The sequence below is a fragment of the Ipomoea nil genome, unplaced genomic scaffold (assembly GCF_001879475.1).
Source record: "Ipomoea nil cultivar Tokyo-kokei standard unplaced genomic scaffold, Asagao_1.1 scaffold1576, whole genome shotgun sequence".
NCBI lineage: Eukaryota > Viridiplantae > Streptophyta > Magnoliopsida > Solanales > Convolvulaceae > Ipomoea > Ipomoea nil.
Window position 1 is genome coordinate 2693696 of NW_017618004.1, and position 282533 is coordinate 2976228.

The 282533-nt window shown below is 34.6% G+C and overlaps 34 protein-coding genes, 3 long non-coding RNA genes, 5 other non-coding genes and 2 pseudogenes across 62 annotated transcripts; 13 read left to right on the plus strand and 31 right to left on the minus strand.

The window, feature by feature from the left end:
• Nucleotides 1–6437: 6437 nt before the first annotated feature.
• On the plus strand, nt 6438–14982 carry LOC109190436. The gene is made up of 2 exons (XM_019340920.1): nt 6438–6675; nt 14485–14982. The coding sequence occupies exons 1-2, from the start codon at nt 6607–6609 to the stop codon at nt 14716–14718; spliced, it is 303 nt and encodes a 100-aa protein (XP_019196465.1). The 5' UTR covers nt 6438–6606; the 3' UTR covers nt 14719–14982.
• A 7604-nt stretch (nt 14983–22586) lies between these two features.
• LOC109190480 (1-acyl-sn-glycerol-3-phosphate acyltransferase-like) lies at nt 22587–25393 on the plus strand. Of its 2 annotated transcripts, XM_019340966.1 has the most exons (6): nt 22587–22781; nt 22995–23338; nt 24138–24287; nt 24381–24479; nt 24542–24634; nt 24991–25393. In XM_019340966.1, exons 2-6 carry the CDS (start codon nt 23012–23014, stop codon nt 25228–25230), a joined length of 909 nt encoding a protein of 302 aa, XP_019196511.1. In that variant the 5' UTR covers nt 22587–22781; nt 22995–23011; the 3' UTR covers nt 25231–25393. The 2 variants fall into 2 exon arrangements, with proteins under 2 accessions (XP_019196511.1, XP_019196510.1); XM_019340965.1 differs by having other exon boundaries at nt 22587–23338.
• Nucleotides 25394–26233: 840 nt separating this feature from the next.
• On the plus strand, nt 26234–28770 carry LOC109190481 (vacuolar protein sorting-associated protein 22 homolog 1). Its single transcript, XM_019340967.1, has 7 exons — nt 26234–26409; nt 26507–26617; nt 27079–27214; nt 27334–27488; nt 28156–28263; nt 28349–28438; nt 28541–28770. Exons 1-7 carry the CDS (start codon nt 26359–26361, stop codon nt 28643–28645), a joined length of 756 nt encoding a protein of 251 aa, XP_019196512.1. The 5' UTR covers nt 26234–26358; the 3' UTR covers nt 28646–28770.
• Nucleotides 28722–29891, minus strand: LOC109190479 (fatty acid desaturase 4, chloroplastic). Its single transcript, XM_019340963.1, has one exon. The coding sequence runs from the start codon at nt 29786–29788 to the stop codon at nt 28838–28840; it is 951 nt and encodes a 316-aa protein (XP_019196508.1). The 5' UTR covers nt 29789–29891; the 3' UTR covers nt 28722–28837.
• A 2119-nt stretch (nt 29892–32010) lies between these two features.
• On the minus strand, nt 32011–34120 carry LOC109190482 (protein FATTY ACID EXPORT 6-like). Its single transcript, XM_019340968.1, has 3 exons — nt 33756–34120; nt 32453–32540; nt 32011–32363 (listed from the first exon to the last, which is right to left on the minus strand). The coding sequence occupies exons 1-3, from the start codon at nt 33952–33954 to the stop codon at nt 32291–32293; spliced, it is 360 nt and encodes a 119-aa protein (XP_019196513.1). The 5' UTR covers nt 33955–34120; the 3' UTR covers nt 32011–32290.
• Nucleotides 34121–35129: 1009 nt separating this feature from the next.
• On the minus strand, nt 35130–37822 carry LOC109190475 (purple acid phosphatase 18). Its single transcript, XM_019340956.1, has 5 exons — nt 37574–37822; nt 36335–37006; nt 36055–36243; nt 35886–35974; nt 35130–35613 (listed from the first exon to the last, which is right to left on the minus strand). Exons 1-5 carry the CDS (start codon nt 37718–37720, stop codon nt 35388–35390), a joined length of 1323 nt encoding a protein of 440 aa, XP_019196501.1. The 5' UTR covers nt 37721–37822; the 3' UTR covers nt 35130–35387.
• A 2084-nt stretch (nt 37823–39906) lies between these two features.
• Nucleotides 39907–44043, minus strand: LOC109190476 (polyadenylate-binding protein RBP45-like). 4 transcript variants are annotated; one of them, XM_019340959.1, is made up of 7 exons: nt 43562–44043; nt 42730–43195; nt 41072–41127; nt 40868–40998; nt 40686–40782; nt 40380–40573; nt 39907–40179 (listed from the first exon to the last, which is right to left on the minus strand). In XM_019340959.1, the coding sequence occupies exons 1-6, from the start codon at nt 43922–43924 to the stop codon at nt 40415–40417; spliced, it is 1272 nt and encodes a 423-aa protein (XP_019196504.1). In that variant the 5' UTR covers nt 43925–44043; the 3' UTR covers nt 39907–40179; nt 40380–40414. The 4 variants fall into 4 exon arrangements, with proteins under 4 accessions (XP_019196504.1, XP_019196502.1, XP_019196503.1 ...); XM_019340957.1 differs by having other exon boundaries at nt 41072–41130; XM_019340958.1 differs by having other exon boundaries at nt 40421–40573; nt 41072–41130; nt 43562–44042.
• Nucleotides 44044–49948: 5905 nt separating this feature from the next.
• LOC109190478 lies at nt 49949–53424 on the minus strand. Of its 2 annotated transcripts, XM_019340962.1 has the most exons (4): nt 53274–53424; nt 50850–51591; nt 50574–50798; nt 49949–50495 (listed from the first exon to the last, which is right to left on the minus strand). In XM_019340962.1, exons 2-4 carry the CDS (start codon nt 51531–51533, stop codon nt 50367–50369), a joined length of 1038 nt encoding a protein of 345 aa, XP_019196507.1. In that variant the 5' UTR covers nt 51534–51591; nt 53274–53424; the 3' UTR covers nt 49949–50366. The 2 variants fall into 2 exon arrangements, with proteins under 2 accessions (XP_019196507.1, XP_019196506.1); XM_019340961.1 differs by having other exon boundaries at nt 50574–51591.
• A 3256-nt stretch (nt 53425–56680) lies between these two features.
• LOC109190483 lies at nt 56681–59328 on the minus strand. Of its 5 annotated transcripts, none has more exons than XR_002055718.1 (4): nt 59093–59328; nt 57368–57512; nt 57196–57281; nt 56681–56998 (listed from the first exon to the last, which is right to left on the minus strand). It is a non-coding gene; the product is annotated as an uncharacterized LOC109190483 (long non-coding RNA). The 5 variants fall into 5 exon arrangements; XR_002055717.1 differs by having other exon boundaries at nt 57077–57281; XR_002055716.1 differs by adding an exon at nt 58722–58812 and having other exon boundaries at nt 56681–57281.
• Nucleotides 59329–61623: 2295 nt separating this feature from the next.
• Nucleotides 61624–62373, minus strand: LOC109190484. The gene is made up of 3 exons (XR_002055719.1): nt 62188–62373; nt 61990–62082; nt 61624–61879 (listed from the first exon to the last, which is right to left on the minus strand). It is a non-coding gene; the product is annotated as an uncharacterized LOC109190484 (long non-coding RNA).
• A 1785-nt stretch (nt 62374–64158) lies between these two features.
• Nucleotides 64159–66942, minus strand: LOC109190321 (zinc finger BED domain-containing protein RICESLEEPER 2-like). Its single transcript, XM_019340790.1, has 5 exons — nt 66075–66942; nt 65628–65981; nt 64841–65548; nt 64656–64768; nt 64159–64176 (listed from the first exon to the last, which is right to left on the minus strand). The coding sequence occupies exons 1-5, from the start codon at nt 66940–66942 to the stop codon at nt 64159–64161; spliced, it is 2061 nt and encodes a 686-aa protein (XP_019196335.1).
• A 2733-nt stretch (nt 66943–69675) lies between these two features.
• LOC109190323 lies at nt 69676–71472 on the plus strand. Its single transcript, XM_019340791.1, has one exon. The coding sequence runs from the start codon at nt 69676–69678 to the stop codon at nt 71470–71472; it is 1797 nt and encodes a 598-aa protein (XP_019196336.1).
• Nucleotides 71473–72105: 633 nt separating this feature from the next.
• Nucleotides 72106–77025, minus strand: LOC109190529 (microtubule-associated protein TORTIFOLIA1). The gene is made up of 6 exons (XM_019341024.1): nt 76139–77025; nt 75288–75479; nt 74758–74860; nt 74007–74602; nt 73052–73933; nt 72106–72557 (listed from the first exon to the last, which is right to left on the minus strand). Exons 1-6 carry the CDS (start codon nt 76838–76840, stop codon nt 72360–72362), a joined length of 2673 nt encoding a protein of 890 aa, XP_019196569.1. The 5' UTR covers nt 76841–77025; the 3' UTR covers nt 72106–72359.
• A 7882-nt stretch (nt 77026–84907) lies between these two features.
• LOC109190536 lies at nt 84908–87204 on the plus strand. Of its 5 annotated transcripts, none has more exons than XR_002055735.1 (3): nt 84908–85194; nt 86412–87010; nt 87135–87204. XR_002055735.1 is itself a non-coding variant. In XM_019341034.1 (3 exons), exon 2 carries the CDS (start codon nt 86442–86444, stop codon nt 86952–86954), a length of 513 nt encoding a protein of 170 aa, XP_019196579.1. In that variant the 5' UTR covers nt 84908–85194; nt 86412–86441; the 3' UTR covers nt 86955–87000; nt 87126–87204. The 5 variants fall into 5 exon arrangements, 1 of the variants encoding a protein (XP_019196579.1); XM_019341034.1 differs by having other exon boundaries at nt 86412–87000; nt 87126–87204; XR_002055737.1 differs by lacking the exon at nt 84908–85194 and adding an exon at nt 85701–86021.
• Nucleotides 87135–90301, minus strand: LOC109190534 (chloroplastic lipocalin). The gene is made up of 5 exons (XM_019341032.1): nt 90070–90301; nt 88869–88992; nt 88387–88623; nt 87598–87888; nt 87135–87501 (listed from the first exon to the last, which is right to left on the minus strand). The coding sequence occupies exons 1-5, from the start codon at nt 90141–90143 to the stop codon at nt 87223–87225; spliced, it is 1005 nt and encodes a 334-aa protein (XP_019196577.1). The 5' UTR covers nt 90144–90301; the 3' UTR covers nt 87135–87222.
• Nucleotides 90302–100593: 10292 nt separating this feature from the next.
• LOC109190533 (tryptophan synthase beta chain 1-like) lies at nt 100594–107700 on the plus strand. Of its 2 annotated transcripts, XM_019341031.1 has the most exons (6): nt 100594–100991; nt 101554–101910; nt 102403–102845; nt 102982–103076; nt 103175–103355; nt 107686–107700. In XM_019341031.1, the coding sequence occupies exons 1-5, from the start codon at nt 100674–100676 to the stop codon at nt 103348–103350; spliced, it is 1389 nt and encodes a 462-aa protein (XP_019196576.1). In that variant the 5' UTR covers nt 100594–100673; the 3' UTR covers nt 103351–103355; nt 107686–107700. The 2 variants fall into 2 exon arrangements, with proteins under 2 accessions (XP_019196576.1, XP_019196575.1); XM_019341030.1 differs by lacking the exon at nt 107686–107700 and having other exon boundaries at nt 103175–103514.
• Nucleotides 100674–103350, plus strand: LOC109190324 (tryptophan synthase beta chain 1-like). Its single transcript, XM_019340792.1, has 6 exons — nt 100674–100991; nt 101104–101157; nt 101554–101910; nt 102403–102845; nt 102982–103076; nt 103175–103350. Exons 1-6 carry the CDS (start codon nt 100674–100676, stop codon nt 103348–103350), a joined length of 1443 nt encoding a protein of 480 aa, XP_019196337.1.
• On the plus strand, nt 105678–112438 carry LOC109190531 (AP-5 complex subunit zeta-1). Of its 2 annotated transcripts, XM_019341025.1 has the most exons (16): nt 105682–105885; nt 105978–106118; nt 106703–106794; nt 107323–107419; nt 107618–107661; nt 107821–107909; nt 108271–108362; nt 108443–108589; nt 108798–108945; nt 109080–109156; nt 110660–110731; nt 111210–111257; nt 111363–111490; nt 111597–111753; nt 111897–112107; nt 112221–112438. In XM_019341025.1, the coding sequence occupies exons 1-16, from the start codon at nt 105781–105783 to the stop codon at nt 112268–112270; spliced, it is 1698 nt and encodes a 565-aa protein (XP_019196570.1). In that variant the 5' UTR covers nt 105682–105780; the 3' UTR covers nt 112271–112438. The 2 variants fall into 2 exon arrangements, with proteins under 2 accessions (XP_019196571.1, XP_019196570.1); XM_019341026.1 differs by lacking the exon at nt 112221–112438 and having other exon boundaries at nt 105678–105885; nt 111919–112011.
• Nucleotides 112439–117385: 4947 nt separating this feature from the next.
• On the plus strand, nt 117386–121518 carry LOC109190325 (homeobox-leucine zipper protein MERISTEM L1-like). The gene is made up of 7 exons (XM_019340793.1): nt 117386–117727; nt 118057–118158; nt 118712–118921; nt 119922–120072; nt 120231–120496; nt 120982–121077; nt 121180–121518. The coding sequence occupies exons 1-7, from the start codon at nt 117386–117388 to the stop codon at nt 121516–121518; spliced, it is 1506 nt and encodes a 501-aa protein (XP_019196338.1).
• A 1345-nt stretch (nt 121519–122863) lies between these two features.
• TRNAG-CCC lies at nt 122864–122934 on the minus strand. The gene has a single exon. It is a non-coding gene; the product is annotated as a tRNA-Gly (tRNA).
• A 1158-nt stretch (nt 122935–124092) lies between these two features.
• Nucleotides 124093–124163, minus strand: TRNAG-CCC. The gene has a single exon. It is a non-coding gene; the product is annotated as a tRNA-Gly (tRNA).
• Nucleotides 124164–127183: 3020 nt separating this feature from the next.
• On the plus strand, nt 127184–127794 carry LOC109190326 (vegetative cell wall protein gp1-like). The gene is made up of 2 exons (XM_019340794.1): nt 127184–127527; nt 127650–127794. The coding sequence occupies exons 1-2, from the start codon at nt 127184–127186 to the stop codon at nt 127792–127794; spliced, it is 489 nt and encodes a 162-aa protein (XP_019196339.1).
• A 382-nt stretch (nt 127795–128176) lies between these two features.
• LOC109190532 (protein disulfide-isomerase 5-3-like) lies at nt 128177–136138 on the plus strand. Of its 2 annotated transcripts, XM_019341027.1 has the most exons (15): nt 128177–128477; nt 129536–129626; nt 129955–130049; nt 130171–130228; nt 130626–130810; nt 130912–130969; nt 131250–131290; nt 131456–131530; nt 132083–132139; nt 132449–132515; nt 132688–132828; nt 134046–134270; nt 135405–135554; nt 135647–135724; nt 135821–136138. In XM_019341027.1, exons 1-15 carry the CDS (start codon nt 128437–128439, stop codon nt 135896–135898), a joined length of 1440 nt encoding a protein of 479 aa, XP_019196572.1. In that variant the 5' UTR covers nt 128177–128436; the 3' UTR covers nt 135899–136138. The 2 variants fall into 2 exon arrangements, with proteins under 2 accessions (XP_019196572.1, XP_019196573.1); XM_019341028.1 differs by lacking the exons at nt 130626–130810; nt 130912–130969.
• On the minus strand, nt 136031–137163 carry LOC109190535 (early nodulin-like protein 1). The gene is made up of 2 exons (XM_019341033.1): nt 136746–137163; nt 136031–136655 (listed from the first exon to the last, which is right to left on the minus strand). Exons 1-2 carry the CDS (start codon nt 136936–136938, stop codon nt 136210–136212), a joined length of 639 nt encoding a protein of 212 aa, XP_019196578.1. The 5' UTR covers nt 136939–137163; the 3' UTR covers nt 136031–136209.
• Nucleotides 137164–147392: 10229 nt separating this feature from the next.
• On the plus strand, nt 147393–152318 carry LOC109190720 (TBC1 domain family member 15-like). Its single transcript, XM_019341287.1, has 13 exons — nt 147393–147671; nt 147773–147876; nt 148599–148694; nt 148809–148912; nt 148991–149130; nt 149235–149312; nt 149428–149550; nt 150230–150318; nt 150968–151073; nt 151273–151370; nt 151464–151724; nt 151817–151900; nt 152189–152318. Exons 2-13 carry the CDS (start codon nt 147787–147789, stop codon nt 152210–152212), a joined length of 1293 nt encoding a protein of 430 aa, XP_019196832.1. The 5' UTR covers nt 147393–147671; nt 147773–147786; the 3' UTR covers nt 152213–152318.
• A 2285-nt stretch (nt 152319–154603) lies between these two features.
• Nucleotides 154604–156907, minus strand: LOC109190721 (protein translation factor SUI1 homolog). The gene is made up of 5 exons (XM_019341288.1): nt 156818–156907; nt 156085–156191; nt 155663–155868; nt 155525–155578; nt 154604–154830 (listed from the first exon to the last, which is right to left on the minus strand). The coding sequence occupies exons 2-5, from the start codon at nt 156119–156121 to the stop codon at nt 154786–154788; spliced, it is 342 nt and encodes a 113-aa protein (XP_019196833.1). The 5' UTR covers nt 156122–156191; nt 156818–156907; the 3' UTR covers nt 154604–154785.
• A 2562-nt stretch (nt 156908–159469) lies between these two features.
• LOC109190722 (protein translation factor SUI1 homolog) lies at nt 159470–161953 on the minus strand. The gene is made up of 5 exons (XM_019341290.1): nt 161827–161953; nt 161041–161147; nt 160473–160678; nt 160335–160388; nt 159470–159696 (listed from the first exon to the last, which is right to left on the minus strand). The coding sequence occupies exons 2-5, from the start codon at nt 161075–161077 to the stop codon at nt 159652–159654; spliced, it is 342 nt and encodes a 113-aa protein (XP_019196835.1). The 5' UTR covers nt 161078–161147; nt 161827–161953; the 3' UTR covers nt 159470–159651.
• A 3038-nt stretch (nt 161954–164991) lies between these two features.
• LOC109190327 (cytochrome P450 83B1-like) lies at nt 164992–166595 on the minus strand. Its single transcript, XM_019340795.1, has 2 exons — nt 165705–166595; nt 164992–165597 (listed from the first exon to the last, which is right to left on the minus strand). The coding sequence occupies exons 1-2, from the start codon at nt 166593–166595 to the stop codon at nt 164992–164994; spliced, it is 1497 nt and encodes a 498-aa protein (XP_019196340.1).
• A 2366-nt stretch (nt 166596–168961) lies between these two features.
• TRNAI-AAU lies at nt 168962–169035 on the minus strand. The gene has a single exon. It is a non-coding gene; the product is annotated as a tRNA-Ile (tRNA).
• Nucleotides 169036–171375: 2340 nt separating this feature from the next.
• LOC109190799 lies at nt 171376–173213 on the minus strand (annotated as a pseudogene). Its single transcript, XR_002055794.1, has 2 exons — nt 172289–173213; nt 171376–172180 (listed from the first exon to the last, which is right to left on the minus strand). The product of XR_002055794.1 is annotated as a cytochrome P450 71A1-like (transcript).
• Nucleotides 173214–176169: 2956 nt separating this feature from the next.
• Nucleotides 176170–177382, minus strand: LOC109190328 (cytochrome P450 83B1-like). The gene is made up of 2 exons (XM_019340796.1): nt 177315–177382; nt 176170–176977 (listed from the first exon to the last, which is right to left on the minus strand). Exons 1-2 carry the CDS (start codon nt 177380–177382, stop codon nt 176170–176172), a joined length of 876 nt encoding a protein of 291 aa, XP_019196341.1.
• Nucleotides 177383–179420: 2038 nt separating this feature from the next.
• On the minus strand, nt 179421–179494 carry TRNAI-AAU. Its single transcript has one exon. It is a non-coding gene; the product is annotated as a tRNA-Ile (tRNA).
• A 2345-nt stretch (nt 179495–181839) lies between these two features.
• Nucleotides 181840–183679, minus strand: LOC109190798 (cytochrome P450 71A1-like). Of its 2 annotated transcripts, XR_002055793.1 has the most exons (3): nt 182753–183679; nt 181973–182644; nt 181840–181942 (listed from the first exon to the last, which is right to left on the minus strand). XR_002055793.1 is itself a non-coding variant. In XM_019341416.1 (2 exons), exons 1-2 carry the CDS (start codon nt 183647–183649, stop codon nt 182039–182041), a joined length of 1503 nt encoding a protein of 500 aa, XP_019196961.1. In that variant the 5' UTR covers nt 183650–183679; the 3' UTR covers nt 181840–182038. The 2 variants fall into 2 exon arrangements, 1 of the variants encoding a protein (XP_019196961.1); XM_019341416.1 differs by having other exon boundaries at nt 181840–182644.
• A 2965-nt stretch (nt 183680–186644) lies between these two features.
• On the minus strand, nt 186645–187857 carry LOC109190329 (cytochrome P450 83B1-like). The gene is made up of 2 exons (XM_019340797.1): nt 187790–187857; nt 186645–187452 (listed from the first exon to the last, which is right to left on the minus strand). The coding sequence occupies exons 1-2, from the start codon at nt 187855–187857 to the stop codon at nt 186645–186647; spliced, it is 876 nt and encodes a 291-aa protein (XP_019196342.1).
• A 2038-nt stretch (nt 187858–189895) lies between these two features.
• On the minus strand, nt 189896–189969 carry TRNAI-AAU. The gene has a single exon. It is a non-coding gene; the product is annotated as a tRNA-Ile (tRNA).
• A 2336-nt stretch (nt 189970–192305) lies between these two features.
• Nucleotides 192306–194145, minus strand: LOC109190572 (cytochrome P450 71A1-like). 2 transcript variants are annotated; one of them, XR_002055742.1, is made up of 3 exons: nt 193219–194145; nt 192439–193110; nt 192306–192408 (listed from the first exon to the last, which is right to left on the minus strand). XR_002055742.1 is itself a non-coding variant. In XM_019341081.1 (2 exons), exons 1-2 carry the CDS (start codon nt 194113–194115, stop codon nt 192505–192507), a joined length of 1503 nt encoding a protein of 500 aa, XP_019196626.1. In that variant the 5' UTR covers nt 194116–194145; the 3' UTR covers nt 192306–192504. The 2 variants fall into 2 exon arrangements, 1 of the variants encoding a protein (XP_019196626.1); XM_019341081.1 differs by having other exon boundaries at nt 192306–193110.
• A 5073-nt stretch (nt 194146–199218) lies between these two features.
• Nucleotides 199219–201141, minus strand: LOC109190574 (cytochrome P450 83B1-like). 2 transcript variants are annotated; one of them, XM_019341084.1, is made up of 3 exons: nt 200139–201141; nt 199406–200025; nt 199219–199342 (listed from the first exon to the last, which is right to left on the minus strand). In XM_019341084.1, exons 1-2 carry the CDS (start codon nt 201033–201035, stop codon nt 199423–199425), a joined length of 1500 nt encoding a protein of 499 aa, XP_019196629.1. In that variant the 5' UTR covers nt 201036–201141; the 3' UTR covers nt 199219–199342; nt 199406–199422. The 2 variants fall into 2 exon arrangements, with proteins under 2 accessions (XP_019196629.1, XP_019196628.1); XM_019341083.1 differs by having other exon boundaries at nt 199219–200025.
• A 9665-nt stretch (nt 201142–210806) lies between these two features.
• On the minus strand, nt 210807–212592 carry LOC109190573 (cytochrome P450 83B1-like). Its single transcript, XM_019341082.1, has 2 exons — nt 211651–212592; nt 210807–211548 (listed from the first exon to the last, which is right to left on the minus strand). The coding sequence occupies exons 1-2, from the start codon at nt 212545–212547 to the stop codon at nt 210943–210945; spliced, it is 1503 nt and encodes a 500-aa protein (XP_019196627.1). The 5' UTR covers nt 212548–212592; the 3' UTR covers nt 210807–210942.
• A 5819-nt stretch (nt 212593–218411) lies between these two features.
• Nucleotides 218412–220640, minus strand: LOC109190571 (cytochrome P450 83B1-like). The gene is made up of 2 exons (XM_019341080.1): nt 219697–220640; nt 218412–219191 (listed from the first exon to the last, which is right to left on the minus strand). The coding sequence occupies exons 1-2, from the start codon at nt 220594–220596 to the stop codon at nt 218586–218588; spliced, it is 1506 nt and encodes a 501-aa protein (XP_019196625.1). The 5' UTR covers nt 220597–220640; the 3' UTR covers nt 218412–218585.
• Nucleotides 220641–227421: 6781 nt separating this feature from the next.
• LOC109190570 (cytochrome P450 83B1-like) lies at nt 227422–229146 on the minus strand. The gene is made up of 2 exons (XM_019341079.1): nt 228226–229146; nt 227422–228097 (listed from the first exon to the last, which is right to left on the minus strand). The coding sequence occupies exons 1-2, from the start codon at nt 229126–229128 to the stop codon at nt 227492–227494; spliced, it is 1509 nt and encodes a 502-aa protein (XP_019196624.1). The 5' UTR covers nt 229129–229146; the 3' UTR covers nt 227422–227491.
• A 7660-nt stretch (nt 229147–236806) lies between these two features.
• Nucleotides 236807–238551, minus strand: LOC109190576 (annotated as a pseudogene).
• A 1833-nt stretch (nt 238552–240384) lies between these two features.
• Nucleotides 240385–242219, minus strand: LOC109190577 (cytochrome P450 83B1-like). The gene is made up of 2 exons (XM_019341086.1): nt 241335–242219; nt 240385–241202 (listed from the first exon to the last, which is right to left on the minus strand). The coding sequence occupies exons 1-2, from the start codon at nt 242205–242207 to the stop codon at nt 240591–240593; spliced, it is 1485 nt and encodes a 494-aa protein (XP_019196631.1). The 5' UTR covers nt 242208–242219; the 3' UTR covers nt 240385–240590.
• Nucleotides 242220–267847: 25628 nt separating this feature from the next.
• Nucleotides 267848–272860, plus strand: LOC109190578. The gene is made up of 3 exons (XR_002055743.1): nt 267848–267922; nt 268770–268847; nt 272533–272860. It is a non-coding gene; the product is annotated as an uncharacterized LOC109190578 (long non-coding RNA).
• A 1075-nt stretch (nt 272861–273935) lies between these two features.
• On the minus strand, nt 273936–275806 carry LOC109190575 (cytochrome P450 83B1-like). The gene is made up of 2 exons (XM_019341085.1): nt 274828–275806; nt 273936–274699 (listed from the first exon to the last, which is right to left on the minus strand). The coding sequence occupies exons 1-2, from the start codon at nt 275707–275709 to the stop codon at nt 274085–274087; spliced, it is 1497 nt and encodes a 498-aa protein (XP_019196630.1). The 5' UTR covers nt 275710–275806; the 3' UTR covers nt 273936–274084.
• Between the last annotated feature and the right edge of the window lie 6727 nt (nt 275807–282533).

The window sequence follows — 282533 nt, forward strand, 5'->3', positions numbered from 1 at the left end:
TTGTCTGCTCCATTTTCACGCCATGCATGAAAGCCAAACGAGCCCTCCCACATCGAAACCATATGAGAAATATGTTCTCTTAATAAGTCCCTAGCTAGAAGAATTGCTCGTTGGACTTGTTAGCATGAGCCTGTAATCCAAGCGGGAGCATCAAGATGGTGGGATAGTTGGACTTGCCTGGAAGGCTGGGCTTGGGTTGCTACTTACTAGCCTGCCCGTTCCAAGTGGTGAGTTAACAAAGGAGTCTTGGCGAAGGCGGAGGTTTCTTTGTCCTTAGATTGGAAGGTATCGTGTGAGGCGGGCTTCACCGAGCAGTGAAAATCTCTTTCTTTCTACAGTGGAAGGATAACAGACCGGTGTATCCTCAGTTCAATAACACCTAATGGGCTGTCCAAAATGAACCACCATTTTTTAAATTTTTCTTTTGGGCCCATGACGTTGCATGCTCTGGTCTCTGGGCTCTGGGCTATGCGTATTTGCAAGAAGCATAACAAAAATCATTTGAGAAATGCAATGAAAATTATAATTGAAGTAATAAATTATAGTGATTAAGAAAAGAAAATGAAATGATATGCAAATTGTTTTGCATAATAAATAATTTATTTATTTTTTTAGAAATATACTATACATTTTTTTTTTTTTGTATACATGATTTGTAGTTATAAATATACTATGCATTTTTTTTTTACAGTGCACGTACGCTTATCAAAATTATTGCTAAACCCTTCCATAGTGGCAACAAAAAGAGCACGTATTGTATGAGACTATCTCACGTAAGGTGTGTAATATTTTTTAGTTAAAATATAATATATATTTTTTATGTATATATAAAAAGTATTACATATCTTACCGTTAGATGGTCTCACACAAAACTTATTTCATAAAAAATATCCAAAATATAAGGTCATCAAACTGAATATTTACCTGCATATGTGACTTTGTCCTAATCCACCTTTGTCCCTCGATGAAACTTGTGCTAAAATATTCATTAATATTCTACTATAATGTGATTCATGTATAGTAAAGTTTTATTTAGTTATAGGACACATTGTAGATTATTGAGATTTGAGTTGTGTTTAGGCTTGTGATTTAATTTTCTAATCTTTCCCTTTTGACTTTTATTTAAATCGGTATTATAACTTTGTAAAGAAGAATAATAGTACATTACAAAATATAAATTCTGGAGAAAGGACATGGATCGGAATATAATTAATCATGTATATTTTGAATCCCATTAGACAATTCTTAAATTAAATAGGTTTTAATTATTAGCCGCATTGAATCCCACGTGTGTTTTTGAGGTATGTAATACATACCACGTTATTAAGTTGTCTCGGCAGTAAGAATTTGACTGGAAAATGCAATTATTGTTGAATCGCCGACTAGTACGTAGAACTTGTAAGCATGCATGGATTTAAAAAAAATAATAATTAATATTTAATGTGTTGATAAGTTGATAATGTAAGATTGTATATATTATTATAATGTGTTAGTATTGAGCATAATGTATACAACATAAATAGTCCGATTGTCAACTTTTAGTAGAGATGAAACATGTTATTCAATTTGGTATCAGAGTCAAAATCAATTATGCAAAAGATTATTCGGTGCAGAACCATGTACATATTGTTGATGACAAAGCCCATTTCGATCAGACTATTTAGTATATTTATTTAAGTCTATAATAACATTGTGAATTTACTTATGTGCACTTTTAAGTAGTAATCATGAATTTTCTTTGTCATCTGAAAAAATAATCGTAAATTTCACTTAGTACTAAAAGAAGAAGATTCATCACACTTTCATTTACGGCATGTGGTTATTAAAAGTCAAAAGAGAAAATAACGTTGCAGGTGCAGCTGAATACAATTTGATGACCATATCCAAATTGTTGAAGGCACCAAACTATATACATACAAATTATATATGCATGCAGCATATATATATATATATATATATATATATATATATATATATATATTAATCATGGATTTTGAAGATTAATAAATAAATTAAATTGATTTGTTCTTCACCAACTTGTTTGGTGAGAATGACAGGACCTTAGCTAGACTGCCGTCAGATGTAAGATTGATGAGTTTTACAAACGTAAACATTATAAATAATATTATATTATATACCTTGAATTTGCAAACCATGCATATCCAAATTTAAGGTTTGATGAGTAAATATATATCTAAAATAGCGATTCATCATTCAGTTCTCAACTTCCATTTTTGTCTATTCTAAATTATCAAATTTGTAGCAATTTTAGTCTTGGAAAAAAATTAAGTGTGTGTTTGGAAATCAGAAAATGAATCATTTTCCATTAAACATTTTCATTTATAATGTTTGGTTGCATTCTAGAAATAAACTGACTCGGTGTGTTTGGTTCATTTTCCCGAAAATGAGTAGATTTATATAATTAAACATTTTAATTGTACGCCTCTCTGCCAGCCCCATCCACGACGTTGCCCAGGTACGCCACGGCCGAAATGCTATTTTGATGCGGGTTATAATCCATCCACGGGGAAGGCCTCGTACGGCGTGGTTTTGATCTCTCATGACGGCTCTTTTGTGGCGGCTACAAACGGTCACCTTATGGATTGCTTATCACCACTTATGGTGGAGGCTTTGGCTTGCAAGGAGGCATTATCTTGGCTTAAGGAACGGAATGTGTCATATGTGGACATGCTCAGAGTTGCGTAATTGTTTACACTCGGTCTCTACGACCATCTTGTCCTACGTTGTGGTCATTGTTGACCAGTGTAGGACCTCTATGTCTTCGTTTCAGCATTGTTCTTTAAGTTTTGTGTCTAGACTTTTGAATTTGCACGCTCATACTCTTGCCTCGAGACTCTATTGCTTTATTCATGCATTAATATATCACAACGGTTGCTTTCAAAAAAAAAACATTTTAATTGTTTTGTTTAGAATATAACAACATTTATAATAATAATAATAATAATAATAATAATAATAATAATAATAATAATAATAATAATAATAGTGGTAGTAGTTGTGGTATAGTGATGGTAGTGTGGTGGTGGTGGTGGTGTTGGTGGTAGAAATTGGAAAATAACTTCAAAAAAAAAAAAATGAAGTCATTTTCCAAGAAAATGAGTGTATTTTTCTTTGACCAAACAATCATTTTCTTTTGGCACACATTGTTCCGAATACAAGTTATAACCCGAATAGTGGATAGGAATAATAATGTTGCTACTAGGAACCGAACCCTAGTGTATGGGTTGAATGTTCATTAGCCACTGGACCTGCAGGGGATTGAGTGATCGAACCAATGGATGATCTTTAAGGGGAGGCAAGAGTGCCTTATATATAGCTGAAGACGTTCAGGTGGTTGACAAATGTAAGATGTCGACGTGCCTTCAATATTGGCCATACACGTATCCCCCACTATATGGATGTCAATGATCTTCGCACGGATAAATAGAGCATCCTACCTTTTTGTACATTAAATCTTAAGTGGTTGGAGTGATTGGTACTTGTGTTGTTATGGTGGAACTCTTAATATAAGTTGATGGGTAAATCACTTAGAAAACTTTTTCATAATTTACCCTTTAAGTTATGAATTAAATCTAAATAATTTCAAAGGTAATGAATTGTTAATTTAAACTTAAAATATTCAAATTTGTGCTTGAGATTGAATCAAATATTCAGTTTGATTTGCGAAATAAAATGAGAAGGAATAAAGTATAAATTTGAAATGAAATGGATTAAAGATATAGCAAAATCTTTGTTTTATAATTTTAATTCATAGGAAAATATTTTATATTTTTATTGGTTGATTTAATGGAAGAATAAATAACACTATGTTTATTTATGCAATACCTCTCACTTTCATAAAAATACTAACTGTCATATCATTATATTTACTATTTTTTCAACATCTTTACAATTTTAATTTACCTCCAAAATGTAATATAAAAATATTATAATTATAATTAATAACATATTGAATCATTTAAATTGATAGTCTTTGAGGCTCATTTTATCAAAACTTGTCACATTTCCATGGTTGCATGTCAATTTGAAAGGCATGCAATTTATGCAAGCCTTTCATCCATATGGCTTTAAAAAACAAAGAAACAAAACTTAACGCCATATAAGATTGAAAGTGGTGCAATCGCAGGGATGATGAGAGTCTAATACTCTCTTTGTTTTATTATATTCACCAATATGAAATAAAATATTTAAAAATTATATTGTATCCGTAAACATCATAAACTAACTAAATTGAACCCATGAAATGGAACAAAGAAAATAATATTTTAAAATATTTAGATAAAATGAGTATATGATAAGCGTGGGACCAATATAAGTTTGACTAATTAATACAAAATGTTCTTTGAGCAGGTCATTAAAGTATAATGGAGAAGATAAAGAATTGAAGTTGTCACGGTTTATGATGTTTCATACGATGATTTGAGGATTTTGAGCAGGTCATTGAAGCGTCGTGGGAAATTATCTATAACTGTTGATTTATTCATTTTTTTTTTTTTAATTTCGCTGTTCAAAACAAACAATAAATAAAGTAAAGTTGTAGCTCGCAGGGTTTTAACTCACTAGTTCAATAGGCAGTATTTAAAAGAAGAGACCAAGATTCGAATTTCAACAGAGATAATAACGTAGAAATTATGGTTAAAGTGGACAGACTGTCATTTAACCCTGTCTGCTGAGACATTGAGTCACCGTAATTTTTTTTTTTTTTTGACAAAGAGTCACCGTAATTTACATATAGAATAGTTATGTTTTTTTTTGGTGATTTTTGATAATAAATTTTTATAAGTATGATTAGGAAACAGAATATGAGAGGGGAGAGAAAAAAGATAAAATATATAAAACAAAGCTAATAATAATAATAATAATAATAATAATAATAATAATAACCAAGATTATGTGGTCTAATGGTACTCAAGTTGGACTTTCATTTAGAAGATTGTAAGTTTAAGCCTCAGTAGAGGCGTTATTAGTTCTTTGTGTTTCAGTGGGTTGAGAAAGTATATCCTCTCTCTCCTCCATGTTGACTGCAAGACTCTCAAAACCCATGAAAAATGTACCATGCTCTAATGATTTGATTGTAATCTAATGGTTGATGATGATCACAATTATGAGAAGTAATCGTGTAAAGTAAATCCCACACGTGATGCCTGCTACCAATTACCAAATGAGTGAATGACCAGATTAAAAAGATTCGAGCACCTCTGTTGCGTTCACACTTGCTAAGATTCCGCTCACCAGCCTTTTCACACTGCCGGCTCGCATCAAATCCCTCGGCTTAATCGGCTCCGTTTCTTGATTTTTTTTCCCTGAGGCGTGTTTAAAAACCAGACAAATGACTTTTTTATTTTTTTTTCTCCATTATTTTTTATTCTATTCTTCAAAAGTATATGATTAAAAGGGTAATGACTTTCACAATTGTTAAATGGTTTTTGATTCCAATAAGAGTGCAAAAGTTTCCAACCAAACACACCCTGAATATTAATTTAACTTAATGAAAATCTTAATTTCTACCATTACACACAACGTATGTATTCTTATTTAAAAACGAGTTCTACTACATATACTCCCAAACTCTACTCCCCGACGTGGCAGATAATAATAAGTTATTTGGAATAAGAATTAAATTGGCTACTGAACGTAACCTAAAAATGCAATTAGGTCACTGAATTAAAAAAAAATACAATTAGACTACTGAACACTCAAAAAATGTACAATTTCACCTGATAGCAGGTTATCATCATTTTTTGCAGGTTACCTGCTTACGTGGCAGCTGAGTTGGCATGTAAGCAGATAACTCAGCTGCCACATAAGCAGGTGACTTGATAAAATTGATGGTAACCTGCTATCAGGTGAAATTGAACGTTTTTGGACTGTTCAGTGGCCTAATTGTTTTTGGTTTTTTTTTTTTTTTCGTTCAGTGGCCAATTTGAATCTTATTTCTAAGTTATTTTATCATGTGGGACTCAAGAAAAATATTTACATCAAAAATTTGAGTATGAGTAAAATTTGAGAGTAGAACTTGAGAGGCCGATAATAATTTCCTTTAAAAATTAAATTGCAAACAAATTAAAAAATCATTCAAACAAAACGGAGGAAAAAAAAAACAAGCTGAGCTGCCGGCTCCTTTTAAGACAAGTAAAGCTAGCGGTAGTAGCGTCACAGATACGGGACCCACTATGGATGAGGTCAAACCCTCCATAACCTGCCAGGTAGGACAGCCATTGCCGTCCATCGTGGCATTTCCTTATTATTATTATGGCTTTTTATTATTTTATTTACACGTGACTTGTATTAATTGGCTAAAAAAATTATATTCTTTATTTCTTTTTTATTATTGTCTTCATTAAAAATGAGAAGAAGAGACGAAAGTGGTATGAGATAATTAATCCAAATATTTTATTCCCATATTTTGCTAAGAGTATGACCCATTACCCACTTTCCACTCCGCCAGCGCCACCCACCATTTCCGGTTTGGTTGGCGAGCAGTACCGAACCTCCTTCCCTATATATTAAACAATTCTTTATCCTTACAAAGAGCATTCATTGCTTTCCTATTTCAAATTCATTTAATTTTCGCTGAACGTACAAATGGGAAACTGCGTGAGAAAGGAATCGTCGACGGAATGGGGCGGCGAAGACTGGGGTTCGCTGTCGCCGTGCGGCGACGATGCGCCGCATTTCGGAGAAGATAAGGAGGCGTTTGGGAAGCACGGGAAGGAAATAAAAGTGAAAATCAGTAAGAAGCAGTTGGCGGAGGTGGTGGGGAAGGCGGATCTCCGGGGGTTTTCTATCGATCAGCTTCTCGCGGAGTTGAAGAGCGGCGCCGATCGCTACGAGACGCATCTTCACCGCTCGTGGCGGCCGGCGTTGCACAGTATACCTGAAGTTAACTGAATTCCGGCCATTATTCTTTTTTATATATATATATCTTTCTCGATCTGATCTGCACCAACCATATTGTAAAAACTTCCATGTGTAAATAGTTTTTTTTTCTTCTTCTTCTTTTTTAAATTCTCTTTTCCTTATTGGAGTAGAAATAGTATGAGCTTTCCGGCTTGAAGATAAGGGATTTTCTTTAAGTGTTTGGAAGAAATTAAATTGTATCAAATATATTCTTTTGTGTAGTATCAATTTTGTAGCCACCCTTTACAAGATTAATAAGTTATAACAGTTATTTCTTTTCTACTCTATCAATATAATATAGTTCATACTAAGAATATATTTTCGAAAATATTGGTGATGAGCGAAGAAAACCGATCCAAAGGAAGATGGAGAGCCAACCCGGCAAGGTCAGCCCAAGGTAGACAAAGCCAATCACAAGGTTGGTCATGACTTAGGCTCAACCATTATGCTCAGCTACGGCCATGAAGAGGGTCGACCATCGAGGTCATCCTCCATGGTCGGCTTTCGGGGTTGGCCTCCGTGATCGGCTTTTCGGGCCGGCCTTTGTGGTCGGCCACAAGGTCTGTTTTGAGGTGGCCTCTAAGGACAGTTGGGCAAATACTTATTATCGTTGGTTATATTATTTTTGTAGGGTTGGTTAGGCTTATAACTTTAAATAAGCACAATTTATCCTCATTTGGGACATCTTCATCTTCATCATTGTCTTATTATCATTAATTCAAATCTTGTAATAACATTACATAGCTCATTAATACAAATCTTGTCTCCGCGACGATTGACTCATTGTCTTTTTTCACTATCACCTTTGTCTTTATTTTTTATTATTATACATTGAGTTATTTGAGTTGGACCACTCGGATCAATATAATCCATCAATTGGTAATATTTTCATTGTAAAACTCATCACCACTTAGGTATGAAAATAATTATTTCTGCTTTTAGTTGGTTCGTGTATATATATATATATATATATATATATATATATATATATATATATATATATATATATATATATATCACATTTAGTTTTTATACCAAATCTCTTACCACAAGTATGACTAGAGTACGTGCTTCACATTTTTGGTTAGAATCTCATCATCTTGAACGCTTTGGTGCTTTTAGAGTAAAAATACATTGTTTTGAATTAGAAATAAGATACATTCTAAAAAATTTTCTACTTAATATTTTGTTGAAATGACTAAATATGGTAAAAATTTAAAAAATTCGCACTAAATATGAAAAAAACAAAAAAAAAAAAAAAAAAAAAAAACTTGGGGTGATCGAAATAGTGGTGGGCCCCAAGTGAAAATGAAATGACATGATAATATGACGTGCAAAAATTACGGTATAAAATATATTTTCAATAAAAATTTAAGATATGTTTTTAGAGTAAAAATAATATTTTTCTCATTATAAAACTCACGGGTCTACGTGATTTAGATGAGGGTCAGAATTGAGGATTGGAATTGGCATGCAGGTAGGTCATCTCCGAGTAAAGTATCAGTCCAATTATCGTATATATAATTATAAGTATTAGGCTCGTGGAAAAACATGACTTTATAAAAGATACCTTTTATACTATTTTTTGAAACTATTTCCAAAAGCTCATTATAACAAATTCTTTATATTCAGTTAAAATAATAAATTAGGACAACTCCAATCAAGCTGGTCAGATCTTCACTTAGTAACCCGTACGGACTTAACTCAATTGTTCGATCAGTAGGTAGTATTTGGGAGAAGAGATCAAAGTTCGAACTTTAACGGTCACAGTATGGAGACTTTGTCAAAGTGGATGGACAGATCCCTTATGTGCACCGGCATTTGGCCTTGCTTGCTGAGTCATTAAGTCACCGCGATTTACATCCTCCCAAATACTTTGTCGGCCAAGATATAAGGGCCGCATGTCCTTTTCAACAAAGAGATTTATTTATTTATTTTAATTCTAATTTTATTCACCACCTAACAAAGAGATTTTTTTACTTAATTAAACTCCTTAAAATTATCAAGTATTTTATTCCAATTTTAATATTTGAACCAAATGCCCTTTTAAGTGCAAGTTTAGTTATTAATTTGCATGTTGTTGCAAATATGTTCTTTAATTAGTGGAAAAAATATAATTACTTGGAAAATTTACACTTATAGTTGCTAAGATATACCTAAATGACAAAAATAGCCACTTCGATAATTAATTAAAGAACACATTTACTTCATGTTTGATTTAAAAATTGATCTGTAGTGGAACAGAAATACTGTTTTTTAAGGAATGGAATAAATAAGATATAGAATTGGAATTATATTTTAGGGAAAATGGCACTTTTTCCCCCTGAATTATATACTTATAGTCATTTTTCCCCCTCAATTATTTAGGTAAGCACATTAGCCCCCTCAATTATTCTAAAAGTGGTAGTTTTTCCCCTTGATATATTAAATTGACATTTCTACCCTTAAAGTAAACATTTTATTTATTTTACTTCTCCAACAAATTATCGCGTATACGTAGGGATGACCATGGTTCAGATCAAACTGAACCGGACACTATAGCAATTGAATTAAAAGTTTCCGATTATGATTCAGATCTAGAACCTAATATTTGAATTTCAATTTATTAAAATTATGAATAAAAAAATTGGATCTTGAACCGTGAATCGGCGATTCTGGATCCGGTTCGCGATTTTGAACCGTCTTTATTTTAAAATTTTATTTTTTATTTTAAATAGTCTAAATTCAACAATAAATGTATTTTATTTTTTCAGTTCGGAACATGAATCGTCTGTTCCGGTTCACGATTTTAATAAACTCTAAATATCGAGTTTCGATTCTAAATTGTAATTGGAATATTTCGGTTTGGTTGCTATAGTGTTTGTTTGGTTTGAACCAAATTATTGTCATAATTTGTTGGAGAAGGAAAATAAATGAAATATTTATTTTAAATATTTATTTTAAGGGTAAATATGTCCATTTAACATTTTAGGGGGAAAAACAACCACTTGAATAATTCAGAGGGAAAAAGTGCTATAAGTATATAACTTAGGGGGAAGAAGTGCCATTTTCCCTATATTTTATTGTTTGATTTGGCATAATTTAAGTACTTGAATATAACAAAGCATGAATATAATAAACAACAATTAACGCAAGAGTAATGCTATTCATTCATCCAAAAAAAATTTCCCTCATAATTTTCTCATCATCCTATCATAAAATTATTTAATTTGATTGGATATTTTGACCTATAAGCAAGTTAAACATATCATGCAATTTACTTCTTCCATCCATTTCTAGGCTAAAAGTAATAAGGGTCCCTTAAATTTAGTACGCGTTCAAATTTATGAAATATAATTATCCTTCTGATGGATATATTACAAGTGGAGCCGAACTGACCCGAAATAACGAAGCACGGAAGATCCAAGTAGACCCGAGGCCCCAGGGTTGAGCCCCGCACTCAACTCGGGCCGCCTCGGCATGAGGCCCCGGCACAGGGTCTCAGCCGCATTGCCTGGTCTCTGGACCAGGCGCGGTCAAAGCGGGATGGCAACCACTCCCCCGGTTTAGGCGGGCGGTTAGGGGGGTTCATAGCATGCATGTATAAATGGCCCCTCCTTTGTCCGATTAAGACATGTTCTACCTTTTGTCATAAACTACTACTTGTAGTAGCTTGATTACTACAATCTGAATACAATATAATATACGGTCTCCGTGACCTTTACGGCATCGTTTTATCTATTTTCTATACACGTTCTTTATCGAATTTAGTAACACGAGTTCGCCCGAGTAATTAAATCCATCACCTTCATAACTGCTCCATCCTATTAATGCCTATTAAGAGCTATATATTTATTTATTTTGGGTGACTATTTCTAAGTGGATTATATATATTTTGATGTGGTCATGCCCAAGACAAAATCATGAATTGAACTAATAATAAATACGTAAATGAAAGGATAAAGATAAGGTTTTCGGACGTACATGGTAAAGTAGTTAGTTAATGCTTCCTTGCGAAAAATTATCATTAGGTAACCCACGTCAGCTTTAAATCCAACGTGTCACGTATGTTTTTGGACTTAGTACGTTCGATATTATTAAGGTGTCTCGGTAGTAAGAATTTGACTGGAAAATGTATTATTTCCCACTCCTGACTAGTAGAATTTAACATATAAGCATGCATGAGTAAAAAAAAAAATAGTTGATAGCTTGTTAATTATTTTATATATTATTATCCTATGTTAGTACAAGTATATTATTAGAAGATTAAATTATATAAAAAATAATAATTTTAAAGCAACTTTTAAAAAATGTAAATTATTATTTGTCACATCTATATATTTTACACCATACCACATTAATAAAAAGATGTAAGTTTGTCCCGAAAAGAATAATTGAGTGGGTGAAACATAATTCTCGTATGAAAAGGTCATGGATTCAATTCTTGCTAACATCTTATTGGTCGAACTCGTTACACAGAGTTTTTCTGGTCATTACGATTTACCTCTCTCCTATGTTATTATATAGGAGCAGGAAGGGGTTGCACACCCGGCCTAAACCCCTCGAGTAGTGGTATCAGTTTCCCTATTTTCAGTCAAATAAAAAACAGATGCAGATTCGACGTACTTTCAAAAGAAGAAGATACGATGAAGCACACTTTTATTTACGTACGTACTGCATGTAGTGATTAAAAGTCAAAAGGGAAAATTACAACGTTGTTAATTGGTTCAGCTGAATAAAATTTGACCACATCCAATAAGCTGTCAAAGAAGAATTCAAAATTGTTGAAGGCACCAAACTGCCAATCATTTTATTTTTGAGTTAAGACTATAATAAATGAAATGGATTTGTTTTGATCTCATCTTCACCAACTTCTTTGGTAGTAATGACTGCACCCTAGCTAGTGTGCCGTCAGATAGATGTAAGCTTGATATATATATTCTTGGTTTGACTTCACTAACAAAATTGTAGTTAAGTTTGTTTAAGATAAGTCTTTTAATTTACACCTTTGATGCCCTTTCAGCATCATGCACTTGAGAAATTACAAAGGTAATAAATGGTAAAAATGATAAGATTTTTTGATTACATTTGCTCTAAGTAGTAGTGTCAAAGCGGGTTGGTGGCCGGAATGAGCAGAAAAGGCTAACCCGCCTCATCTCATCTCGACTTGCAAAAAGAATTTATATAGTTTAAATTAATTCTAAAAGTTGATCGATAATTGCATACTAAAATAAGTTAAAGAGTTTAAACAAACATTAATGCAAGTTGTTAAATCAATAATAAATAATAAGTCCAAATAAATGATATAGTTCATAACAAATTTAATCCAAAGTTTAAAAACTTCAAACACACTCAATAGTAATATATGTGAATGCATATAGGGATCATAATGGAATTGGAATTGGATGATTGGTTTGTGACTAAAATCAGAATTACCACGAATTCAGGCGGAACTATAGAGCCTTATTATTATTATTATTATTATTATTATTATTATTATTATTATTATGAATTGTTATATTAGGTAAAATAATCGATTTTTTTTTCACTTCTTTTGTTGATTGATTTATTTTTAATTATTTTTACATTCCGCTGTACCAAACAGGAAAGAAACAAAGGTCTACGACAATTGAAGGATTATTTATAATAATATGATATGATTGTAATCTAATTGTTGTAATGGTTAATGATGATCGTAATTATGAGAAGCAATCGTTTATAGTGAATCCCACACGTGACGCCTGCCTGCTACCAAGTGCCACTAATAAAGATTCGACCACCTCAACTGCGTTCACACTTGTAAAGATTCCGCTCCCCAGCCTTTTCACACTACCGGCTCGCATCAAAACCTTCGGCTTAATCGGCTCTATTTCTTTCTTTTTTCTTTTTTATTTTCCTTAATATTTTCCTTAATTTCATTTTTATATGAAAGTTTGGATATATTAGAAGAAACAACTGAATTATAAGATCAGCGCATACGGCATCGTGTCAAACTTTACCTTCTTCTTGTGACATTTTGAATTGAATTTTTTTAATCTGAAAAAGTGAGGGACCAAAAGTAATTACATTTATAAACGATGAGTCAAATTAAAATTAATTTTTTAAAAAAATTAAAAGTTCATTTTTTTATACATTCTATTATGGCTCAGAATTTTAAACATTACTCTAACTTAAACCACAATCTTTCCTACTGATTACACATACAATGTATATTCCATTAATTAAATTAAATTGCAAAAGAATTCTTAAAATATCATTAAAAAAAAGGACTAAAATATATAAAAACCAAAGCTGAGCTGCCGGCTCCTTTCAAGACAAGTAAAGCTAGCGGTGGCGTCACATAAATTGGAGATGGGAGTATGGGACCCACTTTGGATGAGGTCAAACCCACCATAATCTGCCAGGTAGGACAGCCCTTTCCGTCCATCGTGGCAATTCCTTATTATTCACTTTTTTTTTTTTTTTTTTTAATTTCACCTTTTACTCATTACGAAAAGCCAACCATATATTATGAATAAATTTACTAAAACTACAATTTTTCATCAAACTCTTTCATGATCTGACTACTGACACACTAAAATTTCTTTATTCATTAGTTATCATTAATGGGTTGATTTTATAACATATTTAAAAAATATACTTATTAATCGTTACAAATGGGCATGCCATGTAAAAAAAAAAAATTTATTCGTATAACTTGATCTATATATTATTACATAAAAAGAAAAAAAAATATAATGCATTTCTCCTATACAATCTGCATTGACATACTTTCAATTACTTATTCAAATACAAACATTGAGCATTAAATCATTTACTAAAACTACATATTACATAAAAAGTAAAATGGAAGAGAATGCAACACCACTCTTATCTTTTTTTTTTATGACTACAATCTAACATGTCTATAATATATAATATCTGCTCTATAGCTCGCACGAGTTTAGCTCAATGGTTCAGTATGCAGTATTTGGGAGGAGAACCTCGGCGGCAGCAGTGTGGAGATTATGCTTAAAGTGGATAAATCCCTTGTGCGCACAAACATTTGGTCCTGTTTGTTAAATTATTGAGTCACCATGATTTATATCGTCCCAAATACTCTATCGGACTTGCTCTACAACATGATATGTCAATATCCTTAATTAAAATGAAACTCGAATATATGACCTTCTATTTAGAATGGTAATAGAAATCAGCCCATCTTAATTACATCAAATATTTAATTTCCTTATTTTGCTTGAAGTCTAACACTCTGACCCATTACCCACTTGAGCACATGGACTATACCCCACTCCACCAGCGCCACCCACCAATTCTGGTTTGGTTGGCGTGCCCAGTGCCCTGCCTCCTTCCCCCCTATATATGAACCAACTAACCCTCTATCTCTGCAAATTAAAGAGCCTTAATTGCATGCTTTCATATTTCAAACTCGATCAACACAAATACTTTCAAATTCATTGCCGGGAATATAATTAATTAAGCTGAATGGGAAACTGCGTCAGAAAAGAATCGTCGACGGAATGGGGCGGCGAAGACTGGGGCCTGTCGTCGCCGCCGCACAAACTCTACGACGACGAGGAGCTACATTTCGGAGAAGATAATAAGGAGCGGTTTGGCAAGCCAGGCGGGAGGGAAATAAAAGTGAAAATCAGCAAGAAGCAGTTGGCAGAGCTGGTGGGGAAGGCCGATGTTGGAGGCTTGTCTATTCATCAGCTTCTCGCAGAGTTGATGATGAACGGCGGCGCAGATCTGTACCAGTCGCGTCATCATCACCGCTCATGGCGGCCGGCGTTGCAGAGTATACCGGAGTTCAGCTGAATTTCGTTAGTTCTTCAAATTAAGAGCTTCCGATCGATTCTCTGCAGCAACCATGTAAAAACTTCTTGTGTAAATAGGTTATTTTTTTAAATTAATTTTGGAGTAGAAATAGTATGAGCGAGCTTTCAGGATTGAAGCAAATTAAATGAAATTCATAATTCTGTGGCTGGAAATTTATTAGCTAAGTATTTAGAAAAAAATAATAAAATTGTATCAGTAAAAATGTAAAATATTATTTTGTGGGGGTATCGATTTGACTGAGTATTACCCACATTAACTATTTGCTTATCAACTATTGTATGTATTCTTGAAAGTAAAAGTAATATTCCAGCTGTCCCACCCAAAAGAGGTATCTACCATGCAACGAAGAGATTAGTTGTGTCTGAAAATAAAGAGATTAGTTTGTATCCGACGGTGAAAATACTGAGTATATTAAAAAAAAAATCATTATAAAACTCACCACTCTAAAAGTCAGCAATCATATAAGTCTCTAAAGTCTAAATTAAAAAAAAAATGTTAATATTTATTCACAAAGTTACAAGTACAACGTTTATTGGCCTTTTTGTTTTGAATCGATCATTATTGACAATCAGAATTAATTTACCTCGAAGTGTCGGTTATGATCACAAGGCAAAATTTATTCAGCACACACCCTCGGATAGTGACGACGGATTTTCATATTTACTCATAAAAAAGGTTAATTTTCTTTTCTAAAATTATTCTCTAATTTCAAGTAAATTTAAAAGGCAAAAAAAAAAAAAAAGAAAAAAAGTCTTAGTCCAATTTGGATAAACTCAATTTCGATTTCTCCTATATTATTACAAATATTAGACTTTTGGAAAACATTACTTTTGAAAGCTACTTTTTTTTGGATTATTTTCTAAACTATTTCAAAAAGCTCATTCAAATACATTACAACTAACTTCTTTACGTAATAGTTAAATTAACTAAATGGACGTAAGTTAGGAAAATAGAAAATGCTATCAGTACATGTTGATATAATATAATTTTATAATAATTTATATGCATTAGTAAGCTATATATGAATTAATTGACTTAGAATAAATTAATAAAATATATTCATATAAATAAGAATTCTTTTATATTATTTGATAAATTATATTTCGGTTACTAAGATATATAGAGTGAATGATAATTCAGTTCCTAATTTGCACGTTGCTGATGTGTACGTGTTGGCTGTTGTTGTTAGACTCAAATTTTGTAGTTTTTGAATTGTTATTTATCCATTGTATACACATAATCACTTGGAAAATTTATACATTTAGTCCTTCAAATATAACTAAATAATAAAAATACTCATTTTAGGATAGCCTCAACCAAGTTGGTCGAGTTGTTGATTTGGTAACCATAAAATTTTAAGTTCGACTCGTAGTGAGAGCGGTCTAATAGGCCTTCTTAGATTGATCCAGTCAGCTATGGGCAACATAGGTTAGTTTACCTCCTTATGGTCAAACCCTACGTACATCACTCGGGTAGTAGCTCTAGGTTTCTCCAGTTACTAAAAAAAAAAATACTCATTTTGACAATTAATTAATAGACACATCCGATATTTAATTTTAGACCATAATACATGAAAACATTTGTAAGTGGTGAATAAGTTGATATACTAAAAAATTATATATCATTTTATGCTAAAAATTCCAACAACATTATCTTGGCAGGAAGCATTATGAGTTGTTTTCATTCATACGACAGATGTGATTTGTTTGGTATGCAATTAACTTAATTAAACTGGTTAGCTTGGTCCTGCAAGCAATTAAAGTAATTTAGTTAACTGATGGAATTGATATAATTGAGTAATTGACTAAGTTATCAATTTGATCCATGGATCCAATTAACTTGATTACTTGAATGACCCAATCAATATGCGGTTCGACTAAGTATATGCCGGCAAATTATTATGTGGACTTGGGTCCACCTTACGTACTGAATAATCACAATTTTGTAAAATGTAAATTGTGAATATTCAGTATGTAAATTGTGTATTTTGAACTCTAGTCTACCTTATAAGGTGGACCCGAGTCCATGGTATAATTGTTGGTATAGGCAAATTATATCGTGCACCGCGGTGCATAATCGATTATGCACCGCGCATCAAAACGACGTCGTTTTATTTAATGAAAATAAATCGAATCTTCGCAAAAAATAACTCTGTTCTTCAGTTTCATTTTGTATACGCTGCAATTTCAGTTCAACACAACCACATTTTCATTTCGATATAACTACAGTTTCATTCAATATTTATACACACAAATATGTGAAAATGTTATTTAATTTTATTTTATATACACTATAGTTTTATTAAAACACAACTACATGATCATTTCAATATAATTACAGTTTCATTGTACAATATACACTCAAATATGTGAAATGTTATTCAGTTTCATTTTATATATATTGTAGTTTCATTTCACCACAACTACAGTATCATTTTGATATAACTGCAGTTTCATTTGATAATATAAAAATAATACGTGAGATAGTGTCGGTTTAGACACACTATAGTGTCACTTCGTTATAACTGCAGAAACGACGTCGTTTTGACGTGCGGTACATAATTGATTATGCACCAATGCACCGATGCACCGCGGTGCAGATTGGTATATGCCTCCATTGATTAAATATAAGGCTCAATGGATAGATGTAAGCTTGTATTATGTAGACTAATAGGTTACAAGTTTCTTCGCACCAAAAAAAAAAAAAAAAAGAAGTACTTGAGGTTCTCTCTCAGCGATAAGAAGGAGGTTCGAATCCTATATATCATAGACAATTTGTAGATGAATTCACTAATTTGGTATAAGGAGTGGGTTAGGCTTTTTTTACGCATAAGTATACAATTTGATATGAGGTTCGAATATATAATAGTTATATCGTGGATCATGAATCATGATACATGTAACAATATACACCTCTTTATACATTTTTGTAACTTAAATTTATTTTTATCTTTTGTTTTTCTTGTATAACTAAAATTAATTTATAAAATATATATTATTAACAATCTCTAATTGAAATCTTTTGAATGACATCCAGGGAAGGAACCAAAGGGGGGGGGGGGGGGCAGCTCCCCCCCTCACCCCACCCCAACTCCATATATAGTCTTTGTATGTATATATGTATATATAGTACATGTTTTAGTATTAATATAAAAAAAAAACTATAAAATATTAACAAGAGTAAATTAGATTAGGTGGTAGAGCATATATTTGACAATAGTGAGGTTAAGGATTCAAATCTTGGTGTCAACATAGTTTTACAATTCATTAATTATGTTTCATATTTTGTTATGAATATTTTTATAAAGTTTCGATGTGTTTTATTTTTCGTTCATATCCAACAATATTTACAACTATATTTTTTAAAGGAATTTATTTATTTATTTTTAAATTATCTCTTTTGTTTTAATGTTTCGCCTTTACTGGAAAAATTTTCTGAATCCGTCTGTACTGTTTCGCCCCCCCTCAACCAAATTTCTGGCTTTGTCTCTAATGACATCCATATTGGTATAATTTTTAATTTCTTTTAAAACTAAATTTATAAGATCTAAAATCATTAGTGTAATGTTTATTTACATTAAGCTTAGTTTTTATGAACATATATAAAGAAAATTATGAACTTAATATAAAGTGAATAACAATACATATATACATATAATTTAATGTTTTTTTTTTTTTTTTGAAATACAAAAGGGAGGGGGACCCCAGGCCAAAAAAAAAAAAAAAAAAAAACACACAGCCTACTCCTTCTCAAGCATGAGACGTTCTCTTGAGTCGTTATGCTGTGCATTCGTGAGCACCATGCACCATGCATGGTGCACACGGATGCAAAAACGACGTCGTTTTGACGTCGACTTAAAAAAAATAAAAATTCAGAATTGCATAACTACACATCCATAATTTCATAACTATACATCCAGAATTGCATAACTATACATTCAGAATTGCATAACTATACATCTATAATTCCATAATTACACATTCATAACTTCATTACTACACATCCAGAATTGTATAACTACACATCCATAACTTCATAACTATAAATCCAGAATTGCATAACTACACATCCATAATTTCATAACTATAAATCCAGAATTGCATAACTCTACATCCATAATTTCATAACTATACATTCAGAAATTATGCACAACATAATGTTATTGGCGGGAATCGAAACTGATTTTTTTTTTTTTTAAATTGGACGCGCGTTTTTAGTCAAAACGACATCGTTTTTGCATCCATGGTGCACACGGATGCACAACATAATTTGCTCGTTCTCTTACCACCCCCGTATATAATTTAGTGTTTATGGACATTAAAATTTATGTTTATGAATATATAAAACAAATATTATTAACATAGTACATGATGAATATTACTCCCTTCGTCCCATTTTTTTTTCTCAAAGAAAAAAAAAAAAAAAAGAAGAAACTACACTAAGAGTACAATTTTTTTTTTTTTTTTGGTACTACTGACTCTATTACAATTTAGTATCTATCCATACATACTTTCTTAACCTATTGAAGCACAAACAATGACCTCCCATTTGAGAGAGCCAGGTGCCATTGAGCTACAAGCTACACTAAAAGTACTATAAAACACAAAATTTTAAATTCAAAATTAACTAAAAACTAATAAAGAAAATAAGTAAAAGAATAAAGAGTCAGTTTGACCAATGAATGACAGATAAAATGAGACAAAATGACTATTAAACATGATGATCTAATAGTATAATGTTTATGTACATTAAGTGTTTTGTTTTATGAACATTATGAAGTTAGTCTAAACAGAATTGAAATACATATGATGTATATCTAGAGTAGTGCTTATGGACATGGACATGCATATTAAACAATTGTTATAAACATATATAGTACATAATGAATGCTATATATAAAACATGATGTGCAAGTAATATAATGTTTATAGAGTTAATTATCAAAATGGTCCATGGACTATAGCGAAATTATCAACTTGGTCCTTAATTATTTTTTTAACTAATTAAGTCCCTCAACTTTAAAAATTTTAACCAATTTGGTCCTCCGCTTGTTTGACCGTTAACTTGGGACAAAATTGGTAATTTCGCTATAGTCAAGGGACCATTTTGGTAATTAACTTTAGGAGTGGGCAATTCGGTTTAGTTTTCTCAAATCGAACCGTACCGAACCGAACTAGTTTGGTTCGGTAATATACCGAACAATCGAACAGTATTGGATTCTTGTATACCGAACGATTCGATTAAAAACCGATCCAAATTGTTTGGTAAAAAAATTGAACTAAACCAAATACCGTTTGTTCTTTTTTTTTTTTTTTTTTTAAATATAATAATAATAATAATAAATAAATAAATAAATAAAAAGTAAATTCAAGTCCCTTGCGGCTTGCTCTGCCGTTCAGCTCATATTCTCACGGGTATCTCTCGTAAATGTTTTAATTGATTTCTTTATGGTTTGTTATCAAAAGTTCTATATTATGTGTTATGGTGTTTACATAGTCTATATCCAAAGTCTAATATATAACAAAATAGCAATCCAAAGTTCAAACAGTATTCGGTTCGGTTCGGTTTTTACCGAACAATTCAGTTCGGTTCGAGTTTTTACCAAACCGTTCGGTATACAAGAATCTATATATTACCATTCGGTTGTTCGGTATATTACCGAATCTAACTAGTTTGGTACGGTTCGGTTCGAGAAAACTGAACCGAATTGCGGACCCTTAAAGTTAATTACCGAAATGGTCCCTTGACTATAGAAAATTACCAATTTGGTCCCAAGTTAACGGTTGACTAACGGTCAAACAAATGGAGGACCAAATTGGTTAAAAAATTTAAAGTTGAGGGACTTAATTGGTCAAAAAAATACTCAAAGACCAAATTGATAATTTCGCTATAGTCAAGTGACCATTTCAGTAATTAGCTCATGTTTATATACATTAACTTTTATTTTTATGAATATATAGAGGAAACATTATGAACCTAATATAGAGTTTATAGATATACATATGTCCATAAATTTAACTATTTATGGCACAAAATTGTGTTCAAAAGAGGTTTTCCAAAGAGAAATATGGTACACTAATTTCTTCTATTATAATAAGATAAAGTTGGAAGAATAATAAGATAAAGTTAATTCGTCCATGGAAATAGTGTAAAGTTATAAACCAACACTATTGGTGCAAGTTCTTTTTTAGAATTTTTTAGGAAGTATTAACATCAACGTAATTTTTAAATATAAAAATTATGTTTTATTCACTTCATCAATAGTTCTTTTTAGGATATCATATTTTACTTCTTCAATTACAAAAAATGGTGGTTCTATTACAATGTAGTATCTGTTCATCATTGAGGCTCGAACTCATAACCTTCTAAATGAAAGTCCAACCCGAGTACCATTAGACCACATAATCTTAAGGGAAAATGATACTTTTTCCCCCTGAGTTATATACTTATAGCACTTTTTCCCCTGAATTATTTAAGTGGCCCTTTTCCCCCCTAAAATATTAAATGGACATATTTATCCTTAAAATAAATATTTAAAATAAATATTTCATTTATTTTTCTTCTCCAACAAATTATTACTATAATTTGGTTCAAACCAAACAGATATTATAGCAACCAAACCAAAATATTCCAATTACAATTTAGAATCAAAACGCGATATTTAGAGTTTATTAAAATCGCAAATCGAAATGGCCGGTTCATGTTCCGAATTGAAAAAATAAAATACATTTATTGTTGAATTTAGACTATTTTAAAATAAAAAATAAAATAAAATTTAAAATAAAGACGGTTCAAAATCACGAACCGGATCAGAAACCGCCGGTTCACGGTTCATGATCCAGTTTTTTTGGTTCATAAATTTAATAAATTGAAATCTAAATATTGGATTCTAGATCTGAATCATAACCGGAAACTTTTAATTCGATTGCTATAGTGTCCGGTTCAGTTCGAACCGAACCGTGGTCATTGCTACATATACACAATAATTTGTTGGAGAAGTAAAATAAATAAAATATTTACTTTAAGGGTAGAAATGTCAATTTAATATATCAAGGGGAAAACCACCACTTTTAAAATAATTGAGGGGACTAATGTGCTTACATAAATAATTGAGGGGAAAAAAGTACTATAAATATATAACTTAGGGGGAAAAAGTGCCATTTTCCCTAATCTTAATAAATCATTCTTTATCTATTTCACCACGACACCAACAAGTATCATGTTCCACCTTTAGATACACAGCAGTTCTAAGTTATGTACATAGACCAATAGAAGCCGTCCATCATGAGTAGTTATGCTGTGCATCCGTATGCACCATGCATGGTGCATACGGATGCAAAACGACGTCGTTTTATTAAAAACGTGCGTCTTCTCTTTAAAAAAAAAATTAGGTTCGATTCACAGCAACAACATTATGTTGTTCATTCATTCTGGAATTTTAGTTCATAGATTATGGAATTTTAGTCCATTGATTATGGAATTATAGTTCATCGATTCTGGAATTGTAGTTCATCGATTCTGAAATTTTAGTTCATAGATTCTGGAATTTTAGTTCATTCATTCTAGAATTTTTAGTTCATAAATTAGATTCTGGAATTTTAGTTCATAGATTCTGGAATTATAGTTCATCGATTTTGGAATTATAGTTCATCGATTTTGGAATTTTAGTTCATATGTTGTTGCTGAGAATCAAACCTGATTTTTTTTTTAAAGGAAAACGCGCATTTTTTATAAAACGACGTCGTTTTTGCATCCGTATGCACTATGCATGGTGCATACGGTGCACAGCATAATTTGCCGTCCATCACGGCATCGCTTCTCTATTTATTTGCCTATATCCCATTCATTCTACTCTACCTTACAAGGATTTTGTGTTGCATAGACCGCCATCTTCCTTCTCCTCTTTTCACCTCACTCTCTCACTCATTTCTCTGCTACTCTCTATATACACACAAATAAATATTTCCATATTTGTCTACGCTGGAACGTTGTCCACTTGTCTATCTACTCTTTTCTTACAGTTTCCCATAGGTATGTTATAGCTTCTACCACTTCTCTTCCTCCCTGTTTGCTTCAAAGGTCAATTTCTGGACTGTTCTTCTTTTACTTGTAAAAAATTTGGTCGGAAACATCTGGATGTAGTGGAAATTGGTTGATAAGCTCCAAGGGGAAAAAAAGTTTCAATCTTTCTGGTCCTTGGTTTGTTTTGCAAAGTGGGAAACTTTACAAATTGACAACAGCTTTCAAAGTTTACCGTCTTGATCATAAGGGTATGAAGAATTCTGGGTTGGGTACATTTATGAGGAGCAGGAGATTTGGGAGCCATTTTGATGCCTGGTCAAGCTTGGATTTGGGTGCCCAATCACAAGTGGTGGTTAAGGGGGAGTTGTGGGGGAAGAAGCAAAAGACAAGAGATGTGTATGTGGAAGATGATGGGTGGTTGTGTGTGTTGATATCATGGATTAGGATTGTTGTGTGTTTTGTTTCAATGATGTTCACCACCTTAGTGTGGGCTGTTATCATGTTGGTGCTTTTGCCCTGGCCTTATCAGAGGATTAGGCAGGGCAATATCTATGGACATGTGACTGGAAGAATGTTGGTGAGCTACTTTCTTTTTTTCTTTAAATTTTTCCTTCAATTACTTATTTTATATTCCTGTCAAGAGTGCTCTGGAATTCTCATTTTGCCTATATGTTCAGTGTTAAGAGTCTCACATTGATAAAATAAGAGAGAATATATGAGTTTATAAGGCCATGTGCTAGACTAATTGGTTGGATTTAATCTTTTAGTGTGATCTTATCTGACCTATTAGGAAACCACACACGCCAGAAAAACGTTTTTTCTTGTGTTCCTTTTTTCCTTCTTTCTTGGCAATAACTTGTGTTTTAGGACTAATAGGCCAATGTGTGGTGTTAAGAGTTTGAATCTGATGTGTGGCGTTTACGTCTCCCATGTAGCTTTTGACATATGGCAAACGGAGCAGTAAACTCAAGATAATTTCGTGGTTTCCATTTTCTTGAAAGTACTAATGTAACATATGACACGTTTATAATTAGACCACGGACTCGTTAAAGGATGGCCCTACTTGTGGTGGTTGGGGAGGGCGATAGAATTTGGTTTAAATCGAGTGGCTGGAAGTCCAGTGCTACAAGATTGCCTTCTGTTTCTTGTTTGTCTCATTCTCACATGCTATTGCATTTCAGTGTGTGGACCAATTGGCTACTATAGGGAACTTTTTCCTTTGCAGATTTAGCAGTAAATGCCATGGTTAAAAAGAGAAGTTCCAAGTATAGTTCAACAGTAAAAGTGCCTAGAAAGGCACTTAGTTTTTGAGTAGTCTAGAAATGGAAAAGCGCGGGGATATTTGAACTGAAAGATTTAGTACGGTTTGATTGCAGATATGGATTTTAGGGAATCCAATAAGGATTGAAGGAGCCGAATACTCGAATGAGAAGGCTATTTATATCTGTAATCATGCGTCTCCCATCGACATTTTTCTCATAATGTGGTTGACCCCTACTGGCACTGTCGGCATTGCAAAGAAAGAGGTCAGTTTTCGTTTACAGACCTTTCCTAGAAATCCAATATGTACATTTCTAATGTATCTTGAATCTTTTGATTTTGGTTTTTTCGTTTTGTAGATTATATTTTACCCGCTGTTCGGGCAGCTGTATGTTCTGGCAAATCATTTACGCATTGATCGTTCTAATCCAGCTGCTGCAATAGAGTCTATGAAAGAGGTACTCTTCCCTTCTCGCTATTCCTAGCAGGCGCTGCTGATTGCTAATCATATAATTAACAGGCTGCTCGAGCAATTGTGGAAAACAATTTATCTTTAATCATTTTCCCCGAGGGTACAAGATCAAAGGATGGTCGACTATTGCCGTTTAAAAAGGCAAGTTTCACAAATCTTGTTTTCTACTCCTATGTTGATGTCATAGACAGTTTTTATCATAAATTGCTATACTAATGTTCTAGTTTTGTTGCCGGGTTTTTCCCGTCTATTTGTGAAGCTCTAACTCAATGCTACTAATGTATGTGAAGTAACCATTTTTGTAATGCTCGTGTTTGTGTACTTATGTAAACAACCTATGTTAAGATCAAACGTTTACCACTACTTAGCAGTCAGCACCACATTTTTAAAAGGCAGGATGCTGGACTAGACCCTTCAGGCCTCCGCTAATTCCATAATTATTCTTGATTGCGATTGGGATAGTGAATTCTTGGATGTTGTCCTCCTTTGATTTGCAGGGGTTTGTGCACATGGCGCTGCAATCGCGGCGCCCAATAGTCCCGATCATTTTCACCGGAACGCATATGGCATGGAGGAAAGGCAGTATGCACGTTAGACCGGCTCCTCTAACCGTCAAGTTTCTCCCTCCAATTCGAACCGATGACTGGATAGCTGACAAAACCGTGGACTATGTAAAATTGGTACACGATGTTTATGCCAAAAATCTCCCAGAGTGTCAAAAGCCCCTACAAAGATGAAGCAATTCCATCTAGGCCACAGATGAGGGTTTAGATATCAGTTTGTGGCTTCTGGAGTTGAATAAAGCAAAAATGTTGCTTATAATGTTTGTATCAGAAACTCATTCATAGCACATGTACTAGATGATAGAATAGATGTACATATACATATATGTGTTGCTTATACTAGGCTTGCTCACAATCTACCATCCGAGAATCAACTGATGAGTTGCACGTCCGAGAACCAACTGTTTTTTAGTTCTCTTAATTGAATGTCATGGTAGATCAATTGGATGGATATTGTGCTAATTACCTCTCTTTGGTTCTGTAATCCTTTAATAATAGAAACGTTTACCACATATATACACTACTAGAGAACTAGAGTCCTATATACACAAGTATAGAGTCCTATATCATATATAATACACAATACAGAATAGTAATAGATTCATAATACTCATGCTCAAGCTCAAGTAAGATGACTAACTACAATGAGCTTGTCACGAAAAAATACAAAAATACGGCCCAACTAACGGTTTAGTGAAGATATCAGCAATATCCTTAGTAGAGATAAAATTAACCTGGAGCTCCCCCTTCGCCACTTTATTACATACAAAATGATAGTCAATCTCCATATGTTTGGTACAGACATGAAAAACCAGATTAGCATGTTGACATTAAGTGTCCAAATCTCACTAGGAACATGGTTGTAATTATTTATTTTCGACATACTAATTTAACATATTGATGGTAAAAATAATTAATTTTAAATATTTATAAAAAGTAATATATGAGTAGGAACATAAATATCATGATGTGGCGGCCACGTAACCTAAGTTAACGGTAATATTAACACGATTTACCATTGTCCTTAATTGCATAATTTTTTAAAATATAAAGATTAAATTGAATAAAATAAATGTATAAATATTAAATTGAACAAAATACTATAGAACCAAAATCTCGTAGGTACCTTGACCGAATAAATAGAGTATGCATGATAAATCAAAGTTTTCATTAAAATGTACAATATTCCTCTTTTATCCTCCAAGTCTTCAACCATACACAGATCATCACCAAAGAACCAAAGAGCAGAAGAGAGTCGGAGATTGAACCGGAAGCCGTAAACCCAAAATCTTCGACTAGAAAATGAGGCGGAGGCCGGGAATTGGAGGACTACAGAACGCCGCCACAGCTAGGGTTCGTTGCTCTATCTCTCAAACTAAATTTGTTGTTTGGCGTTGATTTTAGTTGATAATTTACTCGGCTAATTCATTTGTATTGCTTCTGTATTAAGGATCAATACCGATTGCTCGGTGAAAATGTGGCCAAACTGAGAACGGATCTTATGAAGGAGCAGCTCGCTACTTTTCGCTCTCAGCTCGAAGACTTTGCCCGTAAACACAAGGTTTTATTTTTTTATATGTTTTTTTTTTTTTTTTCTTTCTAATTTGCAACATTGCACCGGTTATGATTTGCTCTTCAAATTCTACTACTATTATTCTTCTTTATGTGGTTGTTATACTTGACAGAAACAGGTTCTATTGATCAATTTCGTTGTAATGTTAGGTATTCATTTCATAACATTGAAATTTGACTGCAGATTTGAGTATAATAAACTGCATTTTAGGCTATTAAGAGGTCAGCAGGAGGTTACTGATTGAAATTGGAATATAATTTACTTGGACTAATAATGTTTGAATTTTTCATAGACTTGTAATTTTGTATTTACGTATACATGTTTTTATAATTTACTTTGTGAATTCATGGAATAAATCTTCATTTATTTTCCATTAATTTTTGCTGCTTTCTAATTTAGTATGTGTAATTAATTAACAGTTTAGCAACTTCATTTGTTTTAATTTGCAGAATGACATCCGGAAGAATCCTGCATTCAGATCACAGTTTCATGAGATGTGTGCCAAAATAGGAGTAGACCCTCTTGCCTCAAACAAGGGTTTTTGGGTGGAGCTCCTAGGAATTGGTGACTTCTATTATGAACTTGGTTAGTTACATACCTATAGATTATCTTTGTTTATCATAAATGTGACGTCGCCCGTTTCTTGTTTTCAATGTTGTTTGAGATATGAACTGTAACATTGCCCTACCTACCTGTCTAGTCAGGGGTACAAATTATTGATATTTGTTTGGCAACAAGGCCTCATAATGGAGGTTTGATCAGCTTGGAGGAGCTATGTAAAATTCTTGCTCAGAAAAGGAAGGGTGCTCGTGAAACTGTGTCCGAGGATGACTGTTTGCGTGCTATAAGCAAGCTGAAGGTATTAGCACATATTATTCTACTGAACATACTGACTTTGCTTTTGCATGCTTCTTTTATGGGGTTAACTGCATACCTTTGCTGACTGTTGGTCCTTAGGCTGCAAGACTGTTCATAAACATGGTTCATGATCAGTTTGACAGAGTATTTAGATAGTTTTCAAACTTGACCACATTTGCATATGGAAAAATGGATGTAAAGATGAAATGATATAGTAGCATCCCTTCCCCCCCCTTTTTTTTTTTCCTTCTTTTGTGCATGTTTACATTTCTGGGAATTGGGATGGCTTACTGGAACATTTTCTTTATTTCCACTCTGCTGGATTATTTCCCTAATTATAGATGAATAGATGATTAACTGACAGCCCCTTTTTGAGATAAGTAGGAGTCTAGGACTTCAGAATTATATATCTTCTTCACTATATCCCTTCTGGTTTGGCCAAACATTGGCCATTGTTTTGATAGGATATGTGCCTATACAGAAAACATTATCCATTTTCCTTTAGTAGTTCTCTAAAGTTTTCCTAGTTAGCATTTTCCGTTGGAAACTTAGAAAACATGATGATCAACGCTGAAGCGTACTTGTTCTCTGATTCCGAGAATATGAAAACGTTTTCCAATGCCATTTGCTATATTTTGCAATTTGATTACATCTAAACCATCTTCCAGGTACTGGGTAATGGTTTTGAGGTGATTTCAGTTGGAAAAAGGAAGCTTGTTCGTTCTGTCCCAACTGAATTAAACAAGGATCACAATGAAATTTTAGAGCTGGCCCAGGTTTGAAAGTTTGAATCTTCTTGTAACATTTACTTATGATCAATTATCATGCAATTCAAATTCTCAAGCATCTTCTTTCTTGTAGACTCAAGGCTTTGTTACAGTTGATGAGGTACAAAGACGCTTGAATTGGTCCTCTGGTCGAGCAACTGATACCCTTGAAACACTGCTAAAGGTTAGTTTTTGCTTCTCTCTCTTTAACACTTTGCCTAGCACTTCAGTTCCATTCCATTTAGGTCTTTATCTGATTATCACAAGCCACGATTATGATATACAGGAAGGTCTGGCTATGGTTGATGATGGGCACCGTGATGGCAGACGTCGATATTGGTTTCCTTGTGTATCATCTATTTCTTCCTATGCCGGGTCTGATTCAGCTTGAGCACTTTCTGCAATGCCGGATTATTGTGTTATGAAAGAAAGGTTCTTGTTTCTGAACTCTCGTACTGTACCATATCTATTAAAGAAATTATTTTTGAATTTGTGAAAACCATACATACATGAACATTTTTCCTGTGTCAATTATAAGCACTGTTTGTAAAAACAATACAATGATGAATCCAAAATGAAATAATCAAACTCCTTGCGAAGTAAGCAATGAAGGAGGTTCAGGTTCCTCCTCTTCTGTCCATTCAGAATCCGGTTCGCTCCAGGACCGGGGTCGAACTCCAAGCCTGAAGAACAAAACCAGTTCTAATGCCTCGAAAACCTTCAGCTCATCCAAAACCGCATTCCAAGCTCCACTCACAATGCAGTAATTGTTGTTATACGGTGGCCGGTGGTGCGCCGCGTGCTGAGACCGGGAAACCAGGATTCCGGCGTCCTGGAGCGCCACCACTAGCGGCGGGAGCTTACTCTTTGTGCCGTGTGCCCAGGCATGGAACTGCTGGCTAAACATAATGCAGCCTGAGCACACCCCAATGAAGCCATGGAAAACTGGATCATTGCTGAGAAGGTCCATTGGAAGAACAGTGAACATCACCACCTTCGCCAGGGCGCTCAGATTGTTGGCGAACTCGCGCCTGGTGATCGTCCATGGCCATTTATGGTGGCCTTGGAAGGCATCGATTTGGGTTCCGAAAACCGGAGTCTTGGCAGAGCCGTAGTTGTCAATACCCCAGTGGTAGACTCCGGAGCCGAGGTCCGCCAGCACGTACCCGATGTAGCCTGCTACAATGGGCTCGAACCAAGCGTGTGAAGTGGCCGCACCGGCAACGGACTTGGCCAGAGAAACCAGCACGGTGGTGCACCCACACGCCACCCATGCACGGTGAGACCATGTTGATTTCAAGCTGGGATCATTGAGCAACGTTTTAGCAGTACTAGCAAACTCAGCCGCATTGGTCGAGAGTCTTGACTCCAATTCCACCTCTGGCGGCTCAACCACCAGCGGCCGTGGCTTGGTAGTGGTGGTGGTGGTGGAGCAGTAGACGTGTAAAGAAACCGGGAAACGGCCGGAGTTGCAGCGACTTGGGGCACGGCGTAAGGTTCTGAAAGGCTGGCTACGTTGGGGTAAGATAGACATTGTCGATGTGTAAAACCAAGAAAATGGCAATTTATTTATTGATTTAAATAGAGAGAAGAATAATGGTGGGGAGTGTGTGGTGAGAAATGGGAAAAACAAGAGTCTGGGGCAACTGGGAAATAGCGTGGTTGAGAAGGCACTGTCGTGGGGCTATAGAGATCGCTAGAAGAAAGCGCTGAATTAGTGTCTCAAAATGGTTGCATCAAAGGTCCAATATGGCCGTCACAATACAAAATTGAGGCCACATTTCCTCCTGTCTTGTCGTGTTTCAATTGCCTGCACATCTTCTCTACTCTACGATTGTAGGATTCACTAATGTTGCCTAACTCAATGGTTTAGTAGGCACTATTTAGGAGAAGAATGATTGATTAATGGTGTTTCAAATCATAAAAGCTATATTTAGTAACACTAATGCCAATTTTTGGATTCACTAATTAGTGTTGTTGGGGCGATTCAATTCATTACTCCAATCATTTTTCAAAGAGTCATTTAGATGCATTACAATTGAAGCAATTAAAAGTGACCTAAGTATTTTAATTTTACTGTCATCGTTCTAATCTTACCACTCCTCCAAACAGGGCTTTAGTTTATCAATTATAATAATATTTCAACTTTTACTTTTTGAATTTATTAAAATATTAAAAACACCTTCACTTGTAAATGGATAAACTTAGGTAAAATGCTCAAAAAGAGTATTTTGAACATTTTACACTAAATTTGATTGATTCAAAAAGTTAAAGAACTAAATTCGGTCAGCAAATACTATAGTCGAACAACTAAAACTAGACCACTAGGACATCCTCAATAGATTGGTTTTTTGCACTAAAACTAGACCATTAGGACTTCCTCGATAGATTGTTTTTTTTTTTGCACAAGAATTAAGAAGTCATGTAGGATAGAGACGAGGGAGAGAGAAGAAAAAGAAAATAAGAAGAAAAAAAAAACAAATGAAAAATAATGACAAATAGGAAACAAAAAAGAAAGACTATTAATGCGCTGGCATCATCTGTGTGGTGTGGTCCAAAATAAAAAAAGAGATGGGACTCACATTTATGACTAAATCCCCATTCTTGTCGGAGGAACTCTCCCCCTCTCTCCTCCACCTTGCCATTCACAAACCCCTTATTGGGTTGCTCTTAGTAGTTTGAGAATCAATATTAGAATAACATTCATTATTCATTAAGGAGTATATTTCATTTTTTTTTTATCTTCAACTATTACACCAATTCTATAAGTGGCGTACTTTCTCAACCTACTGAAGTACAAAGACGAGCCTCTACACTGAGGTTCGAATCTGAGACCTCTCATTTGAGGGGTCACAACTATGCTACTTGACCATAAAACTTTTGACAACCATATCTTTGGCAGGGAATAACAGTATAGCACTAATGGAATATTCATATAATCATATTGATGATTGCATACCCCATCTCTCTTCCCTCTTCGACAAGTTGACCTTGTTTGAAATATAAAGTTATATACTTAAACTTAATTAGTTGATCAATCTAAGTTTAATTTTATTAGTATGGATAAAATTAGCCCTATTGTAAACATCAATATATAATAAGCATTTGAGTCTGCAATTAACCACCTCATTTTTCATGAAGTCACAATTTCAGTTTTATTTTTATGTGACAATTTTCACTAACAGACTGCTACACTACACATGCAATGAAAACAGGTTTGAATGATCTATATTTGTGAGTGACCAAGTTTGCCACCTTTCAAATGAAGGATTGAAATCGTTATTTCACATATGTAAATAAGAGCAGTCTTAATAATGATTTTTTTGTACAAATTTTAAGATGCCAAGTAGGAGGAAAGGATGGAGAAAAAAAAAACTATGATAATACGCTCGACTGGGCGCTGTTGTTGCACCCCACGCAAGAAAAGGCGTCTCTTTTTCAATTTTGGTGGGGCCACTTTTAAAGACCTAAATCACTTCTTGCAAGAAGCTCTCACCTCTTCTCTCTCTTCTACTCAAAATTTTCTCAAAAACTGAGCAAAAGCTCTAAGCACAAATAAAAATAAAATAAAATAAAATGCTATTTTTGCTAAATATTCATTGAAAGTATAGTACATATATCAAAATTATAGTCCATATTGATGGCAGCAATTTTCACTTAAAAGACTTGTATCGATGGACATCAATCACATTTTCAGTGAACATCTTATTCGTAAGCCTGTGTGCACCCCAACATGAGACTCAAAAATCCATTTGGTTTTATGAAGAAAACAAGTTTAGAGCTCATTCATTAACAATGCACCAAAACATTACAAGTTTGGATAAATCTTTGATCATTTTCATTTGTCAGAACAGACGCTATAAACGTTACGAACACGCGAGGAGAGACCCAAAAAAAAAAAAAAAAAAAAAAAAAAAAAAAAACACTTTCTATGCTTAGGACAGTGCCATGTTGTACAAAACGAAACTGTTAAATTCACAGTGTGAAGACCTCAATCTGGATTATCCAACAAAACAATGTGGAATCAGAACACGCATTACTCGCTCTTGGAGGGGAAATGGTTCCCACCAGTGGCAATCTTGAACAGGTAAAATCCCGTCATAAGTGCACTGCAAAACAATTACACACAAACAATCTGCTCAGAAGATCCCATAAAGAAACAATCGAGCATTTAGGTTTGATAATCAGACAGTGTTACCTTATCCCGGCAACAACACCTGCAGGCATTATTTTTGAGGTTTCCATGTAGCGTTGTCCCATGACCCAAGTCAGCACGGCAGCACAAACTGTTATATAACCATGCAAATTAAGTAAACAACCTAGCTTAGCTTCAATGAAATGAGGAAGGAAGTTTAGCATGTACAAAATATGCTTAATTAGATTTCATCAACTTAGTCCCGGGAATGACAAAGGAAAGAAAAGATGGGTAAAAGAGGAGGATTGGCAACCAACCTAAACGTTTGGCACGTTCCTATAAAATTAAGTGTGATCGGGATGTTATCTAATTGTAAATACCCGCAAGGGTAGAAGGAACATTTCATTAAATGGCCACTACCAAGTTGTGCTTTAACGCAGAAAGTGTTGGGCGATGAAAAAGTAAAATATCCATAAGATAAATGATAAGAATACTAAAGACTGACGAGCACGAATGCAAGAAAGACCCATGAATTACATTGCATTGCACCTATTGAGGATGAATTGATTGATTAGATAGAGGGTAGATATAGACATACTTGAACTGAAAATATTAAAAAAGACATTTAGTTCAAGGGTTCATGATGGATTTTGCTTCATAGAATAGAACGGAGAATGATATATTATCCTAGCCCAACTAGGTTAGGATTACGATCTAGTTGAGCTCAGTCACCACACTATTCATGATAAGAAAACATATACGAAAGCATAATTGGCCAATAAAGCTAAAGAATCACAACGGCCAGTCTGGTAAACACAATGCACTTCTTAATTAAGACAGTTCTTTCCCATTTTTCCTTTGTAGTCTAACAGTTTAACTAACTTGTAGAAACCAAAGTACCATCCACGAGGCAAAATCAATCCATGATTTCTCATACATTTCGTGTCAATATTAAAAGGATAGCCAAGACAACATGGTTCGGTCCATCTCGTTTATTGCATCAAGTACCAAGTCGAAGAAATTAAGATGGAAACCAAAACAGGCAAAAAGAGCTTGATAATTAGTAAGACTTTGGTCATAGCACCTTCACATACAAATCTATAATGGAACAAACAAGAACACCTTAAAAATGGAAAAATCTCCAAAAGCAAAATTTCATTTTCACACCTAAAGAAGCAAATTTCAAACACATAAAAACTGAGTCTTTATCCTTAGATCTGAACAGTAAAGCAGAATTACAGAACCCAATGTTCTAGAACCAATCAAATTACATTCATCACACCAGAATTACTTATAGATCACGGATAAAAACCCAAAATACACAAATATAGTACATCAATATCTACAGAGATGAGGGGCAACATACCAGTTTCAACAATCAAGGCGAAGTATGAGTTCTTGCGCTTGTGAAAAGCTTGGAGGCTGAGATAACCAGCTAGGATGAGCAAAAATCCAGTGCCAAGGCCTCCACCCAGTGAAGCTATGCTTCCTTTCTTGGCAAATCCAACGATTCCACCACACACCAGAACTAAACCGTAGGGAATTGTGAAGCAAAAATCATGCATCTTCGACAAATGGGTATCCAAAAAGGAAAGAAATTTCGGCAGATTATTAGGAAATGATTGAGGGCAGAGAGATAGGGAGGAAGTGTTTGGTTTCAAAAATCAAGAAAGTTTCCAACTTGAGCCGTAGCAAATACCAGGTCAAAACCCAATGTTCATACTCCGTATTAACTAATCCCATATTTTATGCTCTTTTTAGACCAAATTGGCCTTTACAATATAATATAGCCCCCACCAACCCTTGCAGTAGTTGCAGAACAAGTCCAAATAATGAAGGGTAATATTGTCATCTATAGCTCATTGAGGCTTGCGGTCGCCACACTTCAACTTCCTTTTTTTTTTTTTTTGAACATCCACATTATTGTAATGGAATAAGGTTCAAATTGGTTACTGAATGTAACCTGAAAATGCAATTAGACCATTGAATGAAAAAGAAAAAGTGCAATTAAGTTAATGAACATTTCAAATGTATGCAATTTGACCTGATAACAGGTTATCATCAATTTTAACAGGTTACTTGCTTACGTGGTAGCTGAGTTGACATTTTTAATAATTTTTAAATAAATTTTAATAAATTAAAAAAAAAAAAAAAAGATGGGATGGCCACCCGCCACCCCGTCGTTTTATTTTTTTATTTATATTTTTTCAATTTTTTTTAAATTTATTATTAAAAATTATTAAAAATGTCAACTCAGCTGCCACGTAAGCAGGTAACCGGCTATCCGGTGAAATTACATACATTTGAAGTATTCAGTGGCCTAATTGCACGTTTTTAGAGTGTTCGTGGTTTAATTGCACCTTTTTTTTTTTTTTTTTTTTTTCCTTCAGTGGCCTAATTGCATTTTCAAGTTACGTTCAGTGGCCAATTTGAACCTTATTCGTTTTTAGTTTTGATAATTCCTTCTCGCAACTTAATCCTTTCGACATAGGTTTCAATTTTTTTTAATGACTACGGTCGAAAAAAACCCACGACTATTACTCGAAGTGATATCTGAATAAATCTCATCTTGTGACTCTAACTGATTCTCGTAACTCCATTATTTCGAACTTGTAACATTGTGATTAGCAAGTCAACATACTAAATAAGAGTGATTGTCCCCACTAACAAAGTTGATCGAGTTGTTATCTTGATAATCACAAAGTTTCAAGTTTAACTTACCATAAAAGTTATAATGATGAACATTCAAACTACATTTGATACATTGTACCATATGGGTAATAAATAGAATACATGTTTTTAACAACCTAGAGATGAAGTGATTAAAAATCACTCTTTTAACATACTAAGATAAAGTCAAAAATTACTACCACTTAACCACAAACACAAGAACTTGACCAAGAGAACAATGCACACATACAACAATTGTCTAATTCAGCCATTCTACTATGTGTATATACATATAAAAGTACATCTAGGTTGACCAGCAACTTTGACATTAAGGGGCCATCAGGATTTTCCTTCTCTCATTGCTGTTTCTGACATTGCATGTTGGATCACTCCATGAGGTTGAGGTAATCCAAGCATCATCAGATTGCACTGATTCGTCGTCATTATTCCGATGCCAACTCCAATATGCATGAGTTGAATTGACAACCTCGAACTCACCATGACCAAAGCTTGCTTGGCGGAACGCAGACCATTCTGGTTGGGGTTCACTGTACCTGCCATAGTTTCTCGAGGCATTATAAATTTGAAACTCGTGTTTAAATGTTCTGCAAATACTATGGTTGATATAAAGAACAGAGAAGGCCAGAAGGTAAAACTCGTAAACATGATGCACACAATGCTTCAAGAAAGGGGCAAATCCTAGTTTCAATGGATTGAGTTGTAAGTCCGAGGAAAAAACCTTTTTATTCAAGTTAGTTATCCCCATGAAATTATTGCATATCAGCAAAACCACAAAATCAAGCTTACAACCATACAGAATACTCACCTGGTTGCTAAACCTTCTCGGTTTCCTCCATCGCCTATGGTTATATGGATAGGACCACAGTGATCAATTTTGCCTTTGTAAACATGTTTCTGGTTGTGCAATGAAAATCAATTAGGATGAAATCCTATAATAATCAGAACGAGAAGAAGAAGATGAGACAGAGGCATACCGAGCGCTCATAAGCATGCACATGGCCAGTAAACACAATGTCTACATGAGCACCATAAAGCAAAGGTTCCATGGCTTCCTTCATGGCATTACCTTCCCCTTGATGGGCCTTATTACTACTATACCATGGCACGTGGAATATCACAACCAACCACGGTGTCTTTTTGCGATCTACTTTAAGAAAATTAGCCTAAAGTTTAAATAAAAAAACATTAATGATCACAAAAGAGCGTTACTACTAGTTATTTGAAAACAATTGAGAGCTCAAGTGCTCAACTAACCTTCGCCCAACGATATTGATCAGATTGCTCACCGTGATCAGCATAAGAGCTAAGCATCACAATGTGAACCCCTGTCACATCAAATGAGTAATACAGGTTTGAATTGGATCCACTCTCCGAAAAGGGCATCTTCCACCTCGTGTTATAAGACAGAAACCATTCTTTAACTAATGGAATCTTTTCAATTTCATGGTTTCCGTGTGTCACCATCCATGGCCTAGCACTTGCAAGCGGCTGCACCAGCATACCAAAGGTGTCCCAATGGCTTTGAACGTAATCAGCGTATGAAAGGTCTCCAGGGAGCAAAAGAACATCATATTTACATTGCTGTATGTGGCCTAAAGTTGACTTAGTCCATTCAGTCTGCCCCAAATCACCTGCCACAACGAAAGTAATTGGGAACTTGGAAGGGGGAGTCTTGAGCTGAAACTCGGGATATTTCCCCCCGCATCGATAGAAATACACAGTATCATCGGCCAGCGGTCCAATCACAGAATGGTGGATAATCCCTGATTTGTATACTAGATAGCTATAACTTGTAATTTCTCCTCCTTCAGCTACTGAGGTGTAGTTTCCTGGCGATGTGCCATATTCCACACGAGAAGGCGCTGATTTATCACTAGTCATCCAGGATACTCGTATATGTTTATCCCCGGCTAAGGATATGTGAACCTGCAGTCATTTTCAAAACTTCAAAACACCAATCTCCAAATCATTTTCAAAACTGATATTTTGCCCCCAAAATTCAAAATTATGAATCCAGAAAATACAAACTTCAGAATCAATAATAAGGATATATGAACCTGAAGTCATTTTCTAAACTTGAAAACACCAATCCCCAATTCATTTTCAAAATTGATATTTTGCCCCCAAATTCAAAAGTATGAAAATCTATCCAGAAAATACAAACTTCAGAGTCCATAAATGACGATATGTTCCCAGCTTCACCGGATTCAAATATGTTAAAAATGGATTTACTCAGTTCAAAAAATTACAAAAAATGAAAGTCATAGTCACCTACGTACTGTTTTTTGTAGCTTAAATAAAATTCTTAGGGTTTGAATTGACCCGGTTTCCTCCCTGAAATTTCTCCGGCATTAATTTCCAAAATTGACGGAAATACTTCCACTCCAACAGAAAAAATAAAAATAAAAAATTACGAAATCAACAGAAAGATAATCTCGTTTTCCTTTTTCTTCAATTTTTTTTTTTTGTTTTCTTTTCCAATATCTTACTTACCTGGTGAGGTTGAGTAGATGGATCCCTAGTTAAAATCAATGCTTTGCGGGGCGGAGGCCTGATGTAATCAGCCGTCGTAACGGAGGCGGCGAACAAAGAAACCGCCACGAAAAGTAGTGGCAATACATTCTTCAGCCGGTGATCCATGGCGGAGTGAAGATGAGGAAAAGCATGAAAGCGTGATTATATATAGATATATACAGTATATGCGCAGCGCATGAACATATACACTATACACGGCATCCAAGGTTAGGTTATCGTATTGGCGTGAACGTATATACGGACGGCATCCAAGGATATGATAGTATTCTGTTGGCCGGAAATGGAACGGTTTCTGCAATCAAATTCGAAGGTTGCATCAGAGCTGTATGGAAGTCGTCATTCCGTTGGGTTTTCTTACGTGGTCGTACCAGAATATCGTAACATTTGTAACCGTATTTTCGTTCAATCAATCATACCTTGTAGTCTTGTACGGACAATTGTTTGAACGCAATTTGCAATTCATGTGTGCTCACCTCATCCTTTAAATATTCATTTACTAATATGCCTTATATGCAATGTTGCAAAAATCCTGCCTAGATACCAGTCGAGCATTTAGTGTATCACCATAATTAGTGATCTAGGCGGTCAGCTGACTAAACGTAGCTTTGGAGCTTACTGCCTAGTCGCCCGATTAACTACTGTTTTTTTTTTTCACTCGGACGATATCGTTTTGAGCGAAATAACTCTAAATTGCTTAAACTCTTGATATTTTTTAGATTAATATTTAATATTTTAGTACTAACTATTAAAGTATTAAATAGTTGCCAAGCAACTTGTGTTCAGATGGCATATAATGACATCTTCTATGTGGAAGGTCATAAGAAAAAGTGTAATAGCATTCAAGAAAAACGATTTTTTCAACCTTGCTTATATGCATCATAAGGGAATGTGTAATATTTCTTAAAAAAATGTAATACTTTTATATTTTTACACCCGTCACATTATATGTCTTACATTAATTTTTAATTCGCCCTAAAATATTATCCACTTTTCAAAAGTAACATCCTTATATTTTTATTTTTCCTACTTTGCCCTTTAAAGGTTTTTATTAAGTATTATGTATTTATTTTTTTTTTTTTGTTGAAAGAAGCACTATGTGTTTAATTCCCACCTCCCATGTTCATCCCCCATTTTTAATCTTATATTTTCTTCATTATTCTGATATTCTCCCCCTCTCTCTCTATCTAAATACTTTTTTTTTTTGGTTTACTGAGTTGCAAGCTCTCCATCTCCCTTTCTATTTTTCATCTTTTGTTTTTGTTTGTTTGCTAATTAAATTAACAAAAAATGCATATGACATCGATCAATATATGAATTGTTGGAAGTTTTTTTTTTTTAGATGAATTATTTTTGAGTTGATCTGCAATAAAAAATACATAAAATTCAATGATGGACATGAAAATTTGTGCCCTAGAAATGATGTATCTATATTGAACACTAAATCACTACTTATAATTACAATTTCACTCCAAACATTTGAGCCTTAGTTATGGAAAATGCAAAGTGTGTTCACTAGACTTGAAGATGCAAGTATCACTTTGTATTCTTGTACTCCCAGTTTGTGTATTCTGCTAAATAGAGTAGTATCAATATTCTATATATGAAATTAAAGAAATTATTTACTGAAAAAGATGAAGAAATGTATAGAATGTATAGATGAGATGTGAAAGTGTTAAGTTGTCAAGGTGTTTGAGCGTAAAAATGTAAAGAGAGAGTTTTTCTTCATTGTCTTAGACTGAGAGAGTACATTTTTTTAATGTATTACACTTTCTCTTATAAGAGACTTTCTAATTAGCAATATTGTAAAAATCAACCTAGCACTAGGTGCACTAAGCAAAGGCGATTTCAACCCTACACCGATGAGACTTTTAGCCAGCTGACCAACTTGACACTAAATTGGGCACCTAACTTGCCCAAGTTGAACACCTAACATGACCGAGTCAAAATTAAACTCAGGCAAATGTTTTTTTTCTTTTCCTGCTCAGCAGCTACTCTTCTATATTCTTGCAGCCATGTACTCAGCAGCTACTCCTCTTCTGTATTATATTTCAATCTTAATCCAACCCACATTTCCATCTTAACCTAACCCTTCTCACAGATATGATCTCACAGAGTCATTGGAGAGTCACTCAACAAAGAATAATCTGTTTATTTCTCAAATTCGATGAATAAAATCTCTCCCAAAAACTTATTTTCTACAAACCAAATGGCCATAAAAGTTAAAGCCTAAATGAGTGACAAAACAACAAAAATGAACAGTTATTCAAACCAAAGGCGGAGGCAAATGACAATACAAACATAACGACACAACTCATAAACACTATAGGTGAATTGCTCAAGAGTATTACACAAACACAGTCTTAACTCAAGTCCTCAAATTCAACAATTAAAAAAAAAAGGGAAAAAAAAAGAAAAAAAAAACAAAACAAAACATAAGGTAAGAAAACAAGGGTGCATGCCAGGCATTCATTGTGTGGCCAGTATCACTAACTGGGAATATCAGCAATCAGCATAGCTTGTTATACACCAGTTCACCAGCCTCGTTGATCATTAGCAACATATCACTGCAAATGTGACATAACAAATAGCTTTTAATTAGGTTGTATTTGCTGCTTCCAAGTAACGTACTAATGAGAAAATAAACAAATCACTCAAAACCTAATATGGGGGTGAATATTATTATTTCATCTAGAACAAGAGAAATATAAGAAATCAATGCATGCTATACAAAAATATATGAAACTTTGACCAGAGTTTCTCTCACCCTTAAGCACTCCGCAAATTCTTCAGAGAACTACATCATACCTGATGTGGCTGTTGATAGTTTGTATATCCAGGATAACTTCCATAGTACATATTAGGGTCTTGAGCAGGTGGAGCATATCCATAAGCCTCATACCCTTGTGCATATCCATAATAGGAACCACCACCACCACCCCATTTTGGTTGCTCTGATGACTGCATCAAAAACAAAGTCAAATTTTTAAAAACAAAAGATTAAAAAATTTTTAAAAAAAAAAACAAAACAAAACAAAAATAATAATTCACTAAAGACATGACAGGAATTGACCTGTTTGTTGGAAGGGCTGCGTCCCCATGAAAGCCGAATGTTCTGTTCTCCTAACTGTGTACCCTGCAAATTTGATAGAGCCTGCTCTGCAGAAGCCCTAGGCAACACACACAAGAAACAAATAAGGTACAGGCTCATTAAAAGAAATTGCAGAAGTGATCTTAGATGCAGCACTGTGTCACCTGGTAGCAAATTGAACAAAGCCACAACGCTTTCCTGCAACTATTTTTATATGAACCAGCTCTCCATACGGGGAAAACACTTGCCTTAAATGCTCCTCAGTAACATTGGGATCCAGCCCACCAACAAATATCTGTGCATTGGAATGTGATTTAAACAGTGTACATAAAAAAAGCAAAAAACAAACACTAAGACAAACTACCCACTGTCGTATTATTAGGGTCACTCTCGCCTTGACTTGCTTGAGGATTTTGATATGTAGCTGCTGAAATGAACAAATGAGTGAAGATGCAATTCCCGGGTGAGGTAAACAGAAATAACACAGAAATACCTTTTTCTGCAGGACCAAATTTCTTGATAGAAATTTAAAAAGTAAAACCACATTACACACAAAAATGGAAATACTAACAAGCAGGCAATGCCACAACAGCACTACCAATTGTATTTTCAGCAACCAATAACTCCAAAAATTTGCAGGCATCAGAAGTAGTATAGTCAGAATGTGCAATAATCAAGCACCAAAGATTGAAAAAATGAGATCACGAAACAATTAAGTTGAATTAAATGACAAAAATTACAGGAGAACAGTGAAGCACCAATAACTTTTAACTAAAGAAAGAGAATTGCAGTGGAACAGCATAGCAACAATAAACCTTATAAATGTCCCAACCCGAAAGAGGTGATGGAAGTAGGGGGCAAATTTCATCAGAAAACGGAACCTAATCCATGTCCTTTTGCTTGGCATGTACAGAATCACGAAAATTATGCATTCTATTTTATATGCAGTTTCCATAAGTCAATCCAGCCCTTTTTGCATATCAAAGATGACACAAAAAGGACACATACTATTATCAAGTTCGGATCATAGGCCACATCAGAAAAGCTCATGCTCATGCATATTACATACATGGCCTAAAATTTTAAACCAAGTTTCTAAATGTCTTCTAGCTAATGAATCACCATTATCTCATTTGAAGTGTACAGAGGGTACACAACCTGACATACCCAGTCACCAGTGCTCAATTTATTTCATCTGAAATGTTGTTCACCTTTATCTCACTGATCTAAAAAGCACAATTAACAGGACCAATAAGCTGAAACTTGGAAACACTGTCTTATGATGCCACAAAATATTTTTACTTAAAAAAAAGAAGAAGATAAAAGTGGTAAAATGAACAGGTTGCTGCAGCAATATTTAACAGGAGAGAAAGAACTGCTCCAGATGTGATAAAAAAGAAAAAAGGGCTACTTAAGGATTTATATGAACTGGAAAAGAAACAGAAGGAAATTTAATTCTTGATAACTCTGAAAATAAATTTATTCGGGCTTGTATATCCAAAGGAACAGGAAAGTAACTTAATGTAGCATACGAAATGCCACGAGAAATTGAACGAAGCTTACTGCATAAACAAATTAACTGACCTAAAGTGAGGCCACGCACTAAATGGTAATCATTTCAGCTGAAATCAGTTCCAGGCCCCCATATACGAGAGCCTCTCTGTTTCCTGCTTCGAGACAACATGACTTTTATAAGTTTGAGCAAGTTTAGAGATAATTTAAGTTGGCCAAGTTTACAAAGGTAAGAACGGAAAGAAATGACTTTGTAAATGCTGTGTATCTTCAAGTGCATGACTGAAAGAGCAATCAACTTAAAGCGCCATAAATAAACTCAGAACCACGTCAAGAAGGAAGTCATCACTTCAACAAGTACCAATTTAGTCATTATCAGAACACACAGAACAATGAGCAAACTGCTATACAACAAAAAGATGAAAGCATAAACAAAGAGGAGGAACAGCTGATATTTTTCTGATATAGCATCAAGCATACTAAAAGCAAATGACAAAGGAATCAAAGAACCTACCTTTCTGCTGTGTACCAACAGTTTGCTTATTAGCAGCAGGCCCAACTCTCATGGGCCTGGTAGAGCATAGCACTCCATTCATTTCAGTGAGAGCTCGCACTTGTTCACTCTCATCCCCAAATTTGACAAACCCATAACCCTTGGAGCGTCCAGTGTTCTTATCAGTGACAACTTTAGCACCTTTCACTGATGAGTACACAGCCTTAAATGTTTCTTGCAGTAAGTAATCCGTCACATCAGCAGCCAAATCTCCAACAAAAATTGTATGGTCAGGTGTGTTATCCCTTCTCTCACCAGCTCCAAGAGTTGCCCAATTCAGCCGGAAATTCTGGTCTGTGTTTGGCATCAGAGTACCATTATATGTTTGTAATACGGTCTCAGCAGCTGCATGAGACCTGAACTCAATGAAGCCATAACCCTCAGATTGTGCGGTGAATTTGTTACGAATGACCTTTATAGAAGCAACCTGAAACCAGAAGCCGGTTGATTATCAGAGAGAATATTATTAGCTCCAAGATTTTGCACAAATCTTCATTTTAAAACACCACATATTTTTATGCAATCCAATTACATACTCCGTAGTCCGCATTAGTTAGTTAAGAACATATATTTTTGACCGCCCTTAATTGATATTATCGGAACTTATTTGGCTAAAATGTTCTTTAAAGATTTATTTGAGAATTGAGACCAAGAAGCAAAATTATCTAATAATTCGAGACTTTAATAATGTTAAATAAAACATTGATATTGAACAAATAACAGGTAATAATCATCTTTTAGAACTAGCGGAAAACATTAAGCAAAATCGAGCAAGCTGAAAACATCAACGCACCTCTCCAGTATGAGCGAAGCAGCCGTTGATATAACTCTCATCCATCCAATACTGCAAGTCCCCAATCCAAAGAGACTTAACTTCGTTGGGGCTAGAAGAAGCCGCGGGAGCGGCGGCGGTGTAGGCGCCGGCATACTGTTGCGGCTGCTGAGTTTGATAAGGAACAGGCATGGCATGCGACATCGTCGGCGGCTGCTGATGGGCCCAGGCGGCGGGAGGCTGTGGCTGCATCGGCGGCTGCTGCTGCGCCTGCATCATCCACTGCTGCGGTGGCTGTTGGTACTGCGGCGGGGGAGCCTGCTGCGACGGATCTGAAGACATCGGAGCCGTTGGTGGCGGGACCATGCTGCCTGGTTGCATCATCTTCGCGACGGAATCGAAAATTGGGTTGAACCCTAGGGTTGATAGAGGGAGAGCGTCGAGTAGATAGAGAACACCAACTCGTAACGCTCGCGTCGCGATAAAGAAGAGAGAGGAAAACGGATCTTGGAGTCGGGTCTCATTAAAAGGGTGAGAATATTTGGACTGGGCCACTACAAGAGGCCCATTTTATTCTGTCAAAAAAGCAATTTCTATTTTAATCGAATTATGCAAAATTCGTGGCCTATTTCGTTGTTGGAGAATCTTCTTTCTTTTCTTTCTGAAAGCAAAAAGTTAACTATTGCATTAAACTGAAATAGGAAGTAACCCGGTGTTGGTTCACTGTAATTTAACTATTTAACTATAATTGAATGGCAATAGATGCCTCAACTACATTGTTTGGTTGGAGTGGAATTGCAATTTTCGTCTTTTGTTGAATTGCAATTCAATGAATTTGAGAAAGGAAAAACATATGAAATGACATTACTACCCTTGGTTGTTATTACTATTAGGCACAAGTGTTAAATAGGCCCATCTACTTCTGCGAAGTGCTCAATTTCCACCACAAACTAAATTAAGTGTCAAATAGGTCCATCTACGAGTTAAATTTGTTCAATTAACTTTTTTTACAAGTTAATAACAGGTTACCTATTTAATTATTAAAATAAATAAATAAATAAAATATATTTTAAAAAAATACAGCCACCGACTGTCCGTGCCGGACAGCCGGTGGCTGTATTCTTTTTTTTTTTTTAAATAATTTTTAAATTATTTTGAAATTATTTTTTAATAATTGAATTGGTAACCTGCAAAAAAAAAAAAAAAAAAAGTCAATTACCTACAAAAAAAAAAAAAAAAAAAAGTTAATTGAACAAATCTAGTAGGTAAGTGTGGTTAATCAGCGTTTAATTTAGTTCATGGTGGGAATTGAGCACTTTGACAATAGTACATGAGCTTATTTAACACTTCTCCCTTACTATTATTATTACATAAGGGTATTTTAGTGTTTATACCACTTATTTCCTTCTTAATTCCAATAATTATATTTTTCCTACCAAACAACGTAATTTGAATTCCTACTTTATTCCCACTTTTTTCTTTTCTCACCGAATTACAATTCCTTTCCCCCTAATTCCTTCCTTCCAACCAAACGCCCCGTAAATCATGGATACAATTGGGGGTGGGGGTGGGGGGAAATGGGGATGTCCCACAAGGCCATGAGCGAGAATCAGGTTGAGAGCCTGCAACCCTAGCTAGTCTATGGGTAAATGAGAAACAAATATTGCAATTATAAATGGTCCCTCTATTTAACATTAAATAGACGGAATAACAAACAGATGACTATATTGACCAAAAAATACACAAGTCTAGGACTACATTGGATCACAACAGTCATTTAGAACCAAATCGAAAAGAATTACCATAATTGATGACCATGGGTATTAATTCAAATATTATTAAACGACAAGCTATTTTTTGAAATGAAAGAGTGAATATTATTAAACGACAAGCTATTGAATACACGCAGGTTCAGTCGTTCAGATTCTCATACTAATGGACCACTTTAGTTTGTTGACCTACTAATAAAAATGATAGAATTATGTACAACATAATTCAATAGGTTCAGATAATTGCTCATAACAATACCAATATACAAACAAGAAATAGAGCTATCTGTCAAGACTCGAACGAAGATCTGACAATCCATTTCGATGCGAACATTTCTTAGACCCTTCTCTATGACCCAACCAAAAGATTTGTTGCACCATGACGTAGAGCTAATTAACTCTTATTTATTCACACTATAAATTTAATAAAACTTGAAGTCTTAAACTGGCTCACTAGACTTGCTTCAGTGGTTCAAGGATTATCTTATAAACTTTGCTTCAGTGGTAGCGTAGGATTCGATTCCTAGGGAGTTCGAGTCCATTGATCAGTGGTGATCGATGAAGATTGAATAGTGAATTTAACACTCCAAAAATATAACAATTAATTCTTTTATAAAAATGACACTTAAAACTCGAATCCTCAATTCACAATATCAAACGGAGAATTATTGATTTGAAATCAAAATCAAATCAGGAACAAACCAAATTTTAAGGCTAAAGTGGTCTTCAAACCCAGCCAATATTAGGGGGTGTATTCGATCATGACTTTCATAGAGTTTTAAATACTTTTATGAACTTTAAAAGTTTGGAGGTATTCAATTCAAATTTTTAGAGAGTTTTTAAAAGTCAGGCGGTATTCAATCAAGATTTTTAAAGAGTCTTTAAAAGTCGTATGATATTCGATTAAGACTTTTAAAGAGTCTTTAAAAGTCATGTAGTATTCAAAAAGTTATGAATTTTTGTAAACTTTTTAATTTTAAGACTTTTGTAGACTTTTCCTTCTCAAATATAAAGAGTTGAAATCCAACCATCAACCCCAAGATTTCAAAATTTTCTTTCTTACAACTTTGAATGTTTTCTCTGTCTATTAAAACTCTATTTTTGTTCTCTCTATTTAAACTTTATAAATCTATCTAAATTCAATAAAATTATTTTTTTATACATTATCCTATATTTTCCTCATACCTAAACTCTACTAATTTTTCTCTCTCCGAAACTTTACAATCTTCATCTAAAAATTTGAAATAATATTATTTTTACTTCACTATTGCTTGTTTATATTGATTTTTATTTTTTCTATGAATTTTTTATCCCTAACTTTCTCTAATTCCCTCTAAATACATGAACAAAGCAAAATTTTCATTGTCAAATTTTAGTATATGTTTCATAATATTCATATAAATACTTATATATTTTGTTTTTTTATTCTTTTTATGCTTATATTCGTAATATATATTTTTCTTTTTTTAACAACAGGTTACTACGAATAGCGAACTACTGTTCGCCATAACAATTTGGGATTGCAAACAATAGCACCTTGTTGCTATTCGCAATCTCAAATTGCTATTGTAAATTAATATTAGATTTTTATTTTTTTATTTTATGGAACTTGTAATTATATTTTTAAATATTCTATTTGATCAATTCTTTTATTATAAATTTTATTTTTTAATATTGTTATGACTTTCTAATGAAATAGTTTTTTTTTTGGTTGATATTTATTAATAATATATATAAGTAATTAACATTTTTTTTTGAAGAATAAGTAATTAGCATATAAGTCTCAGCATACTAGGGAGAAAAATAATAATCTTGAGAATGTTGATGTGGGTGAAGAACTATATAATAAGAAGAATTTTATGATATATTATAAATGTTTTGTAAGAAAATTATAAATGATAAGAATCAAAATCATTGAAAGTTTGTAAAGATGTATTCAATTTAGAATTTCAATGACTTTTTTAGACTTTTTAAAATAAAAAAGTTGATAAAAGTTTATGAATGTTTTTTATATAGACTTTTATAGTCTTATAAAATTTTATAAAAAGTTTTAAAGGACTCTATGAAAGTCAATCAAAGTTTATTAAAATCTATCATTTTAAAAGTCTTTAAAACTCTACAAAAGTCATAATTGAATACACCCCCCCCCCCCCCTTAGACTTGCAATATGATGTGAATTTTTTTTTTTTAAACATTGTTTTTTTTTTTTGTTTTAAATTTACCATGCCTAGCAAACTGACTACTTTTACAAGTTTACTAATAGCAGCTTTTGCTGCCATTTTGAAGCAAAAGTTGCCGCGTCATTACTTTTTTTTTTTTAAATCAATTATTTTATTATTATTTTGTTATTATATTTATAATAATAATATAATTTGAAAGTCAGAGAATATTGCAGGGATGAAGAGAAAATAGTGGAGAAATTATAAATTTGATAATGTAGAAATGAGATCCATTTTTTTAAAGTGAGAGAGTTTTACAGAAATAAAGATAGTTTAACCTCATTTTTCAAGGTTGCCACATGACAACATGCGACAATATTAGCTTTTTATACTTTTTTTTTTAAATTTAATTATTATTTTGTTATTTTATTGTATTGTGAAGTGATGTGGGGTTGGGCTTATCTTTAAAAATGAGATAGTATTGCAATGATTAAAGAAAATAGTGAATGAATCATAAATTTAATGATATATCTATTTTTGAGAGTGAGAAAATATTTAAGAGATAATGATAGCTTAATGATAAATACTCATACATACATACATAAAATAAAAAGGCCAAAACTTTTTATCTTCCTCCACACATGCATCCTCAAACCCGAGACTCGTTTGTAACGTTTATCCGTTACTATTATTATAACATTAGGATAAGTTATGATAATATTCAGTATTTGATATATGGTGCAACACTAATAACCTAATAGACTACCATTATGATTAGGAGTCTGGTTAGGGTTTAGGAGACCTAAAGACAATCAACCACAATGATGGCCAGTGGTTATATAAGGTCACTAGTCCTCTCACTGCTCACATTACATACCTCATACACCATCTAGAGAGAGCTGAGTAAAGTGAGAGACAAAATACTCATTATCTCTGCAGCAGTGCGGATCGCTCAACCGTAACAGAAACTATGGCGGGAGGTTAGTCGATCCTATAATCACATATTCTTTGATGCATGTGATATTTTAGTCTAACATCGTTGACCAAGAATCCGCAGCTCATATTCCACCATATATATTACACAGTATATAATAACATTTCCTTATCTCCCTCTTTCTCTATAATGTAATTCTGAATCTATGCACACGTTGATAATAAATTCTCAAACTCTCAGGTGCATGTACTGATGTACAACTGTACAAAACTTTGCTTAACCCAAAAAACACATGATTCTTGTTATAAATAAATAAAAGAAATTAGAGTAATACATTCTTCCACCTTTTACTTCATTTTTTATTATCTGTGACATATTTTGATTCATTCAAAAAAAAAGTGGACCACAACTCTTCTTTTTGTGTGATTACTTGTTATAAAAACACCCCAAACTTGTAACAGATGAGGATATGATGCAGCTGAATATATTATCAAGATGTATTATGCTGGGGAGAGTTGGTTTGTACTTTGTAGCAATCCTTAGATGACAAAAATGGTAGGGTGGAATCCTTGAATTATATTCAATGGTAGTGATGAAGGCAGTACCTTGGAGTTAAAAAGATTGGTGAAAGGGTTTTTGACTGAAATGATCAGCTTGTAAGAAATAGTGACAATAATATGAAGCTGTTAAAAATTGTACAAAATTAAGAAAACTGGCGTAGGACTTGAGTTTCTGGTCAGAAATACAAGTCCTAAACGAGTTTTTGAAATTTTCGAAAATATTTTTTTGTGTGGATGGTCAACGTGAAATGCAAGTAGCACTTGCGTTTCTCTTTGGCCAGCTCCGGTTAGGGGAGACGCAAGTGGGTCTCCCAGTCTACTAAATTCACATCAGTCTGGCGTGATTTAAAGAAGAAAAATAGTTTCTTAATTTTTTTTCCGAACACTTACTTCATACACACACACATATATATATAGTAGTAGATGCAAGTCCACTTGCGTCTCTCCTAACTGGAGCCGGCAAAAGAGAAACGCAAGTGACACTTGTGTTTTTCATAGTATACGAGAAACTTGCGTGTCTCGCTCGTATCTCTACGGACAAGTGACGCAAGTAACACTTGGCACTTGCATTTCACGTTGACTAGCGATAAAAAATTATTTTTGAAAATTCGAAGAAACTCGTTTGGGACTTGCATGCGTTTCTGACAAGATTTTTGACAAGAAATTCAAGTCCCAAATGAGTTTTTCCTAATTTTTGTATAAATTTTAAAAGCTTCCTATTATTATTGTCACATGTCACTATTTCTTGAAAGTTGATCATTCCAGTCAAAAACCCTCGATGAAACAACCGACATTTAGTGATAAGAAAGATATTTTTTTTAATTTTAGTATGGATCAAATAGTAACCAAAAAGTAAGGAAAATAAGGATTGATGCTGACCTCTTGGGTATAAACTGTAAGATACCAGAAAATAAGGAGGTTGAGATCTTTGTGGAACATGTAGATGATGATCGATCACAAAGTAATGTTTTAAGGGGCCAAAATTGTGTTTTTCCCTTACATATATACTAAAGGAGAATACTGCCATATCCAGTTACATTCCAATCCCACATGTTTGTACCTTTGAAGTGGAGCCTTAATTACATTAATTCATGTAAACTCCAGCTAGAACATTAACAGTACTGGTGTTTGAAAAAAACAAAAAAACAAAGAAATCCAATGCTTTCCAAGGATAGTCAAACATGGAAAGTCATTAACCAAAAGGGTTTGCGAGGACTTGTACACAACAAATTAAACCTTGAAAATTAGTCGTGTTTGTCTAAATTTGTAAAACCTAAACACAGTAAACTATTGTTAACCAGCTTGCTCCATAACCCAGTATGACTTCCCAAGCTCTGTGGGGTTCTTGCTCTTGACTGCTATACAATACAAAGTGATGGCATTTATGGACAAGAGGACCTAGAGCTATTGAAGAGCTGTCCCGCGTCTATCCTCACTTTCTGTAAACTTCATTCCATTAGACTCGTTTCTCAGACCAACTGCCAAGTCCCGACCATCGGGTTTCTGGATCTCGATCAAATTTTCCTGCAAAGCCTTCAAAAACGAAAATTTTCAGCAATTGATAACATGCACACAGGGGTTACAAAGAATGGGTTGTGCAACTTTACTTACCTGTAAAAGCTCAGTCATCCTGCCAGTGCCATAGTTCATGAATGTCTTGGAAATAGATTTAGAGTTGTGAGGATTGGGCTGTACAGCTTCGGAAGTTTCTGTCAATGGAGGCTCATTCATGTCCCCAATTTCTTGACGTGAATTTTCTGATGGCAGTGAGGATCGCTGTATTCCCTCAGGACCTTTGCTAACATCTCTTCTTTTCTCACTAACTGAATCATTTTCATTCTGCAAATTGTTTGATGCTACTTGCTGGGCGGCTTGTGTTAGTGAAGGTAACACTACATGTGTGTTCGTCATGGTTGTTGATCCAACGGGTGGTAGCATAGCTAAGGGTTTAACCATCTGCACATCCTTTTCTTGGAAAGCAGCTTGGGATGCATCCGAAGACACTTGACTAGTGCTTGCTCCATTTGTCAGGTTAACAGGCTGGAGTACAACGGGAACCAAGGTGCCTCTAGCACCCACCGGTGGGACTGAAGGGGCTACTACTGTCAAGGATGCAACCATGGCTTTTGAAGCCCGATTTACTTGTTTCTGCCTGAATCGCTTATGTCCATGCTTTTGATTCTCTACAGGTATCTGGGTTTCGTTTCTTTGTATCATCTGAACATGTGGAGCAACATCGTTTTCTGCTGTTATAGGAACATAATGTCCAGGCTTAAAGACAATGCCCCTCAAGTTGGTATTGCTGTCCCCAATTCTAATACTGAGCAAATAACCGGCATCGAACACAGCCTCAACAATACCAGTAACTGCCTTACCAACCATGGCGTCATTTACATCAATATTTTTCTCAATTTGCGGGGTTTGGTTATTTTTCACACTATCAACACCCAGTGGTCTTTGAACACTTCTCATACGAGGAAGACTGGGATCCTTCCTTGGTCGGCCCCGTTTTCGCTTCATAGGGAGGGCAAGTTGGGTATTGGAATGATCCACTTGAATTGCTTGGTTCATTTTCAGAAGTAAAATTAAATCGCTGCCTTATCTCTAAATCCCCAATAGTGCATAAACCCTGTTGAAAGAAGCCAGCCTTGTAAAATTTGAAATAATAAACAGCATCTACAATACAAAGCAATGCCTTTGTATTTGGCAAAATCAAGAAAATGTTTGGCAAGTTCAAACAATTCCACCATAGATTCAATAGTAATAACAACTTATAATAAGATGAGACATTTATAAGGATGCCAAATATAGGATAGCATCTTTTCCTTCTAAAACAATCCGAGCTAATGGTGGGTCCCTCCAGAACCCCTCCTCCCCAAAATATTAACAAAGGAAACAAGATCAAACAACATTACAGATTATTTCTGTTCACTAATTAGAAATTCCTCCAGTTTTTTCCTGGAAAATAGTAAATGGAAAACAATAATTTCTGTTCAAAATAAACTGTTCTTTGAATTCAAAAATAGAAAACATTGTTTAAGGAATTTGAAAATTTAGAAAACACTATAAAGATATTTTTCAGAATTTCTTTGTTAAATTGAAATCATTTTTTCAAATGCAAAAACATGCTTTCATAACCACCATTACCTATTTACCTCAACCACAACTTCTTCATTTGTTTATCACTATTACTATCACCATTGCTCATCTTAAAATTTTCTACCACTATTGGTGCAATCACTTTGGCCCATCCCATGCTATAGTGACTTTTTAGTCATTCAGAACTTTTAGATTTCATTCTATAGTGAAGTTTAGGCATTCAAAACTTTTAGATATCCATAATTCCACTTACTCCAAAACTGAACTGTATTTTAATTTGATTTTTAGTCACCCTAAAAATTTTGACATAAAAAATAATTTTGAAGCAATCAAATCATGAAACGAATTCATATTTTATAAACTGAAAAGTAATTGATTTTGAATACACATTTTCAAGTATTCCAATGGAAAATGAAATTTTGAAAAAAAATTAAAAATCGAATATGAAAGGTAAACATTTTATACAACTAAGCAGTCCCTGAAATTTTATAAACATATACCAAAGCTATGACCTAGAAACTCTACGTGGCCGGTAAATTTCCATGATCAGGAGAAGCAAAGGAAACAGACATAGACTCAACAGCACGCATTGTCATGCTGCAGCCAAGCATATGCACCCAAGTTAGAGCAGACCATATTCAAGGGGACCACTCCAATATCATGCTCTGTTAAAAGACAGTCTGAACTCTGAAGTACCAAATTCCCAGGAAAATGTTAAGATAGAATCAGTGTAAAAGTGGTATCTTGTTGCATTTAGTGCCAATTTTTTCCACAGATATCGAACAACAGGACATTAGGATGCTTTTCTGAAAATAGCAAAAATTTTGAAAAAGCAATGACATTTTGACTGACAAAGTAAGAGGAAGTTAGACCAAACTATTGCTAATGCCGTAAAGATAAAGGACAACAACAATCCAGGATTATTTTTCTCTGTCAAAACAGTTTTTAAAAAAAAAAAAAAAAAATTAATAACGAACTTTAAACCCTAAAAAAAGCCGGCAAATTTTATCCCACAAACCAGAAATCCGCTTCAAAAATCGTAACGGCAAGTTTCAACCTTTTTGACTACCATAACAGCTAATTCGGTACAAATCTTAGAAGGAAGCGACATTAAAGGCAGGACAAACTTAAATAAAATTCAATATAAAATAGCAAAATAATCGATTTTTTTTTAAAAAAGAAAGATATATATAAACCAAAATGTGAGCATACCTCATAAGAGAGAAACAAGGCGGCTTGCAAGAAGCGACGAAAATGGAGGAATTTGGAATTTGAAACCCTAGATTTGGGTGGGTAAGACTTCGGGGGACAGAAGAGTGAGAGCAAATGAGAGATAATTATTACAAATTAATAAAATGTTTTTAGGAGTGTTAAACAGCGCATTAATGAGATTTTTGATACATGATGATAAGGACAAAGGCACGCCTCACGTGAAACGTGATAAAGTGACGGGCTGTGAGCCTCAAATGCAACGTGGCATCCGTTCAAGAAACATTCAAATACTGGTATCAAAAAAGCAGAATGTGTCACAAAAAAGCAGAAGAGACCGCTCAACTATTTACTGCCCGTTCTTTTCAAAAAAAAAAAATTATTTAAAGTCGGTTTGGTTCGTGAAAAATATTTGAAGAAAAATGAAATTGAAATTTAATGAAAAAAAATTAATAAAAAGATTAATTATATTGTTTGGTGGGTGAAAAATAAATTATTAAAAATATTAATTCTATTGTTTCGTTGAGTTTAGAATTGTAAGAAATAATGAGTATAAAAACAATTATACTCATACATAATAATAATAATAATGATAATTAATAAAAGATTTTGTGAGCATAATAATCATACTTATTTTCTATGAAAAATAAAATACCAACGAGGCCATAAAAAATGTTTTTTTTTGTTCTCATGAAAATGTTTTAAATGAACCAAATAAAAAAAAATTAATTTTTTTCAAATTTACAAAAAACATTTTCCAGCAAACCAAACATGCCCTTAATGTTTTTATAATTTCTTTGGTTATTAAGACACCGTTGGAAACATAAAAAAAAAATATATGTTTTTAAAATTTGTTTAAGACACCGTTTGGAAACATAACAAATTTCATTTTCTTCTATTTGGTTCATTTTTCTAAAAATAACATATTATTTGTAATAATAATAATAATAATAATAATAATAATAATAAGTGGTAGTGGTAGTTGTTAGTGTTGATATTGGTGGCAATGGTAATGGTGGTGGTAGTGGTGGTGTTGGTGTTGGTGACAGTGATAGTGGTGATGGTGGTCTAGTAGTTGAGGTGGTTGTGTAGTAGCGTTGGTGGTGATGGTAATGGTGATGGTGTGGTAGTGGTGGTAGTTATTGGTTTAGTAGTGACATGATTGGTTTGGTAATGGTGATCGTGGTGGTGGTATTGAACATTTGGGTTTCCCCTTCCAATAGATATTAAAAAAAATGAAAATTAACTTTAAAAAAAAAGAATAAAGAGATAAGGAAAAATAAAGAATCTGAAAAATATCTTCCAACTAAAAATTATGAAGACATTTTTCATCAAATTGAGTTTTTTTTTTTTTTTAATGTTGACCATAATGAATATTTCGTTTGACTTCATTTTCCTTGAGTACCCAAACACTGCAAAATCCAGAAAATAACTTTCGAAATTTATTTTCCGAGTTTCCAAATGGATCCTATGGTCCGTCGGGGGCGATTCCAAAGGTGATCCGAGAACATCTTCACATCTCATGAGGCATGCTAATATGAGCGATATGATTGGTCACAACTGATTTAGTTCAGCCGGACTGATGGTTATAATGGACCAGCGGGGTGGTTCCGGACGGACCAAGTAGGTGATTCCTAACGGATAGCCTTGAAGTGTATACCCATCATTAGGCTCTTTAGTACCAGCGGTGCAACCGAGTAGCGCTCCGCTGGGATTCTACAGACCGAGTGGCACTCTGTTAGTAAATGACCGATTGACACTCTGCTAGGATCCTACGGACTGGCGGACCGATCGAGTGATAGACCGAGTGGATATGGTGGACCAACTAGATGGTTATTCAGCTGACCGACCGAGTGATGGACTGAGTGGATCTGGCGGACTAACCGGGTGACGGACTGACTAGGTGGCTCTTCAATTGACCGACCGGGTGACAAACTGAGTGGATTGGATCGAACAAGTGACCCCAATGGTAGTCCTTTTGCATATTTACCCATCACTTATGATGGTTCTATTTCTAACAGAGGTATCCGAGGGCCTGTGGATAGATATGTGATAAAAAGAAATGCTAGTGGTGACCAAACAACCATTATTGCACCTCAAAATGCAATAGAACTACATCAGCAAGTCTGTTTAGATATTGAGATTTTTTTTAATGAAAATGCAATACCTTTTACGATAACATTTGCCCAAAAGGTTTATATATGCGGATGGTTAGGGCATCTATTGGAGTGATGTGAATGACCAGTTTACCCTCTTGACTACAATTTTAAACAAGTAAATAACACAAATTTACAAAGTATTCAGAATTAGATAGATATAAAACTAAGGCAACTTTTGATTTATAAGAATACAATATTTTTTTTTGAATATTACTGACTCTATTACAATACAGCATCTGTTCACAACTACTTTTTCAATATATTGAAGCAACCTATTAGGTTTAAATATATATGATGAATAAACTTTGGTATAAAAATATACTAAAAATATTCATTTGGATATAAAATTTGGTATTCTTGGTTAAAGATAGCAATATTCCAACACCATTATGCCAATTTGTGTTTTTCTGGTACTCTAACCCATCGACAATGCCCCGTCACTATTCATCTCCGCCAATTTGGAGATGGTGCAAATGACTATTTTGTCCTTGCTTATTTATTCAATTTCAAATATATCTTTTATCTTTTATGTATATTAGAAAGTACAACATAATAAAAATATGTTGTACAAGACTAATATTAAAAATATATATTAATTAAAAATTAAAATACATCAAACATAACTACAACATAATAAAAATTAAAATACACACAATATTTATATTAGAAAGTACAACACAACATGTCCAAATATTAATCAAATTTACAACTTGATTCAACTTCTCCATGTGATTCATCTCACTTTGCATCAATTCATAGTTATTGGCTTCTAATAGACTTTTGTACAATTGGATTTGATATAAATTTAAATCCTCCCTGCCAACACTACTCCAGTTTGAGTTTTAAACAATTGAAGCTCATAATGTTTTTGGAGTAGATAATGATTTTGTTGGAACATTACTTTGAATTGTTCATTTTCTTGTCTCATGGCAACAATAAATTGATTACATTCATCATTGAATTGTTTCTTCATTTCTTCATTTTTTTTCCTTCTGTTATCCTTTTGTAGTTCTGAGTTTCTGACCCACTCATGCTGGATGAGTTTGGGTGCTGGGAGGAGGGCTGAGGGATTGATTAGTCAGCCTAAGGGAAGCATACTATTTATGGAGGAAGGCCACATATTGTCAACTGGCAAGTAGGGAGAAAATCAAACGCAAACAAAATATAATAATTCAAAAAAAAAAAAAGGCAATAACTAAATAAACACAAAATCAAATGTTACAATGCAGTATCTGTTCATAACTACTTTCTTTCAACTTAGTTTTTTTATTGAGTACAATTGATTCTGTTACAATTCTACGGTTACAATGCAGTATCTGTTCATAACTACTTTCTCAACCTACTAGAGTAGTCCTCATTGAGACTCAAATCCACAATTTATATATGGGAGAACAACTTGACCACAAGGTCACAACTTAGTTAAGTGTAAAAAAAATTGAAATACCATTTCAGCCCTTCTCCTAGCAAAGCTCTTTGATCCAAAGTCATGTACAATCTTTTGGTGCTTTGATCCAAAGCTATGTACAATCTTTTGGTGTTTCCTACTTTCAGGATTTTTCTGCACATTTCCTAATAATAGAGCAGAATACTAATACATTAGGCAAATATGTCTACAACAATAAGCAAACAGATATTAGAATAAATTACCTTTGATTTTTCAGACAAGTTGACAAAACTTGACCACTAACCTCCATGAATTCAAGTGGACACTTACTAATCAGTTCATCTCGATATTTAACGAAGAATCATAGAACTCTATCCACAACCTAGATTTGAAGTCCTTCCACTTTCTCCCAATATTTTGAAGTGTCCAATGTTTTGCAATCACCTCATTTTGGAAGTGAAATTTTTGCTTCAAATCATGGTAAATGTAATTATTAGCATTATATACACTTATTTTTTGAATGTAGCAAATAATTGAAACTATTTTTTTTTTACCTTGATTATTTTGATAAAAATATCTTCTTTGTATTGCTTTGGCATCAATCTCCAATCAGTATAATGGATTGGAAATGAGCTACTTTCTTGTGCTAACCCTGCAAATGTTCCAGTAAATAATCTAGCTGCTTAGGAGTGTCCCCATCTGTCAACAAATGGAACTAAATTAATGTATTGATACATTCAAACTTTTTGTACATGTCAATCATCAATAAATATGATATAAACGTACTAATCACATCAACTTCCCACGTAGTCCTTGTTTTCTTTTTAGATGAAGATTGCAAATTTTGAACCTTTTTTATCTTGGCATACCTACACATCCATTATATTAGTACTCTCATACTTAAGATGATACCTGGGAATACTAACTGGAATACTAACTAATTTACCTCAAGAATATACTTACTGACAAAAAGTGCAAATGCAACAAGAAGTAGGCATATAATTAAATCAGTTAACCAACAATTGAAATTCCGAAGATCCCAATCTTAGTCTTAGTAAGCAAAATGGAAGCTAACAGCCTAACACACATTAAGCACACGACAAGGATATAGTAGTTACATGCTATTAAAGCTGGCAACTAATGTGTTCAATTAGTTTCCTTTAGCTTCCAAAACTGACAAAAGTTACTTTATAGACAATAAGTTACATACTCTAAATTAGATATCCATCCATTATAATCTAATAAAGACATAAAAACATCCACTAATTCATTCTATGTTTTTTTTGTTTCCAAATGTATAAGTAAATGTATGATCTATTTTCCTTTCTACAAAAAAAAATGAAAAATTTCTCAGGTTAGTATCTGGAAGACACGAAACATATGCTGAGAAAAATAGCAAAAACATTGTTAAAATGAATAAATATTATACCTATCAACATACAAGCTTGAAGATATGGAAGACACGAAACATATGCTAAGAAAAATCTATTGTCTTGTACTCCTTGACCAAAGTATCATTCTTAAATTTAATGATATAATGATGGGATGTTGTTTTGAACTTCTGAAAGTTGGTAATACAAATTTGAGGACCTCTCAGCATACTCCCTTTTATATGAACATAAACAAGAGTACCCTAATATTATATGCCAAAAAATTAGAAATAACATATGATGAAAACTTGCCTAAAGTAATATTACATAAACACTACTGTTTAGTTCATAGAATGAAGCTTGTAGTTTGCCACCCAAGCAATGCCAGCACAAAAGGCATGGAAAAGAAATAGACCAGACTAGCTTGGCACTAATCATATATGTACACATATATAAATAAAGAACATATATAGAATAATAATGCATATATATACCATTGTTTTATCAATTGATGATGGAGATGGTTTGTTTTATCAACCTTTATAGAAATGCTATATTGCACACCCAAAACCGGTCCTTCGTGTATTGGGCCTTGGGGTAGTTACGAAGCATCCTAGCTGACTATGGGACTAATAAAACATGCCAAGAAAAACAATGAAAAAAAATACCCAAATTACTATCTTGGATAAGAGATATATATAAACTACCTTTACTGTTTGAATTTGGAAATAGCCTTTGCAAAGCAATTACACTAAACTTTAACATTACTATTGCGTAGCCTGGGAATATTATCTAATTTAATGGGTAGTCTTTGCAGGTTTGACCTTGCATAAGAGCCATATAAAGGGGAAAACACACATTCTGCTACTAATGAATCATTAACAAAGATAAAAGTTAAACTGAGCATACCTTATACAAAGAAATCGCGACCGAATCCCTGGGAACACCTATCTTCCGCCTCTTGAGTTTAATAACATTCTTGAAATGAAACCAATACCTTAAATCACTCATATATAAAACGATTTGAATAGAAAAACAGCAATTACAAGCAGACTATAATGAAATCGTGATTAGTTTTCGAGTTTTATATTGGAGAGTATACTATCTTCAGCCTCTTGCTGCTCTATAATGAAACTGCTTATTTCTTTCTTCTAATATGAGGCCATCAGGGTTTATATATGCCGATGGTTAGGGCATCACAGTGAGTGAATGACCGGTTTACCCTTTCAGTCTTCACCACAGTCAGATTAATTATATTGGAGAGTTTTTTTTTTTTTTTTTTTTTTTTTTTTTTTTTTTTTTTTAATATTGGAGAGTATTTGACATAAATAAAAAGTATTAATTTCACTTTTGGTCCCACGACTTTAGAGGATCTATCACTTTTGGTGCACAACTTTAAAAGTTTTCAATTTTGGTGCCTAACTTTGTTGTTTTTATCAATTTTGGTCCTTTCAACCAAATTGACGACAAAATATTGCCGGATTATATATTTTTAGGGGTAAAATCGTCATCCCAAGGAAACATCTTCAATATCTAAACAAAATCACTCTAAAATCATATCTATAGGTGTTTGATCGATGAGAATAATTGAGAAGACGGACAGAAACTAGACACAGATCTATGAGATTTATAGCATCGACGATTGCCAAACTCTTATATTTCTCTTAACATGATTTTTTTTTGTTTAGATATTGAATATCTTTCCTTGGGATGACGATTTTGCCCCTAAAATGAAAAATTCGGCAATATTTCGCAGTCAATTTGGTCGAAAGGACCAAAATTGATAAAAATAACAAAGTTAGACACCAAAATTGAAAAAATTTAAAGTTGTGCACCAAAAATGATAGAACCTCTAAAGTCGTGGGACCAAAAGTGAAATTAGTTCTAAATAAAAATTACAATATTTGTATACATAAAATATATTATTATTTGAGTATTAAAAGTACATTATTTTATATATTATCAAATACTATATATTTAATATACAAATAATATACTTTTAATATATTATTTTGTATAATGAACTTTTTTTATAAACCACACTGCACTATATTGACTATGGTCTATATAAAAATTTTCCCATTGAGACTATCCACTAATTATACTTTTTGCATTTTTCTATTAATTAGAATTACCATGTAGTTGCATCTCCAAATTCAGGTTGAGTTTGTTGTATTTGGGCTACAAATTCCTATATTGATAGAGTTTGTCAAGCACCTTGTACTCAGATGGCATGTAGTGACTCTCTTATATGTGAGATGCGGTGTTAACTCTTTGTGACTCAACATGTTGAGAAAATATGGATGAACCGATACTACAATATAATAGAGTCGGTAGCTTTAAAAAAAAAAATATTGAGAATTTTTTAAACTTATATATATGGTTTTTAGCAAATCAGGAGCTTTTTGCAGTTTCTTTTTACATAAGAAGCAATAGAATAGAATTTTTGCAGTTTCTTTCACCTTTTGAAATTTTGTTATCATTTTGATGCTCAAAGATTCATGGAGATCAACCTACTATGGATTCTTAAATGATGTCAAAGATCGGCTCTACTTAAAAATGAAAATTTATTTGGCAAGGCTACAACAAAAGTTTAGGCACACATGATGATTTGATGGTTGAATGAATATAATGAGAGATGATGATGTATAATTACTCTACTCATGGTATTGTTTCAGTTTAATTTGGCCTTTTTGGTTGTTGTGAAAGAGTAGATATTTAAATTACACTATGCACCTTTTAGTTTCATTATAACAATACTAAAGTATCATTTTAATTATACTATAGTTTCATTTAATAATATATATTATTGTTTGAACTTTATTTTTTGTTTCATTCTCCACACACTAGTTTAATTATATTAATGTTGAATTTTGTCTTCTAAGTTAATATTTTTTTCTTCCTAAAATCTATGAAATTAAAATACCATGGAGGTTATAGGATTCTAATTCCATGAAAATGAGAGAATTTCAATTCTGCGAAATTGAAATTCCTTCCAACCAAACAAAGAAATTTGGTTACCTTCAGAATTATATGAGAATTAGATGAAAATTAAATTGTAATTCCCTCCAACCAAACACCCCGTTATTTGATCCAACAAATTTAGAAGGAAAATAAGTATACATATTTAAGGTCCGTTTAGAAACCCAGAAAATGACTCTGAAAAAATGACTCTGAAAAAATGTTTTCCGACAGGAAAATCCAATCAACGAAAAATATTTTCCGTTGACGGGAGAAAACGAAGCCATTTTGGCGAAAAATAACTTCCCGCCAAAGATCAATTTCCAACTTTCTAAACGGACCCTTAATTTAGAGATGGAAGTACTAAAAAGAGTCTTTTCAAGCCATGATCAATTTTCTCCAATTCTAGATAATTGATTCCATTCAAGCATCAAATTTAACCCCTAACTTTAAATCTTAAATTTCTAAAGAGGAAAAGCTTAACACTAACTTCAGATCAAAATAACGTATTAGTACTTTCTATTCTTTGTACAACATGTAGAACATTTGAAAACCAATAAATCATATTACAATAAAGTTTCAAAAACGTCCTCAAATAATACAAGTAATCTAAAATAAATAAATAAATGTAGGGGAGCCACTTCAATTATTCAGATCGATAAATTAAGCCAAATCTTCGAACTATGCATTTGACCGATTCAATTCAAAGCAACAGTAGATCTGGCCGCAGCTAATCTGGAAAATAGAAAAAAGCTAAGTATTCAATCAACATCGCAGCTAATCGAGATCAAACGCACATACAGCAACATCATCTCAAAAACAGAAACAAGATTTGTGAAGATTACTTTTGAAATTTTGCTTAAATGAGGCAGGAGGCTGCAGTGGAGGGTGGGGAGAAGCCGACTTCTCAGTTTTTTCCCTGGAAACCACCCCAAGAACTAAAGATTCAAAAAATAAATGCAGAAGTCTAAGATTATTAGGCAAAGCAAAACTCATATATGTTTAGATTAACTGATTATTATGCATTGAATTTGCAGATATACCTGTCGTCAAGTCGTTGTTCACAGGAGACCAGTGCTTTCGTCAGACTTGTCGCTTGCAATCTTCGTCGGTGAAAATTCCCAGGGGAGAGCGTGGGGCCTTGGCGGCGGCGTCCAATGCTCCATCCGTCTCCACCATATCTCTCTCTCTCACACACACACACATATATATATATATATATAATCTGACTTGCGAGCAGATTGACAAGTCATCGTGAGCCTAACATATTTGAACTCGAATTCCTATATATATATATATATATATATATATATATATATATATATATATATATATATATAAAATCTGGCTTGCGAGCAACTTGACAAGTCGTCGAGCTTAACATATTTGAGCTCGAATTCTAAATTGACCAAGCTTAAGCCAAGTTTTGACCGACTCCAATCATTTACATTGGCATGACTATTTTTGGTTCTTCATCAACAACTCAAGCCAAGTTTTGACGGACTCGAGTCATTTACATTGGCATGACTATTTTTTTGTTCTCCACCAACATAACAAAACAGCTTAAATTTCTTAAACAGTCAATTCACTTTATATACAAAAGATTGAAATATCTTTTTATTAAAAGATATTTCAACGATTTTGTTGATGAATGACAAAAAATAATCATGTCACAATAATACTAAGACCACATAAAAATATTCACTAAAAGTGGATTTATAAATCTAAGACAAAAAATGAAATTAACTCTATATAAAAACAAAAAAGAAACAAGCAAACAAAACAAAAAAACACTTTTGCACACAGAAGTAATGGATGAGTAATTAAAAACATTAAAAGCATATATCAAAAAGATATTAAATCTAAAAAACGGGCATACCTTTTAAATGAATAAAAGGGGCATTATACAGAGAAATCGCGATCGAGATCAAAATTAACAATATGCTTCTGCCACTTTGAGTTTAATAACATTCTTGAATCCAAACGAATATCTAACATCACCCATTTCTTGATTATCAGATCATAAAATCAAATTAGTACGGAGTTTTTTTTTTTGTTTTTGTTTTTCCTTGTCTGAATTTGGCTGTTGCTCAGTATTGATTTTGTGTGGTAATTGAGGCTATCAACGGGTTTATATAGCCTGATATTAGGGCATCGCCTAAGGAATGGTGAAAGATCGATCTTACTCCTTAATTACCGGCAATAACGTTTAACTGAAATGCGATTACTCCTTAGAAAATAAATAATAGCTTGATTTTGAAATTTGAATGATCTATAGATTAATCCGTGAAATTTGAAATTTCTAAAATTTTTAGGATTATTATTATTTGATGTTGTAAAATATAATTATGAACATTATTCTAGCATTAATAATATGATTGGTAACGATTTTATATTTATGGTATGATTTTGTAATAACTGTTATATATATTACTGTAATAATGTACAGAGTTTGATGATGAATAAGAAATCATTTTCTTGTTTTTATTATCTTCTTGTTATTAGGCCTGTGCGTCGGACGGTTCGGTTCGGTTCGGATACTCAGAGGGCCAAACTGCACGGATTTCGGATTATTATTTTTAAACCCAATCTCATTGTATCAATTTGTAAAATCTTTTCGGTTTTATAGGATTTCGGTTGAGGACGGGTCGGTCGGATATCCGAATGCATCTCGGATATTTAAAATATAAAAATAAAATTAAATAATTGACTAAAACGTGTAAAAATTAAGTAAAACTGAAAAAATTTACAAAAACATGTAGTGCACTGTGCACAAACTACATGTAAAGCTACTAAACTAGACAACTAGTACTTAGACCGTTAGACTCCAAAAAGTCAAATGGGCAAGGGCAATTATGAATTTGCTTATACAAAATGTAAAACTGTAAAAGTAGCCAATTTCTAAAAAACACTGCAGCAACCACCATTGCACCAAATTACCAAAATTACAGTAATTCAAAAAATATCCAAGTTCCTAGCTCAGATTGCTCAGTAGTTCCTACTTTAGCTCTAGCCTACTGTTCTTCTTCTTCCTGTCAATACTCAAAACTTAAGATGAATTAGCAAAAACAAAATAAGTTATAAAACTATAAAAGGTAGAAAATAAGATATTAAACATTGACTCAGTAAGCTTTTTGTCCATATCAAAGTTAGGATTAAAGGCAAATTGCTACAACATCCCCATGAGGATAGAGCAACATACCAGCTTAATCCCTTATTTCAGATCATTGGTGGAAGCTTTCATCATCGCCATAACAAATAGTTAAATTATTTAAAGTCATAAATACATAATACAATGATACATTACCAGCACCCTTGAGTCCAACAACAAACTTACCAACTAACAGTTATACCACTGTGGCACTGTCCAGTGCACCAAGGTCCAAGGGCAGCAACCAACAAGTTAGTAAGTTACCAAGCCTCATTAGGACAACTGGACAACTAGGCAGCAACTAATTACTAATTAGTTACCAAGCCTCATGAGTCACGAGTAATACAGTATACAGATTACATTAATGCAAGAATATAAAGTAGTATAAAGTATAAAGCATAACATTACAGGAATCGTAGGAAGTGTAGAACCACCAATCCTCCCAGCTCCACTCCCACCATCAGCACCCAATTCTGCAAATACAAGGACAAGTTTAAAATAAAAGTAAATAGAAAATGCAGGAAAGTTAAGTGTTAGTATGTTACCTTGTTCAAATCTCTCCAATTCCTCCAGATTTTCCTCAATTGATATGGGGGTATTAGGCAGTCTAAGCCAATCCTGAGTACAAACCAGAGCTTCCACAATTTTAGGAGTTAAAGAACTCCTAAAAGGATCTAAAACCCTCCCCGATGTACTGAAAGCAGATTCTGAGGCAACAGTGGATATTGGTATAGCTAAGACATCCCTAGCTACTTTTGAAAGGATAGGAAATCTTTCAGCATTCAGCTTCCACCATCTAAGTATGTCAAAAGAAGATTCTTCTTCAACTAATGCCTCAGCAAGGTAAATTTCCAACTCAGTTTTTTTCTTTCCCCCACTCTCCATTCTTTGTTTCTTAATCTGGGACTTTAACAAACCCTGGGGATTCCAAACATTAGACTGTGAAGAATCAGTAAAAGAGATGACAGAAACAGTAGGGACAACAGTAGAAGGAATCACAGGAGCAATAGGGACAACAGAGGCAGCATAATCATCAAACAACTCCGTAAAAGCTGCAACCACTTTCTCATAGTAGGTTTTACCTTTTAACTCACCATACATGTGTAAGATCTGTGCTGGCATGTACTCTAATTTGTCCCTAGGGTCAAGAATGTTTGCAAAGAATATCATCAAGTTCATCTTATCTATATCCCCCCAATACTTTTCAAATTTAACCTTCATAGTTTCCCCCATCAATTTCACAGAACCACCAGCTTCCACCATTCCATTCAATAGGCAATATAAATCAGAAATTTTAGAAAAAAAAAGTGTTAGATGTGACATATAAAGAACCTGAAATTCTTATTGTCATATCATAAAAACACTTCAACAGATTCACCAAACTCTTCACAGACTCCCAATCAAGAAAGTTAGGAATAGAATCACCCAAATCTGATTTGAAGGAAGAATCACTTTCTTCAAGTGAATAAAACACTTTCTCATAAAATACTGCAGATTGTAACATAAGATATGTAGAGTTCCATCTGGTTGGAACATCTAGACACAGAGAAGATTTCTTTTCAATCCCAAGCCATTTAGACAAGTCCTTAAATTTCTTAAGTCTAGCAGGTGAACTTCTCACATACCTTACAGCATCCCTAACCTTCTTCACAGAATCATCACACTGTTTTAGCCCATCTTGCACAACTAAATTCAAAATATGGGCAATGCATCTCATGTGAATGTACTTGCCCTTCACAGTAGATGTTCCCTAAGACATCAATTTCTTTTTTAAAAAACCTAGGGCAGTGTCATTTGATGATGCATTGTCCACTGTAATAGTGTAGACATTTCTAATACCCCAATCCAGCAAACAGTTTTCAAGGGATTTTGCAACAGACTCACCTTTGTGTGATGTGACAGGGACAAATGAAATAATTTTTTTATTTAGCCTCCACTCTTCATCTATAAAGTGAGCAATAACTACCATGTAGTTAATTCTCTGAATAGAAATCCAAGTGTCAGTAGTAATACTGACTCTTTGAGTGTTTCCCCTAAACATGCACTTCAACTTGAGCCTTTCCTCTTCATAAATCAAATTGATATCCCTACTAATTGTCCATCTTGATGGAATCTTAAACCTAGGACAACATACCAGAATGAACTTCCTAAATCCAGGACCTTCAACAAATCTAAAAGGGAGTTCATCTATTATAATCATTTCAACTAAGGCCTTCCTAATAGCTTCTTGATTAAAGACCCAAGTTCCTAACTCACCAACAGTAGCAGGAGATGCATCAGAATTGGTAACAGCTTGAAAGGTCAGAAGTGATTGCCTTGTGTCTTTTGAGTGAGGGTTTTTAAGACAGTTAAACATGTGGGTTCTCAATGATGAAGTACCATGTTTTTTGGTCTCACATTTATATATTTTGGCACAATATATACACTTGCCCTCAACAGTAACATTATTCTCATCAACAATCTTTTCAAAATGATCCCACACAGGAGATCTGGATTCAACTACCTTCCTTTTCTTCGGAAGAACCGCAGCAGTAGGTTGCACATTCTGTTGATCATTATTTATCTCAACAGTCTGAGCTTCCACCACTGTAGATCTATGAAGTGAAGAGTTGGAAGGTTGACTACCAGACTCTATGATATTTTCCATCTAAAGAAATGGAATACTATCAGTACAGTGGGAACCATTTCAAAGAATGTCAGAATTAGAGAAATCCAGAATCAGAAGACAGGCAGTTCCTAACTTCATCATTTTTCTAAATTTCATAATTGGGACTTTAAGGAATTAACTATTAAGGGTCATACATCCATAAACTTATAACTTATAAGTTATAAACATAGTAACATACAGGCATACATGGATACAATCACAGTATCACATTAATCACACAAAGTGACAAAGAAATCCAGAAATCAGGATGGTGAAAGCCTGAAGTTTACATTCATCATTTTACTGGATTTCACAATTCGTAGTTACAATTGGGGCTTCCACCATTTTCACCAACACAGGCAACATCCAACAGCCAACAAGGGTTAGGGACTTAGGGGCTTCCACAAACAATACAGACAAAGTATAATCAACAAGTGTAAGGGACTTAGGGGCTTCCACAAACAATCACAACTAAGTGATTCTAAAATGTCACAGTCCATATAATCATAGAAACCCTATTCAAAGGATCAAAAATTCACAAATAAGGGACAAGTGACATGCAATCCGGAACTTCTCAACAGATTCACATTGTCACAGTCATCAGAATCATAGAAGCCCTAATCAAAGGATCAAAAATTCACAAATAAGGGACAAGTGACATGCAATCCGGAACTTCTCAACAGATTCACTTTGTCACAGTCATCAGAATCATAGAATCACAAATAACAACAACGTATCACAATATATAAGAGTATAATCTAAGTATGTCTAAGATTAGGGTTTAGAGATTACTTCGTTTCTCCAAATCAAACCCCCGAGAACAAAGGACTTCAAATCCGTGAGACCGTGACAGCAATCTACAATCCACCGCACCGGCTACAGGTCGTCCAGACTCTAGAATAGGACTTCTACCGAACAATATTAGCTAGCTTCCACCGGAGACTCAAACTCAGAGAGAACGAGAGAACTCAGAGACTCAGAGTCTCACAGAGTCAGAGATTTGGAGAAGAAAGAAGTAAGAACTAACTAGGGTTTCAGATTTCAGAGAAGAAAGACGAGACTCACGAGAGAAGTTCAGAGAACGACTCTAGAGAGTTCTCAGAAGTCAGAAGAAAGACGAGGAAGCTGCGGAAATGAGTAGGGTTTCCTCCAAAGGCAACATATATACACCGCTTACACGACGTCGTATGCCTTAGGGTATACGCAGTCTTACCCTAATTCGGGTTGTCGGACGGGTTCGGGGGAATTTTATAACCCCCAACCCGCCTCGTTCTAACCGGCTACGTGGCGTGTGAACGGTTCGGGTATGCTAATTCGGGCTCGGATTCCACCCAAGTGCATATATTCGGGTTCGGGTCGGTCGGGTTTTTCGGGTGGGTCGGTTTATGCACAAGCCTACCTGTTATTATTGTTCTTCGCGAGCTAAAGGCCTGCAAACAAACCTGCAATACAACAATTATGTTTTTTTAAAACATGATTATTATTATTATTATTTTTTTAATTTGATTTCAAAGTTAACTTTATAATTTAGTAGGTATGGTTATTTTTAGAGTAGACCTTGCAACAATATGAAGTACACCCATCAATAGATATTACTAAGTGTATTCAATGTGTCAAATTAAATGTAAAAGTTCATTACAATAAGGTTCACCTTTTAATATATATATAATTAAGTTCTCGTGTGGTTGTGCGGTGAGTAATGTGCGTGAGTTTTGTACTTAAAGTGCGTGAGGCTTGTGCTTAAGGTGCGTGAATTTTGTGCTTAAGCTGCGTGGGTGTGTACTTAATGTGAGTAGTTGTTGAAACTTAAGGTGCATGAGTTTTGTGCTTAAGGTGCGTGAGTTTTGTACTTAATGTGTGTGAGTATTGTGCTTAAGGTGCATGAGTTTTGTGATTAATATGAGTAGTTATTGAAACTTAAGGTGCATGTGTTTTGTGCTTAAGATGCGTGAGTTTTGTGCTTAAGGTGCGTGAGATTTGTGCTTAAGGTGCGTGTGTTTGTGTTCTTAAAGTGTTTTGTTTGTGTGCTTAATGTGCGCGTGCTCTTTACTAAAGTGCGTCGTTTAATGCTTAATGTGCGTCCAACCGCACGGGAAGCCCTTCATAAGAGGAAAAAAAAAGTTTGTATAAGAGGAAAAAAAACGGATCTCAACCTTACACGTAGAAAAATCAGATCGATCAGATCAATTTTTTTTTTTTTTAAAAAAAGAAGATGCGATGACATTTTCATAATTATCACTAACTTTACTATGCAAACTTGAACACTAAATTCTACAATTCTTAGAGTTTTTCAGATTTGTAGATTTAGTATTAACATTATCGGGTGTCTTTTAATTTGCCATGCAACACAATACAGATTTGTTGCCACTATGCCAAAGACCTTCTAGTCAAGCGGCATAAAGTGACTCTCCCAAGTGGGAAGGGTCATGGATTCGCAAGCCTTGGGTTTTAGTAAGTTGAGAAAATATATATAAACATATACTACATGTAACATAGTTAATAGTGCTCTAGGGTGTGTTATAATTTGCCATGCAACACAATTACAATATAAGATCAATATCAGATTCTTAACACAATTATTGATATGAAGACGTTATATCAAATCAAATATAAAATATAAAATAAAACAAAATGTAGAAGTACACATAATAAATGTACTCTATTACACCTCGATCAAAACACCTTAGCGTTCATTTTCAAAAAAAAAAAGGAAAATCTTTCATTTCCACAACAATGGCAAACTCTTCGCAAGGTTTGATCATGGAGGAAAGAGAAGAGCTAATGGTCTCACCCACGGGTGGAAAACCAACTCTTAGAACTGCCCATTTCCTAAACCCCTCAATTACCTCCATTCATAACCCCCTCCCCCTACTTCCTCGCCAAAACACGGCCACCGGCGGCCGGGAACGGCCGCCCAAGCTCACCTTCCGTGGGTGGAAGAATAGCGCACTCAAGGATTGGGGAAAATGGGTCGAAGAAATGCGATATTTGCACGAATCCGCGTGGAAGAAAGCCGGAATCTATGACGCGGTGATGAATTCGACGTATATAATCCTCCGGAACGACGCTCTTATTCTTGGCCTCGCCGGAAAATGGAGCCCGGAGACTAAAACGTTTTTGTTTCCATGGGGAGAAGCTACTCTCACATTGGAGGACATGATTGTGCTGGGAGGTTTCTCTGTTTTGGGTGATTGTGTTGACCCGGATTTAAGCCCTTTAGGGGATAGAGAATGGGTAGAGATCAAACGTAAATTGCTCAAAGCAAGATCAGAGATATACAAAACTTGTTCTAAGAAAGTCACCCATGGTTCTTGGATTGCTAAGTTCATTGGCAGTGGGAGTGAAGTTGAGCATGAAGCTTTCCTAGTTCTATGGTTAGAAAAGTTTGTTTTCCCCAATGAAACCATAGGCACAAAGGTTTTGGACATTGCGATCTGGTTGAGCAGAGGAAATAGAATTGCCCTCGGGCCTGCTGTTTTGTCCAGCATTTATCAGAATCTGGGATTAATGAGGGAAGTCAATCAAGTCATGATTTCAGCCCCGTTTCAACTCGTGCAAGTATGGGCATGGGAGAGGTTTCCATCTTTACGGCCAAATCCCAATTCTGTTCTTGGACATGATAAGCCAAGATTCGCGAGATGGGATGAGGTGAAAATGGAGGCTAAGGACGTCGTGTTGGCTATAGATTCTGCTCGGGATGATTTCTGTTGGCGGCCATATACCTTGGGGGCGGGGGCCAAAAGCTCGAGACTTTACAAGGAACAAGAATGCTGGATATCGGTTGGGGATGATGGTTTGGACGAAGAGTTAGAGGCACTTGTGAGGTGCTTGAGAGCAAGCGAGCTCGTGGGGATGGAGAATTGTATAGAGCAGTACCTCCCACACCGCGTGGCAATGCAGTTTGGCATGGATCAGGACGTTCCAGGGCACGTAGGGCGGGCTGACAGATCCTCCGAAACTGCTTGGGAGTTTTACACGAGGCCAGTCTTGGACACTAAACTGTACTTGCCACCGCGGTTGTTTGAGTCAGACGTTACCTTTCGGTACCTGCAGTGGCGGGAGGAATCAGCCCCGAAAAGGGTTGGCGTTAAGGCTGTTGTTAAGAGGAAAAGCTGCAAGATTTCGGATGGGAAAGTGTTGAAATCAGAAGATGATGATCCAATTGAAGCAGATGACCACATCACTCTAGCTCAACTTGTATCAAATCCTGGAAAAACTAGCATCCATATTGAGCCTGCAGAGAAGCAGCCAGAAGAACAACAAGAAGGAGATGTATCTAAAGGTATAGCTGAAGATGTAAATAGGTGCAATGTGAAAAATGGCAGAAGCAAAGATCTGGTGCATATATCAAAGGTTCAAGAAAAGGGGCAACTTGAAGATGAAGATGAAGATGATCTATCTGGGAATAGACCTACTGGTTTTGACAGCAGAGATTGTAGTGTAGGTACCTCCAAGATTCCTGGGATGGATCTTGAGAAGAGGATTAGGAATCTTGAGAATTGGCTTGCTTTAATACGAAGGAAAATTTGATCATGGGCTTGAACAATTTAGTCTCTCAGATATTAAACAAATTGTAGAAACTTTTTGAATTTAATATGAAATTAATGAATTCTGCTTGCCATTCTTCCTTGAGTGACAAGGAAACCACATCCACTATTCGAGGTGTGCACTGCGTAAATCCAGCAAAGGTTCATAAGGTTGCTCAAACCAGCTCAAATCTAGAAAGTCAATAGGCCGCTTTCACTGAGTCACTGAAAGTCAAATTTGTAATCTTGTAATTATCAAATTAACAAGCTAACCAACTTAACTAGTGTTGTCCCTCTGTCATTCTTTGTTGTTCTTTATTCTGCACAATTTTTAATCTTTCTAATACAATTTTAATTTGTTAAATCTAGCATTTTAATTTAATGTTATGATTCCAAACTCCAAAGGCGTTTGATGCCATATTATGTGTGCGCATTTTTACATTTTTTATATAATCTATTAACAATGTTACATCCCCTACAAAAATTGTCATGTAATATTCACTATGACGTGTTATTGTATTTTACATTTGATTATTATCTTTATTAACTCATGGTGAGATGGATCAGTTCATAAGTATACGAGTAAGTAATGTAGGAAGAAATAGCATTTTTATTAATCTAAAGTACAAAATCAAGGTTTTAACTTTATGCAACAAAATCTTATAGTTTAGGGATAAATCTTGTATAAGTTCAACACAATTCCATATAGAAGCCAACCAACAATCAGCATCAAAATGAAAAATAGAATAGAATACTCTAATTACAAATACCTACTATTGTCCAAACTACAAATCATAGGAAACATTAACAACAAAAAGTGGGTGAATTTGTGTACATTTTAGAGGTTGTTACTTCAAACAGGCCAAACAAGGTTAACTTAACTACTTACCCCTACTTCTCCAGCTTTTGCAGATCGATTTCCCAGGCCGCAGCCAGCTGCAACAAGAGTTGATCGGGCGTTGCGCCTTCCCAATCCTCGGGCAACTCGACTGATGAAGAGACATCGTGCAAATTCAACACGAGTTCCTTTTTCACTTCGTCCGGGAGACCCAGGACATCAGGCCCATGCTCTACTGCAATATCTACTAGCTGAGAAGGGATACAAATAAAACCAACCATCACTTTGCTTGAATTCACAGTAAAAGAACGTCCTTTAAATGATTACGTATTGGACACGGGTTCAAATGACAAGAACAACTAGGGACGTAAGCGATTATAGCTAATCAACGCCCTTTACCTATTGTGACACATGTTCAACATAATAACTAGGGGTGTAAGCAAGGTTGAAAAAATCGCTAGGCGCTTGGGGACCGCCTAGGGCGCCTAGAGCGATTAATCGGCGCCTAGAGCGCCTAGGCGGGCGCCTAGGCCCGATTTTTGCAACACTGGGTGTAAGCAAATAAAGCTATTCGGGCTCAGCTTGCCAAAAACTCAAATTTAGTTCAGTTAATTTCACGTCAACTTTGAGTAATGAGCCCAGCCAGATTCAGATATCATAATACTTTGCTCATTTGGTTCATATGGTTCCTTTATATCATTAGAGGATTAGAGGAAGTAGTTATATTAGTTGGTAAAGTTCATACCTGCTGAACCCAAGATAAGCAGATGTCCAACAAGTTTTGTTCCATCAGAAACTGAGCAACTGCATGCACAACCTCACTTACTACCTCATTAGACATTTGGTCAATCACGGGACCAGATCTATCCATTAGCTTTACAAGCAGGAGGTCATCCCCAGTAGATAAAACTTCAGCAAAAGCTGAATCTGCATCACCCGCAACGAGTGCATCCATGGCATTGCTCCAAGAAATCCAGACTGGATCACGTTCTTGGACAATATTACCATCACCTAATGCTTCAGCAGTTAATTCGGGAATAGGTACTCTGGCACCTCGAGCAGTTCCACTGTCGTCACCAGCAACACGTATTGCTTCCAAAGTTGCTTCGTCCTTTGAAGCTCGCCAGACACTTCTTGCGGAAGGTCCCTCACCAAACCCAAAAGGTAGGGCTCCCTTGTCCCAAGCTCTTCTGCTACCCACCTGATCAGTCTCATTTTCAGATTTAGGTGACCTGCCATCCAATGAACCAGCCACACCTCTCCTAGAGCCCATGTTGTACACATTCTTACCATATGTATGAAAGTCCCTAGCATCAGTAACTTCAGATCTCCAAGGCGGACCCCTTCCCCTTATCCCTGAAGGAATACCATCAGATTGCACAAACCTGTCTCCAAAAGGAATGCGACCATCGCTACCTGTCACTAGTTTTCCACCACCATATTCTGGGAAGCCATTGTATTTTCCTAAAGGCCTGTTAGATGACCCCTCGAATCCAATCATAAAATTACTACCTCTTCGACCTGCAGATATTGATAAATCTTGTGCCATGTCTTCAACAACTCTTTCAAGACCACGAACTCTGTTCTCAAGAGTCACCATGTTATTATGAGACCCGCCCATGAAATCCTGCACTAGAAACTTCAGGTAAGAAAAGCTGGTAATGAATTCATTTTTGAAGCAGCAGACTAAATGGCCATACCTGCAACATGTTCATGAGGTGAGCCTGTTGCCTCTCGAGTTGCAACAACTGCCTTTGAATAGCTAGCCAGTTTCCTTTGTTATTCAGAAACCCCTCGGACTGCCCCCCACTTTTAGCAAAACTAACATGGCTGCTGGATGACTCCCTTTGACTTAGATCAATCCCATTAAGTGTATCTTGCTCTCTGCAACTTGCTCCAGAAATGACTTTCTCAGCATTAGTATATCTGTCATTTGGATGGTTGTTTCCCCTTATCCTTTCCTTCGTGGTGTCACTGGGCTCAGACTCTTCCTCATTCTGTACATTTGATGCATTAAGACATCGACGAGGGACAACAACTTCTACAGGTAAATCACCTGAACCCCTTGTTTCTAGTTTTTGGAAGAATTCTGGGTTAAACTCCTTATCACTCAGAACTGGAGCCTTTTTCTTCAATATCCCAACAGTTTTTTCAGAGATGTTGCCACCCTTGGTTTTGGAAGAAGAATCAGTAGGAGAAGTTTTATTGGAAGAATCTTTAACCACAGTCTCATGCCTCTCACGATTCTGAAGCTCCTTGTTCTCTGATACATCAGCTGATTCAGAAATTTCACCATCTAAAAGGTTGGTTCAATAAAATAGTTAGAAATTAGATGCAAAATGTTACAAACTGAAGCAGCATTCAAAGCTTAAGCTTTTAAACCCAAGAAAAAAAAACAATAACAAAAACAAAAACAGCATTTGGAACAAGATCATAATGCAATCACACTACCATGAGATACAGATTTTTGGTCATCCGCAACTCCATCTCCTTTTCCTGCAATTTTCTTCCATAGCTGCAAGGCCTCCAACATACTATCTCTAACAGGTTTTATCTGAAAAACTCACTCTAATCACTTTTTGTTTGATAAACAAGTTTCTCATAACACAGAGGAAAATAGAGATGATATGAATATATTGCTCTCATAAAAGGATTGAACTATCAAGTTATCAATGCAAGAGTGTCAGATATTTAGCCAGTATTCCCAGGCCTCACAATAACATGAGATGGGTTAGCAATGCACATGTTCGAATGGTGCTCTAAATAAAAACAAATAACTGTCAGCATTAAAATGCACAAAGATTTCCTTCTATTATTAGGTCTGAAATGTATATAAGCTTCAGAATAGGCATGCAGTTTGAAATAACACATTAAATTTCGTTACAGTAGACTATATAAGCAAAGGCAAGGTCAAATGAGCCAGTGAAATATGATATGTAATTACTAACAGCCTCCTATACCGAATTTTTGTGGAATGGTACCTTATCAAACCGAGAAGCTTCAAGCACAGTCAATACTGAAGCAGCTCCATCAGTTACCAAGTTGCTTGAATGCAATGCCAGGACACTTAAAGTATCAGCTGCAGCCTTACGAGTTGCCCACTCTGAGCTGCCAATGCATTCGTGTATGCTCCGCATTAATGATTCAAAATTTTGTGGTGCAATGGCTCCAACCTGCACTAACATATTAGTATAAGGGCTACTATGTAGCACTATAAGCCTATCATTGCTTTTAAAAATCTAAAGTTTGCATCTTAACAGATCCAAAAATACTACTCGGTTTGTAAAAGGAGGAAGAACAACTAGTATTTACAAAGTAATCCTTTGGCACAGGTTTTAGTATGGAGTAAACTCAGGAGGTAACGACCTTTCAACCTTGTACCTAAAGCCAAAAACCTAATGCACATGCTTTCTACTTTTACAATTCCAAAAGCAACTTTCTAAAGAAAAATGCTTGCTTGCTAAAATAAACAGTATAAAGAAATACCGACAATTGCAATCCACAAACACCATAACATACCAGGTTCAAATTGAATATAGTTGGAATAGTTTTTGGATCTTATCACAGACTAGAATGTACTACTTACTAGCATTTACTAGATTCATTGTAGTTTTCAGATCCTATCACATATTAGAATCTAGCCCTTAGTAGCAATTACGAGATTCAACATAGTTTTCAGATGTTATCACATATTAGAATATATATACTCCTTAGTAGCATTACAAGATTCAACATAGTTTTCAGATGCTATCACAGATTAGAATCCACTGATTAGCAGCAGGTACTAGATTCAAAATAAACACTGAATTAGAGCAAACAGGAAAGGATGAACCTGAGATAAGCTTGACACAACAGACAAGAGCGAAGCCTTGGCCATGAAATTGGGACTATTAAGGTACTTGCAGATCCGTGGGCAAAGCTTCTGAAATGGCACTACAGGCGGGTCGGAAGCACATTCCACCATTTTAGCCATACACATTGAAGCTCCGACTTGTACAGTCTTGTTATTCTCGCCCATGGCCTCGAACAGAGGCTTCACAAACAAGGAAACAACAGAGCCAAGAGCACCGGTTTCAGCCTCCCCCTTGAGGTACTGCGAGGAGAGAGAGCCAATGGCGTCACGGCACGCGTCCCTGACGGCCGAATCGGAGTCCTTGAGCCTCTTGACGATATGCGCAATGATCTTGGTCAAATGAGAGGCGGTGGAATCGGCGTGGGCGGCACAGAGGACGGCGAGGAGGCGGAGGCTCTCCTTCTTGACGGCAGGCTTGGAGTCATTGGCGGCGTCGTAGAGGCAGTTGAGGAACATGGGGACGCCGTCGTGGGAGAGGGTGTGGATGATCTTCTCGAGGTCCTCCACGGCGATCTGGTGGGTGTCGCGGTCGGAGAGCTTGGAAAGCGAGGTCAGGATTCGCTGCTTGAGCTCCACCATTGCCAAGTGGGAAGATAGTGAAGAAGTCGAAGATCTTAAAGGTGCTGTGGTGGGTTGGTTTGGGGGTTTAGAGGGTTTTGAAGATTTGATTCCTGAACTCATTTTGGATTTTCTGCAATCTAACTATTCCAGATTTCTTTCTTCTTCTTCTTCTTCTTCAGAATGCAAGTGAAGAAGTTTGAGAAAAACAATGGAAGTTGATGTGGGGTTGCTCTTGCTCCCAATACAAGCAAACAAGGAGTGTGTGAGAATTGATTGGAAAATGAGATCTACACCGTGATGAGGGATGACTCAACACTTTGAATTTCAAAACAAATAAAATCAAAATTATAAAATTAACACAACAGCCCAGCCAGACTATTCACTAAAATTGAAATTAAAATTTTAACGGATAATTTTACTTGAACTCTCATCAGGTTTTGGAGTAATAAATTTATTTATTTATTGGAAAAACATATGGAATGATTTCTTGTATTGAGTTGGTACCGGCTAAAAAGTCTAGAAGGGAGTTGAATATAATTTTTCAAGTTTTCAATCGTAGTAAATTTTCTTGCATCGAAAGTCTCAAAGTTCCTTAAAATGTGTGGTTGTAGCGTTTTGTAAATTGTGTATTTATGTAAATAAGAATTATGAGGGTTAGTTGCACGGTAATAATAATAGCAAAAGTACTAAGTGGCTTGTGGTTCACTGGTATCGGCTTACTCCCCTAAGTGGAAGGTGTAAGGTTTGAACCTCACTTGAGGCAAGTAGTGTATATGTAATGTATCCCTTTTCCTTTATAATATAAAAAAAAATAATAGCAAAAGTAAAATACAAGAGAGAATTTGAAGTGGTTCGGCAAACCCATCCTACATCCACTCTTCTTCTTTCACTCAAGAATTTCACTAAGTATTTTTTTCAATACAAAGTGTTGACAGAAGCTCCCCGCTTATACCGTATTTGACAATCCTTGAGACGGGGATCAAATTACAATGACGCCTTTTCCTTTACTACTTGACAATCTTTGAGATAGAAAACAGTCGCACGGTCTTTCTATCCTTCACAACTTAACAATCATTGAGATTGGGAAAAAACAGTTGCACCATCTTCATATCCTTCACTGCCTTATCATAGCTTGCCAAAGGTCTGTCACCAAGTCCCCTTGCAAACTGCTACCAACTTCCTTGAAAGATGGTGTTGTTGTTGAGTGCGGGAGTTTTAGAATAATCAACGTGAATCTTCTTGAGGTTAGAATATGCACACTGGATATTATACTCTATTTTCTCTTGTTGTGCATTCTCCTCTCTCTTTCTCTATTGTGCTCTTGTAAGACTTGTAAAAACTTTGTTACTTTTGCTCCTTCACATATTCATCTCCTTTTATAGTTGTAGTTTTGAAATTGTTCGTTGGAAATAAACAATTTCAAATCAGAATTCAAACTTTGATGTGATTTCAGTTGATTTGATGTGTTGAATTTAATGATCTTGTAAGTAATCTCTAGAGTTTGGTTTAGTGTGGTTGTAGCTTGTTGGTGGATTATGGCTGCCTCCAACGGTCTTCTAAAAATTATTAGTTGATCAACTTCATTGTCTCTTCAATTTCTAGCTTATAATTCTATCTGACTTCCTTGGATTACACTTGAGCTTCTTGGAAAATAAATCAGTTACTTCTTTGGAAAGAGAGTGTTTGGAAACCTGGAAAATGAGAAATCATTTTCCGGGTTTTTGGTGTTTGGCTAGGCAGGGAAAAAAGAAGTCAAAGGAAAATGACATGTAGTCAATGGAAAATAACCCTTCTTTTCCATAAAATGACTTACCTTTTTTTTTTTTTGGGCCACTTCATGGATCGAACCCAGTTATCAACGACCCGCGACAAACTCCCTGCTAATCTTCATTATTTGCCCCACTTCCCAACAATTAAACCAGCGATCGAAAACCCATACATAGTTTGAAGGAATATATGTCGTTGATATATCCACCAATTACATAGATTTTATGACCCAAAACTGTATAAGCGGCGCAGATGGGCCTAGAAGGGATGGGCGGGAGAAGAACATGATTTCTGGTGCTGGGGGAATTGGGGCGTTGGAGGAAAGTGAACCAGTGGGAAACAGAGTTGATGCGAAGGTTGAGGTAGAGGAAGGTCTGGGTGGTGCAGAGATGGGATCAAGTGGCGAAGAGCGCAGATGAACAACAAAGAGTGAACTTCCATAACTTGCAGACTAGACAGAGGATGGGGTGGTGTATCCAAAGGACCCCACTTCATAGCGACATCGTTTAGGAGTCTGGTTTTTGGTCTTTTCATGTTCATTTTCTGAAAAATGAACCAAACACACAAATACAGTTTTCCATTGTGCAGCCAAGCACCAAAAAGAAAATTATTTTCAGGAAAATGACTCATTTTCCAGAAGTAATTTTTTTGTTTTTCAAACGAGCCCTAAGCTAGTTGGTCATCTCTTGCAAAAATTGTGGCTTCTCTTCCTGTTCAAAATCGTGACTTTTTCTTCATAAAAAGCGTGATTTTTTTTAAGGATAAATAATAGGTTTTGTTACTTAATAAATAGTGCGACTTCCTCTTCTTTATTTTCAATACATAGCTTGACCTCTTCCAATAGCGTGACCTCCTCACTCTTCCAATACCTACCTCATTGATCTTTTTCATCCTTGCTAATACTTTTGCTACTCCTTTATTGTGAGTTTTGAACCTTGCATCTTCTACTTCAAGCTTTGCTTGTCAAGCCTTCTTTCAACTTTGCTTCTTGAATAAATTATCTTCATTGCTACTTCATAATATAAATTGCATCTTCCCTCTTAATTAAATTTCTAGATCAACACTACTTTTCAAAAAATTCCTCAAAAACACTAATACATTTCTATAACGAAATTTTGGGGTTCCTTAAATTTGCCTTCCACTCAGTAAGGCTTGTTGTTTCACTTGAACTAGTAGAATTACTAGTTTTTCTCTTGCTCTTTTTTCTTTTCACTAGGCCCATTTGTTCTTCCTTGTCCGTATTGGGCTTGTAAATCCAGCCCATCATTTTCATTAACTCGAATTAATTGTTTAGACCCATTCTGCTCAGGCCCAATTTCCCCATGATGAGTTGTTATACGATGGACTAGGGTCCACCTTGTAAGGTGAACCCTAATCCTAAACGACGTATAAATTATGTATTTTTAGTATTAGAATTATAAACTTTTAGAATATAAATTGTGTTTCTAAGTAAAAAACACATAACAATTGTAGAAGGGAATTCGTGAATACAATATAGGGACATCAAATCCTAATCTATTAATATTGTGTGATTGGATTATTTGAAAGAACTTGTGAATACAAAATAAAGTAATCAATTACATATATGGTAATATTATGTGTTCGTAGTATATATACAAACTGTAAATTTTTAAAAGATAAATTGTGAACATTTGGACCCAGGTCCACATAATACGTTGCGGATTTTGCGCTCCATGACATTCCCCAACATCTCTAAAGTCACCATCAGCCGGCCCACTCTCCTTACAATAGTTATGTTGTGGAACCGTGTTCACCATGTACATGGTGAACACGTGATAGATCCATAGTTTCTAAGCTGTAGATTCTTAATTTCTATACTATAGATTCATAACATCTATACTGTAGATTCATAATTTCTATACCGTACTGTAGATTCATAATTTCTATACTGTAAATTCATAATTTCTGTATTGTAGATTCATAATTTCTGTATTGCGAAAAAACGAAATAATGCGATTGCGAAGAGAGAAACGTCGTTAACAACAAATGAAAAACAAAATTATGAATCTACAGCATAGAAATTATGGATCTATCCCTGTGTTCACCATGTGCATGGTAAACACATTTCCACAGCATAATTTGCACTCTCCATAGGCCGACCTAAACTAAGCCCATCCTTCCCAACTGCTAACCCAATCCCTTTATCCGCAATTATTATTGTGTGGACCATATTTTGTATACTGTAAAATAATGTATATTCAGTACAAAAATAACGTACATTATATTTAGAGAATGTACATTATTTTTGTACTGAATGTACATTATATTGTATAATGTACATTTAATATATTAAAAATGTACTTTTTGTTATGATCCACCTAACATTGTGTTGAACAAAATTGGTCTATCTTTACTTCCTTAACATCTGTATGCTTACTTTTGTCAATAAAAAAATGTGTTAATGTCAAATAACCCGAAATAAAAAATGGTAATATCAAGTTTCAACTAATTGCATACTGTTAGAAGTATTGATACTACCAAATGCAATGCCAAAAAAGGAAATAACCAAGTGGCTAAAATGCTTACTAGCCAAAAGAAAAGAAACATAAAGGAAATTTGATTTAGGGTCTATTTGAAAATAAAAATGACTTGTGAAAAATGACTTATTTTTCTGAAAATATTTTTTTTTCAAAGTGTTTAGTTGTATTCTGAAAAATATAGAAATAGATAAAAACTGAGGAATCGAAGGCAATGACAAAAGCAAAAGCAACCATGTTTTGAGTGTTGGCGGAAAATGACTTACGTCAAAATTGGCGTAAGTCATTTTCCACAAAAATGCCTACATTTTTCTCAGTTAACGGAAACTGAATTTTTTTACAACATCCAAATAATGAAAACTCAAAAAATATTTTTCAAAAGTCATTTTTTGAATTTTTAAACGAACCCTTATTTTTCTTTACATTTCAAATGTACCTTTCATATATCAAAAGATTTTCAAAATTGATAATTAAAAAAAATTGTTATGTTTAAATAAATAAATAAATAACTATGTATTTTTCAAAAAATGTAATTCTATTTAGAGTGGTATGTAATTGAATGGATGTATAGCAGTCTCTAATAGTAGATCTCATTACCATCGCAATGACGAATATGACTATACAACGATTGCGCCTGCACAGATAGCTCAATTGGTTTTTGAGTGGTAGATTATGAGTAAAGATGCAGGATCAAGTCCTGGGTCCTGATAGCCGCAATGTCTAGTGACCTCTGATATGGTGAGCTCCTATAAGCATCATACATTGATTCTCTCACCTAATAAATAATTAAATCATCATGATTTATTACCTCCACATATCATATCAGGTTACGATATTGAATTCCTAAGTTAGAGATTTCGCTTTTTGTGGATAAGGAAAATACATCAATTGCAAAGAAAGAAAGTAGTACTGGACAGTGGTTTACAACTAAAATGATAGCAATTCAAATCTAGTTAGACTTGCGCTTTAATTAGATTCATTTCCAACCACCAAGTGGCAGTTATGTTATTTATTTGAACTTCTATAATTGCTCCGCCCTAACCGCTTAACTACTCCCTCCAACCGATGCTATATTGCTATTTCACAACACCCTAAAAATACTTAACTGATTCTCATAGTCACGCACGTTTTAATGAATAGTCTCTACTCTCTATATTATTGTAATTTGTAAAATATTGGGATAAAGTACAAAAACTGATGAACTATTTGTCAAACACCTTGTGTTCAGATGGTATGTAATGATTTCTCTCATGTGGAAGGTATTGTTGACTTTTTGTGCTTCATTAGGTTAAGATTTGAACAGATACTACAATGTAATAGAAAATAAAGTCGGTAACATTCAAAAAAAAAAAACTGTTGAACTATTTTGGAAATAACAAGTCATCAAACTCAAATAACCCCAAATAAGCCATTGAACTCGGAAAAAAAAAATAATTAACATTTTTACATGTTAACTCCAGGTTTTTGCTGACTGAATTGTCAAATGTTTATTTTATTTACGTTTTTTCTTATTATAATCCACCTACATTTTTTTTTAAAGTATAATCCACCTACATAGTAATATATTTTAAAATAATTATACTTAAAATAATTTTGTCTCGTCTATATCTAATTTATTTATTTATTATTATTTTTTTAAACAGAAGATCCAGTGAAAAAATAATAATAAATAAATAAATCAAATCTTGACAAGACAAAACTATTTTGATTATAATTATTTTAAAATATAATACTATCCAAATGGATAATAATAATAATATTAATAAACGTAAATAAAATAAATATTTGGCAATCCAGTCAGCAAAAACATGGAGTTAACCTGTTAAAAATGTTAATTGCTCTTTATTTCCATGTTCAATGGCTTATTTGCTCTTTATTTCGGGTCCAATGGCTTATTTGCTCTTTATTTTCGGGTCCAATGGCTTATTTGGGGATTATTTGAGTTTAATGACTTAATTGATGTTTCTCAAATAATTCAGTAGCCTATTTGTACTTTATGTCTTATCCCTAAAATATTTAATGAAAAAATTGTATTTTTCATCCCTAAGTTATAAGATAATTGTATAATTCATTCCTAATTGTTAGTCGTGCTCACTTTTTACCCCTAAACTATCATTGATGTTGCACTTTTTGTTATTTTATTAACTTTCCGTGCTCATTTCTCGTTTATAAGCTATATTATTAACATTGCAAATTGCGCCCCTAATGTTGCACTTTTCGTCATTTTATTAACTTTTCGTCCCTAAGCTATATTAACGTTGCAAAGTTAGTAAAGGGACGAAAAGTGCAACGCCAATGATAACTTAAGGACGAAAAGTGAGCATGACCAACAATTATGAACGAATTATACAATTATCCTATAATTTAGAGACGAAAAGTGTCATTTTCCCATATTTAATTTAGTATGAGTGACTCCCCTATAAGACTCTAACAGATCTTGATATGTTAGAGGAGTTAGGTTAAAATATAAATATAATACTTATACTGAAAAATGTATAATAATACTAATCAGAAATAAGAAGTTTGTTATTTATAATGAAAATTGTAATACTTTTAAATAAAAATATAATACTTTTAAATTAAAATGTAAAAGTATTACATTTTTCTTTAAAAGTATTATATTTTCTCTTATAATTAACAAACACTTTATTATTGAGTAGTATTATATTTTTTATATTGACCCAACCCATCTCACAAATAAGAATATGTTAGACGATCTTACACATGTTTTTATCATTTAGTAGTATACTACAAATTTGATCAATTTAGTCCATGTATTGTTAAAAACAATAATTAAATAAAATTAACATCATCAATTAAATTGTTAAACATGTTGACATAGTTATTAACACTTATCAATTTGTATTCATGACTTTCAATTGAACCATAAATGATCCCTTAACTATTGATATTTAACAATTTTTATCATTGATTTTTAATTTAATCATAAATGATCTATTGACTATTGATTTTGTTCAAAATTTGATTCTCAAGTAAGTGACTCGACAAAAACTTAAATTATTGTTGAAGCTCTTACAATATGTGGGTTCTCTTCTCTCTCAAGTCTTAATTAGAGATGTTCGTTTCAATTTTTTTTTTTTTGGTTTCCAAATAAGAGCCAATGATTGGTTCATGCGTTTGTGCGGCAATTTGGTGAGATGATGATTGATGAGAAAACAAAGGCAGATCAATCTCCATCAATTATTATTTCCAATCCACCGCCCTTTTTTTTTTTTTTTTTTTTTTTTTTTTTTTTTTTTTTCCCCCTTTTAAAATTTATTGACTTTTTGTTGCACTCATATCATTTTTTTCTTCCCCTATAAGCTGACAACCCGCTTTTCTATTACTCTATCACTCTAAATACTTGTATTAGGTGTTGACTAATGAATGGCACACTTTTATGGATCAAATGTGTTTTTTTTTTTCCTGAGTTTTACTACTTGAAATCGTAACTTATTGATAAAATATACATTTCAAATTATTAAGTGACTGAATCTTCAACAAGAAGGTATAATCCAGGACCAAAAATTAATCTATCAGGAAAAAAAAAAACAGCCCAAAAATAGATGTTTCAATTGATGAGAAATAGTATGGGTTAAATTTTTATCATGAACATTGAAAGTTTGAGTTTGAGTTAAACTTTTTGTGTATAAAACGGTACAATTTGGTGTTAGTACCGAGATTAGATTGACTATTATCTTCTCATAAACTTGTAAGCTATGATGGGTTCACGATATAGTTGGACAAAACTGAAAAACTGAGTTATTAAAAAAAAATCAAAAAAACAACTTACAGATATCAACGTGCCAAAAAAGAGTGCTGCAAATTGGCCCACCAATCCTACTACTGGCAAGGTTCAACACAGGTGTGGAAACGTGGGAATCTGTAAGCATTATAATTATAGTGTAGTAATATATTGATAACCATAACCCTCTTCCTTGGTTGACTGGTAAGAGGAGCCTAAATAACTCCCTTCCCTACTAGAGACGCATAAACAACCTAAAACAAAAAAATTAATAGTTTCTCATGCAAGAATTGATGTAGAATTCTTGAAAGTGATAGAATCCAATATAATAGTAACTGATACCTGCCATTCTTCCAAATTTGCCTCTACTGCTTTCTGGGTTTTGTATGATTTTGGCTCTCTGTTATCACCATAGCTTCTGGGCCTGCCAATCTTTGGAACACCTAAAAGACCCTCCTTTCTTGGTAAATTTCTTATCACAATCTTTTCTATGCTTCTTTCTGAAGCTTCCAAATCATTTTTATATTATTTACCATAATGATGTTTTGCTGTTTAGTCCAGATCTGTGTTTTTGGTTCTGTGGGGTTTTCTAGTGATTTGCCTTTTCTTTTTCTTCCAATCTTGCAAGCCCACAAAAAAGAATATTTCTTTCTTTACCACTTTACCTGCCCCTTGAACATTGTGATTTTGTTTGGGTTTGTGAAAAAAATCATATCTTTTATAAAAAAAATTGTTTTTGAGGGTTGGTGGTTTACCTATACTGTAATGGTGGAAAGTGGAAAATATCTTTTTGGTTTTCATAGTGCATTTTTCTGTTTGATCAGAGCTCCTGTTCTTTCTTTATATATATATAGATATATATTGGTGGGGGCAGCACTAGAATATTTAATCAATATATCACAGTTCATAATTGGGCTTGTTTTAGATGCCGGGCAATTGAAGCATATGTTCCATCTCAACTAAAAGTCTAAGCTGATAGTTATATTGTACATTTATGTTTATATATTATATGCTCAACGCAGTTTACTGCAAGGAGTATCAGATGAATGTGGTGTTTGTTAATCTTTTTTATGCATATATATATATATATAGTTGAGTGTCCCAGAATTCATTCATCTGCTTCAAAATTGAGATTGGTCCTCTCATCCTTCTCCCCTCCAGTTGGAGACTTGGAATCTATTCCTTACTGCTGCAATACTTTTAGGATAATTCATTTTGGAGCAATTCAGAGGCTGAGACACAGACAGTAGTTCAGATTATAGATTTCTTTCGGTTTTTGTGGTTCAAAGGGGTTAATTGTTAATATTTATCTTATTGTCTTTGATTTTTTTGCATCTTTTTTGCCCTCAATTGTCTCCAATTTGGCCCTTCATGGGACCAAGTTTGGTCTGCTTTGTCAAAGGTAGTGATAAAATTTGTAGATTCATGGAAACCATTCTACTTTGTAGATGACTTTTAGAAGCACATGACTTTATGCTACTCGAATTCATTCATGTCCTTATGCCCCAACTATACTTTGTTATCAAAATACTGTGTTTTAGTCATCTCAACTAAAAGGCTAAGCTGATAGTTGGATTGTACATTTATGTTTATATATTACATGCTCGACAGTTTTGCTTTGTGTTGATAATCCTTGAACTCTCGAGTCTCTCTTATGAGATCAGTTCGTCGCTCTCTGCAGGAAGCGACCCCAGAACGTGCGTAGAAAGCCATGGTTCAAACGTTGGAGGCGATCAAGGGTGGTGGAGGGTCCATGAAGGTTGGAACCACAGGTACGATTAGTGTGCTAATGTCGAGAGAATTAGAATCTATGAAGTCTGCTGCTAAGACACCAGCATCATCATCGTGTACAAAGAAGCCTCCTTCGATTTGTTCTTTCGTTGCTGGTGCTGCTACGAGTCCTAAACGAATGAGACCCAAAGCGTCGCCAAATGAAGCCAGCAGCAGCAGCAGCAGAACTAGAAATGGTAAAGGTCATAAAAGCCCAGAAGTTGGGCGCAAAACCAAGAACCACACCAGGAAAGCCCACGAAATTCCTATTCTAGAACCCGAAACTAGTTCTGTGGATGAAGCTCCCGTCACACAGAAATCTGTCAGAAGGGGACTTCGCATAGTGGAAATCATGGACATAAAATGCGGGAGCACTGATAAGCCACAGGCCAGCCCTCTCAAGAATCCGCTTAAGAAGGTTAGCTTCTCAAAGCTATCGGGAAGCCCTGTCTGAACCAGAAGGTAGTTGTATAGTTCAAGTTGTTTTGCCCAAATTCAAGATAAAAGGGGGTGTTAAGAGTCTCAGGATAAAATAAGAGAGAACATATGAGTTTATAAGATCATGAGTTAGACTAGCTAATTGGTTGAATTCAATCTGTTGTTTGGCCCATATGCTCCTGTTTGTAACAGGGAGTAAATATGAATCATGGCTATACATTTTAACATTGAAGAGAAATCGATTACAGAGGGAAGCTTAGTACAAAGAGAAACGATAAAGTTTACTACTTGAAATAAAGCTCAACAAGCTTCTTCAGAGTGTCAAACACACTCGTAAATGGGTTGAATGCAACAGGGGCCTTCAACTCTAGCTCGGGAAATTGGTTGTTTAGAGCTTGTTGCATCCCGGCCATGGACATCATTGCTGAAAGCTGACTATTAGACATTACCTCACAATCCTGTGGAGTATCCTTGATTTTGCTCGGATCATATCCAAAATCCGCTAAGTAAGCTTTGTACTTCTCAATGAACTCGGGTCCTGGATCAGGTGTCCTCGAATAAATCTGACAAAACATGTGTTTATCATTAGCGAATCAAATGTATGGCCATTACACGCACATTTGTGTTAATAAACTTTCTGAATATTATATTTTAGTTACCTGAACAAAGCTCTTGTCTTTAGCTCCTGAAACTATGGCGAAATTGTCATAATCGGTTGCAATCACATCATAAGGCTCCTTGGGGATAAACGGGAGCGTGGGAAACCGGAGATAACACTTTCCCTTTATCATCTCTTGCTTTTCAAGATCAGTCGCGGTTTTTAGTGTCTCGTCCTCAGAAAGGCATTGAACTTTCCCTCTTATCCCAGTAATATAGCCATCAGGTCCACCATGAACACAGAAGGTATCAACTTGTATAGCAGCTGCATTTACATCAAATGTATAAATCCCCTGCAACATTGTACAATGAATATTATGCATTAGCCACATATTGATCTCATCATAAAAAAAAAAAACCAAAATTTAAAGCACAGATGATCTACTTTCTAGTTCTCCACACCCAAAAAACCTTATCTTAACTAGTTGCAATTCTACTTCACCGAGCTACATGTCTGAGTATGCTATCAAAATTAACGAGTCCTATGTTCATGTTTAAGTAATCCATGAAAAAACCCACTGGGCAGCTCAGTTGGTCACAGGGGTGAAGTTTGGGAAGAATGACCATGGATCGAGTCTCACCGATAGTGTGGGAGCAACCTCTCAAAGTGAGGGGGCTCCTTGTGCACAGTAAGCAAAGATATAGCCTCTGTGTTCAGCTGAGTAACCATAATTTACATCATCTGGCTAACTAGCCAGTTTCCCCAAGGAAGTTATAAACGAAAATTCATTAGTTATACAAAACAGAAATTTCCCGTGTATGGTATCATAGTTGCCACCCTTAACATTCACCTGGGTACAGTGGCAATCTTCCTGACCTTGTCCAGCAAACCCGCGTTTAAGTGAAGCTACTTCAAACCATCTTCCAGCATATCTAGTCGGGTCGAAGTTCTTCGCAGTCATACCTCTCATCATCATCAGCATTCCACCATTGTCATCCCCTCCGTCCAAAGGAAGACTTGGCAGGTTGTCTGCAGCACTTGCGAGTTGGCAAATGTTATTCTGATAAGAAAGATCTGCTGCGACCACCTGCCCAAGAGAATCCAGGTTAAGTTTAAGCCTTATTCGACTAATTTGTTATAAGTATATACTTTTTAGATGAATCTGGCTTCGAGTCTCAAATCCATACTTTCTGGTCACATCTGCAAATTAAAACTTACTAAGAAGAGAAAGAAACGAGTTTTAGAAACCAACCATCTGAGAAAGAAATTTGCCGAGTGTGTAGCTCTAAATAAATGAGACGAATGTAACTAGGGAAAAAAAAAAATACTAACCGAGTTAACTTGAGTGAGAAATACTATTGATGCTGCAAGACCTGATACTAGATGTTTAGCCCTAGCCTTACTCGGTGCAGTTTGCTCCAAAGTGCACCTCACAATCATTTTCCCGGAAACTCCTCTGCAGTAGAACAGCACAAGTAGCCGTTATAAACTATCTGAGAATTACTGATTAGTGAATAAGTTCATGGGACATGTAGCGAAAACAACAACAATGAAATCTTATTATGATCAATTTGCACACTTGACATTGTAATCTTTAGAGATATGAGTGCTCTATATCCACTATCCCCACCAAGGACCTTACACCTTTTTTAACTATATCCCGGTGTCCAACAACCAAGTATGTATTTCCATGAAAATGCTGCAACTGTGCCATATATCTGTTTGTATGCTCACATCTTGACCATGAGTAGTAAGCATTGCTCATGTGAAACCAAGGTCTTGGACCTAGATGCTAGAATCAAGTACTTGGGTAAAGTGCCTCGAGATTATATTTTTTTGGATACGTTAGATTTCCCAGCTTACGCTAAACTAATCCTAAGCCCCCAAACCCCTACCCGAGAGTGGCTAGGGGAGGTAAATCGCGAATTGCTCAAGTAGTCTCCCAGTCAGTCCTTGTTGTTGGCTCTGCAAACAAGGATCCATCTCCATACTTCCGCTAACTTGGGGAGCCCAATCTAACACCTCCAAGTAAAATCTTTTTTATTTTATTTTATTTTTTATTAATTTTGGGGTGTACCCGAGGTGGACTCACCAAGTAAAATCATTTTTTGGGTGTACCCAGGGTTTAAGACTGCTCCATACCCAAAGCCAAGGATCGAAAATTGACCTTTGGTTAAGGATGGATGAGTTCCCTTTTCACTCAACCACACTCACCAAGTAAAAGCATGATTTAGCACCGAAGCACTCATAACACAATGAAAAACCAATCCAAACTTCACCTACATTTCTAATTTCTACAACTACAGTTGCTCTTAAAAAACCTCAAAAGAAGCTTGGATTATCAGCAGACTGCAGACCCCCCAAATGGGAACCCATTCATGAATCCTCAAACCTAGAAAATTAATCCCAACCATTCAATCAGGTTTCTTTTTCCAGACACCCAAAATCTGATCTCGATGATATCATACACCATATGCACAGAAGAATTGCCCAAAATGAAAGCAATAAACATAAAAGTAGCAGAAAAAGGTACCTGGGTTTGGATGGATGATGAGAAGGAAGCAGCACTGGGGATGATTGTGCCACAAACAGATTGTGAGACGCCATTTTTGCTCTTCCCAGTCTCCGGGGAAATTTGGGGTTTATATGTGTAAAATTCAGTAGAATGATATAGTGGTATCTTCATCACAGTTCAAGCAAAAGATCTTATTATAGCCATTCCTCTAATATCAACAGGGGAAACTTAAATGACGGTTAACAGTTAATTAACGGTATAGGCTGGCTTTTACCGTTATGTGTCTGTCTGGACTCTAGAAATTGAGAAGAAAGTTGGCACGACGTCGCATTCCTCTGACCCAAACTGTGAAACTGTTACTTTTTCTTTTTCTTTTAAAATATATATGACATATATACAATCCGTGAATCAGATAAGAGTGTATTAAATATTAGGCTAAAGTGTCATCCCGCACCCTCAACCGTATGCGATTCTTCATGCCGCACCCTAAACTTTAATAAGTGCCGATTAGATTCACAAACCAATTTTTTTTTTGTCGCCTAGCATTTTTAGAAGGTTGTCCGGTAAACTTGATGACGTGGAGCCGGTAATATCTGATGTGGATTATTTTTATTTTTTTTTACATTTCCTCATAAAAAGTATCTGATGTGGATTTTTTTTTTTTAACATTTCCTCCTAAAAAACTATTCTTCAGTTCATCCGCCTGGTTTTGCGCTCGGAGAATTGGCTGCCGAAGAGGACGAGAAGGGGATTGGAGAGACGGAAGAGGTAGAGGAATAGCCAGGCGGCGAGAAAGGTGGAGAGGATGAGGGGGGAGAAGGGATTGGCGATGAGAGAGAAGCCGAGAGTAGCATCGAAGGAGGGCACGACGGCGGTGGTTTGAGCAGGGGTGGGTGCTACGACAACGGTGTCGGAGGAGGGCACGGCGGCGGTGGTTTGAGCATTAGAGATCAGGAGAATCGCAAGTGGGTCCTCTCGGGTAAATCGCAAGATTCCGTCTCCGTCGTCGGCCAGAAGATCCTCCCCGACTACACGGCTGGATATACACGGCGGTGGTGGTGAACTGCACGTTCCCGTTTCCCTTCTGCGACGGTGACATCGGCGGCAAGCTCCTGATCCACACCACCACCAACGTCGACGGCGACACTAACCTCAACACAACCGACACCTTCGAGGCCATCATCGAAACACCGGAAGATTTCTCCAATTTCGCAAAATCGTTCCAATTGCACAATTGAATTTGGGGTTTGCAATTCAATCATTCAAATTGCGCAATTCCAATTGCACACTGACACATTAGGGTTTTCAATTGCATAATTGAATTTGTGTATATTAGAGCAAAGTGATGACGGGGCTGCCATCTCTACAAAAGCACACACGTCAATAACATATCAACTCCACATCAGCAACTTATGACCGGAAACTTGAAGGAAACCTTCTAAAAATGCTAGGCGACAAAAAAAAATTGGTTTGTGAATCTAATCAGCACTTATTAAAGTTGAGGGTGCGGCATGAAGAATCGCATATGGTTGAGGGTGCGGGATGACACTTTAGCCTAAATATTATTTTCTTCAATAGCATTATACTTTTTGGGGTGTTCAGGTTTCGAGAACTAATTCTCTTTCTAAATTGTAGATACCTTTTTAGGTGAGACAGTTTGGCTAGAGATTTAAAATTGTTTCATCTTTTTATTTGATATTATACATAATTTGCTTATTTGATGATTTAATTACACACTTTTTATGTTCAGTAATCGCACAAAAGTGATATGTTGAGTGACCAATTTGGATGAGGAAAATTACTCAAATATTGGCACAAGAAAATTACTCAAATATTTGTATTAATTAATTAGTATAATGAATATAATTTGTATATTTAAGAATTAAATTAAAATTTTAAATTTTATAAAATAATATTAAAGCAAACAAAATTAATCAAATTTTATAATTGTGACAAATTTTTTTCTTCCACCAATAAAATCATAGATTATCTTATATTTTAATCCCATCCTTTTCTTAAATCTTAATCCAAGGTGAATTAGGGTAAATCAGAGTATATATATAATCATAGCTTATCTTATATTTTAATCGAAGAAATCGATCATAATCCAAGGTGAATTGGGGTAAATCAGAGTATATATATAATCATAGCTTATCTTATATTTTAATCCATCCTCTTCTTAAATCCTAATCCAAGGTGAATTAGGGTAAATAAGAGTATATATATACGTAGCTAGTAACCGCTGTTTCTATACTTGTTTCTTTAATTTCATCACAAACTAACCATGGATTCTCGTGAAGGAGAAGAAGCACTGGCATTTGTCAGAACATTGAAGCAAAACTTTCCAAATTTCGAATCTCTTGCAGAAGCGTTGAAGGATTTCAGGGAAGGAAACACAGAAACCGCCGCTCTAGTTTCCAAGGTCTCCCACCTTCTACGCGGCCGCCGTGACTTGATCGCCGGATTCAACAACTTCTTGCCGGAGAATCACAAGCTGCCGCTCCCCAGCGCCGACGTTCTTCCCACCACGCCCCAGTTACCGTTGAAGAGACGAAGGTATGTTCAAAACGAGGCCGTCGAATTCGTGAATAAAGTTCGGAAAATTTCTAAAGACGATGGAGTTTACGCGTCGTTTCTCCGAGCCGTTACCGACTTCGACGCCCACCGAGACATCCTCCGAGTGGACAAAGAAATCTCGGCTCTCTTCAAAGACAACCCCGAGTTGTACATCGCCTTCACCTGGTTCACCGCCGACGATAACTGTCGAAACCACGATGTTCGAGTATCGTCGTCCCCGAGAAAGCTGACGGAATTGGATAAATGCGAAGACAAAATGTTCGAGAGCGACATGGATTTCCATTCCCTGGAATCAACCAAGATGGCCACAGAGAAATTGCTGAAAGAAACGCCGGAAAATGGGATCAAGCTCGAAGATTACTACTCTGCTATGAACCTGAGGTGCATAAAAAAGGTGTACCTTGAAGAAGAATATGGAGATGAAATGATAGAACTTCTGCAAACAAAACAACAGGATGCGGCCTCCATTTTACTGCGCCGGCTGAATCAAAAGCTTCAAGTGGCGGGGGAATGGCGAGAGCAGTGCATACAAACACTGAGAAGAGAACGCAATCAACAATAATTGTATATTATATTCCACAAAATGCCATACATTGTACTAATTTTTCTGCTTTTACTGAGTAATGAACCTCTTGCTAGGTTATGTAATCCCTGGAATTCCTGCAATAGGAATCATGAGAACATGTGTGGAATGACCCAATGAGGATGATAGCAGAAAGGAAGTCTAATAAAAAAAAAATAATTTGTTCAGTTTAATCTCTCTCTTGGCCTATAAAAATGTTGCAGGTTGGAAAAATATGCATATTGATTGCTATATGATGATAGCAGAATTGAAGCATGTGTTCCATCTCAGTTAAAAGTTCGAGCCACGTTACTTGAACTCGAGCTCGAGAAAATGGCGAACCGAACTTGAGCTTCATTTTTCGAGCTCGAGCTCCCTTGTTAGTAATCGAGCTCGGCTCGGTTTGTTTGCACCCCTAGTAATGAGTAGTTAATATTCAATTTAGTGCTGGAATATAATGATTTTTCTGGATTTAATTCTAAATGACTTTTTATGTTTAATTAGATTCTCGACTTTGATGTTTTACTAATTGAGTCCTATGTTAAAATGAATTGTTAATTGACCAATTTGACATTAGTTTCTATATATTATAGGCACAAGTGTCAAAGAGGTCCATCTACTACTTCGAAGTGCTCAATTTCCACCATCAACTAAAATATAATGTAATTAGACACATTTACCTCTAAAGAGTCTGACTTGGCCCGGTCACTGATTATGTGGCAATGATGACATGGCAATTAAATAACAAAATTAACCAAACCCAATAATGACATGGCAATTAAATAACAAAATTAACAAAACCCTTTTTTTTTTTTTTTTAATTCTTGAATTCTGAGAAGTCAGACATTCCTAATCAGTGAGATCACTTCAACATAATTATTCGAACCCCCATCCTAAATAATTCGAAACCGACGACAGTTATGTTATTTAATTCGAATGCCTCAATTAGCTAGGTAATTCGAAAGCGTCGTTGTAGTTTATGTGTTCGAAGACGTCAAAGTGCAGCAGATTTTCGAAGGCGTCGAAGTGCAGCAGGTTTTCAAAGGTGTCAAAGTGCAGAACAGGAGATGTGCGAACTGGAGATTATGATGGACTAGGGTTCTGGTGGAGATTAGGAAGTAATTAAATTTCACATCATCATCATTTTTATTTAAATAAAATTACATGTCAGCAGTGTGGATGGGCAACCTGGAGGTAACCTGCAAAAAATGTTAATCGACAAATTTTTAGAAGTGTGTCTAATTACATTATATTTTAGTTGATGGGGGCAATTGAGCACTTCGAGGTAGTAGATGGGCCTATTTGACACTTGTGCCTATATTAAATTATGGGGTAATTTGGTTGATCGGTTGACTTTGTTGTCACATTTCAAGTTTAACTCGCAATATGAACAACCTAATTAAATAGTGTCATTTTAATTACAAAAAATGTCACCGCCCCGACTTTACGCGTTCGATGTTTAAACTTTGGACGCAAAATGTTAGATTTTTTTGATCATTTTTGTACTAGTGCGTTATGCTATAGATAACATATGTTAATTTATTTCTTTGTGCTCCTTTATTAACTTAGATCACAACGTGAAATTACCTTATGCACACTTTTGAGTTCCCTCCTCGCCCAAAGTATATATATTATATTATATTTTTCTCATTTTACACATGGTTGCAGTAGGCGCTTGGCGTTAGTCAGGCGCTTGGGCAGCGCCTAGGCGAGCGTAAAAAAAATAGTGGCAGACTTGCAGTTTGACAATTTTAATGATATGTTTTCAACATTCAATCAAATAAGACATCCAAATAAATGAAATTATGATAATTCATAAGTCATAACATCATAACAATATAAAAAAAAAATGAAAATACTCAAATACTTTCAATCATCCAAAAATTCAAAGTATCAAACTAGTCTACGACGGATGACTGGATCATACAAAATCGGTCAAAATTGAACTAAATCAACCGACTCGACCGATTTCGCTACCTAGGCGACCGGCCAATTTTTAAACGCATAACAGTGAAAGCGGAACGACCTAGGGACACCTAGGTGCCACCTAGGCTGATTTTTACAACCTTGATTTTACATATCTAAGTTGGATGATGAACTCAAATATTGGAGCAAGAAAATTACTCAAATATTTATATTCATTAATTAGTATAATGAATAGAATTTGTATATTTAAGAATTAAATTAAATTTTATTAAATACAAAGTTTTACATTTTATAAATTAATAGTAAAGCAAATAAACTAATCAAATTTTATAATTGTCACAATTTTTTTTTTTGTTTTTGTCTTTCACCAATAAAATCAAAGCTTGTAATGAATTCTTGAATCCTAATCCAAGTTGAATTAGGATAAACCAGAAATGGCAATGAATTCCTGAATCCTGATTCAAGGTGAATTTGGGAAGTGAACTGACGCCGTAATTATAAGAGTTATATATATATATATATATATATATATATATATATATATATATATATATATATATATAGGGACGCACTCAGGTGCGATAAGTGCCCAGGAAGGAAATGCGAACGAATCAGCGCGTGACACGTGTCCAGATCTAATAACTTAAAAAAAAACGTGGTGGCATTTTCGTAAATAATTGAACATCGAAGTGCAAGTAAAATCTCTTATAAGTGCACCTATTTTCACTTATAAGTGCATGTAATTTTGCCTTGTTAGCATTCACTTTCCGCAACCATTCATGCACCTGGGTGTGCTTATAACTATATGTGCAACTATTTATAACTATAGGTGCAACTACTTATAACTATATGTGCACCTACTTTCACCTATAAGTGCATGTAATTTTGTCTTGTTAACATTCATTGATCTGAGTTCAGCGGGTAGTAATACTCCTAAAAACCACTCGCAAACATTCATACAGCTAGATGCAACTACTTATACCTATGTGTGCAACTATTTAGAACTATAGGTGCAACTACTTAGAACTATAAGTGCAACTAAGTATTGATGCTCAGTGTAAATTTTTACTTGCACCTATAATACATTTTACATGCACTTGTAATACATTTTACTTGCACTTCGATGTTCAATTATTTACGAAAATGCCACCGCATTTTTTTAAAAAATCAGTGTTTCTCATCCATTAGATCTGGACACGTGGACGAACAGAATCCATTCCTATTTCGCGCCTGGGCGAGCCGTTCGCACCCGAGTGCAACGCTCATTGATCATCTAACAACGAACGAATAAGACGAATGCACACGGTTCACATTTTAAGAATGGAGGGCACCGAAAAATTATATATATATATATATATATATAGAGGATTATATTCAAATACAAACAGTGCGGATTCATTAGGATCGTTGGATTTTGGGATTGGATGTCCATGATTTAATTAATTATTTTTGGTAGTTTTTAATTATACGGTAAAGTGTTTTATTTTAAGGGGGCATTTTTGGATTTTTCCTTTTGGGTTAATCAGTTTAATTGTAGTGGAGTTACAATAATCAGTCCAAATTCGCGACTTTCTCGATCTCTCTCTCGCGTTTCCGTGTAGCTGCCAGAGCTATCTCCCACGCCGTCGATCTCCTTCTCCATCAGCAGTCGGACGATGGCCGGGTATTTTTTTTATATACCCCGGACGATCTCCGGTCGACGGGTGCGAATTCATTCAGTAGCAGTTCGTCTGGATAGTGACGGCGATTTTCTTTAGCAATTTCCGGCGCAACAACAGAATTTGGTTCGACGACAGCCTTGACTCCAAGCATTAATTTCGTCTCCAAGCATTTGAGTTCAGTGAGCGGCGCAACAACATTCTGGTTTCCTCCTTTTGTTTATCTGTTAAGGATTTAATTCAATTCTTTTATTCCAATATAGTGGGTTGAATTGCTAATGAGTAATGATGAAATACATTGTTTATTAATGTCTGTTCGGCTTTAGCAATATATTTATGATTTTTTTCTTCTTTAATTCACATGCACTGTGTTTTATTGTTAGTAAGAATTCATCAATTTCAATTCCAATTTGTTCCTTGAGAACGTAGTACTACGGTGGAACGCACCTAAATTCAATTCCAATTTTCTTAATTACAGAGCTTAATCACTTGCTAATGCTTAAATGCACAACTAATTATCCTGCTTAATGTTAATTATCTTGCTTAATGATTTGCTAATATTCATGTTCTTGGGATTTTCGAATTAATCGTTATTGTTAAATTTATATATTCTGTGCTTGCACACAGTTTGATCTCAAAGTGCACACATCTATTTATTTACTAATTGTATAAGCTAATGGTGGACTAACGTGGCTAGTGCACACCGTAATGTAGTTGTGTGCACACATGTATTTATGCATTAAGGGTATAGGCTAGTAGTGAACAAGTCACTTGCGCCAAATTTATGCAAGTAGGGTTACACCCGCGTACTCTCATGCGGTCGCAATACATCTATTTGTGCACAATTGGTTGTCTATTTATTAGTAACGAATTTATACTATTAATTACCACATGTGTATTAAAATATCATTGTCTACTTTAGGGTTGGTCTTCTGTGTGTTTGCCCAAATGCACACTATTATAATTCCGAGTGCACAGCCCTTCACTACTAAATAAATTCCGCACGTGTTAGTAAATGGATAGATGTATGCACGTTGGCCCCAAACTGTGAGCATGATCACATATGTACTTTTTTTAACACTACCTAGACCACTATTCCCTAGTACGTCGAGTAAAATAAATACATGTGTGCACATTTGCGTTAATCTGTGTGCATGCACAACTAAATAAATTTCAACCACGGCTAATAACTCAATAAATTTTACTCAAGTGACTAGCTCACCATTAGCTTGTGGCCTTAATTAATCAAAGCACGTGCACGTACTTGCGTTAAATTGTGTGCATGGTTAACTAAAGAAATTGCAACCGTGGTCGTTATCTAAAAAAAGTTCACAACAGTCGCTAGTTCACTATTAGTGAGTAGGCGTAGTAAATGAATCGATGTGCGCACCTTGTGGTTAAACCGTGTGCATGGAAAATAAAATAAATTTCAAACACGGTTAATTACTACATAAATTTCACATATGTGACTAGTTTGTTGTTAGCGAATACACTTAGTAAATAACAATAGTTGTGCACATTTGCGTTAACTGTGTGCATGCGCCACTAAGAAAATTTCGCCCATAGATAATATGTATGTAAATTTCTTAAGATTGGCTTGTTCACTACTGTCGTCCTATAAGATTAGTAACTAAATATATGTGTACATAGTAGTAATTATTTGGCAATTAACGCACACACATAGTAGTAATAAAGGTCTCATTTATTTGGCCACCAAATTCATCAGTACTAAGTGCAAGAAACTGCGTGATACATCTATGCACACAGGTTTACAAAGGCGTGCACTTACCGTCGAACAGCCTATTTCGTCATTTGTTCAACCATCCCATCTACAACTGTTAGTACCAAACCTTTCATTTTAATTTCACGCACACAGTTTTTAGCTACCATGCACTCTCAAGTGAATTGAAAATTAACCTGAATTCTAAATTGATTTAATTTAATTCAACTAATTTAATTGTTGTAAGATGTACCTGTTCGCACAGTTTTAATCCACGCACAGAGTTTTTTGTATTAAACTTCCTTAATTATAGCATATTATACTAATTAGAATTCCTTCATTATTTACGTGTTGTGGGTGCATTTACAGTATTGCCCTTTCAAGCATTAATAAGCAATCCGTGTCTCACAAGTAAGACTCCATCTAATCCATTCATCTTATCACCTCTTATGGCTAGATTTTGTCCGCATATTTGTATTTTAAGGGGGTTTGCATGTGAATGCAACCCTAATATATATATATATATATATATATATATATATATATATATATATATATGTATGTATATAATGTCTAATTAAAGTAATCGTCACATCAGCTGAGATGGATTAAACATGTCGTTTTTTGTTTAACATGATTTTACATTGTTCATTTTTTTTGAAGGAATTATGTGGGGGATGCAACACAATTTAAATTGCTCATAAATCCAATTACAATTTATTTGAATTGATTGACGTAATTATAATTTTGTATGTAGTTTAATGACCTATTTAATTCTCATTCTCAAAATAGATATATAAAATTGTTTCCAAAATTTTCACATAATAACCATGAATGGTTAACGGTTTGATTTTTTTACCATTTTGACATAACATATAATAAATGCTACCATTCTTTATATTCATGCCTATTCGTTAATTAAATGGGTGAAGATAAAGAAATTTTGAGGTAGGAGTATTCATGTACTTGAAAACTTTTAGATTGAAAGAGACTCACATCATCTTTTATATATATATATATATATATATATATATATATATATATATATATATATCTTAGGTCACAAAATAATATATCGCTTATCAATTCATAAATTTTATTGTAAATTAATTCTATAAAATCGTGTCATACAATAAAAACATAAGATATCCACATTATTTCAATTATTTGAATTGAAACAAATTAGAATTCTCAATTCTCTACAACGTAACGTCTAAACGATAAAATATATTCAAAAATAAGAGCATCGAAATGATTGTTTTGTCTAACTAACATTATTTTTTGTTTTCACTAATGTTGATTAGTTTTGTTACATAAATCAAAATGTTTTCTCTAAAATTGTAGTCATCTTTTTTTATGTTACAATAAAGTTCATTTATTCATTACTTATTATGAATTAGTCAATTTCATCTAACATTAAAAAATATTTATTAATAACCTGGAAGGTGTTGTTGAGTGAAATGGACTCATCCATCATTAACTAATGGTCATGTGTCCCACCCAAAAGAGGTGCCTATAATTCAACGAGAGGTAGTTATTGTTTCCGCGGTGAATATCCTGGATATACTCAAAAAAATATTTATTAATTAAATACGAATGATATATTAATTTAGTGGCATGAAAAACAAAAAAAAAAACAAAAAAAAAATAAATTCTTTGGCCATCAAAACTTTATAGGAAATATATAAAAACAAAAAACTTTATAGGAAATATATCCGTCGTGAATGCATACCTACCATAATAACTTGCCGAGGTAATCAGCGATCCATGTTAAATTGTCAATCACAAAATCCCACTATAGCAACAAATCAGCGGTTACAATACCCACGACAAATTATTCCGTTAATCCAAGTCCACATTGCAAAGTGGATATAAGTTCAAAGATATATAATTTATATATTAAATTTTCACAATTTATCTTTTGAAAATTCATAATTTGTGATGATCCTATATTGTATTCATAAAATTTTTAAACTTAAAAACACAATTTATATTTTAAATATTCACAATTTCAATACTAAAATACATAATTCAAGACCAGAGTTTACGTTACAAGGTGGTCCATGGTCCATGGTATAACAACTGCCCACCCACCCACCCGTCCCCGCCCTTATTTAAACCGTCAAACCTCAACCCAACGGCTACGACAACAAAATAATCTGCTTTTGCTCATCCAAACATGGCCTTTTGCCCCTCCGCCGGCGCCGCTACCCAACTCTCAGCTCCCTCACTCGCCAAGCCGTATCGCGCCAACTCCATACTCCAACTCCCCCTAAAGCTCAACAAACTTACACCTCGCTCGCACAACGTCCGTCCCGTCCTCTGTACCCTAACCGGAGAATCATCGGCAGTCTCTCCGCCGGCGGTTCTTCAACGCCCCGATCCATTCGGACGGTTCGGCAAGTTTGGTGGGAAGTATGTCCCTGAAACGCTAATGCACGCTCTCGATGAGCTCGAGACCGCATTCAAAACCCTGTCCAATGATCGAGAATTTCAGGTTTTTTTTTACTATTTTATTTCTTTAGATTTTAGCGAATTTGATATCCTGATTATGCATTGGATCATGTTTCATGTGAAGCATTGACTGGATTTGCCGAATCGGTTTCTAGATTTCGGGTTTTAAATGCTTTAACCTCGCCATTGAAACAGAGTATGAGGGAAATGTTATTGGACTTGAAAAATAATATAGAACAGTGAAATGTGGTTGTTGTAAGACAAAAAAAAAAAAAAAAAAAAAAAAATCGAAATCATGGCGGATTTAGGATTCAATAAAATTTGCTTGGCCAAAAATTGTAAGAAATGATAACATAGCTTCAATTGTATTGACTCATGGCAGCACGACTTAGAATGTAAAATGTTTATATAATTTTTGATTTATTTAGCAAAGCCTTTTAGGATTTTATAAATTTCATATATCTTAAGTTTAATTAGTGACAAATGAACTAAATGAATTTGTGTGTGTATCTTAATTTTCACCTATCAGTTGCATTAGTGTTTGATAGTTCAAAATTATGGGCAATATGAAGTTGCAGTTAACTTAATAGATGCAATGACTGCAGAAAGAACTAGATGGGATCTTGCGTGACTATGTTGGAAGAGAAAATCCCCTTTATTTTGCTGAACGGCTTACTGAACACTACAAACGTCCTAATGGTGAAGGACCACACATCTACCTTAAGAGGGAAGATTTGAACCACACTGGGGCACACAAGATTAACAATGCTGTTGGTCAAGTTTTGCTTGCAAAGTACTTGTGCAAGAAGCGCATTATTGCTGAGACTGGTGCTGGTCAGCACGGTGTTGCCACTGCAACTGTTTGTGCTCGATTTGGACTACCATGTGTTGTTTATATGGGTGCTCAAGATATGGAGAGACAAGCATTGAATGTCTTCCGGATGCGGCTTCTTGGTGCTGAGGTTTGTTTTCTCCCATTATGCTGCATTTAGCTATCCATCCTGTCTATAGTTTGATATGACAAGACATATATAGGCTTGGAATTTAGGCAAGGATGCTGCATTTGGACTTATTTTTTCTATCACTGTGATTGTGGAGTACTGACAACAACTGTATGTGCTTAATTTCTGAAGAAATGTGGTGCTAGACTGCTAGTAGTCCAGCTTGTTGAGTTTTTAGCTTTGTTATAATCACTTCTCTTTCTATTTTCTGACCTTTTATTTTATTGAGATCATGTTTTATGAGTTGAGAGCTGCAAACCTGCACTACTGTATTTAGTTATCTTTGCTATATATTCTTGTATTTGTATTCTCAAAGTGAGCATTTTCCCTCTTTTGTTTACTCCAAATTTATTTATTTTTTTTACTTATTCCAGATTGTGTGAATTTCTTTACATGGCTTTTCCTTTCATGATATGCTACTTTGACATCACATTTGGAAATGTACCATTGCAGGTTGTACCTGTCCACTCTGGGACGGCCACACTCAAGGATGCTACATCAGAAGCTATAAGGGACTGGGTTACCAATGTTGAAACGACTCATTACATTTTGGGATCTGTTGCAGGCCCGCATCCATTCCCCATGATGGTTAGAGAGTTCCATGCTGTGATTGGTAAGGAGACTAGGAAGCAAGCATTGGAAAAATGGGGTGGAAAGCCTGATGTGCTTGTTGCATGTGTTGGTGGAGGCTCGAATGCTATGGGCTTATTCCATGAGTTTGTTGATGACAAAGATGTGAGGTTGATTGGCGTGGAGGCTGCAGGTTTTGGTGTCGAAAGTGGTAAACATGCTGCCACTTTAACCAAGGGAGAGGTCGGAGTGCTTCATGGCGCCATGAGCTATCTGCTTCAGGATGAGGATGGGCAGATAGTCGAGCCTCATTCCATCAGTGCTGGGTAGTAACCGTTGAGCATATAACTATCAGTTTAGCCTTTTAGTTGAGACGAAACACATCCTTCAATTATAACTATAACACTTGCAAGCAACCAGAATTTCTCTATCCTGACCACACATTTTTCCTGAATATATTAGGTTGGATTACCCTGGAGTTGGGCCTGAGCATAGCTTTTTGAAAGACATAGGAAGAGCTGAATACTATAGCATAACCGATGAGGAGGCTTTAGAAGGTGAACAACATTTCGATTTCATTCTCTCTACTTCTGTGTTCTGTTTACTTTGGAACAGTTTCTTTTATGGATTTACTGAAACATGCTTATATATGCAGCTTTCAAGAGGTTATCTCGGTTAGAAGGCATTATTCCTGCACTTGAGACATCTCATGCATTGGGATACTTAGAGAAGCTGTGCCCAACTTTGCCAAATGGAGCTAAGGTTGTGCTTAATTGTAGCGGCAGAGGAGACAAAGATGTTCATACAGCTATTAAACATTTGAAGGTTTGATTGCAGTGTTTGTAGCAACATGAGAGTATGCTCTTATAATCTTGGCTGGCTATTAGGTTGTATCAGTAATGACTCTTTTTCTATTGAAACTATGGTAATACATAAAATAAAAAGAAAGTTCATTTGGAAATAAAGAAATTGGTTTGGAATTTCAAGTTCAAACATCATGAATGGCCTTTCTCCTCTTTGTCTCTCTGTAATAGTTTCTCATTGTTTTTGTGCAAGACTGTTCTCTGCCGCTGTTAGAGCTATGAATGATATTGATGTGTTGAATCAATCACCTTTATTTAATAATGTCTTACGAAGATATGCACCAAAAAATTAATTTTATGTTGAGCGGTAAAGATATAAAAATAGGTATTATCTTATAAACAATATCTATTTGGAATGGTTGGTGTTCGTTAAGAGTTTTCTGTGTCCAGCCCATTCAAAAAAAAAAAAAAAAAAAAAAACCTTTAAAAAGAGACAAGAGGATACAATAGAAGATGTGGAGCTAGATATGGAGTGTTTGCAAGCTTGTTGGGTAATGATTTGAGGTCCAACACGATTTTGGTACAATGAATACTTAACATATATTATGTAGTTGCATTTATTTTAGAAAACATGATTATTGAGGATGAAGATGATATGTAACTAATTGGATAAATGAAAGGGTTGGATCAATAGTAGAACCGTTGAAGACTTATTCGAAGATTTTCATCAATATTTATGTAGAAATTATGAGTTACATGACTTGCAACTGCATCATCAATTTTGTATAGATTTGCTTTAGCATATATATATATATATATATATATGTGTGTGTGTGTGTGTGTGTGTGTGTAACAATGACAATTAACTAATATTTATTTAATCAATGTTGTGCGGATTTGGTTATGCCCCAAAAGATGAATTTTTGAGATTGTGTGCGGCACAGTTAATATTGAGGTGGAATGCTAAATCCAAAAAAAAAAAAGAAAAAGTTAAGAAAAAACTAAAGGTAGAATGTAAATCATTGTAATAGGAATGCTGAATTCACCAAAAAAAGTGAAGGAAAAATTAAAAGTGAGATGTAAGAAGCCCCCAATATAAATCATTGTAATCGGAATGAAAAAGTGAAGGAAAAATTAAAGGTGAGATGTAAGAAGCCCCCAATATAAATCATTGTAATCGGAATGAAAAAGTGAAGGAAAAATTAAAGGTGAGATGTAAGAAGCCCCCAATATAAATCATTGTAACGGGAATGTTGAATCCACAAAAAAAAGTGAAGGAAAAATTAAAAGTGAGATGTAAGAAGCCCCAATATAAATCATTGTAACAAGAATGTTGAATCCACGAAAAGTGAAGGAAAAATTAAAAGTGGAATGTAAGGAGCCCATCACTTTAAAAGATTGCTCTCACACTATGTTGGTGAGACTCAATTCCTAATTATTCTTTCCAAACTTCACTCTGGTGACCTCCCAAACTTTACCCCTGTAACTAATTGAGCTACTCATACATACATATTTTTGTTTTTATATAATACAATATGGATTAGAATTGAATTAATTTCACTTTTGGTCCCACGACTTTAGAGGATCTATCACTTTTGGTGCACAACTTTAAAAGTTTTTAATTTTGGTGCCTAACTTTGTTGTTTTTATCAATTTTGGTCCTTTCAACCAAATTGATGACGAAATATTGCCGGATTTTATATTTTTAGGGGTAAAATCGCCATCCCAAGGAAACATCTTCAATATCTAAACAAAATCACTCTAAAATCATATCTATAGGTGTTTGATCGATGAGAATAATTGGGAAGACGGACAGAAACTAGACACATATCTATGAGATTTATAGCATCGACGATTGCCAAACTCTTATATTTCTCTTAACATGATTTTTCTTTTGTTTAGATATTGAATATCTTTCCTTGGGATGACGATTTTGCCCCTAAAATGTAAAATCCGGCAATATTTCGCAGTCAATTTGGTCGAAAGGACCAAAATTGATAAAAATAACAAAGTTAGACACCAAAATTGAAAAAATTTAAAGTTGTGCACAAAAAATGATAGAACCTCTAAAGTCGTGGGACCAAAAGTGAAATTAGTTCGATTAGAATTTGTATACCTAATCTTAATCATGTTTATGTTCAATTCATTCAAGAATAATCAATAAATATAAAATAATTTTGGAATATTATATGCCACATTATAATAAGATAAATAAAAACCAGTAAATAATATTTTCCATTATTTTAACTGTCAACTTATTATATTGGGTTTGCATTTGTTCAGTACAAAAAACAAAGCCAATATTTAAGAAAAGAAATTTATTTGGATTTACGAAAATACTCCGTACCGTAATAAATAAAAAAGTTGATATCATCGTGTGCTCTAACAGGATTAGAGGAAGAAAAAAAAGATCAAAAGGTTTGAACTTTGTAGTTGGGAGAAGAATTGATTCAGTGAAATGGGCGGAGGAGACAAGGACAGGGAGTGGGAGTTTCACCTGAGATCCTTATCTTCCGGCGCTCGGGACTCCAATGCCGCCGTCGATCCCTCTCTCCTCAATTCCGTCTGTCTCTACCTTTCTCTCTCCGTGTATATGTATGTGTGTATGTGCGGTCGATTCTGACGTATGTTGGTTTATGGCTTGGTTGTATTCAGGTCAAGAGGCTTTGTGAACTGTGCAAAGAGGAAAAATCGGAAGAATTGATTGCTAGGGTTTATCCCCATCTGAACAGGATATTTCAACGAGCCGTGTCTTCAATTTCCCAGTCCCAAACCTCCTGTGCCATTCTTCTACTGGTAAATTTTTCCCCCAATTTTACTTTAATTATATTATTACGTCTGAGAGAGTATGGTGAGTCTGTTTTCAGATGATAACGAAGTTAATGCTCCTCCGCAAGGAGGGGTTGGGTAATGTAGCATGAAGCCATGAATATTGCACTTAGCTGGTACAAGGTATCACCTATATTTTAGTGCCAGAGAAGTAATTTTTCTTACATGAGAACGAACAGGAGCATTGAGTCAATACTTAAATGATGCAATTTTATGTCAGAAATAACCAAAGAAAATATAAATTTAAGGTAGTATATGCAACTCCTTCTATGTATCTCAAACAGTTACCTTGAGAAATAATGTGGCTAGCATAAAAGTTTACATGAAACTCCCAAACTGGAAGTTCTGATTTCCATATTCCATAATAGAAGTATAGAACTGTGGTTTTTAGTTTTTTTTTTTTTTTTTTTGGTTATACATACATACATATGCGTGTGTGATTTGTATAGTTTTTGTTTTGCCCCAATAACTTTGTCTTTATATTTTTTTGTAAATAGTTTTTCTTGTGTTAGTCATATGAGTTCTCTATTATAATGTTTCTTGTTAACTAGGCAATTATCCAATTTTTTCTCGACTTTGGAGATGTGGTTCTGCATGATGCTGATCCCAGTTTGAGGACATTTTTTAGATCATGTCTAAGCCGGTGAGGACAATTTATTCCTTTCCTCATTGTGATAGTTATGAATCTCTCATATCTGGGGCAACATTCATATCAGCTCTGTGCCTTTGTCTGCAAATTACCTTCAAAGATGCAAGATTAACCTATCCTTGTTAGTGATCCAGTCACAAAATGAATAACAAATTTATTCAGTCTTCAACTTATGATTTGGAGATACTATTACTATATTGATGATCAACTAAAAAAATACAAGCCACTAAGCCTATAGGTGCTGTGTGCTTCTAATTATGGTTGCAGACTCACAATGTTAGATCTTTCTTTTCATCTGTGTGAGGTTTAGGCATTTAAAATTGTGGTAATAAGATCTTCATTTAGCTTATCTATTTTGCTTTTCTTAATGAACTGAAAGGTGAAAGTCTTGCTATTCAAATATCCTAATCTATTACAGTACATCATCACATACCAGTCTATAAAATGTTCATATTCATATATTAGCTCATTTTGAATATATTATTTGTCTGTGTGCCGATCCTTTCCTGATGCCTACTGCAGTGAGTTTGCAGACCCTGCTGTAGCTGAAGCTACCCTTGATTTTTTGAATGAGAACAAGAGAAAGCTGTTAAGTTCTTTCCCTGCCTTACTCCCTCAGGTGCATGTTTTGGTATCAATACTGATGAGTGATGGTTAATGTTAGTTTACATTAGTATTCTTAAGTTTCTAACTTATATGAGTATACCCCAACTTGTGCAATTATATTTAGGAGGGCTAATGTTACCAATATATGAGTTAATTGGATATTTTAAAGTAGACTAGTATGTTTTTGTTTAAATTTAGTTATGAATTGCAGTTTTTCCCATTGCTGCTGAAGCTGCTAGCTTGGAATGCAGAGAAGTAAGCCATTCATATAATATGAAGGATTTGCAGTTTTTTTATTATATATAGAGATAGGACTTTAGTACTGAACTCATGAATGTATATATATATATATATATATATATATATATATATATATATATATATATATATATATATATATATATATCCTTTCAGGTTAGAAAAACTATTTCTTAGAGTATTTCCTGGGTTGATTTCTTCAGGCTCATTTCTCCCACTGTTTCCATCACTTGTTGACTTGCCTAGTGAGTTGTACTTTCTACATTTTGTTTATTTTATTTTTTCATATTAATTTCTTTTCAATGAAATTGCTTGGCATTGGGTCCTTACTATTACTAGTGTGAGATTTTCTTAAATGCCTTTTACTATGATGTCTCTTTCTAAAAATGGAAAAAGTAGGGGTATTTTGGTCAGATAAATTAGGTTGGAGAAAGAAGGGAACAAAATGGCATGTGACAAAAATTCCCCTCCCCCTTCCCCGGCGGGGTTTCCCTTTTTTTTTTTTTTTTGGTAGAGTATTGTTGTTTAATCCTTATTTGTTCCTATCTTAGTATTCCTGGGTATTAATTTTTAACATTAGGTAAATTTTGTTTTTGTTTTCACCAGTATTGGTTGTAGCATTGGAAAAGATAGAGAAGAGTTCAGGGCCACTAGTTGGAAGCAGCATAGCTTCAATTCAGAAGAGTACTGCCCCTGAGGTTAATTTTTGAATATTTCATGGTATGATACTTAAAAGGACAACACTCAGAATGCAGTTGAAACACTCTTCTCTGTTCAGATGTTGCTAGCACTCATGGATGAAGCATATACTGGATCAACTATAGGAGATGCTGGTGCAGATGTAGAATCCGAGGAGAGCAGTACAATAGGTGTATCCGATCAACTTTTTCTTGAACTTCTCAAGGATGAGAATGATGGTCTTGCTGTATGATCCTCTCTGTCAAAATCTCTATCTTGTTATTTGGTAGCATTTTCTTGGGTTGTTACTTCTCAATCTTAATACACACTATTTTAATGTGGTTTCCTTTTCTAATTGAAAATAATGTTGTTATGTGCATAGAATGGCATTACAGTTAATTATTGCAAATGGAATTTCCAGTGAAACTGAACCTTTTATGGTCTTGATGTTTCAGGAACGCCATTGGACTTCTCCTGCCATGGCTGCAACATTGCAGGCAGTAATTAATACTCCTCAGTCTGGTAGATTGAAACAGGCTCTCAGAATTGCACCTAGGCTTCTTGATGTCTATTTTGCTATAGCAATCCATGATGTCAACGATTGTATGTTCTGGGAATTTCAGTAATTAATATTTGCATGAAGAGATGTTTTCCTCTACAGTTACTGAAGTAGTTTTAGGAAGTGCTTATATCTGAATGTGAAACTGATATTTGATTCATGTAACATATCTTTGCAGCGCTTTTATGTGCTCTTATTCCCCTTCTTATGGTGAGATATTCCACTCTGTTTGCAGACAAGATTTTCTCCCATGAGGTAATGAAATGCTAGTATGCATGCAGATTATCTTATGAAGTCTATTTCAATCATTTTGAATAGTTCATCTGGAGAGATTTTATTACTTGTAGTGAGGATGCAGTCGTTCTGGTTTTTGTTTTATTTTATTTGTACGACTTTCTTTAGTCTGCAATGTTCCTGTGTTCATTCTATTATGAACATTTTACACCAGAGATAAATCACTATCTTAGTTTATATTTTGGACAGGAGGTTTACTAGTTATTCATATAAGGAACCATAGGAGATAAATTAGCTGTCTCAGAAAATGGGGAAAGGAAATTTGCCTTTTGAATATTCTCTTTTGTTGGTAGAAATCATTGCCTATTCTGTTATGTTACTCTATTTTATAATTTGATTTTAGGCTTATTGGTGAAAAAATCCAAACCTTTATGCATTATAATAATTATATCCAAATCTTTAAATTTTGGTAATTTGATATCAAACTATTGTGTCTTCAGACAATTATATCTAATTCTGCATGGTAATTATATTCAAACTTTTAAAATTTGGGAATTTAATATAAAATCTTTGTATCTTGTGACAATTATATCCAATTATAATATTCAAACTCAACTAAAGTAAAAATCCAATATAACCCGACTTTGTTGGGTTGGCTCACAAATAATTAAAAAAATCAAACTATAAAATTATTTTTTAAAACATAATGTTTCATAGAACTAAACATTCTAAATTAAACTCCCAAAAAATATTCTATTATGTATAAAATCATGTTTAAACATTATAGCCACCAAACTAATACCTAAATCGAAAGAGTTGAATTGTTTTTAGTGTCAATTAATATAATTGGATATAATTGTCACAAGACACAAATGTTTGATATTAAATTCCCAAAATTTGAATGTTTGGATATAATTTTCACAAGGCAAAAAGATTTGGGGGTTTTCCACCAATAAGCCTTGACTTCATATGTTTTTCTATTTTAAAGAAAAATCTCATCTATTCTGGCTTCATGTATTTATGCCATTGAGTTGGTATATTTAAGCCTATGAGATCAAGCACAATAGTGTAACATTTTAGGGTAAGAAAAGTAGAAAGTCATTGCTAAGATGTTTGTTGATACACATAATGATAATACCCTCGTCAACTAGCTTACCTTATGGCTTTACAAGCCAATATTGGAAAACTCTAGCATATTTTTTTTTGGTCCTTTTGGTGAAAATTTCAAACCTGTGTATTATGATTTGTGACAATTATACACAAACCTTTTAGATATGGTAATTTAATACCAAAATTTGAAATGTTTGTGCAATTCTAACAAATACTTGAACCAGATCCAAAAGAAACTGACCCAACCAATGTGTCAATGAGTTGATATACAACTCACCAATTTTTTTCACTTTTGAATTGTTTGTGATGTGTAGCAATTCATGCTTGCAGTTGCAAAAAAAGGCTTTTAAGACTTCATGCTAGCTTCTATTCAAATTTGAATTGTTTGTGATGACTAGCAACTCATGCTTGTAGGTGCAAAAAAGGCTTTTGGAGTTCATGCTTGCTGCTTTTTACCGATCCCCTAAGTTTGTTGCACTTCTGAAGGTATTTTAATCATAGTTGCTTGTCACTTGTGTTCAAGGCATCATCCATTATATACTGGACATCTGGAATTAGAGCTGTGCTCTATAGATCATAAAGTCAAATACTTCCCCTTGTAGTGGTAACATAATACTATTGCTTATGAATATATTGTTGCAAGTTAAATTGATTACAAAGAAGTTGAGGGCTTGAGGCAACCCTGGGAACAGGCTGGAGGAAATGAATGAAACAATAAATAATTTACACCTCTCTGGCCTCCAAAAAAAAAAAAAAAAAAAAAAAAAAAGAAAAAAAACAAGAGTGAACTACAAGATAAAAGGACATATTTTTGAAAGAATAAATTCCTACATTGGTCCTTTGATGACTATCTCATCAATCTCTTCTTACATCTTGTCTTTTCTTATTAGCCTTTGTGTGAATTCAAACCCTCTTCTTATATTTTCATTAAATTATTATAATAATGTGCCTAAAATATTTGCAGAAGCCTATAACAGACAGACTAGGGGAAGCTTATGATAGCCATGCAAAGGTCAGCAGATCAACTACATTCCTGCAAGAAATGAGCATAAACTTTCCATCCCTCATTAATTCTTGAAAAAAAATATGCTGAATTATATCTTTAATTGCTTGTCAGACTGAGTTGGCATTACAATTATGTTGGGCTATTGGGGAGTATGGAGGAGGTGGTGAATCCCACAAAGATGCTGCTCGTGAACTTTTTGAGAGCTTGGAATTACTACTATATGAAAACCTTTCATCAAGGTATATCAATTTAAAATGATAATCAAGGTTGCCACAGCCCACATGCACACAAAAAGTTAAAATGGCCGTTGAATTCTGACTCTTAATTTTTCTTTCAACTGGAAAGCCGGCTGGGTCTGCTAGAATCAGCCATTGGCTCGGGCAGTTCATCATTTAGAAAATCATCACAGTCAAGGCTTTTGTGCTTTGTTGTGACAGCAATAGCAAAGCTTGCTACATATCATCGTGAATTACTGCCAAGAGCCCGTGTATCCTTGGCAAAGGTTAGTACAACAGTTTCAAATATTACGATTGCTGAGATAGTAAATGGATGGGGTAATTTAATTTGGGTGATGGTGTTAAAACCAGTTTTTTCTCTAAAACTTGTATAAGTAGGGCTTATGTTAATCATTGTGGTTGTTGATAGGTTGCTCGATCTCGAATCTCAGATGTGAGGGTCTGGAGGCGTGCGCGCGATTATCTAGGTTTAATGAATGAGCCAGCAATATGCTTGTCAGTGTTGGGCCATTGTAAAACTTCAAGTACAGATGTGCAGCGTCCAGGCACTGTAAATTGGAGTGAAGGTGGTAAAAAAATGGTCGCCCACGTTCCATTTTACATTTTAGGTGAAAAAGAAGGTAAGATGAGCGCAAACTGATTATAAAACCTATAACTGCAGAAATACAGTACAGCTTATATTATGACTAACTTTGTCTTTGTTCTGTTGTTCCTGTTCTAAAACACATTCCAGGTCCTCTTTCCCATGATTTTTCATTCACAGATATTCTTCCTGGTAAATAATTATATTTGGAGGAGTTGGAACTTTCAGATCCTACAAGATTGTTTTTGCACACTTATGGGATCAGTGATTTGTAGCTTATACACCAGGAATATGTATATCAAGTGTATCAGTTGAGTGATTTTTTTAGTCGTAAATAACAGTTTTTTCCACCGAATTTACAATTTTTATTGCTGTGACTATATTCCAATTTCATATTTGTAACATTGTGTATGAATAGGAAGAATTATGATCATTAAAAAAATTGTCTATTAGTGGCGTTTGGTTCAAGTCATTTAAAATTACATAGGTAATGTAAGCACTGTTGTAAAAAATATCGCCTAGGCATCGATTAATCAGTGCGTCAATTACCTAGTGTTTTTTCATAATTGGTGGTTTAGGCGATCGGCCAACTTAGGCGCTGACTGCTAGGTTGCCTAGTCAGCTGATTAGTTATTTTTTTAATGGGTTATTTCAGTCAAAATGACATCTTTTTGAGTGAAATAATCTTAAATTTTTTAAATTTTAAATGTTTTTAGGTTGATATTTAATATTTTAGTATTAACTATTAAAGTATTAAATAGTTTATAATTATTTGTCTTAAATAATGTTTTTTTTTTTTAATAAATAAAATAGAAAAGATACACGGGCGTCAATTAATCGCCGCCTAGGTGCTTCAGGAACGCCTAACAAATTTTTTAACCATGAATGTAAGTATGGTAATGTTATATACTCTGTAACATTTTTTATTTAAATTATGAGATTATCTTAGTAATTTTAGATTGTGGAGCCTGGAATGTTCATTATAGAGGACCAGTGTATTTTTTTTTAATCAACATTGTGATTATGGGTGAAAGAAAAAAAAATAATTATAATTATATAATTGTCAGTACAACAATAAAAAGAAAAAGGTTAGACATTAAAATGTCATTTTTGTACTCCATGCTTCCTATTTTATATATGCTACAGAGATAATAACAATTCATTCAAATTATTTACAAATTACTTTTTGTAATATTTAATATGCTTTATCTTAAATTCTAGACCTCTCATTTTGGTGATCTTTTAATGAAACTAAAGTTTCTACAAATGTTTAGATTCTCATATGGCCTACCAAGACAAATCTCGACCATTGGACTTGATGAATGGAACCTAGCAAAGAATGTATCATTTCCAAATATAAGAAAAGTTATGGTTTAAAATGCAATTATAACTGTTATTATTATTATTAGTCACACTTGTGTGAGATCATCATACGGATCAAGATTCGTGAGACGGGTTGAATTTAGGATAATTGTATGTTACTTAGGATCGAAATCATGATACTTATTATAGAAAAATTAATATCGATTTGAAATAAATAAATTATTACTTATAATAGATATCGTAGTATTTATATGTGAAATTGTGATACTATTAGAGTAAAATGATTGTTATTAATGATAAATATTGTAATACATATAACTGAAATTTTGATACTTGCAAAGTGTAATTCTAATGCAAATATTGTAATACTTATACGTGAAATGTTATTTATGAAATAAATTGTAATACTTGTTGTAAAAAATATAATACAAATTTGTATTAAAAATAAACCGTTACTTATAGATATTGTATTAATACTTATATGTGGAATTGTGATACTCTCTCGGTCCCATTTTACCTGTCCTACTTTTCTTTTTAATTTGTCTCAAAATGTTGTCTTCTTTCCAAAATTGAACATCACTATCATTCTACTTTTTCCAAAGTACCCTTATGTTTTTTCTTTCTTTATTGCTTTTATTTCAAAAAGTGAAAAAGTGAAGGGCATAATTGGAAAATACATAGCATTTACTTTATTAATTCCTTAAAAACCGTACAAAAAGTAAATAAGACAACCAATTCGGGACGGATGAAGTACTATTTAAGATAAAATTGATTGTTAGTAATGATAAATATTGTAATACTTATAATTGAAATTGTGATACTTACAAATTGTATCTTCATTGAACATATCACCCCCGTTATCTACAACCTGATCAATCTCACGGACAAGGATCCGTGAGACCTTAGGTAAGTTTTTGCCTAAATTCCTTTTTTCTATGTTCTTTCAAAAAAAGGCTGAACCCCAACCCAAAGGGCCTTTTTTCTATGTTGGTAGTACGAGTAGTAATTATTTGAGGAATAAATGATTTCCTTAAAAAAAAAAAAAAATTGAAACGGCATTGAATTCGGGTCTATATATGACATGAGAAAGGGTTATATATATCCCAACCATAATTTATGTAAGATATATGTCGTTAAATTTTGCCAACTCATAGCGCTAGCTAGTCAAATTTTATTTATTTTTTTATTTTCAAAAAATATTTTTCTCTCTATATATATAATTATCATCCCTGTCTAAAACATTCATTCAATAAAAAAATCTTCCCATTATGTAATTAATTAATCTTTTGTGGGCAAATAAATGAATGTTATATATGTACTTGAATTAAATGACATTTCAATAACTTGCCATAAATATATGTCATATATGAATGCCTAAGCGATTTAGACTTGCCTTGCTTGATTCCACTTATAGTGATGAAGTAATTTTTTTTTGCATGATTCCACTTATAGTGATGAAGTGATTTTTTTTTTTTTTTTAATCTAAATGTTACCTGCAAAATCATGAAAGAATGCTTGTGGCAAATCATAGAAGCTATCAATTAAGCTACCCTCTATCGTCTTAAATTAGTCGTGAGCTTGATTAGAAAAAGGTACTAAAGATTTTTCATATAACTTGATTTTCATATTTATTTTTGACACGAATTTTAAGCATACGTTACTAAAAGACACTAGTACAAAAAAAAAAAAGAGAATATAAAATTATACTTTTCGTCGCCTTTTGTTTTAAAACGGGTGGTGTTTGGTAAAAAAAAAAATGTGAGGTGTCAAAATTATAAATAAATTAATAAAAAATCACGACCTTTTTTAAACAAAAAGAATGCGATTTCTTAAAAAAAAATACGTCGAGTTTTCGCAACCCTTTCTGAAAGAAAGAAAGGGTCCTAAAAAGTATAAATTAAAAAAATTAACTTTCCGCGATCCCTTTTTGAAAAAGGGTCACGAAAAGCGATCTTGATTTTCACAGACAGATCTAGATCTAGTTTTCTTCTTCTTGCTTCTTATTTATATATACACTTTCATTTTTCATAGTTGTCTCAAACACTATACAAATTTCCACTGAAAGTTGTAGAAGAAGCATGAAGATATTACAGCATTATATTTCTCAACTATTCTCTTGTTGTTATATTTCTCAAATACACACACGCTAAGACACATTTAAACTATTTTAAACATCAAACCACGCTACAAACTTTCCAAGACTTTTGATGTCTATCACTTGCATTAAGCTAGTGATAAAATATGTCTAAAAATCATATTTAAGAACAATTTTTGAAAACGTCTATTCAACCCCTCTAGACTTTTACTTCCCTAGGACCAACAAGTGAAACTTCTGAGCGAGCTGAAGAGCAAACAACAATCAGGTTAGTCTACGTTGACAAAGCCATTGAGGAATGAACTAAAGAGAACCATATCTTGTACAATCTAGACAACCAGGCCATTAACGCAATAGTTCAGAGACACGGAATCCCACGACGTTCAGTAAAGTCAAAGTCTATACAAAATCAGCTAAGTAGTTATAGGACAAGCTAGCTGAAATGTCCATCAGTAAGGAGCAAATTTGTGAGAATAACCTCAATATAGTTGTTTAATGATTTGACTTTTCAGAAAAAGGGTTGCGGATTTTCTCTAACCAGGTTGCATATTAGCGTTTTTGTACTAGTGAGGAATAAAGAAACAATTCAAGTTATACTTGTCCAAGTTTTTCCTGATAAATCATACTATGGACCAAGATCCACATTGCAATGTGAAACACAAATAAATGTTCATTTTTAGTATATTAAAAATTCATTTTTAATGTACTAAAAGTTCATTTTTAGGTACTATGCTTAAAAAATGAACTTTCAAAAATGAATATTCAATATATTAAAAATGAACTTTCAATATACTAAAAATAAATTTTATGTCAGGGATTTACATTACAAGGTCATCCATGGATAATGATTGAGTATTTTCCTTATCCATCCAAGTGGGAATTATAGGTGTAATTCCAAACCTTGTTCTTTGCAAAATTTGGGCCCAATCGAACACTTAGCTTCTTCCATTAGACTAGGGTTGGACTACTAAGGCATATTCTCGTAATCGATAGTCTGGCCCACTTGGTTTATAAAAAGATGAAGTTAGAACCATGAGAATATAAAATTTGCTAAAAAAATAAAGTTAATGAGAAATCGTCAATAATTGGGGCAGATCTAGAAATCAAGTACGCTAGGGTTTTTATGTAAGTGAATATCAACTTGTTTTTCTCCATTGGTAGCTTATTCTCTTCCGTCGCGGCCGCCACCACTAACTTTAGTTTAGACCTTCTTTCCTATTAAGGTTTGTGAGTTTACCATTGCTGATTCAATTATAACTACTTTCTTAAATTAGTTTCATAGTCGATTATTGTTACTTTTTAACTCAATCACAACAAGAAAAAAAAAAATAAAGAAAGATACAAAATACAATAAAATATTCAAGTTCATTTCAAGTCATTTGTATGCGTTTGTATCGATGTGTGTTCATTTCTAATTTTAATGTAATTCATTCTCTCAACCCTGATCCAATCTATTCTAATTTTAACGATTCTATTCCTTCACTTACTATCAATTACATCATTATTTTTATTATTTCTTCCATTTGATTTGATCAATAATGGTAAATTACATTTAGCCTAAAAAAGTAATTTTTATATTAATTTAATTTGTTTTCTAATAATATGCGTCATTTAAAATTCTAGATCTCTCAATTTGGTGATCTTTTAATGAGACTCTAATATTTCTAAAAATGTTTAGATAGATTCTCATATGGCGGAACAATCAAACTTGATGAATGATACCCCAATCAAGAATGTACCATTTTCAAAGGTAAGAAATGTTTTTTGTTTAAAATTAAATGCAATTATTATTATTATTATTATTATTATTGACATTCATGTTCCAATTAATATTATCACAACAATATATATACAGGAAAATTCAAATAATGGAAATTTAAGTTTCCAATCTCTGTTCATGTCGGTATCGATATGTGCGGACATATACAAAGAAAAAATTAGGAAAGTTGCATTATCAGCTAGTGAAGAGCTATTGCAAATGACGCAAGAACAAGAACCCTTATGGGTGTTTGATAGTGAGAAGAGCACCGAGTTTTTGAACGAAGCTGAATATGATCGGCGATTCATCCCGCTTGATACAACGTTGGATGAGATTATCAAGTTAGTATCTGGTGGAGAGCCTATAGATCAATTGCTAAGCCTCAACGAGCCATCAACAACTTTCAAAAACGAAGCATCCAAGTCCATTGGGATTGTTCATGGAAGTGCACTTAGCATTCTCAATATATTCATCAATGCGGTGAGTTTTTAAATCATCCACTAAATTAATTAATTGCCCACACGGCTTAACTCACTGGCTCAGTAACGTAGGTAATATTTGGGAGTCGAAATCAAGGTTCAAATCTTGGCGGGAGAAGGGGGCTTGGAGTTGGGGGATTTAACATTTTGGGAGAAAAAGAAAATAAATTACTTTGTATATTATTATAGATTATGAATGCTACACTTAATTAAGCAAATAATTTGTACCCACCTAGAATTGATTATAAATTCAAGGAAATTTTATGAAACTTTAATTTGCGGTGTAAATGGAAGAGTCTTAATAATTAATGTTTGTATATATGCATGCAGGAACAATGGTCAGGTGCATTCTTCAACATTGTTTCAGAAGCAACAACTCTTGGAGTGTTATACCCAGGAGAGGTGGAAACCCATAATGGAGCTTTGCAAGTGGTAGGTAATTCTTAAAAGAATATATATATATATATATATTTGTATTACTTGTGTGAAACCGTCTCACGAATCTTAATATGTGAGACTGATTAAATTAAATCTAAGATAATTACTACTTTATTTATGACAAAATTAAAATCATAATACATATTACAAAAAATTTAACACCAATTTGAAATAAATAAACTACAATATTACTTATAATATATATTATAATATTTATATGTGAAATTGTAATACTATTTAAGGTAAATAAAATGATTGTTACTAATGATAAATATTGTAATACTTAATTACTTATAAGTAAAATTGTGATACTTATAAAGTGTAATTTTAATAATAAATATTGTAATATTTATAATTGAAATTGTGATACTGTTATCTACAACAACACATCTCATGAACAAATATGCGTAACATATCTCATATAAGTTTTTGTCATATGTATTTAAGCATTGTATGTTTGTTTTCTACTAAGCTTTGTATTGCACTTCTCTTCTTTATAAACTATTTAACTATCTAATAGTTTGATTTTTATTTTAATTTTTACTAGATGACAGCTAAATTTCATCTTCCCTCCCCACTTTTTACACCTAGGGAGGTGAAATTTGCTAGAATTTGCAGACAGAGAGATTTGAACACATGGCTTGTGGCAGATGTTTCTCTGGAAAGTGTGTTTCCATTTCCTAATCAAATAGTACCACATCTGCAGAGAAGACCCTCCGGCTGTTTAATCAAACAACTTAATCCCGGCTTATCTATGGTAATTCTAATTACTGGATAATATACTAAATTTTACCTATTTCAGTGTTGACTATATAATATATAATATATAATATATAAACATATATAAATAATCCAACTATTAGCTCGGGAATTTAGTTGTGATGAAATAAAATGGTTGTATTTGGTATAAGAGTCAATTCCACACACATAAGAGGCAAGTTGAACATATAATATATAAACATCAGTATTGTAAAAAAATGGCACAGGCAGCCGCCTAAGTGTCGACTAGGTGCTAGATGTCCCTAAGTCGAGGCGATTTCAGCCCTAGACGACTTTTAGTTGGCTGGCCGACTAACTGGCTGACTAGGCGCCCTAGGCACCGAGTTGGGCGCCTAACTCCGCTTAGTTGGTGCTCAACTCGATGGAGTGGTATTTTTTACCTGCTTGGTTGCTCTTCTTCTATATTCCTCCGGCCATGTACTCAACTAACCATCTAACATATGTAGTTGACTAGTTTGTGGAATTATAATAGTCTAACAACTCACAGTTCTGAGTGGAAAAAGTGGAGACTATATATATACTTGAATTACTTCTCCCAAAAGGTTGAATCCCCAACCCTAAGGGCCCCCACATCCCGGCCCGACAGAGCATTTGGGAGGATGTAAATCATGACAACTCAATGGGTTCAGCGGACAGGGCCAAATGCTGGTGCGCACAAGGAATTTGTCCACTTTGGACATAATTCCCACACTGCCACCGCTGATGTTCGAACTTTGGTCTCTTCTCCCAAATACTGCCCACTGAAACCATTGAGCTAAGTTCGTGCGGGCATATACTCGAATTACTTGACCACCTAGGAGGCGCCTAGGCATCCCTGGCGCCGGACTAGCGCGTAACGCCTTCTGCAACATTGATAAACATGTAATCCAACTATTAACTTAGACTTTTAGTTGAGATGGAGCACATGATTCAGTGAATATAATAATGTTTGGTAAATTAAGCAGTAAGTTTAATTTCGTATGAACAAATATTGACAGGTTACGTGGGTAGAGCATAACCTGGTACCCAATGGTCCAGTTCATGACATGTTGAAGACGCTACTGTCATCAAATTATGCATTTAGCGCAAAGAGATGGATCTCAACATTGGAGAGATATTGTGATCAAATCAAGGGCATAGATAGGGAAGGTGACAATAATAATAATAATAATTCTCCAGGCCCTAATGGTGTCATTATATTGACTATTGGTTTTTAATTTAGGGCCAAATCTTTAATTATATTAGTATGTAATTTAAGGTTAATTATTAGCTGATAACAAGCTAAACTTTTTCTGATATATATGTAGAGCTGGGAGTTGAAAGTAAAAATATGTTGAAGCTATCGCAGAGGATGGTTACTTGCTATGCAAGAAACCTTATTCCATGCAAGGAAAATCCATGGCTGCCCTTACCTATTCCCGATGCCAAGGAAATCTTTGTCCGATTGAACACCAACTTGGATGATCTAGGGCTCCCTCGAGGCGTTTCAATCACAATTTATACTTCTGTTTTGTTGCCAATCCCTCAAATCACCTTGTTTGAGTTTCTCAAAAATGGAAGTAACCGCAGTAAGGTAACGCGTTTACCATTACGTCAAAAACTATAGCTAGTAACGAATATATAATTTTATTTCCTTTATGTCGCCACACATTTCTTAGAGCTAGGGCATTGGAGTACTTGATCCTTTAACAACTTTAACCCAACAATCCCCTAACCCCATAGTACTGGACTTCCTTATTACTGGCCTCCGCCCAACAATTTCATAGTGGCCATAGAGCTCCGATCCAGTCATTATATTGTTACAGACCCAGTTCTTGGAATGCAGATACGCACATCACACTGAAAATTATTGAATTTCCGACCAACTGAAAGTAATCTTAAATCAAGTTGAAAGTAAAAAGTGGTCGGAAATAGCAACAAAGGTTTTTTCGATATATACCAAAAGTCATCATAACTAGGCTTTCGACTTGATTTAAGATCACTTTCAGGTGGTTGGAAATTCCATAATTTACACTAGTGTCATATCGATGATAAGCTTATATATAAATTACATTGTAGTGGGATCTATTGTCTTTTGGCTCTAACATCAAGGAAGTCATGAGAGTTTCTTCTGTTCGGGACGCTACAAGTTCAATTTCACAACTTATGGTCGAGGTAACAACTAACTTATTATTATATATCCAACTTTATTGATATGTTTTCCGCATTAATGTTACTTAAATCTTTATTTGGTGGGTTCATCATATACATATATAGAGTCCAGCAACAAACAAGGCAGCAAAAGTTTACCTGCAAGAGAGCTTCAGTGATTCAGTAGGATTGTATGTGGTTTACGCGGCGGTGGACGTGGCGACGGCGCAATACTTATCAACTGACAATGTTCCCATAGTGCCTTGTGGGTTTGCTATTATGCCTGCAGAAAAACCTGCAAAATTGGGTTTGAGTGGAAGTAGTAGTATTCTTAGCATTTGTTTTGAGTTAGTGGATGAGAAACTTTCTTCTACGGATCATCTTCCTCCAAACTCGGTGCTCACCGTACACAAAATTGTAAGTAAGACAGTTTCCTTGATCAAGGATGCATTACTAGGTAACTAGCTAGACATCCATATTTCATGTTTGTAACAAAATTAAACTTCTTGTTGTATAATTAACAAAAAATGGCATTTAAAATGGTCATTTTGAGACAAAGTTTTGAGTGGATTAGCTTTTGATTTGGGTCAGTTCGAAGTGGATTTTTGTTTCCTAAGTGAGAGGTTTAGTTCGATATATTATACACTCAAAACGTATAATGGATGAAGGAGAAATTGATTTTCAAAGTGTACCCATTTGAGTTGAGATGAATGGAGTTGCGAAAGGTTTGTGATAACTTTTGTTCCAAGTTAGAAAATGAATGTGAGTTTGCAGTAGTATATATATAGTTTTATTTTTAAAAGAGATAGAATTCTATAGCATAATAGTTCTTTCGCACGTACAAGAGGTGTAAATCAAATATCAACATATAAGTACAAAAAACGCCGGATTTTCCAAAACCTTTTTTTTAAGGTCCTAAAATAAGTTTCATATTTTTTATCTACAAGTTTCAATTTCTTCCCATAAAAATATCCATGTACCCTAATTTTTGTCCTTTTTTTGTTGGTCAAAAATATTGGATGGTAATAGCGAAGTTTCTAGTGATGTATTAAGATGGATTTATTTAAAACTACTCTAATTTTTGTCCCTTTTTTTAGTTGATCAAAAATATATATTAGATGGTAATGGCGAAGTTTTTTTTTTTTTTTTTTTTTTTTTTTTGAAATGAAAATTTAATGCATTAAATCACGTGTAAAAATATTCTCAAAGAAAACAGGGGAACATCAAATCACTCCCAGCAACCTAACACAGAAAAGACCTCCATAGCAACAATATGGGCGGCACAATACGCAGATGGCTTAACAAAACAGAATTCGACATCATCAATCACATGCCAATTCTTTAATATCATCAACTAACAAACTAAAAATAGAGTTTAAAAAAAAATAGTAATAGCATTAAAAACAACATGGGAGTCCATCTCCACATCAACACCCTCTCCCAAACAAATAGCTTCAGCTTCTTTAACATCAAAAGTACCAATCATACACACATTCTTTGTAAACATTATATATTAAATTAATATAATAAATAATTTTATTTTATTTTAATTTTAATTAGTAAAAATTTATTAATTATTTTTAAAAATATAAATATTAAGCATATGTATTTACACATCGCACGTCTAGTTCTAAAAAATAAAAATCATTATATTTTATTTTCTCACTTTTGCCTATTCTTTTTTTTTTTTTTTTGACATGGCGGCCTGCTTATTAACAAATATTTCTAGTGATCACACCCATGTATAAATATCTTATTCATATTTTCGTAGTATAAAACAGGCAAAGTCCAAAAACGAATTGGATTATGATGCGCATCCGGGGAATCGAACCCCGGTCAGTACCGTGGGAGGGTACTATGATACCACTACACCAGATGCGCTGTTGATGTTAAAATCACTTATTAATTTAAATATATATCATTTTCATATTTGGCGTGCGTTATGATCCACTGAAAAATATAGACTACAACCGATTTTTTTAAGAAAAAAAAAAAAAGATTAAGAGAAATATATGTGAAATTAGTGAAAAGATTTAGATGTGATATACACATCTGAAAGATTATTAAAACAAAGAATCAATTAATAGCAAAGAAATGTTCGAAAGATAAATGAGGAGTTATTATTTTTATCAACAAATTATTATCACTATTATTATCAACAAATATCAAGACATTATAGAGGCAAAACACTGGATCACTTTGGATCTTGTTAAAGCAGGGAAATTGCTTTTTTTTTTTTTTTTTTTTTTTTTTTTGAATGTAAGCAGGGAAATTGCTTAAGAATGCCAATTTATTGATAAGGATGATAAGTCTTCATTTATATTTTTGGAACACTTCTTTACTTTTAATTGTTTCATGTGTCTTGTCGTATCCTTATCATATTTCAACAACCATTTACATGGTGGTTTATATATAATAAAAAGATTACATCATTGCTTATTTATATATATATATATATATATATAAAAGGTTAAACTTTTACAAAAATAAAAAATAGTACATAAAATTCAAAAAGTAATACATTATTTGATCTTGTGTCCTTTTTGCTACTTTTTACATGATGATAAATTGATAATGCGGATTGTACATGATTTGTCTTCTTTCACATGCTAACAGGGAATTTTTTTATTTTATCTTCTTTTAGACAGATTTATCAAATGCTCAATAGTTTTTGTCTGCAACTTGGGATTGTCTTTATCTTCAATTCATTATTTGCCATTGATCTGTGATGAACTAAATGTATTGTTTGCAGAGTCTGATTTTTATTTTTTGATGATTGAATTTTTACCATAATACATTAGTAATATCCCCATGATGAATTTGATAATAAACTTAAATTTTTAAGTTAAGCAACAAGTTCCATAATGCTTTGATAATATATTGGACTTACTGTAAGTTTTATCCTTATCATCTTTCAAGGAACATTTACAAAGTGATATACATACAATTCTAAAAAACTTGTTTTAGACCTCAATGAAATTAACTACTAATGTCTGAATTAACCCTGTAGAACAGGGTCTAACGTTGAAACAATCAAAATGCGCATCCAGGGAATCGAACCCTGGTCAGTACCGTGGGAGGGTACTATGATACCACTACACCAGATGCGCTGTTGATGTCAAAATCACTTATTAAGTTAGTTAATTTAATATTTGGCGTTATAATCCGCCTACCTAAATCAATTTAAAAAGTTAAAAGGTAACGAATATATATGAACAAAATTTAAAATTAGTGATGTTTCAATTTTAAAAATTAAAACAAATAAAGTTTTGGTATCTATAGGTTGACACCTCAACGTTAGATCGCCTAAATTTTGATTGTTAAAATAACAAACTACATTCGCAAATTATTCCGTGGATCCGTGTTCACAATTTATCCTTTAAAAGTTTGTAATTTGTAATACTATGAACCTACAATGTTAACATATATGTAATTGATTACTTTGTTTTGTATTTATAAGTTTCTTTCAAATACTGTCGTCACTAAATATTAGCATATTAAGATTTGATGACCCTATATTGTATCAACAAATTCACTATTATATGTTTTGACTTAAAAACACAATTTATATTCTATAAAATCATAATGTTAATATTAAAAGTACACAATTTATACGTCATTTAAGACCAAGATCCATCTTTTAAGGTGGACCCTGATCATGGTATAACAACGCACCTACGTTATTAAAAGATAACAAATCAAGACCCAACTCAACCACAAATTAATTGTAAACATATTTCAGTAGCATTATCTTTTATTATTTCATTGTCTTGATTAATAGTTACTTGTTATAAAGAAAAATAATAATAATATTATTACCTGTTAAATTCTTATTACAAAATCATTAAAATGAGTTATTGTTGTTAACGGTTAATAACTGCCAAGTATCAAGGTGTTATTGTTTGTTTAATTGTTAATTTAACTTGTAGCATGTTTCAGAGGGTTTTAGATGGTTATGATGATATTCAAAATACAAATCTAAATAAAAATTGAATAAATATAAATCCTACAATAACTAATAACTATTAAAGATAAATTAGACTTGTAAAACAAAAATAATAAGCTCATATTAATAAGTTATTGAACATAACTTTTTTATTTTCAAATTATTGGCATTAATAAGCCAAGTCAAAAAATTGCTTACAAAACACTCGTATTAGTTATTTAAGTTTAACTAGTCAAACAACTAAAATTGATTAAACAAGCTAAATTTTGATTAATAAACCATCTTCTAAATACCCCAAGTCATTTTGCATTGAAAAAGGATAGATATACTCTCATAGAGTACAACTCTCGCCACATGTATAAATTTTATTAGACAAAAAATGAATAAAAATAGTGATCCATTTTATTTTTTAAAAATCAATTAAAACATGGCACCTCCATAAATAGTAGAAAATAGGAGGGTCATTATATTGTGGACCGTGGTGCGCCGTTACTGTTATCGGAGTGCGCATTTTTGTGTGTGTTAATTACCAACTGACATTATAGTGTATCTAAACCGACACTGCCTCACGTATTATTTTATATATTATCAAATGAAACTGCAATTATATCAAAATGATACTGTAATTGTGGTGAAATAAAATTGCAGTGTATATAAAATGAAACTGAATAACATATCACATATTTGAGTGTATATTGTGCAATGAAGCTGTAGTTATATCGAAATGATCATGCAGTTGTGTTTTAATGAAACTATAGTGTATATATAAAATAAAATTAAATAACATTTTCACACATTTGAGTGTATAAACTAAATAACAGAGTTATTTTTTACGGAACGACGCGAAACGAGTGCCGTTTCTTTTCATTAAACAAAACGACGTCGTTTTAAAGCTCGGGGCATAATTGATTATGCACCGCGGTGCACGATATAATTTGCCAAAATAGGAGTACCCACTACCCAATGCTACTAGATGTAGTTTTATTTTTTCGGCCCAATTAAGGGGAATAGTACTAGTGTTTTTTCAGGCAAATTATTGTGTGGACCATAATAAAAAAAGTACATTTTTAATATGCTAAATGTACATTATTTGTGTATTGAATATACATTATACAATATAATATACATCCCCTGAATACAATATACTAAAAGTACATTATTTTTGTACTGAATGCACATTATTTTACAGTAATAAAATATGGTGCATAGAGCTTGTGTGGATCATGGTCCACACAATAATGAATGAGTTTTTCATACCTCAAAGTGCATGGCCACTCACGCCAACCAAGCTGGTTAGATGTAGTTTTATTTATATAAAATACTACGGAGTACTCCGTAATCCGTATTACGGTATTTTGGCAAATGACCTTTTCATCCTGTTCAAGGAATCGCACTATAATACGGGAGTATAGTAAGTTCCGTTGAGCACCGCAAATTATGCTGTGCAACCGTGTGCACTATGTATGGTGCACACGGTTGCAAAAACGACGTCGTTTTGATTAAAAATGCGCGTCACACTTTAAAAAAAGAAATTCAGGTTCAATTCTCGGCAATAGCATTTTGTGTGTGCATAATTTGAATTATATATCCACAAATTCATAACTATATATCCACAATGAAGGAATAATACAAAATTCAGAATGAATGAACTAAATATCCACAATGAATGAACTAAATATCCATAAATTCATAACTATATATTCACAAATTCATAACTATATATCCACAAATTCATAACTATATATCCACAAATTCATAACTATATATCCACAATAATGTTGTTGAGGAGAATCGAAACTGAATTTTTTTTTTTAAGAACAAATTGCACTTTTGGTCCTGTGAGTATTAGGGTACTGACAATTTGAGTACGTGACTTTCAAAACTCCCAATTTAAACCTTTAACTATGCAATTTTTGGCACTTTTGGTCCTCCGGGCCAAATTGCCGGCCAATTTTGGCCGGAAAAACATCAATTGGTTCGAATTGTTTTTTGACGAGGGTAAAATTGTCATTTCACTCCCTTCTTCTTCTTCATTCTCCCTTTCTTCTTCGTTCTTCTTCTTCTTCGCTCAACATAGGAGTCATTCGATAGCAGTCCAATCTAGATAGCAGGCCAAGCACTGTGCATCCTGATCCTTATGGTCATTCGATTCGGCCCCCACCTAGTGGTTTCCCTCCATTTGAGATGCTTCCTCATCCTGAGATTATAGAGCAGAAGCTTGCCACACAACATGCAGAGATGCAAAAACTTGCAAAAGAAAACCATAGGCTTGCTGCCACCCCTGCACCGAGTTTCGCCGCCGCTCCATCGCCGTATTCCGCAGCGGAGCCACCGACCCCAGTTCCCGCTCCTCTCGTTGCGACTCCATCGCCATCGCCTTCCTCCGCCGCAGAAGCTGAGTCGTCCCCTGTTTCCGTCGCTTATCCGGTGTCCAGTGCCGCCGCCGCCGCCGCTCCCTCGCCTTCAATCGCCATGCCTCCGCCGTCTCCGTCGTCCACTACCGCCACTGCTATCCTTAACTTCGTATGGTCTATAACGGTCGACATTATCGTAATCCACATTCAAACCTCCTATGCTAACTTATTAACATACTACCGTAATCCATATCACATCAATAATCAATAATCAATAATTAACAAACTCGGTGCAGGGGATTGAGCAAGAATGTGACTTTGAAGCATTTTCCAGAATCGCCACATTCAAACCTCCACGCCAATGGACACGCGCCGCCTCTCGCCGCCGGAAATCCCCCGGATCCTGTCCGTGTTTTTGGTGAGTGGAGATTGAGTAGCTGATGCCCAGTGCAAGGATGAAGAAGAAGAAGAACGAAGAAGAAGAAGAAAGAAGAAGGGGTGAATGAAGAAGAAGAGTGTGAAATGACAATTTTACCCTCGTCAAAAAACAATTTGAACCAATTTATGTTTTTCCGGCCAAAATTGGCCGACAATTTGGCCCGGAGGACCAAAAGTGCCAAAAATTGCATAGTTAAAGGTTTAAATTGGGAGTTTTGAAAGTCACGTACTCAAATTGTCAGTACCCTAATACTCATAGGACCTAAAGTACAATTTATTCTTTTTTTAATTAGGACACGCGTTTTTAGTCAAAACGACGTCGTTTTGCAACCGTGTGCACCATGCATGGTGCATGGTGCAACAGATCGTTGAGCACAGTTGTACCTACAATCGGGCGGGTATTCCAATCGGGCCCCACCCTGCCTTTTCACTCCAACTTTGCTCTTTTCCTTTTTTTCCGGCGACTGCAGAACTCCGGCCATGCGTTAGAGAGCGAGAGAGAATACGGCTTTTAAACGCCTCTCTCTGTCACACATAGACACAAAGGGATCTTATTCAAAAAAAAAAAAAAAAGACACAAAGGGATCTTGACAGCTGAAGTTTAAGATTTTTTTTTCTTTTTTTTGCTTTTCTTCGTCAGAAATCATGACTTCAAAAAGTAAAATCAAATCTGTTGATTTTTACAGGTTAGCCATTCAAATGACCTTTATTATTACGGAGTATTATTTTTTGGAATGCTTCTATGTTTTGCATTTATTGAACATTGTTTGGTTCTGGGAATATGACTGGAATTATTATTTGATTTTCGGATATAGTAACTAATTCTTAAGTTTTAGGTGTTTGAGGTTAAGTTGTTTTCACTTGATGATGCATTTGATCTTTTGATACTTTAATTAGCTGTAAAGACTGACTGAAAACAATAAATTGATCAAGTACTTTAAGCCATGAATTAGTGCTAACTCACTGTTGTTTTGCGAATAGGATAATGTCCAAGTAGAAGTAGTGGTGTAGGGATGGAACCTTGGAAAACTTATGCTTAGATCACCTGTTTGTCTAGAAATGAATATTTGTCTATTTTAAGGTCGGGGAATAAGTCCCCTGCAAGCAATGCTGAGTTTGGGTGTATAGTCCTTGTTTATGGCAGTGTTTTATCCCTTAGATTGATTGAGGTGTTCTGTATTTGTTGTTGTAATTAGTACAAAGAAATTGTATGCCAATGACTGTAACTGGTGTGTATCAATAATAATTGTAATGTTGTAATCATAAATCAGAAGTGGAAGAAAGGATTCTATTTGGGGAAGTAGGACTTTCTGGTGGGAGGAAATGGAGGAGAGAGAAATTTAAATGAATGCTTATTCTGTCAGTCTGCAAATAAGCCAATGGCATTGTTATGATATTTTCCTTACAATGAAACCAACAATAATTGTTTTTTTGGAAAACAACAATAATTGTTTTACTTATCCTAAGTTTGGCCCTTTGTTTTTGGAAATGTTTAATTTATGAGCTTGAAGTTTTCTTATGACATACTAAATTTCTGAAACAAGAAGAGGAAAGAGAGTAGGAGGGGATAATTAGAATCTGGCATGTTAAAAACTACCGTGCTTGCACTATGTTCATTCATGAAAAGAAAAAAAAAATGACTCTCTCTCTCTTTTTGGGTTGCATGCATTGTTTCTTATTTCTTGGTATGGTCATTGTAACTGAGTTAGATGGTTGTCTTACTTTTGAATTCTTTTCTACATAGGAAAATACCCAGAGATCTGACAGAGGCATCATTAACTGGTGCTGGATTGTCCATTATAGCAGCCTTTTTCATGATCCTTTTATTTGGAATGGTAAGAAATTAGTAATTGTTGCTTGACTCTATCTGCCTATTCTAGATGTGAAAGGTGAGTGAATGTTTATGACTTTCCAAAGAGATCTGCCATATGTTTGCTTTAATAAAGCTGTTATTCAAAATTTGTATTTTGCTCTTATAATATGTCTTCTGCTTGAACCTCTCCAACATATTTTTCCCTTGTTCTCAGAATGTTGTCTTTTTCTGTTTTAGTACACCATAGTTACTTACTTCCTTGAAAAAGAAGAAAAAGGAAAAAAAAAAAAAAGGAGTATTAAAAAAAAAAGGATTTTTTTTTTAAAGATTTGTTATGTCTATATTTACAGGAACTAAATGACTACTTGACAATGAGCACCACAACCTCTGTTATTGTTGACAAGAGTTCAGATGGAGATTTCTTGATAATTGATTTTGATATGAGGTGCTGCTTCATACAGTTTCTTTGTCATTTACAGATAGCTTTTATTTGTCTTCAAGACACATGAGCCCAGCAACCAATTACATTAACCTTTCAATAAATTTTTCATCAAATTGTTTTGCAGTTTTCCAGCATTGTCATGTGAGTTTGCATCAGTGGATGTTAGTGATGTCTTAGGAACAGTAAGTTTCAGCATCACGCCATCACATACATCTGGATTTCTTTGCCTGCCACTCTCAATTCTGAAAAGTTCTGTTTATGGAGAGATGATTTGATTATAAACAGTCTTTTTTATTGAGAATTGATTCAATTATAAACAGGTTTTTCAATTACTGTTCACAAGAATTATGTGTTTGCCTCTACACTTTACATTCCTTGCAACTTTCTGGGGTGGGTGGATAGGTGCATGCATGTTTAGTAAATCTAGCATATTTGATATGTAACTAGATCTTCTTTCTTAAAATCGCTGTAGTGGGAAGCAGAAAGCTAACCCCGTTATTGTGTTATCTAATTTGGCATCTTCATTTTATATTCTACTTCTGAATTATGAGCCTGACCGAACTGTCCTTCCTTCCTCAGAATAGATTGAATATAACAAAAACAGTTCGCAAGTATTCTATAGATTCTAATTTGAGACATACTGGTTCTGAATTTGAAACTGGATCAATTGCAAATGCTATTAAACATGATGAGGATGTAGATGAAGAGTATACTGAAGGTTCCATTTCACTAACTGGCCGTAATTTTGATAGAGTAGCTCACCGGTGAGTGAATCTTATCTAAATTGTGAACCTGATTTCTTGCTAAACAGTTTCTACATTTTAGTATTGTACATTAGCTGATTCTCATTGTTTCTCCTTTGCAGATTTCCAATTTTGGTAGTGAACTTCTTTGCACCTTGGTGCCATTGGAGCAACCGTTTGGTACTTTTTATTCACTTCTGCACATTCATATTTTTCTAGCTTCACCTACTTAATACACTCTCCTCTTCCTTTATGCCACTTTGCTTACTTGAAAAACTATGTGGGCTATAATGCTATAACCACTTGTATTCATTAAATTTTCATGTTATTGGTCATACGTATAGCATCGATTTGATGTCATTCTAATGTGTGAGATGGTTTGTTTAAGAATTCTTCATATGAAATGTTGCTACTGGGTGCTAACTAATTTTTATTTTTTCTGTTGGTCTTTGGATATCAGAAACCTTCATGGGAGAAAGCAGAAAATATTATAAGAGAAAGGTCTAGTTGGTTCTTTTGTCATTTATGCTACAAGGTCAAAGACTATTTTTGTTTGCTGAACTTCATTTCATTCTGAAATGAAATGGATATCTGAAATGAAGTTCTAGCACTGTGACACTGTGTACCATTCAAATCTCTTATGCAATTTTGTCTTTTGCCTTCTAGATATGACCCAGAAATGGATGGGCGAATCCTTTTGGGGAAGGTTGATTGCACTGAAGAAGTTGATTTATGCACTAGGTACTTCTAAAATGAATAATAACTTATCTCATGGAATCTTCTTTGGTAAAGACATCCTGTTTTACAATAAATCATCACTTCTGTGATAACTGATTCTTAGTTATTACTCCGTATTTAGAAGACAAGATTTTGATTTTCATTGGTACTTGTGGACTTTTTTTTTTTTTTTTTTTTTTTTTTTTTTTTTTTTTTTTTTTTTTTTTTTGGTTATTATTCTTGGTGTTTTGTTTGCATATGAGCTTATGTTATTGTTCTGGCAAACTAGTGCATAGTTTCAATACCATGCTGTTTTACAGGATTTATAGTTTCTTCAGTTCTTTTATTGTAAAGCTGCATATTTTAGGAAATCCTTCCACTCCTGAATTTTTCTATAGAACACTTGCTATCTGCGGCATCTTTTATTACCTGACCGAGGGCATTATATTCTTTGGTTATACTACTTCTGCCAAAACTTTGTTGATTACCTTGCTTGTTGAGTTGATTTTGTTTTAATATATTTATTACTCCATATTTTGTCTTTCTGCTTAACAATGAATGATAATAAATATTCAGGAATCACATACAAGGCTACCCATCTATTCGCATATACAGGAAAGGAAGTGATCTTAGGTAAATCTTTTACTGATATTTACATTGCAACCACCTTTTAAAATTATTTGCATATTTCTGTATGATGTATTACATGCTTCTAAGACCATTTTTAGAGTACATGTAATTGTTCCACTTTTCAGACAGTTTAAAAGAGGAGCAAACGTTTTCTGGCTTTCATATTTTTGGAATTGCTTGCATTTCTTCAGGATTTTATGGAGAATATATGCTTAGCTAATGAGCCAGAAGCCTTTATTTTTCAGCTTGTTCCATATCCATTTTGGCAATTTGGCTTACTTTTTCTCTCTCTTTCCTGTGTGTTTCATGTAGAGAGGCTGACGGACACAATGAACATGAGTCATATTATGGTGATCGAGATACAGAAAGCCTGGTTAAGGTCAGAAGAATTTTTGGGTCTAAATTGATAAGACCAATTAGAATGAAGAAACAATGTTTAAAAAGGAAAATCATGGAACAGAACTGAGTTAGGACCTGGGGCGTTTTGTATTACCTTAAATGTTCTCAAGTCAATTGCCTATCATAGGAATGACATTGCTCTTTGCCTGCAGACAATGGAAGAGCTGGTTGCACCTATTTCATTAGAGTCTCAGAGGGTTAGCTCAGATGCTAAACTGCAGACAAATGGCACCAAGAGACCTGCACCAACAAGTGGAGGATGCAGAATTGAAGGTTTTGTACGTGTTAAGAAGGTGAAGGTTATTATTCATCTACAATCATTACACAGTAACTGGATATTTGTTTTCTCAAGATATTGTTTTGGCATGCATTTTAGCATAATCTTCTAGATAAACACACCAGAGATTAGAAAAGCCAATACACTGGAGCCTGGGACATGGGATTGTAGTGTATTATGGAAGGACTGGGATCTCATCTCAATTGACCTCCTTCCAGCCTTTCAGCCTTCCTCCAAACTCCAAAATAATTTTTTTTTTTTTAAATGGACAAGGGTCAAATATGCCCTTGAACTATTTTGGAAAATGCTATTAGGCTCTCAAACTAGAAAAAGCTTCAAATAGATGCCCAGACTAAAAACAAAAAGTGCATTAGAACTTTTTGTAGCTAATTTCTCAATAGTCTTTCCTAATTTTTGACATGGCAGCTTATGTGGAAATTATTTTATAATATGGAAAAGTCCCAGCTGAAAAAGGAGGACAAAATGGCATTTCACTGTCTTTTTCCCTATTTTCCTTTTGTTTTTTTCCTCCACCAAAGAGCCTTTCTTCTTCCACCATTTTTCCTGGCAAAGATTCTTCTTTGTCTTTGACTCTTTCTCCAGTGGTCAAAGAGGCTTCATAAAGACACTTCTTCTGTTTTTTGTTTTTCCTTTGTTAAGAGTCCTACACTGAAAAAATAAGAGAGAATATATGGGTTTATAAGGCCATGGGTGAGACTAGCTAATTGGTTGGATTCAATCTTTCAGTGTGGTTTGACCCATGTGCATTATAGCCCAATCTTAGTTTATAACATCTTTTATTTATTTATTTTTTCCTGTTTTTGACTTTTTGTTTTTGTTTACACCAAGAAGTTACATGTTCGAGGCCAAGTCAGTTTTTACCCATTTCAACTAAAGTGTATGGGCAAAAAGTCCAATTGCACCATTTTTATTTTATTTTAAATAACTGAGTTCAGGTGTCTATTTGTAACATTTTCCTGTTTTAGGGTCTAATTGCATTTTTCCATATAGTTTTATGGCCTATTTGACACTTTATCCCAAAGAAAAAATAAATTAGTGTTGAAACTTGAAACTAGTCAGATCCTGACCCTTGCAACATTAAACTTTGAGCTGAGGGGTTCATTTCAGATTTTTGTACATGTGTGGAAGGGATCTCTCAGATTCTATGCCCCTTGGAGTATTTAAATACTTGGAAAAAAGATAAAAACTGAATATGCCATGTGTATAATGCAGGTTCCTGGCAACCTTGTCATATCAGCTCATTCAGCAGCTCATTCATTTGATGCTTCTCAGATGAACATGTCTCATGTAATTTCCCATTTTTCCTTTGGTAAGAGGCTATCTCAACAAGCGATCAGTGATATGAAGAAGTTTCTACCATACCTGGGTCAAAGCTATGACAAATTGAGCAGCAATGCATATATTACCAATCCAAAGGAATCTAATGAAAATGTGACTGTAAGTTTTTCTGATTAAATTTTTTGCATTTACATTTGACGTTATTTTCTCTTGCATATTTTTTTTCTGTGTATTTCCTGCTGTTTTTCCCCTCCATATGTACTATTAATTTAGCTCGCCAGTGTGCTTTTTGTTTCCTTTCCCCTTTCTCTCTCATTCCAAAGATATACAAGGTTCCATTTCCTTGTTATTTATTCTGCATTTTACATGTATTATTAGCAAACACCAAATTTAACCAGATGAAATGATGAGTTGCTATCTCCTTGAATACAGTAGGATGAAGCTGAACTCATTCAGAGTCAAACTTGTATCCATTTTAGTACTTTTTCTATCCCATTTTACTTGTCTTTACTATTTGAAAGTCAAATAAACTCTTTATTTTTCTTTAACAGTTTCTTATAATTTTTAGAAATTTCTTTTATTGTTTAATGAACTTTTAATGTAGTTTCTGTAAGCTAACACCCATTCCCAGTTAACCAAATTGGGCACACAATAGGGGGAGAGGGTATTATTGCAAAGGAATACACTGGAGTGGAATAAAGTAGAATTGCTTCTGACTTTAGTTTGATTTTTTTTTCCTTATTAAGGTATTGGAAAACGTTTTGACTTTTTAAACATCAAGGTGGTGTTTGGTTGGGGACTTTTGCACCCTACTATGGGTTTTGATACCCATTACCATGTTTGTTTGCCTACTTTTGTTATCCTACTATTGGAATCAAATCCTTTAGTAATTACAAAACCCATTACCCTTTTATTCCTCTACTTTTGAAAAATGGAATCAAAAGTAAGGGAAAAGAATGAAAAAAAAATAAAAGGGTCATTGTACATACATTAAATATGGAATTTTAATATATATATATATACACATATATGTATGTGTATATATTTATATACATTTATTTATTTTTATTTTAATTAATTAATTATTTATTTATTTTGATTCTAATTCATATTTACTACCAAACAAAGTGACTCCTACTTAAACTCATTATCATTACAAGTATTTGATTCTCATTATCATTCAGATTCCAATGTTTGAACCAAACACACACTTAGTTGAATACTTGCATTTGCCTAACTCTGGTATCTGAATTCTCAAACCTTCTCTTCTTTCATGCAAACTTCTTTTTGCAGATTGAACATTACCTTCAAGTGGTGAAAACAGAGGTCATGACGGGAACAAATAAAGTAGTTGAGGACTATGAGTACACTTCCCATAGCAGTTTGGTTCATAGCCTGGATATACCTGTTGCCAAGTTTCACTACGAGCCATCACCAATGCAGGTTTTGCAAGAATTCATTTTGTGCACACACGTTAAGAGTTCATTACTTCTGTCATTTTCCTTTGGTGTTAATGTCTCTCTTATTCAAACCAGGTCCTGATAACAGAAACTGCAAAATCCTTCTCGCACTTCCTCACAAATGTCTGTGCTATCATTGGTGGCGTTTTTACGGTCAGTTCTCTTCCCTCCCCTCCCATTTCGCCCCCCATTCACACACTCGGTTCCTATAAGTTCTCATACTTTATCACCTTATTTCAACCTCCATAGGTTGCTGGCATATTGGATTCACTCCTGCTTAATACTCTGAGACTCGTGAAAAAAGTTGAACTAGGGAAGAATTTTTAAAACAGCCGGAAATTTGTTAGTATATATATATGTATACAGAGGAATAGTTTTTGAACATTAATGCATTATAAAACTATTTCAATTGATGTTTCATGCTGGAGACTTCAATTTGTAAAATAGTATCAACACAAATTTTCAATAATATATTTTGCTTTTATACAGTCTTGATCAACACGGGTTTTACACAGCATCAGAATTATTTATACACGGAATCAAACAATGAGTCTCCAAAAAAAAAAAGAATAGACAAAACAAGATAGTATAGGGAATACACCCGAATTTAGTCACACACTTCACACAAACTTCTCACGTTAAAAAAGTAGGGCTGATGAGCCAACAAGAGCTCCAATGGAGGTAAAGAGGCCGGTGACAAATAGTGCTCCGTCACTCTTTGGAGGAGATTCTTGAGAAGGTGCGGGAGTTGGGTTGATCTCCACGGAGCCGGTGGGTGGAGAGGGTGCCTCTTCGCCTGATGGGGCGGGAGATGGCGAATTCGTCTCTGAAGTTGATGGTGATGGAGGAGAAGCCGAAGCCGAGGAGTGGTTGCTCCGGTCGGCCAAGACGATGATGGCCACTTTCTCATTGTTCTTGCAGTTGTCCTGGACTCCACTGATGAAGTAGAATGGACCAGAGTGGTTAAATTTGAAGATGGTGTGCCCATCACTGTATTTCTCCAAGGGAGCTGCTGTGTTGCAATTTGTGAAGTCATCCTTGTTCACAAGCAGCACTGAGTCCTTGTCAGCTGGGTAGTTAAAAACTGCAGTACCAAAATGGCTTACACATTAGATAGTGTAAGTGGTTTTGTTTACTAGAGAAATGAGAATAGAGTAGAGAAGTGAGAATTTACCAATGGTGTCGCCAATTTGAAAGCGACTTCTCTCAGCCCATTGACTGTAAGTGCCTGTACTGGGATCAGAAGGCACAGACCAATTCCCAGGGCCTCCAACCTTGAACTCATAACCAGTGGCATTGTGGATCAACAGCAATAGACAGAAGGGTGCCAAGATATGAAGGGCCTTTCTTGAACTATTTTGAGCCATAGGGAAAGATCGAGATTCAGAGGATGAATACAAAAACTTGATCGAAAACTTGGATGGATGGATGTTGGATAGAGTTGTGGATGAAGGGGTATTTGTAGGGGAGTTTGTGGAAATTTTTACAGTTGTGGCAGAGAAGCTTTTGCTTCTTTTTGTGATTCTTTGGCTTTAGGGTTTCTTCACCTCCATTGCAAAGCATATACGTTGTTGCTTTCTGAAGTCCCAAGTGGTGAGTTGTGTTGGAGGTGCTTTTTGAGGTTACTTATTTTGGTGGTTTTTAGTTTTATGCTTTCCTTGGGCATTCTGATCTTGTCAAGAATTTTCATGTCTTCTGTGTCGAGTAATGGAATATATAGCTACCCAGACATCAACAAAAGTTTTTAGACACAGCACATCTCATAAGGTAGATTCTCATTGCCACCTTAGGAGTTTAGGATAAAATCACTACACAAAAATGATGCAATAGCACTTTGCAGGCGATTGATGATGCATTTCACGCAAATTATTACTTTTTTTTTTTTTTTTTTTGGTTTTGTTTTGTTTTTTGTTTTTGTTTTTTTTTTTTTTTTTTTTTTTTTTGTTTTTGTTTTTTGTTTTTTGTTTTTTTTTTTTGATTTTTTTTTTGTTTTTTTTTGTTTTTTTTGTTTTTGCGTTCATCAAACAAGAGATTAGTATTAGTATTTAGTAGTAATAATAATAATAATAATAATAATAATAATAATAATAATAATAATAATAATAATAATAATAATAATAATATTATTATTATTATTATTATTATTATTATTATTATTATTATTATTATATCTTTTCCTTCAATTTTCATATATTGGTGGTAAATGACTATTTGTTACTTGTCAAATCCTTCAATTCATCAACTTCAACGTGATATTCGTCCTAACTTAGATCCTAACCTATTCTCCGATCCAAAAAAAGAATTCAATATTTTTGTTAAAATTTTTTCTTGGACCGTCAGTATTTTGTCTTTCACATCTTTTGTAGTGATTTTTGGAGAAAATTAACACCACAATGTTGTTTAAGACATCATTGTGGCGACACAGAGAAACCATCCCAATAGATGAAGTTCCGTTTATGTGCCACAACTACAAGGGCTATTGGATCTCTAGTTGGGTTTTAGACCTTTATTATCTCCTGTTCCAATGACTTCCCCCCTCTCTCCAAGGGTACAATTGTGTGTATTTTCCAAAGCCATTCACGCACTCGCCATTGATATCCTCTAACCATATATGTATATATGATCTCTTTTTTAAATAGTTTCAAGTAAGTTAGGTAGGATATTGTCTAGATATTCAATGTGAAATTTCTAAATGTTTTTAGTTTGAGAGGAAGTGTTGAAATATGAAAATTAAATTAGAATTGATAGCCCTAGTTGTAACCTTATCCATTGTGCATGCATTTTGCACTTCTCCTATATAAACATGTATTCCCCTTTATAACACAATATTGTCATCGTTATTATACATTCTTGAAAAAAGTGCCAAATAAATTCTGAAAAAAGGTCAAATAGGCCCCTAAATTTTACTCAAAAAGTCAGTTAGCTAACATTCAAAAGTTACAATTAAACTCATAAACATGTACGTTATTCTTGAATTTGATTGCCTTAATTTTTGTACGTCTTTTAATTCGTGTAATTTGGACCTCTCTTATGTTGAACTGGTTATTAAGCAATGCCGTATCATTACTAGTGGTATTGGGTATGTGTCCGTTCGCTATATTACTAGGTCAGCGAATCATGTTGCTCATGTGTTAGCACGGACGTCTGATTTTTTGTCTGTCCTGATTTCGTGGTTCACTTTGCCACTAGACTGTATCTCGTTATTGGTTGCTTATTAATGCAATTCCTTTGTTCCTTTAAAAAAAAAAAAAAAAAGAAAAGCTAGCCCAGTAGGTATGGGATGGCAACAATTAATATTTAATAGGTTTTGCACTTCCATGACTAATGGATGAAATCTGTGTAATGAAGGTATGTCTTTAATTTTAGCTGTGCCTTTATTACATTTTAAGTAGTTATATAATAATGTAATTGAAACACTTAATAGAAACATAATTGTGGAGGTTGATACTCAACTATTTATTAATATATCTTTAATTTACAATCTTATGTAACCATTAATGACATGTATATATATATATATATATATTTTGAGAAGAATGACATGTATATATGATGTTTAAATAATAAATTGTTGCATTTGACAAAATATGAAATAAATACAACTCAAAACAATGTTAGAAAATAGTTTCACTATAGGTGAATTACTAACTCAGAAGTGATTACGTCACATGAATGCAATTTGTTAATATTGGTCAGAGCGTCTAGAAAAAGAAATGAATATATCTTGTGTGTGTATATATATATATATATATATATATATATATATATATATATATATATATATATATATATATATCTTTCTCAGATAACAAATTTTGTAAAAATATTTATAGTTTAAGAAAATGGCTTTATTTGCGAAGCTTAGCTAAACAACTAGTTGAAAATTGAAAAGTTATACACTAGAAGCTAAAAGTTGAAAGTCGTTATGTTACTAGATTGTAGTTAAAAGTGTTTTGTAAAATTATTTATTGTGTGAATTGATAAATGTAAAAAATAAAAGCATACATCTTTATAATTTTATATATTTTCAAATTCAAAAATGTATACATATTGTAATTTAAGATTTTAAATTTAAACTATTGTAGGATGAATTTTAGCGATGCACTAAATTTACTTTTCAGTTCTTTGGTTATCTGGTTGTCATATATATTTTACTATGCTTACTTCCCAGTGCGTCACCTATCATGTAAGTGAAATACGCTTAATCACAAAGTTCTTTGGTTACCTGATAGCCATATCATTCTTAAAATCAATTGGTGATAAGTAGGTGGACATTGACCATTTAACCACATCCATCTATAGTAAGCCCTAACATCACGTCTCGAATTGAGCAATGGTTGAACTTGTCTGACCAGCCGACGCCCAACATATATATATTATAATTGTGTTCATTAGAATATAATTATACAAAAAAAAAAAAAAAAAAAAAAAAAACAAGAAAAGATATGAAAGATTAAAGAACAGGTAAAAAGATAAAACAATTTATGTTAAAAATATATATATTACTTATTCTTGTTGGATGGGGAGGGTAAAATTAAATTTAAACAAAAATTAAAAGTTAAGAGTCTATTTTTAAAATACTAACCGGGATAGCACTTTTAAATTGATTTTTCTTCACCAAACATAGTTTAATTTATAATTTATTTGAAATTTAAAATAGTTTTTTTTTATTTTTTATTTTTAAGAGGAAACAACACAAACCTTTATGCATTATGACAATTATTATCAATTCCTATGGTTGAAGTTTGAAATCTTACATCATCCAGCTTATTATAAAATAAACCTAAATCTACTCTTAATCAATCCAAAAATAAATTTAAAAAAATTCTCTTGGAGGCTACATTTTGAAAAGAGTATTTGAGAATATAAAGACAGAAGGCCGGGATGGGGTAGCTAGGTTTTAAAAATGAGAAAACTATATTTGGAGGTGGTAAAAAAAGTACTATTTATTGCATCACATAGTTCCGAGAACAGGAACTTGATCCATTGAGAAATGCTCTTGACATGTCTAGAAGAGGCAGTAAGCATTTCGATCAACAATTCTACATGCAATCTCGACTTCTAGACTAACTTTGACTCTTGTATCTTTAGGGGTCATCTGGTTCTCGAAATGTTAAATTACCTTAGGGAATATTAAATTGTTAGAAACGTTAGATTATTGAGAATGTTAGACTTTTTTGTTTGGTAGAAATTGATGTACGTAACATGCATACCCTTTTGATCCAACTACTATGTCAAACTACTATAATATAATGTTCTTTCTTTTTCAAATTTATGTTTTTCCTTATCTAGTCCTCTTTCATTTAAAAAAAAAAAAAAAAGGTTCAGAATTTATGAAAATTTTATAGTAAAGCTTTCACCTTTCTATTGGATAAAGAATGAGATGACCTCACAAGAGAATGTTGTGTGTAGAAGTTAAAAATTCAAGGGCAAAGAATGTAAAATGACAACAGAATCTCACAATATTTAGGTTGATAAGGGAATCACGTACATTCCTTAAAACACATGGAAAAATATGATGTCGATGCTATATTTGATTCAAATGAAAAGTTATATAACTCTAACAAAACATAGGAATATTATATATAACCAACTCAATATAACCTTATTCTAAATAACCTTAGATTGAGTCATTTGAATTGATTTTTCAGTCAACTAAAATAACTTCAAGTGAACCTTTTTACATCATGTTATGATCAAAATATCTAACAAATGCATGACATCTTGAGCGAGAAATTAAAAACAAATTTACAATCTTTTATTTTGCTTTTGTATCGATTTGCTTTTATCATCAAAACCATTGAAAGCACATATATAAAAACTATTCTAATCATGCATAAGGCCATTATTCAAGTAAACTGTAAGATATTTTATCATTTTAAGTTAAAAAATTATTAAGACAAATCAAAATCTAATGAATAATGACAAGACAACACTATTGTTAGAAAAAAAGGGCTTGTAAGCTGTAATACATTTGAGATACAACAATAATACAGAATACAACAGGGAACAAAAACTGGATCATTTGATATCTTCAGGCGTGATATCACTTTCCTATAAGCTTTAAATCTCCCTCTATAAAAGCAACAAGGTTCAAGATTTAATCTTATGGGATACAAGAAGATGAATGAAATTCTCAAGTTGCTCTGTTTGAGAATTTCCGGTAGAATTGTAAGCCTGTGAAATGTCTTGGTTTCCTGCAAGTTGATTGCCTCCATCAATTGCCTGTTTTCTTTTTCTCTCTGTATTCTTCAGATGTTTCTCCAGATATTTATATAAAATAAATATAGCAGTTAGGATAAGTTACATGGAAGTTAATTATTTAAATTTAAAACTTCACTTCCATAAGATATATCTTATCTGATATATCAAGCATGAGAAATATATAATTGAATATTATAAATATTCATATCATATGGACCTACATAGGTTCATGCACTGCATACAAAATAACAAAGTAAAATATATATATTATATATATTTATTATAACATTGCATGTTATTACCATGCAAAGTAAATAATTAATATATATATAATAAAGATCCATGCATGCAGCACATATGAAAGCAAACAAACGAAAGCAACATTCGTTAATTTCATTAAGGCTGAATCATGAACATATATATATATTACTTTTGTTCCACATGCATGCTCCAACATGGAAATCAACGAAAGTTTCCAAATTAAAATCAAAGTGAACTTACGTGCATGTACTTACATAGCCGAAAGTGAATTCTCATTTAACGAAAGTCCACTTTCGTTAGCTTCGATCATCTGGCCGAAAGGTTTCATTTGGCCGAAACTTCATTTTGCCGAAAGTGAAGTTTAATGGCTGAAACCAAACGAAAACATATTTCCCATTTTACTTTCTACCAAACTAAAATAATATTTATAACTCCACAATTCTAAATATTATTTAAGCTTTCTTGGTAGTCCATCTGAAACATTAATCTCCATTACTATATAAATCTCCAACATTCCTCCTCCATTTATATAGTAAAGACTAATACTTTACCAAGATAAATCCAAAACTCATGCATAAATGAAAGTGTCTTAGAGATTGAACTTTCACTTAATGTTATATGCGTTACATTAATTCGGATTGCAGTGATGGACGAACCTTGAATCACGCAGTCTCTTTGAAGAAACGTTGATATAACACACACAAGTTTTACAGTCATTACAACTCACTATAACTTGACACTATTATGGCCATGTGTCCGTATCCATTAATGAGCACGTACCAAGTAAAGCCCAAACTTGTTTGAAGCGGCCACACTTCATGCTCACAGAGGCTAATCTTTTATATCATGCACTGCACCTTGCATTTTTTCAAAAGATCAGTTAAGAGTAAAAACTCATCCCTACAACAATGCAGAACCAAGCATCACTTTTTCTTGGGATATAATTTTTAATTATAACTTTTGATGCTTGCAATCACAAAATGAAGTACTCATCTACATTAAACTCAAGGTCTAACGTAATAACTTAGACGTGAGTTGAGTTTTCCTTCACTTGTAATTAAATAATTAGGCTTTCCATATCCCTTCCGATGTACCATGTCCCTTGCAAGGACTCTTGCAAACGGATCCGTTAAAACCGGGACTGTACCAAGTCTAGTGCTACAACACCATAACTTAGGAGCTCCCGCACATAGCTATATCTCATGCCTATGTGTCTTAACTTGCCATTATAACTTATTGTTATATGCTTTGGCAAGTGTAGTAGCGCTGTCACAATGCACTAAAACTGGTGACATCGGTTTTAGCAAAATCGGAATCTCAATAAATAAATTCCTTAGCCAATTAACTTCTTAGCATGCCTAAACCAATGCAATAAATTCAGATGCCATAGTTGAATCTGAAATGCAACTTTTGTTTTTAGAAATCCAGGAAAAAACACCTCCTCCAAGCAGATAAACCCATCCACGAAGTGCAGGAAAACTCTTCCTGATTAGATATAACCGGCATCATTGAATTTTAATATTCAATCAATGAACTTGTGAAATAAAATATTTGATTGATTATACCAGAACCCACTTTATAGGTTCCTAGTCAATAAATATTTATTTCCTGCAAATTCCATAACTAAGAATTTCAATCACCATGTAATTGAATTCATTAACAGTGAGTGATTCCTTAAATAAAAATTAAACCTCCTCCACTTGGAATACCATCCACTTTGGAGAATAATCATATATTGATAAACCTCCTCCATTCAGAAATATCCATTCACTTTGGAGAATAATCATATATGATTTTAAGCTTTTAACTTTTCATGTTTCTTCTAAACTGAAGAATCATACCTTCTTAAATCATAGTCCATGATTTAAATTAAAACTTTCTTTTCACTGCTAACTGCCAGCCATACTAGATAAACTAGTAAACTTTTTGGCTTTCAGAATTTTAACACATTCTCAAAATGAGAAACTTTGTGTTAAAGACATTCATAAATTTTATGAATTTCATTATGCATACTTCATGCATAAAACTTTCTATATGCCTTCATTAGAAATATACTAGAATATTTCGAAGGCATTTCTGTCTTTATTAGAAATATTAATAACATAATATTTCAAAACTTTCACAAGGATAAAAACATCTGTGTGCTAAAATACCAATATTTCATGCATGAAACAATAAAAATAATTTCATCTTATCATTATGCAACTCTGTATCCATGCAAATGATATCAGAAATATTTACAACACCAAACTACACCAAATTTGGCAATTTACAGCACCCCAAGACCCAACATATTATACATGTATCTTGTATACTATGCATGGAACCGAGACAGAGTCTCAATATAAAAATATTTATATACATGCATAAACATATCCTTGTATTAGCAGGCTATGCAAAAACTCAAAAGAATCTCATGCATACCTTTTAGACAGAAACCAGAGCTTAACTAGTAAGTAAAATAAAACTTCCGTACCTGCCGAGGCCGAGACAAATATAAAGAAGGTAATGTACCGATCTCATCCTGTAACTTGTATCTGCCTTGATAATCCATATCTTCCGGCCTTTGATGTGCTAAAACCACACACCCAATCTAGGGAAGTACACATCTTCTCAAGCCAATTAAATCATGGCTAACAAAATGATTTATTTAAATAAAATCATTTTGCACATCTCACTAATCATCTTGGCATCACTTGATGCCCCATGATTTTAAGTGAAGATGAAAACAAAAACTGCACAACATGCATTTAATCCACATGTACAACATGTACACAGCATGTCAAGAATAACATGCAAAATCTACACAGAAATCTTCTTGTACATAAACAAAAGACAAACCAAAAGGTGATTTATGTCATCCTCCCATCACCATATTTGAAAACTCATTCCGAAAAAATTACCGTAATGGGAAACTGTTCTTTCACGCCAGACATCTTGACTTCAGAACTTTCAAGGCAAGACCAATGATCACAGGTTTATAAATTTTAAAGCTTATAGATTGTTAGAAAAAAGGGTTTGTAAGCTGTAATACATTTGAGATACAACAATAATACAGAATACAACAGGGAACAAAAACTGGATCATTTGATATCTTCAGGCGTGATATCACTTTCCTATAAGCTTTAAATCTCCCTCTATAAAAGCAACAAGGTTCAAGATTTAATCTTATGGGATACAAGAAGATGAATGAAATTCTCAAGTTGCTCTGTTTGAGAATTTCCGGTAGAATTGTAAGCCTGTGAAATGTCTTGGTTTCCTGCAAGTTGATTGCCTCCATCAATTGCCTGTTTTCTTTTTCTCTCTGTATTCTTCAGATGTTTCTCCAGATATTTATATAAAATAAATATAGCAGTTAGGATAAGTTACATGGAAGTTAATTATTTAAATTTAAAACTTCACTTCCATAAGATATATCTTATATGATATATCAAGCATGAGAAATATATAATTGAATATTATAAATATTCATATCATATGGACCTACATAGGTTCATGCACTGCATACAAAATAACAAAGTAAAATATATATATTATATATATTTATTATAACATTGCATGTTATTACCATGCAAAGTAAATAATTAATATATATATAATAAAAATCCATGCATGCAGCACATATGAAAGCAAACAAACGAAAGCAACATTCGTTAATTTCATTAAGGCTGAATCATGAACATATATATATATTACTTTTGTTCCACATGCATGCTCCAACATGGAAATCAACGAAAGTTTCCAAATTAAAATCAAAGTGAACTTACGTGCATGTACTTACATAGCCGAAAGTGAATTCTCATTTAACGAAAGTCCACTTTCGTTAGCTTCGATCATCTGGCCGAAAGGTTTCATTTGGCCGAAACTTCATTTTGCTGAAAGTGAAGTTTAATGGCTGAAACCAAACGAAAACATATTTCTCATTTTACTTTCTACCAAACTAAAATAATATTTATAACTCCACAATTCTAAATATTATTTAAGCTTTCTTGGTAGTCCATCTGAAACATTAATCTCCATTACACATTAATCTCCATTACTATATAAATCTCCAACAACTATCAAATCATTCTCTCATAGATCATCAGCTAAATAGTACTCTGTAACTTGCATACCCTTTTGATCCAAAAATAATAATAATAATAAACATAATAATTTTGATTTGGCTCTTTACCTTTCTGATTTCTACATAGAAAGTTTTATATTCTTTATTTTTTTTTTTGAATGCTACTAGCTCTATTACAATGTAGTATCTATTCATATACTTTCTCAACCTACTGAAACACAAAGAGCCAATAACGCCTCCACTGAGGCTCGAAATCACGATCTTCCAAATGGAAGTCCAACCCGGATACCATTAGACCACATAGTCCTGGTTAACCAATGTTATCATAGTTAACGTAAAAAGTAAAATGGGACAAATAAAGTATATTGGCCAAGTGAATTGAGCACCATACCCAAATAATGTATTCTCCACTTAATTAATAACATTGGTTAAAATCCTATTCTCCACTTAATTAAGAAATATTAAATATGACATTTTAAAATTACATAATTAAGAATATAATTTTAAAAACATGTTAAAGAAAAGCTATAAGAGACGTGTTAAAATGAGAAGTTTTAACTTCGAAACATAAATTGTAAAAGTAAAAAATAATACAAACTTCACAAATTCGATGGGGTCCGAGAATTTTTTATTTTTGTGAATAAAGGTAAAAAAAAATAATAGAAAAAAATGTTAAATAAATTACTGAACTTATTGCTTATATGCAATTGGGTCATTGAATTTAAAAAATGTGCAATTAAACTATCAAATAAGAAAAATATGTGCAATTGAGACATTTTTTAAATTTTTGATAAAATTCGATCATATTACTTATATGATATGCATGAGAGTCATCCTTTCTTTTATCATACTAGTTATAGTAAAGACTGTAATGTTTTCATATCAAAAATATCTCAATTGCACATATTTTATTTGTTTGATGGTTCAATTGAACAATTTTTAAGTTCAATAACCTAATTACATAAGAGTGATAAGTTTAGAAACCAGCTTGGTTGGCGTGAGTGATCGTGCACTCTTTAACGGAAAAACTAATATGGCCAGCACTTTGCCACTTAATTAGGCCGATCCGATGCGAACGAAGATTAGTCTGAGTGTGGTACAAGTTTAAAGGTGTCTTCTACAATTAAGGTATGCTTAAGACACCTTGTGGTCTGACAAAAAAAAAAATTGTTAAATTTAGGGGTGTATATGAAAATTTTTAAAAATAATATATACGGAGTATATAAAAAACTAAAATGAAATAAAGACAAAGTGATTGCAATTGAGCGTGGTACGCATTAAACGGAGGGGAAGAGCAGTGTTGTCATGCATTGGTGTTGCGAGGGAGCTGATAGAGGGAAAAGTTTGTGAAGCCCCGGGGATCTCCAACACCACCATTTCCGCTCTGTTCACCTCTAATAACCACTTCCCAATGCCAAAAAATATAACTAAAACACAATGCCAAACAAATATTAAATTTTAAAATAGCTTTCTTTTTCTTTTTTTCGTGTTTCTTTGCTTTGAAGTTGGTGTTCTGAATCTTTGTCCAAAACCAGCAGGAAGGCAGCGAAGTCAAGCTTTAAAAACTGGGTTAGTTCGATTCTTGAATTTTTTTATTTGTTTTTAATATGGGTTCTGGAGAAAGCTTTCAGTAATTGAGTTTTCACTGTGTTTGGTGTTGTTTTCTATAGATTCGCTTTCGGATATGTGGAGGGGTCCTGGGACCCCTACTGATTCATTCTATGAGGTCCGCCCCGAATGCACTGATGTTCCCAAGACAAAGTTTAGAATCAAGGTATATCTCATTTTATTTTATAATTCAATCAAGAACCCTTTTTTTTTTTTTTCTGCATTTTTGTTGAGATTCAAGAATGCAGCTGAGGATTGGTTCATGGATTTTGAAGGAGTATTGCCTTGATGTTTATGTCTTCATAATTTGGATGGGAATCTATTTACACATGCTATAGAAATGGATTGCTATTTATGCTGTTGTTGGTGATCTTTTGGAATATTCAGGAAAAAAAAATTCATTTGATTCTCGGATATCCTCAATCAATGAAATGTCTGTTACCTGTAAAGGCTGTAATGTGATATAGATAGATATAATGGTGGCTTCAAATCAGTTGACATCAATGCAATGGTACATTTTGGCTCCTAAATAGTTGGGGAAGTGGAAATTGGCAACAATCAAATCTAAAGGTTGATTATTTATGGCATTGGGATATTCACTATGTTTTGTTTTTTTGCATGCTTTTTCAAGAATGGTAGTTATTGCCAAAAAGAGGGGTATGGGTTTCTTTGGTGGCTTCATGGGTCTTGATTTATGTTAAATTTGGGATAAGTGAAGTTCCTTTGTGGAATGGTCACAAAACTTTAAAAGCCATAATGTATGTTTATGTGGATGAGGTTCTCTGGCTTCAGTTCTGGTAGTTTATAAGCTATTCCTTTTTGTTATTGCACTTTCTTTAGCAATCTTCGTGTATTGTTCAACAATTCTTTGTGTAACTTCTTATTCAGGCTGGGAGAACCTTAAGTCCTCGGAAATGGCATGCTACATTTAGTCCAGAAGGTTTTCTAGATATTGGCAAAACACTTAGCAGAATTCATCGTGGGGTGAGTTTTCTGCCATGGATAGGAAATTCTTGATATTGGTAGCACGAGATATTTGATTTTAATCAATTCCGTGACAGAGGGTATATTTACTATCAATTATTTGTGGCATCATAGGGAATACATCCAACGATTAGAGGTGAAGTTTGGGAATTTTTACTGGGTTGTTTTGATCCGAAAAGCACATATGCAGAGCGAGATCAGATAAGGGAACGCAGAAGGTACTTTTTTTTTTTTTTTTTTTTCGAAGTCAAGTTATTATTATTTTAGATATATGATTTTATTGTGTACATTTTCAGGGCACAGTATAATGTATTGAAAGAAGAATGCCACCAAATCTTTTCCTTGATAGGAAGTGGCAAATTTGTAACTGCGCCTATAATCTCGGAGGAAGGAGATCCTATTCTAGATCCTATCGTACTTCAGCAAATGGGGGATGGTAAGGCCGATTATATTAAGCTCTTCAATTTTTATTTTTTTTTGAATATATTATTCATGGATTATCGGGGGCAGTTGCATTGACAACGTGCTAATAAATTACAGGCGATGGAAACAATCCAGATATGGTGAAGGAAACAGATCAAAGAATAATTCAGTGGAAACTCACATTGCACCAGATAGGTTGGTTTTTTCGTCTCCTACCCCACACCTTTTCTACTTCTACTAACAACTTTCGTGTATGATCATGTTATGTGTTATATAACCCGTTTATCTTTGCATTGATATATTATACTAGGACTTGATGTGGTCCGGACTGACAGAACACTTATATTTTATGAGAAACAAGAGAATCTATCAAAACTTTGGGATATTCTTGCTGTTTATGCCTGGTTCGATAAAGATGTTGGTTATTGTCAAGGTGTGTGTCCCGACCTCTCTATAGCATTTTCCTTTGTCATTGTCCAATCAGTTTAATGATGGAAATTCATTTACTTTAAAACAACAGATTTTTTTTACTGAAGGAAATTCGTTTACTTTCTGTAAGATCATGTACACAGTTTCCCTGTTGGATATCAAAGAAGAATAAACTATTGAGCGCTACTATGAGTCCAAGAGTGGTCCTTTTCTGCAACCCATCATCATTGAATTTGTTTCGAGTGTATCACAAGTTTCATATGCTCATGACTTTTGAGAAAATATGCTTCTTTTTGGTCAGACCATGAGGTGTCCTGAGCAGGCCCTAACTGTAGGAGACATCTTTAAGCCCGTACCATACTCAGACTAATCCCCATTCGCACCGGGCGGGCCCAATTAAGGGGTCAAGTGCTAGCCAGATTGGTTTTTCCATATGAGAGGGGGTTTGAACTCCCGACCTCTCTTAATGGATGAGAGTGCATGGCCACTCACTCAAGCCAACCAAGCTGGTTAAATATGTTCCTTTTTATCTATATTGGTGCCCTAAGATGATGCATGGATTCTTTGTAAATTGTTCCCTAGAAGTATTGGCACTAGTTTTTATTTCAACATAGCTGGAATTTTATGTGGTATCGTTTCTTCTTGCTCGAAATGGGCTTTAAACTTTTAAATATGCTGAGCAGGTATGAGTGACCTTTGCTCTCCCATGATAATTCTTCTTGACAATGAAGGAGATGCATTTTGGTGCTTTCAACACTTAATGCGCAGACTGGTACGTATATATTACCCAGATTTGTATAATTAACTACCAATGTTTGTGCATAATGCCATAATTGCTTTATGTGATCCATCAGCTAGTTAGAACTGTCTTCGATTTGACATTTAGGTTTTTCATCACAGAGTTAATTCCATTTTTTGTCATAGATTTATAGGTAACAGTCTACTTTTAGTCCTTTTTTTCCAGAACATCCACTTTTGGTCCTAGAATTATTGTGGCATGACCATTTTTGGTCCTCTATCAACAAAATAGTTTAAATGTCGTTAAATATATGGGCATTTCGGTCTTCAATTATGGATTTTTTCAAAAACATTAAAAAAAAAAAAAGGGTCAACCTACTTTGTATAAAAAGGATCGAAATGTCCTTGTATTTAACGACGATTTTGTTGACGGAGGACAAAAAATGGTCATGCCACAATAATACTAGGAGCAAATGAGGATGTTCTGATAAAAAAGGACTAAAAGTGGACTGCCACCTATAAATCTAGGACAAAATGGAAATAACTCTTCATCACACGTATGGCTATTTTGTATTTTTTTGTCACTCGAATAATTGTTGATGATCCTGTGTGTTCTATGTGATCCTTGGTCTTGTGATATCGAACACCTTGCTTATGAATTTTCTCTTGTGTGGACTTGAAAGCGAGGAAATTTCAGATGCACAGATCAGTCTGTCGGAGTCGAAACACAACTTACTAATCTGGCTTCAGTCACCCAAGTTATTGATCCTAAACTCCATCAGCACTTAGGTAGATCTCTGATATAATCTTGCATTTTGTCTATATCACGTGACAAAACGGTTTCATTATCTTTTGTAAGTATAGAACGATTAGATTTCTTTTTCCCCCCACTAAACCACTTATTGAAGGAGAAGTTTGAAGCATCAATTGCTGAATAAACAAACCAAATTAAAGCTAAATTAATGTGTTCGGAGTTTATGACCTGCAGAGACCTTGGGTGGAGGTGATTATCTCTTTGCTTTCAGAATGCTTATGGTTTTGTTCCGTCGAGAATTTTCTTTTGGCGATTCATTATATCTATGGGAGGTAAGAGTGAATCTCTCTTTCTTTCTTTCGCTCGCCTATTAGTTTTTGCATCTTCTGCTTCTGATTCTTGTTTCTTGATCGCTTTTTGCATAGATGATGTGGGCTTTGGAGTATGATCCTAATTTGTTTTTGTCGTATGAAGACCCCGACTCGTCTACTGAAATATCTGAAGGGTCTAAAGCGGGAGGAAAGGCGATTTACCAATGCGGGAAATATGAGAGAGAATACTTGAAAAATGCTGGAAGAAGTAACGAACCTCCCCTCCCGATATCCGTTTTCCTTGTAGCCAATGTGCTCAAAGAGAAAAGTCCCAAGTTGTTGGCAGAGGCTAGAGGGTTGGATGATGTTGTTAAGGTCAGCAATGGTGTTCTCTTAAAGCTAACTGAAAAGGAACCCTTTTTTTCACAAAATAATCATACAATGGGAGTTTTTATTTCGTTTTTCAGATATTAAACGATGTAACGGGCAACATAGATGCCAGAAAGGCTTGCACTGGTGCCTTGAAGCTTCACAAGAAGTATCTGAAGAAGGTAATTACAATCAATGTTGAAAAAATCGCTAGGCGCCTGAGGACTGTCTAGAGCGCCTAGGCGGGCGCCTAGGAGGCCGACCGCCTAGCGCCTAATCGGCGCCTGATTTTTGCAACACTGATTACAATGCTATTCAGTGTTAGGGTTCCGACCATTTTAGGGCGGCCAGGAAACACGAGGCTTCCACCCGCCGGGCCTCTCTGGCCGCCATGGCGTGGCGTTTTTGGTATCCATCTTCTCTGCTCTGTCATTTCTATGTGCTAATGCTTAACTGTTTTGCTTGCTTAGGCTCAAGCTGCTAAGAAAGTGTGAAGGAGGAAGAAGAGTTGGAGGTCCAGATTAGTTGATTTTGGCATTTCTGTGGCTTGATTTGGTGATGATAGTAATGTATATTCCAGCACTCAATTGGATACATAATATGTACACTTTATTTATTTATATATTATAAAGAGTAATTGTAGTTTGGAAGATTGATATTCATTCCTTGTAAACATTTTTTTTTTTGGGTTTTGTTTTCAAAGTTGTATAAAAATGCAAATTGTGTGTTGTAATACAACAAGTTTTGTGAACTTCTGATAATTTATGAGCAAATTGTTTGTTTTATTTTTATTTTTTGTATCTTCCTAGCTTCTTCTTATTATAACTTTGATGATTTATATGTAATGTAAATATGTAAGAGGCCACCCAATATGTGTACATGAGATTCACGTGCACGATAAGTGCATACTTGATGAGATTTACATGTCTCCAACTCTAACTTAATTTTACATTTAGTCTTTTAGATAATATTATATATATATATATATATATATATATATATATATATATATATATATATATTTTCATTTTTAACATTCGAGTCTAAAGTTAACAAGATATGATTGCACACCTAGTTCACATACCTTCCTACCTAAAAACTAAATAATTTTGATTGTCACTTATTATTTATTTTGGTATGCCATCCAGTTAAATTAGTTATTATATTATAGGGAAAATTGTAATTTATGCCCCTCACAAATAGGCCAATTATCAATGTTACCCCTGAATTATTAGTGATGTAAATGTTGCCCCTCAATTTTCAAAACGTGATATATATTGCCCCTCCCCTGAATTATTAGTGATGTAAATGTGGTTACCCGTCGTCTTTCTTGTTCGTAGACCACGTTTTTTTTCTCAATTTTTCTTTCTTCGATTGTTCTCCTTCCGTAGGCAACAATTTTTCTCCTTCTTCATATTAGGGGAGGGGCAATATATGTCACGTTTTGAAAATTGAGGGGCAACATTTACACCACTGATAATTCAGGGGTGACATTGATAATTGACATATTTGTAAGGGGCATAAATTACAATTTCCCCTATATTATATTATATTTATCTTTTCTTCTCTCAAAAGGTTAAATCCCCAACTCCCACACTCTGACCCGACAAAGCATGTGGGAGGATGTAAATTACGGTGACTCAATGGTTTAGTAGACAAGGCCAAATGCCGGTGCGCACAAGGTATATTTATCTTTTCTTAAAGGGAAAATTATAAAAAATGCCCCTCTATAATATGTCAATTACCAATGTCACTCCTGAATTATGAGTGGTGTAAATGTTGCCCCTCAATTATCAAAACGGTGCACATATAGCACCTCTCGTAACGGACATGTGGTTCCTCGTTAGTGTACGACACCGTTAAGTCGGAGTAAATATGTAATTTAGTTGTTTTTTTCCTCCCTCGATTCAAAGTAGCAGCAATGGACAGCGGTGGGGAACCACAGGTCCACTACGGGAGGGGCTATATGTGCACCATTTTGATAATTGAGGGGCAATATTTACACCACTCATAATTCAGGGGTGACATTGATAATTGACATATTATAGAGGTGCATTTTTTACAATTTTCGCTTTCTTAAACTTATTTATGGTAATACTTGTCAATCATATGAAGTGATACTTCATTTGAAAATTAATGCATAGCCTCCCTTAGAGAGACCTCTCTATGACTCTATTTGATTAATATTCATTATCTGAACAATGTTGTTATGACCTCTCATCCAAATTAAGTTTACTTAATAGTTAATTTTAGTTAAATTGCAAATTAAATTTAGCTTAATTGATTAGTTATTTGATAAATGACCACTCTCCTATCTCAACTATCTCGCGTAATTGCTAAAATAAATTAACTTTTACTCACTCATTATTTCAATCATTTTTTAATATGTCCATTAATTAATTATTTTATTATATTTATCTTATCTTGAGCGGATCATTTTTCTCAATGATACAAGAAATTAAGGAATACTTCATTAGAAATTTAATGTATAGCCTCCCTTTAAGAAACCTTTATATTTTGTTGCCTTACATGTCTTGAGTTAATTACCCTTGAGTATTCTTTTTGGTTTTGGTTAAAATTCGATTATTATACGAAATTATAAACAAAGTATTCAAAGGTGATCCATAGATTGTAAGTTGACAAATAAAAATATATACACAAATGCATTTAAAAAAAAAAAATTAATTTAATGCAAATTTGCATACTCAAGGAAAAGAAATTCTTGTGCTAGTTAATATGTTCTAATGACTTTGCTCCCACATTGTGTTCAAAATGGGAAAGCTGGCTAATATGTTACCATACAGAAAAATAAATAACCCTAAAGCTTATTACTCCATGACAACTATGGCGGAAAGCTAGACTAGGAGATGAAAGAAGCCACAGAGTAATCTGAGTGAGAACCACTTGACAAAGTTGTCATTATTCAGAAAATGAAGTACATCATCATGTCCCATAACAATTGTGCATAACACAAGCAAATTGTAACCGGCAACTGGAAACAAAAGATAAATAATTAGGCAACTGGCAGAATACAAGCAGCAATGGATGTGCTAATTGTCCGAGCAGATCAGAAACCATGGATTTTGATGTGTTCCTTCTTCACAATTCCAGCCTGCATATAAATTACGCAAGGAATTCAATTTTTAAATAAATATCATTATTATTTGACAATTCAAATTCATCGTTAGCATGTATGTCCTACTACCCAATGTTGTAGGAGGCGCTAGTCGGGCGCCTCCTATGCGGCCGAGTAATAATAAGAAAAATAGCACACCAAAAAAACAAAACACTCGGCCAACTCGGGCTCAGGCGCCAAGTGTGGCCGACTCGGGCGCCTAGGCCACCTAGTCAGCCGGTCGGCTAATGTTCGCCTAAGGGTAAAATCCCCTCAGCCTAGGGACACCTAAGCCGATTTTTGCAACAGTGCTACTACTCCAGATGTCTTTCCAATTTTCAAAGAAAACGAAACTAAAGCTGAAAACTAGAGTACTAGGACTTCAATCAAGGCTAAGCAAGAAATGGTCACATCTAAATTTAATAATTCAGGTCTAAAATAATTAGCCATAACCCATGCTATATCAAAAACAAAACTTTTGACTTGAATTAAGCAAGGCTGTTAAGAGTTTGGATTGATTAACTAAGCAAGTAAAGATCACAAATGCCAGTCAGGTTCATCTCTAAAAGGCTCGTTTATGACTTGTAACACAAAATGAGCACACATACTCTCCACAACCACCGATGCACCCACTATCTCGTAAAATTTGTGTATAGTACCAAGTAAAAATTAAGCTGTACAAGGCAATTACCTGGACGAGGAAAGTAGATACATTCTTCCGCTGATCACCTTGAAGCTGAATAACCTTCACAAGAAATGCCAAATAGATTGATTAGTCAGAACACTGAACTGATAGTAATCAACAACCACATTATCAAAACATGTATACCTGGCCCAATTCCGGATCCTGAACAACAGTACCGTTGCAGCAAAATTCTTTCTTGAGGTCCTTCAATATTTTGTTGTAGCTGAAATCTTTCTTCAACCCCTGCACAGTTGTCAAGCTCTTCCTACCATTTCGCTGCTGAACACGAATGTGTACATAATCTTTTGACCCATCACCAGAACTTTCAGCATTTGCCTCAGCAAAGGGATCTAAAGAGAACGTAAAAGCATAAGTATGTCAGGAATACAACATAAAATTGTAGTCAATTTTATCCTAACCAGCCCTCCAAACTCTTACTTGGCCTTCTCTTCTTTCTAACATAACACAGGCAATTTGTTCTTTTAATTGGCCTAAGTGAACTTCTAAGAACAGAAATATAAACTTTACAACAAAAAGCAAAAGTAATAAATTGAGGGAGACCATACCAAAAGCAGCAGGAGTCTGTAGGTCGAATTCAGACATGAACCTTGGTTGACAATTGAAAGACCGCACGAACAAATAAACCTCTTGTGCAAAATTTGGATGCTCAGACCTGGGAGCCATAATTATCCAAATTCATGAATTATATATCACCTCTCCAACACAGGCAACCCAAAAAAAATGCATGTGAACTAATCAAATTACATTTACAATGCATAAGCTTCTAATATGGGCAAAGCTTCTATATTTTCCTTTATCTCAGTTAAAACACAAAGCAGAAGCATAACCTTAAGCCCACATAAACCTAAACTAACATTCAGGCAATCATGAATTGATCAATATGTGTGTGTTTACAAGTATAGAGTCCATATAAAAAAAATTACCATACAACGTAAGCAATAACAGCAGAAAATATGAAATCAGTATTATACAGAGCATCAATTTTACAAAACACAACTGAGCATAAACAAACAAAAAAATCACGGCTAAGCTAATTAAGCATCTGTATAGTCAAAAGAAAAACAAAGCCTTCACTCATCCGAAACCGAAATCGTTTCCACAATTAATATTCCACGATAATTATATCCAACAAAGATCCGAAATGTCCAACTACAACAAAATAAAATAAAACCTTTCAAGCAAAATCAATAAGAATTGAAATATAGGAAACACGGTTAACTGATAATTGATAAGGGAAGATCCGAATGAATACGGGAAAAGGGGGGCATAGAGCGGTACCTGATCCGAAGGTTAGGGTCTCGAGAGATGGAGGTCGGTGAAGAAAACAGACCCCAAATCCGGATAAAGCCCGAAGCAGAAAGTAGCGAATGCACGGAGAAGAGGGAGGGGAAGGGTTAATCGCGGAATTTAAAGACAAGTTTTAACCTTGGGTGTAGGGTGTTGGGTGTTGTTGAGAGAAATGACTCATCATTCATATATTTAATTAAGGTCAAAAGTGGATTCTTAGTTTTGGATATAGAGCAGCTTTAAATCTCTAGATAAGTTGATTTTATCCAAAAGAGGTAGTTACAAGTTATAATTTAGTATAAATACCAAAATTTTAAGTAATTTTATTTGAGAAAAAAAGTGTCAAATAAGTTTTAAATTTTACCTAAAAATGAATTAGTAGCACTTAACTTTTAAAAAGTACAATTACACCATTTAACATGATATATTAGGATTCCGACATCAATTTTACAAGTCCAAAAGTGGATAAATAAACTACTATTACATGTTATTAAGATTCCGACATCAATTTTATTCGTCTCCGACGATAATTCGGCGGCCGGCGACGATCAAACTGTCGTCGGTCGCCGTCTACGAAAGAAGGCAACTAGTTGGGTTGCCGTCTCCGGCGGAAGGCGACCACCTCTAGGCAACCAGTGGTCGACTGGTCGCCTTTGGTAGCGACAACCGACGACAGTTCGACTATCAAATTATCGTCAAAGATGGATAAAATTGATGCGGAAACCTAATGACCTAATAGCATGTCATTAACTAATTTTTAGACTTTATTTTATCAATATAACATGTTAAAAAGTGTAATTGCACTTTTTAAAAATTTAAGGAACTAATTAATTTTTCAGGTAAAATTAAAGCACTTATTTAACCTTTTCCCCTTTATTTTTTCATTTTTAACATTCGAATTCAAAGTTAACAAGATATGACTGCACACCTAATTCACCTACCTAGCTAACTTAATTCCTAAAAACTAAATAATTTTTATTGTCACTTATTATTTATTTTGGTATGCTAGTTAAATTAATTATTATATTATATTATATTATATTTATCTTTTCTTAAACTTATTGATGTGGTAAATATGGTTAAATCTAAAAATACGTACAATTTATGAGGCCAGATCGTAGATAGATCCTTTAGTAATTTTCTTATTAGTTAAGTCTAGAGCTCGGGCTATGATGTGAGGTCAGAGAGTCCCGAGCTATGATGTGGTAGGTTGAAATGCCAAAAGTCTCCCCTCATTGCATTTTAATGTGATATTTATAGCAGAGGGAATGGAGCACATGCTGAACATCCGACATGCTTGCCATGTGTCGCACATGCAACCAATTGGCTCGAGAACATCGTCCTACTAGCCACGTGTATCGATATTCCTGGCTAACCAATGAGAGATGTAGTCGGGTTAAAGTTAAGAGCCTTGGTCCAAATCTTCAAGTACCCTAGTTTGGGATGACAATTCTGACTCAAACAAGTCGGGACTGATCCTAAGACAACGAAGTACTATTGCAATTATGATTTAGCTCGGGCAACGTATTTAGGTCGAAAATATTGAGCTAAAAGTCAACTAAGGTCAGACATGATTCTTCCTAGCGATCTAACCGGGTACCGAACAAGTAAACGATATGTAGAAGGATATACTCGGATAATATTCCCTATCACTTATTTATGTAATACTTCTCAATCATATGAAGTGATACTTCATTTGAAAATTAATGCATGGCCTCCCTTGGACAAACCTCTCTATTTGATTGACTTTTTGTATACATTGTTTTGGGTTCCAATCAATCATCTTCATCTCTCTCTTTATCAATAATGAAACCTTCTTCAAAATCTCAACTTCAATTTCAATCATCTTCTTGCTCCAACTAATACTTGACTAACGAATTAGCTAGGAATTTGACCAATGTCAGTTTCTCTTTTGTTAAACATTAAACGAATAGAGTTGTCCATACGTTAATTAAGATAACATGTTCTCTGTCTAAATGTAATGTTTGGTTCTCTGTTCTACTTTCTAAGCAAATAAAATTACCCACAAGATAGTTAAGATAACTTGCTCTCCGTCTAAATGTAAGGTTTCGTTCTCTATTCCAACTTCCCCCTATCATTTTAGATAGTTTGAATAAGTTTTATCTTTTATTCTAAAAAAAAAAAAAAAAAAGATTGAATTCAACATGATATTTCTTTACATCTTGACCTTAAACTCTTCCGTTGTCAATAATGTGTTCATTTCAATTTTAATACTCCGTATCTCAAATATTATACTCTTTCGCTTTTTCTCTAATTTGTCTTTTCCCTAATATTTGTTTACAATGTTAAAATTCGATTATTATACGAAATCAAAAGAACCAAAAATATAAACAAAGCATTCGAAGGTGATCCATATATTGTGAATTGACAAATAAAAACATATACACACATGCATTTAAAAAAAAATTAAATTAAATTAATCCAAATTTGCATATTCAAGGAAAAGAAATTCCATAGTCTAATGCGAGTTAATATGTTCTAATGACTTTGCTCCCACATTCTGTTCAAAATGGGAAAGTTGGCTAATATGTTACCATACAGAAAAATAAATAACCCTAAAGCTTATTACTCCATGACAACTATGGCGTAAAGCTAGACTAGGAGATGAAAGAAGCCACAGAGTAATCTGAGTGAGAACCACTTGACAAAGTTGTCATTATTCAGAAAATGAAGTACATCATCATGTCCCATAACAATTGTGCATAACACAAGCAAATCGTAACCGGCAACTGGAAACAAAAGATAAGATAATAGGCAACTGGCAGAATACAAGCGGCAATGGATGTACTAATTGTCCGAGCAGATCAGAAACCATGGATTTTGATGTGTTCTTTCTTCACAATTCCAGCCTGCAAATAAATTATGCAAGGAATTCAATTTTTAAACGAGTTTCTTAAATGTCATTATTTAACAATCCAAATTCATTGTTAGCATGTATGTCCTACTACCCAATGTTGTAGGAGGTGCTAGTCCGGCGCCTATGCGGCCGAGTAATAATAATAAGAAAAATAGCACACCAAAAAAAAAAAAAAAAAAAAACACTCGACCGTGTTGAGTGCCTAGTTGGCCGACTCGGGCGCCTAGGATACCTAGTCGGCCAGTCGACTAATGTTCACTTAAGGGTAAAATCCCCTCGGCCTAGGGACACCTAGGCGGCCGCCTAGGCCTATTTTTGCAACATTGCTACTACCCCAGATGTCTTCCCAATTTTCAAAGAAAAAGAAAATAAAGCTGAAAACTAGAGCATTAGGGCTTCAATTTTCAAACAAAACTTTTGACTTGAATTAAGCAAGGCTGTTAAGAGTTTGGATTGATTAACTAAGCAAGTAAAGATCACAAATGCCAGTCAGGTTCATCTCTAAAAGGCTCGTTTATGACTTGTAACACAAAATGAGCACACATACTCTCCACAACCACCGATGCACCCACTATCTCGTAAAATTTGTGTATAGTACCAAGTAAAAATTAAGCTGTACAAGGCAATTACCTGGACGAGGAAAGTAGATACATTCTTCCGCTGATCACCTTGAAGCTGAATAACCTTCACAAGAAATGCCAAATAGATTGATTAGTCAGAACACTGAACTGATAGTAATCAACAACCACATTATCAAAACATGTATACCTGGCCCAATTCCGGATCCTGAACAACAGTACCGTTGCAGCAAAATTCTTTCTTAAGGTCCTTCAATATTTTGTTGTAGCTGAAATCTTTCTTCAACCCCTGCACAGTTGTCAAGCTCTTCCTACCATTTCGCTGCTGAACACGAATGTGCACATAATCTTTTGACCCATCACCAGAACTTTCAGCATTTGCCTCAGCAAAGGGATCTAAAGAGAACGTAAAAGCATAGGTATGTCAGGAATACAACATAAAATTGTAGTCAATTTTATCCTAACCAGCCCTCCAAACTCTTACTTGGCCTTCTCTTCTTTATAACATAACACAGGCAATTTGTTCTTTTAATTGGCCTAAGAGAACTTTTTTTTTTGGAATAATTAACTTCATTAATTCAAATCATTACATAAAACATCACAAAGGAAAGGAGGAGGATTCAGCCTCCATTCCCTACGTTCAGCCGAGAGTACAGCTTCCCTAGCAAGTCTATAGGAAAGACTAAGAGAACTTCTAAGAACAAGAAATATAAACTTTACAACAAAAAGCAAAAGTAATAAATTGAGGGAGACCATACCAAAAGCAGCGGGAGTCTGGAGGTCGAATTCAGACATGAACCTTGGTTGACAATTGAAAGACCGCACGGACAAATAAACCTCCTGTGCAAAATTTGGATGCTCAGACCTGGGAGACATAATTATCAAAATTCATGAATTATATATCACCTCTCCAACACAGGAAACCAAAAAAAAAAAAAAATGCATGTGAACTAATCCTCTAATCAAATTACATTTAAAATGCATAAGCTTCTAATATGGGCAGAGATTTTATATTTTCCTTCACCTCAGTCAAAACACAAAGCAGAAACATAACCTTAAGCCCACATAAACTTAAACTAGGGTTCAGGCAATCATGAATTGATCAATATGTGTGTGTGTTTACAAATATAGAGTCCATATAAAAAAAAATTACCATACAACGTAAGCAAAAACACCAGAAAATATGAAATCAGTATTATACAGAGTATCAATTTTACAAAACACAACTGAGCATAAACAAACAAATAAATCACGGCTAAGGTAATTAAGTGAAAATTCATACGCGCGTTTATAAACAGATGAATCGCATCTTCATAGTCAAAAGAAAAACAAAGCCTTTACTCATTCGAAACCGAAATCGTTTCCACAATTAATATTCCACGATAATTATATCCAACAAAGATCCGAAATGTCCAATTACAACAAAATAAAATAAAACCTTTCAAGCAAAATCAATAAGAATTGAAATATAGGAAACACGGTTAACTGATAATTGATAAGGGAAGATCCGAATGAATACGGGAAAAGGGGGCATAGGGCGGTACCTGATCCGAAGGTTAGGGTCTCGATAGATGGAGGTCGGTGAAGAAAGCAGACCCCAAATCCGGATAAAGCCCGAAGCAGAAAGTAGTGAATGCACGGAGAAGAGGGAGGGGAAGGGTTAATCGCCCAACAAAGGAATTTAAAGACAAGTTTTAACTAGACCACACGTTTGGTTCCCAAAATAGGTTAGGAATAGAATAACATTCCCGTCATATTCTTTTATTTGATAAAATATTATATTCCTAATGATAATAATATTATTGGGAATGAGCTATTCCTTGTAGGGTCTAGGGTTTAGCTAGCTATTACCTATTACTAGTTCCTTCTTGGTATTAAGTCATTCTTAGTTCTCAATAATATGGTTATATATTTTAGGCTAAAGTGTCATCCGGCACCATGAACTATTCCTGATTATTTATATCGCACTATGATTTTTAATAAACGATATTTAGAGCCATAAATCATAAATTTTTTTGGGTCTAGAACTTTTTACAGGTTACTAATAATAATATTGCTGACATAGAATTTTTTATTAATTTTTTTATATATATTTTTCTTCTCTCGCCTTCGTATTATAATTTTTTTTCGTATTTTTCTTTTTTCCTAAACGTATAAGCCTGCTCTGCGTTTTTCGCTTCTCGTTTCTCCGATACCAAACTCCGCAGAGCAGGTCTATACAGAGCAGGCATGATCGGAGAAACGAGAAGTGAAAAACACAGAGCAGACCTATACGTTTAGGAAAAAAAATACGAAAAAATAATACGACGGCAAAAAAAGAAAAGTACAAAAAAAAATAATAATAAAAATTTTCATGTCAGCAATATTATTACCGGTAACCTGTAAAAAGTTCTAGACGAAAAAAAAATTACGATTTATGGCTTTAAATATCACTTATTAAAGATCATGGTGCGACATGAATAATCAGGAATGGTTCATGGTGCGGGATGACACTTTAGCTTATATTTTATTTTCTATTTTACCCTTATTTAACCAAAAATCTTTTATGATATCGTTCTCTCTATCTTCTCATCTCTTCCGCCATTTGTATATGATTTAGATTAGAACTCTTCTTCAAGGTTCAAACAAAAGGTATGGAGCAGGTACCTACAACTCAATGAGAGAATTAGTCATTGTGTCTCATAGTGAAAACTCTGGGTACATAAAAAAACAAAAAAAAAAAGGAATTTAAAGACGTCTGCCCCTACTCCGTGTAGTTAGTTAGGTTAGGTCAGTCGCAGACTCGCACTGTAAACACCAAAAAGTCTAAGTAATTTTATCTTAGGGAAAATGGTCAAATAAAATCTTAAACTTTGCATGAAAAGTCAAATAGTCCCATAAACTTTTAAAAAGTGAAATTACACCTTGGTATATTGATGCAATGAAGTTCAAAACCCGTAAATAACCTACTATTACAGGTCATTAGGGTTGCAACATCAATTTTTTTTTTTTTTTTTTTTTTTTTTGTGTTTGGTGAATATTCAGAGGCCGAACCGTCGTTGGTCGGTGGTCGCAGTCTACAAGAGAAATAAGGATAAAATAGGGAGGGAGAATTTCTAATAAAGTTTGGTTGCAGAATTTTTATTGATTAACTATATAAATTAAGGAGTATGTACTTTGCATTGTAGTATTATTATGTGATTATTAGCATTTAAATAATTTTATTGACTAATGTCAAATTTTATATTCGGGATTAAATTTTATTTAAACCGTGAATTTCACTTTTGGTCCTACTGTTATAAAGGTCTTTTCAATTTTAATCTCTCTTAATTAATTGTGTCACATTGTGAACATTGTTATTAAAAGTGTTCAATTTTTAGTCTACCATTAGTATTTCTGTAAAAAAGTCGTGTAATCCAGGGACATTTTGATCTTTCTATATTTGTCTCATATAATTTTTCCAATTAGAGCGTATATTTGCCGTGTTTGATTTTTTTCGACAGGGTTTTGCAAGTCAGACCTGGCGGCGAGGGGAGGCCAGCCGGGAACGGAAGGTTTTCCGACGACGTTTAAGTTGCCGGAAAACATAAAGTTGGCAGAATCAGCTAGACTACTTCCAGAAGGTCGGATTGATGATCCAATTGACAATCTGCTTCCAAATTGTATCTGATTTCCAGAAATTGCATCACAAAGTCGAGCAAGAGGATTTTCGCACAAATGCTAGAATAGAAAATTTGATGCGAGATCGATCAAATTGGACTCGCACAATAGTCAGAACTAATAATTTGAAGGAGAAATCAGAGAATTCTCATCCGATTGTGCGAATTCCAGAGGAGGAATGGGAGGATCTGGCAGCGATTGAGAAGAACAGAGCGATGATAGGTAGAGAGTATGTCTGCTTCGTAATTTGGACTCAACAATCAGAACTGATAATCTGCTCTGCAATTGAGAAATCAGAGAAGAATTGATAATCTGCTCCGCGATTGAGGAATACGCCATCGTCAGCCTCTTCTCCTTCTCTATCTCCATCTCCATCTCCGTCACCCAAATACACACCTCTCCACCACCACCGCCGTAGTCTCAAGCCCTAACCCTCTCGCGGAAACTCTCATCCACTCTCGCCGTCAGACTCCGTCTTCGCTGTTGTCGTCCAGCCGTCGCTGTGTTGTCGAACTAATATATCTTAAGTCTATAGGACTCCGTTTCTAGAGCCATTGCGAAGGTAAATCACGTATCGCGCAACTAACTTACCGGTGAAACGATCCTAATCTTCATGTGTGCACAGAAAAATCCGATCTATCTCTATTTTTTGAATCATAGGGAGGGAGACCCCAACTCTATCTCTATTTTTAACGTTAAATTATACTCCGTAAATATTAAATTTTATGTTTTAAGTGATTGTTATATATGAGGTATTTCTAGATGATGTAAAATTATATGTTTTGAGAATTATAGTTGATCTAAATCTCTACAAATATATAAAATTGAGTTTAGATAGATCCATTATTCTCTCCCATCATTATTAATTTGGATTTTTGTTTTTGCTTTTGTAGAATTTTACTACTCCTAGCTAGTCTCATACAAATAATTTTACTACTATCATTTGATCATTATATTAATTTTAAACATAATCAAGCGTGCAATGATTATAAATTTCATAAACTAATTTTATTAAAAATAATTATACAATATTATACAAGTAATGTCTGTTTTAAAAACTTGCTAATTCATCACACCTTTTTGGCAACAAGGCACAAAGGGATCTTTTTATGCATAGTAATTCCAGGCATAACATTGGTGTCAATGTCTTCTTTCTTCATCCAAGAAGGAAGTTCCCAATCAAATGCATAAAGAAGATTAGCGAGTGCAAGCTCTGCCGATGCAATCCCAAGTGCTAATCCAGGACACATTCTCCTACCAGTTCCGAATGGAATGAATTCAAAATCTTGTCCTTTGTAGTCAACTTCGTTGTCAAGAAATCTCTCAGGATAGAATTCGTGAGGGTTTTCCCAACATTCAGGATCCCTGACAATGGCCCAACCGTTCACAAATACAAGCGTTTTTGGCTTAATTTCATATCCATCAATGGTGCATTTTGAGAGCGTTTCTCGTTCAACTAGGAGTGGAGCTGGTGGATATAACCTCATGGTTTCTTTTACAACTGTCTTAAAATATGGTAATTCTTGAATGTCTTCTTCATCTATCCTACCTTTTTTTTCTATGTGGTCCCTGATTTCTGATTGGACTATATTCATTATCCTAGGTTCTTTCATTAGAGCGGTCATGGCCCAGACTATTACAGCTGCACTTGTGTCCGATCCGGCAACAAACACAATCTGAAGTTTAAGAGAAATGACGAATTTAAGGAGGAAATGAAAATATAATATTGTAAAAGATAGAAACTCAAACAAAGGGAATTAAGAAATAAAACATCTCAACTTACCATTAACACTGCTTTAATGTGATCCCAAGTGAGATTGACTGAAGATGAATTCACCATCTTCAAACTGATTAAAACATCAAGTATATCACCATCCATTGATTTTGGCCTGTTTGGATCAAGATGTTGATCAATGAGTTCTTGATAAAACGAATCTTGCTCCTTGAAAACTCTCTCAAGTCTTGCAGAATTTCCAATGAGTTTATCTAACCAACCAAAAGATGGCAAAAAATCTGCAATTAAGGAGCCTCCCACCATCATTGCCTGAGATTCAACCAGAAGTTTGTGAAACCCCCACTTCCCTGGTCTTTCCTCATCATAACTCTTCCCAAAAGCAGACCTACAAATTATGTTGCAAGTTAGAGACATGGCCATCTCGCTTAGATTCACTAGCTGAGACGACAAGGCAAGCTCAGATATCCGATTCATCATCCGAGAGACTTCATCTTCCCGAATTGGTTGAAACTGCTTCACTCTCTTGAGGCTAAACAGATGAAGAACAGAAATCTTTCTTATCTCTCTCCAGTAGTCTCCATAAGGCGTAAACGCAATTTCTAAGCCGTTGTAGGATAACCTCTGCCGGCCTATAAATAAAGGCCTACTAGAAAACGCCAAGTCGTGTGTCTTTAAGGCCTCTTTCGCCATTCTCGCTGAGGAAATCACTACAACTTCTCTGTAACCAAGTTTCATGCTCATCAGGGGACCATATTTCTTAGAAAGTTTCCAAAGGAAGACATGGGGCGCTGTGCTATCAAGTTGATGCAAGTTCCCAATGATTGGCAGCCCCGGAGGACCTGGTGCATAATTATTGGACTTCCTAATAGTAGGAAGAATAATATAATTAGTAATGAAAATAAGTGCAATAGGTAGAAGAAAGAGTAGTTGCGGAAGCATTTTTGCATAAAAAACTAACACAAAGAATGAAGCTAAGGCTATTGCGTATTGGACTATTGGTCATCACCTTAAAGGACACATATATAGCTCATCTATGATGGCGGCTTATCAGCTTATGTATTGGTTGCTGAAAAGATGACAAATTTTGTTTTCATAAATATTAAGCTGTCAGAATGTATGAAATATTATCTTTTTTGTCGCCTCCCACTCTCCCAGAATTGGATTATATTTTGATCGAGAATCAAACTTAAGCGATGTGCCTTTCAGAAATATGGGTTTGGGTGGCAGCTTCTGGCTTCAACAGACTGCTGACTCGGATACTTTGCATGGTCGTATAGTGCCAGATTGACAGCAATTATATTGTGGGTGGTTGAGGAAACCACTTTGATCTTCTTGAATTGATGGCTGCTAATAATACTTATTATTTATAAATTTAGAAAGGGATACAACACTTTTGTGGCGGTGGTTTTTTAATTTATTTTATTCGTTTGAGGAGAGAAACTCAGAAATATTATTAATAATGTATATTAAGTAAACTTTGTTTAGTAATTTCTTATATGAGTTAATATCTAATATAGTCTTCAATTATAGTGATTTTACTTAATTTAGTTTTAAATGATTTTTTGTGTTTAATTTAATCATCGACTTTGATGATTTTACACAATTTAATCCTTTGTTAAAAATTCTGTTAGTTGACTGTTAGAAATATAGTCCTAATGATAATTTCTCATCCTTCATCCCATTTGGGATGATTCTTCCTTCTTCACCTTATTAAGCTCCACGCAGAAATGGAGATCTTCATCTCTATATATATCAACTTCAACCCTAAATAAATAAATAAACAAAGGGAAGAAGGAATCATTTGCATTTCTATGTGGATCTTAAACAAGGTGAGAACAAATAGTGTGCATCCATATAATATTTTTTAATAGTCTAGATTAGATTAAGTGTGTGCGAACGCGAATTAAATGCGCACACTCACACACACACACACACACACTATATTGATATGGAATATACGCCCAGACCTGTACTTGACCATATCATATGCCTACTCGGCATACGGGTGGGTCGCTGAGGGTAATCATTCTTGACCACCAACCGACCTAGAACGACTCGGCCCAACCTCCAATAAAGTGCCGACCAGGGATAAGTAAGTTGCCTTTATTCCTGGAACTCAGATCCTTTCTCCGACCTACTTAGGTCGGGAAGGAGGTAAGCACCTCGACCTCCCCCCACTTCGAGAATTGGTCAGCAATCACAGTAGCTTAATCCGACGGCGGTAAAAGTGATGACTTCAAGAATCTTCGAGCAAGTGGAGAAATCCGCAAGGCCTCCAACCTGCACCTCTGCATGAAGAGCACGCGTCACACATGTCGAGCTTTTTGGCATGTGTTCCCCCAACTCCCCTATAAATAGCGCATTTAGTGCAGGGGAATTGAAGACTTTTTGGAGGATTTTTCTATCTAGCCTTATCAAGCTCAGGAACCTCTGGCCTCACATCATTACCCGATCATAAATTTTTAAACCATCAAGCAGATCGGTCCACGATCACACCGTACACGCTACGTATTTGTAGACCCTGTAAGATTTACCATATTAGTACTTTACGTATTTGTAGGACTTACCGTATTTACTACATCATTTTGGTGCCGTTCGTGAGGAACGGTACATAGCAAGCCGCTCATTGTGTTTCTACCAATCTCCAACATATACCCATATTTAGATTTCTTTAACGAACTGAGCCAGAAGCTGAAGACAACAACTCTGACCTGAGGACTCACCTGAACTCCCGAATGGACCTCAATCAAAATCTGACAAAGGGAGCGCTTCCACCCGAGCCGATAAACATGATACACCAATTAAGGACCTACATTCCCAGTGACTCCCGCTTAGAGGGGTCCTAGCCTCAAGCTTACCAATTTAGCAGCTTTCATTGGCAGTGACTTAATAGTAGAGTTAGGAACTATACATCGTGCATATTTGTAACTAAAGCGAATTCTGAGATAGGTATCTCTCCGAGCAATCTTGTGCAAGGAAACAACATGACTAGCTAGCTAACCTTTTTGGGGTTGCGTTGTTAATTGGTGCCATCACAATTTGTTTTGTATCAAACCTTGTTGATGGACGTGCATTATATTATGCCGGATTTTTGTGATTAGCAGTATATCCAAATCTGTGCTATAAACACTCATGTGGAGAGCACGAGATTCGACTTGAATTCTTCACAAATCATTGGGAGTGAATTGCCGCTTCATCCTATGTACTTTATTTTGATTGCACTTCTTGGCCTGTTTGTGTTTGGCCTTCTTTCGTACCTGAACCTTGTGTAATAAAGTGTGTACGCCGTAAAATAATACAAATAATGGCCCATGCAGGTCTCGAACCTACGACCTTCGCGTTATTAGCACGGCGCTCTAACCAACTGAGCTAATAAGCCCTGAAAATTTATTGTTACTGAAAACATATTTATTCAAATAAAATGGTTGTTAGTGCTGACTAGCAAGGGTTTTTAGACTTGAGTCTGCGAAAATCAGTCTATTTGAGTGTTTGATTAATTAGTTTTTTAGTAACAATTTATTGCTTCAAAACAAATTCAAAAAGCTGTTCAAAGTAACTTTTTCGATAATCTTTTTGAAAAAGTCATTTTGTATGTAATCAGCTATCTGCTAACAGCTAATTTATTACCAAACATACATATTTCTATAATCAACTAATGTTATTAACTAGTCAAGCCCACTAACTCAATCAGCTAAGAGTTATTTACTAAACACCTCCAATATGTGAACTGTAGGTGAATAAACAAAAAGTTATACGATCATAAATTGAGCATGTCAATATATTATGAAGTTAATGATTTATTTAGTTTATGGTGTAGTATTACACATATAGCTTTTAAACTTGTTGTATTGGCTTAGTAGTCTTATTTCTTGTATATTAGTACAATTATGTGATTGTATTTAGTTTACATTTAAATATATATAGTTTTAAATAATTATTTTTACATTTAATTATGATTATTATAGTATAATATTAAGAGATATTTGGTTGAAAATTAATAAATTTTTATTATGAATTTAAGGTATTAATTTTATGAATGAATTTATAATTAACAAATTATGCACGTATTATACCAAAGTTGTTTATGGTTGCACAAAAAATAGTGCCACTAAATGCACCGTTTAAAAAAATTCACGGTATGGCATAGTTTTTGACCAGGATCTATAACATTATAATTGGCCTTAGTTTTTTCCTAATTGGCAAGTGAGAGTCCATAATTAATTTTTTTGTTTAATATTTTGTAAAAAGTGATGTGAAAGTTAGATTTTTTTTTTTATTTACTGAGTTAAAGTTATAAGGATGCAGAGAAAATAATGATTAGTGTAAATATAATGTTCGTATTGGAGGAATGTGTATAGCGTTGCATGGACAAAGAAACTAAAACGTACGTAGGCCAATGCCGTCCTTTGACAATCATTATACCATTGGACATAGTCACATTAGGTTCATTACTAGTATATTAAATGTTCATTTTTAGTATATTGAATACTCATTTTTTAAAGGTTTCTTTTTTATGTATTAAATGTCTATTTTAAAGCATAATTAATACATATCAAAAAATAAACATTCAGTAAGTGGCTTGTGGTCCACTGGTATCGGATGGCTTCCCTATGTGGGAGGGCTAGGTTTCGAGCCTCGATGTAGGCATAGATTGATTGTATGGGTATCCCCCTTCCTTTGTAAAAAAAAATAAAATAAAATAAACATTTAGTACATTGAAAATGAAATTCAATATACTAAAAATGAACATTTATCTGTGGTTTACATTGTAATGTGGATAGCTAGGGGTGGGCACTTCAGGTTTTAAAAAATGAAACCATTCAATTTCAATTTTTTTTTTTCGATTTGAAAGATTTCGGTTTCAGCTCGGTTGGGATCGGTTTGATTTAAGAATTCAGACATTCTCTAGTTCTCATGTACATAATTATTTATTTATTTTCATTAATACTTTAAATTTCAAAATCTAAACAAGTAAAAATATATATTTTAAATTTCTTAATTCAAAATAAGTCCAAACCGAACCAACCTCTTCACATGCATTTGGCGTTCTACAACAACGTCTCACATAATCGACGGCTCGTAGATAATATTTCATAATAAAGAACAATTGTGAAATTTTAGATTAGGGAATTGAAGATTATTTAGTATGTATATATATATATATATATATATATATATATATATATATATATAAACTGATTGATTTTTAAATTTTGTTTGATCTTTTAATTGAATTAATCGAAACTATTCGATTTATAAAATATAAAACTTATTGATTTTTAATAATAAACCAAAAGTGAAATGTGGATTCAATTCACTTCAAATAACCCAAATCAAAATACTCACTCCTATGGACCGCAATGTGAACTATACAATTTGCCATCATTCTGAGTGGTACTGAAATGGCCGGCGGGTAGGACAGTGGCGTGATGTGCATCAGTATCCACAATTCCATAACGTGTGTATTTGTAGCATCCACTCACGTCACGTCACGTCACGTCAACTTTTATTTCGTTTGTCTCTAGTATGCGTATTATCTTCCTGTTCTGAACATATTTCTACCATGTATATATTTTGTACCAATCATCATTTCAAATATTTATTACGGACTATCATTTTTTTTTGTTGTAAATTTAAACTTCTTTAACTAGTTCTCAGGAATAATGTTAACGCAGTTGCGCGTTTAGAATAATACAGGGATAATAGGAAGATAATAGAGTGGAGAGAAACTGCAGAAAATAGTATTGCCTGGTATTTATTACACAATTAAGTTTCATACTATCTTCGAAACTTCAAGAACGTATAGTAGCATATCAAAGCATGGGTAAGCGACATACAAAAGTAACTAGCATTTGGCAATTAAGTCAAGTAGAGATATTCATGGATCAATTTAATGTTGATCCAAAATTGAGCACAAATCACACCTTTTTGGCAACAAGGCACAAAGGGATCTTCTTATGCATTGTAATTCCGGGCGAAACGTTGGTGTCAATGTCTTCTTTCTTCAGCCAAGAAGGAAGTTCCCAATCAAACGCATAAAGAAGATTAGCGAGTGCAAGCTCCGCTGATGCAACCCCTAGTGCTATCCCGGGACAAACTCTCCTGCCACCTCCAAATGGAATGAATTCGAAATCTTGTCCTTTATAGTCAACCTTGTTATCTAGAAATCTCTCAGGATAGAATTCGTGAGGGTTTTCCCAACACTCAGGGTCTCTAGCAATAGCCCAACTATTCACAAATACTAGCATTTTCGGCTTAATTTCATATCCATCAATGGTGCAATTTGAGAGGGTTTCTCGTTCAACTAGGATGGGAACGGGTGGATATAACCTCAAGGTTTCTTTTACAACGGCTTTAAAATATGGTAATTCTTGAATGTCTTCTTCATTTATTCTACCTTTCTTCCCTACACGGTCCCTTATTTCTGATTGCACTATATTCATTATCCTAGGTTCTTTCATTAGAGCCGTCATGGCCCAGACTATTAGAGCTGCACTTGTGTCTGATCCGGCAACAAAAACAATCTGGAGTTTAAGAGATATGACAAATTTAAGGAAGAAATGAAAATATAATGTAAAAGATAGAAACTCAAACAGACAAAGGAAATTAAGAAATAAAACATCAAAACTTACCATTAACACCGCTTTAATGTGATCCAAGTGAGATTGACTGAAGATGAATTCTCCATCTTCAAACTGATTAAAACATCAAGTATATCACCATCCATTGATTTTGGCCTGTTTGGATCAAGATGTTGATCAATGAGTTCTTGATATAACGAATCCTGCTCCTTGAAAACTCTCTCAAGTCTTGCAGAGTTGCCAATGAGTTTATCTAACCAACCAAAAGATGGCAAAAAATCTGCAATTAAGGAGCCTCCCACCATCATTGCTTGAGATTCAGCCAGAAGTTTGTGAAACCCCACTTCCCTTGCCTTTCCTCATCATAACTCTTCCCAAAAGCAGACCTACAAATTATGTTACAAGTTAGAGACATGACTATCTCGCTTAAATTTACTAGTTGAGACGACAAGGCAAGCTCGGATATGCGATTCATCATCTGAGAGACTTCATCTTCCCGGATTGGTTGAAACTGCTTTACTCTTTTGAGGCTAAAGAGATGAAGAACAGAAATCTTTCTTATCTCTCTCCAATAGTCTCCATAAGGCGTAAACGCAATATCTAAGCCGTTGTAGGATAATGTCTGCCGGCCTATATATGAAGGCCGACTAGAAAACACCAAGTCGTGTGTCTTTAAGGCCTCTTTCGCCATTCTCGCTGAGGAAATTACTACAACTTGTCTGTAACCAAGTTTGATGCGCATCAAGGGGCCATATTTCTTTGAAAGTTTCCACAGGAAGACATGGGGCGCTGCACTATTAAGTTGATGCAAGTTCCCAATGATTGGAAGGCCTGGAGGACTTGGAAGAGAAGTTTGTGGCTTCCCAATACGTTTGCAAGTAGGAAGAAGAATATAATAATAAATCAAAATAAGAGCAGCAGGTAGAAGAAAAAGATGTAAAGCCATTTTTGCTTCATCTAAAATCCAAAGACAAATTAAACCATTTGACACCCACTTGGGAAGTAATATAAACAAGACCATCCCCATCTGTACATGATTTTTGTTAGAATTTTTTTTTCCTTGTCATCTAGGAGAAAGTAATATAAGAGCATCTCCATTGGTTCATGATTTTTGTTAGATATTTTTTTGCTATCTAGGAGAAAGTAATATAAGAGCATCTTCATCAGTTCATGATTTTTATTAGATTTTTTTATGACTATGGGGAAGAAAGTAATATAAGAGCATCTCCATCCGTTTATGATTTCTGTTAGATATTTTTTTTGCCATCTAGGAAAAGTAATATAAGAGCATCTCCATCCGTTATGATTTCTGTTAGATATTTTTTTTTGCCATCTAGGAAAAAGTAATATAAGAGCATCTCCATTCGTTTATGATTTTTGTTAGATATTTTTTTTGCCATCTAGGAGAAAGTAATATAAGAGCATCTCCATAAGTTCATGATTTTTATTAGATTTTTTTTTTGCCATCTAGGAGAAAGTGATATAAGAGCATCTCCATCTGTTTATGATTTCTGTTAGATATATTTTTTGCCATGAGAAAGTAATATAGGAGCATCTCCATAACTTCATGATTTTTATTAGATATTTTTTTTTTGCCATAATCTAGGAGAAAGTAATATAAGAGCATTTCCCTCCATTTATGATTTCTGTTAGATATTTCTTTTGCCATCTAGGAGAAAGTAATATAAGAGCATCTCCATTCGTTTATGATTTCTGTTAGATATTTTTTTTGCCATCTAGGAGAAAGTAATATAGGAGCATCTCCATAAGTTCATGATTTTTATTAGATTTTTTATTTTTTATTTTTTTTTGCTATCGGGGAGAAAGTAATATAAGAGCATCTCCATCAGTTTATGATTTTTGTTTGATTATTTTTTTATTTTTATTTTTTATTTTATTTATTTATTTTGCTATCTAGAAGCTAAGGAAGTAATATAGGAACATTTTCATCCGTTCATGATTTTGTTAAATTTTTATTTTTTATTTTTTTTGCCATCTAGAAGAAAGAGAGTGGGAGAGAAAAGAGGGGAAAAAAAAAAGAAAAAAAAAAAAAAGAAAGTTGTGTCAGTTAAAAAAATGCTTCTTAACACGTTCAGATGGTGTGTACACGCGCATGGTATGCACTAGGTAGAACACGCATTGAGGGTTTTTTTTTTTTTTTTTTTTTTTTTTTTTTTTTTGTGATGGGTCCCACAAAAACTTGATTCCTACAAATTAAGTTTTTGATCTCTCATCTCATCTCTTCCCTTCACTACCTCACTTCCTCCCTCCTCCCCATCAAGCAAAAAACCCACAAAACCTTCTATGCTGGTACAAATATTACATGTCTAATAATTGTCCAATTGCATTCGATATCATTTCTTGAGTAAAATGAAATCAATTAAGAACAGAAAACGTAAACAAAGAGTTTAACTGTACATTTACAAAACTACCTGTTCGACTTTGCTTCACTAACGTAACTAGCATCCACTACACTTGTCATATTCAAGCTACACCCATCCACTACACTTCAACATATATACGTAACTACCATCCACTACACTTCAACATATATATACAATAGATCTTTGCTTCACTAACGTAACTACCATCCACTACACTTCAACACATGATACTTCACATGTCATATTCAAGCTACACTATACAATAGATCTCAACCTTGTAGAATATGCCTTTATTTTTTTTAATACTAGTTCATAACTAGTTTCTCAAACTATTGAAGCATAAAGAGCCAATATCGCCTCCACTGAGGCTCGATCCCACAACCTCCCATATAAAGGAGCAACTTCGTGTCACTGGAACACAAGATCCTTAATTTGCACCTTGTTGAATATGCCCTTAGGAAATAAACTTGCAATATTTAGCACACCTATGGGTCGGGGTAGTTATGCTCATCTAGCAATGCAACTAGAAACACCCAACAAGTTCAACCAATGATTGAACTTGTTAGTAGTCATTATCTTCAATTCATCAATATGTCAATTACATTATCACTAGTAAGAACTTTTTGCAACTATATATATCTCTTCGGAAGCAACTAACTCTCTAATCTTGTGGAACCTCACATCAATATGCTTAGTCTTAGAATGGTAAACTTGGTTCTTAGCTAGCCAAATAGATGACATTTTGACTATCACAAAGCAATTGAACTCGACCTTGCTCAATACCCATTTCCTTGACCAAACTTGAAACCATAGTGATTTGTTCTTAGTTTTCTCCAGGAGAGAAGTGAGAACCATTCAGCGCCGTCCACGTGTACACTCCGTGCTCCTGTTTTGGTCGGGGCCAAACGGTTCGGGTCAAAGTTAGCAGGCCAACCTTTGGGCCTATATAAGCGACATTGACCCTCCATTTTAGGGGGTCCTTCTCTCTCCTCCATCTCTCTACACTTAGAAGCCTCTCAACTCTCTCTACAAGCTCTCCAAATTATACAATGAATAAAAGGCACCCTTGAGCTACATTTATGTCTTCTTTCCTTTGTTATTATTCTACGATTCTCGTACTTGCTTTATACATACGGTATGCACTCTGGGTAATTATCCACATCAATGCTGACATGTTATTTTTTTTTATCTAACTTGCGGTTTTTTTTTCACTTTTTTTTTTCTGCAGAAAAATTCAATTTCTTTTACGTATTTCTAGATTATGTTGATTTCTAATATGGCTTGAAAGATTCCAACTCCTCATCTGTTGCGAGTGTTGAGTGTGAAAACACGTAGAGGTATTCTAATCGGAATGCATCCATGTTGTTGTTACCATAAATTTGCCCTGCAAAATGTATATTTTTGTCGTTGAGGGGTACCCCATCGTCTTCACAAACATGGCCGCTTCCCTCGGGGACATATGGCCGTGTCCTTTCTTCGCTGTCTATCTCTTTCTCTTTTCAGTGTTGCACATTATACCTCATAACGTGAAGTTCCTTAGCTTCTACTTCAGTCAGATTGTGGCTGCGGCCAGTAAACGTAAGCATGTCCTTTTCGTATCTTCAAACTGATTAAAACATCAAGTATATCACCATCCATTGATTTTGGCCTGTTTGGATCAAGATGTTGATCAATGAGTTCTTGATAAAACGAATCTTGCTCCTTGAAAACTCTCTCAAGTCTTGCAGAATTTCCAATGAGTTTATCTAACCAACCAAAAGATGGCAAAAAATCTGCAATTAAGGAGCCTCCCACCATCATTGCCTGAGATTCAACCAGAAGTTTGTGAAACCCCCACTTCCCTGGTCTTTCCTCATCATAACTCTTCCCAAAAGCAGACCTACAAATTATGTTGCAAGTTAGAGACATGGCCATCTCGCTTAGATTCACTAGCTGAGACGACAAGGCAAGCTCAGATATCCGATTCATCATCCGAGAGACTTCATCTTCCCGAATTGGTTGAAACTGCTTCACTCTCTTGAGGCTAAACAGATGAAGAACAGAAATCTTTCTTATCTCTCTCCAGTAGTCTCCATAAGGCGTAAACGCAATTTCTAAGCCGTTGTAGGATAACCTCTGCCGGCCTATAAATAAAGGCCTACTAGAAAACGCCAAGTCGTGTGTCTTTAAGGCCTCTTTCGCCATTCTCGCTGAGGAAATCACTACAACTTCTCTGTAACCAAGTTTCATGCTCATCAGGGGACCATATTTCTTAGAAAGTTTCCAAAGGAAGACATGGGGCGCTGTGCTATCAAGTTGATGCAAGTTCCCAATGATTGGCAGCCCCGGAGGACCTGGTGCATAATTATTGGACTTCCTAATAGTAGGAAGAATAATATAATTAGTAATGAAAATAAGTGCAATAGGTAGAAGAAAGAGTAGTTGCGGAAGCATTTTTGCATAAAAAACTAACACAAAGAATGAAGCTAAGGCTATTGCGTATTGGACTATTGGTCATCACCTTAAAGGACACATATATAGCTCATCTATGATGGCGGCTTATCAGCTTATGTATTGGTTGCTGAAAAGATGACAAATTTTGTTTTCATAAATATTAAGCTGTCAGAATGTATGAAATATTATCTTTTTTGTCGCCTCCCACTCTCCCAGAATTGGATTATATTTTGATCGAGAATCAAACTTAAGCGATGTGCCTTTCAGAAATATGGGTTTGGGTGGCAGCTTCTGGCTTCAACAGACTGCTGACTCGGATACTTTGCATGGTCGTATAGTGCCAGATTGACAGCAATTATATTGTGGGTGGTTGAGGAAACCACTTTGATCTTCTTGAATTGATGGCTGCTAATAATACTTATTATTTATAAATTTAGAAAGGGATACAACACTTTTGTGGCGGTGGTTTTTTAATTTATTTTATTCGTTTGAGGAGAGAAACTCAGAAATATTATTAATAATGTATATTAAGTAAACTTTGTTTAGTAATTTCTTATATGAGTTAATATCTAATATAGTCTTCAATTATAGTGATTTTACTTAATTTAGTTTTAAATGATTTTTTGTGTTTAATTTAATCATCGACTTTGATGATTTTACACAATTTAATCCTTTGTTAAAAATTCTGTTAGTTGACTGTTAGAAATATAGTCCTAATGATAATTTCTCATCCTTCATCCCATTTGGGATGATTCTTCCTTCTTCACCTTATTAAGCTCCACGCAGAAATGGAGATCTTCATCTCTATATATATCAACTTCAACCCTAAATAAATAAATAAACAAAGGGAAGAAGGAATCATTTGCATTTCTATGTGGATCTTAAACAAGGTGAGAACAAATAGTGTGCATCCATATAATATTTTTTAATAGTCTAGATTAGATTAAGTGTGTGCGAACGCGAATTAAATGCGCACACTCACACACACACACACACACACTATATTGATATGGAATATACGCCCAGACCTGTACTTGACCATATCATATGCCTACTCGGCATACGGGTGGGTCGCTGAGGGTAATCATTCTTGACCACCAACCGACCTAGAACGACTCGGCCCAACCTCCAATAAAGTGCCGACCAGGGATAAGTAAGTTGCCTTTATTCCTGGAACTCAGATCCTTTCTCCGACCTACTTAGGTCGGGAAGGAGGTAAGCACCTCGACCTCCCCCCACTTCGAGAATTGGTCAGCAATCACAGTAGCTTAATCCGACGGCGGTAAAAGTGATGACTTCAAGAATCTTCGAGCAAGTGGAGAAATCCGCAAGGCCTCCAACCTGCACCTCTGCATGAAGAGCACGCGTCACACATGTCGAGCTTTTTGGCATGTGTTCCCCCAACTCCCCTATAAATAGCGCATTTAGTGCAGGGGAATTGAAGACTTTTTGGAGGATTTTTCTATCTAGCCTTATCAAGCTCAGGAACCTCTGGCCTCACATCATTACCCGATCATAAATTTTTAAACCATCAAGCAGATCGGTCCACGATCACACCGTACACGCTACGTATTTGTAGACCCTGTAAGATTTACCATATTAGTACTTTACGTATTTGTAGGACTTACCGTATTTACTACATCATTTTGGTGCCGTTCGTGAGGAACGGTACATAGCAAGCCGCTCATTGTGTTTCTACCAATCTCCAACATATACCCATATTTAGATTTCTTTAACGAACTGAGCCAGAAGCTGAAGACAACAACTCTGACCTGAGGACTCACCTGAACTCCCGAATGGACCTCAATCAAAATCTGACAAAGGGAGCGCTTCCACCCGAGCCGATAAACATGATACACCAATTAAGGACCTACATTCCCAGTGACTCCCGCTTAGAGGGGTCCTAGCCTCAAGCTTACCAATTTAGCAGCTTTCATTGGCAGTGACTTAATAGTAGAGTTAGGAACTATACATCGTGCATATTTGTAACTAAAGCGAATTCTGAGATAGGTATCTCTCCGAGCAATCTTGTGCAAGGAAACAACATGACTAGCTAGCTAACCTTTTTGGGGTTGCGTTGTTAATTGGTGCCATCACAATTTGTTTTGTATCAAACCTTGTTGATGGACGTGCATTATATTATGCCGGATTTTTGTGATTAGCAGTATATCCAAATCTGTGCTATAAACACTCATGTGGAGAGCACGAGATTCGACTTGAATTCTTCACAAATCATTGGGAGTGAATTGCCGCTTCATCCTATGTACTTTATTTTGATTGCACTTCTTGGCCTGTTTGTGTTTGGCCTTCTTTCGTACCTGAACCTTGTGTAATAAAGTGTGTACGCCGTAAAATAATACAAATAATGGCCCATGCAGGTCTCGAACCTACGACCTTCGCGTTATTAGCACGGCGCTCTAACCAACTGAGCTAATAAGCCCTGAAAATTTATTGTTACTGAAAACATATTTATTCAAATAAAATGGTTGTTAGTGCTGACTAGCAAGGGTTTTTAGACTTGAGTCTGCGAAAATCAGTCTATTTGAGTGTTTGATTAATTAGTTTTTTAGTAACAATTTATTGCTTCAAAACAAATTCAAAAAGCTGTTCAAAGTAACTTTTTCGATAATCTTTTTGAAAAAGTCATTTTGTATGTAATCAGCTATCTGCTAACAGCTAATTTATTACCAAACATACATATTTCTATAATCAACTAATGTTATTAACTAGTCAAGCCCACTAACTCAATCAGCTAAGAGTTATTTACTAAACACCTCCAATATGTGAACTGTAGGTGAATAAACAAAAAGTTATACGATCATAAATTGAGCATGTCAATATATTATGAAGTTAATGATTTATTTAGTTTATGGTGTAGTATTACACATATAGCTTTTAAACTTGTTGTATTGGCTTAGTAGTCTTATTTCTTGTATATTAGTACAATTATGTGATTGTATTTAGTTTACATTTAAATATATATAGTTTTAAATAATTATTTTTACATTTAATTATGATTATTATAGTATAATATTAAGAGATATTTGGTTGAAAATTAATAAATTTTTATTATGAATTTAAGGTATTAATTTTATGAATGAATTTATAATTAACAAATTATGCACGTATTATACCAAAGTTGTTTATGGTTGCACAAAAAATAGTGCCACTAAATGCACCGTTTAAAAAAATTCACGGTATGGCATAGTTTTTGACCAGGATCTATAACATTATAATTGGCCTTAGTTTTTTCCTAATTGGCAAGTGAGAGTCCATAATTAATTTTTTTGTTTAATATTTTGTAAAAAGTGATGTGAAAGTTAGATTTTTTTTTTATTTACTGAGTTAAAGTTATAAGGATGCAGAGAAAATAATGATTAGTGTAAATATAATGTTCGTATTGGAGGAATGTGTATAGCGTTGCATGGACAAAGAAACTAAAACGTACGTAGGCCAATGCCGTCCTTTGACAATCATTATACCATTGGACATAGTCACATTAGGTTCATTACTAGTATATTAAATGTTCATTTTTAGTATATTGAATACTCATTTTTTAAAGGTTTCTTTTTTATGTATTAAATGTCTATTTTAAAGCATAATTAATACATATCAAAAAATAAACATTCAGTAAGTGGCTTGTGGTCCACTGGTATCGGATGGCTTCCCTATGTGGGAGGGCTAGGTTTCGAGCCTCGATGTAGGCATAGATTGATTGTATGGGTATCCCCCTTCCTTTGTAAAAAAAAATAAAATAAAATAAACATTTAGTACATTGAAAATGAAATTCAATATACTAAAAATGAACATTTATCTGTGGTTTACATTGTAATGTGGATAGCTAGGGGTGGGCACTTCAGGTTTTAAAAAATGAAACCATTCAATTTCAATTTTTTTTTTTCGATTTGAAAGATTTCGGTTTCAGCTCGGTTGGGATCGGTTTGATTTAAGAATTCAGACATTCTCTAGTTCTCATGTACATAATTATTTATTTATTTTCATTAATACTTTAAATTTCAAAATCTAAACAAGTAAAAAATATATATTTTAAATTTCTTAATTCAAAATAAGTCCAAACCGAACCAACCTCTTCACATGCATTTGGCGTTCTACAACAACGTCTCACATAATCGACGGCTCGTAGATAATATTTCATAATAAAGAACAATTGTGAAATTTTAGATTAGGGAATTGAAGATTATTTAGTATGTATATATATATATATATATATATATATATATATATATATATATATATAAACTGATTGATTTTTAAATTTTGTTTGATCTTTTAATTGAATTAATCGAAACTATTCGATTTATAAAATATAAAACTTATTGATTTTTAATAATAAACCAAAAGTGAAATGTGGATTCAATTCACTTCAAATAACCCAAATCAAAATACTCACTCCTATGGACCGCAATGTGAACTATACAATTTGCCATCATTCTGAGTGGTACTGAAAATGGCCGGCGGGTAGGACAGTGGCGTGATGTGCATCAGTATCCACAATTCCATAACGTGTGTATTTGTAGCATCCACTCACGTCACGTCACGTCACGTCAACTTTTATTTCGTTTGTCTCTAGTATGCGTATTATCTTCCTGTTCTGAACATATTTCTACCATGTATATATTTTGTACCAATCATCATTTCAAATATTTATTACGGACTATCATTTTTTTTTGTTGTAAATTTAAACTTCTTTAACTAGTTCTCAGGAATAATGTTAACGCAGTTGCGCGTTTAGAATAATACAGGGATAATAGGAAGATAATAGAGTGGAGAGAAACTGCAGAAAATAGTATTGCCTGGTATTTATTACACAATTAAGTTTCATACTATCTTCGAAACTTCAAGAACGTATAGTAGCATATCAAAGCATGGGTAAGCGACATACAAAAGTAACTAGCATTTGGCAATTAAGTCAAGTAGAGATATTCATGGATCAATTTAATGTTGATCCAAAATTGAGCACAAATCACACCTTTTTGGCAACAAGGCACAAAGGGATCTTCTTATGCATTGTAATTCCGGGCGAAACGTTGGTGTCAATGTCTTCTTTCTTCAGCCAAGAAGGAAGTTCCCAATCAAACGCATAAAGAAGATTAGCGAGTGCAAGCTCCGCTGATGCAACCCCTAGTGCTATCCCGGGACAAACTCTCCTGCCACCTCCAAATGGAATGAATTCGAAATCTTGTCCTTTATAGTCAACCTTGTTATCTAGAAATCTCTCAGGATAGAATTCGTGAGGGTTTTCCCAACACTCAGGGTCTCTAGCAATAGCCCAACTATTCACAAATACTAGCATTTTCGGCTTAATTTCATATCCATCAATGGTGCAATTTGAGAGGGTTTCTCGTTCAACTAGGATGGGAACGGGTGGATATAACCTCAAGGTTTCTTTTACAACGGCTTTAAAATATGGTAATTCTTGAATGTCTTCTTCATTTATTCTACCTTTCTTCCCTACACGGTCCCTTATTTCTGATTGCACTATATTCATTATCCTAGGTTCTTTCATTAGAGCCGTCATGGCCCAGACTATTAGAGCTGCACTTGTGTCTGATCCGGCAACAAAAACAATCTGGAGTTTAAGAGATATGACAAATTTAAGGAAGAAATGAAAATATAATGTAAAAGATAGAAACTCAAACAGACAAAGGAAATTAAGAAATAAAACATCAAAACTTACCATTAACACCGCTTTAATGTGATCCCAAGTGAGATTGACTGAAGATGAATTCTCCATCTTCAAACTGATTAAAACATCAAGTATATCACCATCCATTGATTTTGGCCTGTTTGGATCAAGATGTTGATCAATGAGTTCTTGATATAACGAATCCTGCTCCTTGAAAACTCTCTCAAGTCTTGCAGAGTTGCCAATGAGTTTATCTAACCAACCAAAAGATGGCAAAAAATCTGCAATTAAGGAGCCTCCCACCATCATTGCTTGAGATTCAGCCAGAAGTTTGTGAAACCCCCACTTCCCTTGCCTTTCCTCATCATAACTCTTCCCAAAAGCAGACCTACAAATTATGTTACAAGTTAGAGACATGACTATCTCGCTTAAATTTACTAGTTGAGACGACAAGGCAAGCTCGGATATGCGATTCATCATCTGAGAGACTTCATCTTCCCGGATTGGTTGAAACTGCTTTACTCTTTTGAGGCTAAAGAGATGAAGAACAGAAATCTTTCTTATCTCTCTCCAATAGTCTCCATAAGGCGTAAACGCAATATCTAAGCCGTTGTAGGATAATGTCTGCCGGCCTATATATGAAGGCCGACTAGAAAACACCAAGTCGTGTGTCTTTAAGGCCTCTTTCGCCATTCTCGCTGAGGAAATTACTACAACTTGTCTGTAACCAAGTTTGATGCGCATCAAGGGGCCATATTTCTTTGAAAGTTTCCACAGGAAGACATGGGGCGCTGCACTATTAAGTTGATGCAAGTTCCCAATGATTGGAAGGCCTGGAGGACTTGGAAGAGAAGTTTGTGGCTTCCCAATACGTTTGCAAGTAGGAAGAAGAATATAATAATAAATCAAAATAAGAGCAGCAGGTAGAAGAAAAAGATGTAAAGCCATTTTTGCTTCATCTAAAATCCAAAGACAAATTAAACCATTTGACACCCACTTGGGAAGTAATATAAACAAGACCATCCCCATCTGTACATGATTTTTGTTAGAATTTTTTTTTCCTTGTCATCTAGGAGAAAGTAATATAAGAGCATCTCCATTGGTTCATGATTTTTGTTAGATATTTTTTTGCTATCTAGGAGAAAGTAATATAAGAGCATCTTCATCAGTTCATGATTTTTATTAGATTTTTTTTATGACTATGGGGAAGAAAGTAATATAAGAGCATCTCCATCCGTTTATGATTTCTGTTAGATATTTTTTTTGCCATCTAGGAAAAAGTAATATAAGAGCATCTCCATCCGTTATGATTTCTGTTAGATATTTTTTTTTGCCATCTAGGAAAAAGTAATATAAGAGCATCTCCATTCGTTTATGATTTTTGTTAGATATTTTTTTTGCCATCTAGGAGAAAGTAATATAAGAGCATCTCCATAAGTTCATGATTTTTATTAGATTTTTTTTTTGCCATCTAGGAGAAAGTGATATAAGAGCATCTCCATCTGTTTATGATTTCTGTTAGATATATTTTTTGCCATGAGAAAGTAATATAGGAGCATCTCCATAACTTCATGATTTTTATTAGATATTTTTTTTTTGCCATAATCTAGGAGAAAGTAATATAAGAGCATTTCCCTCCATTTATGATTTCTGTTAGATATTTCTTTTGCCATCTAGGAGAAAGTAATATAAGAGCATCTCCATTCGTTTATGATTTCTGTTAGATATTTTTTTTGCCATCTAGGAGAAAGTAATATAGGAGCATCTCCATAAGTTCATGATTTTTATTAGATTTTTTTATTTTTTTATTTTTTTTTGCTATCGGGGAGAAAGTAATATAAGAGCATCTCCATCAGTTTATGATTTTTGTTTGATTATTTTTTTATTTTTATTTTTTATTTTATTTATTTATTTTGCTATCTAGAAGCTAAGGAAGTAATATAGGAACATTTTCATCCGTTCATGATTTTTGTTAAATTTTTATTTTTTATTTTTTTTGCCATCTAGAAGAAAGAGAGTGGGAGAGAAAAAGAGGGGAAAAAAAAAAGAAAAAAAAAAAAAAAGAAAGTTGTGTCAGTTAAAAAAAATGCTTCTTAACACGTTCAGATGGTGTGTACACGCGCATGGTATGCACTAGGTAGAACACGCATTGAGGGTTTTTTTTTTTTTTTTTTTTTTTTTTTTTTTTTTGTGATGGGTCCCACAAAAACTTGATTCCTACAAATTAAGTTTTTGATCTCTCATCTCATCTCTTCCCTTCACTACCTCACTTCCTCCCTCCTCCCCATCAAGCAAAAAACCCACAAAACCTTCTATGCTGGTACAAATATTACATGTCTAATAATTGTCCAATTGCATTCGATATCATTTCTTGAGTAAAATGAAATCAATTAAGAACAGAAAACGTAAACAAAGAGTTTAACTGTACATTTACAAAACTACCTGTTCGACTTTGCTTCACTAACGTAACTAGCATCCACTACACTTGTCATATTCAAGCTACACCCATCCACTACACTTCAACATATATACGTAACTACCATCCACTACACTTCAACATATATATACAATAGATCTTTGCTTCACTAACGTAACTACCATCCACTACACTTCAACACATGATACTTCACATGTCATATTCAAGCTACACTATACAATAGATCTCAACCTTGTAGAATATGCCTTTATTTTTTTTAATACTAGTTCATAACTAGTTTCTCAAACTATTGAAGCATAAAGAGCCAATATCGCCTCCACTGAGGCTCGATCCCACAACCTCCCATATAAAGGAGCAACTTCGTGTCACTGGAACACAAGATCCTTAATTTGCACCTTGTTGAATATGCCCTTAGGAAATAAACTTGCAATATTTAGCACACCTATGGGTCGGGGTAGTTATGCTCATCTAGCAATGCAACTAGAAACACCCAACAAGTTCAACCAATGATTGAACTTGTTAGTAGTCATTATCTTCAATTCATCAATATGTCAATTACATTATCACTAGTAAGAACTTTTTGCAACTATATATATCTCTTCGGAAGCAACTAACTCTCTAATCTTGTGGAACCTCACATCAATATGCTTAGTCTTAGAATGGTAAACTTGGTTCTTAGCTAGCCAAATAGATGACATTTTGACTATCACAAAGCAATTGAACTCGACCTTGCTCAATACCCATTTCCTTGACCAAACTTGAAACCATAGTGATTTGTTCTTAGTTTTCTCCAGGAGAGAAGTGAGAACCATTCAGCGCCGTCCACGTGTACACTCCGTGCTCCTGTTTTGGTCGGGGCCAAACGGTTCGGGTCAAAGTTAGCAGGCCAACCTTTGGGCCTATATAAGCGACATTGACCCTCCATTTTAGGGGGTCCTTCTCTCTCCTCCATCTCTCTACACTTAGAAGCCTCTCAACTCTCTCTACAAGCTCTCCAAATTATACAATGAATAAAAGGCACCCTTGAGCTACATTTATGTCTTCTTTCCTTTGTTATTATTCTACGATTCTCGTACTTGCTTTATACATACGGTATGCACTCTGGGTAATTATCCACATCAATGCTGACATGTTATTTTTTTTTATCTAACTTGCGGTTTTTTTTTTCACTTTTTTTTTTCTGCAGAAAAATTCAATTTCTTTTACGTATTTCTAGATTATGTTGATTTCTAATATGGCTTGAAAGATTCCAACTCCTCATCTGTTGCGAGTGTTGAGTGTGAAAACACGTAGAGGTATTCTAATCGGAATGCATCCATGTTGTTGTTACCATAAATTTGCCCTGCAAAATGTATATTTTTGTCGTTGAGGGGTACCCCATCGTCTTCACAAACATGGCCGCTTCCCTCGGGGACATATGGCCGTGTCCTTTCTTCGCTGTCTATCTCTTTCTCTTTTCAGTGTTGCACATTATACCTCATAACGTGAAGTTCCTTAGCTTCTACTTCAGTCAGATTGTGGCTGCGGCCAGTAAACGTAAGCATGTCCTTTTCGTATCTTCAAACTGATTAAAACATCAAGTATATCACCATCCATTGATTTTGGCCTGTTTGGATCAAGATGTTGATCAATGAGTTCTTGATAAAACGAATCTTGCTCCTTGAAAACTCTCTCAAGTCTTGCAGAATTTCCAATGAGTTTATCTAACCAACCAAAAGATGGCAAAAAATCTGCAATTAAGGAGCCTCCCACCATCATTGCCTGAGATTCAACCAGAAGTTTGTGAAACCCCCACTTCCCTGGTCTTTCCTCATCATAACTCTTCCCAAAAGCAGACCTACAAATTATGTTGCAAGTTAGAGACATGGCCATCTCGCTTAGATTCACTAGCTGAGACGACAAGGCAAGCTCAGATATCCGATTCATCATCCGAGAGACTTCATCTTCCCGAATTGGTTGAAACTGCTTCACTCTCTTGAGGCTAAACAGATGAAGAACAGAAATCTTTCTTATCTCTCTCCAGTAGTCTCCATAAGGCGTAAACGCAATTTCTAAGCCGTTGTAGGATAACCTCTGCCGGCCTATAAATAAAGGCCTACTAGAAAACGCCAAGTCGTGTGTCTTTAAGGCCTCTTTCGCCATTCTCGCTGAGGAAATCACTACAACTTCTCTGTAACCAAGTTTCATGCTCATCAGGGGACCATATTTCTTAGAAAGTTTCCAAAGGAAGACATGGGGCGCTGTGCTATCAAGTTGATGCAAGTTCCCAATGATTGGCAGCCCCGGAGGACCTGGTGCATAATTATTGGACTTCCTAATAGTAGGAAGAATAATATAATTAGTAATGAAAATAAGTGCAATAGGTAGAAGAAAGAGTAGTTGCGGAAGCATTTTTGCATAAAAAACTAACACAAAGAATGAAGCTAAGGCTATTGCGTATTGGACTATTGGTCATCACCTTAAAGGACACATATATAGCTCATCTATGATGGCGGCTTATCAGCTTATGTATTGGTTGCTGAAAAGATGACAAATTTTGTTTTCATAAATATTAAGCTGTCAGAATGTATGAAATATTATCTTTTTTGTCGCCTCCCACTCTCCCAGAATTGGATTATATTTTGATCGAGAATCAAACTTAAGCGATGTGCCTTTCAGAAATATGGGTTTGGGTGGCAGCTTCTGGCTTCAACAGACTGCTGACTCGGATACTTTGCATGGTCGTATAGTGCCAGATTGACAGCAATTATATTGTGGGTGGTTGAGGAAACCACTTTGATCTTCTTGAATTGATGGCTGCTAATAATACTTATTATTTATAAATTTAGAAAGGGATACAACACTTTTGTGGCGGTGGTTTTTTAATTTATTTTATTCGTTTGAGGAGAGAAACTCAGAAATATTATTAATAATGTATATTAAGTAAACTTTGTTTAGTAATTTCTTATATGAGTTAATATCTAATATAGTCTTCAATTATAGTGATTTTACTTAATTTAGTTTTAAATGATTTTTTGTGTTTAATTTAATCATCGACTTTGATGATTTTACACAATTTAATCCTTTGTTAAAAATTCTGTTAGTTGACTGTTAGAAATATAGTCCTAATGATAATTTCTCATCCTTCATCCCATTTGGGATGATTCTTCCTTCTTCACCTTATTAAGCTCCACGCAGAAATGGAGATCTTCATCTCTATATATATCAACTTCAACCCTAAATAAATAAATAAACAAAGGGAAGAAGGAATCATTTGCATTTCTATGTGGATCTTAAACAAGGTGAGAACAAATAGTGTGCATCCATATAATATTTTTTAATAGTCTAGATTAGATTAAGTGTGTGCGAACGCGAATTAAATGCGCACACTCACACACACACACACACACACTATATTGATATGGAATATACGCCCAGACCTGTACTTGACCATATCATATGCCTACTCGGCATACGGGTGGGTCGCTGAGGGTAATCATTCTTGACCACCAACCGACCTAGAACGACTCGGCCCAACCTCCAATAAAGTGCCGACCAGGGATAAGTAAGTTGCCTTTATTCCTGGAACTCAGATCCTTTCTCCGACCTACTTAGGTCGGGAAGGAGGTAAGCACCTCGACCTCCCCCCACTTCGAGAATTGGTCAGCAATCACAGTAGCTTAATCCGACGGCGGTAAAAGTGATGACTTCAAGAATCTTCGAGCAAGTGGAGAAATCCGCAAGGCCTCCAACCTGCACCTCTGCATGAAGAGCACGCGTCACACATGTCGAGCTTTTTGGCATGTGTTCCCCCAACTCCCCTATAAATAGCGCATTTAGTGCAGGGGAATTGAAGACTTTTTGGAGGATTTTTCTATCTAGCCTTATCAAGCTCAGGAACCTCTGGCCTCACATCATTACCCGATCATAAATTTTTAAACCATCAAGCAGATCGGTCCACGATCACACCGTACACGCTACGTATTTGTAGACCCTGTAAGATTTACCATATTAGTACTTTACGTATTTGTAGGACTTACCGTATTTACTACATCATTTTGGTGCCGTTCGTGAGGAACGGTACATAGCAAGCCGCTCATTGTGTTTCTACCAATCTCCAACATATACCCATATTTAGATTTCTTTAACGAACTGAGCCAGAAGCTGAAGACAACAACTCTGACCTGAGGACTCACCTGAACTCCCGAATGGACCTCAATCAAAATCTGACAAAGGGAGCGCTTCCACCCGAGCCGATAAACATGATACACCAATTAAGGACCTACATTCCCAGTGACTCCCGCTTAGAGGGGTCCTAGCCTCAAGCTTACCAATTTAGCAGCTTTCATTGGCAGTGACTTAATAGTAGAGTTAGGAACTATACATCGTGCATATTTGTAACTAAAGCGAATTCTGAGATAGGTATCTCTCCGAGCAATCTTGTGCAAGGAAACAACATGACTAGCTAGCTAACCTTTTTGGGGTTGCGTTGTTAATTGGTGCCATCACAATTTGTTTTGTATCAAACCTTGTTGATGGACGTGCATTATATTATGCCGGATTTTTGTGATTAGCAGTATATCCAAATCTGTGCTATAAACACTCATGTGGAGAGCACGAGATTCGACTTGAATTCTTCACAAATCATTGGGAGTGAATTGCCGCTTCATCCTATGTACTTTATTTTGATTGCACTTCTTGGCCTGTTTGTGTTTGGCCTTCTTTCGTACCTGAACCTTGTGTAATAAAGTGTGTACGCCGTAAAATAATACAAATAATGGCCCATGCAGGTCTCGAACCTACGACCTTCGCGTTATTAGCACGGCGCTCTAACCAACTGAGCTAATAAGCCCTAAAATTTATTGTTACTGAAAACATATTTATTCAAATAAAATGGTTGTTAGTGCTGACTAGCAAGGGTTTTTAGACTTGAGTCTGCGAAAATCAGTCTATTTGAGTGTTTGATTAATTAGTTTTTTAGTAACAATTTATTGCTTCAAAACAAATTCAAAAAGCTGTTCAAAGTAACTTTTTCGATAATCTTTTTGAAAAAGTCATTTTGTATGTAATCAGCTATCTGCTAACAGCTAATTTATTACCAAACATACATATTTCTATAATCAACTAATGTTATTAACTAGTCAAGCCCACTAACTCAATCAGCTAAGAGTTATTTACTAAACACCTCCAATATGTGAACTGTAGGTGAATAAACAAAAAGTTATACGATCATAAATTGAGCATGTCAATATATTATGAAGTTAATGATTTATTTAGTTTATGGTGTAGTATTACACATATAGCTTTTAAACTTGTTGTATTGGCTTAGTAGTCTTATTTCTTGTATATTAGTACAATTATGTGATTGTATTTAGTTTACATTTAAATATATATAGTTTTAAATAATTATTTTTACATTTAATTATGATTATTATAGTATAATATTAAGAGATATTTGGTTGAAAATTAATAAATTTTTATTATGAATTTAAGGTATTAATTTTATGAATGAATTTATAATTAACAAATTATGCACGTATTATACCAAAGTTGTTTATGGTTGCACAAAAAATAGTGCCACTAAATGCACCGTTTAAAAAAATTCACGGTATGGCATAGTTTTTGACCAGGATCTATAACATTATAATTGGCCTTAGTTTTTTCCTAATTGGCAAGTGAGAGTCCATAATTAATTTTTTTGTTTAATATTTTGTAAAAAGTGATGTGAAAGTTAGATTTTTTTTTTATTTACTGAGTTAAAGTTATAAGGATGCAGAGAAAATAATGATTAGTGTAAATATAATGTTCGTATTGGAGGAATGTGTATAGCGTTGCATGGACAAAGAAACTAAAACGTACGTAGGCCAATGCCGTCCTTTGACAATCATTATACCATTGGACATAGTCACATTAGGTTCATTACTAGTATATTAAATGTTCATTTTTAGTATATTGAATACTCATTTTTTAAAGGTTTCTTTTTTATGTATTAAATGTCTATTTTAAAGCATAATTAATACATATCAAAAAATAAACATTCAGTAAGTGGCTTGTGGTCCACTGGTATCGGATGGCTTCCCTATGTGGGAGGGCTAGGTTTCGAGCCTCGATGTAGGCATAGATTGATTGTATGGGTATCCCCCTTCCTTTGTAAAAAAAAATAAAATAAAATAAACATTCAGTACATTGAAAATGAAATTCAATATACTAAAAATGAACATTTATCTGTGGTTTACATTGTAATGTGGATAGCTAGGGGTGGGCACTTCAGGTTTTAAAAAATGAAACCATTCAATTTCAATTTTTTTTTTTCGATTTGAAAGATTTCGGTTTCAGCTCGGTTGGGATCGGTTTGATTTAAGAATTCAGACATTCTCTAGTTCTCATGTACATAATTATTTATTTATTTTCATTAATACTTTAAATTTCAAAATCTAAACAAGTAAAAAATATATATTTTAAATTTCTTAATTCAAAATAAGTCCAAACCGAACCAACCTCTTCACATGCATTTGGCGTTCTACAACAACGTCTCACATAATCGACGGCTCGTAGATAATATTTCATAATAAAGAACAATTGTGAAATTTTAGATTAGGGAATTGAAGATTATTTAGTATGTATATATATATATATATATATATATATATATATATATATAAACTGATTGATTTTTAAATTTTGTTTGATCTTTTAATTGAATTAATCGAAACTATTCGATTTATAAAATATAAAACTTATTGATTTTTAATAATAAACCAAAAGTGAAATGTGGATTCAATTCACTTCAAATAACCCAAATCAAAATACTCACTCCTATGGACCGCAATGTGAACTATACAATTTGCCATCATTCTGAGTGGTACTGAAAATGGCCGGCGGGTAGGACAGTGGCGTGATGTGCATCAGTATCCACAATTCCATAACGTGTGTATTTGTAGCATCCACTCACGTCACGTCACGTCACGTCAACTTTTATTTCGTTTGTCTCTAGTATGCGTATTATCTTCCTGTTCTGAACATATTTCTACCATGTATATATTTTGTACCAATCATCATTTCAAATATTTATTACGGACTATCATTTTTTTTTGTTGTAAATTTAAACTTCTTTAACTAGTTCTCAGGAATAATGTTAACGCAGTTGCGCGTTTAGAATAATACAGGGATAATAGGAAGATAATAGAGTGGAGAGAAACTGCAGAAAATAGTATTGCCTGGTATTTATTACACAATTAAGTTTCATACTATCTTCGAAACTTCAAGAACGTATAGTAGCATATCAAAGCATGGGTAAGCGACATACAAAAGTAACTAGCATTTGGCAATTAAGTCAAGTAGAGATATTCATGGATCAATTTAATGTTGATCCAAAATTGAGCACAAATCACACCTTTTTGGCAACAAGGCACAAAGGGATCTTCTTATGCATTGTAATTCCGGGCGAAACGTTGGTGTCAATGTCTTCTTTCTTCAGCCAAGAAGGAAGTTCCCAATCAAACGCATAAAGAAGATTAGCGAGTGCAAGCTCCGCTGATGCAACCCCTAGTGCTATCCCGGGACAAACTCTCCTGCCACCTCCAAATGGAATGAATTCGAAATCTTGTCCTTTATAGTCAACCTTGTTATCTAGAAATCTCTCAGGATAGAATTCGTGAGGGTTTTCCCAACACTCAGGGTCTCTAGCAATAGCCCAACTATTCACAAATACTAGCATTTTCGGCTTAATTTCATATCCATCAATGGTGCAATTTGAGAGGGTTTCTCGTTCAACTAGGATGGGAACGGGTGGATATAACCTCAAGGTTTCTTTTACAACGGCTTTAAAATATGGTAATTCTTGAATGTCTTCTTCATTTATTCTACCTTTCTTCCCTACACGGTCCCTTATTTCTGATTGCACTATATTCATTATCCTAGGTTCTTTCATTAGAGCCGTCATGGCCCAGACTATTAGAGCTGCACTTGTGTCTGATCCGGCAACAAAAACAATCTGGAGTTTAAGAGATATGACAAATTTAAGGAAGAAATGAAAATATAATGTAAAAGATAGAAACTCAAACAGACAAAGGAAATTAAGAAATAAAACATCAAAACTTACCATTAACACCGCTTTAATGTGATCCCAAGTGAGATTGACTGAAGATGAATTCTCCATCTTCAAACTGATTAAAACATCAAGTATATCACCATCCATTGATTTTGGCCTGTTTGGATCAAGATGTTGATCAATGAGTTCTTGATATAACGAATCCTGCTCCTTGAAAACTCTCTCAAGTCTTGCAGAGTTGCCAATGAGTTTATCTAACCAACCAAAAGATGGCAAAAAATCTGCAATTAAGGAGCCTCCCACCATCATTGCTTGAGATTCAGCCAGAAGTTTGTGAAACCCCCACTTCCCTTGCATTTCCTCATCATAACTCTTCCCAAAAGCAGACCTACAAATTATGTTACAAGTTAGAGACATGACTATCTCGCTTAAATTTACTAGTTGAGACGACAAGGCAAGCTCGGATATGCGATTCATCATCTGAGAGACTTCATCTTCCCGGATTGGTTGAAACTGCTTTACTCTTTTGAGGCTAAAGAGATGAAGAACAGAAATCTTTCTTATCTCTCTCCAATAGTCTCCATAAGGCGTAAACGCAATATCTAAGCCGTTGTAGGATAATGTCTGCCGGCCTATATATGAAGGCCGACTAGAAAACACCAAGTCGTGTGTCTTTAAGGCCTCTTTCGCCATTCTCGCTGAGGAAATTACTACAACTTGTCTGTAACCAAGTTTGATGCGCATCAAGGGGCCATATTTCTTTGAAAGTTTCCACAGGAAGACATGGGGCGCTGCACTATTAAGTTGATGCAAGTTCCCAATGATTGGAAGGCCTGGAGGACTTGGAAGAGAAGTTTGTGGCTTCCCAATACGTTTGCAAGTAGGAAGAAGAATATAATAATAAATCAAAATAAGAGCAGCAGGTAGAAGAAAAAGATGTAAAGCCATTTTTGCTTCATCTAAAATCCAAAGACAAATTAAACCATTTGACACCCACTTGGGAAGTAATATAAACAAGACCATCCCCATCTGTACATGATTTTTGTTAGAATTTTTTTTTCCTTGTCATCTAGGAGAAAGTAATATAAGAGCATCTCCATTGGTTCATGATTTTTGTTAGATATTTTTTTGCTATCTAGGAGAAAGTAATATAAGAGCATCTTCATCAGTTCATGATTTTTATTAGATTTTTTTTATGACTATGGGGAAGAAAGTAATATAAGAGCATCTCCATCCGTTTATGATTTCTGTTAGATATTTTTTTTGCCATCTAGGAAAAAGTAATATAAGAGCATCTCCATCCGTTATGATTTCTGTTAGATATTTTTTTTTGCCATCTAGGAAAAAGTAATATAAGAGCATCTCCATTCGTTTATGATTTTTGTTAGATATTTTTTTTGCCATCTAGGAGAAAGTAATATAAGAGCATCTCCATAAGTTCATGATTTTTATTAGATTTTTTTTTTGCCATCTAGGAGAAAGTGATATAAGAGCATCTCCATCTGTTTATGATTTCTGTTAGATATATTTTTTGCCATGAGAAAGTAATATAGGAGCATCTCCATAACTTCATGATTTTTATTAGATATTTTTTTTTTGCCATAATCTAGGAGAAAGTAATATAAGAGCATTTCCCTCCATTTATGATTTCTGTTAGATATTTCTTTTGCCATCTAGGAGAAAGTAATATAAGAGCATCTCCATTCGTTTATGATTTCTGTTAGATATTTTTTTTGCCATCTAGGAGAAAGTAATATAGGAGCATCTCCATAAGTTCATGATTTTTATTAGATTTTTTTATTTTTTTATTTTTTTTTGCTATCGGGGAGAAAGTAATATAAGAGCATCTCCATCAGTTTATGATTTTTGTTTGATTATTTTTTTATTTTTATTTTTTATTTTATTTATTTATTTTGCTATCTAGAAGCTAAGGAAGTAATATAGGAACATTTTCATCCGTTCATGATTTTTGTTAAATTTTTATTTTTTATTTTTTTTGCCATCTAGAAGAAAGAGAGTGGGAGAGAAAAAGAGGGGAAAAAAAAAAGAAAAAAAAAAAAAAAGAAAGTTGTGTCAGTTAAAAAAAATGCTTCTTAACACGTTCAGATGGTGTGTACACGCGCATGGTATGCACTAGGTAGAACACGCATTGAGGGTTTTTTTTTTTTTTTTTTTTTTTTTTTTTTTTGTGATGGGTCCCACAAAAACTTGATTCCTACAAATTAAGTTTTTGATCTCTCATCTCATCTCTTCCCTTCACTACCTCACTTCCTCCCTCCTCCCCATCAAGCAAAAAACCCACAAAACCTTCTATGCTGGTACAAATATTACATGTCTAATAATTGTCCAATTGCATTCGATATCATTTCTTGAGTAAAATGAAATCAATTAAGAACAGAAAACGTAAACAAAGAGTTTAACTGTACATTTACAAAACTACCTGTTCGACTTTGCTTCACTAACGTAACTAGCATCCACTACACTTGTCATATTCAAGCTACACCCATCCACTACACTTCAACATATATACGTAACTACCATCCACTACACTTCAACATATATATACAATAGATCTTTGCTTCACTAACGTAACTACCATCCACTACACTTCAACACATGATACTTCACATGTCATATTCAAGCTACACTATACAATAGATCTCAACCTTGTAGAATATGCCTTTATTTTTTTTAATACTAGTTCATAACTAGTTTCTCAAACTATTGAAGCATAAAGAGCCAATATCGCCTCCACTGAGGCTCGATCCCACAACCTCCCATATAAAGGAGCAACTTCGTGTCACTGGAACACAAGATCCTTAATTTGCACCTTGTTGAATATGCCCTTAGGAAATAAACTTGCAATATTTAGCACACCTATGGGTCGGGGTAGTTATGCTCATCTAGCAATGCAACTAGAAACACCCAACAAGTTCAACCAATGATTGAACTTGTTAGTAGTCATTATCTTCAATTCATCAATATGTCAATTACATTATCACTAGTAAGAACTTTTTGCAACTATATATATCTCTTCGGAAGCAACTAACTCTCTAATCTTGTGGAACCTCACATCAATATGCTTAGTCTTAGAATGGTAAACTTGGTTCTTAGCTAGCCAAATAGATGACATTTTGACTATCACAAAGCAATTGAACTCGACCTTGCTCAATACCCATTTCCTTGACCAAACTTGAAACCATAGTGATTTGTTCTTAGTTTTCTCCAGGAGAGAAGTGAGAACCATTCAGCGCCGTCCACGTGTACACTCCGTGCTCCTGTTTTGGTCGGGGCCAAACGGTTCGGGTCAAAGTTAGCAGGCCAACCTTTGGGCCTATATAAGCGACATTGACCCTCCATTTTAGGGGGTCCTTCTCTCTCCTCCATCTCTCTACACTTAGAAGCCTCTCAACTCTCTCTACAAGCTCTCCAAATTATACAATGAATAAAAGGCACCCTTGAGCTACATTTATGTCTTCTTTCCTTTGTTATTATTCTACGATTCTCGTACTTGCTTTATACATACGGTATGCACTCTGGGTAATTATCCACATCAATGCTGACATGTTATTTTTTTTTATCTAACTTGCGGTTTTTTTTTTTCACTTTTTTTTTTTCTGCAGAAAAATTCAATTTCTTTTACGTATTTCTAGATTATGTTGATTTCTAATATGGCTTGAAAGATTCCAACTCCTCATCTGTTGCGAGTGTTGAGTGTGAAAACACGTAGAGGTATTCTAATCGGAATGCATCCATGTTGTTGTTACCATAAATTTGCCCTGCAAAATGTATATTTTTGTCGTTGAGGGGTACCCCATCGTCTTCACAAACATGGCCGCTTCCCTCGGGGACATATGGCCGTGTCCTTTCTTCGCTGTCTATCTCTTTCTCTTTTCAGTGTTGCACATTATACCTCATAACGTGAAGTTCCTTAGCTTCTACTTCAGTCAGATTGTGGCTGCGGCCAGTAAACGTAAGCATGTCCTTTTCGTATCTACACTCAAAGGAAGTCGGTTAATTAAGTTACACCTCAAACATTAAATCAAAAGTCGTGTTAGTTATTATATGTCAAATGAAGAGCCTATACAAATCATCGTTGTCCCTTAGTCTATTAACCAGCTCTTTTCCAAGCTTCTCAATCTCAAGTATATACAAAGAGTCTCATAAACACACCATCCAAAACCAAAATAAAAACTAATGCCAATGCCAGTGCCAATAAATGGGCTCAAAAACCACAAAAGCAGTAACATACTTATTTCACATCCGATGAGAAAATAGTTTCACTGTTTTCTGGAAAATTCGCAAAAGAAATCAACATAATCTGGAAATACGTAAAAAAAAAAAAAATTGGATTTTTCTGCCGAAAAAGTGACTAAAGCAGCAAGTTAGATGAAAAAAAATAATATGTCAACATTTTGTTTTTATTTTATTTTTTCATGTAAGCAAATTAGATGGGTTACTTGTTAGAAACTTGCTAAAAATGTTAGATGGAAAATAATTGGAAATATATTAACCTAGATGGACCATATTTTAATTCATGGTGCTAGATGAACGATCAATATTAGTATATGGGCCTATTTAACCCTTCTGCAAAACTTTTATTTCGTTCGCGCGTCTCTAGTATACTTACTATCTTGCTATCATGAACATATGGCAATTTATATCCTGCACCACGGCGCGCGTTGCATTGTGCACCCAGATGCAAAACGACGTCGTTTCATTTTTTTTTAATTTTTTTTTATTTTTTTTGAAATTTCGCTACCCTGGTAGTTAATTTTCCTTTTAAAAAAATCTCATGTTCAAAAATGTACATAATGTTATACTAGAATACACATAATTGTATACATGAATGTACATAATTATATAACAAAATACACATACTCTTTTTTAAAAGATAATACACATAATCTAACATAATACATAAAAACATAAACTTTTAACATAATACACAACAACTCTTAACATAATACACAAAAATTTTCTGATTCGGATGTACATAATTGTATAAAAAAAATATACATAATAAAAAATATACATAATTGTATAAACAAATATACATAATCATGTCAACTTCGTACTGCGCCTCCACAAACGATGAGGCGCGGGGCGCACAGTGCACTGTGGGCCGTGGTGCAGGGTATAACGATTGTGAACATATATTTATGTACCAATCATCATTTTAAATATTTATTTCGGAGTATCATTACTTTTTATTGTAATTGAACTTCTTTAACTCAGTTCTCCGGAACAATCTAATTTCCAAAAAAAAAAAAAAAAAAAGAAAAGTTCACCGGAACAATCTTAGGGTCCGTTTGGAAAGTAGGAAAATGACTTCTGGAAAATGTTTTCTGGAAAATGAGTCATTTTCTGGAAAACATTTTCCTTTCCAGTGTTTGGTTGCATTATGGAAAACTGTTTTTCTGTGTTTGGTTCATTTTCTAGAAAATGAGTAGAATTGTATAATTAAACATTTTAATTATTTTATTTAAAATATTACAACATGTATAATAATATATAATAATATAATATTAATTTTAAATATAATAAAAAATAGCTAAGTTTTTCAAAAAAAAAAAAAAAACTAATAACATATCAAAAATATTATGGTGGTGGTGGTGGTGTAGTGGTAGTGGTGTTATTCGTTATATAATAATAATAATAATAATAATAATAATAATAATAATAATAATAATAATAATAATAATAATAATAATTGGTATTATTGGTGGTGGCGGGGGTATAGTGGTGGTGGCGGCGGCAATAGTGGTGGTGATGGTGGTATGGTGTTGATGATGTTGGTGGTGGTGTGATGTTGGTGTAAAAGTTGGAAAATGACTTCCCCCAAAAAAAATGGGAAATCATTTTCCTCCAAAACAAGCCTATTTTCCAAAGTCAACGGAAAATGATTTCCGTTGACTTGATTTTCCAGGCACATCCAAACACTGGAAACTTGAAAAATGATTTCCAGAACTCATTTTCCAGGTTTCCAAACACACCCTTAATGCAGTTGCGCGTTAAGAATAATGCAGGAATAATAGCAAGAAAATAAAGTGGAGAGAAACTGCAGAAAATAGTCTGGTATTAAACAAGTTTCATACAACTCGAAACTTCAAGAACGTAGCATATCAAAGCATGGGTAAGCAACATACAAAAGTAACTAGGATATTTTGACAACGAACATCTGGCAATTAAGTCAAGTAGAGATATTAATGGAACAATTTAATGTTGATCCAATGATCCACAATTGAGCACAACTCACACCTTTTTGGCAACAAGACACAAAGGGATCTTCTTATGCATTGTAATTCCGGACGAAACATTGGTGTCAATGTCTTCTTTCTTCACCCAAGAAGGAAGTTCCCAATCAAACGCATAAAGAAGATTAGCGAGTGCAAGCTCCGCTGATGCAATCCCTAGCGCTATTCCAGGACAAATTCTTCTGCCAGCTCCAAATGGAATGAATTCAAAATCTTGTCCTTTATAGTCAACTTTGTTATCAAGAAATCTTTCCGGATAGAATTCATGAGGGTTTTCCCAACACGCAGGATCTCTGGCAATGGCCCAACTGTTCACAAATATTAGCATTTTTGGCTTAATTTCATATCCTTCAAAGGTGCATTTTGAGAGGGTTTCTCGTTCTACGAGTGGAACGGGTGGATATAACCTCATGGTTTCTTTTACAACTGCCTTAAAATATGGTAATTCTTGAATGTCTTCTTCATCTATTCTACCTTTCTTTCCTACACGGTCCCTGATTTCTGATTGCACTATATTCTTTACCCTAGGTTCTTTCATTAGAGCGGTCATGACCCAAACTATTACAGCTGCACTTGTGTCGGATCCGCCAACAAAAACAATCTGAAGTTTAAGAGAAATGACGAATTTAAAGAAGAAATGAAAATATAATGTAAAAGATAGAAACTCACACAGACAAAGGAAATTAAGAAATAAATTAAAACATCTGAACTTACCATTAACACTGCTTTAATGTGATCCCAAGTAAGATTGACTGAAGATGAATTCTCCATCTTCAAACTGATTAAAACATCAAGTATATCACCATCCATTGATTTTGGCCTGTTTGGATCAAGATGTTGATTAATGAGTTCTTGATATAACGAATCCTGCTCCTTGAAAACTCTCTCAAGTCTTGCAGAATTTCCAATGAGTTTATCTAACCAACCAAAAGATGGCAAATAATCTGCAATAAAGGAGCCTCCCATCATCATTGCTTGAGATTCAGCCAGAAGTTTGTGAAACCCCCACTTCCCTGGTCTTTCCTCATCGTAATTCTTCCCAAAAGCAGACCTACAAATTATGTTGCAAGTTAGAGACATGACTATCTCGCTTAGATTTACTAGTTGAGACGACAAGGCAAGCTCAGATATGCGATTCATCATCCGAGAGACTTCATCTTCCCGGATTGGTTGAAACAGCTTCACTCTCCTGTGGCTAAAGAGATGAAGAACAGCAATCTTTCTTATCTCTCTCCAATAGTCTCCATAAGGCGTAAATGCAATATCTAGGCCGTTGTAGGATAACGTCTGCCGACCTATATATGAAGGCATACTAGAAAACGCCAAGTCGTGTGTCTTTAAGGCCTCTTTCGCCATTCTCGCTGAGGAAATCACTACAACTTGTCTGTAACCAAGTTTCATGCGCATCAAGGGGCCATATTTCTTGGAAAGTTTCCACAGGAAAACATGGGGCGCTGCACTATTAAGTTGATGCAAGTTTCCAATGATTGGAAGGCCTGGAGGACCTGGAAGAGAAGTTTGTGGCTTCCCAAAACGTTTGCAAGTAGGAAGAAGAACATAATAATAAATCAAAATAAGAGCAGCAGGTAGAAGAAAAAGATGTAAAGCCATTTTTGCTTCAATTCAAATCCAAAGACAAATTAAACCATTTGACACCCACTTGGGAAGTAATATAAGAGCATCTCAATCAGTTCATGATTTTTGTTAGATTTTATTTTTATTTTTATTTTTTTTGCTATCAAGAAGAAAGTAATTAATAATATAAGAGCATCTCCATCATGTCATTGTTTTTGTTAGATTTTTATTTGTTGCTATTTAGAAGAAAAGTATTATAAGAGTATCTCCATCAGTTCATTATTTTTGTTAGATTTTTATTTTTGCTATCTAGGAGAAAGTAAAATAAGAACATCTCTATGGGTTCATGATTTTTGTTAGATTTTGTTTCACCAGGAAAGTTATATAAGAACATCTCATTAGTTCATGGTTTCTGTTAGATTTTTTTTCTTTTTTTTTTTTTTGCCATTTAGGAGAAAGTAATATAAGAGCATCTCCATCACTTCACGATTTTTGTTAGATTTTTTTTTTTTTTTTTTTCGCAATCTAGGAGAAAGTAATATAAGAGCATCTCTATCAGTTCATAATTTTTGTTAGATTTGTTGTTGTTATTGTTGCTATCTTGAAGAAAGTAATATAAGAGCATCTCTATCTGTTCATGATTTTTGTTAGATTTTTATTTTTGCCATCGAGGAGAAAATAAAATAAGAGCATCTCCATTCGTTCATGACTTTTGTTAGATTTTTATTTTTGACATCGAGGAGAAAGTGAAATAAGAGCATCTCCATCCGTTCATGATTTTTGTTAGATTTTTTTTTTTCGTCATCTAAGAGAAAGTAATATAAGAGCATCTCCATCAGTTCATGATTTTTGTTAGATTTTTTATTTTATCCAACTAGAATAAAGTAATATAAGAGCATCTCTGATTGATTTTTGTTAGATTTTTATTTTTTTCATCTAGGAGAAAGAGCATAGGAAAAGAGGAAAAAGAAAAAAGAAAAAAATTGTGTTAGTAAAAAAAAAAAGATGAAAAAATGCTTCGTAACATGTTCAGATGGTGCGCACGTAGGTGCCTCGAAAAGTCTGTATTAAAAAATAAAAAAAAAAATGCTTATTTAGCTTTTCGTGACACCTTATACAGGTGCCTCGGAAAGCTAAACACTTTCAGAGACTTGGAATCTGAGTCACCTGTACAGGTGACTCGGAAAGTGTTTTATAGGAAACTTAGATAGTTTTTTTGTACTAATGTGCTAATGACCTTGTGGCCTAGTGGCACGAAGTGATTTTTCTAAATGGGAGGTTATGAGTTCAAACCTTAGTGGGTAGCTATGAACAGAAAACTCTCATCCTTCATTATATGTTAAATGGAGTTACATGCATGAGCGGATCTAGTATGGGGACAGCCCCCACTCACCCCACCCCATGTATAACCCTTAAATGGAGTTACATGCATGAGCGGATCTAGTATGGGGACAGCTAATAAAAGTTATTAAGAGATGGTTAGATTAGGTGGCAAAACATGTGATTGGCCTTAAGAATGGCCATGGTTTGAATCTTACCATATACTTTTATTCAACACGGCTTTTCTTTTCAAAAGATACAATTTCTTAATGACTTATAAATATTAATTAATGGTGAATTAATTATGTTTCATATTTTGTTGTGAATATTTTTATAAAATTTTGATGTGTTTTATTTTCCACACATATCCAACATTATTTATGACTATACTTTTTAAGTGTTTCATTTTTTTTTCTTCAAACTATCTCTTTTGTTATGTTTCGCCCCCCACTAAAAAAAAGTTAGATCCGCCACTGGTTACTTGATACGTGGGATTTGATCGTGAGTAAAATTTGCGATCTTTTGAGTGGTACTTTTAAGCTGAAAATGATTTGGACAATATTATTCACAACTCCACAACGTCTGTATTTGTAGCATCCACTCAGTGGCGTGATGTACATCAGTATCCACATGCATCAACTTTTTTTTTTTTTTTTTTTTTTTTTTTTTTTTTTTAACGTTTGTCTCGTACTCTCTTGCTATTGTAATCGATCATATTTCTCCCATATATTTATGTCCCAATCATAATTTCGTGTACATATATATATATATATATATATATATATATATATATATATATATATATATATATATATATATATGGGGAAGGGATCAGATGCATTTATGGTTTCCCATGCGGTTGTGCGGTTGATTAATGTGGGTGAATTTTATACTTAATGTGCATTAGTCTTGTGTTTAATGTGCCTGAGATTTGTACTTAATGTGTGTGAGTGTGTAATGTTAATGTGCGTAAGTTTTGTACTTAATGTGCCTGAGTATTGTGCTTAATGTGCGAGAGGTTTGTGCTTAATGTGCGTGACTTTTAACACAATCACACAGGAAGCTATAAACAAAATACATTCAGACCACAAACTCACACACATTAAACACAAACGTCAGACGAAGACGAAAACGTATATGATGAAGAACAGAGAGAGGGGAAGAGAGGATTAAGGGAATAGGAAGAGAAGACGAAGACGTGTATAATGAAGAACAGAGAGAGAGGAAGAGAGGATTAAGGGAATAGGAAGAGAAGACGAAGAGGTATATGAAGAAAAACAGAGAGAGAGGAAGAGAAGATTAAGAGAAAAGAGAGGAAGAGAAGACGAAGACGTATATGTACAGGAGCAACATGAGCACATTAACATTACACATTAAGTACAAAACTCACGCACATCAAGTACAAAGCTTAGGCACATTAAGCACACGACTCACGCACATTAATCACCGCACTGGAACCTTTCACTATATATATATATATATATATATATATATATATATATATATATATATATATATATATATCTATTTGAATGCTACAAACTCTATTACATTGTAGCTAGTATCTGTTCAAACATACTTTTTCTCCACTGAGGCTCGATCTCATGACCTCCCACATGAGAAAAATCACTACATGTCATCTGAGTACAAGGTGTTTGACAATTTCATATATTTATTATCATTATTTTTAAATATTAACTGTATTCGAATTAATTATCATATTTTAAAACTATGGAGAAAAAGATTTATATTTTCATTTAATAACAACGTACTGTAAATAATTTCCATAGCATTTATATTTATAAAAATAATATTGACATATATACACAAATAATATATCTATATTCTACATCTACATCTACATCTACATACATACAAAAAAACCTAATAAGAGCCAATAAAGTTAGACCCCTAACAAGAACTAATAAATGTTGGTGTAATTGTTTGTTGAAATTAATGGTTCATATTATTTTGATTTTAGTATATTTTTTTATTTTACCCTCTATTATATCATTTACTTTTTTCTAAATACTTCTGCATTCCGTTACTGTAAACTTTAGTAACGGAATATTCTGTTAACTATTTATTATTGTTAACATTGATTTTTATAAGGAAGGTCTTAGGTTCGAACCTAATCCCAATCAAAATTGACATAATTGTTAAACATATACTATGAATATATTAGACTATAGTGTATTAAAAAATACAAAATAAAATTTAACATGAACTTTGGTCAATTAATTAGAACCACACATTGGGCATTGATGAAGCAGTACACCTAATTTACAGTATATATTCAACATAGATGAGAAATTATTATGTCTATAATCATTGTCTTTTTGGGGAATGAAGATTTGGTTATGTTTTTAAGGTGTACTGTGCCAAGACACTAATATTGCACGTGAAGCACACCAGGGGATCGGACTAGATCAAATGAAGAATTCATTTATGGTGGGAGTGCCAATCGTATATATTTCCAATATGTCTATAATCATTGTCTTTTTGGGGAATGAAAATTTGGTTCTGTTTTTAAGGTGTACTGCGCCAAGACACTAATATTATTGCAGTGAATTGAAGCACACCAGGGGATCGGACTAGATCAAATCAATAATTCATTTAAGGTGAGAGTGCCAATTGTATATATATTTCCAATACGATATATTGTGGCAATCGAATTTCAATATATATTTTTTTATTGTAATACATAAATTTATTTGCCAAATATGCTAGCTTAATTAGAGCATCCTCATTAGGCACAATTTTTGAAAAATTTTTGTAGAGATGATTAGGAGAGGATATATGAAAGAAAAAAAAATAGCAAAGGAAATTGCAGTGTGCGCGACTAGCTGGGCACTTTGGTTGTGCCTCACACGAATTAGTAGGATCTTTTTTTCATATTTCTCTCTCTTCCACCTATGCTTGGCCTCACAAAAAAAAAAAAAAAAAAAAAAAAAAAAAAAACCTAAAAACCATTTATTATGATGGTAAGGATCTTGATATTGCAAAGGAAAGGTTTGAAAGAGCTCTCAGTAGTGTTGGCTAGAGTGTTTCTCTCTCTAGAGAATTCTCTCTGACTTCTCTCTAGAGTGCCAATGCCCAAGTGAGTTCATCCGATTTTCGTATGCAAGGTTTCTTCGATTTTCATTGAGTTTGGCTACTGGAATTGGATTCTAATCTGATTTCATGGATCATTAACATATTATATATAATAATAGAGTTAATTCCACTTTTAGTCCTACATTTATTGCGCATTCGACACATTTTGTCCGCTTTTATTAATTTTGCCACATTTTAACTAGACTTAATAAAAGTTGTACACTTTTAGTCCAATGCCACAATTGATGTTAAGTTGCCGTGAAGTAGAAGGGCAAATCTGTCATTTCATATGCAATTCTTCATCAGCTCGTCTCCCCAGTCAAAATTGAAGAGACCATCAGACATTCAAACCCTTTCTGCTTCATTCCAGAATGTTAGAATTTTCTCTATCAATTATCCTTGAGAAGGAGACAGCAGCAAACTCTCATCCACTGCGTAGGTCCCTAACATGGCCGTTATCTGCCATCCAAAACCCCTCGCCGCCCTCCTCAGCCACGTGGCCACCGCTGCGCCACCACTTCTCCGCCTACTCCACACCCTCCATTCACGACATGATTCCACATCTTCCTCTGCTCTGCCGTAGCTCGATTCTGAATACTACCAGTCTACCACCACCACTACGGCGATCAAGCTAGACCGCTATTCGCCGCCGAGTTTACACCAAGATAGGCCGTTGGCGGAGGCCGTGAATCAAGACACTCAGGAGTGGGTTCCTCTAAGAGGAGTGTAATGGGTGTTTATTGGTTTCAAGATGAAGCACCTATACGCCGAGAGGCTCTCAAAGCTTCTGGAAGTCCCCCACATTTCCATCAGTAGCATCCTTTGTCAAGACCTCAGTCCTCGTTCCTCCCTCTATAAACAGGTACGCGTAGTTTTCTTCTAAACATTTTTCGAACTAATTTACTCAATTTAAAGCAAATTTCCATCATTTTTATTCTAAACCGTTCAAATTTTGATGCCAATATTTATGTTAATTTTGTCAAATTTAAGTCATATTTCTTGAACATAACTTATATTGGTATAGAGTTTGAGCTCCTTATCGAGAATCAAGAAATAAACTATTTTATTTACACTGCAAAATATGAAATAATTTGTTTCAAACTGAGTAAATTAGTGAGTAATTAAAAATTAAGAGGCTGTTTTAATACTCTGGTAACTGGTGCATTTTCAAGGAGTATGTCTAATTTGAAAATCTTCAAAAGACTTATTGCAGATATTGCAGATATATAGGGTGTTGGGTTTAATTTGTCTGATATAAATTGCAGATACAATGAGACGGAGAACAATGGTTGCTGAAGAGATTCTATTTGGATTGTTGTCAAAGAGGTCCGAAGATGGATATCACAAAGGAGAAACTGGGTACACGTACCACTGATGGTCTCTCGACTTTGACTGGGAGACCAAGAAACAATAAGGTTGATAGAAGAATTGTACATGAAAGGACAAAATTACCCTTCTACTTCACGGCAACTTATTGGACTAAAAGTGTCCAATTTTTATTAATTCTGAATAAAATGTGACAAAATTAATAAAAGCGGACAAAATATGTCCAATGCACAATAAATGTAGGATCAAAAGTGGAATTAACTCATAATAATATGTTTGCATGTTTCGATTTTTATTCATGTGATTTTCGAATTAATCAATGGCTTTTGAGACAACAGTTTGTCGTTTTTCATATGATTTCTTGGCCGTCTACACCTATTCACCGCCGGCTGACTTTGTCTCTTGGGATAACGACGAAACATTACTTTGTCTTTATCGATGAAGACATCCGATGGTTTCCCGGCGAGAACACGTATGCGATGGCCAACGAATTTCCGGGATGATGTTTTGGGATTTTTCCGATGGCTTTTGCGTTGACGATGTTTACCCCAACCACGACGGCGACTTGTACAACGACGGTGGTCTCATTCCGGTCGCTCTGCTCCGATTTACGGTGGTTCATGGGGTGAGTTCGTTGACGTATTGTGCTCCGGTGGTGTCCTCCTCCGGCAGATCAGGAGTCTGGTGACGGCCATAAGATTCATACTCTGGCTCTCCATATTTCTCGGCGACTGGAAGGGCGCGATCTGGGCAGTTGTGGGTGCTTGAATGATCTCTGTATCACCACCCATGGACGACGGCAGTTCTCTGATTTCTGCGGTATTATCCGGCGAGCTATTCCGGGTGAGTTCCTCTGTTAATCGGTGATTTTAAAGTTGTTTATGGCGTTGGGGGTTATGTCCGGTGAAAGGGACGTCTCCGGCGTGTTTGCCTCTGTTTGTTGCCCGTGTGTGGATGGGTTTTCTCCGATATGGATTGCATTGGAGATGGTCATGGGGTTCCCAGTCTTCTGTCCGATGGTCCTCGAATTTTCCGGCCGGTTTGGGGTGTTTCCGTCTGTGTTTGGGTGGTGCAATGGTGGTGGACAAAGTTCCGGCGTAGTTCTGTTCGGCGTTCATGGCCCCGGGGTTAATGTTTTTCAGAATTATTCGAAGCAGTGTGTGTGGATTTTCTGGCGGAGACTGAGTTGCTGTCCGGTGGTGTTTGCGTTTTTCCGGTGGAAACCAGGTGGCCGTGTTTGTTGTCTAGGTGCCGTCGGGATTCACGTCAACCAGTATTGCCGGAGCTCCGGTTGACCGCCTCTGGCCGTTAGATGGAAATTTGTTGGCTATTTTTGGTATCTTCCAGATTCTTGGGTATTCTGGTGATTCAACGCGTTTTGGGATTGTGTTCTACGACTTTTGAAGATGGACGGTGCACCCTGGATGCTGAGACCGGGTCGACCCGTGTAATGGTGGGTTGACCCGGTGGTGGTTAAGTAGTTATATGGTACATGGTTTGAGCAAGGTGAACTCCGTGGCTAGATGGGATAAGAGGTCGTATTTGAGCGGTCTGGTGTAGGTTCGATTCTCTCAAATGACGGAGGATTTTTAGTATTTCTTCCTCCCATATGTAGACTTTGTACTACCATATTCTATTTTTTGAGCCATGGTTCTAAAGGTTGAGTATGGTTCAGTGGTGGAAATGGCGTGCTTTGGGCCGTCAAGCCAGGGTTCGAGTCTTCCGGCAGCGCTGTTTTGGGTTTTGGTGCATTTCTCTGGGGATTTCCGTGCATGGAGTTCATTTGAGACACAACGTAGTGCACCTAATTTGCTTAGCGGTTTTATGTTTTTTTTTTGTATTCAGGGTATGCCCCGGTGATCCATGTATTTGGACATTTGTTTTTTATTTACATCTCTCGATTTGTCGTAGTAGCTTTAATGTCTTATTAATCATGCCTTACCCCAATACCAATACTACACATATTAACGATGCTCGGATTAATTAGGTAGCTTTTCCGTCTTGTTAAACTGGTGTGAATAGGAAAGCCATGATATGCAGTAATAATTTTGATAAATGCCAATTTGTTTTATTTTTACCTTACGTTTATTGTAGAAGTTGCTTGTATTTTGTAAATTTTAGACATTTTAGAAAATGACAAACATTTTTGTACTAGTGATATTTGGATGTTTGATGTGTGTCTCTCTAACACTTGCTAAGAATTGCATGCTCCCCAATTTTGTGAAACCAGGCCAACATTTCCCACACTAGCTAGCTCACCCGTTATACAACGTAATTATGTAAATGACATAACAATTTTACAAACTTTCGGGCATCGCACGTGCATTGCATGCGTATCACACGTGTATCGCACGAATAATTGGGTACTTATTTGCTCGAATTCAAGCAAGAATAATATCAGAAAACATAATCGATTCAACTCATTAATTTCATCAATTGCACTATATAATATTCATTGTTATAATTTATATAATTATATAATTGTATATTAATCCAAATATTTTTAAAATATTATGATAATTCATTTCGTGCAATGCACAAGTGAAAATACTAGTAAATTTAATTGCAAAGTATGCTAGCTTATTAGTAGCTTTAATATCTTAATCATCATTTGAACAACGTACCATATATCTCCACCACCCTGCACACAATCAATATTTAAATTATAAAAAAATTGTAATTATTTAGCTTTGATTCTCTCAGTCCTCACACTATTTTGCTTTTCATTAATTCCCAATTGCATATGTCAATTTCATTCTTCTTTCTATGTTGGGTGTGCATTGGCTGTCCATATGAGTTTGGATGTGTGTGCATATTAGGTGGGCATTTGTTTTTTATTTCTATGATAGTAGTTGTTATAACAAGATTTGGTTGTGTTCTGTTGTTTTGATCAATTGGGAGAGATATCTAATACCCTCTGATGTGTGCGTGTAAGTGTGTGTGTGTATATATATATATATATATATATATATATATATATACATGTGCGCGTGCGTGTTAAACAAAAATATATTGTGGCAATTGAATTTCAATATTTTTTTTAATTGTAATACATAAATTTATTTGCCAAATATGCTAGCTTAGTAGCTTTAATGTCTTAATCATCATGCCTCAGCCCAATTTCAATACTACACATATTAACGATGCTCAAATTAAGTGGCATTTCCGTCTTCGATTCCTTGTTAAACTGGTGTGAATAGGAAAGTCATGATATATGCAATACTAATTGTGATAAATGCTAATTTGTCTTATTTTTACCTTACGCTTATTGTAGAAGTTGCTTGTATTTTGTTAATTTTAGAAATTTTTTAAAATGACATAGACATAAAACAAGGATTGGGGCCGTAGAAATAGACATGTATTGTTTGGGAAGACGTGTATTGTTTATTATTATCATTAAAAAAAGCATACATTTTTTTTTTAAATACTATATATATATGTTCTTAACCTAGAAATAGACATGTATTGTTTATTATTATCATTAAAAAGATATACACTTGTTAAAAATAAATGTGTAAAGTTAACACTTTACGCGTCTGTGCCATATGCATTTGTCATAGAACATACGTTTATAATCTTCTACAACAAGTGTGAATGATTATTTATGACTTTATGTAGTAGTGACATTTGGGGTGTTTGATGCATATGCATATTGTTTTCTAGAAGAGATATGAATAGTCATTTTTGTACAAGTGATATTTGGGTGCTTGATTTGTCTCTAACACTTGCTAAGAATCGCATGCTCCCTAATCCTAGCTTAGATCTTATTTTAATTTACATCTTAGTTATGTTTGGAAAACAGGAAAATGACTTCTGGAAAATGTTTTTTGAAAAATAACTTATTTTCCAGAAAATATTTTTCTTTCCGGTGTTTGGCTGCACAACAGAAAACTGTCTTTTTGTGTTTGGTTCATTTTCCAAAAAATGAACAGAATTCTATACTTTAACATTTTAATTGTTTAAAACTTTTGATAAAATCCTTCTATGAATAGCACTCATTAAGCCTTATGAATATATATAGAAGATGGCATTTTATTTTGTGAAACAAACATTTCACACACTAGCTCACCTGTTTACAACGTAATTACATAAATGACATAACAATTTTAAAAACTTGATAAAATGTAACTAGATCGAATATTTAATCAAGAAAGGTTTTATTTTAACAACACTAGACTGATAAGCCATGTAGAAGCACAAATCACACCTTCTTGGCAACAAGGCACAAAGGGTTCTTCTTATGCATAGTAATTCCAGGCGCAACTTTGGTGTCAATGTCTTCTTTCTTCAGCCCAGAAGGAAGTTTCCAATCAAATGCATAAAGAAGATTAGCGAGTCCAAGCTCGGCCGATGCAACCCCTAGTGCTATTCCGGGACAAATTCTCCTGCCAGCTCCGAACGGAATGAATTCAAAGTCTTGTCCTTTGTAGTCAACACTAGTATCAAGAAATCTTTCAGGATAGAACTTGTGTGGATTCTCCCAATACTCAGGGTCCCTAGCAATGGCCCAACCATTCACGATTACTAGCATGTTCTGCTTGATTTCGTATCCGTCAATGGTACATTTTGAAAGTGTTTCTCGATTAACTAGGAGCGGAGCTGGAAGATATAACCTTAAAGTTTCTTTTATAACTGCCTTGAAATATGGCAGTTCTTGAATGTCTTCTTCATCTATTATGCCTTTCTTCCCTACATGCTCCCTAATTTCTGATTGGACTATATTCATCACCCTCGGGTCTTTAATCAGAGCTGTCATGGCCCAAACTATAACAGCTGCACTTGTGTCCGACCCACCAATAAAAACAATCTGATGTTTAAGAGAAATTAAGAATTTTTAAAGAAAACAAATTAAAATGAAACATTCAAATTAGCAAGCAATATAATCAAAAACATAACTCTGTGAACTTACCATTAAAACTGCTTTAATGTGATCCCAAGTGAGATTGAGTGAAGATGAATTCTCCATCTTCAAACGGATTAAAGTATCAAGCATGTCACCATCCATTGATTTTGGCCTATTTGGATCAAGATGCTGATCAATGAGTTGTTGATGAAATGAATCCTGCATCTTGAAAACTCTCTCAAGTCTTGCAGAATTTCCAATGAGTTTATCTAACCAACCAAAAGATGGCAAAAAATCTGCAATTAAGGAGCCTCCCACCATCATTGCCTGAGATTCAGCAAGAAGTTTGCGAAATCCCCACTTCACTTGTCCTTCCTCATCATAACTCTTCCCAAAAGCAGACCTACAAATTATGTTGCAAGTTAGGGACATGACTATCTCACTTAGATTTACTAGCTGAGACGACAAGGCAAGCTCAGATATGCGATTCATCATCCGAGAGACTTCATCTTCCCGGATTGGTTGGAACAGCTTCACTCTCCTGAAGCTAAAGAGATGAAGAACAGAAATCTTTCTTATCTCTCTCCAATATTCTCCATAAGGCGTAAACGCCATTTCCAGGCCATTATAGGATAGCCTTTGCTGGCCTATAAATGACGGCCTACTAGAAAACGCCAAGTCGTGTGTCTTTAAGGCCTCTTTCGCCATTCTCGCTGAGGAAATCACTACAACTTCCCTGGAACCAAGTTTCATGCGCATCAAGGGGCCATATTTCTTTGAAAGTTTCCACAAGAACACGTGGGGCTCAGCAGTGTCAAATTGATGCAAGTTCCCAATGATTGGAAGCCCGGGAGGACCTGGTAGACAAGTAGGTTCCTTCCCAATACGTTTGGAACTGGGAAAAATATAATAGTAAATCAAAATAAGAGCAACGGGTAGAAGAAAGAGTAGTAGTAAAACCATTTTTAATTTGCTTCAATTCAAATCTAAAATGGACACTACAATGGGGAAGCTAGTAGCCTGAAGGATGTTTATATTGTTTGCCTAAAGATGATCTAAGACTTTTATGTATGTTTGTCCAAATAGATTAAATATCATTTTTATCGCTTTGTGTACTCAAACTTTGAGAATCAAAGTTGCGTCACATTTATGCAGCCGGCTTGGCTATATATGTGACTCATTGATATGATAATATCGATCTTCCACTTAAATTGTATTTTGGGTGGTGACTAGTGAGGAAACCCAGAATATAATATATATTGATTTCACTATCAAGATCGGCAGAGAATTGAAAAATCGCTAATCTTTGAATTGTGGTGAAAAGGAAAGCATTATATATATTGATATGAATGTAATTGATCACCACATCACTCCAAAAGCTGCAGTCTCATGTGATGCCAATGGGCTGAGGTCTCAAACACAAATCCCTGTATTTCTCTCCTACCCCGGTTAAGATGACTAGATGAGAAGCTGGCAAATTTTGCTATTAACTATGAATAAAATGTACATTTTTAATATGCTAAAGCAAAGGTACATTATTTATGTATTGAATTTGCATTAATTGACAAAATAATGTACCTTTATTACTCAAATAATGTAGTTCCCGATAATATACCTTCAATATACAAATAATGTACATTTACATGACGTTTGATTAGATGGAATTACAATTTCATTCACACATAATTTCGAACGCAAGCAAATTTCTTTGTTTGATTGGAGGGAATTTCTTTGTTTGGTTGGAAGGAATTCCAATTCCGCGGGATTGAAATTCCTTCATTTTCATGAAATTAGAATCTCATGCCCCCCATAGGTATTTCAATTCCATGGATTTTAGGAAGAAAAAAAAATAACTTTGAGACAAAATTACCCCTCTCTAATTTTAACCTGAAATTGATGTTTGACCTCTCTCTTTAACACAGAACGTCAATCAGTAGGCCAATCTCAATCAAATATATTTTCTCGAAACTCTCTTATCTATTTTATTGCTTTCATTATGCAATTCTAGGGTTCATTTATACAACGTTTTACATAAATTTTCAAAAGCAAAATTTGAATTTGGTCATTTAGGATTAATAATAATAATAATAATAATAATAATAATAATAATAATAATAATAAGTATGAGCATTTTGGACTTTATACTACTTATTCCCTTTCAATTCCTATGTATACCAAACATTAGAATTGGAATTCTCAGTAATTCTATTCATGGAAACCAAACACTAGCTAGAATTTAAATTACCACTTTATTCTCATATTATTCTTCTACCATGGTGATGCGGAACAGGAATTAAGGAAATAATAGAGAAATGGTCACATGCATGAAGTCTAAGAGACATGGAGATTGATGGCTACTTTTTATGGGAAATTTGAATTAGCTTTAAATATTATTAGTATTTCCAATTCTCATTATGTTTATTTTATAGTTCCAATGCATGCTTTTATTATTTACAAATCTTCAATTTTTCTTAATTCTCTATTTAAACAGACTTTTGTATTGAGCAGTTCAAGTTTGAATATAATTGAAAGTCTTTGAGTTTGAGTTATAGTGTTTGTGTTCTTTTTGTTCTCCCTTGTCCTGCATCAGTTGGTATTCAGAGCCTCAAGTTCCTAGGCGACAACCGAGATAGCGGCATAGCCCTCTCCACTTGTCACGACCCAAGATGGCACAAGGCGGTATCAACAACAAGGGTAACAACCCATCCTTCGGCGGTCACCGTGGAATGGATTGCCTTCGGGCAGCTTTTCAAGTACATGGTGAGAATGTGAATCGCGAGTTTCAAGAAATTCGTAGCATTCTCACGAACATAAGCCTTCGGCTAGAGGGTAATGGTGCAGCGCCATGTGTTATCAATGACATGAATCTGCCAACAAAGAATGTGGCCAGAAGTTGGCAACATCTCCAATACCATTGGCTACCAACTTTTAATGGCTATTTGGCACAGAAGCGTTCTTGGATTGGTGTTCAGAAGTTGATAGCTACCTTAGTATGTTAGAAGTTCCTGAAAATAAGCAAGCAAAATATATTGCCAGTATGCTGCGTGGAAGAGCTCTGTCATGGTGGGAGACTATTCAGAACTACAGAAAAAGACAAGGTAAATGCTCAGTGAAAACATGGAGAAAAATGAGAAAACTTTTGATGGAACAGTTTTTGCCTCAGAATTACCAAATGCATTTCTTTCAAAAATATTGTAATGTTAATAAATATGCAGATGACATGTTATGGATTAGAGCATGTGAAATTCCAACAAGCTACAATCAACTTCAAGAAACTCCCAAGCCACAGACTGTCGTCAAGGTTCAAGAACAACTAATAATGTCAGCATCTCCATTGTGGACACAAGGTAAAGCTTTTAATATGAATTTTCAAGCTGAAAATCTGTTGACTGAAGTTATTCCAAATAAACACTCCCTTCCCCTACAAGAGCACTTGTTGAGGTTAACAGCCAACCTACGCATGAAAACAATGCTGCTCACTTTTATCAATTTCAATCTCCACCATTCACACAAGGGAAATGTTTGAAGAGAAAAGAACCTGACTACTATTCAGATGAAGGTTGGGCTCAAAGATCCTTTGATCGTGAGGATGATAATATCAAGGAGAGAGAAGGTGATTGCAAAGACGAAATTGAGATTGCTAAGGAAGATGATGGGCATTTGAGTTGTGTCGTGAAAAGTTTAATGTACACCAACGAAGAAAAGAGTTCCTTTCAATGTAAGAGCACTTTCAAACCATTCTATGAAATTTATGAGGACACTAAGAAATTAGTGATTATAGATATGACTGCTTATCAGAAACAACCTAAGTTTATCCAGCTGCTGCAAAAGTATTATGGAAATATAAGGTTTGAAAATATAACAAGGGGTGTTGTTGAAGCTCAGGATGAAGTTATGGCTAAACTTGATGCTACCGAAGTAAGGTATAAAGCCCGGGCTAACACAAGGCAGCTTAAGAAAACTTGTAGAAATGGTGAGAAGATTATGGTCTTTATTCATAAGGATCCTGTGCTCACGAAGACATTTCACAAATTGAGTGCTAAGAGGTATGGTTATTTTAAGGTTCGTAAAAAAAAAAATGATTGTGGTTACATGCATGAAGTCCGGTGAAGTACCACTGTATTTTGACGACTCGGGACGAGTCTTTCTGATGTTATCACATATGTGCTTGTTTTTATAGTTATTTTGAATCATCTCAGTAATTAAGCTCTTTAATTTTGCTTATTTAATACATGTTTTTCTTGCTATTATCATTAATTATGGTTCGCACTTGTTTTGAATATTTTACGGTGTTTGTTAGTGTTTTTGAACCATTTTAGGTCAAAGATATGACCAAGGGGAGTTCAAGGATGAGTTTGGAGCAATTTTGGATGAGTTCGGGGCCCAGTGGACTCGACGCGTCGAGCCAAGGGCTCGACACGTTGAAATTTTCCAGTAGCTAATTAATTCGCGCACAGGAAGTCTCGACGCGTCGAATATGCGTCAGTTTCTGGGATAAAAACAGACGCCTAAAGTGGCGCGGATAAAAAAACAGACGCTTAAAGTGGCGCAGCTGGGCAAAATTCAATACAAGCGCGAGATCTCTTTTCCTAATATCAATTGCGCGGATTTCAAGGCTCATATCTCCATATTAAAAGTTAGAAATTCAAGGAATCTTCCAAATTCTAAATATCATTAAAGACGACAATTTCTTTATTTAAATATAGGAATTAGAATTTGAGTCCAATTTGGTACAAGATTCCTATTTCATCTCAACTTTGTACCCACTATAAAATCCCTCCTTCCTCAACCCTAAGGGGAGGACGGGGACCGAGAGAATTCAGAGATTCTTGGAGACAAGAAGGAGAGAAATCAAGAGCCACAAGTTGTCTTGGAAAGCAAGAAGAAGACTAGGGAGATTTGGGAAAATCGTCTGGTTAATTCTTGTACTCTTTTGATGATTTGTAATTCTTTATTTATATTTGCTATGTATAATTTAGTCATGCTTGGCTAAATTCTTTAGAGATTCTTGGGTAAAAGTGTTTATGAACCTATGTGCTTGAGCTCTCAGTTTCTTTAATATATTATTATTTGGGTTTAATACTTGTGTTGCAATCGTGATAATATTGTTTGATGCTTGTAATTAATGGCCATAGTTACTAGCTTCATAGCCATGTTTGTGTCACCAATGGGAGTTGGGGCATAAATTAGGGCACACACGATTGCACCTAATGGTTGGTCCTTGGGAAAGGGGAACTTATTAGGGGAAGTTTATTCTAGATTGTTGCCAATCGGGAGATGGTAGTAATTAGGAATAATTGAATGCTGATCTTTGATCTTATTGGGTGTTTAAGCCATGGGAGTGGAAATTCACTAGGAATAGAGATTACGGGAGTAATTCGATTCCACTTTGCATTCCCACACAAATCTTAATTCCAAACTAAATATTGCAAACGATAATTGGCACTAGGTGATTAAATACTTGAATCCCATGAATCTCAACTTCTCTCTAATTGTTTTCAAAATCCTGAACCTCTATTTTATTTTATTTATTTTATGCCAATCAATCATCTAAGTAATTGTTAGGATTAGCTCTAATGAATAAGTTAGTAACTAGTGCTTGATACAGCCACTTCCCTGTGGATCGATAACTCGTACTCCGAGAATTATTTGTTTGCAAATATACTACGCATCACTTTCACAACCAAGGGAGAATGATGCGGAACAGGAATTAAGGAAATAATAGAGAAATGGTCACATGCATGAAGTCTAAGAGACATGGAGATTGATGGCTACTTTTTATGGGAAATTTGAATTAGCTTTAAATATTATTAGTATTTCCAATTCTCATTATGTTTATTTTATAGTTCCAATGCATGCTTTTATTATTTACAACTCTTCAGTTTTTCTTAATTCTCTATTTAAACAGACTTTTGTATTGAGAAGTTCAAGTTTGAATATAATTGAAAGTCTTTGAGTTTGAGTTATAGTGTTTGTGTTCTTTTTGTTCTCCCTTGTCCTGCATCACATGGATTACAATTCATTTCCCACCAAATTTCCTCCTTCCAACCAAACGCCCCTTTAGTATATTAAAAATGTAATTTTTATTCATGATCCACACACTTGTGTGAACCATGGTCCATGGAATAATGATTGTGAGAAGTTGATGTACGACGAACAACAAATTGTGGAGTTGATTTATTTTTTAAAAAAATGTACCAAAGAAGTTTGTAACAGGCCCTGTTTGGTAAAATAATTAGCCTATCAGTCAATTTTGGCTTATTTGACCACTATTAGCTGGTTGACTTGGTTAAACAATCAATATAAATGTTTGATTAATTAGCTTTTTTGTAACAACTTATTGCTCCAAAATGTTAAAATTCAAAAAGCTGTTCAAAGTAGCTTTTTCGACCAGTTTTTTGAAAAAGTCATATTGTATGTAATCAGCTAACAGCTAATTTACTAAACACTTTTCTACAATCAGCTAATGCTATCAACTAATCAAACCCGCTAACAACTATCAGCTAACGGCCATTTACCAAACACTCCATAATCTTTATATTTTATTTTGGAATGCAAGAGGGTAGAACACTTATGGGTGTATTCAATGTGAATTTTTATGAACTTCTAAAAAAATTTAGTAACTTTTAAAATCTGATGGTTAAGGTTTAAACTGGACGAACTACAATTATGGTTAATAACTGTGGGTTATGGTTTGAATTGGACGGTTCATAATTATGATTACAAAGATTATTATGTAACGGTTTTGGCTAATTTTCTCATTCCAAAATGAAATGAATTGAAGTTGATCAATAAATCAGATCTTTTTAGCAAAGCTAGCAGGAGAGTAATGCACAATTATTTGACTATTTTACTCATCAAATTAAACTACAAGTGCAATTTTATACAGTACATTACAAAGTATATATTAAAAATAAAAGCGTATAATAATAACTAAAGAGAAATTATGTAACATATTTACTATTTGACTATTCCAAAGTTGATCTACAAATGAGCACAAGTCATACCTTTTTGGCAATAAGGCACAAAGGAGTCTTCTTATGCATAGTAAGTCCAGGCAAAACATTGGTGTCAACGTCTTCTTTCTTCAGCCAAGAAGGCAATTCCCAATCAAATGCATAAAGAAGGTTAGCAAGTGCAAGCTCCGAAGATGCAACCCCTAGGGTTATTCCAGGACATGTTCTTCGACCAGCTCCAAATGGAATGAATTCAAAGTTCTGCCCTTTATAGTCAACATTGCTATCAAGAAATCTCTCAGGATAAAACTTATCTGGATTTTCCCAATACTCGAGATCCCTAGAAATGGCCCAATTATTCACGATTATTAGTGTTTTTGGGTTGATTTCATACCCATCAATGGTGCATTTCGAAAGGCTTTCTCTGTTAACCAAGATTGGAGATGGTGGAAATAACCTCAAGGATTCTTTAATGACCGCCTTGAAGTATGATAGTTTTTGAATGTCTTCTTCATCTACTTTGCTTTTCTTCCCTACAAACTCCCTAATTTCTGATTGAACTAAATTCATCACCCTTGGATCTTTCATCAAAGCCGTCATAGTCCAAATTATAACAGCTGAACTTGTATCCGTCCCAGCAATAAAAACATTCTACATGTTACAGAAAATGAAGAAACTAAGGATAAAATTAAGATGAAAAATGCAAATTACAAAACATCTACTCACTATTATGTAGAAATCACTTAAAATAACACTGCTGGAAATTATGGAATTTCCGACCACCTTAATGTGATCTTAAATCAAGTCGAAAGTCTTGTTCCGACCACTTTTGGTATCTTAAAAAACCTTTGTTGCTATTTCCGACCACTTTTTACTTTTGACTTGATTTAAGATCACTTTCAGGTAGTCAAAAATTCCATAATTTCCAGCATTGTAAAATTAATTTATATTTTATTATTAATATGTAGCTATTTGTGATTATGGATATTACCAATCAATTCTAATTATGGATAAATTGAGTTCAAACCTTAGTCTTTCTTTCCAAATACTGCCTACTTTGAACCATACAATTAAACTCGTGCAGGCAAATTCTATGGATCAAATTGTTAAAAGAACATCAAGGAGCTAAAATCGGAAAGGAAAAATCTCAACATACCATTAACACTGCTTTGATGTTATCCCAAGTGATATTGATTGAAGACGAATTCTCCTCCATCAAACCGAGCAAAATATCAAGAATGTCACCCTCCATTGATTTTGGCCTATCTGGATCCAAATGCTGGTTAATGAGTTCTTGATAAAACGAATCCAGTTCCTTGAAAACCCTCTCAAGCAGGGCAGCCTTCCCAGTGACTTTATCCACCCAACCAAACCATGGCAAAAAGTCAGCAACAAACGACCCTCCCATCAACACTTCCTGAGCTTTACACAAAAGATGGTGGAACCTCCTGTTTTCTTGCCCTTCCTCTTCTAACCTCTTCCCAAAAGCAGCCCGACAAATTATGTTCCTAGTTAGACCCGTCGCCGTCTCGTTTATGTTTATCATTTGCGACGACAAGGCAAGCTCAGATACACGATTGACCATCCGGGAGACTTCATCTTCGCGGATTGGCTGAAACTGCTTCACTCTACTGAGGCCAAAGAGATGAAGAACAGAAATCTTTCTCATCTCTCTCCAGTACTCATTATAGGGTGAAAACGCAATATCCAGGCCGTTGTAGGACAGCTTTCGCTGGCCTATGAATGATGGGCGACTGGAAAACGCCGAGTCGTGTGTCTTCAAGGCCTCCATAGCCATTCTTGCGGAGGAAATCACCACAACTTCCCTTGAACCAAGTTTCATGCGCATCAAGGGACCATATTTGTGTGAAAGTTGCCATAGGAAAGTGTGAGGCACTGCGGCGCTACTAAATTGAAGCAAGTTCCCAAGGATTGGGAGCCCTGGAGGGCCTGGTGGAGACGAAGTATGCGACTTCCTATTATGTTTGAAGCTAGGAAGAATATAGTAATATATCAAAACAAGAGAAATAGGTAGGAGAAAGAGTAGTAAAACCATTTTTTTTTTTTTTTTTTTTTTTTGCTTCAATTCCAAAACAAATTAAAGGTAGCTATGATATGGAGGGTTTATATATTGGTTGCTAAAGATATCTATGGTTAAATGGTGGACCGGTCCAAAACCGCCTCATTTTGTCAAAAATTTTATGTTTTTTTTTTTTTTTCTATTTATATGTTCAGAAATTAAACATTATATGTTCAAATTAATCTTAGTTTAATGTTTAGAAATTCAAAGATAAATGTTCAAAAACTAGACAGTTTATGTTCATAAATTCAAAACTTAATGTTCATAAATTAGACACTACGGCATTCACTCTTTTACATACTCATAAAATGTCTTTCGTATGTTTAGAAACTCAAAACTTAATGTTCAGAAACAAGTCCATCGCGGTGAAAAGCAATTGTTTTGGACCAGACTACACGGAATAACTATTAATGATTTTCACTAGGGAAAAACACAAAAATTTGTAAATTTTCAAAATTTTTTGTTTTTATTTAAGTAAATATATTAAGCTGTTCGAATGCATGAACGAAATATCTTTTTTATCGTTTTCTGGACATACTAGGCATTTGAGAATTAAACTTGGTCCACATGTAAGCACTAAGATTTCAAATTTGATATCCTCACGCAACTAAATTGTTGGTGATTATATTATTAAGAAAGTTTGAAAGTGAAGTAGCAATGATCTATGAGTTGAAGAAAATTCAGAATAAACTTTGCCTTTTCTTGTTGAATTATCTCACTTAAGTTGTTTATACAAGGCAATTATAAAAAAGTGTATTATTTTTCCTATGTTTTCTCACACCAACAATTAATAAAAAAATTCCCTAACAATTACATAGTATATTATTTTATGATGAGTGATTAAACAAGAGTCCGCTCAAGGACTTTCAACATAATACTATTAGGGCTATAAAGACTTTAGTTCAATATAGTACAATCTTGAGAAAATTAGTTTCCATTCTTTGTTAATGGGATTTCACCTTTGCAACATGAGTTGGATTTGTCGTGTTCTCAATACCTAACATCATGAGCTACAAGTGTATGTTAAGGTTTTGTATTTACTTGTGTAAGTCTTATATATAAATTTTATGTAATTACTTAAAAATGAATGGATTAAATTCTTTTATGAATTATGACCTAGCGCCCATTTGATTCTACCCTATTAAATTTTATTATTGTATGACGGACTATAGTACATATGCAAGTACTTAACCATATATATCAATTTTGAGCAATGAGGAAAACCGTAGTTACTATCCCACCTTGTGACTTTATCCGATAAATTATAATCATAAGGAGATAAATCAACTTAGGTTGCTCATAGACATACAGCCTAAATAGAGAAGACTAATGAACTTGCCTGTTTTTACTGGGAATCAAATTTATAACTTTGTAGTTACAAAGCCAATAGCCTGGCCAACTTGAAAGTGGTTACCCATAACTCCCATATATACCTATTCTGATAACATAAAATGGAGTATTATTTTTCATGAGTATTAAGCCGACCGGCCAAAAGCATGAAATATGAAATATGTTTAATGTTTTTTGTCGCTTCCAGGACTTTAATTTTGCGAATCAAACTTGATCCACACGTGAGTAGCCTCCCCATCGACGACTGCACCTTGGTCCACTTGTTGGTGGCGTATAATTATTTCTTGACTCGAATGGATATCCAAAGATATCATGGTAACCCGGCCAACCAATCCTATAATGTCTTATCATTTTTTATTATCACTTATCGAGTTACGAGTTAGTAATTTATTTTTTTAACTCATTAATTAATACTATTAATTACAAACTCTCCCTTGGGTTTAAGTCTTGTTTGACTAATCGTTATCAATCGTTATGCATTGGACCCGTGTCCAGCAAGGATAACAGTGTCGTTAGGCACTGTTATCTCCTTTTTTTTTTTTTTTTTTTTTTTTTTTTTTTTTTAATTTCAGACCGCTTCGTTATATGAGTATATGTTCATAATTTTATTACTATATGTTAATAACTGTACATTCATAACTCCATAACTGTACATTCATAACTCCATAATTGTACATTCATAATTTTCGAAGCTCTATGTTCACAATTTTAGAGCTCTATGTTCATAATTTTATCACTATATGTTTATAATTGTAAGTTCATAATGTTAGAGCTCTTTGTTCATAATTCGATCAATAACTGTACATTCATAATTCCATACTGTAGATTCATAATCTCATAACTGTAGATTCATAACTCCATAACTGTAGATTCATAACTCTATAACTGTACATTCATAACTCCATAACTGTACATTCATAATCTTCGAAGCTCTATATTCACAATTTTAAAGCTCCATGGTCATAATTTTATCACTATATATGTTCATAATTGTAAGTTCATAATGTTAGAGCTCTGTGTTCATAATTTCATAATTGCATAACTGTACATTCATAACGGCATAACTGTACATTCATAATCCAAAAAAAATAACGCCGTTAACGGCAAAACGCGCGTGATTTTTTTTTTTTTTTTATAACTAAATGACACTTTTTTTTTTTTTTTTTAAACGACGTCGTTTTGGGCCCGTGTCCACAATTCATTGTGGACACGGGTCCAGGGCATAATTTGCCAATCGTTATATAGTGGGCTATGGTCTACATAGCTGTGGGATGTCGTTTAATTTAATGAATAAGGCAATTTTATATTCTACGACGTGCATATTTTTTTGGTTATGTTGTAATGAAACTACAGTATATATAAACTGAAACTAAATAAAAGGTCTCACATATTGAGTGTATATTATCAAATGAAACAATAGTTGAATTAGAATGATACTTTAGTGGTGTTGTAATGAAACTACAATGTGTATAAAATGAATCAGAATAGTAGGTCCGACATATTGAATGTATATTGTCAAATAAAACTGTGGTTTAATAAAAATGGTAGTTTGGTGGTGCTGTAATGAAACTACATTGTGGATAAAATGAAACTGAATAGTAAGCTTCACATATTAAATGTATATTGTAAAATAATATTGTTGTTGAATTAGAATGATACTTTAGTGGTGCTGTAATGAAACTATAGTGTGTATAAAATGAAACTGAAAAGCAAGTCTCATATATTGAGTGTATATTGTCAAAAGATACCATAGTTGAATAAGAATGATGCTTTAGTGGTAACATATAATGAAACTACATTGTGTATAAAATGAAACAGAATAACAGGTCTTACATATTGACATATTGTGTGTATATTGTTAAATGAGATTGTAATTGAATTAGAATTATACTTTAGTGGTACTATAAATTGTATAAAATGAAACTGAATAATGAGAGAAATTGTTACATGGACCATAATGAAATTTTATCGTCTACCAACCTACCGTTATTAATGAAAAAAATTTCAAACGAGGTCATTTTTACCTGGTCCGTGCAGCTATGTATGTGGAGGTCCACAGTAAAATTTGCCATAATAGTGCTACAATGTTAGCTAAGGCTTATAATCAGGTTTATAATGAAAAATCAAGGCACATATGGGCTAGACGCATGCAACTATATGCAGCCACTTGTCAAAGATTGTTTTGTAGCATTTGATTTTGTAAGATTACAATTTAATTTGGCAAAATTTTTGCACAAAATATTTGTCAAGAATGCGATTTACAAGGCATCAATAGGGATGAGTCTTAAGTCCATTAATTTATCACAAATTGAAGAAAACTCGATTCTAAATCTAATATTACATTAGATCTAGAATTCAATGTAAATAAGTACTTCATTAATTGATGGTAATCACTGAATTGTTATGTGCTTGTTTTTACCTAAAGAGTGATGTTGATTAGTTTCTTAATTGATCATTTAACAAAGCAATAATTGTAGGATCATGACATAAAAGATCTACATATATAAACATGCATGAAGTGATGTCGCGGTTTCAACCAAGTTTAGGCTTGGCTTGATACATGTTTATGAAAAGATACGGAGAAATGGTTGTAATAGTGTCAAGGAACTTGAGGGTTGTGGGAAAACTTTTAAAGTTATGTGTATTGCACCTCCATTATTTCAAAGTGATTGAATGGTTCAAGGTTCGTCTATGTCAATTCAATGTAAAGTGTACAATAATAAGTCAAAATTCAATTGCAAGACACTTTCATTATTTATATATAAGTTTTGGGAATTTGTCTTGTGGCAATGCTAAGTATATTTAGCATATAAAATATAATGGAGGAGGATTGTTTGAGATATATATAGTAATGGGAACTGTTGAGATTAATAAGAACAAGGAAAAATAACAATGGCAGAAAAGGGTAAAGAAACCAAGATTTACGTGGTTCGGCAAAGTGCCTACATCCACGGGAGTGAAACAATTCTCTTATTCATAGTGATGGTGATAGTGGTGACACAACTCCTTAGGGATATAACCAATATATTTATAGGCATCTAATCCTTATACAAAGGGTCTACCCGTTTCACTCTTATTCTTAGTATGAGACAAACTCATCCCTATATGAGACAAACTCAACAATCTCCACCTTGGCGAATATGCTCTTTAGGAGAAAAAGATAACTCAACAAATCTCCACCTTGACGAATATGCTCTTTAGGAGAAAAGACTTATCTCACCATCTCCACCTTTACATATATGCCATTTAGGAGAAAAGACTATCTCCACCTTCGCAAATATGTCCTTTATGAGAAAAAGATAACTCAACAAATCTCCACCTTAGCAAATATGTCCCTTAGGAGAAAATACTTATCTCATCATCTCCACCTTCACAATTATGCCCCTTAGGAGAAAAAGACTTATCTCACATATACACATGGGTAGGAACAACCATGTTCATCCCAACTAGCCAGCCATATACACCACGCAGCATCAAACGTTTTCCAGCATGTACACGAACCGCGCTTTGTCCCAAGCCATTCGCCCCTCAGCCGTCGACCTGTTATACCAGCTGCGACTCATGCTTACTGTCCCGTTTAGCTGACCTCCTGCATCTAGCCCATACCAGGTCCTTGTCCCCTCCTGGTATCCACGCTGCCCCCAACACAACAGCGCCCCTGCAAAATCACACTAAACCAGTGTGCTTTGCCCAACGCTCCACTAACCAGCAATTACCACTGGCCAGCAACACGCACCACGCAGCATCAAACGTTCCTAGTGCATGTTCACGAACTGCTTCGTTCCAAGCAATCCGTCACACCAAGCGTGACTCAAGCCAAGCCTAGCCCATACCAGATCCATATCCCCTCCTGGTATCCACGCTGCCCCTAACACAACAGCGCCCCTGCAAAGTCACACTGAACCCGTGTGCCTTGCCTAATGCTCCACTAACCAGCTATCGCCACTAGTCAGCAACACGCACCACGCAGCATCAAACGTTCCCAGTGCATGTTCATGAACCGCTTCATCCTGAAGCGTTCGTCCATACCAGCCTTGACTCATGCCAAGCCCGGCCCATACTAGGTCCATGTCTCTTGACAAGCCCAACCCGTACCAGCCGTGACTCATGACAAGCCCAGCCCACACTGACACCAGGTCCGCGACCCCTCCTGGTATCCGCGATGCCCAACACCACAGCGCCCCTCACCACCTTCTCATCTAGCATCTAGAAACTCCCAACAAGTCCAAACAATGTTCGAACTTGTTACTAGTTACCGCTAGAACATCACCTTCACTATAATAAGATTCATCAGCATGCACCACGTTCGCCGCCTCTTGTTGTTTTTTCAACTTTGGACAATCTCTCTTTATGTGCCCAATCTCATAACACTTGTAGCACCAGATTTTCCTGCTATTTCTGGACTTAGACCTAGAGTTTCTCCTCCCAGAATTTCCCTTCCCTTGTTTCCTTCCACGATCCTGACCCTCTTTAGCATACAAACTTTCACCAACAGACGATCCATCTCCTACACTCTGCAAGCGCTTATTATGAGCCTGCAGGGCCGCAGAGATCTCGCTGTATTTAATCGTGCTTTTCCCGTATGTTAGAGTAGTCACCAAATGTTCAAAGGAAAAAGGTAATGAACATAGCAAGATCATCGCCTTGTCTTCATCTTCAATCTTGACATCAAGCCTGGCCAGATCTGAGATTATCTGGTTGAAGACATTAATATGATGCACCAAGTCTGAACCCTCCTGCATCTTAAGCCCATAAAGCCTTTGCTTTAGATACAGTTTGTTCGTTAGAGATTTTTCCATGAACTGAGTTTCCAATTTATCCCAAATTTCTTTTGGAGCTTCCAAGGCCATAACGTGATACACAATTCCATCGTCTAGGCATAACCGAATGGTTCCTGCCGCACGCTCCTTCAAATCTTCCCAATCATCCTCTTCCAGATTAGCTGGCTTATCCGCCTTCAAAGTTTTCAGAAGACCCTGTTGTGCCAACAAATCCTTTACCCTAGATTTCCATAACCCAAAATTCCCTGTACCATCAAATTTTGTGCTTGAACTGGTCATCTCAACAGTGCTCTGATACCAATTTGTTGAGATTAATAAGAACAAGGAAAAATAACAATGGCAGAAAAGGGTAAAGAAACCAAGATTTACGTGGTTCGGCAAAGTGCCTACATCCACGGGAGTGAAACAATTCTCTTATTCATAGTGATGGTGATAGTGGTGACACAACTTCTTAGGGATATAACCAATATATTTATAGGTATCTAATCCCTATACAAAGGGTCTACCCGTTTCACTCTTATTCTTAGTATGAGACAAACTCATCCCTATATGAGACAAACTCAACAGGAACGAACTTAAATAATATTATATTCTAGTGTTGTGGAGTAAAATATTATTTTAACTTGAATACATCGATCTATAAAATACATAGTTACGTAAAAGTTAATTGACAACAAACATAAAGAGGTCCTCTTCTGCATAGTAATATTCGATAATTTGCAAATTCTATAGCTAGCTAATCACACCTTTTTAGCAAAGAGACACAAAGGGGTTTTCTTATGCATAGCAAGTCCAGGCAAAGATTCAGTTTCAATGTCTTCTTTCTTCATCCAAGAAGGCATTTCCCAATCAAATGCATAAAGAAGATTAGCAAGTGCGAGCTCTGCCGATGCAACCCCTGCTATCATTCCGGGACAGATCCTCCTGCCAGCTCCAAATGGAATGAATTCGAAGTCATGTCCTTTGTAATCAACGTTGCTATCAAAAAATCTCTCAGGATAAAACTCGTCCGGATTTTCCCAGTACTCAGGGTCCCTAGCAATGGCCCATGCGTTCACAAAGACAAGCACTTTTGGCTTGATTTCGTACTCATCAATAGTGCATTTCGAAAGGGTTTCTCTGTTAACCAAGAGTGGAGCTGGTGGATACACTCTTAAAGTTTCTTTTACGACTGCTCTGAAATATGGTAGTTGTTTAATGTCTTCTTCATCTACATTGTCTTTCTCCCCAATAAACCCCCTGATTTCTTGTTGGACTATATTCATCACCCTTGGATCTTTCATTAGAGCTGTCATAGCCCAGACTATAACAACTGCACTTGTGTCCGTCCCAGCAACGAAAACATTCTGAATATTATGTAAAACAAATTAAAGCTAGAATCTAAGGATAAATTTAACATGAACAAAATGCAAAACATATAGAGGAATGAAGCTAATAACACAAGGTGATGAGAAAGGAAATATGTTCAATTTACCATTAACACTGCTTTAATGTGATCCAAAGTTAGATTGGCTGAAGATGAATTCTCCTCCATGAATCTCAGTAAAATATCAATTATATCGTCATCCATTGATTTTGGCCTATTTGGTTGTAGATGCTTGTCAATGAGTTCTTGGTAAAAACAATCCAAACCCTTGAAAACTTTCTCAAGCAGTGCAGCCTTTCCAGTTAACTTATCAATCCAACCAAATGACGGCAAGAAATCAGCAACTAGCGACCCTCCCACCAATACTTCCTGAGCTTCATTCAAAAGCTTGTAGAACCTCCTCTTTTCTTGCCCTTCCTCGTTGAATCTTAAACCAAAAGCGGACCGACAAATTATGTTGCTGGTTAGAGACATTGCTATCTTGCTTAAATTTATTTGTTGGTACGAGAAGGCAAGTTTGGAAATGCGATTGATCATTTGAGAGACTTCATCTTCACGGATTGACTGGAACTGCTTCACTCTCCTGAGGCTAAAGAGATGAAGAACAGAAATCTTTCTTATCTCTCTCCAGTAAGCATTGTAGGGCGAAAACGCAATGTCCAAGCCATTGTAGGTTAGCCTTTGCTGGCCCATGAATGCTGGTCTGCTAGAAAACGCCAAGTCGTGTGTCTTCAAGGCCTCCTTAGCTATTGTTGCAGAAGAAATGACAACAACTTCCCTGGAACCAAGTTTCATGCGCATCAAGGAACCATACTTTTTTGAAAGTTTGCACAGGAAAACATGAAGCTCTGCACTATCGAATTGGTGCAAGTTCCCAATGATTGGAAGGCCCGGAGGGCCAGGTGGAGAACTTGGCGACTTGCTAATAATGTGCATGCAAGTGGGAAGAAGAATATAATAATAAATGAAAATAAGAGCAATAATAGGCAGAAAAACGAGTACTAACGCCATTTAATTTGTAGCAAACCCTAAGAGGCTAGCTAGCGATGAAGAGTGAAGACCCAAACTAGCTACACTATTTAATTTATATTACACCAAGAGAAATGTGAAAGAAAAGTTATATCTTTTTGTTGTTATTTACGTGCATGAATAGCATTTTGATTTGTGCTTTGAATTTTCTGCCACGTATGTACGTACTATGTACGTACCAACGGAGAAGAGTAATCAAAGAAGAACAAGTTCTACTAGTCTTACATCTTAAAAATAACGTTCTAAATCAAAAGCACATGTGATTATTACAGTATTTGTTAAGAAAAAAAGTTCTCCTTCAATAATATAAGAATAATAATAAACCACTAACAATAACAAACCACAACAACAACAACAACACTACAAGAAATTAAAAATGGTCATAAACAACCAATATTGTTGTAAGTCCGCGCAAAAACAACATTTTTTAACCGTTGTCTTAAATAGAAAAGACAACAATTAAACTATTGAGTGTTGTTAAAATCAGTGTTGTTGAAGGTCACGGGCATATATAACGATTTTTAGCCGTTGTCTTTTTCTATATAAGACAACGGTTTTTTAACCGTTGTCTATTGAGTGTTGTTGAAACTAGTGTTGTTGAAAGTTACTCGCATAGATAACAATTTTTAACCGTTGTCTATGTAGTGTTATTAACATACTACAAAAAAGGACTTTAACGTCGGTTTTTTAACCCCATTTAACGTCGGTTTTCGACCGACGTCTATGCAGCAAACGTCATAAATAATGAGATAGGACGTCGGACCGACGTCATATAATTTTAAAATTTTTAATATTAACATACGACATCGGTTAAATACATAAAACGTCGGTTGTCTCACCAAGCCGATGTTATATGTATTTTTTAAAAAAAATTGAAAATTATTTTAAATTTTTAACGTCGATTTTCTAAAAAACCGACGTTAAATTGGCGACGTCATACGTGTTTTCTGTAGTAGTGTAAAACACGTGTTGTTGAAAGTTACGCACATATACAACTGTTTTTAACCGTTGTCTTATATATCAAAGACAATAGTTAAAAATGATTGTATTTTGTCTCGTGTTCATAGACAACGGTTAAAAACTGTTTGCCTTTATTTATAACTACAATGATTCTAAACCGTTGTCTTTAACATGTTTTGATTTTAAGTATAGTATAATAATAACAATTTATCCAAACACCATAAATAAAAAAGCATCAGTTCATTAATACAATCATCTTCAATTTTACAAGTATTTCAAAATACACAACAATTCATCATCTATTTCAAAAACAATAAACAAATACCTAACATTTAAAGGAGAGAATTTAATTTACTTAGATTCAATATAATAAAAAATTAGTTACTCCATAAAGAGAACAGTTGCTTACAATAACAGGGGTAGTAATTAGAGGTGGAGATTCGATCTGCAACATTATATTGATTCGTGTGTACTGTGGATCCCTTCCAACAGTGTAACAAGTTTCCTGCCCAAAAAATCAATGCACAAGATCGGTTCACAAGTTCACATTATAATAATGATATATATATGCATACCCCTTTACACATTACAACGAAGCTTCATCAGTTCTTAGTATCAACAATTTACAAATTGAGCATACCGTCTCCCCTTCATTTAGAAAAAATTTGACAATTTCAACACCCGGCTATAATAGAGAAAGAACTGTTAGGTATAATGATAAATTCAAAAAATGTCAAGGAATGCATATATGGACTCTAACTAATAAATTCCCTTCTTATAATGTAGAGTAGAACGTACTTTTTCTGAAACATAAGTGAGATGGAAAAGAGTAACAATTTGAATACATTTTCTACAGTCTACTACTCTTGATGGAGATCAGATATATATGGAGACTCAAAATTATCAGTTTTTTACTTGCTCAACTTTTCATGTTATTAATATATGTATTTAAGTGAGTGCATGTGTAAAGAAAGAAAACAATCATTATCAAATCTTTTTTTTTTTTTTTTTGAAAAACATCAAATCTTAATCATATATACAATTATGATTTCATATACAATTATAATGAAAAATATTATCATCGGAACAACTTTCACCATGATAATTAATGACAAATATTTAGAAAGATACAAAAATATAACCATCATGTTCACAATTGTTCCACTAGCTAGGACCCTGTACTGTGGAAATTTGCAATACACTTACAATAATAAAAATACGAAATAAAGTACAGAGTACATTAATCAATATAGTGTCAAGTTACAACTATTTTGTACATAGCATGGACTACTGTTTAATATAATATTAAGAATTAAATATTATTTGACTGAGTTTGTTTGTTATATTCTAGTGTGGTAGAGTAGTACTTTAACTATATATGTGCGTAGTTGCTAGGTTATCTCTTGTAGAAAAGTAATTAACTACTAGCTAATTTGTCTTCTTTGTATATTGCTATATATTCCTTTGGCACATCTTTATTTCTTTATGAGCCCTCCAAGTCATCACTTACTGCACAATATGTTTTTAATGGGATTCGAGGTGGTGCTCTGCTCTAATACCAATTGTTAAGATGAAGTGTTTGCCATTAGGTCAAAGCTATAGCTATTAGTGAAGGTAAAACTTTATTACCTTATATATTTAGGTCTCAACCCTCCAAACTTTCGCCCAACAACAATGGAAGATGAGTATGATGCGTTAAAGATTAATAATACATGGGAGTTAGTTCTAGTAGTCGCTGGTCAAAAAGTTATTTGGTGCAAATGGATGTTTCGTGTCAAACGAAATGCTGATGGTTCGGTTGACAACTTTAGGGCTCATTTAGTAACCATGGATTTTTTTTTGCAAGAGTCTGGCTATGATTTTTATGAAAACTTTAGTCCTAAGGTGAAGTTGATGGTGATTGGAGTTGTTCTCACTATTGCTCTGAGTCAGAATTGGTTTGTTTGCTTATTAGATGTTATTAACAACGCTTTATTGAATGGAACTTTACAAGAGAATATGTACATGGAAGGCATGGTATTTTAAATGTTTAGCATAGTGTTAAGAGTTTGATCCTAACATAAGGATGGTGTAAGTCTTACGACAACAAGAAGAAAAGGGCAAAGTAATAAAGATAGTACACCAAATAAGCAATAGAACAAGCCAGACAATATATGAGTTATCTCATCACTGATAATTTTGAAAGTTGAAACTTTATCTAAGATGGGTCTTTGCGAAAATAAGAAATAAAAAGGAGTGAATAGCTAGAAATGAAGGAACTAGATGCAATCAATAATTGGCTAAAAGTCTACAAGTGTTATATCAAGGAAGATTAAAATATTGCAAGTGACATATTTCAAATTCGTCTCTGTGACTTCTAACAGACAATTTTGAATCAAGTATAAATAGGAGTGTCAGACAATTTTGAATCAAAGTATAAATAGGAGTGAAATGTTGAAAGATGATGTCAACCTTGAATCCAAGTATAAATAGCAGTGAAATGTTGAAAGATGATGTCCACCTTTTTTTTGAGTAAATACTCAAAATGGTCCCTCGACTATAGCTAAATTCACAAATTGGTCATTGACTTTCAATTTTAACCAATCAAGTCCTTAACTTTGCAATTTTAACACGATTTGGTCCTCCGTCTATTTGACCCTTTGTTGACTATGATTTTTGAGGATATATAAGTAATTTCATGGTCCATCGTCGATTTTTTAAGGTTCCGGTTGCATTTTCAGACCGCACTATTACATTTGAATCCACCGCCGAAAGTAATCTGCCAAATCCTGTCGCCTTTCTTCATCCTCCCTTTGGATTCAATGTAGTTGAGTTCGTACCAGAGTGTAGAAGACAACGTGTTTCCGAACCGGTGCAGCGTCATCCTGGAGGCCTTCATGTGCTCCGGTGAGAGCTGCGGGTATTTCTGGAGATCGTCGATGACGGCGCGGGCGCCGGCGTTAATGCAGAAGTGTTCGAAGGACCGAATCGTGTTAAAATTGCAAAGTTAAGGACTTAATTGGTTAAAATTGAAAGTCGATGACCAATTTGTGAATTTAGCTATAGTTGAGGGACCATTTTGGGTATTTACTTGAATGCTACTGGCTCTATTACAATGTAGTATCTGTTCATATACTTTCTCAATCTACTAAAACACAAAGAACCAATAATGCCTCCACTGAGGCTCGATCAAACTCACAACCTTCCAAATGGAAGTCCAACCCGAATACCAATAGACCACATAGTCTTGGTAAAGATGATGTCAACCTAGTGTAAAAGTTTTAGTGAAAGACTCTAGAGGAATAAGGGAAGCTAGGTTTCCAAGGATTGGGGCAAGGAAATTATTTCTTTCAGATTTAGATTGGTTAATTATTGCAAAATCATTAACTAAGTCCAAGTTTTTCGTATTTCATATGCTCAAAAAAGAAAAATCAACTTCTCATCATATGCAAAAGAATGCAACAAAAAATGTTTTTTCATAATATAGCTATGCACATAAAAAGTTTTCAAGCATTCCTCACAATTATAAAACTTTAAATGGAAACAAATCACATACTCTTTGATAAACAAATCTAGGTGGATTTGGGATTCTTTGAATCACTAATACCAATTATTATTATATATTTTATTATAATAATATAATAAATATTAATTATAGCAATATTTAAATAAGTATTATTTGATAACTTTCATCTTCAAACTATGCTCATCATATGAATTGAAAGTAGTTTAGTCATGTTAGGTTGAACATTGTTCTCAAATGTCGTGAGAAAAAAAGATACCTAAGATTTTCCTTTATGGAATTCAAGTTCATTGGGAAAAAAAAAAAAATTCCATTAATCAAATAAATCAAAATTCAATATAATTTTTCTCCACTTTTAAAAATTCTAGTTCCTTTATAAAACAAAACAAAACAATTAAAAACAAAAACCAGGAACAACAGGCCGGCCAGCCAGGCGCGCAATACCAATACCAATCATGTTTGGCTTATCTGGCCAATAATCTTCATGCCTCAGGCCGGCCAACCAATAACAATCATAATTACAATGATATATTAGAGATGTCATTATCTTGATTTATCAATTGCAATGGCCCTATAGCTACTATGTAATTGACCTCCCCAAAGACTTCATCTCCAATCAGATCAAAAGCTGCAGGCAAGTTGGATTAAATTTTTTTTTTTTTCTAATGCTAGTGACTCTATTACATTGTAGTATCTGTTCAAACATATTTTCTCAACCTATTGAAGCATGCATAAAGAGTCAACAACACTTTCACTGAGGCTTAATCTCATAACCTCCCATATGGGAGAGGTCACTACATATCATCTGAGCACAAGTTGAATGTTGCAGGCAAGTTGGATTAAATATATATTGTAGGTGGTGAATAAGTCAATTTATATATATATATATATATATATATATATATATATATATACGAAAAATAGAATTTAATTTTTAAAAAAATTAATTCCAACCATAATACAAAAACATTTGCCATTAATAGCATTAACACTAGTTTAACTAGTCTATGTTATACTATTCAACCTTTTCCTAAAAGATTCTTGTATATATAGTGGTGTAAATCCACTCCCCAAAACAATGTGGGACAAGTACTTTTCCAAAGTCTTTCCATTCTCATTTTTCAACTCAAGTAGTTTATTTTAAAAATCAATTTCTTATCCACCCATTATCCATTTTGAACGTACAATATATTAATTTCTTCGTCTTTATGAAGAGTAGGAATCAACATTGACCCGACCCAAATCGGAACATATATTTGTACCACAAATAACCACTTAATTAAATGCCATTTTAAAGCTAAAATAACTCCAACATATATGTCCAACAACTAAACAATATTATTATTAATTAAATCTTAAAAAATAAGTATACTCCTCAAATTTTGGTATCATGATATTAAAAGACCTATTAAGTCAAGCTAATATAACTTTTGTTATCATCTTTTATATTCATGTTCGGTAGGGCTATAAAGAAACATATCTCAACAATTATATTAAAGAATAAATAGCAGACAATTTGCAAGTAATTTATATACCGTTATAGATTAAATCTAACTACAAACTTCCATATTTCCCTAATTAAATATATAGAAAACGTGTCCGGTATATTGTACCCATCTCCTTAATTGAATGTAAAAAATTAACAAATAACAATGATGGATTTCCTAAGAGCATGCTCAACACTTGAAGTTTTTCCACAATTTTTTAGGTGTCATGTAGGATAGAGTATATGAAAAAAAAAAAAAAGGCAAAATAAAACTAAAAGCAAAAGAAAAAATGTTGCTTTTAGGTAAATTATGTTGTGCAACCGTGTGCACCATGCATGATGCACACGAAATTGGATCCATAATTTTTATACTATAGATCCATAATTATTGAACTCTATATTCACAATTACAGAACTTTATGTTCATAATTTCCAATGTTCATATTCCCAATTGTTGAACTCTGTATTCACAAATCACTAAACTATATGTTCATAATTTGATAACTATACAGTTTAAAAATGGGAAAAGGGTCAAATAGGCCCTCAGAACTTTAGCTTAAAAGTCAATTAGGCCCCTAAACTTTTTAAAGGTTCAATTACACCCATCAACAATTCATTTAGGTGCAATGAAGTCCAAAAACAAGTTAATGACCTGCTATCACAGGTCATTAGGATTCAGCCCACATTCCGGCGAATTTTTCAACAAAAAAAAGGTTACCAGCAACCGACCCAGATTTGCCGAAAATTTCGCCGGTCACTTCTTTTGTCGAAAATTTCGTCAGTCACTTTTTTTTTTGCCAGAAAATTCGTCGGAAGGTGGCCTAAACCCTAATGACCTGTGATAGCAGGTCATTAATTTATTTTTGGGCTTCATTGCACTTAAATGAATTGTTGATGGGTGTAATTGCACCTTTAAAAAGTTTAGAGGCCTAATTGACTTTTAAGCTAAAGTTCGATGGTCTATTTGACCCTTTTCCCTTTAAAAATTGTAAATCTACAGTATAGAAATTATGAATCTATAGTATAGAAATTATGGATCCAATTCCGATTCTATAGTATAGAAATTATTAATCTGTAGTATAGAAATTATGGATCCAAATCCGTGTGCACCTTGCATGGTGCACACGATTGCAAAGCATAACCTTCCTTGCTTTTACACACTCAGTAGGTGCACAGTGGTACACCCAACGCCGCAATGCGTATACCTCAGCACCTGCAGCAGACAACTTTTTTTTTTTCTGTAGCGGAGCCCACAAAAAGAACTAGCATTTGCAATAAGGGCATCCCCAAGAGGGATTTTTGGGGTGTTCTTTCATAAACAAAAATTAGGGGGTGGGTTTTGGACAGTACCCTACACGTGCCAACTGGGTGCGTAAACACTACTTTTTTTTTGTAAGAATTTCTTTTTCTTCTCTTTTTCCTCTTCTTTCTTCCCTCTCTTTTCTACTTGTCAGTGCAAAAAGCAACAAAAATTTCTCATTGTTAAGGTTGCACTCTAATAAATTTTCATTCTACCTCCTTTCACCCCTCTCCTTTACCTAAGCACAAAAACATGAAAAAAAACAAAAAAAGACATTGGTGGGGATGCTCTCAGTTTTAGCTATTATATCATTAATCCCAATGTTACCTTGAAATTGAACACAAACTAAACCTTTTTGGCAAAGCTAGATCAGAAGAGTAAATTAAAACAGATTGATTGATTACAAATGGACCGAATTGAAGCACAAGTGAAATATTACACACACAGAACATTTATAAAATGCTTAATGAACGTGAAAGCTTATTAACAACAAACTTATGCATAGTAATTTAGCTTCATATTTGCCTATTTGCAGACCCCATAGTTGATCTACACCTGAGCACTTTTAGCAAAAAGACACAGATGGTTCTTCTTATGCATAGCAAGTCCAGGCAAAGATTCTGTGTCAATGTCTTCTTTCTTCATCCAAGAAGGCAGTTCCCAATCAAATGCATAAAGAAGATTAGCAAGTGCAAGCTCAGCTACTACAAGCCCTAGTGCCATTCCAGGACACATTCTCCGACCTGCTCCAAATGGAATGAGTTCAAAGTTGTCCTTTATAGTCGATGTTGCAATCAAGAAATCTTTCTGGATAGAACTCTTCTGGATCTTTCCAGTACTCGGGGTCCCTAGCAATGGCCCAAGCGTTTATAATGACAATCGTTTTTGGCTTGATTTCATACTCATCAATCGTGCATTTGGAAATGATTTCTCTCATAACCAAGAGTGGGACTGGTGTATACAATCTCAAAGTTTCTTTTATGACTGCCCTGAAATATGGTAATTGTTTAATGTCGTCTTCATCTACTTTGCCTGCTTTCTCTCTTATAAACTCTCTGATTTCTTGTTGGACTTTATTCATCACCCTCGGATCTTTCATTAGAGCTGTCATAGCCCAGATTATAACAACTGCACTCGTGTCCGTCCCACCAACGAAAACATTCTGAATATTATGCAAAATAAAAAACCTAATTAAGGTTAAATTTGAAATGAAAACAAATAATGCAAAACCTAATTTAATAAAATATGTAGATCAAGGAAGAAAAACTTTGAATTTACCATTAACACAGCTTTAATGTGATCCAAAGTGAGATTGACCAAAGATGAATTCTCCTTCATCAAACCCAGTAAAATATCAATTATATCACCATCCATTGATTTTGGCCTATTTGGATGTAGATGCTTATCAATGAGTTCTTGATAAAAGGAATCCAGCCCCTTGAAAACCCTCTCGAGTCTTGCCACCTTTCCAGTGAGTTTATCAATCCAGCCAAATGATGGGAAAAAATCTGCAAGTAAGGACCCACCTACGAACACTGCCTGAGCTTCATTCAAAAGTTTGTGGAACCTCCTCTTTTCCTGTCCTTCCTCGTCGTAACTTAACCCAAAAGCGGACCGACAAGTTATGTTGCTGGTTAGAGACATCGCTATCTCACTTAAGTTTATTTGTTGGTAAGAGAACGCAAGTTTCGAAATGCGATTGATCATTTGAGAGACTTCATCTTCACGGATTGGCTGAAACTGCTTCACTCTCCTGAGGCTAAAGAGATGAAGAACAGAAATCTTTTTTACCTCTCTCCAGTAATCATTATAGGGTGAAAACGCAATGTCCAGGCCACTATAGGACAACCTATGTTGGCCTATGAATGATGGCCTGCTAGAAAACGCCAAGTCATGTGTTTTCAAGGCCTCCTTAGCCATTGTTGCTGAAGAAATCACAACAGCTTCCCTGTAACCAAGTTTCATGCGCATCAGAGAACCATACCTTTTGGAAAGTTTCCACAGGAAGTCATGAAGCTCTGCACTATCAAATTGATGCAAGTTCCCAATGATTGGAAGCCCTGGAGGAACAGGTGGCCGGGAAGTAGCAGGAAAATTGTAATAATAAATGAAAATAATAAGAGTGAAAGGGAGAAGAAAGAGTAGTAATAACACCATTTTTAATTTGTTTAGTTTCAAACTAACAAATTAAAGAAGCTAAGCAACGAATTGAAGCTCCAAACTAGACTTTTTATACTACACCAAGAGAGTGATGGAAGCTGATCGAGAATAGAAGCTAGCAGCCTTGATATTTATAGGCAGGATAAGGTGAACTTTTTGTTTCTCTCTGATCTCTCTCTTTCTTTTTCTTTTTTTTTTTTAGTGTAGTAGTGTAGTACTAGGAACGTGCATGACAAAAAAAAAAAAAAAAAAAAAAAAAAAAGAAGGAAAATGACAATTTTGTGAATATCATTTTCTTTTTCACGAGCTGGATTTGTGCATTGAATTTTCCCTCAGCTCACACTCTCACACATGTATCAAATGAGAAGATTGATCTATTGGTTCTAGGCTAGCGAGCATCTCCAATAGGGAAGAAGAAGGCAGCCATAGCCGTCAGCCATGGCTGCCTTCTACCCTTTTTTAAATATAATAATCTTATCTTTCTTCATCTCCAGATCTGGAGAGGAAGAAAGGAAGGAAGACCCTTATTCGTCTCAAGATTTAGAGACCAAGAAGGAGGGAAGAAAGCAGCCATGGCCAACGAGGATATTTTTTTATATAAATTATTAAACATTAATTTATTTTGACTTGACACAAATCAGAAGCGAACCACACATACATTCATAAAACAAAATAGTCACTTAAATGTCATTTTTAAGTTAAAATTCCAACATATATGTCCAAACAACTAAACAATATTATTATTAATTAAATCTTAAAAAATAAGTATACTTCTCAAATTTTGGTATCATGATATTAAAAGACCTATTAAGTCAAGCTAAAGCTAATATAACTTTTGTTATCATCTTTTATATTCATGTTTGGTAGGGCTATAAATAAACATATCTCAACAATTAAAGAATAAATAACAGACAATTTGCAAGTAATTTATATATAGGTTATACCCGTTTTAGGTTAAATCTAACTACAAACTTCCATATTTCCCTAATTAAATATATAGTTATATGTACCCATCTCCTTAATTGAATGTAAAAAATTAACAAATAACAATGATTGTTCCCAAATAAACATATCCCAACAATTGGAACAACAACTAATATAATAACAATGATGGATTACGTAAGAGCATGCTCAACAATTGAAGTTTTTTCACAATTTTTTAGGTGTCATGGACTCATATAGGATAAAGTATATGGAAAAAAATAGAGTAAAATAAAACTAAAAGCAAAAGAAAAAATGTTGCTTTTACGGCACAGTGGTACACCCAATTGACCCAACGCATACCTCAACACTTGCAGCATACAATTTTTTTTTTTCCTGCAGCGAGACCCACAAAAAACTAACATTTGCAATAATGGTATCCCCAACTCTCCGTAGGGGTTTTTAGGGTGTTTTTTCATAAACAAAAATTAGGGGTGGGTTTTGAATTGGTAGATGATGTTTTTTGGTGGTTTTTCCTCCAACAAATCAATTACATTTTTTTGTGAGACCCATCAATTGATAATAAAAATTTAAAAGACTTTGCAGGTGCGCGATAGGCACACCTACCGTACCCTACACGTGTCAGTTGAGCGCGTAAAGCCGTAAACACTACTTTTTTTTTTCATCTTCTACCTCTCTTCCCTCTCTTTCCTACTTATCCCTACAAAAACCAACAAAAATCTCTCATTGTTGAGGTTGCTCTAATAAATTTTCCTTCTTCCTCCTTTCACCTCTCTCCTCTACCTAAGCTCAAAAACATGATTAAAAAAACCATTTAAAATACAATGGTAGGGATGCTCTCAGTTTTGGCTATTATATCATAAATATAATCCCAATGTTACCTTGAAATTGAACACAAACTAAACCTTTTTGGCAAAGCTAGAAGAGTAAAACATATTGTTTATTACAAATGGACCGAATTGAAGCACAAGTGAAATAATACACACAGTACATATATAAAATGCTTAATGAACGTGAAAGCTTATTAACAACAAACTTATGCATAGTAACTTAATTAGCTTCATATTTGACTATTTGCAGATCCCATAGTTGATCTACACCTGAGCACTTTTAGCAAAAAGACACAGATGGTTCTTCTTATGCATAGCAAGTCCAGGCAAAGATTCAGTGTCAATGTCTTCTTTCTTCATCCAAGAAGGCAGTTCCCAATCAAATGCAAAAAGAAGATTAGCAAGTGCAAGCTCAGCTACTACAAGCCCTAGTGCCATTCCGGGACACATTCTCCGACCTGCTCCAAATGGAATGAGTTCAAAGTTTTGTCCTTTATAGTCGATGTTGCAATCAAGAAATCTTTCTGGATAGAACTCTTCTGGATCTTTCCAGTACTCGGGGTCCCTAGCAATGGCCCAAGCATTTATAATGACAATCGTTTTTGGCTTGATTTCATACTCATCAATCGTGCATTTGGAAATGATTTCTCTGCTAATCAAGAGTGGGACAGGTGTGTACAATCTCAAAGTTTCTTTTATGACCGCCTTGAAATATGGTAGTTGTTTAATGTCGTCTTCATCTACTTTGTCTTTCTCCCCTATAAACTCCCTGATTTCTTGTTGGACTTTATTCATCACCCTCGGATCTTTCATTAGAGCTGTCATAGCCCAGATTATAACAACTGCACTCGTGTCCGTCCCACCAATAAAAACATTCTGAATATTATGCAAAACAAAGAATCTAATAAGGATAAATTTGAAATGAAAAAAAAAAAAAAACTATTTATATGCAAAACCTAATTTAATAAAATATGTAGATCAAGCAAGGAAAGAAAACTTTGAATTTACCATTAACACAGCTTTAATGTGATCCCAAGTGAGATTGACCAAAGATGAATTCTCCTCCATCAAACCCAATAAAATATCAATTATATCACCATCCATTGATTTTGGCCTATTTGGATGTAGATGCTTATCAATGAGTTCTTGATAAAAGGAATCCAGACCCTTGAAAACTCTCTCGAGTCTTGCCACATTTCCAGTGAGTTTATCAATCCAGCCAAACGATGGGAAAAAATCAGCAAGTAACGACCCTCCCACGAACATTGCCTGAGCTTCATTCAAAAGTTTGTGGAACCTCCTCTTTTCCTGCCCTTCCTCGTCGTACCTTAACCCAAAAGCGGACCGACAAGTTATGTTGCTGGTTAGAGACATCACTATCTCACTTAAGTTTATTTGTTGGTACGAGAATGCAAGTTTCGAGATGCGATTGATCATTTGAGAGACTTCATCTTCACGGATTGGCTGGAACTGCTTCACTCTCCTGAGGCTAAAGAGATGAAGAACAGAAATCTTTTTTACTTCTCTCCAATAATCATTGTAGGGTGAAAACGCAATGTCCAGGCCACTGTAGGACAATCTTTGTTGGCCTATGAATGATGGCCTGCTAGAAAACGCCAAGTCGTTTGTTTTCAAGGCCTCCTTAGCCATTGTTGCTGAAGAAATCACAACAGCTTCCCGGTAACCAAGTTTCATGCGCATCAGGGAACCATACTTTTTGGAAAGTTTCCACAGGAACACATGAAGCTCTGCACTATCAAATTGATGCAAGTTCCCAATGATTGGAAGCCCTGGAGGACCAGGTGGAGAAGTAGGAAAATTGTAATAATAAATGAAAATAATAAGAGTGAAAGGCAGAAGAAAGAGTAGTAATAACACCATTTTTGTTTATTTTCAAACCCTTAAACTAACAAAGAGAGTGATTGGAAGCTGAGAATTGAAGCTAGCAGCCTTGATATTTATAGGCAGGATATGGTGAACTTTTTGTAGCCTTGATATTTATAGGCAGGATAAGGTGAACCTTTTGTTTCTCTCTCTATTTTTTTTGTGTAGTACTAGGAACGTGCATGAGAAAAAAAATGGAAGATGACAATTTTGTGTATATCATTTTGTGTTTCTTTACGTGCTGAAATAGCTGATTGATATGCGGATGTTATTCAGTGGGCCATGATTCACAAATCCTATTTGAATCAAGATTCTCCAATGAAACTGTAATAGAATTAAAATGATATTTGAGTGTTAATATAATAAAATTAGTGTGTGGAAAATGAATGTAGTATAATTAAAATGATATATATACTTTAGTATTACTATAATAAAACTAGTGTGCATCGAAATGAAACTAAAATCTAGAGTCATACAATAACATATATTGTCAAATGACCTGCAAAGTGCAATTAAAATAATATTTCAGCATTACTATAATTAAACTAATGTGTGTGGAACTTGAAACAAAAAAATAGAGCTCAATTCAGCAATTATGTATAATTAAACTAGTGTGTGTGGGCATTCAAAAAAAAAAAAAAAAAAAAAAAAAAAAAACCTAGTGTGTGTGGAACTATATGTATATTGCTCATACGTTAGCTTCTTCAACTTTTGCTCAGACTAGTTCGTTGTACTGGGATTCTACCTCACATGACTCTATTTTGGGCTTTCTTTAATATATCATCCTTATGGTTGCTTTAAAAAAAATGATACTTTAGTATTGCTATGATGAAACTAGTGTCGCAAATTATGCTGTGCAACCGTGTGCACCATGCATGGCGCACACGGTTACAAAACGACACCGTTTAATATGATGGAGTAACGGTGCCAATAGTGGCACCATTTAACTCCTCCACCAATCAAATAATATTTTTTTTGTTTGTTTTTTTTTTTTTTTTACAAAAACTCCCATCGACGTGTAGTTATGCAAGTCTGAATATATAGTTATGAAGTTATGGATATATAGTTATGAAGTTATGGATATATAGTTTTGAAATTATGGATGTGTAGTTATGCAATTATGGATATGGTTCTCTGTGAACAAGCACTTTAAGAATTCTGAATATGGAGTTATGTAATTATGAATGTCTAGTTGTGAAATTATGAATATATGGATATTAAATTATGAATGTGTAGTAATTATTTCTGAATGTACTATTGTCAAATTATGAATATATAGTTATGTAATTCTGCACATATAGTTATGTAATTCTGGATATATAGTTGTGAAATGAGTAAATATCAGGCAAGGTCCCTCGAGTTTAGTGGTTTCACCACCTATAGTCTCTAACTTTCGTAATTACCATTTGTGGTCCTTCGAGTTGTGAAAACTGACCTGCTGCCATCCTTCTGTTAGTTTCTGTCGTCTAAGCCGTAAAAAACTGGGGTAAAAATGTCATTTGCCATATTGATCATTGTACTGCCACAGCTAGTGTTGCTCCAGCTAAGCTACGCAGAAAAAGGACATGAAGGGGGAGATGAGATAAGGCAGGAGCAAGCTAAGCAAGCTAAACTATCCAAAACTATGCTCCATTAGCTTAAAAAACTCACGAAAATCAATGTTCCCATCTTTGTTGTCATCATACGCCATGATCATCTTCCTGCAATCCTCATGCGAAAGCTTTGAGAAACCCATTCACCCATTCTGCAGAGGATCCTCTCCACCTTGTTTTTGCCTATGAACCCATCGTCATTCTCATCAAACACGCTAAAGCCATCGCCATTCGCATACTGTGGTGTAGCTATAGCAACAAGGAAATCACTTGCAACATCCCCAGGCCATACCCATCCCATACGAATACATAAACGTGATTGTGTATATTACTAACTGAGTTATTGGGTTTGGTGGCCGATGATTTATACGGACAAGCTGAAGGAACCCTTGCAGGTTTTTGATACTCCTTCCCAAATAATCTGTAAACCTTTGCTTGAAAAAAACAAATCACAAAACAAGTAGGCCGGATTGAAACAAAAACCCAACAATTCTAAGCCTTGATCTTGAAAACCCCAACAATCAATTTTGAAAGCCATATGTAGAAAGATGCGTGTGGAGCTTTTACCATGATGAAATCAAAGAGAAGGGGTAAAAGGTTGACAATTGGAACAAGGAAGAGCGGTAATAGACATGCCAAGCAAGCCTATTTTTCGTGAAATTGAGAATCAGAGTTGAATCAATAAGTTGAATTTGGAGATGAGGGTTCACTGGAAACACCCACCACCACACCGGAAGCCACTACTCAGCCTCGACCACCGTTAACCACCGCCGGATCTGCTCGCCTCGCGTCAACTGTTCGCCGGAAAGAAACAAAAAGTCGTCGTTCGTCGTTGCTGCTTCGCCGCTGACCCATCTTACCCGTCGACTAAGAGAGAGAGAGAGAGAGAGAGAGAGAGAGAGAGAGAGAGAGAGAGAGAGAGAGAGAGAGAGAGAAAGAGAGATCAGCCGCCAAAAATAGAAGGTGTCGGCGTCGATCTGCTGGGTTGCCTTCGTGCCCTCCTCGCTGGGAAAAACAGAGTTCACTGGAGGAGATGAGAGCGTCGCTAGATCCGCTGCTTCCCGTCTTCTGCTCGCCGGCCGAGAGAGAAAAGGAGAAGGACGAACGGTGGGTGAGAAGAGAAGAAGAGACAAGGATGGTGGTGTTGTTGGTCTTCTCTGTTGCCGCCATTCTGATGGCTCGCCGGGAAGGAAGACCTTTGCCGACAGCTAGCTGCTCCTCTACGTGAGATAACAAAAAATACATAAAAAAAAATTATATATGACAAACGACATTTTTACCCTTTCTTTTGACGGCTTAGACGGCAGGAAATAACGAGGGGATAGCAGCAGGTCAATTTTCGCAACTCGAAGGACCACAGATGGTAATTACGGAAGTTAGGGACTATACATGGTGAAACCACCAAACTCGAGGGACCTTGGCTAGTATTTACTCGTTATGAAGATATATAGTTATGAAATTATGGATATATCATACTGTTTGAATACGAAAGGAAACCGCCTAACGCTGTTAACGACGATTCGAACGAGATTTTTTTTTAAATGAAACGGCGTCGTTTTGCAACCGTGTGCACCATGCATGGTGCACACGGTTGCACAACATAACGATTGAACTAGTGTGGAGGGAAAATAAAACTAATAAAAAACATAGCAATATTGTCAAATAAAACTGAAGTGTAATTAAAATGATACATACTCATGGTGCACGCTTCTACTGAAGTGTAATTAAACCCTAGCTAGTTGAGTGTAGCTTTGTACGAAGCACTCGTTGTGGTTGAGTGTAGCTTTGTGTACCCCGGGTAACACCTCTTATAATATTTTGCTCCAACCTTCCTTTTTTCCTTAGTCCAATAAATTCCCATTATTCTTATTGGGCTAACACCTCACCCATAAAGATGGACACCCACTTAAGCAGTTGGACCAAAACTTTCCCAATAAAATGGACCTCCCAGGATCCTATGTTCACATCAATAATAATAATAATAATAATAATAATAATAATAATAATAATAATAATAATAATAATAATAATAATAATAATAATAATAATAATAATAATAATAATAATTATAATAATTATAATAATAATAATAATAATAATAATAATTATTATTATTATTATTATTATTATTATAATTATAATAATAATAATAATAATAATAATAATAATAATAATAATAATAATAATAATTATTATTATTATTATTATTATTATTATTATTATTATTATTATTATTATTATTATTATTATTATTATTATTATTATTATTATTATTATTATTATCACTACCTAAATAATGAATATTTTATAACAAATAACTTTATAATATATTTATGTTCATTTTTACATGAAAATGAATCAAATAGAGAAAGTGTAATTTCATAACTTTCAGTTAAAAAGAAAAAGATAATTTTCGGACCTTTAGCCAGACACTAGAGAATAAAAATATATTCCGGAAAATGAGTAATTTTTCAGAAATAATCTTTTTCATAAAATATTTTTTAAGTTTCCAAACGAGCCTTTAAGATCCATTTGGAAACCTACTTCAGATTTTCGTATGTTTGAGTATTCAAGAAAAAGAAAGTCAAAAAAAATATCCATTCTGGTCAACAAAAAAAGGAGTCCAATTTGACAAAAAATGTCTTCCTTGATTTGTAGTCAAAAGACGTTTCCTAGATTTTTTTATTTTCTCGTATTCATCTTCTCTAGCTCTTATATCTTTTCAAACTAATTTTAAAATTATTATTATTACCACTACTACTACCGCCACCATCACCACTACCACCACCACCACCACAAAACCACAAAAACAACCACCATCACTACATCACCAATACCACCACAAAACAACCACCATCACTACATCACCAATACCACCACACAACCACAACCACCACCACAAGTCCACCACTTATTATTATTACTAGTCTTTTTTATGCGCGATGTGCAAAAACATATGTCCAATCTTTATATTTTAAAAAATACCTAATAAATATTTACTAATTAAAATATATATGAAATCAAATTTATTTATTATATTAATCTAATATATAATGTCTAAAATATTATTATCATTAAAGAATATATAAAAAAATATATGGTAGATGCATGTGCATAATAACAATAATGAAAAAGATAATAAAAATTATAATAGTAGGGGTATTTTTGTCCAAAAAATTATATAGTACAACTCTAAAAAACACAATGTACAAAATGATTAGCACTAAAAATATGGACACAAATTAAGGATATAATTTCGATTGAGACTTATTATGTTTTTAGATTATTATTATTATTATTATTATTATTATTATTATTATTATTATTATTATTATTATTATTATTTTTGAATGCTACTAGCTCTATTACATTGCAGTATATGTTCATATACTTTCTCAACCTATTGAAACACAAAGAGCTAATAACGCCTCCACTGAAGCTCGAACTTACAACCTTCCAAATGGAAGTCCAACCCGAGTACCATTATTATTATTATTATTATTATTATTATTATTATTATTATTATTATTATTATTATTATTAAAACAAATAATATGTTTATTTTAAGAAAAATAAATCAAATAGAAAATATGTAATTTTTTAACTTTCAGCCAAACAAATATATGTGTGTGTATGTATGTATTATATATTTTTATATTTTTATTTATTTTAATTTTAATTAATTAATTGAGTATTTTAATTTCAATTGGTATTTACTACCCAACAATAAAACTTCTTCTACCTAAACACATTACTATTATCAAGTATTTAATTTCAATCATCATTCCAACCTTTGGCATTGTAAATCCAATGTTTGACCAAACGACCCAATTTGTGTATATCTTTTTGGTTTTCTTTACGTGCTTGAATAGGTGATTGATTTGTACGGGCATTGAATTTTCCTCCACACATGTATCAACAGAGAAATTGCAAGTTTATTATATTAAAAGTATTAATTTTGTATAAATATGATAAGTATTAATTTTAATTTTGTCATAAAAGTAATATAATGGGTAATATTTTAATATTAGTTTTGTTTTAAAATATGGTGAAAGTAATTTGTAATGAAATTGCATGTATATGCATGTATGTTCTGGTTAAGCTAAGTTCCATGCATGAGTTGTCCGTCGTGTAAATCGATTATATTGAATTGTTTGCTTTATTAGGAAGTCATCCAACAATGTATGTGTCCATGATCTTGATTCTTCACCTCCCAAATGCTCTGTCGGACCGGGGTGTGGGAGGCCCTTAGGGTTGGGGTTCAACCTTTTGGAAGAATGATCTTGATTCTTAAGTGCTAAATCGTCCCTCACGTCAAGTATACATTATCAATATTCCAAAACGAATAATAAGTTTAAAAATATTTAGACTGCATTAATTTAGGGCCGAGGTGAATTCAATCTTGATTTTCATAGACTTTTAAACATTTTTATAAACTTTAAAAGTTTGGAGATATTCAATTCAAATTTTTGATGAGCCTTTAAAACATGGGTGTTATTTAATTAAGACTTTTAAAGAGTATTTAAAAGTCATGTGGTATAAGATTAATACTTTTAAATAGCCTATATAAAAGTCGGGTGGTATTCCAATAGTTATTATGAACTTCTATAAACTTTTTTATTTTAAGATTTTTGTAGATTTTTCATTTTCAAATATAAATAGTTGAAATTCGATCATGTCTCGACCTCAAGATTTCTAAACCTACATTCTACCATTTCTGAATGCTAGCTTAACTTTTTCTCTCTCTCTCTCTCTCTCCCTCTCTCTATCTAAACTCTATTTATGCACGAAAATTAAAAGTTAATGTGTTTAATTGCTAATTTTAAAAATTTAGGGACCTAATAATTGACTTCTCGTATAAAGTTTGGGGGCTTAATTATTTGACCCTTTTCCCTTTTAAAATATCAATAAGAATTTGCAATGAGAAGTTCACATATAACGATTATTGAGGTCTCAATCATATACACAAGGTAAACTTATGAATTCTAGATTATAACTTTATTGCATAACTCTTTAATTACTTTTCGACAACATTAGTAAAATCTATTATAATCATATATCACTTTTAAGAAAAAAAAATAGTTAATCTTTACATATTCATCAATGATCGTCAATACTACATTAGAACGAAGACTTAATTCATTTTAATTTTTATTTTTTTTTGAAAACTAAAAAAAAATTAAAAATAAATTAAGTCTTCGTTCTAATAGTATAAAAATTGTTAATACATGATTTTCATTTTTTATCATAAGTATATACGATAATACTCATATATATTTATTATTATTTGTATTACAAGTTTAAAACACTCATTTTGATTATATAAAAAATAATAATTTGTATTTTATATTAGGATCTTGTGGTATAGTACGCAGTACGAAATGGCTCTTCCAAATGGATAAAAATATTGGGTTCAAGCCGCAACAAACTCAATAGTGCCACCTCCATTGAAATTTGAACTCACAATTTCTCATATGAGAGAGTAATTTGATACCACTAAATCACAAGGTCATTGATATAAAATTATGTCTAATCTCATAGTTATCATCTACCAATTTCGGTCAAAATACCAATTAGTTCGTAGACAAATTCTGACCCTCGTGCCACGACTAAAGGAAGTCATAAATTTCGACTTCGCACGTTGATTGTCGGAATTGAGCAGCTATATTTTTAACGTGTATTTTAGTAGTCATTCATTTTTTTTTTCGTGTTGATCATATACGTCAATATATTGTTTTACGTAATAAATTTGAATTTTAAAAAACTTATATATGTGTTATGCTTTAATTGGTCATTATTATTTTTAAATAAATGTTTATAACAAAATTATTTTGTTCTTTTATTTAAGAAAAATATTTTCCATTCGTACAAAAACCACAGAATTTATAGCTACTCCTTCATGTGATAATTTTTTGTATAGTTAGTTGCTTCTTCTTCTTCATTTTTTTTTTTTTTTGTCAATTTACTATAAAATGTCACATGACTCACATCAAGGAATAAGTTTGTGCAAATTTTAAATGTAGTAGGCTGTGTAGCAAGGTCCGAATATATATGTACATACATACGGTAAAAACAAAGCACAAATATATGTATGTCTTTAATAGAATAAATATATTCAGGTTGCATACATATTCAAATTAACCAAAATTATTCTTAATTCACTCAAAACATACACGTCAAATTACTTAATTATATCATGACTGAATATATATATATTTTTGCGTGTATATTTTAAAGAATTAGAGCATATACGAAAACTCAATGTATATGAAAAATTTATCTTAATATTGTTTGGGCAAAACAATCAAACCAGACAGAGATTATAAAGGCTCTGATACCAAATGTTAGATGTAAATAATCTAACTATACTGAATAGTAGTATACGAGAGATCTAACCTCGTATGAGCGGAAGCGACAGCCGTGTTGATCTCCAGCCACAGTTGATGTTCCTGTTGTGTTGCCTCTTAACGGTAAACCGTTAGCCATGTTTTGCCTAACCCTAAACTCAGCAGTCTGAGTACCGTAACCGAATGTGCTATCATATATCAATCATCCTGTATCCCATCAATCCAGGATTATATTAGGCATAGACTTTGGTGGACTAACAACTTCTAGTTATTCAGTCTAGCCAGACCACTTAATTAGCCTAGTCAACTTGCACCACTTAATTAAGGCTCTAATATATAATATATATTATTAGGGAAAATCTTACAAACATGTCATATCCATGTTAAATCAACCATAATTATTTGAAATTAATGTTTTTTTAGTAAAAAGGAAACTAACCGTCATTATCTGATAGTGTACACTGAGTAAACCCCGTCTTATGATCTTAGTCGACAAAAGATCACAATTAAATAAACTAATCTAATTTACGTTATCCATAGTTGAACGGCTCAAACCAGGAATATAATGTCAATACGGACGGTTGATCTAGAAGACCGAAGGCTTTGAAGCAATGGAGACAAATAGAAAAAGCACAATGATAATTTCGTAAATATTTTAAATTTCAAAGTGCAATGCGCACAACTACAAAGTACACTAACAAAGAGTGTATTCAATAATACATAGATGTGCATGCACTCAACATCACCGTGTTTTTAAATCCCTTGTTTTAGATCAGAGTCGTTGATCATTCCTAGATTGATAGTTAGAAATAATGTCTTTTTAGCTTTTTCTTTGATATTAAATTTTATTTGATCTATGGTTGAAAATTGTGAACTTGTGCACTTATAAAGATTTTAAAGTGTACATTTAGGGTGTGTTTGGTTCATGAGTTCAGATATCAGGAATGTAAATCAAAAGTCATTGTTATTGTTTAGTTGACAGGTTTCTAAATCACTACTATGGGATTTGATTATCTTTTAATTAGAAAACTCAATTTCTAATAAAATAAGTTTCATTCTATTATTTCCCTTCTAATTGGTAATTTGATTGTTAAGTTTAAATTAGTGCTTTTAAATTTTTGTTTTTATTTCTTTTTGTTCATATTAGTGTTTTAGATGTCTTTTTGGAGAGGAGGGAGGAGGTACCCAACTAACACTAGTTCATACAGCCAACATTTTTCCAGAAAGCCCTCTTGGCTCTGTCAACTTCCAGCCTATCCATGATCTTCGCAGGTGGATTATGGAACTCGATCCATTTGCATTTTCTCCTGGGAGCGATTCTAGCCATCATGTCTGCTACAGTATTAAGATCGTGGGGTACGTGGACCATCGATACTTCCCAGTCGTTTTAAGGGTGTGTTTGGTTCGCATATGAGAATTGGTATGGAATCAAATACTTGGTAATGGTAATGGATTTTGGTGATAGTATTTTGCATATTTGGTAGTAGGGTAGAATTGGAATGATTACCAATATTGTTGTTTGATTATGTATGATCCTATAATGAGAATAAAAGTTTTAAAAATACAAGAACAAAAAATCAAGACAATTATTATTATTATTATTATTATTATTATTATTATTATTATTAAATATGAATTTATGCTTAGATATTATCTTATAATCAATTATTTTAATGATGGTACAAAACAAAAGTAATTAGTCTTTATAAATTTCTATTTCAAGGAGTTAAGAAGACAACTTTTTTTTTTCCTTCCAAAAAAAAAAAAGAAGACAGTTTTTTTTTTTTTTTCTATGTATGTTTGTATTGCAAAATTGAATCTCAAAATATTTGTTCTTGTTTCTATTTGCTTGGCCTAATTTGACAAAACAATACAAATTCATTTAACCCGTGAGTGTCAATCAATGGCTTTTAATCGTCACGGAATTAAGGTAAAGAACTAATTAATTGAAAGAACAGTCTGCGGAAATATTATTATTTAAAAAAATAAAAAAATAATAAAAAAAAACTTAAGTTATCTCAGTTTCGCTGAATTATTCCTAAGCCCACAGGACCACGTCAGCCCGTCCGAGAGTCACTGCGAAGGTAAATCGCAAGTCACGCAATGGAAAATATGAGAAATTCATATTTCTATAAATAACTAATTACCACATGCACATTGCGCGAATAGTCTAATGTGCAATGTGCATTTTTAAATTAGTGTTTCAAAATTTATCAAAGTATCATTCGATATCCTGGCGAACAAGGACGGAGCCAAAGGGGGGCAGGGGGTAGCTACCCCCCTCACCCCACCCCATATATAATCTTTGCATGTATATATGTATATATAGTACAGGATTTAGTATTAGTATAAAAAAAATAAAAAAAAAACATATTAAATGTCAACAAGAAATGAGTTAGATTAGTTGGTAGAAAACATGTTTGGTAATAGTAAAGCCTTGGCATCAACATAGTTTTACAATTTTTTTTGACTCCTTCCTCTATAACTTCAACACAGTCATGTTTTTAATAGCTTTTTTAATATTTAACACACACACACACACAACCTTAGCAATTGACCAAGGACGGAGCCAAAGGGGGGGGAGGGGGGCAGGGGGGCAGCTGCCCCCCTCACCCCACCCCCACCCCATATATAACCTTTGTATGTATATATGTATATATAGTACAAGTTTTAGTATTAGTATAAAAAATAGATGAATATTAACAAGAATTGAGTAGTTAGATTAGTTGGCAAAGCATGTGTTTGGTTATAATGAAGGTCATGGGTTTAAATTTTGGCATCCACACATTTTCATAGTTTTTTTGACTTCAACACAATTACGTTTTTAATAGTTTTTTTAAATATTTAATACACACACATATAACATTCTTTTATATTAATAATGAGATGTGTAATTTATAATGTGTTTTTTATTCAAATTATTTTATCAAATTAATTATGTTTCATATTTTGTTATGAATATTTTTATAAAGTTTCAATGGGTTTTATTTTTTGCTCATATCCAACAATATTTATACCTATATTTCTTATTTTTTTTTCAAATTATCTCTTTTGTTTTAACGTTTCGCCTTGACTGGAAAAAATTTCTGGATCCGTCCCTGCTTCTTTGACCCCCTCAACGGAATTCCTGGCTTCGTCCCTCCAATTGACCATGTGGCTGATAAATTCGGTGGTGAACTTGCAAAAGCCGTTCATTCTTTACATACATAATTACATCAATGAAAATGACTTTTATGAACAAGTAATGACTATTGATCATGGATTTGATAAAGAAGATTTGTGTAAAGCAATTGAATATTTGATGAAAAATGAGGTAGAAACTATAATTTTCGAGGCTAAAAGTGCCAAGATGAAGAAGATATGGATTGAAGACTTTTTTATGTAGGCTATTATGATTTTTATTTATATTGGTTAGAATATGAGACTTTATTTGTTTATCAGGTATCATAAGACTAGTTTTTGTTGTTTGGAATTTAAAAAAAAAAAAAAAAAAAAAAAAAAAAAAAAAAAACATTATTGATTATGTTGGAACATGTATTGCGCTCCATGTTGGTCATCAGCTTGCCATGTTTTAACAGCCACAAGAACATGCAAACTCTATTCAGTTACAGGTTGTCTCGACTGATACGTCTATTTCTACGGCTCTAAACGACGCGTCTGGGCCTGCATCGGTGAATTTGGCATTTCTTTGATCTCACTAGAGAACTCGGTTTACACCAGGTATGTATTTAGTGTGAAATTGCCATGGATGGTGCGCATTGCGCTGGAGTGTGAGAAATGGACGGATAAGCTAAGCTCCTGTACGAGCCGATTGTTGGGTAATATGGTTGTAAATCCCGAAATAATAATAATCCTACGGAAAGATTAATATTATATGGGAAAACAGAAAATTGGGAAGGAAAAGGTTGAGTGTTTGGGTATAGGTTTACCACGAGTTCGAACAAGGTTCTTTTCCTTAAAACCTTATTTGCTACCTCCCACAAGTGCTAGGAGCGTTGTAGCCTAGGTTTCCCAGGATAAAACGTGCTACGATTCCTTGTTTAAGCACCTAAACAAGGAACCCGGCAAACAAAGCAAAGCTTAGAACACTGGTTGGCTAAAAGAAGAGAGTAGAAGCAGAGTTTTGAGATGAAAAGCTACTGGAATTCCTTTGTTTCTCACTGTGTAAAATGCTACTGCTTCTACCTCTCTTTATATAGGGATGTTGGAGTGATAGCATTCAACATGGCCATTAAATTGGTGTTAAAACCAATTGTGTAACACCTGTAACGGTCACCACTAAGTAGGATTAAACTCAGAATTTAAAGAAAATGATACCGAAGTTAGGCATAACTTAGCCCGCAAGGCCAGCCCATTTCCGGACGACATTCGTGCCCGCGCACGCGAGCTCGGGCTTGATTTCAAGCCTTTTTCATGTCCTCTAGTTGGATTCATTATGGAATTTTAGTTCATGGATTATGGAATTATAGTTCATCGATTATGGAACTATAGTTCATCGATTCTGGAATTATAGTTCATCGATTCTGGAATTGTAGTTCATCGATTCTGAAATTTTAGTTCATTCATTCTGAAATTTTTAGTTCATAGATTAGATTTTGGAATTTTAGTTCATAGATTCTGGAATTATAGTTCATCGATTATGGAATTATAGTTCATCGATTACGGAATTTTAGTTTATATGTTGTTGCTGGGAATCGAACCTGAATTTTTTTTTAAGGGGAGATGCGCGTTTTTAATAAAACGACGTCGTTTTTGCATCCGTATGCACCATGCATGGTGCATACAGATGCACGGCATAATTTACCCTCTTCCTGAGCTTCTCGAATTATACATCCCCGAACTCCGGGTCTCTATTATTATTGGGCCATTTCCAATATATCCATCAAGGATAATGATGGCTCATTTTGTGATAGCATTTCCTTCAAATATATATAGTATTGATCGAGTATTTGATGTTGTCTTAATCACGAATTGTATATAATAGTATTTGATGTTGTCTTAACTTGTTGATTCCTGTCCTTTAGTTTTAGATTAAAGATTATGGGGAAACAGTTATAGCAGGCAGGACCACTTGTATCATGAATGAAGCTAAATGCCTTAAACACTCACTGTTTAATCTGTGACCAATACACATATCCTCATACTATACCAACCATATATATCATATCATATTATTGTGTCTAGGTTTGGTACCAAAGTCATGATGAAAAGGAATAATTTTGTTTTTTCAACTCCTTCATCACATGATTTTGAATGGTACTTGATGACAAACCTGCTCAAAACTCTTTGAGAGAAAGCTCACTGGCATGGGAGATTTTTGTTGAGTTTGCCTTATTTGAAAGAGAAGAAAGGAGGAGAGGAAGTGTTGCAGTTTAATTGTTTGGTATACATTAAGTTTTTGTTTTAAAAATAAAAAATAAATAAATAAAAAACATGTTAAAGAACTTGCACGTCCCACAGAAGCGTTAGAGTGGTTGTCAACTGGTGACCACTCTGACTTTTTATCATAAAATAAAAATAAGTGATAAACTTGAACCAAAGAGCATCCGGTAGTCCACCGGGTTATCTTCACCCGATCATTTGATCTCATTGGATGGAGTCACCCTCTATTAGTGTTTTTATTTTTATTTTTTTAAAAAAAAATCTTTTACTTTTTTTTTTGTTTAAAATTATTCAATTCATTTTATTTGTCAAGACAAATCATCACTACCTTTAAATAAAATAAGTATATACGTAGAAGCTAATCAATCAAATCTTTAGTAATTCGCTAAATTGATAAGATTTACAATTTTATTTGGTTTATTTAACACTTTTGTCATGAGGATAATGATGACTCGTTTTGTGATAGCATTTTCATGTTTACCATAACTACAATAGTAGCATCCAAATAAAGTTCATATATTAAAGAAGGACATCAAGTTGAGGGACAATTTTCACCTGCAACATTGCAACTATTTTAAAGTGCTATTACATCACACTCAAAATCCCTACAAATTTATGTTGAGGATAAAGGTTCATACCCCCACCCCCCCCCCCCCCCCCCCCAATCAATATTCTTCATACATAAAAAGAAATTAATTTTCTTTAATTTTCTTTGTGTTTCAGTAGGTTGAGAAAGTATATGAACAGATACTACAATGTAATAGAGCCAGTAACTTTCAAAAAAAAAAAAAACTTATTCTTAGGGAGATTACTATAAATTTTTTATTTGATTATTAGTTGCTTAATATTATAAAAAAAATATTTATTATTATTATTATTAAGCCTTATAAAATAATTATTATCATCTGCATTTTTGAATATCTTTTTTAGGTGTAAACCACGAGGTGGTCCGAGTCTGTCCGTTTAACGGTCCAGGTCCACTAGAGTAATCCCTGTTCGCGGCTTCGCGCTTGTGGGAATCGAACCCAAAATTTTTCCTCACGAAAATAGCTCATTTACCATCTGAGCTACCACCCCGGGTTTCTGCATTTTTTAATATGCCACCAACTAACATTAATCCGCTGGCATCACCTTTCAAACCTTCCTTTTACACAATAAAGATGGGACCGGACAACTGATTGTAGTATATTTTCAAACAAATAAACTCAGAGTAACTAGTTATCGATCCACAGGGGAGTGGTGCGTATTAAGCACTAGCTACTAATTTATTCCTATGAAGCTAATCCTAACGAAAGACAGGATGGTCGATTAATTGTAAAACTAAATAAAAGAACAAGTATGCAGGTTTGTGAAGATAGTTGAGAAAGAATGAGATCCCTGAGATTCAAGTATTTAATCAACTAGTGTCAATCCTAAGAACATTATTAAAATCTGGGTTTAACAAGTGCGAGGATGCAATGTGGTATAGAGCTACTCCCGTAATCCCTAACACTAGTGAATATCCACTCACATGATATAAACACCCAATAAAACAGAATCATTGCATCATAACAAATTCCTAACTACTACCATCTCCCAATGTGCAATAATCAAGAATTAAACTACCTAACAAAATTACCTTCTCCCAAGGTGCAATAGTTAGGTGCAATTATGTGCCATAAATTATGGCCAACTCCTGTTTTGACACAAAGATAGCATGCGAGCAAGTAACTATTGATCACTAATTACAAGCATCAACAATATAAATCACAGTTGCAACACAAGTATTAAACATAAATAATAATATATTGAAGCATTAAAGAACTAGGCACATAGGTTCATAAATACTATCACCCAAAAATCTCTAAGAAAACTTAGTCACACATGACTAAGATGCAATACATAATAATAAGGGAAAATTATAAAAAAAAAATGTCCCTTTATAATATGTCAATTATCAATGCCACCCCTGAATTATGAGTGGTGTAAATGTTGCCCCTCAATTATCAAAATGGTGTACATATAGCCCCTCCCGTAACGGACTTTAATGTACACCGTTAAGTTGGGGTAAATATGTAATTTAGTTATTTTTTACTTTTTTTTTTAAATTTTCCCTTTGTTTTTTTCATTTTTCTTTCTCGGCCTCAACAAACAACAGTCCGGTGGCGTTCACGGTGTCGTTCACGGTGTCGTTGTAGCTGCCGTTCACGCTGGAAACAGAAAACGTCGCTGGACTTTTTCGATGTCCATCACTAGTACTTCGAATCGAGAGAGGGTCTCGTCGGAGCTCTTCCGTTGCCGCCGCTACTAGACGCCACCAATCGAGTCCACCTCCATGGCTGCTCGCCGCCGGGTTGTTGTTTGTTGATGCCGAGAAAGAAAAAGGAAAAAACAAAGGGAAAATATAAAAAGAAAAAAGGAAAAAATAACTAAATTACACATTTACCCCGAATTAACGGTGTACACTAACAGTCCGTTACGGGGGCTATATGTGCACCGTTTTGATAATTGAGGGACAATATTTACACCACTAATAATTTAGGGATGACTGACGGTAATAATGTTACCGGAAATATATTATAAAGTAACGAATAAGAAAGTGACAATAGTTGTATTGCTTTGTCTCAGTATAGAAAGTACAGTGTCCTCCCTCCTTGCTAGCTGAGGGGAGTTCTATTTATGCTAAGTCATAACGGTAACAACATGAAGAGTCATAATTGGGGAGCTAAGGCTAACGGCAATAGCATGAAGAATCATGAATGAGGCGCTCAGCTTTAATTCTCTCCCTTCAATGCAATGAATGGCCATAATGTTTCCACCCGTTGGTGTTCTGCCCGTTGGAGTTCTGCCTATTAGAATTCCACACGATGTCGGGTTAAATATGGTGTCGGGTCAGGTGCTGCTTATGATCCGGGTCGGGTGCCAGCACCATTATCCTGTCACCAGTCCCCCCTACTCCTGAGTCTACAGATGTGTTTGAGTTGACTTGGGAGTAAGGCTGAATTTGCTTGATATCGTGCCCGGTTGATCCCGAGTATGTGATTTTATTTTCCAAATCACACATGAATTTTTTATTATTATTTTTTTTTTATGCTGGCCGAGACGGGCTGCGGCTTAGGCTCACCGAGGAGCATGCCTCCGGACGATCACGGCCGAGGCGTAGCCTCGACCGATCGTGGCCGAGGCGTGCACCCCGGCCGATCGTTCGTGGCCGAGGCGTCGCCTCGACCGCTCGTGGCCGAGGCGTGCGCCTCGGTAGACCGTAGCCTAGGCGTGCGCCTTGGCCGATCGTGGTCGAAGCGTCGCCTCGACCGATTGTGGCCGAGGCGAGCTCTGGCCTTTTTTTTATTATTTTTTTAATTTTTTTTTTTGATCGAGGCGTCGCCTTAGCCACTTGGCCGAGGCGTGCGCCTCGGCCTGTGTTCTGGCCGAGGCGTCGCCTCGACCAGAATGCCGAGACGTGCGCCTCGGCCTGTGGCTGAGGCGCTGCCCGGCCTTTTTTTTTTTTTTTTTGGATCGAGGCGTCGCGCCTCGGCTTCTGGCCTAGGCGTCGCCTCAGCCACTTGGTCGAGGCGTCGCCTCGGCCAGATGGAGGCCGAGGCCGCATCTGGCCGAGGCGTCGCCTCGACTAGGAGGCCGAGGCGTGCGCCTTAGCCATCTGGCCGAGTCGTCGCCTCGACCAGAAGGCCGAGACGTGCGCCTCGGCCTGTGGCTGAGGCGCGGCCTCAGCTATCTGGCCGAGGCGTCGCCTCGACCAGAAGGCCGAGACGTGCGCCTCGGCCTGTGGCTGAGGCGCTGCCCGGCCCTTTTTTTTTTTCGGCCGAGGCATGCCTCGGCCACCCGAGTTTTGTCTCGGCCAACCCGTGGCCGAGGACTCGGTTCTCTATCTTTTATTTTATTTTATCTTATTTTTTTTATTTTTTTTTTATTTTTTTTTTTTACAATGCGGCGTCGGCCGGCTTTTGGTTGATCGAAGGTGGTGTTGAGAACCTTTTATTTGAGCAAAGTAACCTGGGCAGACCATGATTACAAAGTATTACTAATAATATCTAACTAAATGTTCTGAGCTCCATACCCGATCGATCATCCTTGCAGATGGTGTGGACTTGTAGATCATTTCTGCCAATCTTTTTGCATACTTTTACGTAACAACTGCGGGCTGCTCGTTGGTCTCCTTTGACGACTCCTACCCCATTCGGAGTATGGAACTTCATACACAAGTGTTCCACCGACACTATGGCCTTGAGGTCCTCCAGTGCCGGCCTCCCCAATATGATGTTGTGCGCACAAGCGAGTCTTACCACGATGAATTCTACGTCAAGTTTGCGAATGTTAGGGCTCGTGCCTATCTCCACTGGTAAGACCACTGACCCCTCTGTCTCCACTAAATCACCCGTAAGTCAGAGAGTGGGGTACTTACTTCTTTGAGCTGGTTCCTAGGTATCCCTAACTTGGTGAAGGCATCGTAATACATCACGTTGACTGAGCTTCCTGTGTCGATTAAGATGCGGTGGACCATGACATCGTTGACGTCCATCTTAATCACCAGGGCGTCACGATGGGGTAACGGGCCCTCTGGGAGGTCATCATCAGAGAAGGTGATGGCCTCCTGTCTCTGTTTCTTTTCTCTAGGAAGACTCACCACTTCTCCCACGTATAGCCGCCGGCTCCACTTCTTTCTTTCCGCGGGCGTGTCGCCCCCTACGGGTCCATCATAGATAAAGTGTATGGTGTGCTTCTTTTGTCGTATGGGCGCCACCTCGGTTTATTTCTCGCTATCATTCTGCTCAGATATTTGGTCGTGTTCTCTTTTTTTTGGCGTTCGAGGTGGACGGCTCTGTGCCATCCTCATTCCTCCAGACATTTTTTGGTGGATTGTGTTGCGGCTGTTGCTGCTGCTTGGATCGCTTGACGAAATGTCGGAAGTAGCCCTGCTGGATGAGTTCTTCTATTTGTCTCTTCAAAACGTGACACGCATCCGTATCGTGGCCGGTTTGCCTATGGAACCTGCAGTACTTTGTTTGGTCCGCCTTCGGGAAGACCTTCATGCACTCCTCGGGGAATTCTACCATTCCCATCTCCTCAGCTTGCTTTAGAATGACACTGACGTGATGGGTAAGAAGAGTTAGATTACGCAAGGGAACCAGGCGAGGTCGTTCGTGGTCTCGGCCTTTCCCTGCGGTCGGGTGGTTCGAGAGTGGTGCCTGGCTGGGCATACGCGCTTTCCTAGGCTTCCCACCTTTCCTTCCATCCTCTTCGTCCTTCTTCTTCCTGTCGACGTCCTCTGCTTCGGCATAGCGGCTAGCCGTCCTTATTAGATATTCGTAAGAGCGGGGGTGGTGGGCGTTCAACTGCTTGTGGAAATACCCTGATCTTAAGGCATGGATAAATATCGGGATCGCCTCCTTGGAGTCTAAGTCGTAGACATTATTGACTTCCTTTTTCCATTTTATCAGGAAGTCTTTGAGGCTCTCGCCTCTATCTTGCTTCACTACACAGAGGTGAGAGAAGGGTTTCTTACGCTGTATGCTACCGGAGAAGTATGTCAGGAAGCTCTTGGACAACTCCCCAAAGTTTTGGATCGACCCATCAGGGATGGTGTTGAACCAGTCTTGGGCCGCTCCATCCAGGGTGGATAAGAACGCTCGGCACATGATGGCGTCCCCTGCCCCGATCATTACCATAGCAGCCTTGTACCTCGTCATGTGGACGCGTGGGTCAGTGACCCCCGTGTACTCCTTGATGGCGGGCAACCTAAAGTCCCTCGGCAAAGGTATGTCCATGATGCTTGGGGAGAATGGTGCTGTCATCCGTACCTCGGGTTCCGGTGACTGCTCCCGTGCCTCCACCCTTCTTGCTAACTCCTCGATTCTTCTCTGCAGCCTCTCGACCAGGGCCGACTCATCAGGGTGCCAGCGCGGGGCCGGCTGCCGCTCCTCCAAGTGTCGGTGTGGAACCCGCTCATCAACGCGTCACTTCCCCGCCGAGTGCCGTCGCGGAGCCGGCTCTTCGACGCGTCGCTCCTCCAAGTGTCGACGTAAGGCCGACTCATCAACGTGTTGGCGTGGGGTCAGCTCCCGAGACTCGCCCACCTCCTCTGTGGGTGATCTCTCGGCTTCTCTATTTTCGTGTCGGCGAGGACCTCTGGTAGAGGATCCCTCGGCCCGTGATCCTAATCTTTGCCGCACGGGCGCCCTTTGTCCCAATCGTTCTGGTGCAGATTGGGAAGGGCCTGGTTGTCGTCTGGCCGGTCCACTTCTTTGGGTCTCCACCCTTATTTCCTGGGGCCGCGGGGGGGGGGGGGGGGGGCACTTGGCCTTGTAGTCCCACCGCCACTTGGTTTAGTGCCGCCGCCACCGCTTGCTGGATGGTCGCCTGGAGGTTCACGACTTGGTTCGCCCCTCTATTGTGGAGCTGGTCTCGGAGGTCCCCTCCATTGTTGGGTTGGTCTCGAAGGTTTCCTCCATTGTTGAGTTGGTCTCGAAGGTCCCCGGGCCTCCCGTTGTTGAGCTGTTCTCGGAGGTCCCCTCCGTGATTGTTGGTGAGTTGGTCCCGGAGGTCACCTGAGGCATTGCCATTGTTCACGCTGCGGGAACCGTGGGAGCTGCGGGACACCATTCTTTCAAGCTTGCTGTTGAAAGAGGAATGAGTTGTGTGTGTCGTAGCCTGCTTGAGTATTGGACTCAGGCTCTCAACGAAAGCACCAATGACGGTAATAATGTTACCGGAAATATATTATAAAGTAACGAATAAGAAAGTGACAATAGTTGTATTGCTTTGTCTCAGTATAGAAAGTACAGTGTCCTCCCCCCTTGCTAGCTGAGGGGAGTTCTATTTATGCTAAGTCCTAACGGTAACAACATGAAGAGTCATAATTGGGGAGCTGAGGCTAACGGCAATAGCATGAAGAATCATGAATGAGGCGCTCAGCTTTAATTCTCTCCCTTCAATGCAATGAATGGCCATAATGTTTCCACCCGTTGGTGTTCTGCCCGTTGGAGTTCTGCCTATTGGAATTCCACACGATGTCGGGTTAAATATGGTGTCGGGTCAGGTGCTGCTTATGATCCGGGTCGGGTGCCAGCACCATTATCTTGTCAGTGACATTGACAATTTTCTCTAATAATAATTAAGAGTTTACAAGTAATCTAAAAGAGTACAAGAATTGAACCAAGCGATTCTCCCAAATCTCTTTAGTTTTCTTCTTGCTTCCCAAGATCACTCGTAGCTCTCAATTCTCTTATTTCTTGTCTCCAAAACGCTACATATCCTTCTAGGGTTGAACCAAGGTAAAATTTTATAGCCGGAATCAAACCGAACAAAATAAGAATTTGTCTTCTTTCTTTTCTCCTCCGCCTTTAATTCTTTTTGGAACATACCAACTTTTATTTTGGAAGTTTGCCACCTTTTATTTTATTTGGAATGTTGCTAACTTCAATTTCAATTTGGAAAGTGGCATATTTTCTAATTTTGGAGTGCAGCAAACCTTTTGATTAAAGTTGGAAGGTGGACTAGCGCCTTTCTTTTGGAAGTTTAATTCGGCGCCCTTTTATTTTGCACACAACGCCGTTCAACTTCTAGGCTTCAATTTATCCATTTTGACTTCGGATGAGAACTGATTGTATTGTATTTACTAAACTTAATTACAATGAGATCAGATGATGTGAATATATAGAATAGAGAGCCACAGTGTGAGAATGATAAGAAGTAGAGAGTCACAGTGTGACAGGGATAAGAAGTTCTAAACAGACTCATATATATATAGTCCTAATACTCCCCCTCAAGCACAGTGTATACTAGTAACCTGTAGCTTGTCCCTTAAGGATGAAAATCTAGGTCCAGGCAGAGCTTTGGTGAAGATATCAGCAAGTTGATCTTTTGTGGAGATGAAGTTGACTTGGATATCGCCCGAAGCTACTCGATCCCGAACAAAATGATAATCAATCTCCACATGCTTGGTGCGCGCATGAAAGATTGGATTGGCACTCATATATGTAGCTCCTAGATTATCACACCATAATTTTGGAATGGAAATACCCGGAATCTGTATCTCACGTAGTAATGACATAATCCATAGAACCTCAGCACAAACAACTGCAAGAGCTTTGTATTCAGCCTCAGTGGATGACCTGGCAACAGTTCTCTGTTTCTTGCAAACCCATGATATAAGATTACTCCCCAAGAAAACAGCAAAACCACTCGTGGATTTTCGATCGTCAGGACAACCAGCCCAATCAGAATCAGAGAAAGCATGAATGTTTCTAGATGAGCACTGTCGTATGCGTAAACCATGATCAACTGTTCCCTTAACATACCTGAGTACCCGTTTGAGCTGCTCCCAGTGTGATATGGTGGGGGCATGCATATGCTGGCATAACTGATTAACTGCAAAGGATAGGTCAGGTCGTGTGACAGTGAGATATTGCAGTGCTCCAGCTAGACTCATGTACTGTGTGGGATCATCATATAGATCTGAATTGAAGGGGACAGTTTTCGAGACAGAGATAGGTGTAGAAAGGGGTTTGCATTTAGACATTCCAGCCCGTTTTAAAATATCATTCATATACCGTTGTTGAGATAAAATAATCCCATTGTCACTCTTAACTGTTTCAATACCCAGAAAAAAAAAAATTGGTTCACCAAGATCTCTGATTTTGAATGTAGCAGACAGTTTGGACAAGAGCTGAGACATAATACCTTGATCACTTCCCATTACAAGAATGTCATCCGCGTACACCAATAGATAAACCAAAGCAGAGTCTTTAGAGTAATAGAACAGAGAGACATCTGTCTTGGATGCTTGAAAGCCAACCGATAGTAAGAACGTATGTAGTCGATTAAACCAAGCTCTGGGAGCTTGTTTTAACCCATACAGAGATCTTTTTAACAAACAAATATGATTCGGGAAGTTAGCATCAATATAACCAGGGGGTTACTTCATATAAACTGTTTCAGCCAGATTACCATTCAGAAAAGCATTATGGACATCTAGCTGTTTGATAGACCACCCAGATGATAAAGCTAGAGATAAAAGGAGTCTTACGGTAGTAGGCTTTACCACTGGACTAAAAGTGTCGAAGAAGTCCTGACCTGGAACCTGATTAAAACCTTTCGCAACCAGCCTGGCTTTATGCCTTTCAATAGCACCATCAGCCTTTCTCTTCGTACGAAACACCCATTTACAGCCAATAATATTCATACCTGCAGTGGGTGGAACTAGAGACCATGTGTGGTTATGCAAGAGAGCATTGAATTCTTGGTCCATGGCTTCACGCCACTCAGGATATTTGACAGCTTGAGAGTGACATGTGGGTTCCGTGGGATGCACCTGAGCTGCTAGAGCAAAAAGAGGAGCATCTGCGTTGCTGCGAGTGGCCATAGAGTGAGTACGGACATTGGGCCTGATGGACCGCCACGTGGACGGCCTCGCCGGCGAGCAACAGGCTCCACAGGATCACCCGACGAGGCAGCCTGTCCGGGATCCACGGCTGGTTCGAATGAAGCAGGTAGCGGCGGTTCTGGCGGCTCATCATTAGACACGGCAGGAATAGGCGTGCTGTGACTGAGAACAGATTCCGCCCAAGGTCCAGAAAACGGAGTAGATAGATCCTGCATAGAAGTTTTAGTAGCAAAGGGAAAAACTTCTTCATCAAATCTGACATGCCTGCATGTGTAAATCTTATTAGTATGTAAGTCCATGCATCTGTACCCCCTAAATGACTCGGGATAACCTAGGAAGACACATGGAGAAGACCTGTATGACATCTTATGACGATTATATGGTCGAAGATCAGGGTAGCATAAACACCCAAAGACACGAAGAAAAAGATAGGAAGGATGGGATTTATGTAACAGGAGATGAGGATTGGAGTTATTTAATACAGAAGATGGCATTCTGTTAATTAAATAGACAGCAGTCTCAAAGGCAAAATCCCAAAATTTCAAAGGAACAGAGGCATGAGCTAGAAGAGCCAGACCAGTTTCAACAATGTGACGATGTTTTCGTTCAACACGACCATTCTGTTCATGTGTATAGGCACAGGATTGTCTATGTTGAATTCCTAATTGAACAAACGAAGAATGTAACTTTTTGTACTCAGCACCTAAATCAGACTGAATGGCCTTTATTTTGCAATTAAAAGACCGTTCAACAAGAGTACGAAATTTATCAAAGATGACATAGAGATCAGACATTAATTTCATAGGGAAGAACCATGTATAACGGGAATAGTCATCCACAAAGATCACAAAGTAACGGAAGCCAGAAGTAGATAAAGTGGGCGCAGGACCCCAAATGTCTGTGTAAATAAGATCTAGTACTTGAGAACTAGAGGAAACAACACGAGGGAGGGGAAAACGGGCAGATTTGCCTAGTTGACACGCATTGCATAAAGAGTTATTGCAACGAATATTATCACGAGACCCACTAACTAAACAAGATCGAAGTATATGGCTAAGAATACGGTTATGATGATGACCTAGACGATTGTGCCAAGTGGAAGTCGAGGCACTAGCGGAAAGAAACGCTGACGGAGACGAACTAGGTAATGAAAGTGTGTATAGTCCCCCCGAACTATTGCCCTGTAGAAGTATTTCCTTAGTATTGATATCCTTCACAACAAAAAAGAGGGGTGAAACTCAAAAAAGACTCTATTATCAGATGCAAACTTTTGAACAGATAATAAAGAATTAGACAAACGTGGAACGTGAAGTATATCAGACAATGTAAATGATCTAGAAGGGGTATTAAAAGAGGCATGGCCAACATGACTAATAGATAAACCCATACCGTCACCGACACGTAAAGTGTCATTACCAGTGTACTTCTCCGATGTAGAAAGGGCAGCTATGTTTGGAGTTGCATGATTTGTGGCTCCAGTGTCCGGAACCCAAGTATGAGAATTTGACGAGGTTTTAGGACCTAAACCATTATGAAACACCAAATTAGTCTGAGAACCCGGAGCCCCTAAATAACGCCGAAAACAATTGACTCCCGTGTGACCGAAATGTTTACAAATTTGACACGGATCATCATAGCGCCAAAAACAATTGGCTCCCGTGTGACCAAAACGTTTACAAATTTGACACGGATCATCATATCGCCAAAAACAATTGGCTCCCGTGTGACCAAAACCTTTACAAATTTGACACGGTTCATGAAGTCCACGACTACCACGACGCTGGTTGAGGTGTTGCGACATAAGGGACGACTGTGCAATTCAATATTTGACTAAGCTTTTTGCTTTTGATTTGCACAGCACGTGAACACTACAATTTAGAAACAACAAATATGTTCACCAATTTGAAATTCCCAAGAAAGCGTCGGTTCTTTGCTGATGATGCAGCTGCTCCAGAATTTGACTCCAATGCCCTACGGCGGTACTACCTCTACGACGGTCGACGAACAACACTGACCAAGGTTTTTTTTTTATTATTTTTTTTAGAGACAAAAAAAACCCTAGCTAACTGATACCAGATGAGAACTGATTGTATTGTATTTACTAAACTTAATTACAATGAGATCAGATGATGTGAATATATAGAATAGAGAGTCACAGTGTGAGAATGATAAGAAGTAGAGAGTCACAGTGTGACAGGGATAAGAAGTTCTAAACAGACTCATATATATAGAGTCCTAATACTTCGAACTCGGTAATTCGCCTTAGAACTTTCCTTGATCTTATACTTGACCTATACTAGTTCCAAAACACTAACAAATATCGTAAAACATTCAAAACAAGTATGAACCATAACTAAATGATAAGATAAAGGATTATGCAACTAAATTACTAAAATCATGAAAACTTCAAAAGGAATTTGTAAGTTAATTTTTATTATATCATTATAACAATATCTATTGTAACTATATATTTTGAATTATTTATTATCATCCTCTATTGACAGTAATTGTAACAATTGTCATTGACAAACTCTCAAAACAATTTTCACAACAACGAATGTAAATTAAAAAAAAAAATCAATGATTTCATTATTGTTGATGAAAAGTATGTACGCCAATTTATTACTCTTATTAAAATAAATAAATTAGTAGCTACAACAAAAAATAATACATATGCATTTAATTAATTTAGAATTAGATGTCTATAATGCCTTTATTTTAAAAAAATTATATTATTCATTATAAAAAAATATAAAAAGAGATATAATTTCATTATTTATATTATCTTTATTTTCTATAATTCAAAGATTCATTACCTTCAAATTTATTAATTTATTATATTTACTGTATTGTCCATTGTCTTCTTCTTACATTATCTTGTAATTAAATATCAAAGTTATAATACAATATATGTTTTATATATTTATTTACCAAGTATGTTTCCTTGAGCTGCTGCCACGTGCTTGTCCTTCAACAGCCGTCGATACTAAAATCTACCCTTCCCTTTCCGAGGTAAAACTCTTATCTCTCACTATGTATTCATCTATATGTACAGGAACAATTTAGTTTGTGATCTGATCATCTGATCTGAATTGAATTCTGTGGATTTCATTTATAATTGGTGTTTTATGTGCTGAATTATGAAATACTCTGCATTTCTGCTCACTCCTTTGTTTGGTTGAATTACTAGTGATGTTTTATTTGTGGAGTTTGGTTAGAGATGATTCGCACGGATTCTTATTATTCATCCCGATGGTTTAATTGCTTTTTACTTGCTTATTTATATTTGAATTAGTTGAGATGATGGAGATCACATTTCCTTGTTCGTCCATCCACCAATGACCATCCTCGGCCCCGAGATGAAGAGAGACTCTTCGTCTCCGAGTGCTCGGAGACGAAGTGCCTGACTTTGTTTCTGGTGGTCCGGAAGTTTTTTTTTTTTTTTTTTTCCTTATGATGAAATATGGATGATAATGGTGGAATTGATTATGATAATTATGGATTAATGATGATTATTGAACTAATCATGTAGTAATGATGGATTAAAGGTCATTAATCATGACTTAAAGAATGATGGTAATGATTGAATATGATTATAGTTAATCATGATTTAATGATGATGGGGATAAATGAATGTTGATTAGTAAATGGTGAATTTGTTATTAATGATTGGAGAGTGTTCAAGGTTAGTGATGATTATGGGAGGATAATGTTGGATTAATGATTAAAGATGATTAAGATTGATGATGATTAAGAAATTATGATGGGTACGTGATTATTGAATTGATGATGATATGGATTAATACTATTACTGATAATAATAGTATTGGTAATGAACAAAGCCTGCATTGATTCACAGGTTCTCCGATCGTTGAAGTGCGTGGCTAGTTAGGAGTTGAGCCTAGATTATATGTTTGGCTTTGGGCTTAGCTGTGAGGTAAGTTTTTATATCCGTTCAAATTACTTTGCCCTATCAAATTTGCTATTTATCTGATTTATGTCTTTAAACTGTTTTTAAAATGTGGTTATTTTTGTGTTGATTCGTGATTTCCAAACCTATATATATGTGAATATGTATCTATCTGGATGACTACAAAAATTATATGTGTTGAAGTTATTTTATTGACTGGTGTATAACCTATGAATATATATGGGTTATATATACCATATGTTCTTATGAAAGTATGGTTCCCTCATGCGCATAAAACTTGGTTACTGGGAATCTATTGTGATTTCTTTAACATAAAAGTGGTGTATAACCTATGAATATATATGGGTTATATATACCATATGTTCTTATGAAAGTATGGTTCCCGCATGCGCATAAAACTTGGTTACTGGGAATCTACTGTGATTTCTTTAACATAAATGCTTAAGGAGGCCTTGAAAACACACGACTTGGCGTTTTCTAGTAGGCCACCATTCATAGGCCAGCAAAGGTTGTCCTACAATGGTCTGGACATTGCGTTTTTACCTACTGTTGCAAAAATCGCGCCTAGGCGCTAGGCGGTCGGTTTCCTAGGCTCCCGCCTAGGCGCTCTAGGCACCTTAGGCGGTCCCTAGGCGCCTAAAGAACGTCTAGAGCTTTTTTCAACATTGTTTTTACCCCACAATGATTACCGGAGAGAGATTAAAAAAAAAAAAAAAAAAAAAAAAGATCTCTGTTATTCATCTCTTTAATTAGCCTCAAGAGATTGAAGCAGTTCCAGTCAATCCGGAAGATGAAGTCTCTGAAATGATCAATCGCATTTCGGAACTTTCCTTCTAGTACCAACAAATAAATTTAAGCGAGATAGCGATGTCTCTAACCAGCAACATTATTTGTCGGTCCACTTTTGGGTTAATGTGCAACGAGGAAGGGCAGAAAAAGAGGAGGTTCCACAAACTTTTGAATGAAGCTCAGGCAGTGTTCGTGCGAGGGTCGTTACTTGCTGATTTTTTCGCATCATTTGGCTGGATTATTGATAAATTCATTGCAAAGGTGGCAAGACTTGGGAGAGCTTTCAAGGGGCTGGATTCCTGTTATCAAGAGCTCATTGATAAGCATCTACATCCGAATAGGCCAAAATCAATGGATGGTGATAATGACATTTTACTAGGTTTGATGGAGTAGAATTCATCTTTGATCAATCTCACTTGAGATCATGTAAAAGCCGTCTTAATGGTAATTAAATTCAAAATTTTCCTTCCTTTGAATATGAAAATTTTGAATTTAATTACCATTAAGACGGCTTTTACGTGATCACTCCTTTACGTAATCTCAAGTGAGATTGACCAAAGATGAATTCTACTCCATCAAACCTAGTAAAATGTCATTATCACCATCCATTGATTTTGGCCTATTCGGATGTAGATGCTTATCAATGAGCTCTTGATAAAATGAATCCAGCCCCCCTGAAAAACTCTCTGGAGTCTTGCCACCTTTCCAATGAGCTTATCAATCCAGCCAAACGATGAGAAAAAAATCAGCAAGTAACGACCCTCCCACGAGCATTGCCAGAGCTTCATTCAGAAGTTTGTGGAACCTCCTCTTTTCCTGCCTTTCCTTGTCTTACCTTAATCCAAAAGCCGACCGACAAATTATATTGCTGGTTAGAGACATCGCTATCTCGCTTAAATTTATTTCTTGGTACTAGAAGGCAAGTTTCGAAATGCAATTGATCATTTTAGAGACTTCATCTTCACGGATTGGCTGGAACTGCTTCACTCTCCTGAGGCTAAAGAGATGAAAGAACGGAGATTTACTTTTTTTATCTCTCTCCAGTAATCATTGTAGAGTGAAAACGCAATATCCAGGCCACTTTAGAACAACCTTTGCTGGCCTATGAATGATGGCCTGCTAGAAAACGCCAATGGGACGTCGCCAAGTGGTAAGGCAACGGGTTTTGGTTCCGCCATTCGGAGGTTCGAATCCTTCCGTCCCAAATCTCATTAACAATCAACCAAGTAACCAATTTGTTTTCTTTGAATATTTTTTTGAAGTATTTCGGGTTTGGCTCTAATGAAAAATGAGAAATCTATATAGAAGTGTGTTTTCAAGGCCTCCTTAGCCATTGTTGCTGAAGAAATCACAATAGCATCCCTTCCTTAGCCATTGTTGCTGAAGAAATCACAATAACATCCCTTTAACCAAGTTTCATGCGCATCAGGGAACCATACTTTTTGAAAAGTTTCCACAGGAAGACATGAAGCTCTGCACTATGAGATTGAAAGCCCCGGAGGACCAGGTGGCCGGGAAGTAGCAGGAGAAATGTAATAATAAATGAAAATAAGGGTGAAGAAAGAGTAGTAATAATAACACCATTTTTGTGTATTTTCTAGCCCTTAAAGGCTTAAACTAACAAAGAAGCTAAGCGACGAATTGAAGCTCCAAACTAGCTAGACTTTTTATAGTACACCAAGAGAGTGATGTGGAAGCTGAGAATTGAAACTAGCAACCTTAGCTTGGACCCTGTTTGGTAATATAGTTTATAAAACAATTTTAGCTTATTTGATCACTAGTTGTTTAACTTAGTTAAATAATCAATATGAGTGTTTGATTAATTAGCTTTTTGTAACAGTTTATTCTTTCAAAATGCCAGAATTAAAAAAAAAATGTTCAAAACTGCTTTTTCGATTAGCTTTTTGATAAAGTCATTTTGCATGTAATCAACTATTAGCAAACAGCTAATTTATCAAACATTTTTTTTAATAATAATCAGCTAAGGTTATCAACTAGTCAAACTCACTAATCCAATCGGTTAAGAACTATTTACCAAACACTCCCTTGATATTTATATGCAAGATAAAAGTGAACTTTTTTTTTTTTTAAGTGTAGTAGTGTAGTACTAGGAAGGTGCATGAGAAAAAAAAATGTAAAATGACAATTTAGTGTATATCATTTTGTTTTTCTTTACATGCTGGAATAGCTGATTGATTTGTGCATTGAATTTTCCCTCACACGTGTATCAACTGAGAAGATTGATCTATAGGTTCCAGGCTAGCTGGTTAAAAGCCTAGAAGCGTAGTTAAATAGATTTCTATAATTTTTTTACTAGTAATTTTAGCACAAGACGGAAGTCTTTTGTTAACTTTTTAAAATGAATTTGTAGTTGTGATTTTTTTTTGAAAGAATAATCAGCTGAGCATATATTAATGAAAGAGAGCCAAAATAAAGTCAAGAGGGACAACGTCCAGCTAAAGTATGAGCTATTGAATAAACTGTCTAGAGACTAAAATAAATGAGCAAGTAGTAAACATAGATCTGATTGCCAAACAATCAGTGGTAATAATCCCAATGTGGGATCTTGGTCTGATGCTGGTAGCGGAGAGATATGGGTGTAAATTCGTGCAATCCGTGTAAAGGGCAACTGCTAACAAATCTCGGTCCCTGAGTCAAGATAGGACCTCTTTGCAAGCTAATGTTTCAGCCATAAGTGCATCTGTACAAAACGATAGGGGTCGATTGTAGTTGTGATTAGGTAAGCATATTCTTCAAAATGTGCCTTTTTAAGTGTTTATGCAATGGTATGAATAGCAGTAAATAAGTATATCGTTGTATACCCTTTTTACATATATCAATTAATTTACTCAACTAATTATATCAAATAAGTTTAACTAAACTTATATAATTTATCTCAAAGGCATTTGTAGATATTGAGTTTGGAAGATATTCATCAATTACATTGAGGAGGCTAGAAGAAAAACATCTTCATCAACTATTGGTTTTTCACAAAAATCTTGTCGTAAAAGAAAAGCAAATAACTTAGCAATTGACCATGTGACTGATAAACTTGGTGGTATGAGCTTGCAAAAGCCCTTCAGTCTTTACATATATAATTGCATCAATGAAAATTACATTTATGAGCAAGTAATGACTATTGATCATGGATTTGATAAAGAAGGTAGATATGTGTAACACATTTGAATATTTGATGAAAAATGAGGTAGAAGCTAGAATTTTCAAGGCTAAAAGTGTCAAGATGAAGAAGATATGGATTGAAGACTTTTTGATGTAGGCTATTACAACTTTTATTTATATTGGTTAGAACATGAGACTTTATTTCTTTATCAGGTATTATAAGACTAGTTTTTGTTGTTTGGAAAAAAAAAAAAAAAAAAAAAAAACATTATTGATTATGTTGGAACATGTATTGCGCTCCACGTTGGTCATCTGTTTGGAATCTTGCTTCAATTTCCACAGTCTATCCCAGTCCCTATCGGGAGCTTCATTATCATTCACAGCTGCCACACAATATGCTTTTTCCAACTCAATTTTCAACACCATAGTTCTTGTGTTACCTTGTTTGGTTCGATTTAAGTGAAGAATCTCTTGGTAGATTGCAATATTATCAATGATTTGACGTCCTAGCACGAAGGTGCTCTGCTCGGTCCCCACCACGTACATTCAAAAACCCCTTAAGTCTGTTTGTGATGACCTCTCGTTATAATCTTGTAGTTGACATTGCATAAGTTGATTGGCCGGAACTGATTGACCTTATTGGATTTTTTAATTTCTGGATCAATGCTAGTAAGGTTCCAGCTTTCTTAGCTTTCATGCATCCCTTCTCAAAGAACTCATCCACCATGTTTGTAATATCATCTCCAACGATTTTCCAAACCTTTTGGTAAAAGCCTGCTGGAACCCATATTAACATTTTTTGTGAGACCAATCAAATGATAATAAAAATTTAAAAGGCTTTGCAGGTGCGTGATAGGCACTCTTTTTTTGTCAGAATTTCTTTTTCTTGTTTTTTTTTTTTTTCTCTTCTCTCTTCCCTCTCTTTCATACCTTGTCCCTACAAAAGTCAAAAAAAGAAAAAAAAAAAAAAATTATTGTTGAGGTTGCTCTAATAAATTTTCATTTTCCCTCCTTTCACCTCGATCTCTCCTATACCTAAGCTCAAAAAAATGAAAAATTGGTGGAGGTGCTCTCAGTTTTGGCTATTATATCATTAATTAATCCCAATGTTACCTTGAAATTGAACACAAACTAAACCTTTTTTTTTTGGCAAAGCTAGAAGAGCAAAACATATTGTACATATTGTTTGATTACAAATGGACCGAATTGAAGCACAAGTGAAATATTAAACACACAGTACATCTATAAAATGCATAATGAACGTGAAAGCTTATTAACAACAAACTTATGCATAGTAACTTCATATTTGATTATTTGCAGATCCCATAGTTGATCTACACCTGAGCACTTTTAGCAAAAAGACACAGATGGTTCTTCTTATGCATAGCAAGTCCAGGCAATGATTCAGTGTCAATGTCTTCTTTCTTCATCCAAGAAGGTAGTTCCCAATCAAATGCATAAAGAAGATTAGCAAGTGCAAGCTCTGCTACTACAAGCCCTAGTGCCATTCCGGGACACATTCTCCGACCTGCTCCAAATGGAATGAGTTCAAAGTTTTGTCCTTTGTAATCGATGTTGCAATCAAGAAATCTCTCTGGATAGAACTCTTCTGGAGCTTTCCAATACTCGGGGTCCCTAGCAATGGCCCAAGCGTTTATAACGACAATCATTTTTGGCTTGATTTCGTACTCATCAATCGTGCATTTGGAAATGATTTCTCTTGTAACCAAGAGTGGGATCGGTGTGTACAATCTCAAAGTTTCTTTTATGACTGCCCTGAAATATGGTAGTTGTTTAATGTCGTCTTCATATACTTTGCCGGCTTTCTCCCCTATCAACTCTCTGATTTCTTTTTGGACTTTATTCATCACTCTCGGATCTTTCATTAGAGCTGTCATAGCCCAGATTATAACAACTGCACTCGTGTCCGTCCCACCAACGAAAACGTTCTGAATATTATGCATAATAAAGAACCTAATTAATGATAAATTTGAAATAAAAATAAAATAAAATAAAATGCAAAACCTAATTTAATAAAATATGTAGATCAAGGAAGGAAAACTTTGAATTTAATTACCATTAACACAGCTTTAATGTGATCCCAAGTGAGATTGACCAAAGATGAATTCTCTTCCATCAAACCCAGTAAAATATCAATTATATCACCATTCATTGAATTTGGCCTATTTGGATGTAGATGCTTATCAATGAGTTCTTGATAAAAGGAATCTAGCCCTTTGAAAGCTCTCTCGAGTCTTGCCAGCTTTCCAGTGAGCTTATCAATCCAGCCAAACAATGGGAAAAAATCAGCAAGTAACGACCCTCCCACGAGCATTGCCTGAGCTTCATTCAGAAGTTTGTGGAACCTCCTCTTTTCCTGCCCTTCCTCATCGTACCTTAACCCAAAAGCCGACCGACAAATTATGTTACTAGTTAGAGACATCATTATCTCGCTTAGATTTACTTGTTGGTACGAGATAGCAAGTTTCGAAATGCGATTGATCATTTGAGAAACTTCGTCTTCACGGATTGGCTGGAATTGCTTCACTCTCCTTAGGCTAAAGAGATGAAGAACAGAAATCTTTTTCATTTCTCTCCAGTAATCATTGTAGGGTGAACACGCAATGTCCAGGCCACTATAGGACAATCTTTGCTGGCCTATGAATGATGGCCTGCTAGAAAACGCCAAGTCTTGTGTTTTCAAGGCCTCCTTAGCCATTGTTGCTGAAGAAATTACAACAGCTTCCCGATAACCAAGTTTCATGCGCATCAGGGAACCATACTTTTTGGAAAGTTTCCACAGGAAGACATGAAGCTCTGCACTCTGAAATTGATGCAAGTTCCCAATGATTGGAAGCCCCGGAGGACCAGGTGGCTGGGAAGTAGCAGGAAAATTGTAATAATAAATGAAAATAAGAGTGAAAGGCAGAAGAAATAGTAAAACTAGTAATAACACCATTTTTAATTTGTGTATTTTCAAACCTTTAAACTAACAAATTAAAGAAGCTAAGCAACGAATTGAAGCTCCAAACTAGACTTTTTATACTACACCAAGAGAGTGATGGAAGCTGAGAATTGAAGCTAGCAGCCTTGATATTTATATGCAGGATAAGGTGAACTTTTTGTTTCTCTTTTTTTTTTTTTTAGTGTAGTAGTGTAGTACTATTTTGTGTACATCGTTTTTTTTTTTACGTGCTGGAATAGCTGATTGATTTGTGCATTAAATTTTCCCTCACACTGTCACACATGTATCAACTGAGAATTGAAGATTGCTATGATCTATTGGTTCCTGCCTGACTAGCTAGCATCTCCAATAGTATTGATTTTTTTTTTTTTTTTTTTGTGGTTTTTGAAGCATCGTCAACTAGAAAAGAGATGAGCAAAAAAAACAAATAAACAAAAAAACAAAAAAAAAAAAAAAACAAAACAGTAAGATGTCAGGCAAAAAAACTTCAGATTTATGCGCTCAACGCGCAGAGAAGGGGAAACTTTTTTCCTTTTCTTTATCCTCTTAGGCCCTAAAAAAATTATTTCTCCTGTAAAATATTATCTCTCACTTCTAAGGCAATTTATATCCTACACCACCGCGCACGTTGCACTATGCGCCTAGATGCAAAACGACGTCGTTTTAATTATTATTTTTTTTTTTAAATTTCTCGCCCCAGTGAATGGCAGTAGTTTTTTCTTAAAAAAAAAAACCCGCTGTTCAAGAATGTACATAATGTTATACTAGAATACACATAATGTTATACATGAATGTACATAATTATATAACAAAATATACATACTCTTTTTAAAAGATAATACACATAATCTAACATAATACATAATAAACATAAACTTTTAACATAATACACATCAACTCTTAACATAATACACACAAATTTTCTGATTCGGATGTACATAATTGTATAAAAAGAATGTACATAATTGTATAAAAAATACATATAACTGTATGAATCAATACACATAACGTTGTGAACAAATACACATAACGTTGTGAACAAATACACATAATCTCAGCAACTTCCTACCGCGCCTCCCAACACTACCCCAAAACGACGTCGTTTTGGGAGCCGCGCGGCGCACAGTGCTATGTGCGCCGTGGTGTAGGATATAACGATTGCACTTCTAACTCATAAAAAAAAAAAAAAATCAAGAAAATTACACTGTACTGATGGTGATGCTCAGCCCAGAAGGGTAGTTAAATAGATTTCTATAATTTTTTTACTAGTAAATTTAGCACAAGAGATGTGCACAACAGAAGTCTTTTATTAACTTTTTAAAATGAATTTGTAGTTGTGATTAGGTAAGCATATTCTTCAAAATGTGCCTGGTGTATTCAATCATGACTTTCATTGAGTTTTAAAGATTTTTAAGAACTTTAAAAGTTTAGAGGTATTCAATTCAAACTTTTAGAGAGTCTTTAAAAGTCAGGCGGTATTCAATCAAGATTTTTAAAGAGTCTTTAAAAGTTTTAAAAGTCGGGTGGTATTCAATTAAAACTTTTAAAGAGTCTTTAAAAGTCCTGCGCTATTCAAAAAGTTATGAACTTTTGTAGACTTTTTAATTTTAGGACTTTTGTAGACTTTTCCTTCACAAATATAAATAGTTGAAATCCAACCATCAACCCCAAGATTTCAAAAAAACAAAAATTCTACCAACTTTTTAATGTTTTCCCAATCTATTTAAACTCTATCTTTTCTCCCTATTTAAACTTTATAAACCTATCTAAATTCAATAAAAAAAAATTCTTCATTATCCTATAATTTTTTCATACCTAAACTCTACCAATTTTCTCTCTCTCCTAAACTTTACAATCTTCCTCTAAAAATTCGAAATTATATTATTTTTACTTCATTATTACTTGTTTATTTTTTATTTTTTTATTATTTTTATGTTTATATTTGTGATATATATTTTTTTAACAATAGGTTATTACAAATAGCACACTACTATTCGCAACAATAATTCGTGGCTACAAACAGTAACATCTGTTGTTCGCAGTCTCAAATTGCTATTATTGCAAATAATAGTTCTTTGCTTGATGCCTAGCAATATATCAAGTATATATATATATATATATATATATATATATATATATATATATATATATATATATATATATTAATATTATTTTTTTATGCAACTTGTAATTATATTTTTAAATATTTTATTTGGTCAATTCTTTTACTTTAAATTTTAGTGTTCAATATTGTTATGAATTTATAATGAAATAGTTTTTTTTTAATAATATATAAGTAATTAGCATATAAGTCTCATCATACTATGGATAAAAATAATAATATTGAGAATGTTGATGTGGGTGAAAAACTATATATAATACGAATAATTTTATAATATATTATAACATGTTTTGTAAGTAAATTATAAATGATAAGAATCAAAATCATTGAAAGTTTGTAAGAATGTATTCAATTTAGAATTTCAATGACTTTTGTAGGCTTTTTAAAATAAAAAGTTGATTAAATTTTATGAAAGTCAATCAAAGTTTATTAAAATCAATCATTTTAAAAGTCTACAAAAGTCATGATTGAATACACCCTTCTTAGTTTTTAAGTGTGTATGCATGCATGGTATGAATCGCAGTAAATAAGTATATTGTTTGTATATATCCTTTTTTACATATATCAATTAATTTACTCAAATAATTTTAACCACACCTATATAATTTAACAATTATCATCTGCAACTTTAACGTTTAGCTTTATAGGTAATCTTTCCACATGCTAATAATTTTAGAATTACGTATTACTGTTAATTAGAAAATTATAAAACTAAAAAAATATATTTAAAAAAAAAAAACATTTTCTTCAAAATATAAGATAAAAGATAGACGTTAACATATAAAAATTTATCATTTCATATCTGTCTACATATATCAATCACTCAACTAATTTTATCAATTATTTCTAACCACAAATCCAGTCATATAATTTATCAGATTTCATTGTCAACTTTTAAAGTTTAGCTATTTAGGGAAACTTTCAAGTTGTTAGGACTCTGGTCTATTTACACGAGACAGTATTGTTTTTGAAAAAAAAAAAAAATCTATTTACAGAAATTGTATATTTTCTAAAGATTACCTGCTTTTGATAAATCTTGTACCTATTTGGAGAAATTAAATATTTGAAGAATTTATAGTTTTGGAAGATCATGTGTTGAGAAACATATTACTATATTGAAAAGGATTTATATTTTGAAAATCTTTGTTCTGAGAGATATATGATCTATGGTGATATTATAGAATTCGGTGAGAACTCCTATTTTAAGAAATGGTATTTTGATAGCCTATGGGCAATGAAAAATAATAAAAATGTATTATTTTAATTTGGAGGATATGTTTATAAAAATATATTATTTTAGAGGATATATGAGAATTGTGGGTTAAATATCCTATGCAATTAAATAATTGTACACTTTCAAATATTAGAATTGTTTATAATTTCATCTTTAATTTTATTATCTAAGTATATAATATAAAATTTCATCTGTGCATCGTACATGCATCACGTGTATCGCACGAGTAATTGGACAATTATTTGCTCGAATTCAAGCAATGATAATATCAGAAAACATAATTAATCGATCCAACTCATGCATTTCATCATTTACACTATATAATATTCGTTGTTATAATTTATATAATTATATATCGATCCAAATATTCTTAAAATATTATAACAAGTTCATTATGTACAACGTACGGGTGAAAATACTAGTTAAAGACTTAAAGCATAAAAGGGCATTAAAAAATACAATTTCAAATCAAGTTTCCCATAGAAGAAGGTGGTCAACAATCCATTACTTTTGTGTAATGGTGCTTAAATAGAGTTTTACTACATGTATTCGTAAGGATGGAGTCAGAATTTTTTTTTAGTGGGGGTGGAACATTATAACAAAAGAAATAGTTTGAAAAAATAAAAAATAAAACACTTACAAATTAAAGTATAGGCATAAATATTATTGGATATGAGCTAAAAATAAAACATATCAAAACTTTATAAAAATATTCATAACAAAATATGAACCATAATTAATTTGATAACATAATTAGAATAGAAAATAAATTATTAATTACACATCTCATTAATAATATAAAAGAATGATATATATATATATATATATATATATATATATATATATATATATATATATATATATATATATATATATGAGAGGTTCCCATGTGGTTGTGCGAAGGAACGCACCTTAAGCATTAAACTGTCACACTTTAAGTACACAACACACTCACATTAAGCACACAAACAAAACACCTTAAGGACACAAATCTGACGCACATTAAGCACAAAACTCACACACATTAAGCACAAAACTCACGCACATTAAGCACAAAACTCATGCACCTTAAGTTTCAACAACTACTCACATTAAGAGCACCAATCTAACGCACATTAAGCACAAAACTCACGCACCTTAATTAAGTACAAAACTCACGCACATTAATCATCGTACAACCGCACAGGAACTTAATTCTCTCTCTCTCTCTCTCTCTCTCTCTCTCTCTCTATATATATATATATATATATATATATATATATATATATAGGGTGGGGTGGGGGTGGGGGTGGGAAGGGGGCAGTTGCCCCCACTGTAGCTCCGCCTCTGTGTACTTCCAAATCTTACTCTCAATTTTTACTCTCTGATATGGCAGGCTCTGATAAGTTACTTTTTCCATGTGGATCTCAATACAAGTGTCTACATCAAGATTTTGTGTGCAAATAAAAATTTGGAATAAAATATAAGAGTACACATAGTATTTTCCGCTTAAAATGACAAAAGACAACTCATTCTGGGGAGTTGCAAAGCATCAAGTAAATGTATAGTATCAGCAACCAAAATAGTTTGAATTCAACTATTATACCTAGCACTATGTCATCATAACATTAAAGGACAAGCATATTTAGGCTACATCAACAAACATTAACTAGGTCAGCATGGATAGCTCAGTTAATTTTTACGTAACGGTGAATAGCTCAATTGGTTATGGGTGACAAATTATTTGAAAGGACAAAAAAAAAAAAAAAAAAAAAAAAAAAAAAAAAAAAAAAAAAACATTAACTAGTGTGCACTGAAATGAATAGCTTCTTCATCCCATTAACAACAATATCGTCTTCTTCTTCTTTCACCACTTTATTTACTTGAGGTTGTGCATCTCTCACTACTATCTTTTCACATCCAAATTGGTCAAATAAGACAAAATCAAACAGGCTATAACCACCATAGGAGAAAACCAAGCAATCTCCATTTGTGATAGAGTTATCTTCAACAAATTTTCTCCAATTGTTCTGAAAACACAAACCATCCCAGTTTCTGTCATCTCCATGCTCCAAACTTTCTTAAAACAATTCCTAAGCATTACCTTTTTTAGAACAACTCTTCCCATAGATTCCTTAACGAGATGGGAACTTACTATTAGGGAATATGTCCGATTGGATAAGCAAATTAATGAGAAAATCATAGATCAGTTTCAGAACAGGAAAGCAAGATCTAAACAACAACTAAACACACACACACAAAAGGCAACATTCTTGATCAAACTTTTAGATTTAAATATAATCTTACATAAACCGAATAAAAATGGGGTTTCATGTATACAAACCAATTTTGACAAAAATGCTTGCAGAATCTGAAAGTTCTTACTGAGCCAGTCATGTCCAAGAACATATCTTTACTATTAATCTTCTTCTTCTTCTTATAACATCTCTACTACTAATATTAGAATTGTTTATAATTTCATCTTTAATTTTATTATCTAAATATAATAAAAAAAATTCATATGTGCATCACCCGTGCGTGTATCGAGCGAGTAATTGGGCAATTATTTGCTCAAATTCATGCGAAGATAAAATCAGAAACATAATCGGTCAAATCCATTTCATCAATTGCACTATATAATATTCGTACGTTGTTATAATCCGTGCATAACACGTGTATCGCACGGATAATTGGACAATTATTTGCTCGATTTTGTTTTTAATTTCCTAACTAGCTAGATAAAAATTAAATATATTAGGCCCTTTAAAATTTGAGACCATATACTGTTGCACAACTTGCACAACCCAAAATCTGACCATGTCCTTATATAATTTAACAATTATCATATGCAACTTTATCGTTTAGCTTTATAGGGAAACTTTCCACATGCTAATCATTTTAGAATTACGTATTAGTGTATTACTGTTAATTAGCATTCAAAAAAAAAAGTATTACTGTTAATTAGAAAATTATAAAACTAAAAAATATATTTTAAAAAAAAAAACATTTTCTTCAAAATATAAGATAAAAGATACGCGTTAACATATAAAAATTTATCATTTCATATCTGTCTACATATATCAATCACTCAGCAACTAATTTTATCAATTATTTCTAACCACAAATCCAGTCATATAATTTATCAAATTTCATTGTCAACTTTTAATGTTTAGCTATTTAGTGGGTTTCATTAGACATTATTGAGCATATAAACATAAATATGCAATCCAACTATCAGTTTAAATTTTTAGTTGAGATGAAACACATGTTTCAATTGTAAATGTGTCTTTACACAGGTGAGGGAGCGTGTTGAGTATATAAACACACATGAACGTACAATCCAATTATCAGCTTAGATTTTGAGTTGAGATAGAACACATGCTTCAATTGTCGAGCAATGCCTTTGAAGACACCAAAAAATATCTAAAGAATAACGACACAATTACGACATCATTTGCATTACGTACGGGATTCGAATTCTTT

Bases quoted from the DNA above. Each gene is read 5' to 3' on its own strand.
- LOC109190529 (XM_019341024.1), bottom strand. From the start codon at position 76,840: ATGAGTTCAGGAATCAAATCTTCAAAACCCTCTAAACCCCCAAACCAA. The intron at 75,480-76,138 runs GTTCATCCTTTC...ATGTTAGTGCAG, and splicing joins TTGTGTCAAGCTTATCTCAG to GTTGGAGCCATTGCACCACA. The intron at 74,861-75,287 runs GTACCATTCCAC...TGAGTTTTTCAG, and splicing joins AAGCTTCTCGGTTTGATAAG to ATAAAACCTGTTAGAGATAG.
- LOC109190535 (XM_019341033.1), bottom strand. From the start codon at position 136,938: ATGGCTCAAAATAGTTCAAGAAAGGCCCTTCATATCTTGGCACCCTTC. The intron at 136,656-136,745 runs GTAAATTCTCAC...TTGGTACTGCAG, and splicing joins TCAAATTGGCGACACCATTG to TTTTTAACTACCCAGCTGAC.
- LOC109190479 (XM_019340963.1), bottom strand. From the start codon at position 29,788: ATGTCTATCTTACCCCAACGTAGCCAGCCTTTCAGAACCTTACGCCGT.
- LOC109190327 (XM_019340795.1), bottom strand. From the start codon at position 166,595: ATGCTTCCGCAACTACTCTTTCTTCTACCTATTGCACTTATTTTCATT. The intron at 165,598-165,704 runs GTAAGTTGAGAT...CTTAAACTTCAG, and splicing joins ACATTAAAGCAGTGTTAATG to ATTGTGTTTGTTGCCGGATC.
- LOC109190475 (XM_019340956.1), bottom strand. From the start codon at position 37,720: ATGGATCACCGGCTGAAGAATGTATTGCCACTACTTTTCGTGGCGGTT. The intron at 37,007-37,573 runs GTAAGTAAGATA...AAATGACTGCAG, and splicing joins CATCTACTCAACCTCACCAG to GTTCACATATCCTTAGCCGG. The intron at 35,614-35,885 runs GTGAGTATTCTG...AAACTATGGCAG, and splicing joins CGAGAAGGTTTAGCAACCAG to GTACAGTGAACCCCAACCAG.
- LOC109190481 (XM_019340967.1), top strand. From the start codon at position 26,359: ATGAGGCGGAGGCCGGGAATTGGAGGACTACAGAACGCCGCCACAGCT. The intron at 26,618-27,078 runs GTTTTATTTTTT...TTTAATTTGCAG, and splicing joins ACTTTGCCCGTAAACACAAG to AATGACATCCGGAAGAATCC. The intron at 28,264-28,348 runs GTTTGAAAGTTT...TCTTTCTTGTAG, and splicing joins AAATTTTAGAGCTGGCCCAG to ACTCAAGGCTTTGTTACAGT.
- LOC109190323 (XM_019340791.1), top strand. From the start codon at position 69,676: ATGGCAAACTCTTCGCAAGGTTTGATCATGGAGGAAAGAGAAGAGCTA.
- LOC109190324 (XM_019340792.1), top strand. From the start codon at position 100,674: ATGGCCTTTTGCCCCTCCGCCGGCGCCGCTACCCAACTCTCAGCTCCC. The intron at 100,992-101,103 runs GTTTTTTTTTAC...ATCGGTTTCTAG, and splicing joins CCAATGATCGAGAATTTCAG to ATTTCGGGTTTTAAATGCTT. The intron at 102,846-102,981 runs GTAGTAACCGTT...TGAATATATTAG, and splicing joins CCTCATTCCATCAGTGCTGG to GTTGGATTACCCTGGAGTTG.
- LOC109190321 (XM_019340790.1), bottom strand. From the start codon at position 66,942: ATGGAAAATATCATAGAGTCTGGTAGTCAACCTTCCAACTCTTCACTT. The intron at 65,549-65,627 runs GTTCTTTATATG...GAATGGTGGAAG, and splicing joins TATGACAATAAGAATTTCAG to CTGGTGGTTCTGTGAAATTG. The intron at 64,769-64,840 runs GTAACATACTAA...TTGTATTTGCAG, and splicing joins ATTGGAGAGATTTGAACAAG to AATTGGGTGCTGATGGTGGG.
- LOC109190476 (XM_019340957.1), bottom strand. From the start codon at position 43,924: ATGATGCAACCAGGCAGCATGGTCCCGCCACCAACGGCTCCGATGTCT. The intron at 40,783-40,867 runs GTGACACAGTGC...TGTGTTGCCTAG, and splicing joins TTTGTTCAATTTGCTACCAG to GGCTTCTGCAGAGCAGGCTC. The intron at 40,574-40,685 runs GTCAATTCCTGT...TTTTTGATGCAG, and splicing joins GCAGCCCTTCCAACAAACAG to TCATCAGAGCAACCAAAATG.
- LOC109190534 (XM_019341032.1), bottom strand. From the start codon at position 90,143: ATGGCGTCTCACAATCTGTTTGTGGCACAATCATCCCCAGTGCTGCTT. The intron at 88,624-88,868 runs GTTAGTATTTTT...TCTCTTGGGCAG, and splicing joins TTCTCACTCAAGTTAACTCG to GTGGTCGCAGCAGATCTTTC. The intron at 87,889-88,386 runs GTGAATGTTAAG...ACAATGTTGCAG, and splicing joins AAGATTGCCACTGTACCCAG to GGGATTTATACATTTGATGT.
- LOC109190575 (XM_019341085.1), bottom strand. From the start codon at position 275,709: ATGGTGTTATTACTAGTTTTACTATTTCTTCTGCCTTTCACTCTTATT. The intron at 274,700-274,827 runs GTAATTAAATTC...CATAATATTCAG, and splicing joins ACATTAAAGCTGTGTTAATG to AACGTTTTCGTTGGTGGGAC.
- LOC109190574 (XM_019341084.1), bottom strand. From the start codon at position 201,035: ATGGCTTTACATCTTTTTCTTCTACCTGCTGCTCTTATTTTGATTTAT. The intron at 200,026-200,138 runs GTAAGTTCAGAT...CTTAAACTTCAG, and splicing joins ACATTAAAGCAGTGTTAATG to ATTGTTTTTGTTGGCGGATC.
- LOC109190478 (XM_019340961.1), bottom strand. From the start codon at position 51,533: ATGAACCAAGCAATTCAAGTGGATCATTCCAATACCCAACTTGCCCTC. The intron at 50,496-50,573 runs GTAAGTAAAGTT...TCGTTTTTGAAG, and splicing joins GGATGACTGAGCTTTTACAG to GCTTTGCAGGAAAATTTGAT.
- LOC109190573 (XM_019341082.1), bottom strand. From the start codon at position 212,547: ATGGTTTTACTACTACTCTTTCTTCTACCCGTTGCTCTTATTTTGATT. The intron at 211,549-211,650 runs GTAAGTTCACAG...CTTAAACATCAG, and splicing joins ACATTAAAGCAGTTTTAATG to ATTGTTTTTATTGGTGGGTC.
- LOC109190536 (XM_019341034.1), top strand. From the start codon at position 86,442: ATGGTTCAAACGTTGGAGGCGATCAAGGGTGGTGGAGGGTCCATGAAG.
- LOC109190533 (XM_019341031.1), top strand. From the start codon at position 100,674: ATGGCCTTTTGCCCCTCCGCCGGCGCCGCTACCCAACTCTCAGCTCCC. The intron at 102,846-102,981 runs GTAGTAACCGTT...TGAATATATTAG, and splicing joins CCTCATTCCATCAGTGCTGG to GTTGGATTACCCTGGAGTTG. The intron at 103,077-103,174 runs GTGAACAACATT...TTATATATGCAG, and splicing joins CGATGAGGAGGCTTTAGAAG to CTTTCAAGAGGTTATCTCGG.
- LOC109190572 (XM_019341081.1), bottom strand. From the start codon at position 194,115: ATGGCTTTACATCTTTTTCTTCTACCTGCTGCTCTTATTTTGATTTAT. The intron at 193,111-193,218 runs GTAAGTTTTGAT...CTTAAACTCCAG, and splicing joins ACATTAAAGCGGTGTTAATG to ATTGTTTTTGTTGCCGGATC.
- LOC109190436 (XM_019340920.1), top strand. From the start codon at position 6,607: ATGGGAAACTGCGTGAGAAAGGAATCGTCGACGGAATGGGGCGGCGAA. The intron at 6,676-14,484 runs TGCGGCGACGAT...GACGAGGAGCTA, and splicing joins ACTGGGGTTCGCTGTCGCCG to CATTTCGGAGAAGATAATAA.
- LOC109190571 (XM_019341080.1), bottom strand. From the start codon at position 220,596: ATGGTTTTACTACTCTTTCTCCTACCTATTTCTCTTGTTTTGATATAT. The intron at 219,192-219,696 runs GTATGTTGAGAT...TGTAACATGTAG, and splicing joins ACATCAAAGCAGTGTTAATG to AATGTTTTTATTGCTGGGAC.
- LOC109190577 (XM_019341086.1), bottom strand. From the start codon at position 242,207: ATGGTGTTATTACTACTCTTTCTTCTGCCTTTCACTCTTATTATTTTC. The intron at 241,203-241,334 runs GTAAATTCAAAG...CATAATATTCAG, and splicing joins ACATTAAAGCTGTGTTAATG to AATGTTTTTATTGGTGGGAC.
- LOC109190480 (XM_019340965.1), top strand. From the start codon at position 23,012: ATGAAGAATTCTGGGTTGGGTACATTTATGAGGAGCAGGAGATTTGGG. The intron at 23,339-24,137 runs GTGAGCTACTTT...GTTTGATTGCAG, and splicing joins ATGTGACTGGAAGAATGTTG to ATATGGATTTTAGGGAATCC. The intron at 24,635-24,990 runs GCAAGTTTCACA...TTTGATTTGCAG, and splicing joins GACTATTGCCGTTTAAAAAG to GGGTTTGTGCACATGGCGCT.
- LOC109190326 (XM_019340794.1), top strand. From the start codon at position 127,184: ATGCTTCCTCATCCTGAGATTATAGAGCAGAAGCTTGCCACACAACAT. The intron at 127,528-127,649 runs GTCTATAACGGT...AACTCGGTGCAG, and splicing joins GCTATCCTTAACTTCGTATG to GGGATTGAGCAAGAATGTGA.
- LOC109190328 (XM_019340796.1), bottom strand. From the start codon at position 177,382: ATGCAAAGTATCCGAGTCAGCAGTCTGTTGAAGCCAGAAGCTGCCACC. The intron at 176,978-177,314 runs GCACATCGCTTA...TCCTACTATTAG, and splicing joins CAAACCCATATTTCTGAAAG to GAAGTCCAATAATTATGCAC.
- LOC109190798 (XM_019341416.1), bottom strand. From the start codon at position 183,649: ATGGCTTTACATCTTTTTCTTCTACCTGCTGCTCTTATTTTGATTTAT. The intron at 182,645-182,752 runs GTAAGTTTTGAT...CTTAAACTCCAG, and splicing joins ACATTAAAGCGGTGTTAATG to ATTGTTTTTGTTGCCGGATC.
- LOC109190532 (XM_019341027.1), top strand. From the start codon at position 128,437: ATGACTTCAAAAAGTAAAATCAAATCTGTTGATTTTTACAG. The intron at 128,478-129,535 runs GTTAGCCATTCA...TTTTCTACATAG, and splicing joins AAATCTGTTGATTTTTACAG to GAAAATACCCAGAGATCTGA. The intron at 132,140-132,448 runs GTAAATCTTTTA...TGTTTCATGTAG, and splicing joins AGGAAAGGAAGTGATCTTAG to AGAGGCTGACGGACACAATG.
- LOC109190531 (XM_019341025.1), top strand. From the start codon at position 105,781: ATGGGCGGAGGAGACAAGGACAGGGAGTGGGAGTTTCACCTGAGATCC. The intron at 108,590-108,797 runs GTATGATCCTCT...TTGATGTTTCAG, and splicing joins ATGAGAATGATGGTCTTGCT to GAACGCCATTGGACTTCTCC. The intron at 109,157-110,659 runs GTAATGAAATGC...TCATGCTTGTAG, and splicing joins ACAAGATTTTCTCCCATGAG to GTGCAAAAAAGGCTTTTGGA.
- LOC109190482 (XM_019340968.1), bottom strand. From the start codon at position 33,954: ATGCATGATTTTTGCTTCACAATTCCCTACGGTTTAGTTCTGGTGTGT. The intron at 32,541-33,755 runs GTATGTTGCCCC...GTTATATAACAG, and splicing joins CGCCTTGATTGTTGAAACTG to TTTGTGCTGCCGTGCTGACT. The intron at 32,364-32,452 runs GTAACACTGTCT...ATTGTTTTGCAG, and splicing joins GGTGTTGTTGCCGGGATAAG to TGCACTTATGACGGGATTTT.
- LOC109190329 (XM_019340797.1), bottom strand. From the start codon at position 187,857: ATGCAAAGTATCCGAGTCAGCAGTCTGTTGAAGCCAGAAGCTGCCACC. The intron at 187,453-187,789 runs GCACATCGCTTA...TCCTACTATTAG, and splicing joins CAAACCCATATTTCTGAAAG to GAAGTCCAATAATTATGCAC.
- LOC109190325 (XM_019340793.1), top strand. From the start codon at position 117,386: ATGTCGGTATCGATATGTGCGGACATATACAAAGAAAAAATTAGGAAA. The intron at 117,728-118,056 runs GTGAGTTTTTAA...ATATGCATGCAG, and splicing joins TCAATATATTCATCAATGCG to GAACAATGGTCAGGTGCATT. The intron at 120,497-120,981 runs GTAACGCGTTTA...ATTACATTGTAG, and splicing joins ATGGAAGTAACCGCAGTAAG to TGGGATCTATTGTCTTTTGG.
- LOC109190722 (XM_019341290.1), bottom strand. From the start codon at position 161,077: ATGTCTGAATTCGACCTCCAGACTCCCGCTGCTTTTG. The intron at 160,679-161,040 runs GTATGGTCTCCC...CGTTCTCTTTAG, and splicing joins CCAGACTCCCGCTGCTTTTG to ATCCCTTTGCTGAGGCAAAT. The intron at 159,697-160,334 runs GTAATTGCCTTG...ATTTATTTGCAG, and splicing joins TATCTACTTTCCTCGTCCAG to GCTGGAATTGTGAAGAAAGA.
- LOC109190720 (XM_019341287.1), top strand. From the start codon at position 147,787: ATGTGGAGGGGTCCTGGGACCCCTACTGATTCATTCTATGAGGTCCGC. The intron at 149,313-149,427 runs GTTGGTTTTTTC...ATATTATACTAG, and splicing joins ACTCACATTGCACCAGATAG to GACTTGATGTGGTCCGGACT. The intron at 150,319-150,967 runs GTACGTATATAT...TGGACTTGAAAG, and splicing joins AACACTTAATGCGCAGACTG to CGAGGAAATTTCAGATGCAC.
- LOC109190570 (XM_019341079.1), bottom strand. From the start codon at position 229,128: ATGGCGTTAGTACTCGTTTTTCTGCCTATTATTGCTCTTATTTTCATT. The intron at 228,098-228,225 runs GTAAATTGAACA...CATAATATTCAG, and splicing joins ACATTAAAGCAGTGTTAATG to AATGTTTTCGTTGCTGGGAC.
- LOC109190721 (XM_019341288.1), bottom strand. From the start codon at position 156,121: ATGTCTGAATTCGACCTACAGACTCCTGCTGCTTTTG. The intron at 155,869-156,084 runs GTATGGTCTCCC...CGTTCTCTTTAG, and splicing joins ACAGACTCCTGCTGCTTTTG to ATCCCTTTGCTGAGGCAAAT. The intron at 154,831-155,524 runs GTAATTGCCTTG...ATTTATATGCAG, and splicing joins TATCTACTTTCCTCGTCCAG to GCTGGAATTGTGAAGAAGGA.